The 288,358-nt window shown below is 38.5% G+C and overlaps 5 protein-coding genes across 19 annotated transcripts in view; 4 read left to right on the forward strand and 1 right to left on the reverse strand.

Annotated features, from left to right (window-relative positions):
* The first annotated feature begins 28,385 nt into the window (after nucleotides 1–28,385).
* On the forward strand, nucleotides 28,386–53,513 carry LOC112983589 (DAB adaptor protein 2). Of its 8 annotated transcripts, XM_064500629.1 has the most exons (17): nucleotides 28,386–28,865; nucleotides 35,479–35,639; nucleotides 39,243–39,353; nucleotides 40,436–40,604; nucleotides 41,758–41,897; nucleotides 42,654–42,752; nucleotides 43,061–43,192; nucleotides 45,201–45,284; nucleotides 45,538–45,561; nucleotides 45,836–45,883; nucleotides 46,053–46,115; nucleotides 47,214–47,849; nucleotides 48,740–48,893; nucleotides 49,468–49,995; nucleotides 50,491–50,582; nucleotides 51,274–51,341; nucleotides 52,004–53,513. In XM_064500629.1, exons 4-16 carry the CDS (start codon nucleotides 40,511–40,513, stop codon nucleotides 51,334–51,336), a joined length of 2,157 nt encoding a protein of 718 aa, XP_064356699.1. In that variant the 5' UTR covers nucleotides 28,386–28,865; nucleotides 35,479–35,639; nucleotides 39,243–39,353; nucleotides 40,436–40,510; the 3' UTR covers nucleotides 51,337–51,341; nucleotides 52,004–53,513. The 8 variants fall into 8 exon arrangements, with proteins under 8 accessions (XP_064356699.1, XP_025956589.2, XP_064356701.1 ...); XM_026100804.2 differs by lacking the exon at nucleotides 35,479–35,639; XM_064500631.1 differs by lacking the exon at nucleotides 35,479–35,639 and having other exon boundaries at nucleotides 40,485–40,604.
* A 1,156-nt stretch (nucleotides 53,514–54,669) lies between these two features.
* LOC112983587 (complement component C9) lies at nucleotides 54,670–77,345 on the forward strand. Its single transcript, XM_026100802.2, has 11 exons — nucleotides 54,670–55,470; nucleotides 60,470–60,587; nucleotides 61,462–61,609; nucleotides 65,379–65,526; nucleotides 67,226–67,364; nucleotides 70,231–70,449; nucleotides 72,691–72,931; nucleotides 74,263–74,391; nucleotides 75,714–75,892; nucleotides 76,109–76,337; nucleotides 77,167–77,345. The coding sequence occupies exons 1-11, from the start codon at nucleotides 55,385–55,387 to the stop codon at nucleotides 77,325–77,327; spliced, it is 1,797 nt and encodes a 598-aa protein (XP_025956587.1). The 5' UTR covers nucleotides 54,670–55,384; the 3' UTR covers nucleotides 77,328–77,345.
* A 5,854-nt stretch (nucleotides 77,346–83,199) lies between these two features.
* LOC112983602 (FYN-binding protein 1) lies at nucleotides 83,200–156,413 on the forward strand. Of its 5 annotated transcripts, none has more exons than XM_026100824.2 (19): nucleotides 83,200–83,276; nucleotides 107,435–108,578; nucleotides 129,817–129,997; nucleotides 132,012–132,070; nucleotides 132,994–133,013; nucleotides 133,780–133,826; nucleotides 135,288–135,408; nucleotides 137,009–137,165; nucleotides 139,054–139,198; nucleotides 142,070–142,098; nucleotides 143,228–143,297; nucleotides 143,844–143,984; nucleotides 144,653–144,684; nucleotides 145,761–145,830; nucleotides 147,253–147,358; nucleotides 149,288–149,450; nucleotides 153,917–153,950; nucleotides 155,116–155,147; nucleotides 155,257–156,413. In XM_026100824.2, exons 1-19 carry the CDS (start codon nucleotides 83,274–83,276, stop codon nucleotides 155,277–155,279), a joined length of 2,577 nt encoding a protein of 858 aa, XP_025956609.1. In that variant the 5' UTR covers nucleotides 83,200–83,273; the 3' UTR covers nucleotides 155,280–156,413. The 5 variants fall into 5 exon arrangements, with proteins under 5 accessions (XP_025956609.1, XP_025956613.1, XP_025956612.1 ...); XM_026100827.2 differs by lacking the exon at nucleotides 83,200–83,276 and adding an exon at nucleotides 101,421–101,603; XM_026100825.2 differs by lacking the exon at nucleotides 83,200–83,276 and adding an exon at nucleotides 101,421–101,593.
* A 10,642-nt stretch (nucleotides 156,414–167,055) lies between these two features.
* On the forward strand, nucleotides 167,056–260,598 carry LOC135323507 (rapamycin-insensitive companion of mTOR-like). 2 transcript variants are annotated; one of them, XM_064500393.1, is made up of 38 exons: nucleotides 167,056–167,163; nucleotides 167,368–167,415; nucleotides 183,810–183,907; nucleotides 197,602–197,666; nucleotides 203,295–203,426; nucleotides 204,537–204,600; nucleotides 209,080–209,206; nucleotides 210,214–210,383; nucleotides 210,631–210,698; nucleotides 212,186–212,253; nucleotides 214,670–214,752; nucleotides 216,189–216,276; nucleotides 217,286–217,376; nucleotides 217,498–217,564; nucleotides 217,671–217,751; nucleotides 219,934–220,034; nucleotides 222,588–222,750; nucleotides 223,149–223,250; nucleotides 225,772–225,818; nucleotides 228,214–228,349; nucleotides 228,926–229,125; nucleotides 230,133–230,259; nucleotides 236,372–236,536; nucleotides 237,100–237,176; nucleotides 237,292–237,370; nucleotides 238,305–238,414; nucleotides 238,533–238,620; nucleotides 239,417–239,509; nucleotides 240,304–240,410; nucleotides 240,967–241,196; nucleotides 241,926–242,955; nucleotides 246,929–247,106; nucleotides 248,326–248,410; nucleotides 249,798–250,031; nucleotides 252,853–253,005; nucleotides 253,838–253,961; nucleotides 255,041–255,179; nucleotides 255,332–260,598. In XM_064500393.1, the coding sequence occupies exons 1-38, from the start codon at nucleotides 167,115–167,117 to the stop codon at nucleotides 255,404–255,406; spliced, it is 5,142 nt and encodes a 1,713-aa protein (XP_064356463.1). In that variant the 5' UTR covers nucleotides 167,056–167,114; the 3' UTR covers nucleotides 255,407–260,598. The 2 variants fall into 2 exon arrangements, with proteins under 2 accessions (XP_064356463.1, XP_064356464.1); XM_064500394.1 differs by lacking the exons at nucleotides 167,056–167,163; nucleotides 167,368–167,415; nucleotides 183,810–183,907 and adding an exon at nucleotides 199,680–199,759.
* A 2,067-nt stretch (nucleotides 260,599–262,665) lies between these two features.
* The window catches only part of LOC112983591 (oncostatin-M-specific receptor subunit beta-like), a 34,554-nt gene continuing 8,861 nt past the window's right edge, over nucleotides 262,666–288,358 (reverse strand). For all 3 annotated transcript variants that reach the window (XM_026100814.2, XM_026100812.2, XM_026100813.2), the window contains 16 exons: nucleotides 282,166–282,329; nucleotides 279,293–279,452; nucleotides 277,362–277,643; nucleotides 276,615–276,744; nucleotides 275,178–275,335; nucleotides 273,095–273,231; nucleotides 271,651–271,810; nucleotides 271,097–271,173; nucleotides 270,461–270,677; nucleotides 269,597–269,797; nucleotides 268,311–268,412; nucleotides 267,732–267,911; nucleotides 266,226–266,390; nucleotides 264,563–264,641; nucleotides 264,202–264,274; nucleotides 262,666–263,183 (listed from right to left, as the gene is read on the reverse strand). In XM_026100814.2, coding sequence (XP_025956599.2) covers nucleotides 262,734–263,183; nucleotides 264,202–264,274; nucleotides 264,563–264,641; nucleotides 266,226–266,390; nucleotides 267,732–267,911; nucleotides 268,311–268,412; nucleotides 269,597–269,797; nucleotides 270,461–270,677; nucleotides 271,097–271,173; nucleotides 271,651–271,810; nucleotides 273,095–273,231; nucleotides 275,178–275,335; nucleotides 276,615–276,744; nucleotides 277,362–277,643; nucleotides 279,293–279,452; nucleotides 282,166–282,329 — 2,735 coding nt within the window. In that variant the 3' untranslated portion in view covers nucleotides 262,666–262,733. The remainder of the gene's footprint in view (nucleotides 263,184–264,201; nucleotides 264,275–264,562; nucleotides 264,642–266,225; nucleotides 266,391–267,731; nucleotides 267,912–268,310; nucleotides 268,413–269,596; nucleotides 269,798–270,460; nucleotides 270,678–271,096; nucleotides 271,174–271,650; nucleotides 271,811–273,094; nucleotides 273,232–275,177; nucleotides 275,336–276,614; nucleotides 276,745–277,361; nucleotides 277,644–279,292; nucleotides 279,453–282,165; nucleotides 282,330–288,358) is intronic.

Below are 288,358 nucleotides of genomic sequence, written 5' to 3' on the forward strand. Positions count from 1 at the left end.
AACATGCTCCAAAAGAGATAAAGAGCTCAAGCAGAATGGACACCCATGGCTAGTGTATGTTTCCATTTTTATGCAACTCCCTACTCAGTTTTCTTCCATATTTATGTTCCTATAAATGCCCCTTTTCCTGCTGCATTTATCTGTTACGCCCATCTAAACTGTGACTGCTTTGGGATAGAAGCTGCCTTCTTAGTTCTCTTTTAATTAATTTATCTTTTTACGTGGTACAAGGGCAACCTGGCCGACAGCTGAATACTGCTGCTTACACAAGTGATGAAAAGTCCACGCATGTTTTGCAGGCTTGGGAGCTGGTTTAGTTGGTGCTGGTACCACTGTAGGACGTCTAGCGCAGCAGGGGAAGGAGAAGTGCCAGAACTTATATCCATGGTAGAGCAGAAAAGTAAGCTGTACGGAAAAAGGGAGTGTTCACAAAGTGTGCGGATAGCCTAACACACCAGCCTACCACAGTGCCCTCCACACCAAGCCGAGGCAGCAAAGCTCCCCAGGTGGTTGAGTCTGAGTTGCTCAGTGAGGCTTCAGCTCTTCATCTTCAAAGGAGCATCTGGCCAGATGTCAGATGTTAGAGAAAGCCTATGGAGGCTTTAAGCTGGAGGCATTAGGCTGAAGTTAGCTTTTGCAAATTGCCTGAGGTGCAACCATCTGGAGCTGTCAAGGCTGGCCATGGCAAGAGTCTTCTGTATATATTTACATGTCATGTTCCAATTCTTGCAAAATAAAGCCAGCAAAATACTAATAATATTACTATGGAAGCCTATTTGTAAAGCCGTAGAGCACATTTGAAACTCTCTAAATATTTGTTAACCTCACAGAAAGACACCTCACCACAGCATTTCAATAAAAAGGAGACTTTAAATTTACTCTTGGCAGTAATGATATGTAGTATGAGATATTAAACAGATACTGACTTTAACTGGAGTGATAAAACATCAAGGTTTTTTGATTTACAAAGTAAATATTGACGTGGGATGAAGCCAAGGTTAATATTTGCCTCAAGGGACAATGAATTTTGGTGATCAACAAAACTTTAAGTTAGTCAAGGCCCTTAATGCTCTCCAGATTTGAGTGGTGTTAATCCAGAACAAGTCTACTGAAATAAATGGAATTGTAGCAGTTTGAAAATAAAAATGGGTTTAGGCTTAACATATTTTCTCTTTTTCCTCAAAGCAACAGCCAGATATCAACAGGAATGAGTTTAAGAGAAGCTTTTAAAAAACTTATCTCTCTACTAGTTACTGTTCAGCAGTAAGAGAAAATGTGGAAGTGCATCTATGAGAATGTGATGTGACCGAAGAATTAATTAAAGGAAAAATAAACATATAATTATTGTTAATTTCTGAGATGACAGCCAAAACGAAAGAAGTTAATTCCTAACATAAATGAAGTAAATGCACAAATAATTTGAATGGTCACTAATTGTGATGGTCACAGTTTTAGAAATCAAGAGCTAGCTTCTGGAGAGATTGAAAAAAGAAAACTTGCATTGAATTTTGAACCCATGAATCTGCCTGACAGCCCTCAAGTATAGGCTCACCAAAGTCATCTAAAATACTGTTCAATTCCAGTTTTAAACAGTTCCCCATATGGCCTTTCCAATCTCATCACCAGTGACATTTTTTACTTGCATGTAATATAAATCTAGATCTTTATGACTACCTGATCTGATCAGCTGTTGTGTTACTTAAATGTCAACATGGATGCTTTCAACAGAATTAAACCAGCATAACAACGAAAAAACGCAGTTGTAAATGAGGCCATCTCATCTCTTTTCTGAGCCTTCCTTTTTCTGCCAAAGATGTTCCACAGGTCATCTGATCTAAACTTTATTTTCACAAAAAAACCCCCAAACACTTCAGATGTCCTTTCAAGACTTTCGCAGAAGCAAGGATTTCCCACCATCAATAATACATCAGGTTCTTGTGCAAAGGGCAGCCACGGAGGATTCTTGCAACATCGAAAACAAATCCATCCTTGAAGGATTTTTAAAGCATATTTCAAAATATGTTCTAACCAAAACAAGCAACACACACATGGGAGAAACACTTTATTGTCACTTCCCAGCCATTAGCCACTTCTGCGAGTAAATGATTTCTAACACTCTTATTTATTCTACTACCTGAATGTTATGGTGTTCTCCCCAGTTCCTGAAAAGACAAAAAAGAGGGTTTATGATGTCCCTTTCTTTACATGTAAGACTGATAACTAGATAAAGGTTTTGCAACTGCTTTTCCAAGGACAAACAAGGAAGAAAAAACATCCAAATTCATATCACCAACGTGTATGGAGGACTTTGACACCAAGCTGGCTTGCCCGAGGTAACCTCAAAATGCACAGCGTAAGAATAAGAAAAACATAACTTTGAAAGTATATGGTGTTGGTGTTGGCAATGAGTACTGCTGAACTACAGGGAAATACAGGATGCTTCTGCTGTTTCCTTTTTGCAGAATACATTTGCTCTTGGAAGCATTCTCTTAAGGCATTTTCTGCAAGTATAAGCTATCTGATGTTAAGGGGTTGTTTTCTAGTCTGATCACTGGTTAGAAATAATTTATCTTTGCTAAATGAGGAATAAATGTCTCTGACAAGCAAACATTTAAATTTGTAAGAAATATTGAAAGAGATTGTTTTTGTAAATTGTGAAAGTTGAAGTAGTTTGTATTGTGCATAGAGATTCAGGCAGTCTGGCACATGCAACCATGTAACCTTAAATTAATGTTTATTTCTCCTAACAGACAATGGAACTGAAATATTCCAAGCTGAGTTCAAAATTTGTCCTTTTACTTTCAGGGGGAACTTGCTCAGTCCAAAACCACAGAATTGATCCCAAAGTCTTAAATTATGTTCCTCTAATGACAGTTCTAATTGGAAAGAATGAACGACATCATACTATGTTCTAATTCTTGGGTTTTTTTAGTAGTTTAAGTCTAGCAGCCAGTCCTAAAATATCTCAGTAGTATATTTCTCCAAGGAATAACTTGAATGGGAAACAGTGTGGAACTGTGCACTGGAGTGAACTCAAGCCTCACCAAAGACAAGATTCTCAGTTCATGACAGCTGCAAACATCTGAAGCTTTGTAGCACCTTTGTTCCAAAGTAAACTTCAGCTGCCTTAATTATGCCGGCACCTGGTGGACTGACCGGCAGAATTTGAGGATTATTTATATTTGCCCAGGCTGTCTGACATGTAAGAACTGGACACATGCACACAGCTCATGCAGCTCAACTGCATTACAAATGAGCAGCACATCTGACATCCAAATTGCCACTCACACACAAGCAGTTGCTCTGCACATGCTTGACAAGCCTGCCTCTTCCAGGAGGTATGAGACCTTCCATGCACGCACCAGATCACTGACATGCACCCTGTCTCCCAAGACAGTGGCAGCAATAACAGAAGCATGGCAAGGATCAGTCATACTTCCACCCTTTGGAAAACCCTAAAAAGCTTTGCTTGCCTTTTCCTTTCTGTGGCTTTGCAAACGTGTGCACAAAGCGTGAGGCTCATCGTCCATATTACACTGTGCCCATGAACATCGACCTATTTGGGAAATGGCCAAGAGAACATGGCTTCTCTATGTAAGCCTGAGGTAGCTTACTACGTGCCAGCTGTGTCTACCTGGGAAGTCAGTGTGTACTCATTAGCTAGTGTGCAAGAAATCTGCTTTGCCCTATCTTCTCTATAGAGGCAAGTCCCAGCTCCAAACTTCATTTCCTCAAACCCATGGTTGGCTACCACCAAAGAAAGAAGCAACTAAAATCTGTAATTGCTCCAGTTTTTCACACTCAGGGCAGCGATACACTCTGGGCAATTAAAGTTCTGCTCTTCAGTATGCCTAGAAATATCTATCTTGACCAGCCTGACTTGTTCAGCACTTATCTTCACTTTAAGCCTGGAAACTAGGTATTGCATGCACCTGCCCTAAACTAGGCATGCTCTGAACACAGCAGAAAATCAGAATCAGGTTCTGCATAAAATATAGCCAGAAGAGGTGGGATGGAGATCCACTTTTAGCCAAAGGCTAGTGATTAGAGCAATCAGGCAGGAATCTGGCCTCGGGTTCCTTTTCTGCATCTGGGAAATGTCAAATCCAGATTTTCCACAGCAGACAGATACCCTTTCTGCAGGCCCAGAGACTCAAGTGCCCTCGCTGCTCCCTGGAATCTTGCGTTTCCTTGTGGAAACTTGAAGAGCTTCAGTGGAAGAGATTAAACCTGATCGAGAGATCCCTATTCTCCACCAAATGGTCCCTTGTCCTGTATTCGAGACACATTCCTGCAACCAGAGAGTTATGTCCGATCCCTATCAAGCAGAGGGGCTATTACCTAGATGTTTTGCGCGTGGGTGAAAGCCTTCTTCAGTTACAGGGAAAAGGGGTGATGTTACCTCCTCTTCTGGAAGTGTTTTTAAAGAAAACAGCTGAGCCCTGTTCCTCTTCTGAAAAAAGAATTTAGGTATCTAATTTTGGGAATGGGAATCCCAAAGCAATTCCAAGTCAAGTAAGGCTCCTTGCTGTAGCCTGGCACAAGTTAACTATGCCCTGGAGAAAAATGGCATTCAGTTTGCCTAGTGGATTTTAGTCCCCATTCACTTACTTTAAAGGCACATCTACATGGTTCAACTGTGTTTGAGATACCCAAGCTATCTCCAGGGGAAGAAGTGCCTTTACAGAGATGAGTATGGAGGAGAGAAATTCATTAGGATCCCTGAAGTATTCCAGAAGCACCAAGGCTTTCAAACCAATTAGCCTTGTCTTTATGCCCCCTTGAGACAGCTGTTCTGCTCCAGCAGTTACCCTGAGGCCTCTGCAGTGCCCCATACTGGGGGTGGATGGGTCCAGTTCAGACAACAGATCTTCTGCAGAACATGGATTGCAGCCCAGAGGTTCTGGCTTTCCTGCCGGTGGAAATACTACACCCATCTCATTTGGTCTTCTACTTTCTGAGTCTGAATCATCTCTAGACTGAGGGATAGGCTCTACATACAAATACATGCAGAAATTGAATGTTTTGAACAACTTCAGTTTAGTAAAATTAGTGCTACAGGGCAAACACCTAGGAGTAAATTATTTCATACTGCTTAATTGCTCTTTACTTTAGAAGCCCAGTGTTACATCTCCACACAAAGGAACTGAAATAATGTAATAAATCGATTTAGAAACTATTGTAGTAAAGCTGGTGCAACACCTGGTTGTAGACTTAATATAAGATTTCCTTTTATCTTGAAAAGGGATCTGTAAATTGAAAATGAGCAATTACTCATTTTCATAATACAAATTTCAATGTATAAGGTGTAAATTTGCTTTGCTGTAAATAAGTCAGGCCAGAATCTATTTTCTCCTGTCTATAATCAATAAATCTGAATATATACATATTTTTTTAAATGTTCATAATTCAAAACATTTCCTGAGCTTGGCCAAAGTAAAAAAAATGTCTTTGGCTTTCCTTTGTTCTTTGTCACATAACTTGTTATAAATAATACCGACATTCTGTGCACACTATGAATGAAAATTAAGAGACAATATCCATGGGATATGCCATTATTTATTATGGGATAATAGACTCCTGCTGCTACATGAATGGGATTGGGCAAAGCTAAGGCATTTATGGAAAATATATGTCAAGGCAAAACTGACAATTTTATTTTCATAAAAGGAGATTCTTATCCTGTTATATGTTATGTTTTATGTTATAATGTACGTGTGATACAGCTTTTAATTATTTTCTCTTATCAAAGTTGGTTCTGTAGAATAAGAACTTCCTACTTACTTAAACCCCTTAATAAGTCAGTCTTGTACAAATGAGCAGTTCTATTAGAAAGAATAGAATTATTCATCCAAACACAGACTAGCCCAATGAGTAAGGGTGTAACACCAAGTTCTTGGGGGCAGATGGTGCCTTTAAGGCACAGTTTTGCATTGCTGCAGTATGGACATGCAGGATACATCCCAGAGATTTCTGAAAGTGATTGTGTATCAAAGAGACCACAAACATATCCAGACAGATAGATTTATGTCATATACTCGGTCTGAAAGGAAACTGCTGTGCTGCAGCCAATCAGCGACAATGGTGTCCATAAATAAACAATTATCCCAAGTGAGCTTTTTAGCTTTTATAATTAAGTTATATTCTCTTCTATGAGTGTTTCTTGAACTTTATTTGGAGACTGGAGCTAAAAGCAGTGGCGTGGATTTTCAGCGCAGCAGGAATCCAGGGCTATAGCTAACACTGCATATACAGTCACCACAAGCTGGCCATTTACCCACGCATACAGGCAATTAAATAATGACATGATGGTGCAAACTGCTGGAGAGGTACATCTCATTCCATGATCTTCACTAGAGAGGCGCTCCTAGGCATCTCATGCAACTCTTGTGGAGGGTTATTATTTTCTACCAGCTGCAAATGATGGGCTTGTGAGATAAGGCAGACATAGAAAGTTGTATGATGGCAAGATTTTCTATGAAAATATTCTTATATGTTATACGACCTGTTTTGCCACAAATGAGCGTGTGATATAACCTGCCTCTTATCCTCCTACCTTCTTCAGATATTTTTGTTGAGCATTAAATTAATTTTTGTTTGTAACTTTCATTTCAATACTAGGTTTCTGCTGACTTGTTTTATCTTATTTTCACCAATTTACCAAATTGGAGATGAATGCTTTTTTATTAATACTTTGATTCAGTTTTTGATTTTTCATGATTCTGTTCAAACAGCCTTTTTTCAGGGATGGCAGGAATTATTATTTGTTCTGAGGTTAAATCTGGCATTAGTTTCTCTGGGCTCTGTTACCAACGAATAAAATCACCTGATTAAATCTCTTCTTCAGTCTGGAATCTATTATTTTAAAAAGGCCTATTTGAATTACCTCTTTCTCAATCCCAAATTCTAATTCTAATTCGAAGTGCAATAGCTATGTATTAAATTTCCTCTTCTTATCCCTGTTTTTCAAACTGGTTACAATGAAATGACCAAATTGCCTTACCTTACTGGTAAAAGGATACAGAGGCTTTCATCGTAGATCACCATTTAATACTGAGCCCACATCAGCAGAAGACCAAAATTATCACTATCTGATGATTGCTTGGTGATCTACGTGATCATGTGTTTGGTGGCTCTAGTCCCATACTTCAGTATTCATGTAGTATGCTGGTCAATGGCTTTGTGTTGCAGGACTAACCAAAACACAAAGATTTATACTTCATGAAAAAGATGGGATTTTGCTATATGTTTGAAGACCTTTGTTTCTGCACTGCAATAAAGACCGTAAGTTTTGAAAAATGTCTGTAGGATATATAGGAAAGGAAAAGACTACAAGACATCTGCACCTAAAAGAAATTAGGAAATTTTCTAGTTCAGTTGTAGGAGGAGGTCTGGAAGGAGAAAGAGTAATCACTAAGGTGCTGCCTTATTTCTTCCATTTCCCATTCCTTCATTTGTCTGCATTTTGCAATCTGCTGTCCCCAGTGGTGCGGTCATTTCTGGTCTATCAGACCCTTGTGCCTAGCGTGGTTTAATCAGTAGTCTAAGTTACTCTTTTACTGTAGCAATGAAAGAAAAGCAAATAGTTAACAAGTGACTAGGAGTCTTTATAATTGCTGACCTTCAATAGTCTATATAATGTGACTTTAGGCCACTGAGTAATAAACAGACTAGTGTAATATTTACAGACATGTCTGGAATGCAGTGAGTTCCTCTCTTCTCTTTCACGAAGTCATTAATGGCTCGGTTAGGAATCAGACTACCACTGCTCGTGTTCCCCCAAAACACTTTTATCTCTTGATGGTTTATGCTGACCTTTCTATTTTGTTTCAATTTGTTGTTCCCTGATCTGTTTCCCAAATTCTGCAAACTGTTCTAAGGGGTTAAATGATTTCAGCAACCGGTTCTGTGAACTCAGTCCCAACCATGGGCTCCCCAGTCCGGTGATCAGAAGACCTCATAGAGACAGTGTTTGTCAATCAGTTCCTTTCAGGTGGAAAGGACCATGTTGTTTGTACGCACAGAAATTTTCCTACTGAAAGTACACAACTCTCCCTCTCCAGCAGCCAGTTTCCACCGCTTTGAAATGCTGAACACCGAAGCAAAAGGGGAAAAATAGGAAATGTGTTTTGGAAAGCAGAAATGAAAACATATGGGGAAACAGTTTATTTCTTTCCTTCTTTCTTTGCCTCTAAGACAAAATCTGAACGTAACACTGGCTTCTGAAAACTCCAGCCTTGCAGAAAAGAAACAGCATGAGTTTGGTCTTTGTGCTGTGTCGGGTACACAGGATTTACTTATGAGAAGAGTGAAGGGATTATTTCCTCAGAATAAAAATCAGCACTTTTGAAGAAGCAGGTCAGATTCATAATGTTGCAGAGTTCCATTAAAAAGTTTAGTAATTGTTTGCAGCTGCCCATTAAAGCTATTTCCTTTAAATCCCATGGCACTGAAGGCAGAAAGAAAGAGTCTTTATGCCAGCTTTTGTGGATCGTAGTGTTGGCTATAAACCCCTTTCCTGTGGTCCCCAAACCATTTTTAGTTTGTTTCTGTTTTATTCCAAGCACAGACAATTCAAACAGCCATTTTATGTTCCAAAACAAAAATATAACAATGAAGAACAAAAGGAATTTACAGAAAATGGATTAAAATCCTTTCAAAACAAAACAAAAGAGAAGTGCTATCAGAAGTGCTACTACTAGATGGTCCATCACATACTGAATCTGCATCTGCATCAGATTATGCCTACTTTACAGAGGAAGAAACAAGCCCGGGTAGACTCCTCCTCATGCAATATCTCTGAGTCAAATCTCCCTCTGACATTTAGTTTCCACAGAGATTTTCATACCAGTCTGTGACTTGCTTTGATTTCCGGTGTGTGGTATGTTGCCTTGTGACTCAGCAAAGTATTTGGCCCTTGGGCACACTGAAGAAATGTCGCCCGAGCTAAGCTCATTTGCTTCGTAATATTTACATCAGGGAGCTAAATTTGACTTTCAGTAGAATGCTTTTACCTTTCGCATAACTATTCCATGGCCTGGTTACCCACATGAACCTCGCTTCCCTGAAAACAACAGCATTAATTAAGTAAGAGCCTAAGGCATTTTGAGCACAGCCCAAAGATGTCAGATCCAAACAACATCTATCATCCAAGGGCTACGTGGACTGGAGAGTGAATGGAAATTTTTTTAAAGGAATTTTCTCTGTGAGGTCAGTACAAAGGAGCTATCACACTTGGCTATTTTTGCACAATAGCAAATAAGGAAATGTGAGAAATCTGTCTCATGTTATCATCTTCCTCTGATATTGGGCAAGCTATTCTTGGATGAGTTCAGCGATTTCTTCCCTTCCATTCCCGCCCCCTCCATTTCTGCACATGTGCAATAAACATCTGTGCTCGGGCAATGACACATTTCTCACTTCAGACCCATTCCTTTCCCTTTTTAGGGAGAGCTGCTCTCTAGAGGACTCCGCAAGTGGCGGCACGTTAATATTTATTTGCACTTATTATATAAAAGACAATTTTTCAGCGCTATATCACTGTTTGGATGAGAGTGTGAGATACACAGAGAACACAGACTGCAAATAAAGCTCCTTTTAATCCTGCCTAAATTCAAATCACTTTGCCAAATGTTCCTGTCTGACAGAACTGCCACAGATTATACACAACGAAGAGGAAAATAAAAAAGCAAACAGATCTATCTTAAGCAAAGACATCTTCAGCTACAGAAGAAGACAGACCTGGAGTTTTCTAAAAGCTACTGTGTAGTTCGCAGAGCCAGTCAATACACTTTGGAAAGATTTCTCTGATGCAGTGATTGGAGTGACACAAAATGTGAACATGAGGGATTCGGTTAGCACATTTTACAGGAAGAATTTACCATTATCTCCCACAGAATTTGCGCAATACATTTTGCTTAGTAACTGCTCCAGGATCGGTCATGCTCATCCAAGGAGCAGTTCTTCCATTTCAGCTTATCGTACACGGCTCTCATTTCCCTGGTACTTTTTATTACAATATTCCAACAATGAATGGAACAACGCAGACGTTTTTAAAAGAGAAACACATACATCCCAGCTTCCATCTAGGCAGGACAAAGAGATGGCTTTTACTACACAGCTTTGTGTTTCTCCATGAGCTATTTTGATTTCTTTTAATACAAATACTACTATAAAAATAGAAATTACGGTCTTTAAATATATAAGAAAGGAAATGAGTACTTCACCTAGTAAGTGCTTGAACAACCTCCAGAGACAAAGTACACAAGACAGAAAAGCTGCATAAATAAAAAGAAGAAATAGAGGAGTGAGAGATGATGGGAAACTGTAAAAAGTGGAGAAATAAAATGTAAGTCAGGGCTTATTTATTTATCCTGTATGCTGCAGAACAGGGGAGTAGATGGAAGTGGTTTTCAACAATGAAAAAGCCATTTTAAAGTACTTACAATGGTTGCCAATGTATTCCTACTTTGCAAAATAAATTTGCTTCTCCCTTTAACTTCTTCATTACTCACTAAGCTTTTTGGTTGCAAATCCCTTCCTGTTTAGCAAGAAATGCGAACAGTTCTGCTGGGGTTAGTGTCTTTTCTGTGCAGGGCATATCTACCTGTAAGATGTTCACACACTGAAAGTGAATTTTTCGTGGGCACAGATGGCCAGAGCTGCACATCTATTCCCCTGTGATGATCTGGCAACTGCTGATTTCCCCCTTGCAACCCAGAAGGATTTCTGCTGATTTGTTCTGTTTCCCATATAGGCCTTTTAGCTGGATTTCTCCATCATTTGCAGTTTGCATTTGGCAATACACTTCCTCATGGAGCTGAGTGGTTGGGATCTCATTCTGGTCACCTTAGACTCTGAGTATTGCTTTTGCATTATTAGAGTCTTGGTTTTAAAAACCTTCCTGGGTTAAGGCTTGGCTACCTTTTAGCCTTTCTCTTTGAACCTCAGCAGTTTAACACTTGATGTTTTCTAGGAAACCCACAACTGCACCTGAAATGAACAGATGAATGTCTTTAGACCAGACCTTTCATTTCCTGTCACTTCGCTTTTCAAATGACAATTTCAGATTATGTGAAGTGAATTTAAGAAGTCTGGCTGGCAGAGTTTGTGCTCTTTTACTGCGCACAATGATAGCCTAAGAATGTCTGTGTTTCTTAGGTTGTTTTACTTATTTCTTGTTTATTTTTAAAAATATTTGATATGAGAAATCTTGTCTTCAGTTGGTTCTCTAAAGTTTTGTGCCAACTCTCACTCTTTTTGGAAGGGGTTTTTGAACAGTCTGACTAGAAATCCTTCCCCTTTCACTTGTTTGACTTAGGAGACACCACAGCTTCACTAGTTCTGTACTCTTTTATCAGCCTCTTCTAGAGATACTGCTGCATTTTTCATATGGAAAATTTGTATAACTTCCAAAATGAAAACAAATACCCAAAAGTTTCAGACTACCTTCATAAATCATGCAAAATGCACTCTGTAAGACTCCCACTCTCAAAAAAATCCAACAAAAAGAACCCAGACTACCATTCTTCTTTCCTTCCAGTGGTTTCAAAAATCACAGATCTTCTCTTTTTATCTCCATTTTACAAGTAGAGGAAAAATGATGATTCAATATATAGTTATTTCTATTGTACAGTGCTCTAAATGACTTGTCAGACGTTGGTGATTTTTTTTAACCACTATATTGGACACTCCAGTATGAAAAACCACTTATTCCATCATTGCAGTTATAAGAAGAAAAATGGCAGTACAGCATCAGCCTAAAGGTCTGGTTAGCCTAGCATTTGCAACAGTAGTCATAAGTGGATGGCTGAGGAAAAGTATAAAAAAAGGCAGGCCTATAGTACTTCCCATTAAGAGTTCCTAGCTTCCCATTTTTTTCAGCTCAGGAGCTTCCTGAGCTGGATGTGGTTTCTATATATTTAGTAACTCTCACTGGATTTTTCTACCATGAACTTGTCCAGTCCTTACCTGAGCCCAGGCAAACTTTTACCATCCATACTGTCCTTTGGCAAGGAGTTCTGCCAGGTAAAGAACTGTCTTCTTTTGTTTGCCTCTGCTTCGTACCAACCCCATTCGAAATGCTCTGATTCTTTTACTGAATGAAAGAGTGATCCCTTTCCATCCTTTCCATGACTTTCATGATTTTATAGACTTCTATCTTATCCCCTCAGCCATCTCTTTTCTACATCAAAGAATGCTAGATTACTTAGACATTCCTATATTTTTATGATAATAAGATAGGCAAATTTCTAAACACTGAATAGTCCACATGTCCGGAAAGAGATTTTATCCCTAAGCCTAATGTTCCTCAGCTATCTGTGGAGGTTCATCACTTTTGCCCTCTGACTCTACAGTGTTTATATTTACTTTCCTTCACTCCACATACATATTTAGAGTTGGCCTATATGGATCTGTATCTGCTTCTAAAGCTTCACTTACTGATAAATATACTTAAAACTTTTTAATAGGCAAAGAGAAGCTCTGTTTTGTGCTTGGAGCCTGAATTAACTTAATTTACAATTAAAAGTTTAAGGATTAAAGGAAAACAAAACCACCAACAGTTTCCATGATGGGATATGGTATCTCTTGCAATCCACGTGAATTCACAGTGAGCAGTTTCTCATATGCACAGGCAGCTTCCTTTGATGTAGTATAGAAAAACAATACCCAAACAATTGCTTCATTACAGACTCATAAATAGCATAGGACTGGGGACAAAATTTATGCCCTGTACAACTGGAGAGTGTTCTTGTTGAAGTCAAGAAGAGTTACACCCAGCTATAGAAAGACTGAATTTGACTCTTTCGACCTCCAGGAAGAAAACAGGATTCCACACTACTCGTTTAGCTAAGCTTGCCAAGATCTCCCCAGGCAAAAAGCTTTTCAGCATCAGTAAGTAGAGTTGCAAAATTGGGTCATATGATATTGTCTTTTAGTAAGCTAAACAGAGTAATTGCTTATAGTAGTCTAATTCATAACCCAAATTCATAATAAGCACAGAATTATCTATTCAATTTGTACACTACACCCTGAATGACACATATTATATAGCTGTAGAGATCCATAACTGAAAGCTTTGGAATAATCTCAGATCTTATCTGATCCACCCACTTACATTCATCAGGATTTATCTCTACACTTCTCTCACAAAGATTTTCCCTTACCTACTTTTCAACACCATCCAGCTGGTGACTGGCAACACTCTGGCTGCATGGCACTTGCATAATTCTTTGATAATATTTCAGAGATGCCTACAATCAATAGAGACATTTGGAACCAGTTGCAACTGCAGGTACCCACTATGCTGTCTTTAAAAAAAGACATTTTCCTGACAATCATTGCCCACAGAGAGCTGCTGCAGGGATACTAACACTTATGAATGCAGACCGGCCACAGATTTCTCTGCCACAGTGAGATCAAGCCTAAACTCTGCAAACTAAAGTTGCCCATTAGACAGGAGTTTTCCTGCAGCTCTTCCGCCCAGGACAGAGGGCCACTGTATTGCACGACAGGACTCCCTGGGGCTCCATCTGCAAAAATGCATAGATTTGCTGCGCTGTCTAGTTTAAGCAACTGGATTTATTATCCAATACAGACAGAAAAGATGAAATCTCCAAAAGACGTCTGACTTTTGGAGAAAAACAGCAACTTGCAGCCTTTCTATCATATCACCTATTGCAAAGCTCCAGAATCTGTGAAGATTCCACCAGCTCCCACAACTCCAACATGCACACGGAGATCAGAACTAGCCATAGGTAAGCAGGTAATGCAAAAATAGTGCTTTAATATTCTCATAATGGATAAACTGTTCCACCCTTACTCTAGGGAATATTTAGCTCATTTAGGCACACCCGTTGGCTGAGTCAGAACTGCTACAGAATGCAATAGGTCCCCGTTTTATTCCCAGGTGCAGCCTGCTGATGACTTTAACCTTTCTTTTACCAATATATGTTCCAATTTTTCTTTGACCTATAATTGAAAATATTTTGTAGGAAGACAGTTAAACCAGTCCTTCGAACAACAGAAGCTGCAGATGTAGGACTCATCTGTAAACGTAACTTGTGCTTACACATCGGTCAGGGTCATCAGCATGTTGGCAAAGAGGTGGAGATTTTCTTCACCTCGACAACTGCCAGATCTATGCTGGTTAGTCACAAGCGTATAAACACATCTATTCAAACCCCATTCACTTTTACTCTGTAGATTTTTTTTCCTTAGGTACTACACTATATACTGATTCATTTTTATGAGGTCAGTTTTTGCAACTTCTGCATTGTTTTTCAATTACATCCTGCTTATAGCAAGATTTCCTTGCAGAATGCCAATTACTTCTCTGCATGTATGGCTAAACGAATGCAGATTAGATCTGCATCACCATACCAACAAAAAGATCACCCTGATCGACCATATGCAGGATGAATAACCCAGTTAATGACTTAGTATAAAATACCAAATTAAAAGTAATAAATAGAGCTACTGATGCAATTAAATAAAACATACTGATTATCATTTATCTCAGTTTATTGCAAAAAAAAAAAAGATTAATCTACCTCATCTCATTAGCTATTGAGTTTCAGTCACTAATTATGTATATTATAAGCAATGGTTTCCTATTATGTAAATGGGAAGTTTTCTTCTGAGATCACTGATCCTCATTTTAACTCTACTTGCTATCAAAACCATCTTCCTTTTATATCTATACTAATTTATTATCTGTGCAGGTACAAAACACTTCTCTACATGCACATGAACACATGTATTTTTGCACTTAATCACACCACTTCAAGTAACAGGAGTTTCCAATAATTTAGTTACATTCTCTAAGCCCTTTATCCTATCAGCACACCTTGTGCCATACAGAAAAGCAGCAGCACACAGGACTTGCAACACACTGAAAATACCCAGTTTACAATCAACTTTGTCTGAGTCAACCGTCCTGGAAAGAAAAGAGAAATATTCCCCAGCTTGACAATTCAGAAACTGGGAACACTCAGTTCCCCAATATAGCCAGATCTGTAATGCTGAATTTTTAACAAACAAATATCCCTGTGTCATAGTATCTTGCTCTGCTTTCACTTCTCCGTGAACCAACTTTAGTCTCAGTCCTAGAAACGGCGTGCAAGTCATCCCGCTGTTCTTAGGGCTATTCACATAACATTGCACGTAGAAGAGCAGGATCTCACTGGCTTGGAGCAAATTCTGAGATCTGTCCTCACTTGTGAGGACCCCAGTGGTGATATTCAAAGGGGACCATACAGGGCTGAATGTTGCTGAATAGGCACACTGGTATCTGAGCTATCTTCCTATCAAACAAGACAGCATGTGTGAACTGGCTATTCCCTACTAATGCTAGGCAAGAGTACTGTGATACTAAATGTATGATGCACCAGACAATACCATGACTGCAACTATCATCACCGCTTAAGTCTTATACCTCTCACAGCACAAACCTGCCTACTGCAGCTCTGCACAACCAAATTCTCATCTGCCCTGGCTCCTCCCCTCCCTCTTTCCCATCCTCACAACAGCACCAACCCTTCCTGGACCAGCCCCTCCACTCCAGCAATGCAGTAGGAAAGGTCTAGCAGGAGGCAATACATCTCCCTTGCCTCATCTGGCAGAGGTCCTTCAACTTCCCAGCAGAGAGAAGTGCTGTGCAGGTACCATCCATGGGCCCCAGAGGAGGGGTGGGAAAAGGAGGAGGCTGTACTGGGGTAAAAGGTCTGGATGGAAGTCCCAGAAACTAGAGCAACAGAAAGTGGAGTCCCACAGAGCAAATTCTGGTCCCACACCAAAATCAGATGAGTTGGGAACATGGAAATAATGCAGAGTAAGTGGAATAATGGAATAAAAACTCCTTGCCCCTACCCACAGCCTCCCTTCCCCCCAGTTCCAGCTATCCTTTCTTAAAAGGATTAATGGTTTCACAATACTTTGTGGTATTGCAATACTTTTTGGTGTTGGTTTTGAAAAGAATTCAAATGTATCACTCATTGCAACTGTGTACTGAGTTAGCAGAAAAACAGCATACAGAGTCTTACTTGACTTTCACTTCTCCATGCAGAGAAGCCATAGAGGGGGCAGAGGTTTTCTTATACCCTTGGCTGAATTAACTATTGGAGACTTGGACCGCAGAGAAGGAGCTAGAATGCTTCTCCCACGGCAGTAGAGTGGAAAGGAATAGGCAGGAGTAGTAACTGGAAGGACCCTTTACTCCCCATTCCTCTTTTCCCTTTATCACCAGCACGGGCTGGAGCAGCTGCGAGATCACCTGCCTCACTCAGGGAAGGACCCTGCTCTCCCACCCGGCCACCGACGCAACGGGTAACCACGGGGCGGGAAGCGGGCGGCTCCCGAGGCAGCGCTGCTGTGTAAAATCGCAGTCTGGCCCTAAGTAGGTAAATAACACATTTCCCTCTTTTACACACTGTTTATCTTTCTGGATTTTGCGCTGTATACATAAGACAGAGGAGCCCCTGTCAACTTCCGTTCCCAGCTCCCCATTTCAGTTACAAACGCCTGTTTTCAGAGGTTGGTGACTGGATTCCAAGATATTTTTACTGCACTGAGCTTGGACAGTCCTTTTGGAAAGTTGGAAGGGAACGGACTGCAGTTCTGTCACCTTATGTGAGAAGGCAACAAATAAAATGAAGTCTTCCAATACTCTTTAAAACATTTTTTTTGCTTGGACTCCATTGCTTCTGAAAGCCCCAAGATGACAGCAGCAAACATAAAAGGTGCTTTACCTCCAGAGCAGACGCATGTAGCTCTTTCAGCACACCCTGCAAGCGTACCTCACCCCTCGTCCAGCAGAACTACTCAGAAGACTGCCAACACCATGCTCATCCTGCGGTGTGTCTTCTGAAACTACAGCTCATTGGTGCTGATTTTGAGAGAAATTTTGGGGGTATGGACTAGGAATTAAACTGAGACCAGTTACTGTATTTAACATACTAACTACACAGCTGACAGGCAGCTTCCAAGAACGATCTTTCTCCAGCTCTGAAGGTTCAAGTGTTCCACTTACCCCAGCATCTTTGGCCCACCGCAAAACTCCCACATGGATAAATGAAAGCTGCAACTTTTGCTGAATTTGAAGGCCAGATGAATTCAACTGAAGGACCATTTTGAGCTCATGCAGGTATTGCATAACACGAATGCAGCTCACACCTCTCTAGTTTGCAGCGGTAAAATCAGGTTACTGTACCACTTAGAAACTGCTCTGACAACCAGTGTCCTGCCTTGTTCTGTCTCAGGACATTTCCACAGCTTTTCAAATCTCATTATAAATATGGAGGATTTTACCTTTCTCTGTGCCTCCTAATTCTTTTTCCCCTCTGCTGTTGGCCATATACTGGCTGAAAGTTTTCTTTCAAGCCTGAACAACATTCACATACCATTTTTGTTGTCCATAATTTATACTGCATATTTGATGTGGTTTGGTATTATTTAGTTTTGCATTCTGAGATGCCGGAGTCCTACTCCGAGATTCAGCCCCACTGAGCTGGACAGTTAAGGATCTGTTGTCGGGATACTGTGGTACTTTGCTGATGACAGGTGGCAACACGTTGCCAGGGAAGGCCTTTCTGAAGAGTTTTATCATACCTACAGCAAGAGGCCCCAATCTCTTCTGGACTCTCTAATCCTTACCAAAATAAAATGGTAAGTAGGTAGCTAGGGAGGAGTGATAGGAGCCATATTTTTAATTTTTTGTGAAACTAATGCCAAAAAAGATCATGATCCAAATACACAAATCCAAAAACCGTAACACTTTTAAACATCCTCATGGTTTTGTCAGGAAGAAACAAGAGTGGGGCTGTTTTGCAAGGAAAGGGGAGCTAGGAGGCAAGAGGACAGCAAGGCAGGCAGGACAGTGACTTCATGACAAGGGTCCCTTTATGTGGTCCCGTATTATTTAGTTTCAGTGCCCCTTCCCACAGTGCCCAAACAAGAAGAGCAGAGCAGGTCCAGTGGCAGCAACCAGGATCAGCCACAGCCAGTGAGCGCTGGACACTGTAGCAACGAGGCAGGTCCAAGGTTGAGCCAGGCAATCAGGCCAGCAAAGGAAGGTGAGGACCAGCAAGGCACAGGCCAGGGACAGGGTGCCTGCAGCGTCTCTCAAGCAAGGACCGAGGGTGAGAGCCTGAGTCTAAAGGCAGCCCCAAACAGGACTCCTGACAATCTAGCTATTTTCACAGCAGCCTAATCCAAGGTTACCCAGCTCTGCCATATAAGAACTGGCCTTGAACACAGCTTCCTATGATGGGAAGAAGAGTTTGCTGAGCCTGTTGGTGTACGCAGGTCCCTGGCAAGTTTCTGGAGACCATCACTAAAGGCCTTTCTCTTTTACATTGTTGGTCTCCGCACTCCACAGCTGACCTGATTGCTCTGAGCTGCGGAGCTGCCGCCGTGGCCTGGCCCAGGCAGCACTGAGGATCCCCTCCCCTAGAACCTGAGACCCTACCAGGCTGCAATCGTTCTGCATTTGTTTGATCTCACAGACTCTGGGAATTGCAATATAACCAGCATATGCCCTGTCACTAGCACACAGGAGGTAGATCTGTGGATAGGTGCACAGGGTACACCCACGCGGTTTCCTCACCGAGTTCCAAACTGTATCTCTGACCGTGCTGAAAATCTACAGAAAAATAATGCCTAAAACACCAATGCACAACTGTGCTACTGAAGCCTGCTAACTTTTTGACAGGTATCATTCAGAGAGTACTCTGTTCCTTGAGGAAGTAGATACACGCATTCCCCACAATTTATATTATTCGTTTGTTATTTTCTGGACATATTTTTGCTATGAAAGTTATATTAATATTCCAGTCAGCAACAGGAGAAGAGTTCTCAATCAAAACCAAAAATTAAATGCATAGAAACACCAAAAATTAATGCTTCACAACATCTTTTTCTACTGGTGTTTATCATTACAGATAATACACAATGGTTGTGACACTTATGGAAGGGACACATGGAAGATAAGATTTTCTGGTGTTTCCTAAGGTCAAACAGACTATGTAGTCAGTAGAGTCTCCAATGGTTTAAGTCATAACTAGCTAGATAACTTCTAAAAGGTAGTGTTTTCCTGCATACAAATCGTTTGAATGTATTACGAAGCATTTAAGGACATACTCACAGAAGGTTCAAAGGAGAAGTATAAGACACATGGGAGAGTTGATGACACAGCATTATGATATACAAGAGCTGACTGGATTGGAGCCGTACACAACAAGGTGTTTATGGGCAATCAGGGAAGATCTCCCTCCAGCGAAGGTATAGAGGTTCAAAATGGGGACTAGTAGGATCAGCTGGAGACATAGCTCGTACCTCAGTCAGGTGACAGAGCCATTCCTACTGCAACCTTTTTAACAACCATTAGGAACATTAATGTGCATCATCACTAATGTGTCACCCGCATACTTAAGCGCCCTACCTTGTAGAAGCTACATCATTACATCCCAGGTTACCTTCCTGTGGATTTCAAATATGGATTACCGGGTTATTCTAATTTATGGAGGAATTCCACCCTTGTAGAGGAGAGACATGCTTAAAAATATACAGAGAGCAGCAGCATAGGCCATCCTGTCATTAAAACAATATGAGCTCTACTTTGGACACTGCTGCAGCAGACTCATGGTGTCCTTGTTCACCTCCTGTGCTCTGGTTCACTAGTCTATTTATAGTGTGAGCTCTTCAGGGCAGGGACCAGTCTCTTACTGGGTATTTGTACATGGCTCAACACAGATGGCTTAATGGCAGATAGCACAGTATAATAAATCAGAGCTGCCAGAAATCTTTCCAGTGGAAGACAGACTTCTATTAAGTGTTTTCAAAATGTTTGCATTTCTGTACTTCTGGAATTTGAATTTCTCAATTTTACATTTTTATCTCTGAAGAGGAGTTAGAAATTTGAGGTACTTAAAATCTGAAACTGATATTTTAGCCCCCAAACTGGGCTAAGCAGTGATTCATGACCCCGTCTGTACCTTTCAGATTCGGGGATGCTGAGAGGCTGAAGGGGCCCCACCATGAGTTACAGCATTCTCAAGACACAGCTATAGATCTTCCCCAGCACAAGCCCTACTCAGAGTCCTGTTAAAAGGCAGTGTAACATCAAAGAAAATCAGAAAATTAATGGCTACTGTATTTACAGGAGTACACACATAGCAGCCTCAGCAGGGGAACACAATCCACCCCTTGAGATCAGCTCTGTTGCAAATAAAAACAAAGTTTCCAGAATTACAGTACTGCAAGGGACCATAAGTCCAGGCTCCTACAGTCACAGACAACAATGTAAAAGCCTCTTTAGTCCAGAAGGGTCCCCACAAACCACAAAATAATTCCCAACACCCTGTAACAAGCCTACGACCTGTGGTGCAAAAGAGCAAAAACCACAGAGACTCTAGTGTGCCACAGGAAGAGGACAGGAAAGATCCAGCTCACCACCAATATCTTTGGCCTCTGCAGAAGCCAGGCTCTTGGTATGCGAAAATGTAATGCCTTTTGTCTCGGGTTGCGTTTTTTCAATCTGACAACAATTGTCAGTTCAATTCATTTTGACTTGCACTAGATAGCTAAACTAAGCCCCCAAGTAAGTCCAAATATTATATTTTATTAGGAAGAGAATATTAAATAGCTATGCATCCCTAAGACCATTTTCCTTTTGTCTCAGCTTTGCTACTTACTACCCTGTTGCTCCACAAAGGAACTGTGTATATGTACGCATTAAATACTGATACAGGTATACATACTACATTAAAAGGTCCTTTCCTGTTAATAGTAGCTGAAGACAGCACTTGTCAGCCTATATTGCAAACTATGTTTGTGGAAACAAATCAGAAAATGTGTCTGAGACACAAACCTGTGATTTTCCTTTCCTATTTTAAAGTTCCCAATTTTGGAGCGAAGTTGATTTTGCCTTCTCGAAATGCCATATGAGCATCTGGTCGGCTTGGTGGTTAGTTTGTTTTTGTGCTTCCTACACGATAAATGATATCCATGGTCACATATAACCTAGCACATATTTTTATTGCATTTGCAAAAGGAAGGCAACAACAACAGCAAAAGTTTGGTTCCAGAGAGATGTAGAGCCAATTTTGACTTGGCAGGCAAATGTTGCCTTAAAAGTAGCCTGACAGACCTCCCAAAATATAAAGAATATGGCATCGGAGTATGCTGAAATGGGAATTTTGGTTTGTTGCGAAATTAGAGTATATTATTTTCCTTTCATTGCAGTTTTGCTGTCTAGTATATAGACTATTTTCTTAAAAAACTCTGAATCCTGCTGTTCTCAGTAGGAGTTGCATATTATGGCAGTGCTGTTGGAAGTCTTACTTAGAATGACTGAAATGTTTTTGCAGGGTGTCAACTTCCAAGTCATCATTAATGTTTACAGTCTCAATAGCAGCTTGCATTGCTATAGTAACCCTTAAAGGAACATTCCTCACAGAAGACTAAAATAAAAGGAAGACACATTTTTACCAAATATTCCTAACACAGGGATTGTTCTTGGGCTATTTTAGTAATTTATATTTTAAACAAAGGCTAAAGAAAAAGACGGTCTTTTATACTAGCAAATCAGTTTTATATACTGCTGCCTGATGGGATGTGACAGAACTTGGATAGATGCCCCAGGGTTAAGGAAAGTGAAGTTTCTTGCCAGCAAACTTTTTTGTGACAAATTGTATAGCTATTAATACCAAAAATAAGTCTACCATGATCTTTTTGTATTTACCTCCAGGCCAAGTTGTAGAAAAGAAAGCTATCTTCTAACTATTCAGTGCCATGCATTTGAGCGAGATCACTGATATAGCAGCCTATGCTCTACAGCCTAGCTTCCTCAGCCTGAGCTACAGTATATGTGGCAATCTTTTTCCCGAGCATAAACAAACTGTTGTAAAATTAATACATTTTTATAGTCAGATTTATATAGATGAATTTGTTCCATGCTTCTCTGATATTTTTTAGTGTTTATCAAAAATCCGGATTTATTTCAAAAAGTAGTACTCTGGCAGCTTTCCTTTACTAGGAAAATCCTGAACCCATTTTACAAACCATTTGTCTGCTAATAACAACTGCGTGTTCTTATCTCCCAGGCTGTTGGAATGTTGCAGCCAGGGAAGGTTGACCAACTCTGAGCATTTTCAGATTTATCAAATCATATGCATTTTTTCACATTGCATATGTCTTTTAACAGTATTTCACCTCAGTTATGACAAATGGAAGCAGAAAATCTAATTTGCTTTGTAAAATATCAAGCTTTTCAAAAAGCAACAAGAGGAAGCTTTTTATGAAAAAACCTCTAGCAAACAGGAAGCCTAGAGGAATGAGCACAGTCCGAGAAATAAGAGTCATATCCTGATTCTCACTGAACTTACAAGCACCCTACAAACTTTATTTAGTTTAAACTCATAAGATGGCCCTGCCCCAGCTTTCCTACCAGTATGAGTAAAGCAAAGTTAAATGACATGGTCAAAGTCACAGAGTGAGTGTCGGAAGTTCAAGAAGAACTCAGGTATCTAAGATGAAAACATCTCGAATGAAACAGGAATCATTTTAGGCTGTTAAAGCTCGGTGCCCTGAAGACACGCCAAAAAATGCCTGTTTATTTCAGACTTTCAAGTTGACTTGACTCTTCTCCCTAAATCATGTATTACTTGATTGGCATGTGAATATCCTAAAGGTAATATTAATTTGCTACTAGTTACCATCCTTGTTACCGTAAGGGTGTTAATGGGATTCTGAGTATGGAAGCATATGATTTTCCCAGGGCTCTCTTCGCAAATGAGTGAAAGTTACTGCTCAAGCAGATTAATTTCAAGGTTTGCATATGAAACCTGAGCTCTAAACCCAGTTTGGATGTGAAGTTACTTTGCAGTATAAACTACACCTCTGAACCCTAGTCTCTCTATCTGAAGTGCAGGCAATAAAAGCAATTTATGCATGAAGGACTCTGTGAATACACATACAAATTAGATGTTCTGTGTTAGGATGGAATTAAAGCTCATCACAGAAAGCAATCAGTATATACTGTACTACGTTATATTATGTGTTTTTAAGTAGGTTAGAAGTACAAGGTACACAGGATAGGAGAAAGGAGAAGATGAACCAATAAACAAAACTGTTTAAATCAAAATTCCCCACAGGACTATGTTGCATATTTTCACCCCCAATTTTTTTTTTTTTTTTTTTTTTGAAAGTATTTATGCTTCCTCATGAGTATTCTTATATAAAAATTCCAGGGCTGGCCGTTAAGAGTGAAATACTGCTCTAGGATGTAATAGGTGAACAAGGATGACTTAACCTAGGTAGGAAACACCATTGAGGAAGGCGTCTGAAAGTACATGGACACAGAAAGGCTGTAACCAAAGCAGCCTTCTTTACAGACAGTAGAAGAAATAATTGTGCATTTCTTCTCCTGGATGACTGAGCCCAAGAGTGCAGCTTCCTGGCTTTGACTGTTCCTGAGCTAAATACAAATCTGATGTAAGGGGCTCAAGCAGATGTACCTGACACCTCTTTCAGGCACTAATTTATACTTGTTCAGGCTTAAGACACACACTCAGTTATACGGCCAAATTCAGAGGTGAGGCTGAATTCTTAGTACTTGGATAAACTTAGACTATCTCAGATTTCCTCCTGCTCAATCTATTTAATAACTATAGAGCCACACTTTTGAAATGCAATATAATCCATATTAGCAAGGATGTCTACATTTGATTATGTTACATCTGTATGTTTTACTACCTTATTCTAGATTTGCTTAGATCCAAATCCTCTACAATGTGTAATTTATGCAAACTCCAATTTACATATCATGAGGGTTAAGGACAAGTTGTAAGGTTGATACTTAGATGCAGGGAATTGTAAAATGTGCCAAGGACAGGATTTAATAGACTGAAAAGCAGTTGGACCATGTTTATAAAGCTATTTAGACACCTAAAACATCAAGGTGTATCCAGCAGGATTTGCAAACAGAGCAAGCAGGTCAACTGTCAAACTCCAGCTGACAATCAGTACAAGTTAGGAATGATGGGCCAGACCCAAAAAGAGGTTCACCCATTCGGATGCTAAGCATTATGAAGTCCAGAAGTCAGGCACCAACTGTGGACTTGAAAACCTTAGCCAGAATATCTTATACACACAAACAGAGGAAGCTACAGAGAGTGAACAGGAAACACTGACAGGAGGGATGCACTTGAAATCCTCCCTCTCTTCTGCACATAGCACTTCTCCAGGGAAGAAACGCACCACCCAAAAATCCTTTCCCGTATGTAGGAATGTATGCATGTATGCGTTGTCATCCGGGCCACAGATAATGGCCACTCTTCTTTTAAGACAAAGAGAGATCACCACCCTCCTTTTACAGAGTAGCCTTGTAGTTAGAGAAGTCGGCTTGGATAGGGGCATTTCTCCATCCTGAGTGTTGTCAAACATAGTACAGGATGTATTTATTTGACAAGGATGCGGGGCATAGTGCTCTTTCAGGTGAGATGGTATTGCCTACCAGCATATTTTTCACACAATTCATGGTCATCAGTTGACCATAGCAGTGACCAAGCACTGAGTTAGAGCAATGGAAACATCACCGCTGCTTCAGCCAGAATCTGCTGGCCCCCGAGCTGAGCAAAGCACAGCAGAGTCACGCCAGGAGCAGAGGAGCCATGTAAGCTGTGCGCCTTGCCCAGGTTATGTGACGTAAGAACATGCCTACCCGCCGTGCCGGCACACATCCATAGCCAGTCCTGAGGCAAGCTAGGACTGTAGATGAGGGGAGATATGAAAAACTGATGAACAGCCCCACATCATCTCCCTTGTTTCAGAAGCCTGCACTGGGCTGATGACTATGTCAGACGGGTAGAAACTCAGGGCTGGAGAGCTGCTGCACTATGATGGCAATGCATGAGCGTCCAGTGCTAAAATTTCCCATCTCCCCCCAAATATCCCTGCCTGAAACACAACAGAAGTTAAAGTATGGGAAGTCACCGTTTCACAGCCAGATATTATCAGTCATCATTTGTGAATTTGGAGAGGTTAGCTTATATTGTCATCACATGCCACTGAAGGCAATTTAAAATAATTGGTTTTACCTTGCATTGCAACTGGTTAAGGACATACACACAGTGAACTGCTGTGCCACAGCTGAGGGGCAATAGCTCTTACCTTTCCCTTACTCAATCACTTCTAAATTGTTGAGCACATTTCCCATTTAAATCCCTGTGGCAGTCTGAGCCTGAAAGGACCAGACTAGGGCCTCAAAAACAAGCTTTGGAATAAATAATTATCCAAGTCTGTTCTTGATTCTAGGCATAACTATTTTCAAGACAGGTTTGAGGTCTGTTGATGACCCAGTGTTTGTGTACTGAGGCTGCACCTGTGGACTTCATTTCCCAGAGCTTTATGGCTAGAGATATACTAACATGAACTATAAATTTTAATTCATGATTTTAAATTAGCAAGGATGCTTATTGCTTCAGGTATTCAGTGGACTTTATCTTTAACAGAATTTATAAAAAGAAGTGGTCAGCAAGTCCCAGTCACATGAGAAACTTGGCTGAGAAGTCCAAAGGCTGAAGTACAAATTCTTCCTTCATGTTTCCTTTGACATACTTTGCCTTTTCTCAGTTGACAGCAGTGAAGCTTCACTGAAAACGTACCCTCTAGGCCAGTTTTCCATTAATTTCTATTCCCATATACTTCAAAGTGTGAATTCTCTAAGGACAACCCAAGCAACTGAATAACTATTTAGCTCTTTTCAGCCTTTTTCTACACTGAGACACAAATTTGCAAGTCCTTTAATATTCAGTCACTTATTGTGTGTCTGCAACATCTGTAACAGAGCATTGAGGCTTCCAGGAGCAGACAGTTTACCTTATGGCAAATTCCAAGGCAGTATTTAAAGTTCAAATGAAATTCCAGCATTCAAAGCGGGAGGTTTAAGGAAAAAAAGTCCCAGGTCTGTCAGTGAAAAGTTTAATTATGGACAAGATGACACACACAGCAAAGCCCACAAAGGCAGCAACACCGCTGTGGAAGCACATTCCAATAAAATCTTAAAAGATTACTTTAATAATAAACTATGCATTCTTGAGCAAGCCATCGCAGGATTAGCTACCACATTGCTTTGCTGCAAGCAGATTTTTCACAAACTGTTATTCATATTGCTTTCAGGAGACTCATGTTTCTAAAGTTAAAGTTGATGTCTTCTGAAGGTCTCTGCATTTTGGTGTTTTTATTTCATTCTCCTACCCCAGTTTCCACCCAGACTGGAATCCCAGTGATCCTAGTGACAGACTGTGGTTTCAGCAGAGTTAACATCCGGAAAAGCAATAGAAAAACTCACTGAGGTGAAGCTTTCCAGCTGCAACTGCGAGATAATTTTAGACCTGCTGAAAAATGACTTGTGCTTGTGAAGCACTGAGACTGATACTGTTCTGTACAGTAAGTGGTTAACTTTAAAAAAAAATCCTTGGGTAGGGCACTGAACCTATGCCAGCAATAGTAAGATCAGACACAACAAATCTGAGAAAAAAAATCATCATCCTGGAAAACATAGCACTCTCTCTGCTGTAATCTTTTAATAGTCAGGCTTAAAGTCATAACAGCCACTGTCAATTTGATTCTGCTTTTACTGCAGTGAAATAAAAATGCTTTTACTTTTCATAAAGCATAAAGTATGCTCTTTAATTCTTTCAGTGCAGTACAGAAAAAATAACTGAATTCCTGTGGGGCTTTCTGCCTAGATTCCTCCTACATTTAAAACCCAATCCTATTACATATGTTTAATGTAACATTTCTGCATTTTAGCATTTAGCCCAACATTGTGGGACATCAGGGGAGCTGTTTAGAGTTGAATTACAAAATAGATAGTGCAGTTCTTTAAGGCTTTTACTCTCCAAAAAAGCTGTATTTTTTTCCAGTTAGTTATTAACCATTTATCAGTAATATTTTTTTTGCGTGTAGAATATTAGTGATATCCTGAGTGCTAGTAGATAGTGAAGGGCCTCTTGGTATTTCTATACTAAATGTATTTTCATTGCATCTCCACAGAGCTGTTAAACTGTCCTCTCCTGACAACTGAAAAGCATTTTCAACTTCTTAAAATTTAACGACAAATAGTATAAATCATAGCTGTAACCGTCACCACCACCAGTCCAGGTATTTCAGTGAAAAGTGCCTAGGCTTTTTGTTAGGCTTTGTGTTAGGCAACGCACAAATACTAATCGTGCTTACGCCAGCAATGGGGTGGACTGCTTCGAAATTGCTTTGTTACTACGCCGTGTTTCGACGAGGCACAATCTCATCCTTTATTTTAGGCAGTCTGTTTAACTCACTTCCACAAAGTATGCTGAGCAAGGTATTATTCTTTAAAATACATCCTGCCCCAGAACCAAGAAGGTCCAGCCCTGCTGGTAGGACTTCAGCGCAAGCTATACAGAACAATGATGTGAAGTGCAGTGCAAGCTGTACAAAACCCAAATTGTTAATCATGAATACAACAGTGCTACAAATTATTTGGATCTAATCCTGCAAATACTGGCATGTGCTTAGCCAGCAATCTGTTAATTGCAGCAAATACCTCTATACCTATGTAGCATGTACTTCCTTCTATGTCTGCTAGGCTGGTATGTAAAAATATGTCTCTCATGAAGCCATTTTGGTTAAATTTAGCACTTCTGAAATGAAAGACTGATACAGGCAAATGACTATTAGATTTTGCAACTATCAGCTTTTAGTCACCTCATGAGCAAGGCTCCTACTGCTTCTGCTATTCCAGGCCTGAGCAGTCTGTCACAAAAAAGTGTACCACACCATGTGAAGAGAAGTATCATGTCATTTGGTAGGGTTGGATGGGAATGATCACCAAATTCTTCCATCAGTTTTGAACCCACAACTTTCTCGTAGTAAAATCATTTTGTATTAAGTATTTTCCCCTTACACAAATACTTAACTAATACATCAACTGTATTACAACTGCAGGAAAAAATGTTAGTCTTGTCTCTCTTTTTAAATTAGGTATCGCTGTAGAGAGCAATATCACAGTTTTGAACAGAAATATTTTGGACTGTTATGAGAAAATAAATGTTAGGCTAAGCTTACAGCCTTGAAAAATAAGAAGTTCTGCTACAAGGACAAAAATGTGATTTTTTTATCAGAGGCTCTTTCATACAAGTTGGAAAACAGCTGTACAGCACTGGGAAACAAAACATGATAGATGTTTGAATAAAGATGAGTGGGAAGTACAAAGGTCAGGTCTGGATGCGACCCAGAACCTGAATTGCACTGACCCAATATTTTGGTTCAGCCAGCCACAGATTTGGGGGAGAGGGGGTGGTATTTTGGTTTCGGGGTTTTTGCAAGAAGCAGCTCTGGGTCTGGGCTTGGATTTTTTAACACCCTCACCGCAGCCACGTTTATGGGAGGAGGACGCGCAGACACGCGGGGGGACCGGCGCTCCGGGCCGCGCTCTGCCGCCGCGGCGCCAGCCCCCCTGCGCCCGCCCGGCCCCGCGTTGCCCCCGCCGCCTCGCCCGGGCCCCGCGGCCCCCAGGGGCTCTCCCCCGGCCCGGCCCGGCTCGGCCCCCCTCGCCGGAGGAGCCGGAGCCGCGGCTCGGAAGGGGTTAAGGCTGTGAGCACCGACACGTTGAGGGGGAGTAGCCAAGACCAAGCAGCAAAAACATCGTAGCACATTCCTGGGTAGTCCTCAGCTGCCAGCATCTGATTAAAACCATATCTCTCGCTGTGAGTGGCTAACTAATCTGAAGGCGAGAGTACAACCGAATATTTAACCGGGCCCTCGCTCCCAGCCAGGCTACCGGCTGCAGTCGTCGGATCATGCACGCAGCGGCGCGGATCTAGCCTGTAAGTAGCTTAGCAAGCGGGGCTCGGCTCTTGCAAAGCCTCCGGGGGGCTCTGGGGCGGGCTGTCACCGGGGCAGGGGGAAGAAGGCCGGGGCGGGGAGGCGCCTTTCCCCGGGGACGTGACACTGGACGGCGGTGCGGGCTCACAGCGCCGGCGGCGCCTGCCGCGGCCGATCCGCCGCTCCGCTGCGCCCGGCACGGCCGCTGGGTCCGCCCGGGAGCCCTGCTCCTAAGGCCCTGAGAAGGCTGCGCCTCAGTCCTCCTGAGCAGTCAGATCTGCGGCGTTGGCAGTGCGGAGCTGGGGGCAGGAGGCTGGAAGCGCTGGCAGCCCGCCGGGGGCTGCCCTGGCCCCTGCGGCGTGGGCTCCGCCGCGTCCCGGCCGCGGGAGACGAGGGGGATGGAGGGAGCAGGCAGCGGTAGCGCTCTCCGTGCCGGAGCGGGCAGCGTGTCCGGGCCGCGATGGGGTGGAAGCTGCCTGCATCCTGCTCTGGTCGCTAACAGGGCTGGTTCCCTGAGGAAGCCCGGGCTCAAAGCAAAATAAACATGCATTTTCGTGTGTGTGAAGAGGAGGGGTTTAAGATGAGAAAACTATGTATATAAATGCTAAATTTTGCATAAACATTTGAGATGAAAGAATCTCTCCTCCAGGAGAAGAGGAAAGGCTTAGGATGCAGTGAGGCGTGTTTTTATTCTTGATGGAGCATCCTTGGTTAAGACACCTTTACCTGCTGGTGAATCTCAAGATAGGACTTTTGTTCATAGTAAATGGGTGTAGCTACAGAGTTCCAGGATTAATGGGAACAAGTCCTCTCTCTTGTCAGAGAAACTCTATAGCTTCTCAGCTGGTGAGATTTCAAGCCTCTAATGCTCATCATATGATGACACTTAGGCTGAGTGTTGTTCCAAGGCAGTGTCTTTCCTCTGAGCAGTAAAATGCAGGTGTTGGCAATACAGCCGGACCTCTCTAGAGCAGAGCTTCTCCAGAGGTTTGATATAGCAATTCTACCCCTCGGTGCTCAAGTCATAGCAGCATGCTTTACTAGGGAAGCATACAAGTTTGCTGGTAAGGTAGGATTAGCTTGAGTACACTTCTGGGGGGGGGGGGGGGGGGGGAGGAGGAGGAAGGGCAGGATTAGCTTGAGTACTTTTTGGAGAGGGAGAAGGGGTAGAAATCCTTTTCATCTTCTCTTGATGAAGTTAGCTTGCCTTAGAAGACTGTATTTTTAACTCAAAATTCTCCTGTAACTTCCACAAGGGAAGAAAAACAAGGCTGTCCAAAATGGATCAGATCTGAGAGCATGTAAACCTAAAGACTTGGAGACTATAGGCCAAGCAATGCGCATAGGTATGCTTAGGGATTGAAACTCCTGTGTAGATAGGCAGAACTGAGATACAGATTCAAGTGAAATAAGGTAACTATGAAGTCTTGTATTCTAGCTGGCTGTAAAGTCCTGTAATTAGTAACCTGAAAACATGCCCTGGTGTCTGATAAGTCTTCAGGTCAGCTTCTATGAGGTGATTATAGGACCTTCTCAGGAGGAAGGCAAGGCAGTAGGTGTCTGACTGGAGCGCCAAAACAAATCTCACCTAGCTGTGGAGGGAACTGTCTGGAGGAGTCCTCCCCCATGTCTATTTAAAGAATTATTGCAGTCACATTCAACTCAAATGGCTCTCGATGCATATCGGGCTTCTAAAGTTCTCAGGACATTCAGGGAACTTGGTGAAGTCTAAAGCAGTAATTTCTATTAACAGACACTCACTAGTGTTTGCATTTGGGGGTGGAGAACTAAGTGATGAGGATGTAAGTGCTAAATGAGCATCAGATGACACCTCAAAGTAGAGGCTTAACTAGCAAGCCTCATGACTTGGAGAGTAGGAAGGCTCAGGGTCAAGTGGAGACAATGACAGGTGCTCTGAGTCTTAAATAGAAGAGTTAGTTCATGATAAGGGGAATCTAACAGTGTCTTTCTGTGTAGTCTCACTCCAGATAGTAGAACTGGGAGAATGACAAGTGCTACTCTGCTAGTCTTGTGACTCATGATAATGCTTCTCATCTATTGTGCTCTTACTTCAAACGCAGCTATTGACCGAGCACCAGCAGTTGTGCACAGCACTATCAGTTGGAAGGATGGGCCAGATGCCAAAAATCTGGCATCAGTTTCCTTCTGTGAAGGTAGAGATGGTTATCTGTTGTAATATGTGCCTTCTGCTAAGTTTCTAAGTATCTCTGTACATCTGCAGCATACTTCCCACTTTCTCAGTGAGAAGAGTACTGCTTGTTAAAGTACCCGGATAACCCAATTATTGGAGGCAATGGACCAGTGGATGCTATGATTGTACTTCTTATGTAAGGCTTTTACTTCATCAGAGAGGGTAAGAAGCATTCTAAATAGAGGAATATATTAAATGCAGAGGATGGCAAAAAAGGCTTGGTCTTTGTGGAAAATTAAGTGTACTTACCCTCAGGGTGAAGGGAATCATAGGCTGGTGTCTGAGCAGAATGTTTAGAACTAAAACTGCAGCCTGAGATGTGTAGTAAATAGTGTATAATATGCCATAGTTGTTGCACACTGTTGCCAGGCCTGCAGTCTCTTTATGTGTGTGTGTGTTTTTCTTTTTTTCCTCTCCTTTCTTTTTCTTTCCTATTGATGCTGTTTTCATCTGGTGAGCTTCATACTACTGGGACAGCTGTGTGGCCTGCTAGGTTAACCCTAGTTCTTAAGAATGCCTGTGAATGGTATTCAGCATAGCTAGCAATATGTGAGCACTTCAAAAGCATAAACTTGCTTTTACAACTAAGGGATAAATTCTGCATCCAGAGAAAGCCAGCTTGTTTTGGGAACAGTACTGACAGAGCAATCCTGTTTGCTTTCTAGGTTCTGTCAAAAGAAGTAATGAGGAGATAACAGAAGGATTATTAGGAGAATTAAGACTCCCTCCCTAAAGGGAAGGAGGATGCTAAGAGGTCTGAAGCTTCTGCTCTGCGACACAACACAATCTGGCAGTAAGCTGCTAGTCTCTACCTTACAGATGATGGACTCTACAGAAATGCAACTTGAAGCTGTTAAAAGGACTGGGTAGAATATGGTGTCTGAGTACCACTAAGTGGCAAAACAAACTGACTTTAGGAAACTGGTTTTGAGGCTGTACCAGGGTTCAAGGGTCTAAGGGTTATAAAGAAGCTGGATGAAGTATAGCTTGCTAGTGGCAGACCTAGTCAATAAACAAGATGTACCAGTTTAAACTGGATTAGCTTGTTCATACAAGCTGGCCAGCTGAGTGCTGAACAAAGCATCTTCACCTGTCTAACTCCTGTCAGCCCAGGTCGATGGGGGCATAGACCATTCCAGTTTCAGCTTTACTGAAGGGATGTGCCTTGCATGTGCTATGGCATTCTTGAGGGTTAAGTTCCTCAGCTGCAATGCCCTGCAGACTTTTTTTAAGCTTCTAATAAAGCACTGTAGCTGGTGTATGTCCCCTTAAATCACAAAGCTTTCCCAACACTGTGGGGCCAGTTAAGGACAGTTTGTTGGCCTTGGAGCTGAATTTCCTGCCTCTCTGCCAGTTCATTTTGCATCCTTAAGCAATGAGATGAAAAGAAGTGAAATATTTGATGAGGATTATCTCTTGAAGAGAGCAACTAGGTCAGAGACAGGATACCAGACCTTTACCCTGGTGTTCAGGAGGCTTTGTGACAATGTCAACTGGCAGCCTGTTCCTCTAGCAGAGAATACTGAACTCTTAATGCCAATGTGTCACATGACTGCAAGTCTCCTCCTGCAAGAAGTCAGTAATACACCTGTCCTGTAGCTTAAACACAGGGCATGAGGCTTCCTCCCTGGGGAGGGACAGGATGAATAGGGAATGCTAAGGATGGAGCATTAATGTTGCAAACTGCAAATCTAGCTTGCAGGGTAACTTCTGTGATTCCACTAAACAGGGCTATTTGTACTTTAAAGGAAGGCACAAACATTGCTATATCAGTAGGAAGTAGTTTTCTAGCACTTTGAATCACAGATCTATCTGCAAACAGCTATCCTGGCCTGTGAAAAGGTGAACTCCGGAGTGGGATGGAAGGCTGACATCTGGTCTTGTCCTTGTACCCTTCTGATGGCAATCAGACCTCTTCAGATGAAGAGTTGGAAAGCTAGGGGAAGCCTTTACAGAATTACTTCAGAGTCTGGGTTTAGGAGCAATGATGTAAACTTCCTGTAATGCAAACAAGAACGGCATGTGTAAGTACAGCTACCTACAGGTATACCTACTGTGAAATAGTCATTTTGCAGTAGAGACCTGACTACCACTTCAGTAGGACAGCTACTAAACAAGCTGCTGCATAGTGTTGAAAACTGCATGTTTAGATTTCTTTTTTTACCTCTGGTGTAGGTCTTTCTGTACATCCTGCTTAGATTTGCCTCTTGTTTAGTTATCCATTGCCTGTCTTGCTGCATAAGCAAGTGAGAGCTAAGACCCTTGTAATGACTAATCTTGAAGGTGAGAGTAACCCTTGTAACAAGCAGTGTGCTTCATATTACCGCACTGAGGACTGAAAATCTGTTGTAGAACTTACCATTATAAGGTGCAAACAGACTCATCAGTCTTCCAGTAATGTACCTGGAACATAACTCAGATCTGTTGCATGAGTCAATCCTCACTCTTGTGACCAATGACTGCTACAACAGTTCACATAACCAAAGGTTAGCAGTAGCTGGAGGCTGGGTGGAGGTTTCTCAAATATCACTAAAATGAATGCTTAAGGACAGAATTCTGGCTGTTCATAGGATCATCAGGCTGGGTAAGGATTTTCTGGATAAACAGATTGCAGTAGTTGACCGTATGGTGATGACTGATCTTAAGCTGGGTGAACTGAAGAATACAAGAAAATCCTGTTTCTCATGCAGATACACTTGTGAACAGGTAGAGAGAACACTTATAATTCAGCCTAAGCTATGCAGAACATGTACAGTCTCTCCTAGCAGAGCTTGCACACACCCAAACTGCAAAGAGGGATAACTCTGCCAGCACTGGACAGTTAACGGCATGCAGCTGAAATAACCTATGATAACAGCTTCAATATGTGTCAAGTTCCTGCTCTGAAGAGGGGGTGAAAAGCACAACTATTGGCAAGAGTCCTATACTGTGCTAACTAGTAAGACGATCAGAAACAGTCCTCCTAGGCAGGAAAGTGTTAGGAGTACAGCTTGAGTGAAGTGTTTGTGCTGTATTGTGTTGTTGTGTGGGGTGGTTTTTTTGCTTTTTTTTAAAATCAGACCTTCTGCATCTAAGTAAACACTTGCTGCTCTGACCAAAAACTGCTTTGCTTCCAGGTTGCTGGGTATATCCAGTGAGTCTTGACAAACAGTATGATAAAAAACTGAGTGGCAAGCACTGCAGGCACCTTGCCTGAGATTCTCCACCCTGTGAGTAGTCAGGTGACACTTTCCTGAGCAATAGCTAGAATAGACAACTGAACCCTGGCTCAGTAGCTCTGACTTCCAGGGCTTTAGCACTGGAAACTGAAGTGAGTGGCATAAAGGAGTGCTGCTTACATCTTGAAAAGCATGCAGTTTTTCTGGAAGATTGATATGAGGAAACATTTTGTGGAAGCTTTCTTGTAAGGACTGCAGAAGTAGGCTAGTGACCTTCTATTAAGTGTATGGTGTAAGAATAAGTCAGGGTTACCAACTAAATAGATCTGTAAGGAGGAGTTCAGCCTTAATAAAGTAAAAGTCTAGTTAAGCTAATGGCATTGCTGATGTGAAGGGATTTCTTAATCTGTGAAATGAACTGATAGGTTGGGATACTAAATGCTGAGCATGGGGGCTGGAAAGAGTACAAGACTTGTTGCAAGATGCTTGCAACAATTCATCAGCTGAAATAGCTGAAGAAAAACTATTGTCTAAACTTCAGTGACCACAGGCTATCAAATGACAGTGCTAGCTCCCTTCAACTTGAGATGAAGTCTTCTGTGGGCCAGACGGCAATAACTTATGAGGAGCACCTCGCTCTTAAGAAGTGAGAAGAATACAGTGCTTGCCAAGTTATACCATAGCAAGTTGTTAACAACATGTCTCGTTAAACTGGTCATGAGTTCCACTGATGCCTCTACAGCTGTTTTAGGTATATTGGAACACTGGTCCCATAGCAATTGGAAGAGAAACCCAAAATAGAGCCCACTACTACGGTAGCTGTGTTGAGAAGTGACCAACTATCTGATCAGTAATGATGTTCTCAGACATGGTACTATGGCAAAAAGTACCAGTCTGATTGTATCACTTGAACTGAAGTGGTTGCTCAGTTCTAGCTGCTAACTTGATGTTCATTTCACTGTAACTCCAGTGATTCAAGTATGGAGAAAATGGTTTCAGGAACTTTAAACTTGAATTTTTTTTAGGTTCTTGCTTAAAACCAAACAGCACAGGAAACCAATGCACTGATATTATGAGAACAGACTGTTTTCTTCAGCTGTTGAAATAACAGTCGGCAGATAGACTGAAATGGTAAGATGTCTGGCTAGAGGTTCACAGGCAGGATCCTGCACCGACAGTGGTACATGCCAACATATGTAGCTGACATAGCTAATTAGCCTATTAAAGATCTTGTCTACCTTGCAGTAGGAGCTGGAGGGAAGGGAGCAGCGTGAGGAAGGTATTCCCTGAGATGTCCATTACCACACTTCTGTCCCACCAAGCAGATGACTATTGCTCTTCCCTGTTTCTCATTACTGATAGTTCAACAGCCTTGGTCACATACAGCATGCCCAGTTCTGCAGTGGGTAAGTACAACTACAGCTGTAGCTTATTCCAGAAGGGAACGGTTCGCAAAGGAGCCCTTGACATAGGGCTGTCTTAATACCTCTGCAAAGTATTGATCTGTTCTCCTCTAAGTGAGATGGCAGAACATTAAATAGGGCTTAAAGCAAGATGCATGAAAGAAGTAGGAAACTTAATGGATGTAGGGGGAAGGAAAAGGAATATTTGAGCAGATCCCTAAGTAAACTCCTATTAATCTAGACATACTCTAGGTTAGGCCAGACAGTTGTCCTGTTGGTGTGGGGGCCTAGCCAAGCAAATAAACTTGAGCTCTTTCTCAAAAGAAAGATTAAGTGCCTATGGTCTAAACTAGGTAGCTGAACAGGTTTTTGATTTTAGACTAAAACCACTGACCTTAGCCTCCCTCCTTTCAAAGAACTGCAGAAGAAACTGAGTGGTGGGGGACACTGCTAGTCTAGACCTTATTCTGTGAGGGGATGATTGATAGTTTCCATTGTAAGAGAGCAAAGGACACTAGCCTGGCTTGTCTGACAAGACTAACTGTAGGCACTTGAGTTAGACTTGGCAGCACAGGAGCCTATATTTTGTTAATCTTCTGGCAAGTGATGCCATTCTTGCATTCCAGACATGGCATAAACTGTAGAGGAATAGTACCCAAGCTGTCTATAAACTGTCTTCAACCACTTGTATTCAGGCAGGTACTTGTCACATGTCAATGTGAACAATGCATATTGAGTACAACCCTACCTGCAGGTTAGGCTAATATCTTTCATGTATGTTAGCTATTGGCTATGCTAGATCCTAACAGACTAATCTGGTTGTTTTTAGTAGAGGAAGCAAACTAATGGTATTGTTTGCATCAGATAGCGAATTCTAGTTACTTGCTATCTAAATCATAGTAACCTTGTGTCATGTTATGGGAGACTTATTCATGTACTCTTGTACACTGTTAGATGCTAGAGCAATGGGTGTTCTAGTAATGAAAGAAAACATTTAAAATGGTATTTTATTCAGCTTACCAGCACAGATGACCTTGTTCAAAAGGCAGATGTCTGAATAGCACATTCATATTTCTGATTCATTAATGCATGCATAGTGCTTCTCAGGGCACTACCAGCACAGCAGGAACTAAGCAGAAAATGTGATACATTCACATCTAACAAATCTCTGTGCATAGCTGTGACTTTAGGTCAGTCATAGAGAGCCTCACATGAATGTACTATTATACTTTAACAAGTAAAATCCTGCTAGACAGGATTGTCCATTATTGGTAAACATATCTGGCTTAAAGCTTCAACTCTTGCTAGGCATTTTATATATTGCTGTCAGCCTGTGTAGTCTTATCTCCTGTGTGCAAAACTGAAGTCTTAAAACATGCTCACTTGAGTGGAGAGCTTGTTTATCAACCTCCTCAAAAACAGTTCTTCTGTTGAACTTAATGGTTAGACATTTCTCAGGATGCATTCTTCAGGTCCTGATACAAGCTTCTGTTAGAAGAACATGACTAACTCTTCAAAGGAAAGGGAAAAGAAAAATGGGCTGGGGGAAGTGTGTTCAACACTTGTGCTGTTGCTGTGCTTCCGGTTACTACTTCTTCCCAACAGGATATATTGGATTTGGCAGTAAAAGCTACTCTTGTCCTCTCCTGGCCTCTCAGATTCTAATTTGAGGTTAATATTTACATGCAATAACTCTTTAAGCTGAATCATGTACTTGCAGTATCAAGGGACAAAGAAGGAGCACAGGCTGTGAAAAGGACAAAGTATTAGACTGCTGAGCAGATGTTTAGTTTATTATCTCTCTTGGCTCTGACTTCTCAGTGTTTCTTACCTTGTCACTCAAGTTTTCATCAATATTAAGGCAGTTATCTTTCTCTGCTGTGACAGATGAGGAAGAAGCCTTTCTGTTGGGAAAAGATTATTGGCCAGCTTTTAAATATCATGACAGATTACAGCGATGATGAAGAGTCTCAATCCCTTGTGCAACTACACAGAACTAAAATCTAACCATTAGGGGAGGCAGCAGACTGGTGCATTTGCCTCAAGTGAGGGAAATTAAACACTGCTCAGCTCAACTGTGTGGAATATGCTTCAGCTCTTGGTAAGGAACCAGTGTTTCAAGGATGTCTTGTCACTGGCAATAGCCTTCCTTGTAGGGAGTTACAGACTTCTTAAACATCAAAACTGGAGTCTACCCAAAGTGTTAAGACTGATTTCCTCCACCCCCTGGGTAAATGTGTGAAACTTCAATACTAATATTTGAATCAACAGTTGCCTAACTTGAAAGAATAGATAACTTCATAGTTGAAGGCCTGTATGTAGAGAGCCTGAAATAGTCACTTTCTTAAGGACTGTCCAGTGCTCAATTTTCACAAAACTATGCCTATAGGAAAGGAGGAAGATAGCCAGCAATGGCCTGTTAACAATACCTTTCTGGAGTACAATGAAATGTAAATGGGTGAGCAGAATGTGATGCATATCTACTGATACAGACTGTTCTCCCAGGATAGTAACATCAAGGGGAAACCTGCCATCTAAGACTTCAGAAATAGTACGCTTAGCCTAGCAATTAAAATAGACCATACAATTGTGGAGAGAGTAGTTAAGCTCACTCTGGTGATAACAGTGGACTTATCTACACGGAGAAGATTCAAAAGACATCGCTTAGCAGTTCACAGACATAGCTGCTGTGGGAAAGATCTTGCTCTTGGCTATGCCAGTATAACTGAAGGCAGAACTGTCTTTGAGTTAAGCACTCACATCCCTAACCCTGCCACACTGTGCTGGCTGGCTTTCTTTACAGATAAGCTCAGAATCTGGGTGTAACAGAATAGCTCTGGTCTGTTGTTACCTTATTCCTGCAGCCCAAGTAAGGAAGTGTTAAGGGATTGAGTACTGCAAAAGGAAACCTCCAAACAAGAGTGAGAACTATAAATATAAATTTGTCTCATCTTAATAAAAAGTGCTTGTGTGGTCTACATGCCGTTTATATGCATCTGTAGATATGCAAGTAACCAAAATGAAGTTAGTGTGGCAAAGACTTTATGCTCTAGCACAGCTGTAACTTAGGTCTAAAGCATAAACTCAGAGGTAGCTGTGGCTGAGGCTCCAGTAGTCCAAAGCAGACTAGATTACCGCTCATTCAAGGTGTTTTTTTTTTTTTTTTTTTTTTGTGGAGAGTTTAAAGCAAGCCTTGAGGGGATTACGTGGTAGTCTTGACCCTTTAGTTAAGATGTAAGGAGTAGTCACTTAAAATATTAACATGTATTAAGGCAACTCTCGTCTATCCCTGCATCCTTATACCTTTGGAGAAAGGGGCTTACCTGCTAGACTGATTCTTAAAGGTATTGGGGTACTGAGCCCTTCAAAGGTATGATAAATGACTGCTGTGGTCTGACAGGCCTCATCAGGTGAGATGAGCTGTGCCAGATTCAAGATAAAGGATGGGAGGGAGTTTGTTCTGTAAACAAACTGGCTGGAAAATTCTCAGGTTTTCTCAAATTAAAGTGTTAACAAGAGAATAGTTGAATCCTTGCAAATGTTCCCTGTCTTGCTGTGGAGAAGCTGAAACTCCTGTGTATCCCTTCCTGCTGTCTTCCACCTCAGGGTTTTGTACTGCGTGGCTCCAAGCAAATAAATCCACAGATTTAAGGCAGGCATGAGTGAATAGAGTTTAAAGATGGCAACCTGAAGTTCTGCCACTTTACAGTTACCAAGGTGAGGTCTTGCTTGTGCGTATTTGGCCCTTTCTAGGATATCTGTTTGTTACTGTATTTGACTCTGAGGTAAAACTAAGATGCACTTAGCTCTGTGATTGTTATATAGTCACAGTAAGTAACTCCCCCAACTACCATCATGGAAGTAGGATCACTGGCAGGCAGGGCTTAGGATGCCTTGATGTTACTGCTGCTGCTTTCTAGAATGAAGCTGGACAGAAGATCCTGGGGAGCGTTTTTGGTCTATTTGTGTCCTGTCCTTCTGCATCCATTTTTTTAAACAAGTTACCTTCCAGATGGGAGTGGGTAAACAACTACTGATTCAGCCATAATTCTGCCTTTTCTTCCTCTCTCTTCCTAACTAGATGCAATGAGGAGGAGTCATAGTAGTCCATTGTTCCTCTTAACTTTAGTGGGGAGTATATGGGGTTTTCTTTTTTTTGGGGGGGGGGGGGGGGGCGGGGAGGAGGAAAGGAGGGTTGAAAAAACTTTAAGATCATTTGGATACTGCTCAGAAAAGTTGAGGTTTTTCTTTCCTGGAACAGGAAAGGACTTTTGGTTTGCAGCCTAAGGAATCTCTTTGCTTTTACCTATTTGGTGTTATTACCTCAGACTTCCATTACTTACAGAAACATGAATAAGACTTAACGGTTTCTTTATAGTATTCTGGTATCATCTTCATGAGCATTTTAGAACGGATCCTAGCAAATGTTTCTTGCATTGTCTTCCATCCTACTGAGTCACTGCTGGCAATGCTGAAGGAGAAGACAGCAAAATACCTGAGGTGCTATAAATAGCTTTAAAGGGTTTTAAAAAAAAAAAAAAAAAAAGCTTGACAGATTTGAACACGATGCAAGTACAGCTTGTAGATGTAGATCAGTTTGATTCTACTGATTAGGTATCACTGAGTGAGGGTTCATCACCTAGCGGCCATAACTTCATGGTCTTTGTAGCATGAGAAGAACAGACATTGATTCACACTTCCTGTATGATCTACTGCTAAAATTTTCAGGCTTTAGTGGGCTTCATTATTCAGGAAAAAAAAAAAAAAAGGACTAACAGGTCTAACAACTTTTTTTTAAGGTAAAATATTATGCCTGCCTACTGATTGCTATTTGGATTTAAACCACAGCAAGCAGAGCTGACCACCATCTCACCATGTCTACTGAAGCTGAAACTACTACTATCAGCAGCCAGCCTGAGCAGCAGGCTCCACCAAAAGCACAACCTTCAAAGAAGGAGAAAAAGAAAGGTAAGGAACTTGAATACTTCTTCTAGTACAAGTCTCCTTAACTTCTTGCGCTTGCCTAAAAGTAGGATCTGTTTCATTATATAGTGAAAGTAACTGTGAGGTTTCAAGCTAACTGAAGGAATGAATAAATAAGCTAGTAAAATCTACCCAGAAGGCAGGCTTTAACCTTTGAAAACTTTTTCTAGGTTTTAGTTCTCAAGATTCTTGTCTTAGTAGTCAGGCTCAGTGAATGAGTCTTTAACAAGCCATTGAGACTCTGAGGAAATGAAAGGCTTCTGACAAGGTGACTCCTCTCCCAGGACCATCCAGGTAGCTATCAGTGTGAACCTGTGTTCAGAGACTCTTGCTCTTTCTCCCCAAGAGAGTGAGGTGTGACATGCTGCATACAAATACAGATTTATATTCAAAGAAGCTAGAGAATTCAGTTGATTGAAGATCAGATGGTAGACGTTGGATAGGATAGGTCATGTGAACCCCTCAGTACAGAAGATCTAGGAACACACTCTGAATATAGTGGGTATACAGAGAGGAAAACAAAGCAGTTCAGAAAAGTAGACGGAACAGAGGAATTGCAAATACAGTTAAAATCCTGAGTGATTATGGCAATGGAGGTGCCAGGACTTGTAGAGCTAACAATGTTGATGGAAAGTTCTAGCACAGGGATTAGCTAAACTCTTACAGGCTAAGAAGAGATGTGACCACACTAGACCAACTAGATGATCACTAGATGCAACCAACTAGAGACTGACATCTGAAAGACTTATGTAACATTCAGTGCAGGCATAAGAAGTACTATTTTTCATTAGTGGTGTTGCCTAGTGATCATACCTACTTGGCTGTTCCCTATAAATATTTGTCTTCTGTCCATCATGTGACAAATGCTTGTCCTGAAGTCCCCAAATATTAAGCACTGGGCTCCACTCTGAACAGAGGCTGAATTCTGTAAAAGCACTGTGACTTTAAAGGAGTGAAAACTTACCTTGGTGTGTATACGCTACTGGAAGATCTAAGATTAGAGAAAATTGTGGTCAAGAGACAGTCTTAAATACATACTAATAGCTGATGTTTTGGTTTTGTTTCTTTTTTTTTTAAAAAAAAAAAACAACTCTCAAATTCACAGCTTAGACTTTTTAAAACTTTTCTCTATCTCCAGGGTCAGAAAAGACAGATGAATCTCTCTTGGCTAGATTCAAAGGTGATGGTGTAAAATACAAAGCTAAACTAATTGGCATTGATGATGTCCCAGAAGCAAGAGGAGACAAAATGAGTCAGGATTCAATGATGAAGCTGAAGGTAAAGGCTTGTGTGAGGAACATGTTCTGTTCAGCCTTCAGAAAGCAGATCAAATGCTCATTTTGGCACAACTGGTGACTTAATGGTAACATCAAGAAATAACAGCACTACCCTGGATAGAAGCTGTTTCCAAATCCGTAACCCCATGCTCAGAGGACAGTGGCCTTAAATGTAGCTCACCATGCCTCTCTAATGTCTTAGAAATGCTTCAGAATGATGGATCTCTTGTTATCCTCCAGACTGGATGCCCAAGTGTGGACTTCATCACACTTGAGTTTTGGATGGGGAGTGGGAAACTGCAATTTCATATAAGAATGCAAAGCACAAGCTGATATACTATAGCAATGGTGACACTTGGAGATATAGATAAACCAAAGAATAAATGGGAAATCACAGCAACAAAGATGATTCTACTCTTGGAAAGCAGAATCCTCACATAGCTTCAACCAGGTCAGGAAGCTGTATTGACCGGGTAAGGATGCTGCTACTGCAGCAGTTCTGTGAACTAAGATACAAAGCTTCAAAGCTCTTAAACATTAACAAAGGAAAATTTAAAATCTGGTTCTGAGGTGTCACTTCTAACCTAGTCAGGCATATTGCAAGAGCAATGCTATTCTAAGAGCAGAGTTGCGCAGGGGTAACTAGAATAACACTAACACAGACACAGTATGGGCTCATGAGAAAAGCTGAGGAGGCAAGCTAAAGCACAAAATCTAACAGAACTCTCATTAATACTTCAATATTGGTTCTCTTCAGGGAATGGCAGTGGCAGCCCGTTCCCAGGGTCAGCACAAACAGAAGATCTGGGTGAACATCTCCCTCTCTGGTATCAAGATAATAGATGAGAAAACTGGGGTAAGAAATGACTCAGGTGTCTCAATATGGCTCCCAAAGTGAGAAACTTGGGAGTTAGACCAATCTGAACTAGACTGCCTAATGGCATCATGGAGGGGGGCCCTCTATAAGACTCTGCAAGTGGAATAGGTTGTAACATGGCTGTCTTTCTGGCAGGAGACCAGGTTTTGACAAACAACAATAGGATGTTGAAAATTTAGTCTTAAACTGGAGGTGTTTGACAGTCTTTCTCGTCTGGGCTATAGAGAAAGGCAGCTATAGTGTCCTCTGCAGTTCAAACAGGTGCTTAATTTTTTTCCTGATTCTAGGTCATAGAGCATGAGCATCCAGTGAACAAAATCTCCTTTATTGCTCGGGATGTAACAGACAATCGTGCCTTTGGCTATATTTGTGGAGGCGAGGGCCAGCACCAGTTCTTTGCCATAAAAACAGCACAACAGGTATGGATCCGAGGCCCTTTTTACTTGCTATAGCATGAACACTTAACATCTGATAAATATCTAGAATCTTATTGGTAGCCCTATGAGATGTAGGGGAACATCAGCACAGATAGATCAGTCCTTCCTCTAGAGAAGGACAATAGGCATTGACTGTGCAACAGTGGCTTTCATCTTGTTCACCTTCATCTTTGTAGTCAAGAATAAAAACACTTAAGTGGCCTTGCTTACTGTGACTAATCTTGCTGAACTTGTCCATCCACCATGGCAGTCACTAGTGAGATAAACTGGAACTATTGTCATGGCTTCCTGTGGCCTGATGTCAATGAGAACACTAATTCCCATGCTGAACATCCACAAGTTCGCTCAAAATTAGTAGGAGAAAGAGCTGATGTTATAACTCCACTAATCTAGGTTTCATGATGCTTTTTCTCTGGCAACACTGAAAACTAAGGCTTACTCCACTGCAATAGTGCTTTTAGGCCCTATAGATGGCATGTCTCCTCCTCCTGGAGTTATCCCTTCTGAGAGGGATACTGATCCTCTTGTGATGGGCTTCCTCAATACAGAAATTTTGTATGCAGGATTTTAAAGCTTCTTTATAAAGGAAAGCTGTACACAAGCGATATTATAAACAAGCTGAGAGTATTATTCAGCTTCCTAAATAGCCTGACCTTTAGTTAGATGTCTATTGTGTATTAGTGACTACAGACTTGAAGAGCCAAGACCCCCAAACTAGGAATTTTCTCATCCACATATCTTTGCCTGTAATCCCAGAGGATATGTTGGAAGCTTCAGACCCACTACAGGTAGCGCTGATAGTGCTCCAGCAAGGCTCCCTCTTTAGGGAGCCTTGCTTTATTATCTGATCAGTCTTGCATTGTAGTGACTTCACTGGAGTCACAACTCAAATACAAAAACCTTCTCTATGCCTTAGTTGGGAATCTGTTCCCTCTGAGCTTCTTGCCATGAGGTGCTGCTTGCCAGCCTGTAAGCTTAACCAAGCTGTAGATGGTTCTTTACTTGCTGTTTTTTAACACCTAAACTTTTCTAGCTGGGAACTGAGCAGGACTTTTGTAGCTCTAGACTGCTGCAGCTGTACTGCTTGTGGAAGTTAACTCTTGAAATCACTCTTCCTGGGATTGCAAATCTAGAATCCTTGAGTAAGAACATGATGCTCACAGGCAAACAAAGTGAGACCTGTTCAACAGATCCTTTGATAAAGTGAAAGGTCCCCCCTAGTGCCTGAACAGGACTGTCCTACTCTAGACACTGATACAGCTGCTTTATGCCTCAAGCAACACTTCCAAATCAGTTGAGTAATATGGCTTAACCTACCACCATTTCAGCAACAACACAAACCATTCTAGCCAGTTCTAACAGGTGGCTCAGAACAGGGCCTTCCTGGGCAGGGAATGCCGTTCCCTTCTTGATTACTCTGAATTTTCATTCTGATACAGATACTGTTTCAGACAGGAGTCTGCTCCATGCATTTGAGGCTGTGGCAGTCTTACCTTATGCCTGCCTCACTGACATGCCATTCAAACACTGTTTAAATGCAGGGCTAGTTATAAAAGCTTTCTCCAGACTCATTGTTAGAGTAGGGGGGATGACAAACTGGCATTTTTCTCATGAGACTCTTACAAAAGAGCTTGGATACCCTTTGCACTTTTGAGGAAACAGGATTAGGGCTTGTCAGGTGCATATGAAACCTTATGGCCCCCCCCCCCCCCCCCCCACACACACACACACAAAAGAAAGTTAGGCTTAGCAGAAAGTACAGTAACTTTTCCTGGGGAGTTGAAAACTGTTCTGGGCCTGTTGTGCCCCACTATCCCTGGACACTGCATGGTCTCTTCTATACAGACTAGATGGTCCTTTAGACTCTTGGTTTTCTTAGTATCTCTCAGCCTTACTGTTGCACCACTTAGGCAAGTTTGGCTCATTGGACTTCTATTCAAGCAAGCTGCAGAATGGTACATGGCCTAAAATCCTTTTCCCTCTACCCCAGGCTGAGCCTCTAGTTGTTGATCTTAAGGACCTGTTCCAGCTAATATATAATATGAAGAAAAAGGAGGAGGAAGACAAGAAAAAGGCAAGTAAAACAATGTAAACTAATCCAGCTTCTATAAAAGTAAAGCCTGTTGCAGCTCTGACTTGGCTTGTGGGCTCTTGTGAGACTTGACATTAAAGTCTCTATATCTAGAGCTGGGATTGTTTGAGGCCAGTGATTATTAGCTCTAATACCAGCAGTTTGAAGACCTCATGCATCTGGTAAGCTATCCAAAGCAAAGGCTCTGAATATTCTACCTGACATACAGATGCTAAAATCCTCTTTTCCTCTCCAGAGTGAAGAAGTCAATAAGACTGAGGTAAGTTGAACTTCAGCTCAGCTTCACTTGAAAAATGTCTGCTGCTGTGATACAGCTAGTTTTGACTTCTCTGTGCTGCTATCAGTATAGAAGCAACATTAGATGCCCAGTTCCAATGGAAATAGGAGTAAAAAGGATCTATAGAATTAATATTGAATAATGATCTCCTATATTTCCTTTCTATATCACTTGCTCTTCTAAGCATGAAAGTCCCTTGCTTAAGGCAAGTTTTGATATTTCTCTCATCACTGACAGTGTTGTCCATCTATTCCAGAATGGTAATGAAGCACTGCCTGCTGATCAAACTGACAAACTGAAACTGGTAGGTGAAATTGTAGAGCTTTATGTTGATACCACTAAGGAGTTCTTAGTTCAGTATCCCCACATTAGGTGGGAAACTCAGTATCTGTGTCTGCAGTAGACCTGCCTAATGCTTAATTCTTGCTCATGCAAGAGCAGATGCAAATTCTTTTAATATTTCTGGTTTCAAGGGAGTTGACCAGATGGACTTGTTTGGGGATATGTCCACGCCTCCTGATGTGAGCAGTCCCACAGTAAGTAGAGCCTAGCTTAACTGCCTTAAAGCTTTTTCAAAGCAAAAATGGTCCTAATGCTAAGATCTACTTCACTTTGCTAGTCTTGATTTCTGGTCTCACCAAGACACTTGCCTAGCGATAATCAGTGTATTACTGTCCTAGAGCTATAATAGTACCTACTTACTAACTAGAGTACATAGTATCACTCTTGACTTATCCATCAGAGTATACCTGGGACTAGTTGTCAGAGAGACAGTTCTCTATTGTTAGTCAGATGTCGTAGAAGCATGTACTAGCAGTACATGCCTTTGTGAGGCTTATTACAGAAACCTCAGCTGAAAGCCCTTAAAGCTGAAGCTGGCTTTAAAGACAAGTAAATCCTTACATAAGTCTCTCAAAGTGGACTCCTGGCAAGCCTAGATGGTGGCCCTAGGGTCAAGATGTGGCCTTATTCCACAGAAGTATGAATTTGCTTTATCACAGCTCAGTGTGACACCAAAAATCCTACTGGTTTACTCTGACACTAGAAGCTCTATCACAATCAGCAGTGATGCAATCAGCAGTGTTGAAATAGGTGTCACTCCAGCAAGTGACTCAGTCTTGGTGCCCTTCTACTGCCTGCTTAGTGGGGAGACAGGGTACTAACTTTTTCCATTTGTGAATAGCTTTCTCATCTTACTCTGAAGGCAAGACTGTGCTAACTTACAAAATCGTGTTGCCTTATTGTGACTTCAGCTTGTTAAAACAAAGGACTGGAACTCAAATAGAGTGCTTGACTCCAGCAAAAGCTTAAGTATAATTAGTGCTTAATGATTCTACAGTCTCTAGACTGTAAAACAAGCGTCTTACATAAAACTAAAGAATCTTAAAACTGGTGCTTTTAACACTGAGTTTCTGAAACTGAGTAGCCTTGATTTGATGATGGCTTGCAGTGCCTGTCTTGTATGGCTTGTAAAACTAAGCTTTAGTGTAACTTCATACTGATCCAGTATCTGTTGTCAGAGTGAAGTATTGGCTACCAGGGTCTCTCCATTTACAGCTATTTCTCTTTGAACTTCTGTACTATGAGGCAAGTCATACATAAAACTAACTTTATTTTTCTTTCTGAACAAATAGGAAACTAAAGAGATTCTGTTAGTGGATCTAAACTCTGAAATTGAGACCAAACAGACTTTTACAAAAGAGGATCTCTTCTTGAATGGCATCACAACCTCTCTTCCACAACCAAAGCCACAGCCACCTTTCTTGCCTGAGACTTCTTTTTCTGCCAATCTCAGCTTCTTTCCCACACCTAATCCAGACCCTTTCAGTGATGATCCTTTTGCACAGCCAGACCAATCTGCACAGCCTTCATTTGATTCTCTAGAATCTGCTGATCAGAAGAAGGAAGGTCTGAGCACCTTGACACCGGTGGGTAATGGTGCTTCAAATGGTGATATTGACTACTTTGGTAAACAGTTTGACCAGATTTCTAATAGAACTGGCAAACGAGAAGCACTCACAAGCCAGTGGCCATTTGAGAGTAAACCGTCTGCAGCAAGAACCCCAAATGGGGTACCAGAGAGAGAACAGAATGGCTTTCTTAAAGCCCCATCAAACCTGTTTGTGGAAGGGCCTTCCAAAGGAGTATCTCTGCAGAATGGAATAAAGCTGGATTCTGAAAGCAATATCCAGCTTATGTCACATGAGTCTATAACAATTAGCCCACCACCACAAAGTACCAAGCCAGGAAGAGGAAGGAGGTCTGTCAAGGTGAACAATGTTCAAGTAATTAATGGTGAAATGCATGCTCTTAGAGAAGCTGGGTGAAGGAAGCTCTCCTTTTTCCATACTATGTAACTAGCTAAGCAGTTTCACAATACAGCTACTTCTCTTCCACCCACCATGCTTTCTCTAACCTCTCTGCAGCCATGGTATCTTCTAACTTTCAAGAATGCTTTATAGTAGCTATGATCACTAAATTATATATACTTTTTTTTCCTTAATGCTGCCATGCTTCTGTAAAGGTCTGGTAAGTATGCTGCAATGTATATTGATACTTGATATAATGCCAGAACTTGTTACGATGGTTATGTGCCTGTCCATCCGTGGTTCCACAGCAGTGGAATACTAGTACTAGTTTACTGAAACGTATGTAGTTTGACAGCATCTGCCTCCTGAAGGCAATCTTGACTTCTCTGACTAGATGGCAGAAGTGGCTCCAGGTCAGTTGCATTTCTCCTGTACTTAAATAGTGTAAAACTTGGTTACTAGCCATGACACAACTGCCGTGTACCATATAGACTGAAGTAACTTCAAATATTACAGCTTTATCTCTGCAGGGAATATTGCAGATTGAGCAGGAGTGTTTGTATGAGAGTCATGCTTATTATGCTAGCAAGTGATTTGGTTACTTTGTCTTACTCTTTGACAGTAACTACAAGTCAATGGTAGATTATACCCACTTAATACCATGTGTATTAATATATGCCCAAACCAGATAGTGAGGTTTGAGACTTCTGAACCTGAGCCCTAACAGAATACACTGAAGCTTGTCACTCTGTGGTAGCTGCCACAAAAGCATGTGTAGCTCCAGACTAGAGTCTTGATCTTGCTAGCAAGTGCCTGGTCAAGCTTTCTCACAACAGCTTTTTTCTTTCCAGACTGCATCAAGTGACTTGTTTAGTTCAGACTTGTTTGCACCAACTACAGAGAGCCTTGGTTTGACTTCAGTGGCACAGCCAGGACCTGTGCCAACTAGCCCACTGGATCTCTTCAAAGCAAGTCCTACCACAGCACCTCCACTGGCTGGTCTAGGTTAGTTCACAAAGTGAAACTCTTGCTCCAGTCTACTACATCTGTTAAGACCAACATGCTGGTTCTAGCTCCCTTTACTTCATGTACAGTACTTAACCCATGTGGCTTTTCTGTCTACCCTGGACCCTAAATTCTCTCTCTGAGTTATCCCTAAATTCTGCTCTCCTGACTCGAACTGGGTTTTTCTGGCTTAAACTTCAAGGACAGGTTGCTGCTTCAGTTGCACAAGATTTGTGTGTGCCAGACACAACTTGTGAGGCCAGGGTAGTACTGCTACGGTCTTATAGCCTTAGTCTTAGGCTATCCTGGCAGTAATTGTACAGTAGATGGTGCTAGGACTAAATATGTTCTTATTGCTTGTCTATCAACTTCAGGTCCCCTAAGGACTGAAACAGAGCTGGGTAAAAGGTAGACTTCTCTCCTCCCCCTGCCAAATGCCTTCATTTTAAGTATAAAGCAACAGATTTTTGTGAAGAGCACATGCAAGCATCTTGCTGGTACTCATAGTGGAATCAATGCACTTCTGCTTAGAGTTCTCAGATCGCTGAGTGCTGTGTAACAATCTCCCTCCCAGGTGGCTTGCCAGTGACTACTTCACCATGGAGTGCACAGACCTCTGCCTTCACTCAGGCTGCATCAGTCTTTCCTGGATCTATGATGCCTGCTCAGCCTACAGGATTTACTCAACCACTTGCCTTTGGTACTCAAGCAGTGTCAAGCTGGAACCAGCCAGCATCTTTTGGTCCAGCACCCTCTCAGTCCCCTGGTCTGTGGGCACAGCCAGCACAAGTTCCATCTACTTCATGGGCACAGCCATCCAATGCTGTAAATCCATTCCAGAGTAGCGTATTCCCGCCTTCAACACTACCTGCTCAGACACCATCTGTACTGCCTTCCATGACAACAACTACTAGCCCACCTCAGCCACCACCTAGAACTGCACCTCAGAAGGAGCTATCCAAGAAAGAGAGTGATGCCTTTATTGCTCTGGATCCACTTGGAGATAGAGAGATGAAGGATGTCAAGGAAATGTTCAAAGACTTCCAGCTGACAAAGCCACCTGCAGTACCAGCAAGGAGAGGAGAGCAGCAAAGCCTTTCAGGTGCTTCTGGAGCTTTTAGTAGCTATTTTAGTAGTAAAGTAGGCATTACTCCAGATAGTACAGATCATGATGACTTGGAAGCTAGCAAGCTGTCTGCCAAAATGACTGGTAAAATCTCTCTTCTGCTTGTATAGCTGCTCAGGGAGTGGGATGACTGACCACTAGCCTTTATCAGATGGGACTAAAATGATTTATTGGTTACTGAAATGGTGGATTCAAGGATTGTCTCCCCTAATAATTTTTAAAAAGCCTAACCTACAGCAGTGGCCCAACACTGACACCTAGTGCCTAAACTAGTTGACTAGATCATGCAAGTAAACTATATCTGCACAGTGTTAGAAGTCCTGTCTAGCATAAATGCACTGAAGTGAAAGTAGGACATAAGATTACTGGACCACTCAAAGCAATGTTGGCTAGCTGGGGTGTTGCTATACAGAGAGCTGAGTACTTTTAGAAAAGTGTTTAGTAATGCAGAAGTATGTCTCTTCTACCTAGAACCTCCAAAGCCTGTTCCCCGACAGAGTGCTCTGCCAGCTGATGGCCTGTTTGAAAGTCAACCTAAACCAGACCTTTTCAGCACCTCTGCTGTAAGTAGTAAAAAAAGCATGTTTCCCTCATGATAGGGAAGCTTGTGTTTGAGGGCCAGTCCATTCTGCTTTTAGAGACCAGAGAACGAAACACTTTGCATACCTGAGGCTAATATATAGTCTAGCAGGACATTGCTTTGTTAGCCTTCTTGCAAGTATGAGTCCATTTGGCCTGGATTCATAGCCTTCTAGAACAGACTATAAAATAACATAACTGCAAAAAGCATACCTTGGATGTGTTTACCTCCACGGAGTAGACTGAGTGCAGACTGTAGGAGCCTCCCATTTGTTGAATGAGAGCTCTGTTTGGTATCCTCCAGGGGAGGAAGTGGCCTAACCAGTCACTGTGGGACACAGCATTTGAAGCCCTGAATGGAAACTCTGGAGCAATTCCAGAATGCTGACTTAAGATACTTTGCATTTGGCTAAAACAGATCTCATCATGACTACACTGGCTTAACTCCAGATGAGTATTCATTAAGTATGCATGGCCTTCCTAACAGATAACTGCCAGCATGGCTTTGGACTGCTTTTCTCATATCAAAGCAGTATATTTGGTGCTTACATAGCAAGTACTCTGGAGTAACATCTTTCCAGAAAGTGTTTTGAACAGGAACTAGCTGATATAACCACGTAGAGTGAACCTGGTGAAACCTGAAAATCTACTAACAGGCTATGGTCTTTCTCTTAGAAGGAATCTCAGAAATCACCTTCTGGTCCATTTGGTGATCCTTTTGGCAACCCATTTGCATAGATCAGGTAAGTCTTCCACTAATAAGACAACCTACTTTGTCCTTTGAACTTGATTCAGAAAACTTTTGCCAAGAGCTATCTAGAAAACTACACTGGCTTAACTTGAATGCCCCTTTGAAGTACTGCAAGGACTCACCCAGTCCCTAAAAGAACACTTTTCTAGAATATGTCTACTCAGACTTGTACACAGCTTCTTTCTGGATAAACCTGATCATCGTCACTTTCGTAGAAATAAGGATCTTAAGTTCTTCTGTGGACTTAGATTTCAAGGCCACAGGAGGTTTAGATTTTCTTTCACTGAGGAAAGTTAATGAATAAATGTGCTGCAAAATTCAAAGGGACTGACTAAATTCCTTCAGATATCTCTTTAAGCACAGTGTTAGCACACAGTGTACTGTGTAGCTATCTCCTAAATATTCACGGTTCATATTCAAAGTGACAGTAAAAACATAAGTGTAGTTATGAGAGCCTTTGTCATTAGGGACTAATGCAAGTCTGAAGTTTTTTTGCGGGGGGGGGCAGGGGGGTTGTGTGGGGTGTGTGTGTGTGTGTTGTTTTTTGGTTTTTGGGTTTTTTTTTTTAACCATTGACCAGAGAACATGAACTGCCAAACTAGCAATTCCGTTCCTTTCCATATTCCTAATGTTAAGTCCTTTTCATCATACTAGGCATAACCAGAAAAGGACAAATGGAATAACTGGACTTCTCAACATGACTTTTCTACTTGTTTCATTTTGCTGTCTGCCACTCTTGCTGCCGTTCCACGATGTCTGTAATCTAAAACACGTCCAGGTGGATTGAAACATGAACCCTTAAAGAACATGCTGTGAAGATGATTCAGGGCAAAGCAAGTGGGAAGTTGGACTTATGCCGGACACCCCAGTTCAAATTGGTGGATGGTAATTTTACTTTAGTCTTGGCAGTCTTCCATGGAAGAGCTTAGCAACACTAAGTCATGCTGTCTTGTAAATATGGTCACCTCAATTCCTGTTTCTGTAGCACTTACTGTCCTATAATATAGGAACTGAATGTACCTGGGGAAGAAATGCTACCTTCACACATGGGAATTGAATTAGTAGCTAAAATTCCACATCTTCAACAACTAGGTCAGTTGCATGTTATAACAACGGCAGCCAGTTGTAAAGTTAGGTGGACACTACTCACTTCTAATTGGTGACTGGACATATGACTTGGTCTCTGAGCCACAAGGAGGTAAACTGTATGGTAGGAAAAATCCAGTACTTGGCTATTCACCAAATGGTAAAACTAGCACTCTGCCTTAAGTGTGTAATAAAGTGACTAAACCATGGGGCTGTGGAACTCTGAGCAGACTTGGCCCATAACAGAACTCCTAGGGTCCCGGAGTACTGGAGGCCTAAGCTGTAGGGTCAGGTAAGCTGAAGCACATCTTGCAGAGCATCCAGGTAGTCATGGACACTAAACACTGTCTTGGTGCTAAAATGGCTTTTTTTATTTTTTTTCAGGGAGGGAAATCTACTCGGATACTTTTTTTTGTTGGTTAGTTTGCTTTTTATGAGTGTGTCTTAAGGTGGCTTGGCAGACAAATGGAACAAGCAGATAGGCTTCTTGCTTGTATTTCAGTGAATGTCCCTGATGTTGCTCAGTTTGAGTTGTTGCACAATGTAGTGTGGCATGTTTCCAGTATGTTAGAAAACAAAGACAATCATGGCTTCACTCCATGCCTAGATTCCCTGTGAATAGATAAACCACCTCTGTGCCATTAATGTGGGGTAGTCCTCCATCCCTTTGAAAGCAGTGCCTTTTCTAGCAAACCTCTTTACTAACAGACCTTTAAATCAGTTGGTTTATAACTGACTGTAACAGCTACTTTCTTGGCCAGTGGTGATGGTTGATGTGTGAGTCTTTCTGTTCATAGTAAGTATAAACTTGAAACAGTATTGTTAAATGTCTAAGCAGTTGCTGAACTGGAGAGCTATAAAAATCAACTTGAAGACAGCCTTAGTACCCAATTCAGCCAGTCATGCAATTTGTCTTGTATATAAATCTCTCTTGCACTTTCTGTGATGCAAAAAAGCTACGGATTATTTGTCCCAAACTGGAAATGCAGAAACTTTTGGATGTTACACTGTTATAAACTGTAGTATCTTGAGTGATGTTACTTAATGACATTAAAAAGAAGCAACTCTTCATAGCAAATGTAAGTGTGGCTGTTGATTCTGTCCTGCAAAATTCAGTCCTGTGGCCTAGCTGATACTAGGAGTTCAGAGCCTGTTAAGAATTGTTGTTTGTCTCGCTGTTTCTTACTATGGCTGTCTTATAGCATGGTCTTAAGTTCTGCTGTAACTCCTTGGGTCAGGCCTGTTAAGCACTTGCTGCCTCACAGTAAAATATAAAATCCCAGCTCTGAGTGGTCTCCTAGGCTGACTCACTCTACATACAGTAAGTTGTTACTAGAAGTTCATCCCATTAGCCAATGCACAGCTTGAGTTTGTCAATACCTCTGAGCCTAAAGGTGCTTTCTTATCCCATTCTGCAAGGGTGTGGAAGCTGGGCATGTGTCTTCATAAATTTCATTCCTCCCTTTCAGTGCAACTAAGTTGTTTATTCCAACTGCTTGTAAGAGGTAACTGATGCAGGGGGAACTAAATTAAAGGGGGGAAATACCTAGCTCATCCAGAACAAAATTTCTAGGGGTTGTTTTATCTCTTTTTGATGAAAATGGATTAATTCTTAGGCATTAAACTTACTGTTTTAGACTACGCTGTAGTACTGGAGACAGACTTAATTGTCAGCCTGACATGTAAGACTAGAACACAGAAGCTTTTAAGCTAAGCATCTAAATGAGTATTTGGCTAGCCAAGCTAAAATTACAGCAATACTACAACTTAGTAGTGATCATCCTGACAACCTAGCTTAAACAGCTATTCCAGAACTCTTGAGTTGGGTCAGAAGGACCTCTTAAAGGCTGGTCAAAGATGCTTGCTGGTCTGCTAGCTTTGTTTGAATGCCTGTTCACTTTGACTTTAAGTCCCTCTCTTAACTACAAACTGTGTCAATTGTACATAGCATCGCTTGAAGCAGTTATCATGAAACACTACAATATTACAAGTGTCTCTAACTGTCCCTGACCCTTATTCAACATAGGAGTGTAGTGCAACTGAATTCCTTAGATTAGCATTGAAGCTGCATCAGTTTTATGTTCCTCTAGATGAAATTATCCCAAGCTAAGGATTAGGAGAAAACACTGCCTGCCCTCTTCCATTTAAAAAGGTGAGGGTGGGGACAGAATTAAAAGTAAGTTGTTTTTTTTTTTTTTTTTTGTGTGTGGTATGTTTGTGTGTGCGTTTTGGTTTTGTTTTCTTTATGTACTCCTTGTGGAATATCCTTATGCTACATGATCGCTTTAAGCTTGAGTCTAGACACTTAAACTCTTAACTGCTAAACAGCAGGTTATGCATGAGTTACTTCTGTCTTGTGACTGTGTCCAACACATGATGCCTTAAGTCTGGATTATAGCAAACTGCTGAACAAGAATGCCTTCTAAAAAGCTGTGGTATAGATTTTAGTGACAGTGAAAGCTAGAAGAGTTTTAAGCTCCTTCAAAACAACAAACACTGTGTGCTGTTCTCCTATATTGGCCAAAAAAAAAAAAAAAAACACTTTATTTCTCCAAGGCTCCACAGGAAGATTCCAAACATCTTAGAAGCTGAATTTGTTCTTGTAAACACTTATGGACTATTTGTTCCTTAAGCAAGTTGCTGCAGTAGCTGCTTTTACTAGCCAGTTAACTGTCCTCTAATGGAATAGAAAATCTTTTTCCTTGTGTTTAAAGATACCAGTAAACAAAAACACTTGTTTTATCTTAAAACTGTTTTATGCTATTTCCCAGTCTTCACACAGGAAAAAGTGGACTTTAGAGTGCTTACCGTAAGTCAGTTCTGTCAGTAACTGGTTGGGATTTTTTTGTTTGTAAGCGCTTCTCTGTTTGTTCTCTTGGTAATAAATAACAAAAGGAACAAATAAGTTTCAAATTCAGTTATGACCATTCTTCTCTGCTCAGCTGCAAAATGAGAAGCATGCATGTTATTCTGCAGCTTATATCTGTATTATGCATTTTAGAAGTGGCTGCCTCACTTTTGGGAGAAAGCAGAAGGTAAGTGTCCTTGGTCTTTTGCAGGTCTCTAGAGTGTTCTATTTCTCCAATACAGAGCATAAATCTATAATGCAGACACTTCCACTGGTAGCTTATTTGTATATCCAACTGAAAGGGAGAAGTCTTCCTATCTTCCAAGAGGAGTCAAATGGAACTTTTCTTATTTTACATGTACAGGGCACAACAAAGGGGCTGAAAGCCATTTAAGCTATCTTCTAGCAGGAAGGTGGAACTCAAGCAACAGTTTTCTATTATATGTTTAGGGTGAAAGTATAACCTAATCTCAGTCTGCCTGATGTCTTTCTGAAAATGGTCAATTTTCTGCTGACAGTAGTTAGGCTAGGAGACTTGAAATATTAGTATATCTATCTCTGATTCTTTAGTGGGAGGAGGGAGAGGAAGTTATACTACTATAGTATCTTTAGAAGGAGAATCAAGGGCTTAGCCCATACAAAAACATCATCTGAAAACACAGAAATAGCTACACTGCCTGAAACTGGAGATCTGCCTAGTCTGTATCTCACTTAAGAGAATGGCTGGTACTAAATGCTGTAAGAATGTGCAAGAATCTCATAATAGCTATATACAGCATAAGAATAAACTTGGATCCCTCGCTTTAAGACTTAAACTGCAGTATGCATAATACTTTATGATCATGTGTGAATGTTGCCTGAACAACCAAGTGTTGCTGTCTGTCTGTCTGTCTAGGCCGAAGGGTGGCTTTTGACAGTCTGAAGTACCCAGAGTTGGTAGAAGATCTTTCAGAACTGCAATATTTAATGCTTCCCTTTCATCTTGGTGTTTTGATAATTCTTATTGCTTGAACATTTAGATCCAATTACAGCACATCTGATAAGTTCAGTTAGAAATAATCCAGCCAGAAGAGATCATTATTACAGAGCCCATAGCAGGCAAGATGGGCCAACTGCTTGGCTACATATCATACCAAAGTCTATGCTGCTGCATAATGGCACTAGCAATTACAGTTGGTATAAGTATGCCTTCACATGATGCTATCATGTCTCCAACTATAAGAGCTATGCCGTCTCTGCTGATCAGTGCTAACTGTCAAACAAAGCCTTTTTGTGTCCTCTGTTTTGTAACAGATGGACAAAATGGCTCTCTTTTGAAGTATAGATCACTAATAAGTTACTGGTTGAAGCTGGGTGGCATGAAGGTGTACAGTGTGTTGTGCAGTCCAGGACAAGGTGCAAGGAATCCTGTGCACTGATTCTGAAATGGCTTTTCCTTTCCAAAGAGCACTGTTCCCTCCCACAAAACTCCCAAGTCAGGGTTGGTAGAGAAGGTATTTTGATTTTCACATTTGTCTCTGAAGTTCTTCCTCCCAGCTACTGCCTTCAGTGACATTCTTCAGTACCTAAACTGCTTCCACCTCTTGTCCTATTTAAATTTTTAGCCTTAATACCTCCTTTTTAGTAACTTATTCTCCCTGGGTTTAATGTGGAGGTGACAAGCTTGTCAGTTTTCCCAAATCTTCCCCCCAGCCCAAAGTGACTTTGAGTAAAACACTTCCCACACCTGTTCCTTGGAATTTCTGAAAATTTGAAACCTCAAAGCTGGGTCTGCAGCAAGTCATGTGAACCTTGTGCTACAGCCTGGAGGGGGACCGAGGAGATATCTACCCCACACAAAAGGCACGTTCAAGCACAAGTTGCTCATTTGAATTTAAGTAAAAAGCTTTGCCACTTGAAAGTCAGCTCAGACAACCATCATAATCTCTGGCTTGCAGAAAGACAGTTCCTGGCAAAACCTTCATTTACACTGGAAAAAAAACAATTCAGCCTTTCCTGCCTTGTTGCAGACTCAAAATAATGGTTTATAGGAACTTTTAGGAGACTCTCTGGGAGCTGTGGATTGTGGCTGATTCCTCCTTTAGGCTCCCCTTATACACACTGCTCTTCATGTACCCTTTTTACCTTTTTGCATGAGGATTTTCATTGCATTTTTAAGGTAATAGTTTAAAGGTTCAGAAGTGCATTTCTAAGACACCTAAATCATTGATAGGAATGAGATATGAAATGCCTTTGGAAATCCTGCTAGGTGTCTAAATATATCTTTGAGGGTTCCCAGTCCTATTATGTTAAAGGACTACTGGTCCATCTTCTCCCTAAAATGCCAGAATAGATGATGTTACCCTTCAAAGTTTACAGTACTACATCAGTAAGTAGATAGAGGTCATATATGCAGTGATCTTTACAGATATAGGAAGTAATGAGTCAGTTTACATCCATTTGCAAGATTAATGGAGGGAAGAAATAAAAATCTACTGATGTTACCTTCATGCTGAGTTGCAAAAATATTTAGTGGAATATTGTACAGCAGCTTTTCAATGTACTGTCTGCCTATTATGATGCTATAGTAAATTGTAGTATTGTTAAAGTATTTGTAAGATGAACTAATTACAGGTAAAAGAATTGTATTTGAAGAGGCCAGGGAGCAGTTGGGCTACATCAAACTTCAAATATGTTATAATTTATGAAACTCTAGGAAGCTGCAAAATCATGAAAAAGTCTAGGGTGGAAGGGCCCTCTAGAGAACATCTGGTATGACCTTCTGTTGAAAGGCCTTAGATTAGGTTATCCAGAGTCCGATCAAGCTGTCTTGAATATTTCCAGTGAGGAAGATTCTACTACTTATCTGGGTAACCTGATTCAATGTTTAATTGTCCCCCATGGTGGTGATTTTTTTTATAGTCAAATGGCATATCCCCTGAATCAGCTTGTGCATATTGCCTCCATCTTCAGTGTAACTATCTTCTAGGACAAAAAGCTTCTAAGAGGTGTGGTTTCCTCTCTTCCTATCTCTTTCCCCTCCCCCCATTCTTTATTATAACATAAGGTAAGTGCAACTCCAGTGCAACTTCAGGTCAATTTATAACTTGAAAAATCTGTATCAGTTCCCTAGCTAGATCTCCTTTGTTATCCTGATGTACGTATGCTTAGTCAGTCTCTGAAATACATGCCCCTCGCAGAGCATTTGGGGATGTGTAAGCCTCAACAGCACTGGAGAAAGCAAGCTAGTCACTAAGTGTGCCTATGAAATCAGAAGAAAAGATTCAGATTAAGAGTACCCTGGTGGATTTAATAACAATCATATTTGGTCAAAGCAAAGAGCCAGCTGATCCATTAGCCTGTATCTGATAGTGACCATTAGAGGATGCTCAATGAGAAGCATAAGAACAAGGCAAGTTTTCAATGCACTACTAACAGTCAGTGAAAGGGAATTCCGGGTAAAGTGGACTTCTCTCAAGGTCAGACTTGGTCCTGGGCCAGCTACTGCAATACCTGGTGTTTTGCATACAGCAAAGCTTCACACTTCCCTACTGGCCTAGAGTTTGGAAGGTCCCTATTGTATGTAGGGATTTTTTCATTCTTTGCTTGTCTCATTGGAATCCTACATGTTGAAGGCAACATCCCTAGTCAGTCCTAGCTTAAGATCAAGAGGCTTCTAGGAAGAGAGTTGTTTAGAAGCAGCAGGCAGTGCAGCATGAGAGCATGATATGGATACTTCCAGCAGCAGCTGCTGTGCATGTTTACTGGTAGTGCGACAGCAAAACACCTGAAGCATACGAGCCAGTCAGGGTGAGCTGGGTGTATAAAGGGTTGCACGGCAAGCATGTGATCACTGAGTTGTTTCAGATTCAATGGCTGGAAAGAGACACAGGTCAACTTAGTGTCTCAATAACATCTTAATAGGTATGTAATCTTAACGTACAATAAATGGCAATGGAAGGTGGAACTGACTGGTTTATCTTCTTTATCCAAACTGCAGATTTCTCAATTTCATGGAATCAGGTTATATTTATTTGGTCACCTGGCATATTTGTACAAGGGAAGGGGGTCAAAAGGTGCAGGGCAAAACCCTGCCTGCAAAAAAAGTGCATACATCAGACTAGGGGAGCTGCAGATTTACCAACGTGCTAGGCTCAGCAGAGAAGATCTCACTGTAGAGCAGAAGCCCCAGCATTAACCTGCAGGGTGAAGAAATAATTACCATGCAGTGGATGAATATTCAGCATGGAAGACCAAAACTGAATAAATTACAGAGAGCAAACCAGGTAGGTTAGACCCTAATGCTCCCTCACTCTGCTGCTTTGCAGCATTGTTACCTGTGAAGATAAGGTCATCTGTAAAGTACTGGCCTTGCTTTTTAAAATGGACTAGTTATCCTACAGTGCTTCTGTTTTTAATGTCTAACTGCGGTACTTCCAAGAAACTGGGTTTTTATAAAATGATGCCCGTTCACTTACCGTGAAACTCTTGTCTCTCAGTATTTCAGCCTGGACAACAAAATGAGGAGTCACTCTAGAAAATCTAGGCCTTTGAAACTTAACTGGCAACTCATTCAACTCAGCAAACTGAAGAAGTAATTAATGAGCTAAACGTCTGCCTGCTTTTCCAACTATATAAGTTAGCCTATTAACAAACAGTCCTTTATCTGTGAGCCTTCTTTCAACTCAGGAAAGCACTTAAACTTCAATGGAGTTGCCCTTAAAAATAAATAAAAGTTAATAAGTTCAAAAATTAAAAAGATATATTGTAGTGCTTTGACAATTAGGGATACATTGCTAGATCAGCACCTATGTCTTTAGTTCTAAGCAGGGAGGACACAGCTGTTGTCTTACAAGGGAACTACAGGCATTCTCCATGTATTACTGTTTCATTTTACTCAATTCATGGCATAACCAGGAACTGAGTACCGTGAATTGAACCACCAGAAGAACGTGAGTATGCACAAAGATCCAAAAAAGGAAAGGACTGGCTTATTAAGTCTTTGACTCTTTTTTTTTCCTCAATAAAATTTAATTTTAAACCAGTAGGAAAGAGTTTATAAATCTAAGTACCACATATTGCTACAAAAGTGAAACCAGGAAACAGCTTGAAGATGTCCCCAAAACATTGGTCTATGGTTTAAAAACAAACTCAGGCATGATATCAGTGTGCTGCCCAGGACTGTACTGGAATGTTTTGTCTGACAGCTCTTCAGAGAAAGCTTTCCACAGGGAGACAAGAGAACTGAATGCTCCGTCTCCGATAGATTGTAAGCTGAGCAGCTGGAGCAAATGGGGGCCCTGTGACCCATGCACACATCAAAGGGTAAGCTATAGCTGTAAGTCTTTGTTTCAAAGTGACAATCACAGGGACTTCATCTCCCTGCCTTTTGGATTTGGGAAAATATCAGATTGCAACCCTTAATACATGCCGAATGTACATTCATGATTTGATGAAATGCATAATCATTTGAGACCTGAAGCAGTAGTAACAAGGAAAGGCTGCATCCGGTGTACAAAACTGGTCAAAGGTTCTCATTCAAAATGTTTTGTTGATGGAAATAATCTTTTCTCAGCCATGGGGATGGTTCTAGTAAGAACCTTACATTTTAATACATTTTTCCTTTTTAATTAAAAGTGATATTTTTGTCAAAATCAAATTTTTGCTTTCTCAGGGGAGTTCTTCCTATGAAAGTTCAAAAATACAAAAGACAGTTGTTTGTTGATTATATCATCATTTTGCCTCATGAAGTTACAAGAATTCCAAGTCCCAAAAAACTCTGCTAATTACTGGTGCCCCAAAAGTAGCTAATGCCTACTGGTAACAGATAAAAATGCAATGCCTTCTGGAGGCAGACTTACAGATGATCTATATTCATCTAAATCTGTGAAATCCATGTGAAATTAATGGACTAGAATTACCTTCTTCTAAGCACAGACTTAAAAGCATATAAAATATGATGCAATTTCTTCCTTGGATTTCTTGTAAACAAAATAGTGAAAGGTAAGCATCTCTATACGCTTGCTAAAATTTTGTTACTAATTTAAATGTTGTTGTACAAGTACTTACTTCTCAACCAAAAATCTCACCAAAGATCCTTTGTTCTGGAAAGTTCAAAGTTCAGCTGGAAATCCCTCAGTTCTGGCATTTCTTCTCTCTTCTCTCCAAGAAATGTTAATACTGTTACTTATCTTCCAAGTTTCGGTCTAGAAATATTGAAAAATTTGGACAGTTTGATGGAAAATCATGCCTGGAGACTCTGAGAGATGCACAGAGCTGTAAAACCAGCGAAGTCTGTCCTGAAGAACCAGAACCACACTGTGGTACTGACTTTCAATGCAGTTCTGGTAGGTTTTGTTTTCATACCATGAGTTATGCAATAACTTGGCAAAACACTTTTTACTTAGTTCTGTGAAGAAGCTCATTCAATATCCGTTGAAGTCAATAAGCATAAACAGACAGAGGGATACACACTTCAGTGCTTTGCTTGTTGGCGATAATTTCCTGAAGCTGTGCCTTAGCACTAAGGTTTAAACAGAGTCCCTAATGTGTACGGAGGTGGGTTGCAAAGCCAGGAGGCCAAAACCAGAGCATGAACAATGCTTGAGAAGGAGTGCATTCCCCTCATCTCTCATAATAATCTGTATCTGTGTTTAAATTCCTTTCCTGTTTTTTCTGCTCCATGGTTGAAAGCTGACTTACTATGAGTTTCCCTCCTTCCAGCATATCCATTCCACCTGGAACAGAACCCTTATATTTTATGAAAAATCACTGGGAAAAACTAGAACTGAAAGAATTTTGACAAAATGGTTAGGGAGGTTTAAGTGATCACAATAGTACAGTACATGTCTGCTGGAGATCAGAATGCCTCTGGATCCCAAATAAAGTATAAATTTGTAGAACCATACATGCATATGAATTAATGTAATCTCCAAGACTCATCACAAATCAAAATGAAACAGGAAATGTTAATGGTAATAAAATAATACAGAAAAGGAAAGATGCTAAGTGGATTTTGAGTCCCAAGCCATTGTCAATATTGTCTGTACACGCATACCTCGGAGATATTGCAGGTTCAGTTCCAGACCACTGCAATAAAGTGAATATTGCAATAAAGCAAGTCACACAACTTTCATATGCGTTGGGAAACCAAAAAATGTATGTTTACACTACACTGTAGTCTATTAAGTGTGCAATAGCATTATATCTAAAAAAACAATGTACATACTTTAATTAAAAATACTTTATTGCTAAAAAATGCTAACCATCATCTGAGCCTTCAGTGAGTCGTAATCTTTTTGTTGATGGAGGGTCTTGCCTTGATGTTGATGGCTACTGGCTGATCAGGATGGTGGTTGCTGAAGGCTGGGATAGCTGTGGCGATTTCTTTAAATAAGACAGCAATGAAGTTTTCCACATCAATCCTTTCATAAAGGATTTCTCTGTAGCATGAGATGCTCTTTGATAGCATTTTACCCACAATAGAACTTCTTTCAAAATTGGAGTCAATCCTCTCAAACCCTGCTGCTGCTTTATCAACTAAGTTTCTGTAATATTCTAAATCCTTTGTTGTCATTTCAACAATGTCCACAAAATCTTCACCAGGAGTAGATTCCATCTCAAGAAACCACTTTCTTTGCTCATCCATAAGAAGCAATTCCTCATCCATTAAAGTTTTATCATGAGATTGCAGCAATTCAGTCACATCTTCAGGCTCCACTTCTAATTCTAGTTCTCTTGCTATTTCCACCACATCTGCAGTTATTTCTTCCAATGAAGTCTCGAACCCCTCACAGTCATCCATGAGGGTTGGAATCAACTTCTTCCAAACTCCTGATAATGTTGATATTTTGACCTCCTTCCATGAATCACAAATATTCTTAATGGCATCTAGAATGGTGAATCCTTTCCAGAAGGTTTTCAATTTACTTTGCCCAGATCCATCAGAGGAATCACAATCTATGGCAGCTATAGCCTTATGAAGTGTATTTCTTAAATAATAAGATTTGAAAGTCGAAATTACTCCTTGATCCATGGGCTGCAGAATGGATGTTGTGTTAGCAAGCATGAAAACAACATTAATCCCCTTGTACATCTCCATCAGAGCTCTTGGGTGACCAGGCGCATTGTCAATGAGCAGTAACATTTTGAAAGGAATCTTTTTTTCTAAGCAGTAGCTCTCAACAGTGGGCTTAAAATATTCAGTTAAACCAAGTTGTAAACAGATGTGCTGTCATCCAGGCTTTGTTGTTCCATTTATAGAGCACAGGCAGAGTAGATTTAGCAGCATTCTTAAGGGCCCTAGGATTTTCAGAATGGCAAATGAGCACTGGCTTCAACTTAGAGTCCCCAGCTGCATTAGCCCCTAACAAGAGAGTCAGCCTGTCCTTTGAAGCTTTGAAGCCAGGCATTGACTTCTCCTCTAGCTATGAAAGTCCTGGATGGCATCTTCTTCCAATATAAGGCTGTTTTGTCTACACTGAAAATCTGTTCTTTAGTGTAGCCACCTTCATCAATTATCTTAGCTAGATCTTCTGGATAACTTGCTGCAGCCTCTACATCAGCACTTGCTGCTTCACCTTGCGCTTTTATGTTATGGAGACGGCTTCTTTCCTTAAACCTCATGAACCGACCTCTACTAGCTTCAAACTTTTCTTCTGCAGCTTCCTCACCTCTCTCAGCCTTCACAGAATTGAAGAGAGTTAGGGCCTCGCTCTGGATCAGGCTTTGGCTTAAGGAAATGTTGTAGCTTGATCTTCTGTCCAGACCATGAAAACTTTCTCCATATCAGCAATAATGCTGTTTCGCTTTCTTATCATTCATGTGTTCACTGGAGTAACACTTTTAATTTCCTCCAAGAACTTTTCCTTTGCATTCACAACTTGGCTAACAACTGTTTGGCGCAAGAGGCCTAGCTTTCAGCCTATCTCGGCTTTCGACATGCCCTCCTCACTAAGCTTAATCATTTCTAGCTTTTGATTTAAAGTGAGAGACGTGTGACTCTTTCTTTCACTTGAACATTTAGAGGCCATTGTAGGGTTATTAATTGGCCTAATTTCAATACTGTTGTGTCTCAGGGAATAGGGAGGCCCGAGGAGAGGGAGAAAGATGGGGGAACGGCCAGTTGGTGGAGCAGTCAGAACACACACATTTATAAATTTAAGCTCGCCATCTTATAGGGGCATGGTTCGTGGCGCCCCAAAACAATCACAATAGCAACATCAAAGATCACTGATCACAAATCACCATAACAGATATAATACTAATGAAAAAGTTTGAAATATTGTGAGAATTACCAATAGCGACCCGGAGACACGAAGTGAGCACATGCTGTTGGACAAATGGCGCCAACAGACTTGCTCGATGCAGGGTTGCCACAAACCTTCAATTTGTAAAGACTGCACTATCTGTGAAGCGCAGTAAAATGAAGCGCAATAAAACAGGGTGTGCCTGTATTTCAAATACCATGAAGTCTAAGTAGACAAAGAAAAATTACAAAGTATATGTTTAAATAGTAGTTCAGAGCCATTCTGTGGCACTCTACAGGCAAGGCAGCTTATAGGATCAAGTGTCTTTTTGTCATGCTAGGGCTAAATTTACCCCAAATCTTTAAATCATGTAGAAAGAAATCAGTCTTTTAAAAACCTATAGTGAAACCCTACCTGACTTCAATGGAATTAATATTTCACTGCTGCTTTAGAACACAACTCACTACAGTTCATGTCCTCCCCATACCAACAGTTTAAACAACTCAGAAATAATTCCTTGTTGATACTGACTTAATATTTTCCCATATTCTCATAATACAACTTTAAAAATCTAATAATCAAAGATGAATACAGAAACAGTCAAAGGAAATAATAACTTCCTGCAAATGACAGCAGTTCTCCTGTCACTTAGTTTTCTTAGCTATCCGAGTAAGCTAATAAGCCAATTTCATAGTATGGTTTTTTTCATCTGAAGGATGCTGGGAGAAGGATTCTAATTCCTTGTAACAGTCATGAAAATATATGTCTAAGAGGCAGATCTTCATAAAGAATAGCTGCAGGGGGGACAGTGTTTAAAGTCCATCTTAGAAAAAAAATTAATTCATTCAATGTTTTATTCTTTGCTTAGGTCGATGTATAAAGCAACGCCTTGTGTGTAATGTAGATAATGACTGTGGAGACTTTTCTGATGAAGATAACTGTGAATCAGACTTACGATCGCCATGCCGTAATCATGATATTGATGTGTCAGAAATTGGCAGGACTGCAGGGCAAGGGTACGTAATGAAGAAACATAATGTTAGTACTGGGCCTTGTGAGGAGTTTAGGACCGTCTCCAAAGCCAACTGAAAACACTAGGCTAGACTGCCATTCTTAAAAGTGGAATCTGAATGATGTTCTCATTTGTATTCAGAAACACTATGTGACTTTGGAAGAACACCTAAGTATGGTTTTCTTTTATACACATCGAGATGATAAAATACTTATCCAGACTATGGATACTAAATAAATCATTAATCATTATGTTAATAACATATATAGAGAAATTATATGTATATGTATATGCATACAATGCTTATATATAAATATAATCTTTATATTTAAATCATCTTTTCAAGTGATCTTTCATAAAGAATGTCATTCCCAATTATTTCACTAACATGCATATCTAAGAGGGAGAAAATGTATCTTGATTATTTTACACAACAGACTGCATTACTGCAACAGCACCCTGCCTGCAACTTTTTTCAGTACTAAATTCTTCTCTTCCCCAGACCTTTGTTGTTTACAGGAGTTTCCTCATTAATCTAAATCGAAAATTCACTTTTCTGTTCTCAGACTCTGATGGATCTCTTTTACTTTAAATAAAACAAAAGTAGGACACACAGTATATCTACAAATTGAGTAATAAGGCACTATCCAAACTGGAACAGACCAAAATATAAGTATACCACAGCACCACCTTGTGACTAAATGAGAAGGATACATCCTCCATTTCATTTTGATACTATTCCACAAGAGCTAAATGCTGCCTTTGTAGAATAAGGAAGTGAGCCAGGTACTTAGGCATTTTTAGAAGTAGCTACTTTATTAGTTCTATTATAATCTATTACTTCAGTCTCTCATGAGAAAACGTTGTATAGATGTGCAGTTGTGATGCTGACATCTTTGGTGGATTGATTGATAACCATTTTCTCTACCCAGTTAGGTATATGAACATGTATCAGACAAATACTATGGCCCCTGGAAAGCTCTCCATGTATGAAACAGACATGAATAGGCAAAAAACAATATGGAATCCCACAAGGAGAAGTTGTTTTGGAAGTATCTCTTGTACATGGGTACATAGGCATATAGAGCTATAAAAACAACGTGCCCTCTTTTCTGGATTTATTATGATCCAAATTTCCTCTCATCTGCCCCAGAAGATTCTATTACTCCACCAGGTCACTCCCTGGGAGAAGAGACCAAAGCTAGGAGTGGCTGTATATTACTTCTACAGGTTTGATGGGTCTAGTGTACGTTTGCTATTACAGTTCCTATCAGCAAACAAACTAATATGAGTTACAAAAAAACAAGATAAAAGTAGCTGTTGAAATGTCCATTTTAAACCCATAAGAATGACTCCCAACAAATATATTGTTTAAAAAGAAATGGTTTCCACCTCCTTTCAGTTCCAAAGGTTATATTTAATATCTATCTTATTTGTTTATTTTTCATTCATGGCCCTATAAGTGCTTTACAAAAGATGTATCATTATCTCCATTAAATGGATGAGAAGACAAGAGCACAAGAGGTGAAGCAACCTGTTGTGATGGAACATGTTTCTCTTGATCACCAGAGATTCAGTTCCCCAGCTATATTCTCTGTCTCTTGCAGAATATGATTTTTCTGGTCATAATACTATTGTCAAGAGGCTGTGGGTGCTGACACCTCCTTTTCTGAAGTGCAACCTCTCTTGTGTTTCTGTTGTAGAATCAATGTTTTAGGAATGCAGCCAATGGCCACTCCGTTTGACAACGACTTTTTCAACGGCCTTTGTGAAAGAGTGCGTGACGGGAACACGCGGACCTACTACCGCAAGCCATGGAACGTTGGTGTTCTCATTTACGATGTAAGTCCCTCTGGGCAAGCTAGGATGTGTTTAAGTGAAGCTGAATCCTGACATCCTCTTGGAAGACTCCACATATCTCTTGAGTCAGATGGTAAAAGCTCTTCAGCATTAGGCTTTTGATAAACTCCAGAGGGCAACATGTCGTGTTATCATTTGCATTAGCAATTAAGCTCAGTTGCTCCATATAAATTTCCATTGCATTTGATGCTGTACTTGCACATAGTAAACAAAAGTGGCTTTCTAGAATGTTTATAGTATGAATGGAAGAGAAAAACAGCAAATGTAAAGAAATGAATATGATACCTAGCTTTTACCAGGTACCTTGAAATTTTACCGCATTTTCAAGGACATACAAAAGACTGATAAAAGTGCAGGAATAACATCCTGATACCCTGGTCCTGCTTGGGTTTCTTAATCTGTGCTGACTTTCTCTGTCCTACTGAGAAAAACTAACAGACCCTTAGAGATGAGGTTTGAACACCCAAATGCTGATGATCTTAGAAATCTCAATTTCAGCTGTGTTTGAGAAAGCAAAGTATTATATTTACCAAATGTATTGCCTATCACTATAAGCAGGAGCTTCATAGAACAATAACAATTTAAACAAGACCCTCCCTAAAATGAGCAAATCTGACCCAGAGATCATTGCTTGTATTTGATTTTGACACAGAATCTTTTTCAGTTATTGTTCTGCTAAAATATGCAAAAGAAAACAACATTGAAATAGGCATTACGAGTTAGCCATTGTCTGCTATAAGTAGGCTAAATCAGAATTCTAAATCATTTCAGAGGTTGAGACCTAATAATAAATCTTGTTTGCATTCTAGGAATGAGCTGGAGACTATTATTCCTTAAATGTAAGGGAACTGTTGACACATATAAATTACGCTGACAGTGTTACATGCTGAGACTTAACATTCACTGAAACATTGTCACCACAGTTTTCTGTTTACTTTTGAACTACTGAGCTGATCCAGATGAGGTGTTTTGGGTAGAGCTGGGAATTTGTTTTCATTTGTTAGAGCTCTAAGAAAAGACTCATGCCAAAGCCCAAAACTGAATATTTCTGGCTTTTCCTCATAGCTTGCAATAGTAGAAATCAATTGGGGAGTGAGGGGAGGGAGTGACAGGCTTTATCTTAGTTATATCTGATGAATATGCCAAGTTGGGCTATGGTTTTTGGTTCAACCTTTTAAAAGGTGCTTCTAGGGAAAAGAATAGATATTAAAACAAAAAAATGAACACAACAACCACATTTCTGTCATAAAGGCAGTTTCTGATGCATTTACATGCAAGTTGGTATGATATTTTTCTGAAATGTCATGAATTATTTTAGCTTTATAAATTTTTGGGAGATTCTTTACTACTTTTGTCAAACTAAATTCAAGTGCTTCCACAGAGTCCAGCTTTTTGGCTAGTTTTTTCCACTGAGTTGTGGTTTTGGATATTCAACAAGAGATGCGGTGAACAAATCCAATTTTCATAGCCTGGCTGCTCAGGTGTTTTGGAAAACAAAACAGAATTTTTATGTTTGACTACCCAAATAATGTAGAAACTCAAACCACTGGTGATGATACTTTTGAAATCGCAGTCCCTTACACAGACCATGCAGCTTCCTGCTGTCCCCCACTGTAAGACTGGGCATACCAAGCCACACTGCAAGCAACAGGGCACAGTCTACAAGTGACCTGGGAATCCTCATGCTGGGACACACAATATAGTGTGTCCACACAGGAGATACACAAATCATCTAAGGAAAGGCCAGAAAGACAAGGTTTTCAGTAGGGAAGTTACCTTCTCCCTGTATGGGGACACCTCTGCGTGGCACTTCTACTGGCTCTCAGTGGCTCTCTCACATCTTGATATCATGCTGCATGTGATGCCTGGCCACAGAGTAGGGCAGAGGCCCTGCAGATGCCTCAGTGCAAGCCCTGTGGAACAGGGGCAAGGAATGTAAGAGAGTCGTAAGGCATATGTGCCTCCATGCTCTGTGCCCAGCATTTGGCAGATCCAATTACATGTCCAGCTTATGAATTCTGAGGTGTTTTTTTCTTGATCTGTGGAGAAATCAAAACTAAAGACCAAGAGAAGATGCTTTTCTTCCATCCAGGAAAAAAAAAATCATGTAATTTCTTTCATCTGTGAAGGTCCTAACATTTTTAAATATAGACATGCTGCTATGAAGGCATTGTGCTCCTGTTTTCTTCTGAAGATGAGACTTCCTGCTTGGATTACATCTCCTTTTGGACAGCATCACCTGTCCACATAGTGAGGGATTTTTTCCATAACAGTTTCTGGCCACAAGGTAGCTTAACAGATGCAGGCAGCCTTGGGAGCCTGGATCTCAGGAGAGGCTGAATACACAAGGAAACCACATAAAACCCCCATGAGGTTCTGGGAGAACCAAGACAAATCAAATTATTGATTTAGCTGAATCACATTCTCTAGATGAGTCAAATTATTTTGAGTTTCAAGCATTTGCTTTTTCAATGAAAACTGAACATTTCCAAGGAGACAAACCAACTGTTTACTAAAGACTGGGATTTTTTTGTGTGAAAAAATAGTTTTCTAGTTCAAAATGCCATATAGCCTTATTAATATGTTCTGTGGAATGTGGCTATTCAGAAAAAAGCTCAGCTCTTGTCTTGTTGTTTGTTCAAAGACAGTCCAACTAGCATACAAAGTGACTCTGATTTCCACCCTTTATGCTCATCTGCTGTATTCATACTGCCTTATATTCAACCTGTTTTACATATATTTTTGTACTGATAACATAGATAAAACATACAACTTTAAAGTGCTACATAGATTTTCTGTTACTACCTTTTTTAACTACTCATGCAATCTTTTCATCATCTTTTCCAAGACAAAAGCAGACAAAAGCTTTGCAGCTGAGTACTATCATGATCGTGCAGAAATGATCCGAGAGGTTTACATAGAAAAACAAAGAAAATTTTCAGTTGATCTGTCTCTGAAATACACACCTACTGAGGCAAGCGACAAAGAAATTGCAAAAGGAAACTTCAGGTTTTACTATAGCAAGAATTCAAGTTTAAGTTCTGTCCTGCAACGCATCACAGAAAGGGTAAGTTTAATCATGCTAACATGTTTAATGCAGTGATTTTACAAACACTAAAATTTACATGATGTCAGAAAAAAGCAATATTAATATTTCTAAATATTCTAGTTGCCTACTACTTTTCTGGCATTTATTCACAAAAATGAAATACTGGCAATACTAGGGCTAAGATTTCAGAGGCGGCTAAAAGTGTAATCAAATCTAGCTTATTGTTCTTACAGTTTTTGTCAACTAGCAACCACCCTCATCTTCAATGAGGCCTTGACATTAGGAAGGGCCAGAGATCTCCAATCTCATCTTGATTACAGAGCAGCTCTGATCTAGCGCAGTGTGGACAAATTAGATCAAGTCCTGGGATAAAAAATTGCCAATGAGTAGGCCTAAAGATAGGTAAGCTTGGACAAGCAAAATAGATATAATAATAACCCAAAGGTCAGACCTCGGCCAGTTAGGTATGACTGTACTAATAAATTAGCCGGATCTAAGAGGCATGGGTGTTAACACCGGCATTTGATTATCTGTCTTGTTCCATTAGCACACTGCCTGCCATGACTCGGTCTGTGCCAGCTCTAGTGCTCTCAAACAATGCCAGGCAGGATGCAGGGGACCACAGAACCAAGGGAATGTTCCCAGGAGGCAGTCTGGACAAAGCAAGCAGATTTTGGGGGTACACACAAGCCATGCCTCTCCACTTGCCTTTGAAATAGAGAAAAGGCCCTAACCCATTTTATGTACCAGTACAGAAGTAGCCTTAGCAGAATATATCTGCCTCAAGTAATTCAATCTTTCCAGTTTCTTGTCAGCCTTTTTTTTCAGGACACCTTCAGAGACCAGGAGATCACATGGATTTAATGGAAAACTAAGATAAATTTTATAACTGGTTAGCTAAAATAATGCTGAATACATACATACTGAATAAAATAATGTAATGCACTGGCAATGTATTGATATGGGTTGTTTCTTGAGGTGGAAGCCAAGATGTAAAAGCATTCATCTCTACAGACTCAAAAGATTTGGTCCTGTATCTCAGGAGGTAGTCAGGCCACTTATAGTCTAGTGATCTCCAATGCGAGTTTTGGCTTCAAATCCTTGCTCTGAGATCAGTTCAGAAAATGAGTAAGAATCGCTCACCAACAGAGGTCTATCACCATAAACTCACATTGCTGCAGATTAGTGTAATAGGAATCTCTGGCCTGAGAATGCCACCAGGGCTTAGGTGTGAGTTAGAGCCTGGAGCAGCCTGGGAACATTAGTAGAGTAAGAGATTTTGTATAGGCTGGTGGCAGAAATATTTGCACCCACAAAAATTTCCTCACTGAAATTTAGCTGCCCAAAGATTTCTGCCATTCCTAGGCAACATTTGAGTGGGGGATTTAAGATCTCTTAAGTGGCACCACCTGATGTGATGGTCAGTTGCTAAATCCCTCTTATTTACTTCCTATTAGGCACTACTGTGAAGGGATCCACATAAGCACTGCAAGATGAAAAAGGAGTTTGGAAGGCTTGTGTTCGCTTACAGCCTTAAGTGTTACTATTTCACAAGATATCCTGTATTATATGCAGCAGACAGGTCTTAGTTGAGACTATGATATAAAATCATCAGCAGTGTAATTTATGACTATACAGATTATGAAACCTCAAGTTAGAATATATGTATGGGTCATACGCCCCGAAGTGTTCTTTTCCTGACTAATTTTCATTTTATGATGCTGTTTCATCTTTGTTTTTTAACTGGAGCAGTGCCCTTCATTCAGGCAGACTGAGAACAACAGGGAAGTGATTCCAAAAAGAGAGAACTTAGTTCTGTTCTAATTAACTCCAGCTGACTTCAGTGTGCAGGCCGGAACAGCTTCTATTATCTGGCAAGCCATATAGAATTATTTTCCTATGTTCTAAAATTAAGTCAGGAAGGCACTTTCTATAGATAGTGTACTTAGAGAGAAGACCCTGTCATCAAATAGATCGCAAAGGGTTTACTGAAATTAGCAAATGGAGAGCTTTGCAAAATTGGAAAAACAGAAATTAGCTAAACTTCTTGCTACTTCCTCAGTTAAAATACTAGATGACATTTTAGAGAACTTACTATTTCATTTAAACAAGTTTGTCCCTGTTCCAAAATGCTAGACTGAATACAATGTTTAAAAGTGCTACAGTTTCTTTAAAAGTAAAATAGAACAGACTTTCCTGCTGTACTGCATACCAGAATGGCACTCTCATCTCTTGCTTTCTTCTCACTGGTGTATTCAGAAACAAACCTTTCTGCACGTAAAAGGAAACATTCAGCTTGGAAGATTCCAAATGCGAAGTCGTGATGTTCGTCTCACAGATAGTTTCCTTGATGATCTAAACTTTCTGCCTGCTGAATATGATAAGGGGGAATATTTCAAATTCCTAGAAGATTATGGAACTCACTATGCGGTCTCTGGAGCTGTGGGAGGAAAATATGAACTTGTGTATGTGCTGGATGATTATGCTATGTCTCAATCAGGTATGCATTCTGCTGGCCTAGCTCTGGTAGGCAGATTATCACTGTCACACAGAGAAATGGATGAGGACAGACTCATGTATCTATGGAGCTTTACTGAGGACAGCACGGTTCAGTATGTGCCATCAATGGCATCAGTACAGAATTACACCAGTTCAAGAGATGATAGTCTGTCTTTGTAACTTCCAGCATTTTTATTGGAAGTCTGTATTTTAAGCATGTCACTTAAAAAAAAGAAAAGAAAAGAAAAATCATCTTAAATAAAACTATTCAAAATATTCACAATAATTACTGGTGGGATCTGATTCGCAAGAGGTCTGCAATGCCTAGGAAATCTGACAAAACCTTAAATTCATTTTGCCAGTCGGTATCTGCTTATGCTGCAATCACTCTGAGTATGGCAGTGGCACAAAATAATGGATAAATTGAAGAACTTCCCAGAAATCACATGATATAGCTGACTGTGTTGAAACTGTTTTTATAGACCTTAACATTCACACTGGAATTTTCCTTACCATGGTTAAGATAGGAAAGCAGTAACTTAATCCTCCCTCGTGAAGTTCAGGTACATGTGGTTTTGTGATGGGTTTAAGTGATCATTCTGAAGCTGATTTTGGAGGTCAGAAAATAAATACCTGCTGCATGAAGCATTAAGAATAATATTGGCACACAATGTTCAAAATATTCCAAGGGACATGGGGCAAAGATGTCACTTATGGATCGTAGTATTATTCTTTTCAACACCTGGAGGTTTTGCTGCTCTTTTCTTAACATCCAAACTTAAGCAAAATCTCTCTGAACAAAGGGTAAAGTTTCAGATCAAATGCTTGAGTTCAATAGATAGAAAAGATGTGCTGGAGATAGTAGAGGATAGAGAAGGATTGCAATTTAAGGGGAAAGAGTGCACATGGGAGATTAGTGGTGTCAATTAAGTGTATGAGTAAAAGGAGTGAGAAAACAACTTGTTTGAGGTGGGGAGACAGAAGCTGAGAGAACTCAATAATTTAGCACATAAAAAGAGGAAATGATAAGCAGAAAAGAAAGACAAAATATCTACTTTCAAGTAAAGAAAGGAAAACAAATGAGTTTTTGGAGGGTTCTTAGCATTTTCCTAATCACTGCAGATCTCACTTGCCTCAGTGTAGCCACTTCAAATGCAATCAATCACCCTCAACTTCATTACATGGAAGAGGAGAAAACAAAAGAGAAATGGGAGGAAGAAAGCCATAAAACATTTCCAATAGCCTTGAAATTTATCCTAGAAGAATAATATAATTACATTCTTTATGGTCATTCTGTCCCTGTAGTAATCACCTAATTTTTTCCACTCCCAGGTATCACCGTAGAAGACGTAAAAAAATGTCTTGGCTATCATTTAGATGCCAGCATAGTATATAAAGGAGTGAATGCCAATCTTGATATTAATGATGATAGATGTAAAAAGATTACGGTGAAGGACAAATGTAAGTATATCCTTACATTTTGCTTAAGAAAAGATGATACCATTTTATTCTCTGTTTATAATTGATATGGTGATTGCACAAGGACAAATCCAGTGGAGGTGAAGCTACTGTAACTCCATGCCCCCTGGTCCAACCAGTAGCAAGGCTGAACTTGTATTCCTCTTAGGCTCACATACAAACACACATGTACAACACATACACACAAACATATACTCACAGCCAGCCACATATATCAACATAGACAGAAACACAGCACTTATGGAAACACAAATAGCACCTATGGCCTCATCTTGTTCCCCTCTCTGGCTGATCAGGGTGAAGGACCATTAATGAGAAATATTTAAATATACACAATATGAATTCCTCCAGCAGCTGGCCTTAGACATTCAATCTCTCTAGTAACTGGCCCTTGGATCCTCTTGTCTCCAATTGCCTCACACACAGACACACATGCAAACAGGTTTCAGCTGACTCCCACACACCTTAGGGTCTCCAGTGGTTGGTCTGGACCCCCAGTAGCCTTAGTAGCCAACTCCTCGAGTTGTCTCACTTATAGAGAAACACATGTATCCCACCCAGATTTATGGCCACTTTGATACTTGGCTCCCAAGCCATTTATCTTTAATCCTAATTAGTCCCATACCCCCTAGACAGTAACCTCCCTCAGTCTGTAAGGCAATCCAGAGAGCCCCTCCTGTTGTCAGCCTGTGGAGCTGATGGCTCACCCAGAAGGTGCACCTGGGTGGGGCAGGGGCCCCATTCCTCTGATCAGATTACTCAGGTTCCACTGCTTGTCATTATTCCTATGTGCTCCTTTGTGTGCCTGGAGATGAGCCTTTTATCACACAACAACTGCAAGAGGAAAGGAGTGAAGTGTTTGCTGTTGAGCACGGGAGAGGCAGTTATTTCAAGCTTGTCTAGTGCTGCTCTATTCTTACATTTTAATTATTAAGTGCAAGCTCCTCCTATTCTAATTCCTGCCCTTTTCCGGTCCAGCTCAGGTAATACAGTAGTATTACTCATATTTTCTTTGGCTTGTTATCAAATGGCTAAGATGTCTATAACCTATCTCATTCTGACCTACCCATTTCTTTTACCTTCAGGTATAGGGTTGTCTGATTTAATTGCAAAATAGAAGATTTCTTCCCACATACTAACTGCAAGCAAAGACAGATGGAATTGCACCATGACCATTAAGTGAAAGGTTCTTCTATCTCCTGTCATTTTAAAGAACTGGACTAGTTGTGCTAAAAGGACAACTATTCTTCAAGTTGTATGGATGTTAAACTTTCCTTCTTTTCCTCTCTGTTTTCTTTCTACAGTACAACATAAAGATGATGCAGTCATTGATGATGTCATTTCCTTAGTTGATGGAGGGAAGATTGATTTTTCAGTTAAAATAAAAGAAATGTTACTGCGAGGATTAAAAGCAGTTAATGTAGAGGATTACATAGAGTGGGCTAAGTCATTGGTTGATGCTCCAGTAGTGATTCAGCAACGAGTAAGTACAGGCTCTTCTAAGTTGGGTCTCTTGCAGTTGTAAAGCTTTTGTTATGAGACAGAGGTGAGGCCCCAAGTTTGTCATTAACTTTAAGGTATTTTCTTCATCTTGACAGATTTAGCCTTTTTCTTCAGATGCTTACTTTAGTGATGTTTATATCAAAAGGATTCAGAACTATCAAAAAGTCCGTTATACACAGCCTGTTTTCTTCTACAGCCTTCTCCAATACATACGCTTGTTCCAGTTACGATAAGAGATGCATATTTAAAGAAACAAAATTTGGAAAGAGCAATTGAGGACTACATTACTGAATACAGTGTGTGCAAATGTGAACCTTGCAAAAATGGAGGCACCGTTGTGCTGGTAGATGGAGCCTGTACGTGCATGTGCTCTAGCTACTTTAAGGGAATTGCTTGTCAGATTCCCAAATCTACACTAATTAAAGGTTAGTAAATACTTCAGACAGATTAAAATGAGCATGTTTATTAATATGTACAATATCCTGACAAAATGAGCCATCACAAGACATAAGGGTGTCATAGTACCCCCTTATACCTACTGCTGTCAAATCCCATGGGTAGATAGTGTGGCAGTTAGTGTAAGTTACTAGGATCTTTCCATGAAGAGGGCACTCATTAGAGTTCTTTGTCCCACATACGTTGCTGTGTCTTAGAATGACACCCCAAATTAATTTAAGTAAATAGGAGCATTACTGAAGCACGGTGGAGTAATGGTACAGAATCAGGGCTGTAAATGGAGTTCAAGAAAAAACACTCCAACAATGTCATAAACTGGTTTGTCTTCAGTTTCCTACAAAGCATCGTGCTTGCTAACACATGATCACGTTTCTTACCTACTCTGCTAGCTTAATGTTAGATTGATCCACAAAAGGGAAGAGGGAGATAAATGCAGTTCCACAGTTGACTGTGTAAAAAAATTTACTGTGCAGTAAATTCATTCCCAGTGGCCAAGTTTTGAGGTGCAGGTAGCAAAAATATTTGATACTCCAGCAGCTTCCTAGGGTGACAAAATTTTGAAACCTTTGAAACTTAAGAAATGCTGCTGACATGGAGTTTTGAAAAGTCAAGACTGTGCAGATGGGATGTAAGCTAGAATATGCAATGATCTGTAGAGTCACCGTAGCTGAGAAAGCAAGAACTGAATGGTGGTCCACCTTGTCCACCCTCAAAAAACCTCCAGTTAATGATATCTCTGTCACTGCACAGAAGCCAGAGAGATGCTGTACTAATCTTAGTATGGTGCCTTCTTATCAGTTGTCACTGATGGCGGCTGGAGCTGTTGGAGTGCCTGGTCCGCCTGCGTGAATGGAGAAAGCACTCGAACTCGTGAGTGTAATAACCCTGCACCAGAAGCTGGTGGCAGACCATGCCAAGGAGAAAACATTGAAAAACGGCCCTGTGGTGAAGCAAAATAGTTATGCAGCTCAGAACAGGTAAGCAGCCCCATTTAGGTACTAATGTATTATTGCTGTTTAGAATAAATGGTCAGCCAACATTTGGGGCATTCCAGTGACAATATTGAAGATGTGACATGGATAAGCCTGATTACATGTTTCATTTAAATCTGTGACTTGAGATAGTTTTTAAAAACAGACACCTTGTTGCTCCAATTTGTGAATGACTATATCTGTATTTGAATGTCTTGATGAGTAACATTATACACAGAACTCTGGGAGTAAAATGAAGTTCTGGATAAGAACAGACTAAAAACCTGACCCTTGAAATCCAGATAACACCTCCAGTCAGACTCTCCATCAGAACATTTATGTCTTAGGGAAAGGGAAGAGACACATTTGCCACTCATGATATAAACGACAGTTTGGGAATTTGAACTTTCATATTTGGTAAGTACATTTAGATCCACCAGAGCTACTGTTACAGCCATTTTGAACCTTTTATGTTGGAAGAAAACTGGGGTTTTAGAAAATGTTTAGCAACAAGGTTTTGACAATTTTTATTTTTAAAATAACACTCCAAAGCAAAGCAAAAAACAAGAAGTATTCTGAGGACTGATGCTCTAGTCTGTAACATGACAAAGTGGTCTCAATTTTCTTCACCTGCTGAGCACAAGAAGCTTGTGTGCCCCATGGATGTGAGAGTAAAAGCTTTCAGGCCCAGGAGGAAGTGTTCGGGTTTTAGGCTTGATGGGTTACCATAACTTCCTTTTCCCCTGCAAGGCCACAACAGGAAAAGAGGTGGCAAGATAGGGAAAGGATCTTGTGCATGTCATCATTGAAACATCCTGATGGTAAGCTATGCAAAATGACCTCCACCTGGGCCAAAGATATTTATCAGAAGATTTCTTCTGTGCCAGCTCATCTTCAGTAGAGTTCAACTATGTCCAATCCTCTACTTGTGAAGCATTCTGAAGAAAGCTTGGCCAGTAGCACATGCTAGCATTCAGGGAACCAACTAGCCCTACATCAGAGAATTACACACTGCTTTCAACAGCACCTCCTCTCTAGGCTGTCAAAGCTACTCTTTCCATAATTTATTTCAGGAGTTGGAAGAAAGGAAACTGAGGAAATAATATGATACAGAGCTGTAAAATCATGAGTGGCATGAGGAAGACAAATATAAGAACTGGGGACATTAAATAAAACTAGCAGTGGCATATGCAAAACAAACTGAAGAATGGTCCTTCACACAGTGCACATAACAAAAGTAAATATGCATTTTAAAAAACTCAGGACAAATTAATGCAAGGCTCTCAAACATGCAGATAATGAGCTAGCTCAGGAAGACTCTAAACTGTCAATTTTGGGGGTATAGGGGAGTAGTCTGGGAAAGTATTTCTGTCTGTTTCCCTGTTCCTGTACATCCTTCCCCAGGCCTCTGCCTCCTATTAGAAACGTGATATCAAATTAGCCTTTGACTGATGCAGTGCCTGTGTGGCATAGTAAAAGCTCTTTTTTAAAAAAAAAAAAAAAAGAAAAAAAAACAACTAACTTTGGCTCCTGAAATATCAGACATGTTGAGCACTCTTTCTTCCAACTGAAGCCAGTGGAAATCTTACATACTCAAGGCTTCTGAAAGTCACATGTGTTTTAATTAATTCTTCATAAGAGTCAGTTTATGTTACAACCATACTTAAGAGACAGTGGAATCATGTACCTGGCAAGCCACAAGAGTACTAATTCACTTAAAATGTTGAGTAACATATGCAAATATCTGATTATGTTGCAGTAACTATATGCTATCACTTCTTCACTATTCTTTCTTCTTTTTTAGAAAACAATAATGAATTCCAAGCCAATTTTACAAATCAAAGTTCCTGCTGGCCAGCTAGCTATCCAAAAGCAATGGAACACCATGATTTACAAGCATCCGCAGCTTAAATCATCACTAATCAAAACAGAGTAATGTATCAATAAACATTTTAATGGAGGCGAACTGTTGCAGTGGGTGTGTTCCTTCTTTTATTTGCCTGCTGCTGTCATTAGAACATAAATTATCAGCACTAGCATAATGGAGCTCCCTTGTCAAAGATTTTCTCATAGTTCTTTGTGGTAGGTGTTTTCAAACCCATTTACAAGAAATCCAGTGTAAATATCAGAAAAATATACAGTAACTTCAGCTGACTGATGATATATGATTAGTAAAAAATCTGGGAGAGTCACTGCTCTTCATAAATGGCCCTTGTGGATTTATTTCCACCCCCACATGTCTTTTGCCTAATTCAGACCCCAAATCACTGATATTTTTAAAGACATTCAGCCTTACTAGAGTTGTTACTCCTTCTCCTCCTCCGCCTTAGAAGGTTTGCTGAAAAGTTTGATATTGTATCTTGTATAAGTCAATGTATTAGAGATTTTTATTTGAAATCAGAGGTATATCACAAAGGGATACAGGAGTTCTATTACTATATTTTTAGCAAAACTTCCAAAGAAAACAAGGCTGAGGTGATTGTACTGTCATTCCACCTGTTTGTCAGTCTGCCTCAATAACTTTTTAACTTGATGGTCAATTGCAAGAAAATTTGGTTGTGGGTAGGGAGGAAGCATAGCTCTCAAAGATACAAAGTTCCTAGAAGTCTCATGAAAAAAGGCAGCTAGGTTAACTAGACAGAAGGAAATCAATGTCCCTATTTAAGAAAAGGCAATACTGTGAACTAAGCTATTCTACTAGACACCAGAAGATCCACATGGAAGCAAGACACAAGAAAACATTTATTTTTAAAAGTTAGGAACTAACATATATAGGGCTGAGGAATGTGGAAAAACAGGAAAGGTAGAAGCCACCAGATCAATGAGATCAGTCCCTTGCATACATGTAGTCCGTGTCTGGAAGAGTCTCCTGGAACGTTCATTCCCTGCCTCCTGCCCACCACAAGTGAGTCTGAAAACTCTTACCAAAACATCAAATGCCACAAAAGAAAGCAGGAGAGCAGAAGTTCCCAAGGCCCCTATGGTAAGAGACCATTTGAAAAGTGAAATAGTACTGATGACTGAAGAAAGTGAATCATACCCTGTGCTACAGAGGCAGACTGAAAAAGGTCTGGTTCCTGCCACCATGAACAGTTGCCTTCCAACCACAGAAAGGGAAAAACGCTTATTTAGTGTTCCCAAGTGTAAAGATGGGATTTCCTAGATGAACAGAGCACTTGCGTGCGTGACACCTGCAGTCATCCTGGGGCATTTCAGAAAGCACCAGACCTAATGCACATATGCTTTAACTGCACTGTGCACCTGGAATAAAGCTGTTCTTGGTGGAAGATCTGATGCTACTACAGTGTGGGAGCAGCAGCAGCCTTCATCAAGAGCAGAGCTACCAGATATCAGGAAATGCCTAACAGACAGAGCAAATCCACAATAGCTGCACATGCATATTTCTGGGGGGGGGGGGGGGGAAAAAAAAAAAAAAAAAAAAGTGGTGTGGGGGGAATAGCCCAGGGAAACCTACCATAGCACTAGATATAACCCTCAGTGTGACTAAGGCATGCTGACCAAGTACCCAGGTGGCTTTCCAATACAGTTAGTATCCCACATCTGACAGATTTTGTTCCTAATCTTTCATATCTCTTTCATAATCTCTTTCATAAATTGTTCATATAGTATCCTCCAACCTTATTGGTCTCTTGCCTCTTCTATGCTCTTTGGAAGGTCATTTTTGAACTTCACTCCCCTAAGTAAGCTAAATTTTTTTCTAATGCCCACTTTAAATATCCTCTCAACCTATTTACACCCATTTGATTTCAATCCTTTAATTTTTAGTATAAATAATCATTATTCCTTGATACTTAGAGTCCTCATCATATCTCTTTTCATCTGCACTTTCTCAAGCTAGATAAATCAAGTTCTTTCAGTGTCCTTTAAGAAGCCAGCAAGTCCTTTCCCTGCCTGTCCTAGGAGATTTCACCTCCAGCAGTTCAGTTTAATTTCATGCTCACTCAACATAATTGACTAGAACTATGCACAATAGTCTAAATGAGCTCTCTTCAGTGCTCTGTACAAATGCTTTCCCTGTACCTCTTGAAAATCGTTTGTCTACTGGGCCCTAGAATCACATCAGCTTTTTACTTGTCCATATCATGTCAGTGACTCACATTCATTTTCAGTCAAGGAATCCATTCAGATAACATTCCTCTTTCATTGCCTCTCCGGCTCAGAGCAAAAATTCTTGTTCTTAGCCTTAAGTTATGGCTTTATTATTAAAGTTCGACTTGCTTCCTACACCCTAATACACAAAGTCTTCTCCTCCTTTCTGTGTGATGACCTGATTCTCCCCAGTATTAGCAGTACCATTCAGTTTCGCCACACTAGTACAAGTCCAGCTCTTGGACCAAGATTCCTGACACAAGTAACAAACAGGACCAATCCCAAGACCTGTGCCTGCAGAACACTGCTAGTAATCCCAGTTAAACTCAAGAATTCCTCTTCTGCTTTTAAACTAATACTACTTTAGCTGCACCTTATCTACCTTGAAATTATTCTGACAGCCTTTGTCCTCTCCCTAGTCCCACCATTTAAAATTAATAAAAGGGCATTATATAAAATACTCTGCTTAAATCTAGATAGATTAATTTCATTACCTTTGCCTAAAATGCCAGTTAAAATATTTGTAAAGGATATTAAGTTATTCAGACATAATTCATCATTAACGAAACCTACTGTTAACGTAGCTACATATACCTGATATTCTCACTTTCAAATTGTTCTTTCAAATCTATTCTAAAAGTTGCATAATATTGTTCTTAAGCAAATAAGCCTGTAGCTGCCCCAGCAATTTTCTGCTTTTTAGAAAATAGGCAATATGTTTTCCATTTACCACTACAGGTATTTGTAGTGGTTTTTGCTGTTATTACTATTTTGATATATAGTTTATTTGAATAGTCAAAGTTTAACTGAAAACCAATGGTTTGGGGCTTGCAGTGTCCTGCAGCAATCCTTCCAGTGCTTTAGTACTGAGATTATGAGGAAATCCTGATTTCATCACAGAACGTAGTTTATGTCTTGCTTGTGCCACAGATGCGGTATTTTCCATTACTTTACAATCATGTGCATTTGTTCCCCACTACTTCGTATCGACAAGCTTGCTCAATGAAAATTCAAGCGAGTTTTTATTTAGTAGATGGACAACACCCAAAATTCATCAGTGTTCCCCCTCCCCCTGCATGCAACTCCTCTCTTTCCTTCCTCTATCTCTTCTCATTCAGCTGGCTGAAGAATCTCTGTTTTAGCTCTCTTCGTTAGACCCAGCTCAGTGAGATTTATGGCCATTCACTTTTTGTGCATAGAAAGTCGATGGCAGTGTACGACTTGAATTTAATAACCTACTTGACCAGGACAACTCTACCTTTCTGGTCATGCTGAATATAAAGGGCTGAACAGTCAAGGGTTAACGAACAGAAATACAGTTCAGCTTATGAGATGCAGAAAATGGCTTCAGATTTTAAACATCCACGAAAATCTGAGCAAGAAGGAGAGGTACATGTAATTGGTAGTGAAGCCTGAATACAAGAATGCTCAGGAACTGTGAGTATGAAAGACAAGAACAAAATACATTTGCTTTTTTAATTCAGGCAAAGATTAGTGAAAATGTAACTATATGATTTTCTCATCAGCATAGACCTATTTTTCATTATCATCTTAGAGGTCATAAAATGAACAAATGCTCATTCACTGTCATTTGTCCTTCACAGTACAGCAGCGTATCCCAAACAAATGCTGTTAAAAATTCTGTTAGGCCTCTGATAATACGCAAAACAAGGATTTTGCTGATATCTTTTCCTGTGAAGGCTGGATAGACCACATACACTTTCAAAAAAGGAAGTGCACAGTGAAGGACAAAGAACATTTTTGACTCTCCCTAGTACAGTACATACTCTTTAGCAGACTTGTAGAGACAGAGAGGCCAAAACTATGGTAAGTACAGAGCTCTATTCATTTACTTTTTATTATGTGGCTGCGTAAGATTTAGCACTAAAACTGCAGTGGATGTGACCGTGAAACTTTAAACGTATCTCTAATAATATGCAACTTAGCTTCTTGCAACTGACTTCCTGCTTTTGAGGGTATGAAGAAACTTTTCAGTTTGTTCATCATGTCAGCCCAACTGGTTTGTATGTGCCTTACTGATTCTACCATTCAAAATTAAGGAAGACACAGTGGCTTCTTTCAAGGCTAGGCAGAAAAATTTGCTTGTGTATCTTCAGGAATTCTGTAGTCATGTGTCAGTGTGAACCAAAGTGAGAAATGGGAATGAGACAAGACCTTTAATTAGATTTCCAGGAAGTTGCACTATCCTATTTTGATATAGAAACACTTTGTAACTAAAAAGAAACAACCAAAATTTATGCTTTTAATGTGCAAATTTTCTGTTTAAATGTATTTTTTACTAATCTTTAGAATTTCTTTCCTTAAAGAGACAGTTCTTTAAAATTCCAAACTTTATATATGCAGGTGTTTTTACAAGCATTTTACTAATACTGAATCAATAATTTCAATGCAAGTGATTTTACAGGTGAAAAGTGTGAAATCTGAATAGCCTTCTAGGCAATCTTTGTCCTGGAAAATATTTTAGAACTCCTGGAACAGCTTGTGTACTTTTATCATGGTACATATTCCCAAATGAAGCAATCTTTCTCTGTAGGTAATATTGCAAAAGATGTATTCTTTATTTGAACCTGACAGTTTTGCTTCAACAAAAGAAAGATATTTCATGAAACTTAGAGAGGAACCCAAGCTATAGAATCCACAGTTCTCATGAGGAGAGATGTTTAACTTTGTCCATCATAAACAGCACATGAAAAATGACAACGTGAAAATGGACTGAATGCAGAATACAGTTTACATTTAACAGTACATCGCAAAGTTTGGAGGGTTTTGGCTAAATTCGTCTCTGCTTTACACAATGATTAAATTCTTCCTGAATCTGAAAAATGGCATCACCAAAATGTTTAAATAAATAACACTTGGTGTATTTAAAATATAAACCAAATATTTCTTGTTCAACTTCTATTTACATCTATTGTAATGAAGAACACTCCCACTGTGCAGTATCAAGTACTCAAAAGCAAATTAGTACACTTGCTTACACCAATAATTCAGTTCAAGTTACTTAAGTTATACATGCATAACTGAGACCTGAATATGGCACAATGTCTCTGCCAAATTAGCATCTCATTGTGCTGTTGCCTGCTGATTTCCTGTTGTTGCAGAAATTCCTGATTTTAACTAGAGTTAGTCATTCAGGAGCCTAAATATATAGAGAGCTTTTGTATTTGCAAAACCCTCCTTTAAAATTAGCAAGGCAAACACACAGTTACTCTGCTGGCGCGATTCAAATGTCTAGCTGCTTTCACAAAAGAGTTTGTTTGGAAAAAGTATGTAAATATGCAAATAGGTGGAACACAGTATCTGTGCTGTTGCCAAATGCAGTTTGAAAGTAAGCAACAACTAACAGTGCCACTTTTTTCATCAAATCTTTTTAAAGCTCCAGGTTTTCTCTGAATCCAAATATGATCGACAATTCAAAGTAATGCAAACTATGAATTCATACTCATATTATATTTTCCTGACAATGTTATAGCACTGTGTGGAAAGGAGTGCTTTCATCTCTGCATCACAAGCAACCCAGAAGCCTCACAAAGAAGCAAATCATATTCTTTCTTGCTGCAGGTGTGGTAATTAATATTATAGCAGTATAAGAAGTCAGGGAAAAAATACAAAAGCAAAACAAAAGAAGCAACTGAAGAGGGTGGTGAGGAGTAACATAGGAAAGCGTGTTTTCTGGCAGTTTTACAGAAGGTAAAGGTCAGAGTGGTCGGGAAGACACTTTTACTCCTTCAGAAAGGCCAGTGGACATTTTGAGCATAAGACTGGGCATAATCTAGCTGAAGATGACTCTGCTTTTACTGAGTACAGGAAGAGATGGAAGGAGCAGAGCTAGGTCTTGCAGAATCCCCAGATCCAAAGGAGTACCAAAAGAGAGCGCTCAGTACTTCATTTCCAACAATCATAAAGTAGCCAAGTTTAAACCAAAAACATTAGAGATAACACTAGACAAAAAAATACTAGAACTACACTAATAGCTGGTGGTAGATGCAGCTGTGAGATTGAAGTTGATGAATGCAGAAGAAAAGGGCTGCACTTTCTTTTGACTTCAAGCCAAGACAAGCTGTGTTGATTTCTGATCTAGAGAGAGAGCATTTTATATGCCTGCCTTCTTGCAGTGAAACTGGTAATTCTTAGATTTACTGTAAGAAGCAAAAGAACTCCTGAGACATGAGAATCCAGATAAATCTTCTGATGCAGATCTGGCCAGCTGAAGAAGCTATTTGATTTATTTGGATCTACTATTTCCCCCCAAAAAATTCTTGTTAAAGATAATCCAGAAAAGCAGAGAAGATTGCTGAGACCCATCTATTCATAACATTTAGAGGGAGCTACAACAGCAGGTAAAAAATGAGATGTGGAGCAGCAGGGAAGGTCATTTTAAAAGTTCATTCTAGTTCACTCACTTATTTCCAGGACAGGAATGCCTGATTCCTTTCAGTATCTCAGAACAAGATCCAAAGTACAAATATAACCTTAAATCCATATTTTCCATGTACCTCAATTTGGAATATATTCACACTGCCTCATTAATACTTTTAATTTAGCATTTAAATTGTGTTAAACACTGTCAGTCACCTTACATGACCATAGACAAAAAGTCCCCTCACAGGCAATTCTGGAAGAACACCTATTGTAGCGTAACTTGGTACTCTGAAGTAACTCATTCATGGGTCAGTGTGGTAGTTCTATATTCATCTTGGGAAAGCTTTTGTCTGCTCCCAGGATGGTCAAAATATATTACCCCTTTGGGGCTGAGTATCTGTCGCACAAAATATACAGCCATTTAGAGAAGTGGTCTGTTTTAATGGATGGCCTATTCATGAAAAGTGGTTGCACTGTACATAGTACAGCAATTCTAGGAGTTGGGACTGAAACACGACACTTCCAAGTATGCATTCCAAACCACTAGGAAGGGAGTCATGTCCCGCTCCATCTGTTCTTTAATGAAGAAAATGCCCCTTTTGCTTATTTTTCAAAAGACAGCCTAAAGTACATACAGTCAAAAGTGGAATGAGGCTCAATTTTCGATAGGATCCAGACATGTAAGATGACATAGATGAGGAAGAAATACATTAGGGCAGAGACAAGGATATTTGTTTCTTGAGATGCTTATTAAGATTGTGTATTGTGATATTTTTGTGTACTATTTAACTGTGGGCATTTTGAATGTTTCCTTTGTCAACCAAGACTTAATCAGAACCTGAAAGGTGCCTCTTGCAGCATCTATCTCCATCACTGGGGTAGAGTTTTCAAAGCTGTTATTCAGCTGCTGCCTAACCCTTTGTGCCTTAAGGGAATGCCCACACGGCACAATGCAATGCTATTCAGAAGCCTCCGATGAGTTATATCGGACCAGTATCTCCATAAACCAGAAATATAAGCTTGACAAGGACCTGGGCCAACATCTCCATGAACCATGAGGAATGGAGAAATTCCACTCCAGGGGGAGAAGTTTCTACATCCAGCCCAGTGTAAAAGAGCACTACATCAGCATTCAGCTAATTGAGCCTCCCCGTTCTTATAATCTTTCTCAGTGGTGGGGAGAAGGGTAGCAGGTAACCCAGCTTCTAATATGTTGCCTGGCTTCTAAGATTTCCTCTCTATCTTCCCCTCTGTATTGCAGGGAAGGCTGGCACTGAAAAAATCCCATTACATGGAAACTCCTCCATGAGGAGCAGTATAAAGCTTCTGAGTTTAAGGAGACAGTGTCTAGTGCAGCCTATGCTCTGGAATGATCTTAATTAGATTTTAAAATTGTAGCAATCCATTCATTATGGACTGGATTGGATTCATTATGGATTATGGATCATTATTATCCAATTCCATTCATTATGCCATTCGTTAGTACAGTTATTTGGAGAAAAAAAATGCTCTGAAAAAGGAATCATACCCCCCAAGACACATACAGAGTAAGACAGAACTCGGCAATACGTCATATACTGAAAAAGCACAGTTCTGTGAGTGTTGATTATTGTTATGCATATAACTACTAAGAGGCAAAACTGAATGAATTATACAGGCCAGCTATCCAGTCAGGAATCGACAACATGCAATATCCTGACTTGTTTTAAACATAATTGTCCCACAAAAAATACTCTTTATTCATTGCCGCATTGATACACAAGATAAAAAATGCTCTTTTTTAGAGGTTTTGAACAGGAGTTTGATATAATCATGATTTTTTCTTTTCCTGACCATCATGCTGCTTAAAGGGAAAACACTAAAGGATTTTCATGCAGTTCTATATCAACAGTTCCTCTTTAACTGCACCTTCAGATAAAAGGAGGGTACTGCTCCATGATTTGACTTTATTTCTTGGTATTCTTTTGAATTTAATGTTTAAAGATCCTAAAGAGTTGAGACCCCTTAGCTTAACTGTGAAAAGAGTACAAGTACACAGTGCTTTCAGTGAAGAGTGTATCACTGAGAGGTTCGCTTTGGTCATTGTTTCAGCAAAGCCTGAGTTTGCTCATATTCAGGAATATTCAATATTCCCGCCATTTCCCCATGCTCCTCTTTGAAAGCAGACGGAGGAAGAAGGGGTGATGGGAAAGCTTCAGTGCTAAGGAAATCTCTTAGATTGTCATGCTAATTGCACAGCTTAAATATTAGAAAAAAATCTAAAGTTTAAGGATAGTGAAGAATGAGAACAGATTGCTTGGTCAGATTGTAATATCTTTGTCATTGGAAACTTTTAAGAAAAGGTTAGGCAGACCTAACCTTTTGGTTAACCATTTTGGGAATGAGGCAGAGGCTGTGAACATCTTGATTTTCATTCCTTCATTGAGGAGGTGTTTATAGTTCTGTGATGGGTGTAAACCTCTCACAAGCATTGTCTAGGCTCTCAAGAAAAGAAATAAAGGCAAGGGGAGGGAGAAGCACATCAAAGATACATCATGTGAAAAATCATGGTCTCAGATTTTGTGTGCTGGTTTAGAAAGGCTAAGAAAGACTGAAGTTAGAGACACATAAGGAGTTGGATGCCTACATCCACACATGAGATGTGGATGTAGGTACCCAACACACACCTGTCTAACTTTGAACATACTTCCAGTTTTGCCATGATAGTTCTTGTCATGCAGACTCATTTGTTTAAGGGGGCTTGTGCCTCATTTCTGCCTAATCCTCATTAGGTTCAAAACATACACACATTTCTCTATCTCATCAGATTTAGCAGGCCCATTTGGAAAGGACTGCTGCATTGCCTTTTTACAGAAGTTCAATGACTAAAGCAGATGTGAGAAACAGGTACCTCTGGTCATGCCATAAAACATCTAAGCAGCTTTTGGAGCAGTGTATGGAAATTAGATCTCCCTACTTCTAAGTGAGTGTCCTAATCGCTAGACTACAGAGACATTTTCCCCTTCTCTGAAATGAAGAATCCTGACTTCTTTCATGCAAAGTGAATCCCTGTCAACAAAAGAGGTGGAAAGTTCCACTACCAACCATTATTCACCTTTTGCCTGGTGGTTAGGGCACTCTCAGGGTAGCTGTGGTTTTCCTGCAGTTTGGAGTGTGTATTCTGATGACTATCTACAGCTAAATGGAAGAAAAGAGTTGTCTTGTCTTTGAAGAGAAATACTCTGTTTTTCAAAGTGCAGGAATGCCTCTAATTCATCACTGGCATCGGAAAAAACAGCTGGTGTATGTGAGAGATATAAGGCCATTCCAGAACATTTTAACATCATTGGTTTCACCAGAAATAAAAAACACAAAGTCCCCTTATGTCTTTCAGTGCAATATGTTAAAGCCAACTTTTGTGTCTCAGGAGAGTCCTACTGATTCTGCACAAGAACACAAGTCCATGACAGTTGATTATATGAAAGGCTGAAGGTCTAACCACACTTAAAAGGACCAATCTTGCAAGGTACCCTGTGTGAAGTCACTTCTACCTTTCTGCAGAGACCCCTGAGCTTACTGGACTTCAGATAGCCACAGAAGTCAAACAGGTCCAGGTGTCTTGCAAAACAGAACACAGCAGATTTTGAAATTGATTTATGCAAAACACAACTTGCAATAACAAAATGTTCAGGTTGCTGCTGGTCTTTGTGAGCCAAGATCAATTTTCTGTGTGTCAAGCCAAAGCAAAGCATAAGAAGAAGAACACAGAGAGAGAGAAAACATTTTTCCCTAATCTTTAGGCTACTTTCAAAAATACTGTAAATATAAATGCATTTTTGGATTTCTTTGAGACAGATGTTCTTTTCTGCTCACTGTATACACATCAGGGAAAACATTCTAATGGTAAAGCTTGTCCAACACTGGAATAGCAGTGGATTGTCCAGAGTACATTCCATGACCTACTTTGTGTGCATACATAATGGCCAGGGATGCCTCTGACTTGGCAAAGTGGCCTCACACTATGCTCAAAACATCCCAAGCTATGGCATCACAGGCATCCTACAATGCCTTGTTGCACTCACTGGCTCCCACTGCCAACTTGAGAGCCCCATGACATTATTACAGGAAACTACTGACAAGCCAGAACTAGGTACATGCAGCCATGCCTGAGCTCAGCCCATCCACACTGAAAACAGGCAACAGTTTGGCCTGTTTAAGAGAGGTGGAATGGACTCTGACCTTCTTCACCACTGCACTCTGCAACTCAGACAAAACACAGACTTGACACAGGTTCAGGCTCTTAACATTCAGCACAATACCTTTGCTGAACTAGGACCTTCATTCTTTACGGGTTTTCCTCTTCCTGAAAAGAAAAAAGAAAACAATAAAATATTCAGAAGGACTGTAACAGGACAAATCTGAAATGAACAAAAATAGCAGCTGCCTCTAGCAGAATCCCTCAAAGCAAAAGTTGGAGTACATAAAAAATTAAGAGTAGAAAAATTACACAGAAGTGTACAAAATAAAACCTCATCATGTTCTTGTACTTAAGTTGTGAACAATGGCTCCTAACTTGCAAAATCTTCACTGAAAGGTGTGAAAAATTCTTGAGAACAATTGATTGCATGTGCTTAAAAATGGAACTAAGACATCTGCCAAATTCAATCTAAAATTTGGCAAAACATGTTTTTAACAATTATTTACTGAACCCCTGGATCTTTCTTTTGGGCATATATTTTCACAGAATGAAATGAGGATCAAAGCATCTTGTGCAACTCAGATTTGTAGCTATGGCTGGATATCCCTTTCATTTCTGCTGACACACCTCAAACAGCTCTTCTTCTCAATAGACACTTCACATCTCCTGGCTCTCATGTACCTGTCCTGTACAAAGCCTCTCAAATAATAATTTAGCCACAACCTGTTCCATCTTTTAGTAATTTTTTCAGCTATTTTCCAAATCCTTTTGACACTCTTTATCATCTCTTTGGAGTCTACAGGCCCAGCAGTCTATCCCCCAATGCTCCTGTCTCTACAACTTGCCCCACCCTATCCCTTTTCTGACCTCAGTCTCCAACTCATTTGTTACTCTGCCACTAGGCTTCCATTGATCTGAATATTTTCCTTACATAAGGTATGTTTTCAATGAAATCTCTTTTCCTCAGCCTCCATGAGCAGCTGCCAAGGGCTAAAATGTATTTGCCCTCAAGAATGAACAGTCAACATATGGACCTACCTTAGCCTACCACTGGTGCTTTTCTCCTTCCTGCTACTCTTCTCCCCACGACTGTCAGCTGCTGCCCTATCCTCCACACTAAATGTATCCTCTGCAACTGATGATATACACAACACACTACACTGCACAACAGTTCATCCTTTAATGGATGCCAGACTGACTGATCATCCCTTTCAATTCAGCCACTGCTCTATGACAAACCTTGCATATGAGATCCTCCACCAACAGCAATACAGAAAATATGATTTTCCTCATACACTTTAGCTTTTGGATCAGAAAGGCTAATATGTAGAGGCTTCTTATCTGTCATGGCCTGTTGCCACTGTGAGGAGACAGTAAAATGAGAAGGGACCCTGCTGAATTAGGTTACACCTTCTCACTCCCATGCTTCCTGTTAACCTGCAGATTCAAGTGCCTGCAAACAGAAGACTTGGAAAGCTACTGAATTTGCATGATCAAATTTAAGAAAGCAGCCATAACTTCTCTGTCTCTGAGGCAAGGCAGCAGCCAGGTAGTGAGCAGACAAAAGAGCAATAACAGAGCATTGTGCTGAGTGGTGAGGAGCTAGGGCATGACATATGAGGAGAGACAGAGAACTGGGCATGTTCAGCCTGGAAAAGAGAAGGCAAAGGACATTATTGGTCTCTTCAAACATCTAGTGGGAGGGTATAGAGCAGATGGAGCCAGACTCTTCTCAAGAGAAGCACATGGACAGGATGACAGGCAATGGAAACAAGTTGCAAAAAGTGAAATTCCAGTTAAATATATATATATAAAAAAATACAGTGAATTGACTCAAATACTGGGACAGATCGCCTGGAGATGCTGCAGCATCTCCATCCTTGCACATAGTCAAAACCCAACTGGAGAAGACCCTGAGCAACCTGATGGAAATTAGCCCTGCTCTGAGCAGAGAGTTGGACAAGATTACTTCCAGAGGTCCCTTCCCACCTAAATTATTTTGTGAGACTGTATGTAAAATGAGTGGTTTGCCCATTAGAGGTCACTACTGTGCAAGCACCCAGGAATAACTGCAAAGAAAAAACATGCACACAATCATACAGAGTTGTGTGAATTAGTGTTCCCTGTTGTCTGACAGCTGAAAGTTGAGAACCATCCTTCTGCAGAGCAGGTTCACAATGGGTGAGCGGACACATAGCCACTCATCGCTCAAGTTTCCTAGGTAGCAGGTGCTGAGCATGGGATAAAAAAGGACAGACTGAGGACAGCAGAGTGGGAAATCTTGGAAAAAGACAGAATGCAACTGCTTCTGGGAGCAAGGAAGAAGTATTCTTTTGCAAGGAATTGTGGGTGTAGCACTTGGCTTCAGAATATGGAGTTTACGTGCACTCTCTAAATAAACTGATTAAGCCAAATGGACTTTTTCAGCAGACTGAGAACTGACCCACCAGAGCCTGGTTTTCTGCTGTGTTTGGCAGAGACATAGATGAACAGGTTCTTATTTAACTTAACTATCAATTTCTTTTGTTTTGTGGGTTTATATCACAGGTTGACCAGTCACTTTAAAGCCAGCAGGCTTTGTGACCAATTTGCTATCAAGCACCTAAAGTCCAGGAGTCATAATTCATGGGTAGTCAAAATAAACTTTTTTAAAGGCCTAAGGGATTGGATCATAGAAAGGAGGTAAAGTATTAAGTAAATCCTATGCAGAAGTCCTTAAGAAAATTTTCAATGAAACATTCTTTTTAAAGCCATTTGGATTAAATTGGATTTTCATTTTTAAGCCTTATTGTCTTTGATTAGAACTCCATGAGGATATTCCTGAAGTTATTTTGTGTTTTGAACTGTAGGTGCATGCTTTTTTTGTTGTTGTTTAGGTCACATCATTATCACTGTTATTTATATCAGGAATTTTACTAAACTAAGAAATCATATGAATTTTTTAACTAAACTTTAGCATTCCAGATTAAATATTCTTCCAGATGACTGATTTAATGTCTGACAATGCTCAAAAACATGTCAGTCACACTAGAAATTTCAATAAATGTGAGATTATTACATGGAAGCAATCCTGAGGTTTGACCTGTGCCTGGGCAGATAGTCCAGGAAGAGAAGTAACAGAAAGTACAAAAGGATCATATGGGAGACCTTGAGTCAGGGTACTGGCTGGGAGGTGAGAAGGGAATAAGAAAGTTCTGTACATGTGTGGCACAGAAATTACTCTCTTTTTTTTTTTGCTGGTTCTTTTTTTAACCAATCAGGCTAACCAATCTGAGGCTATATTCAGTGGGTGTGTTCCTACCTTCCATCTCCTCTGCTGCAACACTGGTCGAAGGACTATACACGCAACCATTCCTCTCATTAAGTTACTCTCACCCAGTGTCTTTCTGTATTTTTGACAATTGCTCCATCCTGTAACTTCAACCATTAAAGTGATCTAGATTGAAAAGTACCCTTCCTCCAGTGCCACAGTCCTTTTTTTTTCCCCCCCTCTTCCCTTTTCTCTCCTTCTCCTCTCTAGAATATTTTTAATCTGTATCTTTTCAGTGACATGATTTATAGAATAGTCTTCAACTTTGATAGCAGCAGAACTGGGTGAGGAAAGGAACTTCTTACTCCATCTTTGCTATGAAAACCAGGCTCTGAAAATGCACCCTTTCAAACTACAGTGAAAAATAGCAGAGGCCATTAAACACAATTCTAGCCTTTTGGGGAAACAGTTTAAAAGCGTAATTGTATGGTACCCTATGCACCACATCAACACTGTGAAAGTGTTACTTTCTCAGAAACTACAACTACTCAAAGTGACTGAATACTGTAGACAGCATAGGCTCATTTTTTCTATTGTGAATTTTCCACTAGTTAAACTAGTGGTTAAACTGTTGACTTATTCTAGGAGTTGCAGAACCTGTGCATAGGATGAGTAGCAAACGGATGAATGATGATTTATAAGTAGGTAGGAAGGGTCTGTAGCAGGAAAGAAAATACGCAAAGCCTACGTGGGGGATTCCTAAACTCCATTTACACAGCGGCAGGGCATGAAGTGCTGTGAAGTGTTTCACTCTCCTGTCACACACCTTCCCTTCCACAACCCAGACCCCGATCCCATGTCCACATCCTCCTACTGCAAACCCTGTATTACACACCAGCTAGGATACCAGTCTGCTCCCTACCTCCTTACAACACACCTTTAGCCCTACAAGCAAGAATCCTAACTGCATCCTGTCACAGCATCCCATTTCACTCTGCTTTGGCCTTGATCCTGCTCTTTCAGCCAGCACTCAGGGTCTATGCAGTGACTGAACTCACGGAGCAGGCTAGGAAACAGGGAACTGGTAGTCTAGCTGCACAGTCTAGCAAATTATAGCTGATCAGCTGATTGGTGGTAACTGCCTGCATGAAGGCTCTCTTCACCCATTTGCTAAGCACACTAGTTACCTGTGGGGAGGCACTTTATCCTGCAGTTTAAATGGGGAGGAGATAGAGTTCAAGCAGAACCAACTGCAAGCAAAGCTGAGAGTCACTGCTATGTCCCATTTTGAAGTAGTTCCCATAGTGCCAATAGTACACATTACTTTTCAGAAACTGCTCCACATGGATTTATACCACTTATGAACTTCAAGAGCAGAAAAACCTGAAGGACAAAAATCTGTGAAAGGGCTCAGCACCCTTCCATCTCTGGCCTTCACAAATTAGCTGCAGGTATTAGCATCAGCAATATTTTTCAAGAAGCTTCTCAATCCAAAGAACAACAAACTGGAAAAGCTTGAAGAGAGCTAGACAAAAATATCTAATGCTGTATTTACTGTAACTGAAGTTGTAAAACTGCTAAGATTAGTTCCTGCTGTGCACAGTTCTCATATGTTAACAAGTTTGCCATTAAATGATTAAGAATATAATAGAAACCTTTGTATATACTCCCCACAGGAAAGTACCACATTAGTACCAAAAAAGAGACATTACAGAATGATATCAGAGATTTGTGTCTCACCCAGGTGAACACGGTGTTTGGTGAACTCTACATTGCAGCCCCTTGCTGGACCCTTCTTGCATTATTCCTAGCACAGGAGCAGAGGAAAAGGAGCTCCCAGAGAGGATCCTGTCCTGGAGAGGATAGAGTTTTCCTTCTTATCCAGCTCTTCAGTGAGTCACAGGACTTGGATGAGAAAGGAACCATATTTTCTGAAATCTGTTAATGGTACACAGATATAAACATACACGCTTTAGCTGTGTGGTGGGAAAACCAACTTGGCAAAATACACTGAGAAGGTATCATTACAACACACAAAAGTTTCTATCACATGATCTTACATTACATTTCTCTTACATGATCTTAAACTGCATTGAGCTTTTTAACCTGGCTTTTCCTCTTCATGTCTTAGTACATAAAAATACATGTAATACAGCATATATGGAAATTGAAGTGTTAAAATCTGAGACCATGAGAAGAAACTCTAAAATCATTAATAGTTACAGCTATATTAAATAATATTAACTATCACAGAAGCACCACAAAAGGGTGCAGAGACAGAATGGGGAAAGATTATTAGTAACTCAGAATTTAACCAGAGCTTCCCTTTTCCCTGTTCCAGATGTCAATTTTTCAGCTTTTTTTAAAGGAAGTTTTTGTTACAAGTACTTCCTTGAGAGCACCTGAAGTGCAGAATGATGTCAGCTGCATTTCATTAAAACACATTTTAGTCTTAACTTTGTCTGAGATTGCTTGATTTATCAATCAATCTACTATGAAAATCTGATTTTTTGATTTTTTTTAAACAAACAAGTTTTTAAAGAAAAATCAACCTGCCCACTTCTGATATGACTTGGGCATTAAGCTACACATGTAGGTTTTTCACTTTTTTCCACTTTCAACATTTCACTTTTTAACTCAATGCTAAGGAAAAAACAGACAGCTCTTGGTAAGAAATCACCAGATGACATTAACAAAGCCTACATTGTTCAGACCTGGAATCTTTTCTTCAGAGGTTTAGGGAGAAGATTTCCAAGGGCAGAGGCCCTTTGCTACCCAGACCCCACAGACACACAAACACCAGCTGTAAGTACTATGCACCCAGCTGAGCTGGTGCAGAGGGGCAAAGAGTGAGAGCAGGATCTTGCCTGGAGCTGGGATGCTTTTTAGGAAATAAGGGGTTCTGTTTTGCTTTTCAACACCAAAAGCAGCTGAGACTTGAAGAGCTGGCAGGGGTTTAACGTGCAACAAGGTGGGAAAGGAGGGTGTGAAGTCTGGGTGTGAAAGCATGGGGAGCCCAGGGACCCCCCCATCCCTCCCACAGAGTTTGTGCAACTGCTGGTGAGGGATTTGCATGTTCTTGCACATTTGCTTTTTTCCCAGATGGTGGGGGAAGGACATGTTGAGGAGAAAGGGAAGTCAGGGTTTTTTTTTTTTTGCAAAAGCTGTCTGTTCCTCTTGCCTTTCCACTTCTTCCTCCTCCTGGTATCAGCTGCTGGGGGGATGCTGAGGGGGAAGCCAGGCCAGTGAATAACCCCCTGCCTGATCATTTTCACAAGGGTGCATGGGGGAGGAAACTGAAACTCTCCTTGAGAAAGCTGATTCCTCTCTTGCCATCTCCCCTTCCACCCAGATCAAGCTTCCTCTCTTCTCCTCTCCTCAGACATGATGCCATTGCTGACACAGCAGCTGCTAAAATGGCCACCCCACACTGCCAGGCACACAGGCTCCAGGCAGTCCTGCCCCACTACGTCTCAGGGCCCTCCTGCCACGCTAAGCCCCACGCTCCCTAAGGGCAGGCCCCAGCTGCTAGAGCTCATCTTCCCCCACAAACTGCCACTGCCCAGCTCCCTCAGCCCTGCAACGCTCCTCCTTGCTCCAACTCGCCCCAGTCTCCGCCATCTTGTCCCCCACCCAGCTTCCAGCACCTGCCTGACTGGAGTCCCTCACCAAGATGGCTGCCAGGACTGCAGCAGAGCCCTCTTCACATCCTGGTCTCTCAGGTTGGGAGTTGCCAGCAGTAAATTCAGCCATCACTGTTACATGCACATCACCTGCAGTTTATCTCATTAGATTGTCTAATTAAGCTGCCACTGGTGGCTGGCAGCAGCCCTTGGCAAGGCACAAGTGGTGGGGGTTTTCAGCCCACAGTACCTGCTGGTGCTGACGAAGGCGGCACTGAAGGAAAGGGGTGACGCTGCTATGGGATGAGCCCTGCAAGTCCATCAAGGCCAGGCACTGGGCCTGCGCTTTTGGGAACTGTGTCTGTCAAGGCTGCTGACCACCATGGTGAACCCTGCACTTTGCAGAGGATTTTCTGGTGTCTATGGGCAATCTAGTAAAGGCCCAATTTTCCCACTTTGTCTGCCTCAAGCTTTTTCTGCTGCCTCACCACTTTCAATTCCACCTGTACTTATGCTGCTAAACCCACACTTGCCAAGCACAGGAGCACCAGCATCAGCAAAAACTTTGAAGGTTTCAGTACAAGAAAGGCCTAATTCAAAAGCTGCTTCGTCTGAGTCCACTGCGTAAGTGAGCTTTGCAGGCGAAGGGGTGAGGAAGAGGCCGAGGGGCAGCCCCAGGGGTCTGGCAGTAAGGAACACTGTGACGGTACCAAGTATATAGGGAAGGTTACGGGGTACTCGAGATGAGCTGGAGAGTGGAATATGAGGGTTAATATCTGAATATAAGTTTTGCATTCAGAGAAGAATTGCCTAAGATTCGGGACAACAGTTTACTACTGTGGTCAAGTCACAAAAAGCAAACTTCTGGGTTTTTTGTGTGTAAGACTGTTTTGTACTGTAGGTGCCTTTCATCAGCTTTAGATGTTTGCTGTGTGGACTATGCTTTCTCAGGAGTGATCTAATACACTTCATACATCCACGTAGAAAACCAGGAGCTTAATATTTATACATGTGGTATGCACAATGACTGTGACACTCTGGAGTGCGCTGGGTTTTCCTTAGTGACAGAAATGTGTCCTTTACCAAGCGTAGTTGGGGTCAGGAGATTCTCATCATTTTTTGCCTTTCTTGAATTTGCAAATTCTACCTTCCTCTAGTATAAAGAAATCTAAATAGTGAAAATATTTCTGTACCCTATATTCAGAAAAAAAGCATAACCGTTGAATATTATTACTATATTTATAAGATTTTAAAGGTTGAATTATGACAATTTAAAAGAGAAACAGCATTGAATTGAGGAGCTTTCAGAGGACCTGTCCAGAAATAATAACTACAAAGCATTTCAGAAAAAGAATATCATGCGCATAGCCCAATTGTAGCTATGTATGTGAGAGTGCATATAGACATGAGAGAATTCTGTTAATTCCCTCATGACTGCATCAAACTTTCAGAAATACTAAAAACACTTTGAAATGGTAGCCTAATGGAAATGCAACAGCACATTTTTCAGGAAATCTATCCCTGTCTGCAGGCACAAAGATAACATAGCCTATCCCTACAGGAAATGTTAGTTTTCATAGTGGACTGTAGTAATCGCAGGCAGAAGCTCATGCCAATGTTCAGCAATATCAAGTTTCTACTTAAAATCAGGTATTTTCCAAAATGATTCTGTAACAAGATAACTATTGCGGCTACCTGTCATAGAAGTTAGGTAGATGGCACCTTTTCCCTGAATTGCTGTCTTCAAGGAGTGGCAAAGCAACTCTAAGCAGGTAAATTAACTCTTTCTCTTTGTCCTGTCCTTTGAAGAGGTGGGAATACTTGAAATGCTATACCCCTGAGTGGAATGAAACCAGAGAGACTATAGCTCGCTGAGTGCAAATACATATAAATAGATTATCAATTGAAAAATACATCATTTCTGCTTCTGCTCCTACTCTACCACTAGGAGGCAAAAGTACTATGGCAGTGAGAAGAGGAAGAGACAGGAAGAGAAGCTTAAGAGAAAAACTGTGCTAAAATGGATTTTCTCTTGCTTGAGGACTCCATATGTTTGCATGTATTGTATATTACACACAGCAACACTCTTCTGGTATAGAAAGGGGACTGTCAAACTTGCTTTAATGCACCTGTCCAATGGTGCTTTCCCATGTACTTTTTTTTTTATATATGCTTTAGGTATTACCTGCCCCATCCAATCATTTCTGTATTTTTCTTCCCCCACCCTTATTCACCACTAATTCTTTTATGCTGTCTTGCCTGTTTTGGGATCATTCAGTAGATCGGGGTCAGTGAAATGAATCAGATTTAATATAACATGGAAAGAAAAAGTTTTCTGTTTTTTTCTTTCTTTTTTATCTGCATCATTTCAGTCCTCCAGTTTATGCCACCTCACTGCGCAATACCAGTATGGCTGTGGAGGAAACAAGAGCCTAACTATATTCTTCAGTTAGGATTGAATTTCAAAGCCAAAGGTGTTCTACCTGGCATCTCAGACTGTTTCAGATCACAGGACAGTATCAGTCCATGCAAGATCCCTTAAAAAGATGGACTAGCACTTATTGCAGTGTAAGTCAGTGAGGCCATTTTCCCCCTTTTTTCTTTCCTCTATTTTTGACAGATTTAATCCTGAAGCAGTTACTTTTCCCCAAGGTATGTGGAAATAGAATGCTGAATAAATGGCCTGATACAAAAAGAACCCAAAACCTAAGGCTGCAGTGATAAATGTTGCACGTGGGAATACTAGCAAACCATTGTTATGCTGGGATTTAGATGCCTTTTTTGATCTATGCAGAGTCTGGAATGGCATCATTACACACAAGAAGGCATTATCATTGTTGATATGTTGTGCTGGAATATATAATCTTGTGTTTTTTGTTTTTCTGTGAAGAATGCCAAAAAGAAAAATAGCTAGAGGCTGTTTCCATGCTTGCAGGTCTTGGCTTTACAGTATTAATTCCTTCAGATTCTTTATTCTTCTAAAAATAGCTAATTCTCCAAATTACTCACTAACATCCTCCACAGAACTAAGTGGAAAAAACAGAGCATCTGGGAAGTTGTACCTGCAAGCGTAAAATGGAGCATATGGTAGACATTACAAATGGGCAACTTTCAGAACAGTTTCACAGTATAAACTGTTATTTCCATTGTGTTTGCTGAGATTTATATTCTCAGCAGCATTCTCCCAATTAGGGATATATTTATTTCTGTGCACTGGATGAAAGAGAAGACAAGAACTGTCTAGCATTCAGAGTTGCAAAAAGCAGTTCTTTCTTTGATCCTTGCATGATTTGCCTAGTGCTGATACTGTGTGCAAACTCTTGCAGCAGTGTTTTACCAGTGCAAAATGATTATAGTTTTAGCTAGCACTGTAAAACAGTGGCCGACACTGCCAACTAAAACAGCAATAGTCACAAAGTCTAATTTCTCCTTAAGATTAATGATAAATACTTCATTCTTAGTGTTGTTTATTTCCACAGAAAATATTATTTTAAAAATGAAATATGGTGTATTGCAGAATAAATAGCATAAAGAATTCTAATCAGAACTGAATTTGTCCCACTGAGAGAAAAATGGCCCTGTATAACAAAACAAATAATTATCATTGGCAAGAGGAAAATATAAAGCATGTGGAAGTGTTTTTTAACTAAAATAAGCTTCACCCAACACTCTAATAAGCTTCTGAACTAAGGCAGAAGCTTTGGAAAAGTAATTTGGAAGTATCGAGCATTTTCAATGCTTTATTTTGACATCTAAAAACCTTCAAATAAAAGCTAAGCAAGTTATGTAAAAGGAGAGAAAGTGATAAACAATGAGAAAGGGTCAAAAAACCTTGATGAAGCTCAAGGATGCAAAACTCTTCTTCTGCAACATCATCCCCATGCAGAGCTCCAGCAACTTAAATGAGCTGTATTTAGTAGAGGGTTCCGCCTTTGTGGTTTGGATTTATGTGCAGCTCAGTTGCAGGTTTAAAGCTCCTTGTGAAACTTATTTTCGCAATGTTGATTTTTTCCTATTCTGTATCATCCTTACAGTCTTTGATTTGCATAATGTACTCAGAGGCAAAAAGGTATAAGAAACGTACAATCATTGTTTCAAAAAAAAAAAAAAAAAACCTCCATAAAGCAAAAACTTTTAAAAATTGGCCAGCAGAATGTCTTGTGATCCTAATAGCAATTGCATGAGCAAACAAACACGTTAGATGATCCCTTTAGCTGATAAATGGGTATGCATGTTGTGATTCTTGGCAGTAGCAGGGAACTAGACTTGATGACCCAAGAGTTCAGCTCCTGTCTTTATGCTTGGAATAACCACCAGCATTTCACTAGCCCTTATTCTGCAAAGATGCAAGCTTGTATGCACCACTGTATCTTCACAAGACTCTACGATACAGGGCAAATGTGAAGCTGGAGCTCACTTTGCTTTTAGATATGACATGGTGAATATTGCTGATGGCAGCAGCCAAGCAGCCTGAACACATTTTAGTTCCCTTTTCTCCCACCACTTCTTGCCTAATATCCTGAGAACAGTTTTCTTTACTGATCATGGTAATGAAACCCACAAGCGGCATTCTGATGCAAACCCTTGCTGGGAAATGGAGCTCTTAGCAAACAGATCAGGCTGTTAAGGTGATAAACTACTGGATGTCTCATTGAGAGAGTCTGTTTTTTTCCACCTTTATCGAAATATTGGAGAGCTTTGAGGAATCCAGGTAAACTTTTGTACGTATTTGTCTTAGAAATAAAATACAAAATTCCAGGAGAAGCTAATAGTCAGTCTAAGGTATTACATATAACCTCATATATGTGGAAATTTTAATTGTAGATTTTACTTGCAATTAGTTGTAGAGCTCAAAAGATGATAACATATGGCAATGCAAAGTTGACAAAATGACAAAATTCTCTCTCAGAATAGTATGTTCGATTCCCTGAAATTTTACTAAGAGCAGTCCTAATTTAAGCAATCCTTGGATTTCAAAGAATAACAGAAATAGTGTCACCAGAGGGAACTTCTAGTGTTTCCTTTTGTATTATTTGTGGCTGGTTCATTGGTGGGTGGGGTATTTTTTAATTTACTCTGGATTGAGAGATGAACTTAAGTATGTATTCTGTTTGTAAAGGGTCATGGGAGTTATTTTTCTTTCCAGCCAATACTCAGAATGGTACTCAATGGCTAAAAACCGCACAAAATTTCCTTTAAAATCATGTAGGATGTTGAATTTCTAGAAATAACGGTAGGAACTTTTGAGTAGCAGAAACTCAAGCTTTTCTTGCTTCAGAACTCAGATGTTACATTATCTTTAGCAGAATAACTAGAGTAAAATGAAAGATGTTCTTAGGGCAGTCACTGTACATGCTGTGCATGTGAGTAGGGTTCTGAGTGAAGAGGCATCTGTCTGCCTTATTCCTTGGCAGACTTGCTAGGAAATTTACAGTAGTCTGAAATCTGTTGATTAGTGTATGAAAAAAAAAAAGACCAAACATTAAATATTGTGAAACTGTGCTTCTGCTAAGCCAAGTTAATATAAAATTATCAAAATCCTTTTTCAGAAGGGATATTAGTTAACCTGTTTCTACTGGGCAGAAGGTCTCGGTGGAAAACAGAAGCTCCCAGGCTTCAGTTGCTGAAGGATGTGTTGCCGATAGTAGGTAGTTTTTCTGGTTTTGACATAGGCAAGTACTAGAAACAAGGAGGGAAAGGAAAGTAAGAATTTGTGCTGAAGTTATCAGGACGTAAGATGGAGAGATGATCATGCGTGGATAGATGCTTTGGCCTGGTACATTGGCTGTGACAAAAATAGTTTGGGATCAGGCTGGGATGTCATCTGACTGTCCTCAGCCTGACCTGGAGAGGATGAACTATATTGTCCTGTCATGTTGCTGCAATATGATGTAGTTGATCTTACGGTAAAAGATGCAAAAAAAAAAAAGCAGTGACAGGAGAGGCAAAACAGAGGTGTAAAGGACTATACAAAGGAAAAGATAAAGCCTGAAGAGTGATCAGACTGGAGTACCAAGCACTACCTTGTCTAATTTTGACAATCGCATATCCTCACAAATACGCTTCTTTCATCTTACTGGTATTGGAGATATGTTTGCAAAGACATTCTCAGGACAAAATAGAACCTGTTCGTCTTTCTTCAGGGAATCCTTTAGAGTTCTGCCCATCTTCTCCATCCCTGAAGTCTGCCTTTTAAAAGATCCCAGAGTGCAGAGGGTGGAATAGCCTGTTTCTTCATTATTTAGTATTTGATGAGGGCTCATTTCTCTTGTGTATCAACCATTGTATCAGCAAGTCTTTTTCTTTGGGCAGATGCTGTCTTTCTGTCTTCTTTTCATACTTCTACCTACGTTCATAGGTAGAGTATTGCAACATCTGAGCTCCACTTTCCAAAAGCTGAAAGCACACTCAGAGGGAGTCTTCTTTAACGAGTGATTATAACTAGACTAAAGGAGAAGAAAAGCAACTTGGAAATTATTTATCTCTTCTGGAAACAGAAAAGTGTTGCATAATAATAATTCTGAAGTCTCTCTGTCTGGAAAAGGAAACAGTCAAGCAATAATTTGTCATGAATTCAAAAAGGTACTAGTATCTTCTGCAAGCAGCTGAACTCCCTCAAATCCATTAATGTCAACAGAAGCTAAATAAGGCTTCTATGTTGCAAAATAATTTTCAGATCTGTTTTTTTCTAACTTTCAATTGTAGTTTTCCTTGACTTTTCTTTACAGTTCCTTATTTGTCTTGTCCTTGGCTTAGAGCACAGTTCCTTCAGTGATTACCAGCTGCTGTGGAGCTTTTGCTGTCATAGAATTCATGAGCGTACACACTTTTCTCCTGAAAATTTTAGCTTTTTAATCTTTCTTTCAGTAGTTTCCAGCAAGCTCATCAAGATCTGTTTTCTTAACAAGATTCTGAGTTTTTAAAAGGACTGTATAGACTCTATCATGTGAGAATAGAAAGGAAAAAGTTTACAGGTGAGAAGCAAAAAGATTTTTTTTCCTTTATAAATCAGGTCTGCATGTATTATTACAATTGTACATTTCTTGTACAGTCAACAGTTACATGTCTTTCACTTGCTTAAACTTTTGCTTAACATTTGCTTAAACATTTGCTTAAAGGAGTGCATGCATACATGTCTGCTGTTCCTTTGATTGATCTAGTGTTGCTATTTGTTTGAAGGGGATGCAAAATGTGTGTGAAGTTGATGTGAAATGATCTTTTCACTATACTGAGACTGGAAAGTAAATAATGAGAGTATATTTATGGCTTTTTTTTTTTTTTTTCCTAATCGGGCTGCTAGTAGGGACTGAAATATTCACAGTAAATTCAGGAAAAATAGAGTTGGTACCCTTATTTCTTGTGTTCTCTTTATACTGTGCTTCTATGCAAAAATGTGCACCTATACTGAAAATAAAGGAGAACTGCAATTGTTTACACTGAAGTTTTAATTAAGATCTAGTCCTGGAAGAATTATGTACAACTGTATCCTGGTATCTGTGTGGGGCCTTGTTAAAGGCAATGAGTGGCTGAGAAAAGGGCTGTGTAGAAAAATCTCCCAGCTGAATTTATGGCTTGAGAATGAAAAACTGGGTATTGTTCTAGATTCGAGCAAACACATTCAAATAATGCAACCATCTCCTCTCAAAAGAAATATTTTGCACTTTGTGTGCTGCTTCCAGTTCAGAACAGGAGCTGAAAGGCCAAAATATTTTGCTTTGAGTTTCCCAATAGACTGCAAACAGGAAGTTCAGAAAATAACCCAACCGGTTATTGCATGAGACGCTTCGGTCCAACAGGCACTTCACCTTTAGGTGGGAAGGGTAGGGGTTAACTTAATCTAACTTCATAATCTTTTCAAGTTCCCATTTCATGAACTACAACCTCTTATATGTGCTAATAGAATAGGTAACTGCCATCCCTCCTGGGAAAGGAAACAAAGTGTGGGGATTATTCTGTGAGCAGAGCCGTGAATACAAGATCCTCTTTTTCCCAGTTCCCCATCTGTCTACCCGGCCAGTCAGGTAGGGCATTGGAATCCACCCTATGGTTCCTAATATAAAGCAAGCCTATTAAAAGAGGAAGTGATGACATACATCAAAGGGAAACAGAAAGATTTCACAGATTTTCCTGCTCTCTTCTTAGATTGTTATCCGTACTACTTACTACTCACTGTAAGTAAATGAGAGAGGATACGTTGTTGATTGTAAGCCTTGCACATCCCCACTAGTTACGCTCTTTACTCTTGAAAGAACTTGTACCTTTGTATGGCTTGGGAAAGGTTTGGGGTCTGTTCACAGTACTGGGAAAAAGATTCCTTAAAAGAATACACTGACTTCAGTAGGCCTTAGAGAAAGTAAACTGTCTTGATATGGCAAAAGTGAATTGTTTAATGCGTTTGAAAGCATGTATTGATGTAATTGGTGTTGCTGTTACAAAAATATAGAAGACTGCTCAGAAACCACAGGTCATAACAAGAAAAGTTTTCTTCAAAGCCATATTTCCAGCTTCCACTAGGACTATTTGGTGAATGTCTCTTGTCCAGAAGGTTCACATTACTGTAGTTTAACAGAGTAAATTTTCTTAAATTTCAGCAACAGAGCAACAAAACAAGCAACAAAAAAATCCATTTATTCCTACAGCTTATGAAATGAATGTGTCCAAGCAGCTGATCAGATTGTCACTTACAAGTCCTGAAGACTTTAAGCACTAAGGGAAAGTTTTAATATCTCTGATGGTTTAGATTTTGTTACAGAAGTTATTTAAAAAAAAAAAAAAAGTGCATTAGCATGAGTCAAGCGAGATCAGAGCCAGAAAGCTTTGTTTTTCTTTCTGGCACTGCTTAACTCTCTGCTCAGGTGGGTAAAAGCAGTGCTTTTTGAAGTGTTATGCAGGAAATCTTGAATGATTGATGATACATATATGTATGTCTGCAGTATACGTGTGTGTGTGCACCAACCAGCAGTAGATAGCTTAACCCTGATAATCTCTATAGTAAATGTGAACTTCCTCCCTTCCCTACATGAGCAAAAAAGATAACAATTTGGTGCTCCAGGGAGAGGTTTCATGTATATCAATCTAGCACTTGTTTTGGCTGCCTTTATTACAAGTAACTTTGTAGTACAATACAGAGTTTGAAATGACTGAATTTGCTGGTGGTACTGAAAGAATAGCAAATTAAAAAAAAAAAAAGACAACATAAAAGTCAGAGGTAAAACTATTCTTACATGACAGACTGTACCACATTACATGAACTATCAAACAAAAGGCAAAAGAGCTGACAGCTCCAATTCAGAGGCTCATGTGAATGAAGTTAAAATTGGTATATGACTGAACGCGCAGCGTCGCTGACCTTGTGCCCTGCACTACCAAATGAAGACACAGTTCCTCCTTCTGTTTCCTAAAATTTTTGTTCAGCCCATTACTTATGTAGTGAAAGTCCTTTGCTTTTAAACAAATGATTCAACGCTCTTACTAGTTAAATCATCCCTGCTTTATACCACCAAACTTAAACTTAACCCCCAGACCCAGCAGAGATCCTACTTAACCCGAGTTGTGAACCCTGTATGTCAGCATACTTGCTGATAGCCTGGCTGCGGCTAGCTGCTGGGAAAGCAGTCCTGCTGCTGAGGGACCTCAGAACCCACAGGTGGCCCCGGCCCGGCCCAGTGCAGCCTGTTCCCTTCTCTTGGCCCTGATCCTTCATTGCACTTTGAAGTAATTGCACCAAACGTTAACTATATTGAGCATTTGCTCTCTGTTTATATTAAAGACTGATCTTGAAAGGTATTGAATAGAGCTGACCAAATAAAAAATTTTAAAATGAAGCTTTTACCCCCTTAGAATTTTTCATCTTTTTTCTCTTTTTACCCAAGTTTTTTTGACAGTATCTGGGTTTATTGATTGTCTTTTCTTCCTGCTTTACACCATGTATTTTCATTTTCTGTCTATCCATACACTGCTTTCAGATTCAAAATGGAGAAGAGAAACAAGGACAAAAGAGGGGGAGGTGGGGAAGAGGAGGGAAGAAAACTGCTGAGAAGGGAAGGGAAAACTGAGCCCCCTCCCAAACCAGAAGACTTTCTGCTTTCACAAAGGAACTTTCAGTTCTCCAGAGAGCTGGCAGAAATAACAGTAGTCTGGTACATAATCCAGTTTTCAGCCCACTCTATGCTTCTCAACTCAGAAGTCTCATATATTTTTAAGGATACCTTATTTTTAAAGTAGTAGCTATTTTTAATATATTTGACAGGTGTCAGTTCCCAATTCCACAAATAAACAGATAGTATACACAAAAGGAGCTGAATGACCACCCTCTAAAAGCAGTACCTGCACTGAGAAATTTAAAAGATTGTATAACCACAGCAAGGATATAACAAAAATACTCTTTTAGCTTCTTCAGCCCTACAGGAAGATGTGCTACAATATCTCTGCAGCCAATCAGTAGTACTGTGAGCCTCAGACCAGGAAACCCTTTAAAGTACAGTATGTGTGAACACTGCAACTGAGACTTTCTCATTGCTGCTGTTTCTTTTTTTCTTCTCTATGATCATAGGATGGCAAGGCAGATGTGAAGGCACTCATGGCGAAATTTAACGCAGGTAACAGCCCCACAGAGGATGTTTCTGGAAACAGCCGACCCTTCAAAGTCCCAGGACAACCCATCCATTCAGGATTACAGGCAAGGAAAGCGGCACTTGAGAAATTTGCAAGTCAAGGAAATGCAGCTTCTCCTTCAGGACCCAGTACCTTTCACAAGCCTGTTCATTCTAAGCCTCCTCTGGGGGTCAAGCCTGTAGTTGATGATAAAACAGAAAAGGATCCTAAGCCCCCATATTTGAAACCAGTGGCTCAAAGGTTTGGGGTTCAGCTTCAGGCAACTAACAGAGAAAATGATGCAAAAGCTGGATGTCCTAAGACCCCCAGCAAATCCAGTGACTTGGCAAAAGAAGAGCCAAGGCCTCTGTATCCAAAACCTCCAGGGAAGTTCCTTAATTCTGTTCCTCAAGAGAAAGAAAAAAAGCCTTTGGGACCCAAACCAAATTTGAATTCTGCATCACAAGAGAGTGAGCCAACAGTATTTTCAAAAGTAGCTGGAGTTAAGGAAAAGTTCACTGCTGCAACACAAGAAAATGAGCCCAAAACTCCTTTCTCTAAACCACCTCTGGCACAGAAACCTTCTGTAAACCATGAAGTCTCCCATAATGAAGACACTTTTAACAGAAATGCTTTTCTGCACAAAGGACTGTCAGGCCCAAGACCAAAAATAAACTCACTTATAGCAGCAAAGGAAACAGATGAAGATAGTAACAACGCTGCAGAAGCTGCAGGCAGTCATTTTTCAAATATGGCTCTGAAACCTACTGGCAATTGGTCCGGCTCATCTCAAGTCATCCCCAAAAATGTGGAGGAAAAGCCTGAAGAAAAGGGAGTGGGTGCAGCCAAGAATATCTTTCTCAACAGGATCAGTCAGGAACAATCTGGTTCATCTCCCTCCAAGTTCCTTAAGACAAACACTGCGTTTGCTGCAGGAAGGTTATCGGGTGGGTCACAAGAAAAAGAGGATGGAGACAAGAACTTGGCAACCCCTAAGCGGAAGGCTTTGCCGCCGTTGTTCACACTGGGCCAGCCCCCACAGAAGCCCAGCAGACCCCCAAATGTGGACCTGGAAAGGTTCAGGAAGAACAGCACAAGAGACAGTAAGTCTTCTCTGTTGTTTTCTTGGGAATTTGGTTTTTTTACCCATTTAGTACTGTATTCATTTAAGGTGAAATCCTCTCTTCTATCCAGAAATAACACATGATCTGTAGGTCAGACAAATCCCCTTTAAAGCTGTAACCTATGCTTGTGTCTCTTCTGCACTGGAAAGAAATTAAAATCATATTCTCCCTCCCACAACAATATAGAGTGTAGGAGGAATGGTTTCTTTATTTTGTTTGTTTTTTATTGAAAAGTAATTAAATGTGGCTCTATCAAGCAGTTTAAGTATTTCTCAGACATTTAAGTTCTGACTTCCTATAAATGAGGTGTTGATATACTGAGTCCTGTTCTCAAAAGTAACTTCCTGGGCACAGCTTGATGGCTATCTAAATGATATACTACAACCTGCAGCAACCACACCTTTTTTTTTTTTTTTTTTTTTTTTTTTTTTTTTTTGCTTTTGACAATGATTAACCACGATGTGAGCCTATAAAATGCTACATTTTAAAATATGTCTAGAAAGTTGAACGCTACACAAAGCTACAGAATCAAATGTTCCACATGCTCCACATGGAGTTGCTTGGATTTTAAAATCAGAGCTCAATCCAGATTCTATAAACAGCTTGTGCACTTAGTGTTTCTGTGAGATTTGCATGGTTTCAGCAGTTTGTACCAGCTGAGGCTCTGCCTCACTCTTTTTATGAAGAAGCAAGCCTCTGAACTTTCTGATGGTTGTAATCCAGGCATGAATGTTAAGGCTTGTGACTAGGTTTATATAAAAATTGAGATTTTGTGTGTGAGAGAGATGAGAGATTCTTTATAACATTTGAAATATTTGGGAGTATTTACTTCCTTGTACAAAATCTCCTTACAGTAACACATATTTCTGTGAACAAAAGAACTTGCTGTGGCTGCACTCCTTCAAAGAGTTCTGCTTCAAAACATGCCTTTCACCACATAAGATCAGTTGCAACAACTATATAAATTGTTTCTGGGGTACTCAAAAAGATGTCACTGAAAATCTGAGGCCATAATTTAAGAATGTAATTTCCTGCAGTTATAACCAGAAATTTGGTGTCACCTCCTAAAAGAAGAGATGAGTTTTTCAAAGGTTCTCAACGTCCTTAATTTTCCTATAAACCACATGCGTTTAAAACTTTTGGGTTAAGGTTCCCCCCTCCTCCACAAAGTATTTTAAGCATTCTTTGGCAATTTTAAAATCAGCTACCCTTATCTCTAACTGGAATGGGTGCTTCCAGTAGCCACACTTCTATTACAGGCTTTATAGTAGTTGAAAGAAGCTTTCTCTCTTTTCTTACAGTGTCAGGCCCTGGGAACAATGATTACATGAGAAACTTAGTCACATTTTTAGATCAAAGTTCTAAGTTATATAGGTCTAGAGGAAAGCTGTTCTTGATCTGAGTGCATCTTAGAGAAACAAGGACCAAAAAAAATTATTATTGTGTTAAATTCTTTTTTTTTGTAATGCATTGAGCTGAGGAGCTATTTCATCTAAAGCAGAAAATATATTCAGTCCTCACTTCTTTTTGTAGCTCAAGTCATTTTAACCATCCTTAAGTCCTGCAACAAATTGTGCCAGATGATACATAGAGGTAAATAATTTCTGACAATGAAGGATGTTTCACACTCCCTTCCATGGTCTACTTTAAGAATCTCTCTTAAATGTAATTAAACAGATCAGACTCAGACTCTTAAATTTTCAATATAGTCAATGGATGAGGGAGATGCCCCGTGATGTGATTCAGAGTGTATAAGTTAGATGGAGTTGACAACAGATGCTCTGAATAACCCCAACCTATTCATACGCAATAAATACTTCAGGTACATTAATGTAGTTTAATTTATATGAAATTTGTCCCTGTGCTTTGCTTATTTAGAATATAACATTGCATGGGTTTCTATACTTTATAGTGCACCAACGAATGGCCTTCTGGAGAAAGAAGACATTAAAAGGGATTATGACCAGATAAAAAGGCTCGGAGCTGAGTCTCTCTAAAGACAAAATGCCACACTAAAAACTCAGAGTATGTGTGCAGCTTTATATTCTGTTACCTGCTACTTAAAAATTAACAGCATATCACTAACTTAACGTGTACTTTCCTGTCAGCTGGCACATTCTTGTTTTCCTGAGTCATGCTACATTTATGGAAATGTTCTCACAAATTCATGACCAGGGCCAAATCCTCAAATGTTGTAAATCTGTGCATCTCTTTAAAAGAGCTGTGTTGATTTACAGCAGTTTGAGAGCTCTCCCTTCTCCAGAGAGCACTGTTCAGCATGACTAGCATTACTCCAGTGCCCAGGACAATCTTAAAATGGACAGAAAGCATTTTCAGCAAATGATATCAGAGACTGTGAAAAATAGTCCCAGAGATTAAACAAAAACAATAAGAACTTTGCTAACTAGAACTCTGAGAAGCCCTGATCAAGGCTGAAAAACACCCCTAACTGTAACTAATTACAAAATGATGGTGCTTGGATTATTTTTTAAATGAGAGAGATGAGTTTATTTTTTCTGGTTCTGATGCGGTTACTGTCACAATGCTTATTTTCATCCTGTTTTCTTTAAAATTGAAGGTTAGAAATATATATCCTAGACATTTAAAATGAAGACTGAGGTTGTCATGTGAATAGGGCTGTAAGAATAATACCAGAACTATTGCCAGAAGGAGACTCTCAAGTGGTCACTAACCAGCGCAAGTGCAGCTACAGCCTGGATGAGTCACTCTGCAAACAGGGCCCTAAGGACGGAGCTGCCCCGTGCAGCAGCACGAGCTGTCCTCGGCACGTGTTGCAGACTGCAGGCCTGACTGAGTAGAACGGATAGGGCAGCCATGGTCTTCTCTGCCTCACTCTCTTCTGGTCAGGGCAAGACTGAAAGATTTAGAAACCACATCAATATGAAGCTGTTTGTATTGGCCCTGAACTTTTAGCCTTCCCCTGTAAAGTCTGCATGGAGGCCTTGATGTTGTGTTTGGCTTCAATTAATGCAGATCATTTCTGTGGCCAGAATTTTTTGTATAACATTTTTGGTGGAGAAACCAGGTTTTCTAAAACAAACCCTGAAGAAACTAGTTTTCAAGTTGACAAAGTCTTATTCATTGCTGTTGGATTTCGTGGAACGTTAGACCTGAATGACAAAACCTACCTGCTCTCGACAGAACAGACAGTTAAACTGAATTGCTTTCTTTTCTTTTTTTTTCTTTTTTTTTTTTTTAAACTGTCATTTCAAGAATCAAAGTCATGTCAGGAAGATGCCACCCCCACAGCACAAGATCTTTCTGCTCATTACTTTGTCCTCATAAACAGCAGCTTGTCAGAGTTGCTTTATTTTCTGCTGTGATTCAGGTGCCACGTAACAAGAAGAACAAGCAATGGAAATGGCTTTCTCATTCAGCAAGGCTTTTTGAGATTTGAACATTTTTTTGCTGATCTCTGCTAGGACAAAAGTTAGGCTTTGTGGTGTCCCTTGTGAAGAGAAAAGCTCTACACAAGGCAATTCTTATACTTGTGTTAGGGGCACATGCCTGGGATACAGAAAACCTTGTACTGCCTAATTTGAATCAGGAGTTTAAACTTGGCTTTCTCAGAAGTACCAGTTCAGTCCTTTTTTGTTTGTTATCCTTTCCCATTGAAGCTGCTTTACTGTGATTTCATAACCAAGTATTCACTAAGCATGAAATAACTTTGTACCATGGAGGATGAAGTACTCACCTCAGATGCAGCAATCTTATCCATGTGTGGGAGAAGGACTTAGACTGTCCACCACTCTTGCAGGAATGCTAAGAGTTGCTGTTTTGGTGCTGGTCTTGCTTTTGACAAGAAATTTTCATCTGGTCCTGAAAAACTTTTCTGGATAAAACTTTTGTAGATACAAGTACATTGCTGAGAAAAGTTTTTGATTCATCTTCTGATGAATTAGTATTTTCCAGTGAAGATAAGTTTTAAAAAATTCCTGTCTGGTTCAGTGAATACATGGGACCCTGGATGGGTAAATTCCTGTGTTACATCACACTAAAGCCATTTTCCCTGAGAGCAGAACATATTTACATCAGCTCAGAATTAATGGAATACATATATCTTCTAGATTCAGAAAATAATAAAATGACAATTAAAACAAACACCCAGAAGTACAAGCAGGGCTTTGTAGAAACAAGGAGAGAAGCAAAGTCATTTTGTTGACAGCTTTCCAAGTGAGGCCATGCTCTTGCTTTCAGAAGAGAACTGCACCTGGGCTGACTTCAGTGGGATTGTGTGTGTGCAGATGGCCAGCCACACACAGTCGGTTGGAGGTTCAGAGTCCCCAGCGTTCTACCTACCTCGATCTACCTCATGGATGATCAACACTGGGGCTTCTGCTAAGAGGAGGATTTAAAACTGTGTTTGGAGAAATGGCAGGCAACTGTACTGAATCAGTGAGAAAAGAATACCTATAAAAGAAATCTTCCAGTTTATAATTTGGGTAATAGTAGGGTGTGCAGTCACTGCTGGAGGTCTGTTGTGCTATATATTGTGTATGCACACAGTGATACACTTCTCTGAGCTGTGTAAATAGATAAGACAGAGAAAAAGAAGCAAGGAAAATGCGGAGCATGAATTGCATTGTCAAAGGTATCACAATACTCCATTGGCAAGGTAATTAACAATCAATACCACTCCTGAGGATGGTGAATGTCTTAACTGTCTGTGCAAAGCCCATTAGAACCAGCCAATTACTGCTCTTACTTGTGGCAAGATGAAATTACAGCCTCCAAATTTATAAAGAATAGGGTATTTTTTTAATCACAGGATGTCACTGCTGTTTATGCAGCATGGTTTCAAACAAAAGAAATACTGTGTTGTCAAATACCTTAAAACTTGATTCATGAATATTTTCATCCATAGAAGTACCAATTTACAGGCTCTATTATCCTTAGAATGATGCATTATTTGTGAGAACTCAGGTAATGGTCAGGTTTTTTATTAAAATGTTTGACTCCTTTCCAGTGTTCTGTATTGGAATATACTTACTCTTGTGTGTATATGATTGCAGAAGCAGGATTGAAAAGGTCACTGTAGGTTTTCTTTTTTTACTTCACTGCTACATTGGCTAAAGTTACACAGCAGCTCAGTACTAAGGTGTAAGTCCATAAAAAGAATTGCAACTTAAGCCAAATCATCTGTTTGTAAGACATGAAACTAAAACTAGTTGATGATATCAAACAATACAGTTCAGGGTGGGGGAGTGGTAGCAGTGTGTAATGTATGTGATGGCTGTTTGTGTGTGTGAACTATAGCATGCCGTAAAAACTTGTACAGCTTAAGGAAGTGTTAAAGTGATTTTTTTTTTTTTTAAGAATAGCATGACAATTGTGTGCAACATAATGCTTCTATTTTGACTGTTACATAGCTAAAATGTTAAGCTTTGACTTCTAAGCTATACTAAAAATACACTTAAGTGAGACTGTGGAAATTTGAAGTATAAGATGTTCAAGTCTTTTTGCCTAATCTTTTATTAGATTTCATGATGTTGATGTCTATTACTATCGTTCCACCATTAATCTATCTGAAAACTACGGATGTGAAGTTGAATTTATTACAATATAGGTCTGTCAAGAACTTAACTGGATCTGCTGACAGCAACTAAAACTTTGGAGTAGTAGTTGTGCGTAACTTTTAGTGGAAACTAAAGTAGAAGCTCTTCAGCTTTCTTCTAGGGATCTTCCTCTCCTCTGAATGTGAGAGATCCCCAAGCATTCTTTTTCAGAAGCTCTGCACTGAAATAGTTTACATCTCTGAAAACCCGGATAATCAAATTTTGAAGTTCCCAGAACTGAAGAAAGATCCTCAGCTCAGCTCAAGTACAGTCAGGGTTGTTCATTTATCATGAAAATCAGACCACAGAGTATGAAATCCTGTACAGCATACATATTAGGTAGAAGTTTAATGACATCATGTGTGGATGTGGCCCCAAGTAAGTTGTCTGACTCATGGGATTGCTATATGAGTTTCAAAAAAGAGGTTTGAATTCCTTTATAATTTTAATATTATTTCTTTGGCCATCTTTCATTAATAAATCTGTCAGTTCAACAGACCAGTTGAATTAATTTTCCGTCAATGTTTGCTTTATGCTCACATCTTCATTCCCAGACTATAAATAAATGCCATAATTATAGAATATGCATTTAAGATTTTTTTTCCAATAAACAGTGACTGGATACATGCCTTCAGTCTGCTTCAATGAGAGAAAATTTTGTTTAATTTTTTTAAGAGCCTTGCAGCAAAGATGACTATTAATGGTATAGATGATATCCTGCCCCACTGAAAACTTTTAGAAGTTTTGGCTTTAAGAGATCACAGATTTCTCCTACGCTTCTGCTAAAATATGAGGAGAGACTACAAATTAAGCTGATAGTATGGCTTGCAGCGTTGAAAAAGTGAAATCATTGCAATTTAAAAATTAATATAACCATCCAGAAAAAATACTAAGACGACAAGTTATTATTCTGCCTAAGGAAATGGATAAATCTAATCCAAAATATAGATAAAATAAATCTTGATTGAAAGCAATCTTTAGTATTTCCCTGGAGAAGATTGTTCTGGGTACAACTTGCTGTGCTAGTGTACTAGGAAGCAAAAGTACACAAAAATTACTACATCTTAAAAATATTTCAAATCTGTATTTAAACTCATTGCTCTTGATTATTTCCTTAGCTACAATGGTTTGCAGTATCTTTAAAACAATGTAATATACGTTTTCACAGTTAAAAAGGAAAGAAATGTATCTGTTAAAAAGCCAAAGGACAAAGGACAGTTCATTCATAGATCCTAAATACCTCCATTTTTGTTTGCTAGGCCTTATATGGCTCACTTGTTGCCTTCCAGAAGATCTGGTTGTAATAAAATTAACAGTGAGATATGGACTGATTATTTCATAGTATTAATGATAGGCACAGAAATATATTTTTCTCATGTATACAGCTGTAGTCTGTATGGATTCTGGGGTCCCTCCTGCAGTTCACTGTGCTAAGTCACATGGAGTCAACTAGAACTTCAGAATCTAACATTTTGAAGATAAACAATGCAAATGTACCTATTAATTCTGTTGAATAAGCCTAAAATTCAAATTGGTTTGGGCCCCTTTTGGTTTGAATCAAAGTATTTACGTAATGACTGCTGAATACGTGTGGACTTCTGCAGAGGACTGGCTGAAACACTTGACACAGTACACTGCACTAGAATCCAGGGTCCGGCCTCAAGGGGGGGTCAGTGCTGGATGTTGGGAGATCAGCCCAGTTTGTTAGGGATTATTCCACATACAAAAGGACTCTTTGTGGACAAGTACTGAGACCGCTACTTATAAGGAAAATTTTAAAGGAGAGAAGAAAGAAAGACAGCTATTACTTTCTCATGGAAGGTGACAGAAAGGAAATTATTCTGGAGAAGAAACAGTAAAACTTGTGGAACTGAGTAATTGCCCTCTCCTTGAGTTATGATTTCTTGTTTCAGTTTTTGAAATCTTGTTATTTTCTAGCCCTATTTTGGTTCATATGAAGAAACACTTCTTAGGATTCTTTATCATCCGGTTGCATTACTTGGGTCATAGCACGAGTAGTTCTGCTGTAACACTGCCACAAGTATTCTGAAGTCTGCCCCATCTCAGAATATAATGTGAATACAAATGCTATTAAAAATTTAAAGTTAGAATTTGAAAAGAATGATATGAGCTGTCTAAAATTTTCCCATTTTTTTAAGTTGCCACATATTTTGCTGAAAATCTGCTTTGCAACTGATTGTAGCAATGCAGTGAATCCAGAACATCACACTACTTTGTAGGCACTTTGTGCCTGTATAGTAATGTATGGTACAGCTGGAAAAAATATTTTTCCACAGATACATAAAGATATTGTGATTATGAAGTTCTGGACACATTGCTGGTACAATTTTTGGAGAGTGTATCTTGAACCCTAAAGTTCTTAAGTTTAGCTAGCTTCAAATAAATGTCTTATATTCTGCTTACATGAATGTTTGGCATATAGCTAAATATTTAAGTCTGATATGTGATTAAGTTTCTCTTCCAGCTTAGAAATCTTAATTTCTATTGTCTAAATAGTATTTCCTTACTGATTCGCAGATGTAAAACTTATTCAGCATGCATAATTTTTTAATTTGAGATAGCTATACAAAACTGGACCAAGTGTTTTCATATTTAAGTGTCCAAGCTAAATCCCTTTTTTTAAAAAATCAGTTGATTTTCTGGATGGCTGAGCACTCCTGCGCTTTGAATTTTTCCATAACAACTTTTCCGAAAGAGTAAAATGTGTTTTCTGCTTCTATTGCAGAGAAATATCTATTCTCCTGTAGTTTGCATGTGCCTGATTATTATTATTTCTCTATTTTTTTCAACTCAAATTGTACCATTTAGAGGGAAAGTAGGGTTATTTTTGCCTTTCCATGACCATGTCACTTGAAGGACTGGAAGTCAGCTGAGAAAACAAAAGGGAACAAACAAGATGAGTGGGTCAGAGTTGTTGCAGCAAGATTTGCAATGCTCTGAAAAAACTTAGCAGCAGTTGATATAAATTTTATTAAAACTCTGGTTTTAAAACTGCTTTGAATTGTCTCAGTATCCCACTAGGTATCAAAAAAAAAATTATAGTACATCACTGTCTTGTTTTCCCCTGTAGAGGAAATAGTTTAACTAAGAAATGTTATTTAACTTTGGTTGATTTGGTCTGTGTAGGGGACGCGAATTTGAGTAGCTTTTTGTGCGTGCAAATAAAAAAAAACTGTTGATAATGTCCACAGTCATTCTTCTGAACAATAATTTGTTCCATCTTGTCTATCTCCCACACTCCTGAAGTTCCCCACTGATGAAGTTACTAATAACATAATCTGAAGAAATAAGCCTTAGTCCAAACATGATGCGCGGCCATATAGACAAGAAAAATCTGTTCTTTCAAGCAGCTGCAGCCAATTCTGCAAATATCAGGAAAGGATCTTAGAGTGGACTCATTCACTGGGAAAGAGGGCATTCATTATGAATGATGTTGCTAGAGGAGACTGGATGCAGCATTATGTAAAGAGAATGCAGCATGTTGGTTTTTTTAAGGATGTTTAGCCTTATTTGTAGATATGAATAGCAGTGACTAAGATTGGACAAAGTCCATGATAACCATGCTTGGTTGCAAGTTTTAAGTTGCAGGTGTATACGAAAGTGTTCTGCTGTTGCAGTAAATTAGGCACCCAGTAATCATGGGGACAGAGAAGGAAGAAAGATGAGCAAAGAAGCTTCCCTGCTTCAGTGGCAGATGTTTAGTTCATAAATATATTAAGAAGGATGGGAGGCAGTTTCCCTATTTTTTATAATATCATTTCAGTATTTTGCCTAGCTTTGCATTTAGCCAGTTTTTTTCACTGAGATCTGAATTCAGCTAACTGAAGCTAGACAGTCTGTGGGAGAGAGGAACTGTTTTCTTCCCTGAAGCATATGTGGGACGTATTTTTGTCTGACTACTTCCAGATCTTCAGCTGATGTTTCTAAGCATCTTTCACAGTGGTTTCAGCAAAAACCGAATAATGTCAAGGAGAAAATTCAGCATGTGGAACTTGACTGTTAACGGTTCTGTAGACTGGATCGACTCTGAAAGGAAATACATGAGCAACTTCAAGGCATATCTGTTCATCTGGGCAGCAAGAATCTCTGCTTGTCAGGGGAATCAAAAATAAATAGGTCCAACAGGAGAGCTATAGACATATCCCTAGTCTGTAGCCTGATGATGCATCTCTCTAATCCGAAGAGGTTCTCAAGCAGAGCAATCCATACTGTCTGCAGCTGGTATTCTGTCCTGAAGCGAATCTAAGAATCACATGGAGCGTTGGGTGCTGATGCTAGAAGCTGGCATTTTTGCCACAGGAAAGGATTGTTAGATTCAAGTAGTAGTTTAGGCACATTTGCTTTCGTATTGGTCACTCTGTGTTTTAGGTGAGTAAGACTCCTTTGGTCAAGTTCTGCCAAATGATATCCTCCAGGATATCAATGTGTGCTCTTTGTGTCTGTTCCCCTTTACATCTTCGCTGACACCTTAGCTTAGTGTCAAGAAAAGGCACATATAATCCCCACTTTCGCTTAAGTAACCTCAGATATCATCTAGAAACAGCCACAGCCTCTGGCTGGAGGTTTCACACATGTCTGAGATAAGGGACAGTATCTGATTATCACTGATTCCAGAATTTCTTCTAAAAATTTCCTACAATTTATATGAAGTTTTACTCTTATTATTTTGTATTCATCCTTCCAAAGGTGCACGCAGAACTTTTTAAGCAAGAATGTTATTATTAGCAAGCAATGTTAATAATTTTATTAAACATCCTCTCAAGGTCACAAGAAAGAGAGAACATTAAAAATGACCATAGTAAAAACAATTCAAAACCAGAACTCAGATTTTACCTTTTTATGGAATACTTTGGGGAATCTACTTTAACGTGAAATACCAACGTGAACTTTTTTTTAATTTCTTTTTCTCGGATTTTTAGAAAAAAGTTTGTGTAGGATTTAGTCAGATATGTTATCAGAGAAGACAGCTATCTGCATTGAACATAATTATACATAGCCTTCCACTGAAATTGATATGAGAACCTTTTTTTCAAGTGATGCAGGCTTATATAACAGATTTCTATAACTCCTATTTTCAAAGACAATAACCTCTCATGCTTAAATCTTTTATGTCCAGTCAAGACATTTTTCAAAAACATGATTTTCATCAAGTTCTTTTTATTTGGATTCTGAAAATCATATTCCTTTAAGGTTTATTGAGTTAGGCGTCCAGATAGTTCATTATATAAAACTACTAGTCATTCTTGAAAGCTTTGATCTTAATTATTAAATCCTAAAGTAAATATTCAGCACTGGTAAAGACAAACAAAAGTATTAAACGTTTCATAGTAAAGCTATTAGGAAGCTTCTCAAATGGTGTTCTAAAATTAACTTTATCCTAAAAGATTCATTTTGTTAATGAACATTTCTGATGTCGCTAGTTACCACCCAAAACCGAACCATCCTAAATTGTATGCTTTTGGAACAATGATGTTCCTTGTTTGCAGATCTTCAAGAGAAAGTGTGCAAAAACCCAAGATTTCAATGCAGAGCTTTGTTGTGTGAGATTTTTTATGCAACTGAAGTTTCATATAGAGTATCAGAGTTTATATTCATATGAGTAATTTTTAACTAGAACTGCATACTAATGATGTAAATATTTTTCAAATTGAACAATAGGTTAATGAAATTATCAACCTCTCCATCAATTTGTTGCTTTGGGAAATATATGGGCACATTTTAAGTAAGTTTGTTCCAGTACATTTTCTTTTCCTTGCCTTTGCCTCCACATACACATTCTCTTTTGCCTTCTCTGTCAAATATACTGATTTATTTTAAGCTTTTGCTATCTTACTTGTCCTCCATTTCTGAATACTTCCTTTTTTTTCTTTTGCATATGAAGTGATAACTGTACAATATAAAGTTAACTGGCTCATGTTTATAAATATTTCTCATTAAAAAAAGAATTGTTACAATTACGCATCAGACAATGAAAAGTTTTATCTGTCGGTTCAAAGGGGAGTTAATTCTGTGCTCTCCCTTAGTACTGTTCCTCAAGGACAAGTTTCTGCATATGCTTACACATCCGTAGTTTGCAATCGCTTCCCTCCTGCCAGTCAGCACTGAACAGACTAAGTGTTCTGAATACAGTATCTAGCCACATCTGTAGTCACCAGAAGGCTCAGTCCTGCAAGCTTTTATGTACCATAGTACTTCTTGTGGGTTTTCTTTTGGGAGCAGGATTACATAAGTGCTTAGTATTTTTCTGATCGTCAGCCTTAAATCTAGATTTAGACGCTCACTTTCTGATGTTGTTTATCCTTCATCTGTATGTCTCTACATTCTCACATAAAATGGGAAAAACCCTCTGGTCAGTATGTGGTCTGGAAGTGTCCCTAAGTCATTTTGAGAATACAAGGCATCAAATAGGTGCCAGATATTTAATAACCTTGAGGTAGTCTGTGCAATTGCTCTGGAAACAAGATTTCCCAACTGAGAACAATGACAAGTTCTGCATAAAAAAGAGGGACAAACAAATTCTCCATCTGCTCTGATCATGTTTTTCATGATGTATGAGCAAATATCAGCAAAGTGATCGTAAAATGGATGGAGACCTGTGCTGAAGAATTCCCCTTTTGTGGGAGGTGATTTCCTTTGTATAGAGCTGAAAAACGCAGCTCTATGGTCTAATAGGGCTAAGCAGAGGCAGAAGAGCTGAGCAGAATAAAAGAAAAAAAATGGATAAAAGGTTTCATCCAGGCATTCCTTAAAGTAGCACCTGGACTCAAGGACAATAATCAAAATATTTTGCAATTTCTGTTTTCATGGCATGAGCAGTGTCTCCAATACTTTGCGTCTCTCCTGTTACAGGATGTCTGACAATAGCATAATCAAAAGGACTGAGCTTCAGTAATTTTGCAGGTATAGCTGCTTGCTTTTAGCAGCTCCAAAGCAGCATAATTGTGAAACCTAGAATAATGGCTTATATTTAAATGAACATGCAGGTTAGGGAAGCAGAGCACAGAACAGCTCTCTGCAAATTATGAATAAAGTAGGAAGTGGGTGATCAGCTGCTACAAACCTTGCTGCAGTTTCTTAGCAAACTCACTGTAAAACCCAGAAAACTTCCCAGATCGTGCACGTAGAAATGGTGAAGTGTTTTGCAGTAAAACTGAAACATCATATTGCATTTGCAAAATATTGCAGTAAAATATTATAAAAATCCATTAAATGTTTACAGTTTTGTGGATGTTTGCAGCCAATAAGTAATTTAAATCAGTGAAATTAAAATCAAGTCTCCTTCTTCCAAAAATGACTAAAATATTTGTCTTTTCTTAGAAAGGAGAATGCCTGAATAGTCCAGTAACTACTATCCATTTTCCTTTGCCTCTGATTCTTCAAGAAGCTGACACCCTCCTCTGCCAGCCTTTGTATAGCCTCTTTGTGATCTGCTTTATTTCTTCCAGATGCTCCTTGATTTTACACAAATTGCACGTACACTGGAGGAAAGGCAGGTGATTCACACGTGTAATGTTACAAAACTGAGTTCCACAGAAGGACCAATAGATGTGTAAAGGATTGAGGACCCACCTTGACATAGCAACACTCACACCTGTGGAAAAGAGTAGCTCAAAAACATTTTGTTTTAAAGAATGTTTCTTTCAAAATGTAAAACTTCTGACCAACAGTGTAACTGCTTGAAAAATCCTCAAAAGTCATTTTTTATAAAAGCTAATGACATACATTGAGAAATGTAAAATTCCAAACACTTTTTCCTGAAGAATATTTGGAGTCTCCTTGGAGTAGCTGATCATTGTTAGTTTTTCTTTACATTAATAAAAGCAGAAGGGGTTGACATCTGACCGTTAGCTCACTGGATCAGTGATCAAAGGGAAAAAGGTCTTGTCAAATGTCATATTCTAGACTAAAGAAAGAGGGAGGTGGTCTACTCTTTAGATACAAATTGAAGAAACAGTTCTTTCCCATGAAATGTGCAAGGCACTGTCGTGTTCTGAAAAACAGTTTCTTAAATATGTATATTGCTATGTAGTCATGACAAAGTAGGTGCAATCAGAGTGAATTTGAAATGGAAGGTGGTGTGGTATGTGTTGCTATTCAGCTCCAGTTTCATTTAGCATGCAATCTTGGACCAGAAATTTCTGGGATGAAGCAATGGATGGCCTAGATGCTAGAGCCTGATACATGAACTATAACTCAAAGTTAAGTCTCTGTAGCTAAGTCTCTGCTGTGTAGAGAATGGAAGTTAATGCATTTGCAAGAGACTGTTGCTGAGGAGATACGCTACAGTTGTTCTGAACAAGCTGGAATTTCTTAAGCATTAATGAGTTTGAGAGCAGGTATGCATTATTGCTGCAGTCAACCCAAGATGTGACAGAAGTATGAGTAACTGAAGCCAGGTCATCATTTGCCAGGATAGGATAGTTTCCTACTTAATGGGAGATAATGGAAATTATATTTGTGGTTGTTGCCATGTAAAAGCTTAGTGCCAAGGAATCACATACTCTTGAAATATAGGTTGAATTGATCAGCAGGGTTGGCATCTTCAACCAAAGGACATTGAACTGTAGGTATAAGCGCTTAAAAATATGTTTTTTCTGACCACTGTGTTCTACAGATGTTCACAGTGAGATAGTGTTCTCCATCTATGAGTCAATTTCTCATCTAAGCAGTGAGACAGCCTTGTATTTAGGGAGGGAATAAATAGAGCTGTATCATTTCAGGTTTGTCAGACTTGAGCTCATATCACCCTTGCACGAGTCCAGTTTATCTTATGGTTTTGAAAAGGACCAGGGAGAACGACTCCTGGCCAAAGTACAGTTTCCCACCAGATTCCTACCACCCCCTCAGTGCTGCTTGTTGCATGTGTTCCTCCAGAAAGTACTCCAAGCACTGTTGGGATTTCCCTTCAGACCTTGCCACACATTTCAGGCATGAGCATCTCCAGACTGCATAGTACAGCACCTCATGACAGCCACCAAACGTGGTGAGAGTGGATGTTTTTCACATCCTGCCCTGAAACTTGTTGCCACACTCTTGTGACCACATAGAGTACACGAGTTCCAAATAGCTAAGATGGTTTTGGGCTTTTTACTTGTTTATCTTTGAGTTCACATAGGAGACGTGTGGAAATTATTGAGAACTGTTATATTCAGGTTGATTTCTCCAGAGGCTGCTGAACATAGAATATCTGGACAAAAAAGGGAAGATGGGTTCTTTCTCTAGATGTTGTGTTAGCTACTGTGGAGGCATTGGTACTTCTCTTTCACAAGCCAGGAATGGCAAGGGTCAAAGTCACAAGTTATACATCAAGACAATTTCAATGTCCTGAACTTCCTGCAGAATGATTGTTCTGCAAGAATGCAGGTGACCTTTTCGTTGTTGCATGTGTAGAAGTTGTCTGAGAAGGCTCCCCAAGCCTTCTTTGCAGTATTTTGTGCTCAGCTCTAATGCAAGTACTCGAGTTCTGAGGATCATTAAAGAAGTTACCCCAAGTAGCTGTGTATTGTGGTATTTGATACTTTACAGGGATAGTTTCTACAACATGTTTCTCTCAGCTCCTGTACAGCTGCACAGTTTGGAGGAACTCATTCCCTTTCACTCATTATTTTTTTTCTGTGCTAACAGCCTCAGTTTCTGCATCTGTTTATTCAGTGCAGCACAGAATCTGAAAAAGCTGGGTGTCGCAAGAAGGGAGAAGAGGCCATTTGGAAACCAGGGGGTTAGTGGTCAAGGCTAGTGCGCAGTCATGGTCCTTAACACTGTTTCCTGTGGCGAGCGTGCTTTGGGTTCACATGAAGCCGGGACGTAGTTTCAGTATGACTTCTCATTATCAGTGTCCTGAACTGACTTCAGTTCCAGTACCAGCACAGAACCTTTCTATGCTCTCACTGTAAGTACTAAGTGTCTCATAGACAGAAAAAGATGGAATGGGGGTCAAAATGAAATGCTCCAGTAAAACAGGAAACAAAAAGTATGGAAATATTGTGATAGCTTTGTCTCTATACGCCTGATTTTAACAGCTTTTTCATACTGAGTGTTGCCTTCTTATCTAACTCATCCCATTATTTTCAGTATTAGAATTAATGTGTTTTACACCTACAGCAGGCTCAGTTAGTGTAAGTGCAGACAATTACACCTCTAAAGGCAGGGAATAGACAGTTCTATAGTTAGAAAATAAAAAACAAACAAACAATGTTTCCATTATGATGATCCCTTAGTAATTGACAGATTCCAGCAATGTATGCAGATTAAAAGGGACAGGCTTTTCAGCCCTTTAAAAATAAGCACTTAATCTAAAATGCATCTGGCGTCCTTTCCTGGCTTAGTTTCCTATTGTCTAGCTCTGGCTCTCAAAAGAGATCAGATGAAAGAAATACAAAGCAGAATTTTTCCTCAGTCCCACAGACTCATCACAATGAAGTAATAATGTATGGTGGCATAATATATGTATGTAATTATTCATGAAATTTTTTTGCATATACACAACGATGTGTATGGACTATATAAATGCACAATGGAAAACTGACATAGGATTCACTATTGAAACACAGAAAAAGAGTATAAATAATACCAATTAACATTGCTTTTATGAAAATTGAGTCTTTCTGGCTTCATTCTTTGTTCAGAATATGTTGGTTGAAAGAATTCAAGAATTTAACTACGCATAGATGCTTAGTTCTTTAGTGCAATCCATCATTGTTATCAGTGACCTTGGAACAATAGGAATTTACCGCTGAAAAAGTCTGCGGATGAAATAAAGACTGTGAAGAGTTAAATGAGGACAGGCAGTCATACAGAGAGAGCACAATCATTTGTAATCTTGGCTTATTCAAACAAAGCGTGTCTTCACTCAAATGCAAATGTTCATACGAATCAAGAAATGTAAGACATACCCGCAAAATGAGATAGTATAATGGCTCTGGAAAAAATCCAGGCATCAGTTAAACAACTCTACAGTTGAGTCAGGGCAATGATGTGAGAGAAGAGTCTAATCCATGACAGTTTTCAGCCTGTAACCCTACGTTCTTGGAGCTTTATCCTTAAGGAATCTTATGGAAACAGTTAAAAAGTTTTTTAAAAAGCCTTTTGCTAATGGCTTGATAGGGCTTGATATCAAACTTAGGCTTATCTGCACTTCCAAAACAGGAGGAAGGATGGCAGCTGGAGAAAATACTGAAACCCCCGGATGCAATCAGAGAAGTGAGACTAGGTGAAGAATGACTTGTAATTTTCATCACTGCATGTGGCAAACCAGTACAGGCAGGGTTGGAAAGGCTGAAGAGAGCACAGAAATAGCTACAGATTAGTTGAGAGATGAAAGAAATGCCTTGAAATGAGACTAAAAAGGTTTAGCGTTTTAAAGTTATCAAAAAGAAATTCAAGATATCAGTTAAGTTCAGTGGTATCAATAGCTCATGGGCAGAAAACAGTGGATATAGAAAAGCTTTTCTAGTAAGCAAAGTTAGAAATAAAAATAACAGAAGCTGAACCCTTAGAAAGGGCTAAGAAAAAAAATAAGATGCAGATTTTAACAGTGAGGGAACTTAGTAAAACAAACTCCGTAGTGATAGATTCTCTTCTTTTCCTCAAAAAGTAGGATATCTTTCTGGAAGACAAGTTTTAGTCAAAATTATGCATTAGTTGATCTTTAGCTATTGGGCTCAACATGTGCATTAAATGTGATGTCTTGTAAAATACAGGACATTGGAAGACATGTAAAAAAGTCATCTAGTCCATCCCTATGCCCAGGGCAAGAACAACTATACTAGTGCTTATTTCTGCCACAAGTTTACACAGCTTGTTCAAAATGGATCTCAGGTGTTGGAAATGCTGCTCTCACAATTAGAAAATGCTTCCTTACACATCTCGCTTCCCTTTAAGCACATTACTTTTTCCTTTCTCTACCATTGACGTGAAAAAAATATATATCCCCTTCTTCATTGCCAGAAACTTTGAAGTGTTAATTTTGTTCTACCTCAGTTTTATCTTCTTTGCCTAAACAACCACAATTTATTCAATATCTCTAGTATATCAAACAAGGTTTTCTAGACCTCTGATCATTCTCACTGTTCTTCTTTGGGCTCTCTCCAGCTGGCACACGTTATCCCTGCTGTGGATGTCTCAGTACTAAGTGAAAGTATTATTTCACATGACTTTTGGGTTATGCTTTTGAGTATAATTATAACTTTGGCTTTAAAATCTGTGACAACACACAAATTTAATCTTGGCATGTCTTAAATTTTAAGGGTCTGATTTTGGAAAATGAACATTCCTTAACAAAAAAACTTATGAATTCACCTGTGTATTCTGCAGGGCTGGGATTCCAGTAATATGTTGTTTGAGTAATGAAGTAAATTACCAGGGTTAAAATTATCTGCTGTTGACATGTATGTTGACAGGTTGCTCCAGGGAGCCATGAAATCCAATTTATCCACAGACTTCAGAGCTCTTTGTTAGTAAGCAGAAGAATGTCAAGACTTGGGAATTTTGGTTTGATTTCTGTGTGACAGGTGGAAATGCATTCCAATAGTTACTAATTCCCCTTTCCTGTCTACCCCAAAAAACACTTCTCCTTTAGCTTCTTCATGCTCAGGTTGACCCCCTCCCGGTGTCTGTTAAATTTTTCTTTTCCTTTATTTTTCTGCACATCAGACAGACTGCTCCCCTCTTCTCTTTTATGCTGCCTCGATACTGGCCTAAGGAGCACAGAAAGCACGTGAAAGATAGATGTTGGGAACTTTCAGTAACTGGATGGCAGTAGAGAGCTGCTTTTATTTTAGGCCTTGCAGGTCTGAGATGTTGTATGAGTATGTTGTGTAACACTCCTGTTCTTAGAGATAAGGAAAAAATAAGTGCCATGAGGGTGTTCAAACACTGGGACAGGTTGCCCAGAGATGCTGTGGTACCTCCATCACTGGAACTAGACTGGACATGGCCCTGAGAAACTTAAGCTCACGGTGCCGCTTGGAGCAGGAGGCTGGACTAGCAGACCCTTCCAACCTATGTTATTCTATGATTCTGTGACTCTTGCCAGCATATTCTGATTAAAACATACTTACATGGGGACAAGGAGAGACTGCACAACTTCATGGAAGAGAAATTCTTTGAGAATTGCTAATACATAGAAACCACATCTAGCTTAGGAGGTTCCTGAACTCACAGTAGTTAGAGACAGGGAACATATCAGGAGAAAGTACCATTCATGTGTGTCTGTCCATTTCCAGGCCACTCTTGGAGACAGGCAGGGTATACAACCAATTCAGTCATTCTTATGTTCTTAGGTTTGTTCTGGTATTCTTTACATAAAAACAGATTAAACTGACCCAGCATAGCAGCTTCGCTGCCACATCCAGGTCCATTACTTAGTATAAGAGCATAAGAATAATGGTTCTGGCCCTGTACCCTGCCTCCAACAGCAGTCTGAGGTAGATGCCTAGAGAAAGTTGTAAGAAGAGTGCAAGCAGGTAGTGATACTTCCTCGGTATCTTCTCCCAGGCTCCAAGTTGCACCTGGGGGACTGCTTGAGCCAAAGGGGTCATATTTAATAGCCATATTTTTCTACTGTTTCTACTGCAAATTTTTCTAGTCACTCTTTAAACCTGGCATTCAAAACATGCTGCTGCAGGCAGTTCCATAGATTGCTTACAGATTCTGTGAAGAGTCACCACCTTCTTCTCTCAGATCTACCTACTTATTTGATTCACCCCAAACCTAGTAGCGAAAAAGACAGTGAATAATAATTTCTCTTCATTTTCAGAATTTTATATATTTTTACAGTGTCTCTCCCCTGTGATCTCTTTTCAAGTTATACAGTCCAAATCACTTCGATTTCTTTTACAGAAGACATTCTGTATTTTTGAGCATCCTTGTAGCTGTCTTCTGTTTTTCTAGCATTTCAATTTTTTTGGAGATGGAATGACCAGAATTCGATACTTGACAGTATTCAAGACAGTGGTATGCCCTGTGTTTGTAGAGTGACATAATCATGTTCCCTGCTTTGTCATCTTTTTCTTTCCTATCAGGCCACCCTGCTAGCACAGATAAAGCTTCTCAGAAAGAATTTGCCAACATTGCCTACAAAAAATACCACTGAAAGTTTTGTTGCTATTGACTGTTATATTAAACAATATTGACTCATCATTTCTTTGTATTTCCACATCTCTAGCCATAATTGATCTCTTGACCTATTCTTAGAGAGTCATCATTTCATGGAGAAATGGGGCAAAGACTATTTTGTTTGTCCTGTGTTGTTCAGTGTCTAGCAGATTGGGCTTCTGGCACCTCATTGTGTTTCTTGCTTATTAGACATTAAAATAAAAACAATGTCATTATCCCAAAAGGGACAGGTGCTAAGACTCCTAATATTTTTGTACATGCATCATGGACAAATTAAAGTTTCTTCATTGCTTTGAAAAGTTTTGAAAATACAAGCTATAACAGAATTCGTTCCATGGAATTTCAGACTCCCAAATAGCTAAAGAAAGCTCTTGCAGTAGTTTTACTAACTTTGTCTGAATATCAAGCATTACTAATATTTTTCTGTTCTTCTGTGTTTAAATCACTTTTTCTAATGTGTGATGTTTAATTTTTCTTGACAAGATTGTAATCTTCATTATACAGGTGTGAACTTAAAGAAAATCTACAGAAGACAACAACGTTCTTTCAGATTGCTATTGGATTAACTGAACTGCGAATTTGCTCGTCTCCTTTCCTCTCTACTCTGTTCCTTTCCCTCCTCTCCCTTTGATTTTTGTTGAAAGTCCCTTAGACTTTCTGCCAAACAGCTAGGACTGTTCTTTCTAGATAGCTTTAAATCCACTAGTGGTACTTAAAACAGAATTCTAGGTTTAACATCCATGCATTCAAGCACTGATTTCACTTGGTTGTATGTGAGTAACTTCTCTGAATGCAAACTCCCAGAGAAACAGAATGTGAGCGTTGCCATGGTTTTCACTGGGGCTTGTACGCTGAGCACGAATTCAGTGAAGTACACGTGCACACCAGCCCTCACATGTAATTACGGCTTCTGTGTGTCTGGTGCACTGCTTCATCTGGTTTTTAAGACTGCACCTGTTTGTTGAGGACATAGCTTCTCAGACAGCCACTTCTCTAGTATAGGCTTGCTGGTGTAGAAAATTGAGTCCAGTCTTTCACAACTCACATGACAAAAATATCTGATGATACACAGAGACCTGTGCAGCTCTTAATCAATGCCAAATATCCTTTCCTGTCCTATCCCTTCCTTTTAAACTCTGTCTCTGACCAAGAAAAACTCCAGCAAGACTGCATCAGTGCTCATGTGACGCTTTGCAGCTGGTCTTTGCAAACATTTGCAGAATTAAATGGAAATTTAGTTTTAAACCACAAGAGCTTATACACTGGTCAAATTGATGTTTTTGTGTCTTTTTCATGTATTGGCAAGACAATTTCAAGGCCTGCTATAAGTTGTAATTTCTTCTAGGCAGAGGCTCTTGAAATTGCTAAGTTAAGGCACCAAATATATCTAAGCAGTAGATTCAACAATATATATTTGCTCTGGAGAGTATTCATGTGAACAGGGAATTTTTATCTTTGGCCTTGAGCTGCTTACTTGATAAATTAATCTGTTTTGTTATTTTCAGGCCCAAGAAAAGAAGGTTTCAAACAGCTAGTGCCTTCCTCAGCAGCACTCTCCTCACCTGTACCTCCACCACACTCTGCCACACAATTACCACCTCTTCCACCAGCCTCTCACCCATCACTGCAGGCCCCAGCGGCCCCCAGCCTGCCTCCCAGAAACAGCAAGCTCAGCTCTGAAACAACGTAAGTGAGCATAAAAATCTACCAGTCTATGTTTTCTCACCTTTTTCTGCCTATTGCTTTGCTCATGCAGTAGCAGGTAAAGACTGTCTCCCAGGTTTCTGCAGGAATAAGCTCAGAATCACAGTATCACAGAATCGTTTGCGTTGGCAGGGACCTCTGGAGATGATCTGGTCCAACACCCTGCTCAGCCTGGGTCAGCTAGAGCATGTCCAGTCAGCTTTTGAATATCTCCAAGGACAGAGACTTCACAGCCTCTCTGAACAACTTGTCCAATGTTCAGTCACCCTCATAGTAAAGAAGTATTTTCTTATGTTCAGCTCTGACACCACCTTGCTTGCCCTACACCAGCTCTAGCCTATTTGGAATTAGTTTTTAATAGACTGGCCCCTCCATCTATTTAATTGTCCTAAATCTTCTTACCTGTAATATGGGAGCGAACACTTCTTCCTGCTCTGCAGGTAATCAGGTAATGCAGGGGGGTGGAGGGGGAGAAGGACAGGAGAGGGAGATTCTGCTGGGTTTTGTACTCCAGATGGGTACAAAGATTTCCTATCCTTGTTGAAAATCAGTTGTGGCAACAACTGGACCTTTCCCCAGCACTCTTCTGGGAGGAGAAGGCAGGGGAGGCAAGTCTGTCAGCAGACACCCCGCTATGCAGGAAGTAGTTTTGCAAACCTGAGGAACAAACGCATTGGTTGTGAAACCACCACCAGATGAACCGGGGCTTGTTACCATAACGTTTGCAGCCCCTGTGACACGTTGTTCTCCTTTCTTTATCCTTCTTCAGAAAGCAGTGCACGAAAGGCGAACCCTCCAGCAACAAAGCATGGGGGACTAGTGTGAAAAGTGACCGGCAACAAGTTGGACATTAATAGTGGGTAGCTTTGTGGCCAGCAGCTTACTGCAAATAGACAGAGAGACTGTATAAGACATCAGAGAGTTTCGTGTGGCCACACATACTATATTTTGGTGCTGATGATGTGACAACATCAATCTAAATATGCTGCTGTGCTCCCAGCTCTGGGAAACGGCCCCCTTAAAAGCACCTTAGGTGCCCCAGCACGGGCGGGGAGCGGGGGGCGGCTCCTGGGAAACTGCAGTTCCTGCCCCATCTAGTGGCCAGAGCGCAGGTAACTTAAAGCAGCTCCCACGGTCCCTGGAGAAACGCTCCTGGGAATGCTCTTTGCCAAATGCTTAAGACCCAGGCTTTCCCTCTTTGCCTTCAAGAATATGCAAAACTTAACTCTAGCTTGCCGTTTTGCTTCTCTGGTCCTTCACGCCCTCTGGGCATCTTCCTCTGCTGAAAATGCGTGCCTTGATGCTGATGCCTTTTCTTTCCTCCTTTCTATTTCAGAGCTTTCTCCATTAGGTTAATTTTTTTCTTTTTAGACAGATCGCTTTCCACTTTAAAGTCCTTTCTTAGTCCTTTCCTTGGTAGTGCCTGTCAGCCATAATCCATAACTTTATTATTAGTTAAATTTTCGATTTCTTACTCCTCCCAGTTCAACAGAAGTTTTAAATCTAACATCAGAGCCCTTCTACCAACCTAACCTTCTCCCATTGTTTACATTTTACTCTGTGTAAGTCAAGGAGCAAGTCTTACAGTTATATATAACGTCATGCAAAAGTCTGGTGTTCTGCTTATGCATTGTGTAAGAAGCCTGCACCTGCAAAGATGGTTAAAAAGCCCAGCAGATTCTTTCCATTCAGTCAGCCCATCTGTCTGTTATATTTGTCATACCACACTCATCTCCATGGTATCTGAGCACCTTTTGCTCATTTGTTTTCTTCTTTTATACTTCGGATCAAGGCTTCCCTGTGTAGAAAATCAAGTCACTGTCAGGAAGAACAATTTAGAGAATCTCATGGGTACTGAAGTAGCATATAGGACTCAACAGACTGCCCAGCCATTGTCTAAAATAACTGAAAAAAGCAGCAAAACAGTGGTAAATGAAAATGCAGTCACAGAAACCATCTTCATAGGTTTCACATGTTGCCTTTTTCATGTTTACAGAAGTCCAGACAATGAAGAAAATTATGATGATGTTGAATTTGATTCACAGAGTAAGACAGGTATGTTTTAATTAGCAGCAGACACACAAAGCTGCAAGCATACGGTATTTATAAGATAAGCAAAAGCATACTGTATTCATAAGTGACTTGTGTAACTAATTATGCTGGTACTGCAGTCTAATGGGTGAAGAAGGTTGTCTCATAACACTAACTGTTCTATAATTAATATGACAGACTCTCAGGAAGTGCTTTAAATATCTTCTGTACCCCCCCCCTTCTCTTGGTTGGAGATATACCAGGATGTGTTAAGTTACCAGATTTTCAAATATAATCCAAAATGAACGCTGCCCTTTCTGAGTTAAAGTTGTGTGCTCTGGTGGAACAGGCATTGTTTCGTACTCGATAAATAATTTGTTGATTGTGCTTTTAACATCGCTTTGTGATCTGCCTTGAATAAGAGGCAGTGGGTAGCAGTGTTGTGCCAGGAGCAGCCAGAGAAAGCAGATTGTGACACAAAGAATTTCAGTCTGCTTTCTGATCTCTCCTAGGGAGGATCAGTCTGTGCCAGGCACAGTATGCATCATTTAGTGTGCTGGCCATCCTCGCTGTACAGCAGTGTGGGCTGTGGAGCTGAAACCAAGCCCAAGCTCTTTTCCTACACAACTACCTGCAGAGCAAGGAGGAAGCAGCAGCTTCACAGAGTCTCTTCTGCAATCTGGGGTAGAGCCTGGCTTGCTAGACGCACCCTTGGCCTCCTTATTAAACTGTGGGGCTGGTGCCTAACAGATTTTGTGGTCTGTTATGATTTATTAGGTTTTTAACAATTATTTTCTTGTATAAATGGACATGTTAAGACAGGAGTCTGCATATATTTCTACTTAATATCACCTGTGTTATTAGCAATTTGTAAATAGTTAGCACTAGAATGAATTATTTTCTCTATAGCAAAAATTAATACCCTATTTTTACTTTTGGTCATATAGGTCATGGAAATATAGAAGAGGTAAGTGTTATCATCCATAATAAACTGAAGAACTCATCATTTTTAGTACAAACTTACAAATTTAGTAAAAACATTTCAATAGTTTAGAATATTTGTTGCAGAATTAATCCAGTATATTGCCAGTAAATTGCAGAAGCACTTATTGTGAAGGACAGAAATAAAACTGGGTACGCAGAGCAAACTGGAACTAATTATTAAAGCTGGCTAGACACCAAAAAGTGATTTAAAAAACCTTCTATTTCCACTGACATTTTATTTCGCCAAAATTTTCCAGAAACAAGGGCCCTATTTTATTCCAGTGATAAATCACTGGTTTCAAGTAAGCATAGGTTTGTGTTGGTGTCTTTAGGTACCTGCCTATATTAGGGCTAAGACATTCTTTGGGACCCTAATATGAGTTTCATTTAGATCCCTAGCATTCCATTTTACCTACTGCTAACTCTGTCACCACTTCATGGCAGTGCAGATACAGTCTTTTCAGAACTAACACTGCAGCTAAAACATCCACTTGGATTAAACAATATGCTAGTGTGATGGTAACAATCTGGAAATTTATAGTTGTGGTATGGTAAAAACAAAGTCAGAACTTACATATAGTGGGTTTAAATAATGCAGTAACCTGGGTTTGGAAAGATTAAATGAATTCGTATTTACATTTTGCTGTAAATGTTTTTATGTCGTTTGTATGAAGTTTACACAGCAGGTCCATTTTCTTCACGTCATTCCAAATGTATTTAGGCCATTGAAAACTGCATTTTTCTTGTAGGGCCAAGAAAGTGCTGAAGAGATGTATGAAGACATAAATAATGTCAGGTAGTAATTTTAAACTGTATAGCCTATTGTATCTTTATTACCAAAGGCTTGCTAACGAGGCACTTCATTTGGCACAGAAGTGTGACTGAAGTCCCTGCCAGGCATTAACTTGTTCATCCATTTTACTTAGAGAAAGTTAGGTTGTTCACAGGTTATTTCCCACTGAGATGTGATATGTCCTGAGGTGAAAAAACTATTGTGATAAAATCATGTAATTGCTGTGATCTAGGTAACAGAAGTGTCTGACTTCTGATCCTAGGAACATGTCTGAATCACTATTTGGAATTACAGCCTGTGAGGAAAAATAAGTTCAGCCCCTAGATACTGTGGCCCCAGACAGATCATTTAGCTGTGGTTGTTTTTCTTGTTTTCTAGATAAATGTACTTAGAACTCCTAAAAGCTGCCAGATTTACAGTTCTCCTGGTCTGAGTCCCCTGGCATATCTAAATGTGAGCCCTGCTCACAGTCTTTTGCCTCTAGCCTCTCACTTTGAGTCTCTCAACCTGCTGAAGTCTAAATGTATGGGATTCCATGTATGACAAGACACAAAGGAAAACACTCATTCCTTTGGCACAAATAACAATCTAAAATTCCTACACTATGATACCTTGTTTCTGATGTAAAATGACTTTTCAACAATAATTTATTGTTGAATTGCTTATAAACATGTATAATATAGGAGGTAAACAACTGAAACAAGCAAACCTCATTCACTATATTTTTTGAACTTGAGCATATCAGTTTAGCAGAAGGACAGAAAAAAAAAGAGGAGGGAGCCTTACTCAGATCGGTTCCATAGAGATTGTAGAGCGTAGTTCTTCCAGAGAAGCTGCTGGCAGCAACCTGCAAAGCTTAGCTATAGTCCTAATTACATCCCAGGGCCCACATCTCAGTACCATCCAGTATCTAAGGCACACCAGGCAATGTCCTCTGGCATGTTAGGCACATTAATGATGCAGTACAGAAGAGTGACTGCCGCTTGTACAAACATAGCTGGAATTGCTTTCAGTTAGGTTTAAAACAGCAGTGCAGTCGTGGCTGCTCAGGCTTCAGTCCAGGCTGCATCAGTCACCATTGATGGCCCCAGTAAATATTTAGCAGCTGCAGTCAGTGCCACAACACCTAGACTGCTATCAGTTTCGAAGGTTGCTTGCTAAAATTAGCTCAGAGATGTTTGGACATGTACTTGCAGAGCCAGTCTGTTACCTTCAGAGAACCCTCTGGCATACTGTCATCTTGAGGACAGCCAGTTTAAATTATGTATGTAGCATAAGAGAAGGGGCTCTTTCCTCTGTTGCACACCAGCCACATTGGGGTATAGCATATGTGTCTTTGATATCACTGGGAGAAATCTTTTCCCATTACATATAGTTCTTTGTTGACCTTGGATAAGTAAGCTCTAGTGAGATGTGTTTCACTGCTACTGACCCCTACATTCAGTCCTGGCAATGCATTTTTAGATCAACATCAGCGGAAAAAGAGAAGAAGCGGGACAAGGAAGAAAAGAAAAGAATGGAGCAAGAGAAGAAAGAACAAAAGGAAAAAGAAAAGAAAGAACAGGAAATCAGGAAGAAGTTCAAAGTAAGCTTTGTTTTGTAATCCAGGCAAGGATATGTGGAAGCATTTGGAATACAGTCTTCAGCTTTAGGTAGTTCAGGAGCCTGGATAAATTCTCAGTAAAGGTTTAATTTAACCCTTTTTATGTTTGGCATATGCTTGATTTCAGACTCTGTATTGATCACAAAGATTTCAGTGCTCATAAATTACATTTTCTGTTAAATGCCCTTCTGTTCTTTCTGTGTAAAAAAGCTCTAAGAAGTGTCCCTTTTCTATTTAAACCCTTTTACATCACTAGAATAGCATCAAAAGTGGTAATTGGAATCCATATACTTAGTGTTTTTTGCTTAACTAGAGCCAGATACAGTAGGATCCAGCCCTCAAGAAAACTCAGCATTAAAGAGCAGTACATTGCTTGATTGCCTAGGTCTCCAGCCTAAAGGGACTAAAGGGGAAGGAAAAGAATAGCGCACATGTGTCAGGGAGTCAAAGTCACTGTCAAAGCCTAGAGGCTAAATAACAAGCCAGTTCTTTCTGTTTTATATCATTTTTTTATGTAGTTGATGGTCAGCATGCTCCCACAGTTTGCAAATCTGCCAGTCATTTTCTGTTAGCCAATGCCTATTCATAATCCTCTGCTATGCTCCTATCAGTTTCATCGTGCGTAGCGGGTGGCTTTGTTTCTCCCCCTGTCTATAATGCTCTGTACACAGTAAAGCCACAGCATTTTTCCTACTTCATAGCCTTGGTCTGCTGTGGAGAGACTGACATGAGTTAAGGGGCAAATAATAAAAAAAATACTAATAGTAAATAACAGTGGTGTGGCCTAGCTGGTGTTTTTCAGGGTGTTGGCCCCACGTCTCCTTGATAGAGACTTCTCCCAAGTCTGAAAAGACCAATTCTGTGAAGTGTAGGCATTAGCACATTGAAAGATTTCAAACTGCAGACTGCTCTCTTGTGGACATTAAAATATGATATTATTCTTAAATGCATGCAAATGTATTTAAGTGCACGTTTTCTTTTCCATTGCCACCTACACAGGGATAGATCCACAGTCACATCTACAAGGCCACATGTATCTTAAAGCCACAGGCATTAAAGTCAAAAGGGGTTTCTCCATAACATATACTACAGATTTCACAGAGATTCCTGAATTCTAGTAAATAGTGTGATCATCTTTTGTGGGTACTTGTGGGATCATTTATAGAGCAGAGCTGTAAACACAGAACATTATGTGGTAGACTTATTTATGTTTATGAATATTTATTCATATGAATAGCCCTGCTGAAACTACATGGAGCTGCCCACTGGAATAAATACATGTCTGTTTTGTGAGGAAAGGTTTCACAGGTTAACCTGTTGGTTTTAGTGTTAATATTTCTGTGATTTTGCCCATCACTCCTTTAGCTGCTTTATTGCTATGTGATAGCCCTCTCTTTTCATCCTTGCTTATTAGTTTAAATTGTGTAGTTGGGGATAGGGATGATGCCCGTTTATTTGCCTAGAGTGTTTTAAATGTCAGTGAAATAAATAATCATCATTGCAGTTCTTTTATCTTTTGCCTGAATGTTTGAGAAAGAATTCCTTTTTTCCACATCTGTGATTTGTTACTCCTTCTGTGCAGTTAATGGGACCCATTCAAGTCCTTCATCAGGCACGAGCTTGTACTGACTACAAGGGAGGAAAGAATGAGCTGACTGTCAAACAGGGGGATCAGATTGAAATCATTCGCCTCACAGACAATCCAGAAGGAAAGTGGCTGGGCAGGATAAAAGGATCTTGTAAGTTCTGCTTCTTCACTGTGCTCCTGAATGTTTTCACTGTGTGACAGCAAACGTGTAAGCATATGCAGTGTTATACCAAGGAGGAGCATTAACAAGGCTGAGTCACTGGCCACCAAAGCAAATAATTACCACAACTGACCCCGCTGTGCTTACCTGGCATGTGGGGCTCAGTTCATTGTAGGAAGTTATTGTTCAACATAATGTGACATCTAGAAGCACTAGAATAAGTTAGGAACAATATGTTGGGATCTTCATGGACCTACTGGGGGGTAATTCAGTGTCCTTCAGACTTCAAATTGGCATTAGAATTTGGCTCTGTGGAGGTAATGGCGTTGGCTTTTTTCATATCTTTGTTTTAAAAATAAAATAAAATGGGTGTACCTAATGTGGAACCAGAGAATATAAGATCTTGTTTTAAGAGTATATCTTGTTCCTAGTCTTATGGAAAGATTCTAACTCTCAACTGAGGTTTTTCTCACTGATTTCTAGCTTTTTTCAATCTTGAAAACCAGGATGTTTCCCTACTTGTACAAACTACATCAGTGGATATTATGAGTATGATGGGGTCTTGATGATCTGGCTGCTGAGTTACAGCAAAGACTGATCAAAAAATCAATCAAAATCATTAAAATCACCAAAAAGCATTAAAAGCACTTGCTTGATTTTTAAGGACACTAGAATGACAATTAAGTTCAGTAAGACAGTTCACATGTATAGAATCAGACAATACCACCTGAGCACTTTGTAGTACTGGCTGTAAAAAGACATGCTTTGGGGTTTTGTAAATAAGTCTTTTGCTTGGATCGTTTTGTAAGTGGAAAACAAATCTCAGTGAAGGCTGGGGGAAGGGTATTTTCTTGAGCATATGCAGTTAATTAATTAATTTACACTGGCTTTTCGTAAACTGATGTCCGCTACAGCAAAATCATGAGCTGTACCAGACTTCTCAGACGTAAGGGTTAAAGGTACAGCCCATGGTGTTTCTTCAGTGCTTCAGCCGTAAGTGTTCACAGGCCCGTAATGGAAAGGCTGAAAAGGAGATCAAGCAATAGAGGAAAAGCAGTTATGATAATTCAAATAAAGTGAGAAAAAAGGGTGTTTATGATTTTCACTCAAGTGTCTATCAGTAATTAAATCTAGTTAATTATTTTTCACATGAAGCTCAGGTAAAGATTTGAGGGAAAGCACACCAGGGCGTGTTCAGAAGTAGCAGAGTGGGGAATTTTCCATTCTCAAGAACCATGTGAGCCTTTTTCCCTTGGGGAAAATATATTCATGCCCCATTTTCATGCAGGCAGCATGTCTGCTGCAGAGAAAGAGTTCCCAGTTTCAGGCCAACTGCTGTGCTTCAAGTTTCTCCCAAGCCCGTGCGCTCAAGATGGTAACCAGATCCCCTTAGTGAAGCTGCAAGGGGGCAGCAAGGTAGCTCCACAGTGTCTACCAGCCCAAAGCACAATCCATGCAAACAAAGTATTCCTTCCTCCTAGTGACCTGTCAAGACCTTTATGTCAGAGACCATCCTAAATTATGCCACCAGACTGCAGTGGTCCCAAGATTAGCTGACAAAAGGGAGCTTGCGCCACCTTGCTCCCTGGAGTCTGCACGGTAAACTCTTCTACTGCAGCTGGGAAGCAAATATAGGTGCTGTTAACTTGATACCAGCTGAGGAGTGTTTGAGGGTATATCTGAGACAGATCTGGAATTTGTATGTGTGTAGATGATTGAAGGCTCCAGGTCAGGCTGTTTGGAATAAAATATTTATATTAAAGTTTTCAGAGATACAAAACAATTCAATCATACTGATTCTGAACCTTCTGTTACACTCATCAGTTCACAATGAGCTTTAAAACTGCCTCTGCTTAATTACATGGTTTCATTCATTTAGATGGATACGTTAAAACAACTGTGGTGGAGATTGACTATGATTCTTTGAAAAGAAAACAACAACCAGCCATCAGAGCTGCTGTGAAACATGCAGACAGCGACCAAGAAGTGTATGATGATGTTGGAGAGCAGGACAGCATTAGCAGGTATGTATAGAGAACACATTCAGGGGAACTAATGATTTTCCCCAGTCAGCCTAGACAGGGGAAGTTTTACAGCTACCAACCAGACTCTTGTCACAAAAGAAAAGCAGTCATTTATATAAGAAGCACGTAACTGATCTATTAAAGCTGAAGTAGTCAGAGGAACAAGAATGGACTCTGGAATCCAGCAGCTATAAACATTCATATGTAGGAGGAATTGGTGGTATTGAAAGCGGAGCTGTAGTATTGCAACGCAAAAGAAAATTAAAAGCAAAACATGCAAGATTTTCAGCTCACCCACAGGAAGTGCAGTTCTCTGCCCTCCATCTGTTTTCTTGTTCTCTGTCTCTTGAAGCCACATGCTGTCTTTTCTAACGTGCAAGAATAAAAGACTGTAAAAGCAAAAGAAATCCTCATTGCACAGTGGAACTCCTTATCACCCTCACTGCTCTGGAACTGAGTCTTGCTATCTCTTCCCTTTGAAGAGAAGGAAATTCTGGAGGCATGATTAGAGTGGCCCTCAGGGAGAGACCATGGCTAATGTAGTTAGTTCTAACAAAAGGCCAACCAAATCCCATGAGATGGGTATAAGCTATACTTTGACTGTATCAGAAGCTTCTCTTCTGTGGCACAGTCTCCCGTGCATTTACAATGTAGTGCCATGTTACAGCCTCTCTACTTCAATGTGCCATATTTTTCAGGTCAAACTGATCTGCAGCTGGGGAAATGCCATCTCCAGCAGGGTGCCAAGCTTGCTTGCAGCTAAATATCCTAGTAGTCTTGCGACAAGAGGCTATTCTATCACATGACCCAACATGACAGTGGTATCTTTGTTACTTGACCTCACATAAAAGTCTGCTTCTGTCACCTGATTCAACAAACCGGTGTTCATTCTCCATCACGTGTCCTGATGTACTGACTCACATGCACTGGGATTCAAAAAAGACACCTGCGTGTGGGTGTGGAAGATTTCAATGTGTAGGACAGCCCTCTTGCAGCACTCATCCATTGCACCAATGTTTAGAATATTTCCCATTGCCTTTGCTTAGAGATCTGGCTGGAATAAAGGGATCACACCTGGCTGACTGCTGGGTGCAGCTGGTCCTCAGCTGCTAGAACATCCCCATGAGTGCCAGGAACAGCACTTGGAAAGATTTGCCTTCAGGCTGGCATTCTTTAAGCAACCAATATAGTTTCAGCATGTGATATTCTTGCCGGTTGCACAAAATCTATTTCCCTAACTGCCTGTTGATCTCATATCATCATAACTTAGCCAGAGGCTTGAACAAAGTTACATTAGTTGTTCCAGGCTGTAGGTAATCTGAGCATCAGGTACTACATTGCAAAAGTATCTTGGGCCAATCTTTTTCACTGTGGCAGGCATTACAATCAACCACCTCAATGCAAAGAATGTAGAAAATTCTTTAAATTCAAGCAAACAAGAATACTTACACTGTTGCATATTGAAGTAACAGTATAAGTATGGATGAATGAATGGATCAGATCCATTAAATCCTTTAAGTTGTATTTTGACATTTGTATCTTCTCTAGTGATTAATAGCATTCTGTTCAGTTCATGAGAGTGAATTGTTGGAAGGTCTGACACATATATCAGCATGTTTTGAAACCAATGCGAGAATGACATACTAAAAAAACCTATTGACCAGGTAGTATTATCTGACTATCAGTAGCATTTGCAATATTCCAAAATTAAGACTAGAGCTGCTGTATTTCAGGATTTGTTGGCACAAAAGTTTAACAAGGATCTTGATTTAATAAGTTTAAGATCTGAAAATAATTGCAGTTACTATGAACCTATCAGTTTCTTTAATTACCATTAGAACATTGGGCTACTAGGAAACCCATGAAATGTGAGAAACATGCAGTTAGAAGTTTAAAGCATCATCCAGTAAAAGCTAGTTGAGCATTAAGTTCATTTGTTTACCCTTTTGTCTCATTAAAATTCCCTCCTGAAGGATGAATCTAAAGGAGATAGATGCACTGGAGAAGTTTTCAGTCAGTATTCAGTATGATATGTTTATTCCCAACAAGTTGGACTACGACCTCCTGAGATCCCTTCCAATCTGAATTATCCTATGATCCTAAGATGTATTTTGTACTTTAGCCCAAAGATATCATGTACAATGTAAAAGATGTTGTAAATATAGTGAATTGTTATAGCTGTAAGTAGACATCGATTTGCTTCTCCTTGAAATCAAATAAAAATGGCTCTTTATTGGAAATTGTAACATTTTAAAGATTTAGGAGTAAATATTCTGTTCTTATGAAAGTGTGCAGCTCTGTTACCTTCAATGTATCTGCATTAATTTATGCAAATAGAGAATTTGCATCAGAGCTTTACTTACAAAATACTGTGTCCCTTTCCTTTTTGCATTAACTAAAGAGGTCTTTGAATTATTGTGGATGATACTTCATAATAATCCTTTTCTTCTATTTTGTAATGAATTACTTCCATGAAAAAAATCAGAATATTTTTTCCTGCTTTACCTGAATCTATTAAAAATAAATACCTTCTCATCTGAGAGCTAATTCACTCGTGAATTGGAAGACATGTTTTCTTTAGCATTACTGAGAATGCAACTACTGTTTGAGTGTAAGAAACTAGTGGGAGTGTGGTGAAGACAGAGAGAAGAAAAGAAATGGTGCATCTAGTTATTGCCCTTTTAGAACATGCAAGCACATGCCTGAGCTTTCAGTGCAGAATTTGCAGTGCTCAGCTGGCAATGTAGACAATGAGTGCCGAAGCAAAAGGGTTTAAAGCTAATAACCACAAAAGTGATGGGTGTTCGTGATGTTTTCTTTTTCCAAATAATGACTGTTTTTCCCTAAAAGCTCTCTCATTTTGCTTTTCAGTCAGAGTGGTGGTCAAACTGGAACTGAAAGTAAGTTCTGCATATACTTCTGGGGGGGAGTTGTTTCTGCATATTGCTTGCCTGCAAATCCAGACCTCTGTAGCATCCAAATAATGAAGTAATTACCCATAAGCATGCTAAGTGTTAGCTAACAGGTAAGAAACAAGGAAGTGTAACAGCCAGATGCACTTTCTTTCCACCTACCGAAACTTGAGTGAAAAAGAAGTTTCATCTTGAGATACAGTGAATCAGAAGCATGCCAGCAGACTACAGACTGCAAAACAGCACAGATATAACTGGAAAAATATTTACATGACCAAGAGTTTCTGTGCAAGAGAAAGTCAGTTCTGAAATAGCCAGCAATATTGTCAATTATACTCCAGTTCCAGTGATACTTTGGTGTCCTAATCAGTATGACTCCAGCAGTTCCACACTGTCGAAAACACATTCAAAACAAGTTTCCTCTTTGGTAGTATTTATTTTTATGTAGCATTCTCTGCTGATCATGAGAGCACAGCTCATCTTATTAGCTTAGAGTTTAGATACTAGTCATGGGAGAAGCATCCCCTGGCAGTGCAGAAGGAAGCTGCTGCCAGCTAAGTACAGATTTCAGTGAGCATTCTGACCAGTGGCTAGAATTGGACATGGAAAGTGAGCTAACCCTGCACTGAAAGAGGTGGTGCCCACAGGTCAAAACTGAGACCAAAATGGGGAGCTTACATTGCTGTTGCTTCTCTGGATGAACACAAGCTGTCATTTGCTGAGAATGTTGGTCTGGCATCTTCTGTCATCACTAGAGTAACACAAAAGTTAAAAAGTCTCCAGTCATCTCAGTAATTGGGCCAAAAAACTGTATCTATCATTTCAAATACATGGTAAATGGTCTTTTTTTTTTTCATTATTCGTGTTCTCATTTTGGCACTGTCACATATAAATGCTGTGGACAAGGTGCCCAACTGGTAAGCATAAATGGCTCTTTTAATAAATAGGCTGTGCTGGTTTACAGAAAGACTCCATTTGCAAGGGTATTGCAGAAACATTGCAAACATATCTTATAAGGCCAGTAATTATAAGGACATACTTATAAGGCCAGTAATTAATGCTCTATTCTAATAGCATTAAATTTAAATGCATTAATTCATTGTTTGATCTGTTGAAGTGATGTTCCTGCCTCCTCCTTCTGATCAAGAAATTTATGATGGGATTGATGATGAAGATGTTAGCATTTGGTAAGGTTTTATATCATTTAGATCATTTGCTTCTCTACCAGAATGTTATCATTTTGGCTTTTAGTATCTTAAAAGTTGGGATAATAATAGCAAGTATTGGGATGATCAGCAAATGGGTATATGTCAGGATGGATCCATGAAGCTAAGAAAGAAAAAAGTTCCTTGGTCTTTCTGGAGAAATTTTGTTTTGTAATTAATTTTGGTATGTCCACAAAAGTAGCTGCAATCATGAAAATCCCCAAATCCCCAACTGCATGGATCAGTACTGACATGAAAATAACAAAATAAAATGCTAGCTTGATTAGTAAAAACAGGAAAGAGGCAAATTGGTAGATGAATATCTATACCTGTAAATATATCTCGATATCTATAAATGACCTAAAATACATATTTCTAGCTTAGTGTTTTAAACAGTAAATGTGCTCACCTTGTGATATACTTTGTTGTCATTAATAAGAATTATGTACATCGATGGAGAATTGAAACTGGACCTTCTAAAAAGAATGTTACATTTTACATTGTGATAATTGCGTGCATACTCCAAAGGTCTGTATCACAGGATGAAGATAAGAATGATATCTGGTCCTGGGGAATTTTGAAGAGGCTAAAGGTCAAAGATGACAAAAAGAAAAGTGTACGAGAAAAAAGAACCAAAGTCAATGGGGAAGAAGATAAAGGAGACTGGTTGTAAGAGTCTTCCAGGAAATCACAGTGCACTATAACTAATTCTAATAAAGCATTGATCACATGCTACTAACATGTTCTCACAGGAGCCTAATAAATCATGCATCAAATTGCATCTTAGGGTGATACTTTTCTGCAAAAATACTGATCTCCTTTCTTTTAATCTTCATACTATAATGACACTGTTTTTTGTCTCATGAACCCAGTAACTAAAATATAACAAATTTTTGTGTGTGTGAAAAGCACTGAAATAATCCATCATCTTTGTGCCAGCCTGGTGATGTAAGTTTGCTATATCCTCAGTTAAAATGTGTTTTGCTCACCAGTACAATGTAGCTGAGATAAAGTGGTAAATCTAGTCCCATTAATCCAAATTGTAGGAATAATGTGCCAAAGAGAAAAATGCAAAGATTGTCCTCTCCCCATCTTGCCTAAATGTTAGAACAGCAACTGGTGTTCTTACCACCATCTTTTCTCATTCAGTTCTGAACTACTTTACTCTGATTGAGTGGTAAAAGTGTGTTTTTTCCATGAGTATTTTTAATGTCAGCAGAGCTTCGCAATGTCTAGAGATTACTTGGCCATTGTGTTGTGAGTTTTTTAAATGATTTAGATCATGTGAAAGCCTATTAATGTAATATAAATACTTAATGAGCATCTTTTCTTTTCAGTGTGACTTCTCCAACAAAGCAGTTTGGAAAAGGTAATAAATAGTCCATTGTTTTGTCTCCGTATTGATTCCTGATTCTTTTTTCTGTATGTATTACTCTGTATCATGCTTATCACAAAAACACTGCATCCAAGGAAGGAAACGTGATTTCTCTTTGCTTATCCAGTTCTAGTGAACAGATTTCCAGTATTGTGGCTGATTTGGTTACAGACAGGGACATACAAATACAGTGCAAGCTCTCTAGAAGGCAGTTTAAAGTATTTTTTAAGAAGTCATGATTTTTCTGTGTGAGAGACTTCCACATGTTCATTTTATTGGACATTAATTATGAACAGATACACTTGGAAAGAAACACTTAATGCAAGACTTTAAAAATAAACAGAGATGCTCGTTGTTATTTTTAACACTTGCGGTGTCTTCATAAGATAACAAATACCTATGAATATCAACCCAGCCATGGAATAAAAAGCAAGTTCTTGCAATTCTTGAGGCCATTGCCTGAACTGAGTTCTGAATATTTTATCTCCTACTGTGAGCTTTTTAGCCATGGATTTGATGAGTTCAGCAACTGCTTCCTTTCTACAAACATGCTGGATGTGATTCAAAGTATATTCTTGGGGTAAGAATACTTTTCACTGCTTTGGCATTCCAATATGGCCTAAAAGCCAACACACATAAGATTCGTATTCACTTCTAGGCACCTTTACATTGACAAGAGTGCTGTACAAGTGCCTGAATGTACATTAAAGTCAAACCCTGAAAATATACTTTGATACAACACAGTGGGAACTAGTCTAATTAAAATAAAGATTAAAGGCTATTGCATTAGCCAACATGCGCTAAAACTTGCTTCAGTTTAAGAAGATTAAAATATCAGTGAATACCTGTTATTATTAATAGAGTCTTATTCTGAAAAGGGCAACTGGTGTATGTTTTGCACAGTGGATTGCACAGAAGGGAAAGCTGAGTTACTGTTGGTGATAAATGGCTACAGTAATTGCTGCAATTTCTTGTTAACTTGGCTATACTATGGTAGATCGTAACACAATGTATTCACTACTCAAGGATAACATAATATTTTTCCATTCTTTTGAACACTGTTTTTTCAGATTGTGGAGACAGTGATGTTTATGATGACGTAGATGCCTCAGACTTCCCTCCTCCATCAGCTGGACTCAAGCAAGTGAACATGGGAATTACTCCTCTGATTAGAAATCTTTAATATACTGTGACATGTTTTCAAAGTATTTACTAGAGGCAGATTGCTACTAATGTATGCTTTGTTTGATGTTGTCAAGTTTTGTAGTTCTCATAACCCTGCTTTTGATAATTACAGATGAACATTCAGTGCTTCCTTTTCAAATTGAAACAATAATGATATTAGACAGCAGAATTAATAGGCATGCTTTGAATTTCAACAAATTCAACCCCTGATGGATAAGAGGTGCAAATGAATGCATGAGTTAAAGATCCTTCATTGGAGATGCTCTGCATGCAGTCCTCTTCTATAAAAATTTGAGGACTGCTAGGATAAGTGCTGTATTTGATCTCAGTTGCTCCAGTATCTTGTGAGAAAAGGCGATATTACCGTATGTTATCAGTATGGAACACATCTGGAAATGTAAAGTTAAACTTCAAAAACTTTTATCCCTGGACGGGGAAGTTAGAGCCATCTTGGCAGCACAGATGTGTTATGAGCACAGATGAGTATCTGATTGCAGAAATGACTGCAATTTTTCACATTCTGCCATTGCTGACTTCACTTAGGTGGAGCTGCAAAGAGTGCACTACAATAACCTAGTCTGGAGGCATCAAAACAGAGAGAGCTTTTTAAGTGTATATATCCAATGGAAAGGATATGGCCCGCCTTAATCTGGGTTACTTCAAGCATACTCATACATTTTTCATCAGTGAAGCTGTCATCTGCAACTCCTAGACAAATCAGGAAACCAGAGAGTCAGACCTTAAATTCCCTGGTACAGAATGAGGAAAGGCAGTTAAGGAATTGAAACCCTGCCATGCCCAATGGCGCAAATCAGCATGGATGTGGAAAAAACAGTAGCACTCAAAATGGATCCTTAGTTTTGTGCATGCAGTGCAGATTCCCTGGAGTAGGAAGGTGTTATATACGCACATAGGAATTAAAGCAGCTGTTATACAAAAGGCTAAGACAATCCAGCTGCCTCCACAGTGGGACATGTTATGTTCAGCCTATTGCCCAAAGATATGTAGACTTCAGAAAAATTGTCCCTTGCCTAGAGATTCCAAAATGATGTGTGTTGTTTATAAAATCTATTTTTGGTAGTTATAAGGTTCTCATTGCTGTAGTAGCTAGATGCTTTGAAAAATTTTATATATTCACTTATTTAGTAGATATATTCATTTCAGAACTCATGAAAAGAGAAAAGTATGAAAAAAATCCCAACTGTTTATGCCTTCTGAAATCAAGTCTCTATTGTATTATAATTATCTATATTAGTTTCGCAGGGAGGAAAGAAGATATGTATGAAAGTAAATGCAGGTTCACCGAAATTATCAGAGGGTTTGTCAATACCTCATATATGTTGCTCATTTGGTTTTATCTGTAACCTTGTGTTTTAGTTCATCAAAACCAGTGAGCCTTGGAAAAGGTAAACCAGATGAAAAAGATGCACGGAAGTTGAAAAAGATGGAAAGAGAAGAAAAAGAGTTCAGAAAAAAGTTCAAAGTAAGTTTTATTCACACACAATATAAAGACCAATATGTATTTATAGTATTCTCTAATTTGTTTCCTTTAATTTGTGAATAATCCATTATTTAACCTGTGAAAGGTGATTAGTATTTATGGTTTGAATGTTCAGATTTAATGGTAGGATATATATTGAACTCAGTATTCTAAACACAGATTTTAAATTCCCATTCTTATTTTTTCCATTAAATGCAGATCTTGCAACACTTTCAAAAGAGCATCATTGATTTCACTGCCATTACGATAGTAACAAAAAAAAATTCTCAGCTTGTAGTATACAAAAATACTTTATTTAAATTGACCAATTTGATTGAAAATTAAATAGAATGTCACCAAAAAAGCAGTTTCAAGTTGTGTAGAGGAACTAACTCAGCAAACATCTATAATAATTCTGGGCATTTATGGATTTAAAAAGATAGAAAAACACAATAATTATGTGGTTTTCAAAACACTCCCCATTTCCACTATAGTAGAAAAATATTCTTACCCTGTTTTGGTTGATTCTAGGTGCTGAGCTGTTCCTGAGATTACATATGCTCAGCACGCAAAAAATTATGACTTGTTCAAGCTCACATCATACATAAAATGTCAATGCTTGGACTTAAGACTTAGCAGGATCTATAAACTGTGGTCAGATAAGAAACTGGCTTCATCTAGAATTTAGTTTTCATCCATCTGCCACTTTTTTTTTTTGCTAATGTTATAAGTCATTAATGCAAAATCCTTTGTATTTTTTAAATTGTTTGCTCGTGTGACTGTACCAGCTCTTTCAGTTTAATGCTTTATAAAAATACTAGCACAGAAACAGAGATGTAGTTCTACATGGGGCAAACAAGTAAGGCATTCATCACTGATCTAACTTACTTCTGAGGAAAGTTACTGTCAAAATTCAACTAACGCCTAGAGCTTTTGAAAATCCTACCTTTGAAAACTACAAGTTTTCACCAGCAGAATTTGGAACATGACAATTTCTGCCTCAAGCTTGACACCAGCAAACTTTCATGGCCAAACAATGGCTAGGATTTAATATTAACAGTGCAATTCACAATGAATTATAACTTATAACATTGTCATTTGTGATGTACAAACCTTTAAAGAGGTCATACATCTGAGTAATTGCCGAAACAGGTTTCATGCATTTTGTCCTTGCCAAAACTATATGATGCAGGAATAGAAAAGATGGCTTGTTGTTCACAACAAATAATATTTATCTCCTTTGTGAGAATTTGGAAGCATAAAACTTTTGCATTCTCGAGTGTTCCAGTTGTGGAATTTGGCTAAAAATTGAATAAATTTCCCATCTTGCAGATGCTTTCAGAGTAGAGGCCAAAACTGAATGAATAGGGACAAAGAGTGAAAATCTAATTTTAGATCCTGGATCCAGATTGGAGCTACCATGCTTTGAGAATAGTATGGGATAGTTTACATTTGATGGAAAGAGAATTTTGCTCTTGAAAGATGCCAGTCTGATGCTTTCTGAAGCAGCGGTGAATGCAAGTATTACCATGCAGTTGTATATTTGTATGAGAGATATTCACACTTCGTATCAAAAAAGATTTCCAACATATGACTTTTTTGACTGTGTGCCACTTTTTCACTTGTAATTCTGTCAACTATCTGATAAATATCCTGGAAGTTTCTTAGTTGAATAAAACTTACAATTTATACCCTTGCAAGGGGTTTAGATCTTCAAATCTCTGGCAGCCACCATAACCAACAAGCCTGCAAAAATGAGCATTTCTAAGTGCTAATAACAAGAATGGGCACAAACACTAGATAGCATAAACAATTATTTACCTAACTTTCAGAAAGTTAGCAATAAATGGGAATATATTATTATAAAACATGCACGATCATAGCTTTTGCATTAATATTTTTATCCAGCATCTCTTTATTTTATTTTTACAGTTTGAAGGTGAAATTAGAGTTCTTTACTCTAGTACCACAATCCAGGATTTACCCCAGAGAAGATGGGGATCTAAAGACTTACAGGTTAAACCAGGGGAGCCTCTTGAAATTATAGAAAATACAGATGATACCAAGGTCCTGTGCAGGAATGAAGAAGGAAAATGTAAGTTTTATTAAAAAACTGTAGTACAGAATGCATGTGCTATAAATTAGGCTGTCAAAGATGATTGTTCAGCACAACTTGAGTCAGAAGAAAGCCTTCTTTGTCATGCTCAGACAGAGACTAATACATGTATTTTTCCTTGCCTGATGGTTGACAATAGGTAGATTGCTGTTATTTTATTATTATTATTACTTACAGTAGCTCCTAGAGTGTGTTAGAGTTCCTTAAAAGTTTACAACTCAGATAGGCAAGGCAGACCAAATGTGAGAGGAAGGACAAATTATTTATGTAAATCTTGCTTTGCATCAACTAAGATTAGCAGATGTCTTTCGGTGCTTTTGTGTCTCATCACTTGACATGCAAAATATAGCTGTGATACCACACAATCTAGGAAAGCAGTAGAATCCTTGCCGCACCTCTTAGAAGCACTTGCCCATTAATTTCAGCCAAGGGAAAATCAACGGCAGTATTCTTATTAGCTCTTACTTTGGATTGCCAGAGCTGGAGTTTAATCTTTTCAACAGGCTAGGGAGGAAAAGGAGTCTTCCCCCAGCAGCTCCAAGGCGCATATCCTCATTGGCGTGCCTGCCTGTTTTGGGAGCTGTCAAGGCAGCAGCTGCAGCTACACGTCCTTCCAGTGTTCCTTTGGAAGCCTTGGCCAGGGTGTGCATTGGCAGGAGTTGCTGCATTCTTTGGAGAAGTCTGGACCATCTACTGTTGGTTTTGCTTTCTTACTATGTTTCTGCTACAGTACTTTTCAAATCTCCCGAAAAGAATTCGTTGTGTGTAGGAATAGAGTATGTTCGAAGTAACAGCTTTCTAAATAAACAACTCACCTTCGCTGTTTACCGCTGCCCTAACTAGAAGGCAGTCCGATGCCATATACCTCTGAAGTGAATTTGGTAACTTGTTATTGTTTTCCCCTGTGTACTCATCTGTTGTAACTGAAGTATAGCCCTCTTCCTGGCAGGCCATCAGGATGCAGATTTTCTTGCATAACCACACATAGGTTTTTCAAAATATGGATTGACCTAGTGTAGCCTCTTCCCCAAGAGCAGCTTTGAATGCCACACTTTTTGAATTAAGCTACTAACAACAAAGTAGAAAGTAGTTCATGTTGTTTGTTTTCCTCACAGTAGTCTTCAAAGCCTTTCAAATAGTGACAGAACCTACTGCTTTGCTATGCATAAAAGAGCAAAACAAATAAAAATACCCACCCTGAAAAACTTTGAATAGATCTCTGTCAAGTTTCACACTAATTAGTAAGGCTCAAATCCTACTGCATGTAAGTACCTGACAGTTTTGGTTATTTGCTGTAGCTGGAGTAGACTTATATCTTAAAAGTATAATTTAACTTTTGAAGGCCAGATAGACTGAAAATCAACAATTAAAAATATTCTTGTTACTTTCTTGCATATGAATTCTTCCATTCATCCTTCAACTTACGATGTACTTCCCTAGCTTCTATGCCTCTACTGGCAGTTAAAATTAGGAATTACGTTATAGTATCCTCCCACCTTGTTGAGCAAGGACTGATGAGCTTAGGAACATACTCTGCTATGAGTTATTTTTATAGCTACCAAATGATTTGAAATTACTAAAATGACACAAGGAACTGATTCTCATTTACTCTCAAATCCCTTGTTACTTCTGCCTTGGTCAGATCCATGTATCTTCTGAGATACAGAAGATCTTTCAATTCACTTTCATGGACTTTTCTTAAACATTAGGATGTGGATGAATGTCAGTGCTTGAAAATGTAAGCTGTGTCCTCTCCAAGCCTCCTTTACACTACCAGAAAGCTGTTGGCATGATGCATCATAGCTTTCAGTTATGCTAAGTAACCAAGACTGAGTTTGCTGACTTGCTCCCCTATTCCCCTATTATGGAAGCCACACAAATATGAATGAACTAGATAAAACTTTGGACATGTAATCTTGGAGCCTTGTTCCTGATTAGGAAAGAGTCTGAAAGAGTGCAGAGTAGGCAGAGGCTGTCTGCAACATTTCCAGGGGCTAGGGACCCATAGGAAAATGTAGCCTTGAGGCTCCTGCCTCAAGGTTAATCTTTGCAGTATTAGAAGGACTGTCATTTACTGTGTATGTTTGGTTTGCAAGCATGTTATGTTTGTATACCATGACTGCAACTGAAGAAACTTGGCTTTCATGTAGATTTGCATGAAAAAATGAAAATTAAAAACAGAGAAGATGAGATTGGCTGAGTGATTTTGAATGACTCCCAGGGAGACTTTAGGAGTCCTGTAAATAATTGGACTCTGCTTAAAGAGAATTTTAAAAAGATGATGTCTTTAAAGAACATTCCATTTCCATGCTTTTATCCCAGATAAAGTCTGAGGAAAGAGAACCAGGAAAAGAATATGTTGAATAAACAACAGCCTAAGTGTAGTGGCTTGCATTTAGCCTGAGAAACTACATAGATGACTGAAAATCTGCAGCTTTAAGTTCTTTGGACTGTTCAAGATTACTTGCAGTTTAACAATCTTGATAGGCAAAATCTGTAATAGAATTTTTGTAAGTATCAAATCCTCATGAATACAGGCAAATTAAGCACCTATTTTATCTAATACAGATGCAATCAAATATTAAATGCATAGAAATATTTTTCCATTTTCTTAGCAACACAATTTTGTATCATTTTTTTCAAAGGATGCCTGCAATAATTTTAAGTTTTGGATACTGTTCTAAATAAGAAAACAGGTAATTTATTCTTTAGCTTTCTTACAAAGAGGTTATTATGGTTTTATGACTGATTGAAAACAGTATTATTGAGCTTACAGAGACTTTACCTAACACACGTTGGTTTATATAGAGGGTTAAGTAGGTTATTTTTCATTCTGATTGCATTCATTTAACTGTTAAGTCATAAACTGAAGTAAAGCAGATTAGTGTCAAATAAAATATTATTACATGAAATTAATGCCTTTCAGGCAACATTCAGCTGTAACACAAGAGAGAAATTTCTTTTAAAAATGCATTGATTTTAATGTATTATGGCCTTCACAGAGCAAATCACTAATTTGTTCTGTTATATGAGATGGGCAATCAGTATAGCACATTCTAGAGAAAACTATTTATATTTGAGATTTATAGCAATATGTGATATCTGCCTATATTTTAAGATGGAAATACACCAACTTAAAATGAATTATACAAATGTTTCTTTACAGAGAAAAATTCTATATAAGAAATAGTTACATATTACCATTTGCAGAATTATTCAGGATATTATTCTTGTCAGATAACTCTTCCAATATTCCATATAGAAATCCTGGGGTGTTTTTACACATCAAAACATCTGCCAGTTGAAGACTGTGATAATTCAGCAGCTTTTCGGCATAGTATGAAGTCATTGTGTTTGATACTAATTTGCAAGGAAAAGTAGTAAAGTTACACATCTTATAAAGGGCAGTTTCAGTTAGAATAAAATTAGCAATGGGTTGTAAAAAATGCTTGAAAAAATGTCATATGAAATATGAGATTCCTTAGGTAGACATTACTGTGTTTTTTTTTTTTTTTAAGGATACTTTCATGTCTTGTGTGTCAGAAAAGTTCAAACAAATAAGTAAAGAATTCCTTTAGGTTAAATAGTAAGATCTGGAGGTTGATGTAAATGGACCTGAAATATCATCACCAGAAATACTAGCAGAAAAGTGGTGTTTTCTGTACTATATGAAGGTTCCTCTAAATAAACATGAAGCAATAGCAGCTCCATGCAAAGAATGCAAAAGAATTTTACAAGTAAAACTAATTAAGTCATTTTAAAACCTGTGAGTATGGTAGAGTACATGAATCATTGAAAAAGCAGCATTTTAGCGTGACTATTTAAGTCTCCAACTCAATAAAAGAAGGAAAATTATATCGTAATTTCAAGTCTAGTGTAAGATGATGTGTCCTCTTTAAAACTGTATTATTTTGTCTGTACATACTAATGTTTACCTACAGATCTGTAATTATTGTTACGGGTTTTGCTTTGGTCATGTATGTTATGCCAATTGACAAGTAAGTGTATCAGTAGAGGTCTTTTACCAAAAAAAGCAAGTAACTTTTTCAAGTGATTAAAGGTATCTGACTCTATCAGTAATGCAACAGAATGATAGATTAATTCACTGGTGAGCGGCTATTCTAATATTTTTCCATATTCTTATATAAAAACTTTTTATCATTTGATACAATTAAAAAATTTTAAACAATTATGGTTAATGGTAATTAACTGGTGTATACATCTTGAAATACATTTTTGTTCCATTAGGAAACTACACATATTTCTTCAAAATCTGTATGATAGCAAAATTTTCCATTTACATTATTATCGATCTATATATTTTCCTATCTGAAATGTGTATTTCACTACACCAAGAAAACCTGTATTTCACTAGCTCCAGCAACAGTATAAATATCATGAATATTTAAATTTAACTTAAATACATATATATTTCAATTTTACAGATGGCTACGTTCTGAGAAGCAATTTAGTTGAGAAGTAAGTACCAAATGATCATTTTGAACAATTTGCTTTAATACTCAGTTTTATTCTAAACTGTTTGTTAAGTAAAAGTGAAATTTAATTGTTTTCGTATGTGGTACTAGTCCTGTAAATATGAATTTTTTTTAGAGTTTAGCTTTTTCAAGAATTTCTCACATACCCGTATGCTGGAAATAATCCAGGGCTCCATTCCTCATTGCTTACCCATAAACTCTGGTTTAAGCCATGAAAAATGACATAAATTGAGTATTATTGGGACTGCAATCTATTAGCAAACTGCACATTAATGTGGCTAAGTGCACTGAGGCCAATTTCAAATGTTTAACTAAAATGGACCAATTTTTCCTTAGGTTTATTTTTATTTCGGTCTTATTGGGATTGAGAAGGTTTGGTGTTGCTCAGAATAATCATGTGGGGTTCAGCATTTAGGATCTAATCCAAAACCCTTGTCAGACAAAGCCTTTCCATTTCCTTCAATGGGCTTTATGTCAGGCTTTTAAATATTAAATCAGATGTCTGTTTTAGAATTCAGGCCGGCAAGCATTTATATAAGTGCTTAACATACATAAATAGCCTTATTGGCTTCCATGGGACTATTCATGTATCTAAGTGACACATTTTGAAAATTCCTACAACTCATGATGCCTATATCATTTATAGACATTACCTGAATTCATTATCTACAAAGCTGTTCTTCCAAAACCATTGTCACATTGACAAATACAAGAACAAATAAGCGTTGCAAGGACATACTGATTTTCTTCACTCATCTTTTCTGGTTTTGATTTAAAAATTCAGTAAGAATTTCATTTTTAAAGGAAATGTATCTATGAGTTTGTTAAAACAGCCACTGAAAAAAATGTATTTTTAAATTCTTTTAACAAAGGAAACCTATCAGTTTAGAAAGAAATGTATCCAGCTTTACCCTTCACTGAAAATTCTTTGACCTGGCCATCTTGCTGAGTCCTCTGAATTAAAATATAGCTAAAGTATAGGTAAAACCTGTGGATGAAGCTGGCATTTTCCTAACTAGCAAATGAATTATTTGCTACATATCTAAACCATGCTACTCGTTTTATGTCTACATGCAAATAGAAATATTAATTTATTAAATTTAAATTAATTTTTAAATACATTATTTTCCCCTTTTTCTGTTTTACAGTGATGGAGAGATTTATGATGATATTGGTGATGGTATGTTAGACATTTCAAACAATACTAAATTCAGTTACAACAAATAACTTCATCCTTGAATCAAAGTACTGTAGAATACTAATATATTTGCATTTCATTTCTATTTCAGGTTGCATCTATGATAATGACTAATGCTGAATTCTATGAGTTTAAGAGTTTCATTGAGGATCAAAGTTTATTTTGAACTGCCTTGTTGTCAAAGAAAAGGAAATGACCAAAGTTGACTGGTTACAGGTTAATTGATTACACCCCTGTCTACATGAACAAAGTTTGGTTAGCATTTTTTTAATAACTTCAGGGTCTTGTCATCAGTTGCTTTGTATGACATTTTTCTTGCTATTTATCAGAGCAATTAAAATCCAGGGAATATGAACTGAAGTTAAAGTTACCATCTTCTGCTTCCTTTCTATATTTGTCACAGTCCATGTAAAAACAGTCCCTCAATTAGCAATACCCAAAGAGGCCAGTTCAGTTCTGTGAAGGATGCAGAGGACAATAAGCCTCGGTAACAGGTTTTTCTCCAACTCTTCTGTTAAGCACCAGAGACTGTCACTCTGGGGAGGATGGTATCCTGAAAAGAAACGCCTGTCTTTGGTGATAGCATCCTGTTGTGAAAACAGGAAATAAAAAGTGGGTATCAGAGAAGACAATGTATTGCTGACCTGCCATTCCAGTTGTAATAGTGTTAGCTACACTGACATGTACAGCCATGTACCTTTATTGCCAGGTTTATGTTGCACTAGTAATAGAATATAGTTTTCTAAAAATTACTTAATTATTTTGTAAGTACTTTTTGACTAATATTAATAGTACAACAGTAAGCATAAGTTATATGTGTTACATACAGCACTCTGAGATACCATGGAAGATTCTATTTTATAGCTTACTGTTGGTCAGAATATATTCAGAATGTTTAGGCTAAGATTCAATTTTTGTTTAGTTTGAAGATATATTGTCACTATAGTTATTTGGGCATTAAAATGGACCAAAAAGTTATGATAAACTGGTGGGAAATAACTTCAAGAATAATAAAAAAAAAGTGTATATATATATATATGTGTGTATTTATCACACCATTTTGACGCTATGTTTTTCTTTTAAGTATTACTATTTTACACTGGTCTTAGCTAAATGAGAGTATATAAATTAAACATTTCCATGCTTATACATTGTAGAAACAACATTTATTCCTAACACACCCAAAATCATTAGCAATGCTGTTATTTGAAAGAGCAATAGCAAAATAAAATAAAACGAACCAATGAACCGTGATAATAAATATCACTTTGCACTTACTCATATATCAGAATCCACTGGAAATCAAAGGAAATTTACAGTGAACTCCCAATAAACAGGGAGATGATGTACAGAAAATGGAACATTTATTTGTAGTCTGTGATGCTTAGACTATAGTGCTAGCTACCAATAGCCTATCATAGCCTGTGTGGCTGGATCAGTGCAGATAACCCTTCTTGATAATCAAGTCTCCTATAATCCTCAAGAGAAGTGAGATGCGCTATGCAAACCAGTGCAATGTAGCAAGCTAGCAAGTTTAGATTAAAAACATAATGTCAGAAATTTTGCCTCTGATGAAGTCAGTGGGAGTTTTGCTATTACTTTCAGAAAGCTGAGATTTCATCTTACGCGAGTGTTTTTTTATTGGTGGTTCCAAATACAGTAAATCTCCAGGGAAGTATAATGCTACAAGGATATCAAACATAAAATTAATTGTAGAGATAACAGCTGGTAAGCTATTCTATACTATATTTAAAGTCACTGATACTGTGCTCTAAAGCTAGTGTTGAAATTGTAGGTGAACTTGAGTTTCCAGTTCTATATTTGTTATTCAAACCAGCATCCAAACATAAAAATAGCAATTTTATATGTGTAAATATCAGCACCAGCACCCAAATTTAAAACATGACCTTATGCATTAAGTACAATGAATGTGGCTGACTGTTCAGCTGCTGCTGTTTTGTTTATTTTTCGGGGCATCCAAGAGGCTATATGCATAAAATTAGTGATATGCCGAAGAACTGAGGGGTAACTCAGACATTTAGAAATATAAGACCATTTGTCAGTTAATAATAGGATAAATACTTAAGATAAATTCTTAGTTTTCCCAGTTAAATATTTTAAAAAGAGCTTATCTTAAATTCCAAAATACATGCCCAATCTTGTTTCAGTTTTAACTGATAATAGAACTTTGCATGTTGTAGTAGGACCAACATAGGAACTTTCCTGTTGTGTAAACTTTATCTTGTACTAAAGGACTTGAGCGGAACACAACCCTTTTTTGTCCCCCTGCACAGATGTGAGTTTTACTCTGTGGGATTTTTTGGTTATATGTTTTGAATACCCTTTCCATTTTCTTAACCTTGATGTGACAGATGTAGATACTGTGCTTCCTTATTGATTATACTGACTCTGAATTAGCCTCGTGATACACTAAATGGTCATAAGAAACCATCATAAGACTCTTCAAGCTAAAAATCTGTGCATTCTGAAAAATACAGTGTGATTGGAATAGGGTGTTGAAATGTATTATAAGGTATTATACATTGAAAATTACTGGTATCATATATTTTTCTTTTGATTATTTTACCAATGCCATTACTGGATATAAGTTTTTTCTTTCTTCTGAATATAAGTTTGCTTTCTCACAAGAAATATGGATAGACCACCTTCTGCCAAAGTAGAACAGCAGTATCTGACAAATAACTTCTGAATATTATCACTGGGCAGCAGACAGAGTGAAAATTGATTTTATTACTGCTATGATGGTAGTACAGCTACAGTGTGGCATTTATTTATCAGTAATTACTTTATAGAATGTGAAGTGTAAGCAGAAAAACTTCCAAACACAAAATCTAAACTTAAACATTTTAATGAAGATTACATTTTAGGCGTTTCTCACATGTAATTTGTTCTATTATCTTTAAAAAATCATAAAGAAAGAAATGGAAAGCTGTTCTTTCTCTTCCGTCCCCCCCCCCCCCCCCCTTTCCAAACTCAGTCTACAATCCTGGAGTACTTGGCTGTGTCTGCTAAAACATTCAGCTGTGAAAGCATTAAGGTATTGACATAAAAATTAGACTTCAGTGTGAACAGAGGTGTTTTGCATCTGTGTCCTGCCTCTCCAGTGTCCCAGTAAACAAGCTAAGCAAAAGAAAAACTGGGAGGGTGAAAAAACTCTTTTTTCGAGTTTAGTAGCTTTAGAGCTTTTTCTGTGCTTTTACCACAGGCTCTGGACTGTAGGAATGCAGCTGATCTCCTGTGCATTCCTGCGTAAGAGGTTTATAGTTTGGATCCACATAATTGCAGATCCCTTGGCTACTTCTCCCACAGTGTTAACAAAACCCTCCTGTGTGTGTGATCTAGTTGCATAACCCACCTCAACGTGGAAGATCAGCACTTTAGTAAAGGGAAGGAAATTTAGTGTGGGAGCCTAGATTCACTCTCTTAAGGATTAGCCCTTAGCACTACATTAGTTCCTGACAGAAAAATGGGTGTGCATGCACGTGCGTGTGTGCGTGTGTTAAGTCAAATAAGACAACTCCTGAGAAAACTGATGGGACCATAAAAGAGAACCCTTATGACCTTATGTACCAGCTCCAGACCAACCTACAAGGAAAGGGTCTTCAGTGAAGCTTCGCTACAAGTACTCGAATGTTATAAAATGCAAGAAATGAGTTTGTATTTGCATAGCCTCAATTCCGCCTGCTTGTGTGGATGTGTCTTTAAATGTGCGTGTAGTCTATAATTACATGACAGCTCACTACTTTTTTCCGCAGGATCCCTGCCTCATTTAGTGCATGGGCTGGATGAGAGTGAACAGGAAAGGCAGTTGTTCAGCCCTGTTCATTCAGTTTCTGGCTACTCCTTTGTTTAGTGCAAATCTTCCTAAGCCTATGCTGCACCCAGAACTATTAGTTTCTTGTGTGGTTTTTCCTACAGCATTTGTCACATTAGTATCTCAGATCCCTACAAATAGTAATGAGTTTCTCTTGTGAGACAGGAAAATATTCTATCTGCATTTTTACTACATGAACGGAAGACACAAACAGAGGACAATTTATGAAACATATCGTTTAATTCTGGGTATAACAACCAAATTGCTACAGCCAAACTAATGATATTTTTAGTGTTTCCCTAAATTAGAACTGTCGCTATTTTCTCTTTCTCTTCTTTGCCTCTTCTTGTGGTTATACATAAAGAGGAGAGAGAGAGCAAACAACTTGTGTTTAAAAAGCATTAGCAAGTGAAATGCATGCTTTAAGTACACTATGCTTACAGCAACAAAAAGGGGGCTGATGGAGATACTGATGAAAATTTAGTTTTAATAATAGTTTAGATGATATTCTGAAATTAATAAAAATTCTAGAATTGCATGGTCTACTTTATTCCCTCCATTTATATCCTTTGCTTTCTCCAGAGTCCTGTGTTGACAACGAATTTGTTCACATGGTTTTGAGTCAGGTTTATGACTTCAGCCAAAATCAAATGTGGTCTGGAAACATGCCAGGCTCAGTCACCCAAGCTAATTCTGAAAAAAAATTAACTTATTTATCAGAAGCCATTCATCTAGAATAGTAATGTAGCCCTCCACCTCAGCTACTTAGCTTTCCTAAGAAGCAAGGTATCAGTCCAGCTGAAGGGTCATCCTAAGTGGTTTCCAGCATCTAAGCTAGGTAGATAGTTTCATGCCATTCAGATTAGCCACAGTGCTGCAGACTGCCATCTAAACATATCCTAGGCCTGTGCAAAGCAGCAGCTTAATAGCCCCGGGTCCCCTTCTTTAGCTGGGTGGAGCAAAACTATAAGGATCTCACAGAGCCTTTATTCCCTTTGTTTAAATCCAGCTAGCTGTCTGCTGAACATACATAGAATTTTTTTAAACTATCTCTATTTGTCTCCCTCTAAAGAACTTTGACAGGGAGGGTTAAACTTTTATTAAATGTGTAGAGTTTTAGGCTCAAGGCTTTTTATGTTGTGGGCCTTGTTGAAAAGAATATGGGAAACTGTTTTCTTTCTTAACTCACAGCATGTAGAAATATTGCTTAAACTTAATATGATCACTGTTAGGCAGAAATGAAGTATGCAAAATGTCAACACATATGTGAATGAAATGTGAATTATATGGATACCAAGGGGTTTTAAGAAATGCTGTACTGTTTGGGTTACTTCAGTGCTATTGCCAAATCCTACAGCTCAAGCATCATAAGACAGACAAAGGAAAGAAAATCAACACTGGCTTTTTTCCTGCCTTTTAATTCTTGTTTTTGGCCTGATTCCTGATTTTCAAAATCCTAGCAGGAAAAGCTGCCTGCTTCTTCATTCGTGCATGTATGCATTTCAAGTAGAAAATGTACACAAAACACAGGCACAGAAACCAGGAGCCCTGTCCCCTATTCTTGCGGACAGCAGGGACACTCTGTCAGGCTCTCTTCTCTTCTCCCTCATCTCAGCTTCTTTCATGTTCTCCTGTCCTGGACAATGCTGTCAAATACTTTCCAGCTCCTACAGGTAAGCACAGTTTTTTATTTCTATATTGATTCAAAGAGGTAGTGTTTTTCATTGTCATTGCCTTCTTTCACTGCCTGGGACATTATCTTGCACTCTGCTACTCACTCTCTCTATTACTTCCTGTTCTGTACGATTATTCCTCTTTTCCCTGACTCTTTGACCATGGCATTCTGTTCTGTGCTTTTCTGCTTCCTTGTTCCTTTCTCTTTTCATCTTTTTATACCGTTCCCCTACTTCTGCATTCCTGCCCCGGTACTTTCATTTTTATCTCATTTTTAAAGGCTGTTCTGCCTGAATGCCCATTTTTGTGGAAGATTCCCAACTCTGTAGGTGACACCAACAGAGATTTTATGACTCAACAACCACTAAGACTTACAGTTCTTGTATTTTGAGTTCTATGGCATTTATCCCATAGTATTTAAAATTAGGCCAAACATACCTTCCTTCTGCCATCAGTATTTTGTGGACATTTTTTCAGTGATTAAGCTGAGGTATTATATGGAAGTAAATCTCATTATCACCAGCTTAAATAAAAAATAGCTATCTTTTCTATCCTGTCCCTTTTTTCTGCTCCTTTCAGTTCTGATAGGAATGTTCATAGCAAGGTACCTCCTACCAACCGAGTAGGAGAATGTAGCCTGTTCTAATGATATCCACTGCCTGCCGAGCATCTCAGAAATTCAAATATTCTATGATGTACAATAATATTTCTATTAAAATGTTAGCAATTCTTTGTCAGCCAGTGCTCAAAGGAAATGTTAATGGGCTTCTTCAATTTCAAAGAAGATTTAAATCTACAAAGACTTTAAAAAAAAGTTTCTGCTGCCATGATGATCTTGAATCAAGTTCTTTACCAGTTTGGAATGATGATAAATTATGCTCACATATAGCTTCAACCCTATAGCTAGAGTTTCTCTGGGCTGAAACACTTAACAGCTGTGGTCTTTTTTAAGTTTTTTTTTCCTCAGGTCTAATTAATATGCCAACCATACATAGACTCAACACCTGTTGCTTTTCACAGCTTCAATAGGATTATGCAGTGCAGAATGCTGTGAAAAATTTTACATGAATTCCTGCCTAAATGTGAGGTTGCACTAATTAACAATCCAGTTAGCAACCTGCCCAGTTAATCAGGAAGACTTGTTGCATCACTTGACATTCTATTATTTTTCAGTTTGTTTTCAGTTTGTTATTGTTGTTTTAATATGCTACTTATTGCTACTCTTGCATAATTTTCTGCTATACACTGTAGGCTCATTTTTTTAAATTATTTCTTCCATTATTGTATACTTAAGAAATACATATATTTTACCCAGTTGCAATCAACTTAGATTATTAATCCCTTTTATTCCTAGCTGAATTTAAGGATACTATATTCTCAAAATAACTTAGATTGTGCTCTTTTCCAAAATCATTGGCTTTCTAGAAAAAAAAGCTTACCAATTTAAAAAGTTGTTAGGAATTGTTTTTTCCTTAGACAACTTATTTTGCTTTTGCAAACTGTATTACTCATATTTAAAATATTGCATATAGAATCCTTTTTTTCCATACAATACATGTAGAAAGACACCTATTGGATTGCATCTGAAAAGGCTAACATAGGAATGTATTAAGAATATACCACATTAACCAAGAGAACAATCATATTTCTGAAAGGAAATCCAATAGAAACAGCCTCCCTGGGGAGCAAACTGCAAATTGCTCGTTCTTTTTCTCCAAGCCACTCGGTGAACACAAGACCAAAAGGGACAGATCCGGTTAAAGAACTAACATGTTGTGGAGCTTCATGCACATGACTTAAAATTTGAACTTAAAAAAAGTCAGCATCCACATAAGCTTAGTCATGCCTTTACGCCCTACACTCCTCTTTGCTTGGCTTGCTCATTCTTTAAGTCCTGAACAGTTCCAGGCTGAGCAGTATTGCCACTCACCTCTCACCTGCAACCAAGTGGGGTCTAGACACTACAGCTACATCCATACTGAAAAATTTAAACAGTGCCAGGGAACATTCCTGGGCACAGGACCTCGATGCTCTCTGTGCAGAGGTGTGTGGCCACCCATGGGCTGCACGTTGTGTAGATCTGCTCTAAACCCCTGTGTTACGTCAGAGTGGCCATTGGCAGTACATAAAAGCCAATAACTTGGTTTGTTATTATGGATTTGTCCAGCCATTAAAAAAAGTGTTGATGAGTAGGATTGGGTTGTCTTAAACTGCACAACTTCTAAATCAAAGGCCTTTCATCATCACCTGGTCCTAACCTAAGGAATTTTTACACATACCGAATTTTGTAATTCTGAGATGCTGATGAGCCATACATTTTTACATTATGAGAATTTTTTACATAAGGAAAATAGGGTCATTTGAAATATCAAATGGACAAATCAATGTCTATTTATCTTTGGTCTATCGTATTTGGCCACATATTTGACCAGCTTTCAAGATACTTCCTTCAGTCAATGGTAGTTTCTTCATACTTTCCTTATTAATATTTCTTAACAGCTGAAAGTAGAGTAATGTCTTATCCCTTCCTAGGCAGTTTGATGGTAGTCTTGTGAAGAAAAAAAATAAATCAAATAGAATGATTACAGTATTCTTGCTAACAATAAAGCAATAGCAAAAGAAGAATTGATTTCTTGTTCTTTTTAAACCTTATGATCTAATTCACTAGAGTCTCTCTTCTTCCTGTTTGTCCCACTGTCATTCAAGATTTAATGTCTATTTAAAGCCAATTTTATCATATTGCAAATTAAGGAAGATTGTTATAAATACACTTGCGTAAGATAAAACGCTAAGCAAGTACAAATCACTGAAGCTCAGCTGAATTCAATAGATTAACTTCTTATCTGCAAAGCCTGATTCAAATTTATGTTTTTTCTCCTTCTGTATGGACATAAAATGGCAAGCTTCGGTTGGTGTAGATTTCACATCTATATTAATTCTCATGGAGCTTTAACAATTTAAGCCAGCTAAGGCTCTGCCCCCTAGCTTGTCCCTCGCACCCATATTTTTTTCATTGAACACAAACCTAGTGGAAAGCTCTTCCGTTTGATTTTCACGCTACATTTTAAATCTTGAAGATTTATAATTCACAGTGTATTATCAAAGTGTAGTATCTTGTACAGCATGTTGCAAAAGCCCAGTCTAAGGATAAAAAGGCTTTCTACCACGAGCAAAATCTCAAGGAGGTGGGGGGATAGCAATCTTCTGAATAGAGAAAGCTGGAATAAAACAGCTGGTTCATGAGTCCTTTGCATGTACAGGCCAGGCAAAAATGTAGCTTAGCTTGTTAGAAGTCCCTGTCCACCATTGAAAGTGTTGAAACATTTTAACACACTTTCAAGATGAGCCTGTCTGTGTAAACCTCCAGATGACAATATTGTTACGTTCTTATAGTATTGTGCTTCAGCTGTGAAAGCAAGTAAGCAAGAATTTTACAGGAAACTGTTTTAGTATTGGGTCCCTGGCTTTATGAGACTTACCTATATAGAACAGTTATATTCATATGAAATTATAAACTAAGATGTAAAATTGAACCAATCTGATTTCCCATGTGGGCATCTTTTCTTCAATTAATTTGCAGCAATCTAGAAACCAAAAGATAAAAACAATAAGCCAAAAAGGCTGCCTCGTGCTGGATTAACTGTGTCCTGCAGTGTTATATCAATACAACTTTACCAATATATCTCTAAAATTGTGTAATTTCTGACTCAGACAGGCTACTGAAGAAGTCCATTTTCTCTCTGGCAGTAATTTCCTCCTTCAAATGGACAAACTAGCTTCTCTTTTCACATTTCTTCCCTTTTGTGTACTTAGGAGCAATAGAAGCCTGATCAGCAAGTTGCTGATGAAAATATGTAGGAAATTTGATAGCTAAGGAACCTTTATCTTCTTTTAATTAAATTTCTGCGATCCTTCCCCCACATTCAGCAATAGAACAGAGGAGGAGAAAACCTCTCAAAACAGATCCTGAATTGTCCTCTGCTGTTCCTCACCTGGGGAGAGGAGAGCTCCTCGCACCAGCCCTGGCCACGGTGTTCTAAGGGCCAGACCCATTTAGTAGCATGTATTTTTATGTGGGGAGCTGCAACATATCTATGTGGCAGTTAAAGCTGATGCATTCTTGCTATTTTCGGTCACCATCACCAAGAGAAGCTTAAAAATATGTTTTTTTTTTAATTGTGGCAAATATTAGTCATACCCCAATCTATCTTCAATGCAGCCTTGTGGGCTTGTGTAGGCAATTTGCAGCTGACAGTAGGACACTATTTTGTGTGACGTTATCATACATGACTTCAATTTTGTCTGCATAATTCAAACGTAACTCTGAAGAAAGAGAAAACTGAAGCCCAGAGAATTAAGTGAAAGATTTTGGTGACTGAATGCTGTCTTCTGTCTGCAAGAACAAAGTGAGAAAAAAGTACCCTAGAGCTTACACATTACTCTTTTCTTACTATCCACTGGAAAGATGTTCTGGTTCTTTTGAAATACATTGTTTCTGGTTGGCTTTGCATCTATATAGGAAGAAATATTGTATGTACTGTATGGCACTAGCACTTAGCATGAGGGTCCAAAACATTTTATATGTGGGTTACAGGTTCAAATCCAATCCAGAAGCTTAATAAAGGGCCAATGCTTAGTGCTCCTTCAATGCTTATGTGAAATTAATTACTAGGTAGCATTTCTAGTAAACAGGATACAATATTACTAACATAAGTAGCAGTTATTTAGCATTTTCACAAAGTCAGGGTTCCCTGAACATGAAATTTTAAAGGGCAAACCTGAGGCATATTGATGAAGCAATTTAAGAAAGTTCGATATAATTTGGTTCTGTTTTACGGACAGATGAGATTTCATTATCTAGACCTTTTAATTTTGAAAACCTGGGGTTCTTCAAGAACATTAGCTTCTTATTTAATAAGTAAAAGTTAAAATAGGAAAGCTGCTAAAAATTGTATTTTTAACTAAATAGACTTGACATAACCAACAAGACCAGACAAGACTATTACAACAAGATTCTTACATGTATCATAAGCTGATATGTTAAAAGTGATACTGCCACTATTTTTCCACTCTGGCTTTACAGATAATTATTTTTATCTCCTAACTTAATTTTAAGGTTTTAGAAGTGTAACCAATGTAAAAATCACTTTATAATTTTTCAGATGAAACAATGCAAAGGAATACTTAATAAAATCAGATTTTTATGAGTAATGCAGGATCTGAATTGAAAGACTTCCCTTAGAAAGGAGGGAAAACAAAGAGCAGAAGATGACTGTGTACAGAGCAGCAAAACAATTATCCCTGCTAGTGAAGCTATTTTTATAGCTGGCTGTAGTTGAGTTTGACTATTACTTGCTATTTTTGTTTCTGAGAATTTGGGAAGTCTAGGTGACAGAACTTGTCTTGTCAGTGGCTGTCCTGAGCTTCAAGGCGGGCTACAAGGTATACCTGCTTACTTAAACTTTTGCCTAAATAGGGCAAGAACAAGGATATGCAAATAGACTGTTTTTTTATAATGGGACTTCTTTTCCTTCATGAGTTAATGCTAATTTTTATACACACACTGATTTTATTAAATAGGTTTAAAAAACACGAAGGTAAGGAATAGATCAACGCATGAGATTGCAGACAAACTCATTGAGACCAAAGGAAGAAAAAGCACTGAAAATACACTTATCCTTTTTCTGTTTTTAATTACTTCACATTAAAAAGCAGAGCGCTGGACACATCCTGTGTATCATGCCAGCGGCCATGCTGTATCCACTTGAATTACCATCTCATCACAGGGCAAGTGCAGTTTGAAAAAGTAAGCAGGAAAGCCTCATAAAAACAAAACCAAAAAAAAAGAGAGTAATTTCACTTGTCAGACCAAAATCGTTAGATGTGGTGACCGAGCAGCTCCGCGGGAAGGCAGCTCCGGCGGGGCGAGCTCTTCGGGGAAGGGCGGCATTTCGCCCCACTTTCTGGCGGAGCGCGCGGTCCAGACCGAAGCCGGCACGACGGCGCGAGGCCGGGGGGAAACGAGGCACCGGAGGCAGCCTGCAGCCCTTCTCGGGCGCTGCAGCTGCCATTTTGCACCTTTCCCCCCGGCTTCTTCCCCTTCGGGCCGAGGCGCGGGAACCGCGGCGCCGCTGAGAGCCGCAGCCGCAGCCGCGGCCGGGGCCGGGGCCGGGGCCCGGGCCGCTCCGGCGCCCGGCCACGCGCGGGCGGGGCAGGGGGGCGCTGAGAAGCCTCCCGGGGGGCGGCTGAGGCGTCGCCGCCGCGGCAGGCAACGGCCGCCCCCGCCCCCGCGCCGCGCTCCGCCCGCTGGCTGCGCCTCCCCGCCCCAGGCCGGGCGGCGGGAGGGGCGCGGGGGGGGGGGGGGTGCCGGCCGCGGCTCCACGGCTTCTCCTCGCGAGAGCGGGCGAGGTTTCCGGTGTTGTGACTGCGGGGCCGTAAACATGGCGGTGAGTCTCCGCGCCCGCTCGCTGAGGCACCTCCGCATCCGAGGTAAGGGCCCGGCCCGACCCGGCCGCCGCGCCGCGCCGCGCCGCCGCCGCCCCCCGGCCCTCCCGCGGCGGCTCGCGCCCCTCGGCGGAGTCCGGCTGCCCCCCGCTCCCCGCCGCCGCCTCCCCGCTCCCTCCCTCCCCTCCTCCCCCGGCTCCTTCCTCCCCGCAGCCTAACGCGCTCTCCGCTTCTCTCCCCGTCCCGCAGGCCGGAACGACAGCGGCGAGGAGAACGTGCCCCTCGATCTCAGCCGAGGTACCGCGCCGCGCGCGCCGGGCCGGGCCGGGGCGGGCGGGGGTCGCGGTGCCCCCTCGCTGCGCGCCCGCCCGGGGGCCGCGGGGCCCCGCCGGGAGGCCTCGCGCTGCGCTGCCCGGCCGGGGCGCGGCGGGGGCCGAGCCGGGGCAGCCGGTGGCGGCGGCGGGGGGCTGCGCCGGGCGGGCCGCCGGGCACCCTGCGGCGAGCCGGGAGCCCCCTGCCAGCCCCGCCGGCGGCAGCGGCCGTGGGGCAGCGCAGGCTTCCCTGGGGGGCTGGGGCCGGCGCTGCCCCTCTGCGGGCCGCGGGGAGCGTCCCGGCGGCGGCGGCCCCGGGGCTGTTTTTGGGAGCCCCCCCGCGGGGCCGTCGGTCGCCGGCGGCCGGGCTGCAGACGGGGCTGCTGTGGGGGCCGGGCGGCGCCGCGCGTTTCTCCGCGGTTGCGGGTTGAGCCGCTCGAGTTTGCAGCGCCCTGCTCGCAGGGGTAGTCGGGGGGCAGCGAGAAGGGAACAACGCTTGCTGCTGGTTAACTAGCCCCCTCTTAGACAAGTAGGAACTCATTCCCTGTCCAAATACATCGTTAATCTTGTCTCGCTGAGGGCTAAGGTGAGGGTTAGACTCTTCTGAAGAGCCAAATAAAATGCAGAAAACAAACTGGCCCACTAGCAGCAGCGATCTTCCCTGAGGCGGAAGATCTTGATCTGGGGGAGGGAATAAAGTTAGTGCTTGTGGCATAACTGTTCTGCTCCAGGAGACCCGGGGCCGCTGCTGTGCTGAATAGATCCATTTTATGAGGGAGTAAGCAAGGAAGTTACAGAAGTAATGAAATAACAGTAGACTCTGAGATGTAATGGAAGTACCAATATTAGCAGCATCAGTAAACTTTTTAGTTTAGTGTAGGGCTATATCAACAATTCCACCTCTTTTTTTTTTTTCTGTTATGATCTGTTTCGAGATTTTTATTCTTAACCAGCTTTACCTTGGGCTGAAAGTTATTTCTGCATATACATATCTTACTTACAAATTAATTTTTGTTTTTGTCAAAATGTCTGAGGTTTTTTTGGATGAACCAATGGAATCTCATTTCCCTCCCCTCCATCTCCAAATGTGTGTGTTTTAGTGAGATAGCCTCCTTAAAGTTAAAAGAGGTGAAACTTTTTATCAAAAAAATGCAGGACAAAAGCCTTAGCAGTTCAAACACATGACAGTTACTAAGGTATGTAGTGTTATCCATTTATGAAACTTACAGGATCAGGATTTTTATGAGCGTGTCTAGTAACTCTTTGTGTAGTATATGGAATTGTTTTGATTTCAAAGAACTATACACAAGATTTAAATGCTGGAATGATAATTTTTGTATATGGTCTGTTTGATGCTTTTTATTCAGAATTCAGAAGGAGACTTTCATTGTGATATTAATTTTTGCCATGAGGTGTCTTAACCCACCTACTGATCCCATGAGACCTGTGGTAGTAGCAGTAAAACTGCTTCTTTTGTATTACATTGTAAAAGAGACTCTCAGATAAGATGCAAAGTAAATTCATGATCATATTTGACCTGAAATAGCTATTTGAATTGCTGGGCTGTTAGGACAGTAATGTTGTTGAGAATGTGTGAGAATTAAATACAATTTTTTATATAGTGGGAGGGGGAGATATTTTGCACTATGACCATTTTTACCACCTGTAAAAATAAGTCATTGTCATGTGATTGCAGCTGAAAAGCTCTAAACTTTATTGTGCATTCCTTCTCAAAGATATGTTACTGTTGTGTTTTTGCAGAGAAACGACAGCTGACTGATCAGTAATCATATAGCTATCCATAGTAGCCATTAACTTCATTTTAGAGAGAATGAAACTAAAAAACTGAAAAAGTCTCAGCAAGACATGAACTAAGCTGTATAATAACTTGATATGCACACTAAACACACAGTGAATGCTTACTTTTCCAGATGTTACAGTAGTTATGTATGCAGTTTATATTAAATATTTAAAATAGTTACCCTAATTCTGTACTCATAGTGTACTGTTTTGATTCACTGTGTTGGATCAGTTGCGTAGTTTTCCACCAGACTCACATTTTCAGTACCTTAAAAGAAGATTCTAATGCTTTTTGCTTCCCCAGACAGCTGAACTGTGTGTTGATTAATCTGAAATACCTGACTGGGAGAAGTAAAGAATCATCCTAAACAATGCCTCAGCCATATGCAAAGTTACAGTGTTCTTCTCATTACAAATATGTGAAACTTTACTGGTGTTGCCTTGTTCTAAACAGGTTCTCATTTGGTGTTAGCTTGGCCAAAATGACTTGAACATACAATTCAGGGCTTGGATAGTCCATAGCCAAGAGTCCAATGCTGGTTTTAAGTATTTCAGAACTACTAATAGATACAGGGAGGATCCTAGCCTTGTTTGTACTGCTTTGGGTCCTACTTCTTCCTGGCCTTTTGTGCAATAAGACTCTCAGCATTTTGGTGCATGTAAAGCTAATCTACCTTTCTTTGTGTGCTTTTTGCTCGTTTTCTCTGCTACAGTAGTTTGATGGTTGCCCAGATTTCCCAGAATGCACCATGTTGTTCTTTTGTTATGTATTTTTACCATGCCTAGTATGGTAGGGTTTCACTCTCTGGAGCTTTTTAGTGCTCTGGAGCTTCAAAGAATGATATAATAATGTACACAAAAGGTATTTTATAATATGTCATATTGTGTGTGTGTGTGAACTCCCTATAGTTAAAAAAATATATAGTATGGTTAAAAAAAAGGGGGGGATAAAAAAGAAAAGTTGTGCAGGTACATGTTAGACTTGTTGCTTGCGGCTATTTAAGGTCTTATATCATGTCTTCTGTTATCCGCAAAATTACGATTAATAGTTGGAATTCAGAGTAGTGAGATTTTGACCTTGTGTTATATTACCTGCTCAGAATAGAACAGAAAAGGAAAAGGAGGACAGATTCATCATCAATGCAACTCCCATTGCAGTCATCTGGAAGGAATTAGCAATGGGATGAGGCAGACTGGTTTAATTAGACTACTGAAATCAACCTCCTAACTTCTTAAGGCCAGAAAGGACAATTGGAATTATCGACCAAATTACCACATTCAGTAGGAACCTCATGTATTAATTCTTGCTTCAAGTCCATTTGTAGTTGTGTATACAGCCATGCTATAAGTATTAAATTTTTTGACATAACTCATTTTAGCTTTTGAGTATTTTACGGGGGTTAGAAACTGAGTTACAGAACTTTGTATACCTCCCAAAGGTCTAGGCACTATTAAAGGCTTGTGCAATCCAAAGTTAGTTTACTGCTAAGTTATTTGCTCATTTCTGTAACTAAATCTACTTACAAACTAAATCTGAAAAATTTGTTACTGTTTCAGTATTGCCTTATCCTGTTGGATGACAAATGCTCCTTACTTTGTTGGAGTTTCAGCTGTTCGCTTTAAGCTGTGAAGGCCTAAATAGCTTGGAACTTGCCAATTTGAGAACTGTCTGTTACGTTGCCTTGTCTGTAGTCAAGTTTCTTTAAAGGCCCTTTCTTCAAGAGATCCCTATATTTTTGGATTCTTATTCTCTAGTTCTGAGTCTGACGTGGTTTGAATATACTGCACATTTGGCACATTTCAGAGTTTGCCTCTTTACTGAAGTTTTTGTGAGACAGTCATGCAAAAAAGACTGCTAATGCTGGATGAAGCAGAGTGATGTTCATGTCTGTCTTAATTGTTTGCTCTCTGAGGGTAACAGTCTTTGCTTTTTGATGGGTATTTTTCAGATAGTTAAAAAGCACAGTATCTCTAGAATTGATGCTTTCTTTAATAAGTTCATTACACAATACTTTAATTTATCAGGTGCTCTTGTATAGCCAGTTTTCTCTGTTCCATAAATGTTGAGTCTTCTGACTACAGTACGAGACAAATATGAATAAAGTAACTGAGACAACTGGCCTTTTATTTTTTTCTACCCAAGAGTGATTTTCATAGGATTTGGCTCAGTGTTAGCTGAAAAAATACCTTTTTCTTTCTACCTTCACAATCACGTCCTTCTATCACGTAGGTAAAAAAAGATACAAAAATTCTGTTTGACTTCACCTAAATCTGTACTGTATTGCTTTTGTTACTACGCTCACATAATTTTAAACCATATTGCATTTAATTCCATGTGCCCACATGGCAATCATAATGCGTTGCATGCAGGGCAAATGTCTCAGGATGCTATTCGCAGTTTATAGCCCCAAAAAATGTCAGGCATTTCTAGGGGTTGTTTGAGGGATATTCAAAGGAGGATGGATGAATTTTGTTTCCAAATTCAGCTTGTGATTTGGTGAGCACACCATTTCCAACTTCCTTCATCAGTATGGAAGCAGCAGAGACGAATGCTGTGCACCTGTCTAGTCCTCATTGCTCAAGTAGTGGCAAAAAAAAAAAAAAAAAAAAATCTCTTGGAGTGCTTGCAACAAACCCATGGGGAACCAATGCAGAGACACGAGGTGGCGTATACTTTCTTGCTGGCTCAAAGGCAAGCTTGCACACTAATGGCAAAGCTGTTATGGGATGTCTTTTTCTTCATTGTGTGTTTTTGCATTATATGATTAGTCTTGAAAAATGCAGAGGAGACAGAGCAATAATTATTTTTTGTTTTCTTGTTTGTGAATCTGTAAGAGAAGTTTTGCTAGGAGCAAGAAGTTATCTAACAGTTTTTTCAGTTGTTACAGGATATGGACAGGCAAATTGAAAAAATAATTGGAGAGAGATCTTACTTGCCTTAGTGTTTGAGAAATACTCTAATGTATTGTCCTTGAATATTGCTTTTTATATAATTGGAAACTAAAGGGCAAGGGATTGCTGATAGTGATCTGCCAACTTTGAGCAACATGTGTCCTTTTGGTAGGTTTTAACAGCGACTGAGTTAAGAGATGCCCAGTATGTGGACTTCCAAAATTAAGGCATACAGTTAGCTTTCCTAGCTGCAACTTACTCTTGCATTGTGTACTGATTTGGAATTGTATAGCATACCAGTCTGGTTAGACTAGTAACGCTTACGTACCTTTGGCTATGCTTGCTAAGGTGTTACTGCTTTTACAACTTAAAGACTTCAGTACTACTAAAATGGTGCGTGCTTACAATATTTTCACTTTCATTTCTTGAAAACAGGAACAATATCTTTTATGAGGGGAAAAATCTTAACCATAGACAACTTTAAGACCTAGTCACTTGCCTATCTAGCATTAGTAAGGGAGGCAGAGGTTTAAAGTTTCTGTAAGATTTGGACCCTACAATGTCTTTCAAGATGTGTGCACACGTCTCTGTTTTAAAGTTTTGTGTACAGCATCTCTAAATTTGTTCTAGTGGGTGGGTATTTTTTTGTTTTTTCCTGCTGTGGTTCAGATAAGTTAAAAAATGTCAGTGCTCTCCTGAAGGACAGAGAATAAAATGACTATTCTAATATCTTGTGGTTTCTATTTATATTTGTCAGAAGGGATTGTTCTGGGATTTGAATCAGTATAAATAAGTACTGAAGTGTTCAAGCAACACTGTATTTCCACAACAGGATAGTTTTCTGCCCTCTTTGTGCCCCCCCCCCCCCCCCCAGGTCATTTGGGTCTTACAAACTGTTGAAATCCTGAAATTTCCAATTTCTGTCTTTTTCTTGACATGACATTTTTATTCATTGACATATATACTCTTGAAGTTTCATCTCCTCTCTTCACCACTACCACCACCACCGCATTCCCCAGATTAACGCAGTGCTTAGTTTTGGGGAATTTTTTGTCAGAGCCTATCCAGGGTAGATGCTATGTAAAGAAACACACCCGTGATCGTAATTACAGTAAATACAGTGGCTATGTCAGCGATGGCCTTCCCAGAAAGAAATGCATCAGATTTTTGCCCCATCTCATAATCTTCATGCATACTTTACCAATTGTCTAGCAAACTTGCAGTCTTTGTCCTAACAGCCTAGAAGAGATGCTCAGCATCAGACAGAATTTTTTTTCTTAAAAGTGAGGAAAAAGTGAAATCATCAATTAAATTGAAAAAGGGCTATTTACAAACTGGTTATATCCATGCAAATCCAAACTTTGCAATGGAGGATGGTGTTCAAGAAGGCTACAAGAAAACCTGCTTGTATGATGGCTTGAGAACTGATGCCGAAATTAGGTGTCTAGTTTGGGGGAACGTGCTGCAAAATCAGATACGCTTTTTATCTTTCATACTAAATAAGACTCCTGCCTGTGTGGTTTTTTTTCTTAATAAGTGAATGACATGAGGCACCCACCTTAAAACTAAAAAAGTTTTTGCAACCAAGACGTAAGCTTGTGACTTGAGGCTTTGATAACTCTACAATTGATTGTGTGAAATGAGAGGTTTACTTTTCATTAGAAGTGTTTTGTACTGCATGCAGTTCAGGCAGATGTTTATTCCATACTGCAGATGACTTTACGTGCAGAGTAACACCAGCATGATGAGCCCTAATACAGAAGGGAAACTGTTGTAATGCTGCTACACAAGTGACAGCAAATATTTGATGAAATTGCTTTAACTGGAGAGCTTGTAATTTGCAATCTCATAATAAAATGTATTTTGCTTTATGCTAGTTTAAAAATCGTTAGTATATTCAAGGATACCACAGAAGCAATTTTTTTTCATTTGTCAACCATCTGTTGTGGCGATGGAAAATTTGGGTGAAATGGTCAGAAGAAAAGCAGGAGTTAGCACAATTTCAGGAGTATGACTAGCGAAGAGGATACTCGCCAGATCCGTGGAGCTGGTGAAGAGGAAGAATGCTGGTGAAGATGCATGGGGGAGAATATAGAAAAAATTACTTACAATTGTGTTACATACAGTCTTAGTTGTATACCTGAATTTTACTGTTAGTACTTACCTAAGAGCTCTGTGGAGCTCTTGTTTTTGTGCTTCCTTTATACTCATTGCAGTCTCTGTAGCAAGCTGCATCTCAGTAGTGGCTTGAATAGATTTGGGTAATTCAGTATTACAAGGAAGTCTCCTCATGCACGTTCTTGCTGAACAGCAATATCCTTGGAATCAGCATTGTTCGTTAATACATTAGACTGAGTGATGGAGCCTTTGTGAAAGTTTTTTTAAAAGGCAAGATTTCATGTTCTTAGATCTACTGTTTAAGTTCTTGACTATGTGAATTTCTCTAAGCCTCTCACTTTTCTTCTAGTGTTACTTTTTGTTACTGTTTTGGCCACATCTGGCCAAAGGTGTCTGCTTCTGGAACATTTCAGCAAGAGTACTATGCAGCTGCAGCTACTTTTTTATTATTATTCATTAGATATTAAAGACAGTTGTGCAAAGTGCAAAATGAAAAGTGTAAAGACTTTGAATTGTCTTTCATTTGGAGAAATGGATCGATAACATAGAATTTCATGGTGCTTCTCAGTCACATTTTGAGTAATCTTGTCGGCCTATGGCCAAAAGGATGGCAAAAAGTTGAAGATTAGGTGGGACAGTTATCTACCCATATCTGCAATAGCTAATGTTAGTCAGCACTTGTTCAGTTAAAACAAAAGAGATGCATCTCTATACCTTTCAAATTTATGTAGAATTTATTGGCTGCGAAATGAACTACTGCTATTGATTAAAGATTACAGAAAGATTAGTAGGAAATATTTGTGCTTAGATTTAAGGTATTTAAAACACCACAATAAGGCCTTAATTTATGAAAAAATGTATCATTACTGTGAAAGAGTAAAAAAAGAATTTCATTGATCTCTTCATATAAATATGTGTTATGATCAGTTCAGGGGTTTTGTTCGTGGGTTTTTTTTTTCAGCTCTGTAAGAGATTGGTTTCCTTGCTTGAAGTGTACACAGACTATGAATAAAAATATTTTTAAAAGAAAGTTTGATAATTACTTCATAAAAATTGTGAGGAGTATCAGGAGCAGCTGTTGCCTGATAATTACTGCTTTAAAAAAAAACTGAGTAAACCTAAGTCTTGTCTTTTTGTTTCATTACCTCTTAAGCACCGGTGATGTCAGCATTTACTATTAGTAACCTCCCATCTAGAGAATTTAAAATGCGTTCATCTCCTTTTATGCAAACCTTATGTGAGTCTCATAGGTAAACCTACTGGAATCTTTTTTTCATGAAATTAAAGAAAACAGCAACATTTTTTCCAGTTTTTCTTTTTCCATTAATGTTTCCAATGCCATTTATTAGGTTAGTCTGTTAACTTACTTCAGTATGGTAGATTTTTCTATGTTGAAATTTACCTATGAATTAGGTGTCTTTTGTGTTTAAAAATTGTATTTAGGTTCTGTTGTGAAACTTATAGATACAAATTTCTCTCTCCTATGGTGATGTGGTAATGATAGAAATTTTATTGGGAGGTTATAGTCTCAGCTTGGTTTTAGTCATCAGTGTGCAGTAGTTACACATGTGCATCTAACATTGTAGAAAGATGGAGTTATATATGGTTCATGGGGAAAATAAGTAATGAAATATAAAGAGGCTGTATATACTAACAATGATTGCTAACATTCTTGGCATTAACCATCATCGTTTCCTGATAGTTGAGGACCTAATTTAAGTTTATTCTAAACTTAAATTTTCATTTTTATTAAGTATATGCATCTGTTCCAGAGACCAAACTAAGGAATGACGCAAACACTCTTTTTCTGTGAACAGCCAAGTTGAAGCAGTAGTTTTTGAAACCTGTCTTAGTACCATGTTTAATCCTACCATTAAAATGTATTTTCATAGTATGTATTTGAGGAAACTTATTGGAGGACAGTAGTTTGTATACTACTATAAAGCAGTATTTAAGTGTTAGAGTTACTTATTTACCAAAAAACTATCGGTGATTAATTTTAATCATCGTTGTGGTAGGGGTATCCTTTGGAATGGTCCTTCTTCGGTTTCTTTCTTGCTATTTTCAAAGTTTAAAGGTTTTTTAAGCTTGTCTCTAGTAATCCAAAATTATGTGGCCAATCTTCAGCTTTGTTATGTGCTTCTGGTTTAGTAGTAATACTGTAGCATTTCTACTATAAAACCTGTTTTTCAGGAGTTTTAACTGTTGGTTGTCTACAAATTTGTCACACAAGATCACACACTGGAAATAATTAACGTAATTCTAAGGAGAAGAGTGTAAGCCTAGGGTGGCTTCTCTACACATACAACTTCAGTGTCTTGGTTAGAAATAATATTATAAGAAAGGAATTTGGAAAGTGGTCTGTTTCTGACCACTTCATGGTGTCTGCAATATCAGAATGTGTTTTTCATGTGACCTTTATCTACACCTAGGGATCTTAAAAAAAAAAAAAAAAAAAAAAAAAAAAAATTGTCATTTAATTTACAATCTTAAGCACATTTGCAAAAGACAAATCTGTACTGCTACAATGGGCTTTAAAACCTTACTTTAATGGTTTCTTACAGAAGGATGAATATGTAAGTCTACATGTACAGAATTAACTATGAAGGATCAGATGTATAAATGTAATCTGGTTACAAGACTTTTTCTTTCGCTCCAAGGTTTCTAGTGTTTCCTGGATCCTGCTTTGGATGTGCTGTCTCTTGTACTGCTTTCGAGTTAGTAGACATTGTTATAAATATGAAGGTTAATTTCTACTTGCCTGATGTAGAAAGAAGAGTTCTTTTACTTTTTGCTGACTGCCCTGAAAGGGAGGAGGCATACTTTTTCCATATTACTGAGCTGCTTTCATTTATCATAGCTTTCTTAAGCAGCAAGAGTGAAAATAACCTCAGCTCTTTATTTTTGTTTTCTTCTTTTTTTGTGAACTTGGGTTACTGGAATTTCTCTATTGTGTTCAGGGTACAGTGCTTTATGTATGGTTTACCTTTGAAAGATATAGAAATCGACCTAAATAAATCTTTGCTTACATTCTGCAGAAATCACTGGTTTTTGTCACCTGTGCTCTTTAATGGGATGTTCTCAATTGTAAAGCTTAAGATTTGTAGTACATTGTGTATTTTTTTTATCTGAAATTTGTAAGGATTATTTTATTTGGTAAATCTTATGCCTCAGGCTATACCAGCTCAAAGGACATTACTGATTCAACTGTGTAGTAACAGTTTTCACACTGATAGAGGATGTCTATTTAGTATTCTATACATTTTGCAGCATACTAGTAGCTATGTGAATTTGTTTGATACAGAGATAATTGTTTCTCTGTAGTGTTTTTACCTATAAATTGAGACAGACCTTCAATCTAAATGTGTATTACTGTGTTTTTGGAGATCATAGGCTGCATGTAAACTGTTCCTGCACTGATTTTTTTTCTTTGAATCTCTGGCAAAGTGGAGTTTGGTCCTTGGTGTCAACATTAATAAATAATTCATGAGTGATTTCTGTGTCATGCAGTTTTCTTTTTTTATGTCGTTTTCTTGTGTTGTTCTCAGAACATAGTTGGTTTTCTTCTTCTGTGCAGTTTCTGAATTTTCAGTTAGATGTAAATTCAGAGTACTTTATGTTTCTAGAGAGATTAGATCCTTCAGTTTTTTTTCCTTCCAACAAGTTGATGATGGAAAGATATGCCTTTTCATCAGTGTTTCGTTTCATTGTTTGAGGTTCTGATAAAAAAGTGTTTTAACAGACTGATTACCTGTCATCTAGGCTTACATAGACACCTTTAAGTAACTGACTTCTAATGCTTCATTGCTTTTAAAAGCTGATAACTCATGACTGTTTCAGTGGAAATGGAGAACACTACATTAATGTTCCTGGTTGATACTGGTTTCACTAGACTCTCTTCCTTTTGATAGCATGTAGTTTAACAAGCCAATAAAAGTAGCCTTGCAATGCACAATTGCAACAGCACTTAGACTTCAAAAATCTCTGTTAAATGTAAATGTATGTAGTAAGCTAACTAGGACCATCCATTTATGTTGTGATTTTTTTCCTTCGTTAAGAGGAAGATGTCTCTTGTGACATTGTTCTTAGTCCATTATTAAATGCTTAACTGTAATGAAGTAAGAGTTGCTTCTTTAAGAGAAATCTTTAGGCAAATTCAAAATTTTTTTATCTCACTTTTTGGCATTATGATTCTAGCAGGTGTGACAGCAGCTGCAAGTGCCCTCTCACGTACTGAATGTATATTGGTTCCTGTATTCCGCTACTGTCCTAGCATCTAGGAAGTGATGTTTGTAAAACTATATGCTGCTCAGTTTGACTCATTATGCCTGACTTCGGAGCTACTGAATTATTTGTGTGCTAAAGCCTACTGTTCTTCCTGTTTGCTTTTTATTAACATGTGCGTAACAGGATAGTGAATTGGCATGCTGCTGTCCTACTGAGTGCGGCCAAACAATGGTGCTAAATCTGTCGGGAAAGGAGGAGTCAGTCACGCTAATGTGGTGATTGCTGGTCGTGGTTCATCCCTGCGTTAAATGGAGCGCTAGCTGTTTTGTGTAGCTGGAGCTCTGTGGTGATATTTCTGCCTCTCTGGAGAATGGGATCTGTCAGAACAGATCACCGTTCTCACTGGGGAAAAACAATATCACAGTCCTGAAGGGGTGGAAAAATGAGTCAGGCCCGACAGGTCATGCAAGTGTTTGTAGGTTTTTTTTTTTTTTTTTTTTTTAAGACAACAAAAACAAAACAACTTCGAAGATTTTTAATATGCGTCCATCTGTGAATTACTTCAAGGCTAAGAGAATCACTGAATTCTTGAGACTAGGGCTTTAAGCCAACTTTAACCCATTCCACTGAGAAAAATAAAAAAAGAAATGCTTTGGCAGTGCTAAAGATTATCATTAGACATGCAGGGCATTACTCAGTGCATGCAAACAGTTGTAGACCAAGGACTCTGCATCTGGTGTAATATGAATGCACAGACCAAAGATAAGTGCTACTTCAAGGTGTTTGCTGTCCGTGAAGAAAGGCAGATGTGTAGAAAGTGAGACGGTGATGATCAGCAAGTTTAGGTTGTTGTTGCAGAACCTGAGTGGGCCAGCTTGAAATTTTTGTATACCTCAGTAAAAAATCATTAGATGACATTTGAGTCAATGTAGCCATGTAAATATTAATAAGGACATCTTGCCAAATGTAAAAGTGGAGGTACATAAGACAGTCTGACTTTTATTTAATGTTTCTGTTCTGGTGAAAAGGGCACGTCCTGCTTCCACTGCTCTACCTGTGAGCTTCTTGCTGGCAGAGACACGTGTGTGCTGATTCTTGTATGACTCTGTAGTAATCCAGTTTGACTCACTAATCCAGCAGAAGACCAACACAGCCAGAACGATTAAAAAGCTATCTACTGAGTTAGCAAGCAGCACCATTTTAATGTGAAGCTGATAGGTGCCAGAGTAATGTAAAGGAAGGGGTATCTCAAATAGTGGGATAGAGCAGAAGGAAGGAAAGTAAGGGAAGGAGTTGTGCCCTTTCATGGGAAGAAAGCTGTAAGGTCAGCTCAGTCATTTTGCACAACTGCACCCTCAGAAGCACCGTGGGAAAAATGTGAAGATACTCAGTTGTCATTATGGGCTGATTCGAGGCGAGTCAGCATCTCAGTAATAAATGAGGTAAGTCAGGAAAGAATAAGCTCTTAAGGGGTCTTAAGTTTATGATGAAGAGCTTCTCTTTATTTATTTTTTTTATTTTGTATTTTTTTCCCAGATAGAAAAGCAAGAACTACTGAAGGGGTGCAGAATAAGAGCTAGTATAATCAGAGAGCTAAGAAATCTCTGCAGCAGTAGTCTGAACTGAGGTCATCCAAAAAAAAATTGTGCTTGTCAACACCAGGATGAGATGTTTAGCTTGACAATGAAAAGTTAAGACCACTTATACTACTACTTTTTGGCGACTGAATCTCAGATTATGCAGCATGTATATTTCCTTTCTGGGTTAACCCTTGTCCTTCAATGCTATTATGTAAGATTTTGGGACAGGAAGATGTGCAGTACCGGATGTGATTTTTGATTAAGGGGAAGCCATGTTAGTTGGTAGAATCCGTAATGTATTTAGTCTGTTTACAAGCCCATTTTAATTTAAGGGACAAAATTCCGGAGAATATATCTCCATTTGTGAAGTCAGATTATTTTAAGTTCTTTTACATCTGCATCTCATAAAATTGTTGGGCCTGCCTCCCTTCCCTGTTGGCTTTATTTTTAATAAAAATGAGTCATGATAGAGTAATTGAGTAAATTTTCTACTTTTGTAATATATGGTGCATCTCCAGAAGAGGAAAATAAGGATAGTCTTTTGTTGAACTTAATATGTCACAATTCTTTTGTTAATTTTTTGCAAGAGATTTGAAGATTCTTTTCAAGTATGAAATAAGACTTGAACCGACAAAGATAAAAGCCTTCCATAAGTTTAGTTCTTTCTGAACTAGTGTGCTATTAGAGAGTAGTTATTTCTTTACTGTCTTGTTTTTTTCTGCAGTACTAGTGCTGTTGATATGATCAAATTTGTGAGCCAGGTAACTTGTTTTGTTCATATTATCAATTTGACAGTGGAAAGGACTGCCTTGTTCTCAGTTTTCCCATTGCATCTTATACTGGAATCTCCATTGTGGTTCAAAATACTTTTCTGGTAGCGAAGCTTTTGGGAAACACTTTGCTGCTGTGCTAGACGCAACAAAGACTTTTTTCCTCAAACTTTTCTGTCTCCCTACAAATGACAGCTTTTTTTCTGCAGAAAGAGGCCAATGTTGCTGTAAGTGCGGTTTTTGATACACTTTTGGAATAAAATGGTTCTAGTGCACATCTTAATTAGACAGCTTTGTTAAAAAGATACACTATTGCAACCGAATCTTCAAATCCCGGTTTCTTCAAATCCAGGTTGGTTGCCTCTTTGCAGAGTGTGCTTCAGTCAGTTCCAAGTTGCTGCCTGTGATATCATTGCATAGAAATATCGGTTGCCTATGATGCACGAGAGATTGTCTAGGTAGTCTCATGGTCTTTCCTGTCTAATACTGAGTTTCATTTCAGTAGAGATTTATCCTGGGTGTGTAACCATCTGCACTTTCAAAATTAAAACTGTATAAACCTGTGTCTTGTCATTTTGGAAAATTATTTTTGCTGCTAATTCTTCAGAGAATTGAAGGAGAACATTCTAGAGGGTTAGAGACTACTCATGTCCGATCTTTCTTGTGGCATAAATGTGGATATGTTACAAGTCCAAAAGTTCTGTGAGCCAGGAAAATTCCCACCCATACCACACGACAAGCTCAAGAGTAGAAATCTGCCAAACTGTATTTTCAGAGAAACCAAATTATCAGGAAGTTATTTTCCTCTTTTATTATGTTCCCTTGAAATTAGAGGTTATGGTATAAACCGTTTGTAGTGCTATAACTGCCCCAACGTACTTGTCTTCAGTGTTTCTCTGTATGGCCTGTGCTACTGGAAACCTCTAAAACCAAGTTAACCCCTGGAAAATAAACTATGCAAAGGAATCCCAAACATGGGATAGATCTGGTAGTAAAATCTTCATTGTTTCTAATTTCTGTGATCCTATGAAAGATCATTTTTTGTTGCAGGGTCCAAGCACATGCATATAAATGTTCCAATTTAAATACGAAGCTTATTGGATATTTGTTTTAACTGTGCATAGTGTTCTAAAATGCAAGATAGCTCTGTCAATAGTCGTGGTTGTACCTAACAGTCGACTATGCTTATTGCTGGGACTAAGATTCGTGAGGGAGGATATTTTATATCAAGCCAGTTATGACTGAGATTGCCCATATTTAGGAGCCTACATTGTAAATGTCTGCATGTATGCTATAAGCAGTGTAATCAATACAATTAATTCAGCTAACCCTTGTGTAGACACCTTATAGCTACTCAGGGTCATCTCTGTAGGCTTCATTGGCTGATAGGCAAGATCTCAATTGACTACAGCAGGACCTGAGACATCTGGGACTGATTTACACACCTTGATTCAGGTACCTACATGTAGGTGTCTTAATCTCTAAATAAATACTGCCTCGTGTGCCTGATGATAGAGTAAGCATGGGCTCTTGTCTTTCCAAATAGATTCTGGATATCTCCTCATAAGATTGCTAGTTATGTCTGATTTTCCAAATTTTTGCTCTTTAAGTTTTTAAACTACAAAAGTTGATTACAAACTCAGGTTGGTTTGTAGAGAGATGGCAAGAAGGTGCTTCCTTAACATTCCTGCAAATTCTGGTTTCCTTCTGGTACTCTTTCAGGATGAGCAGGGAAGTAAAAGGCCTCCACATTTTCAGCTGTAGCTCTCCATACTACAGTAGGAAACAAGAATCTTTTACTGTAAATTAATATGGGGCACCACACACAAAACCTGCCTTTTTGCCACTTTCCAGATGTCTAGTGATATGGACTCCTGTCTTTTTCTGAAGACTTTGTTTTATGTAATGCAGTTTTTTATTTTTTGGATAATGTAATACTTTTCAACAGTTCATGTCTCCAGCATGGTCTTGGTATTTTGTACATTTAAAACTGTAGTACTGTTGGTAGTGTTGGTGAACTGCTTGTCACAGAATGAAGTGTCTAATCCGAGATTGCACAAGAATCCTGCCGTCAAGCAGCTTGCTTTGAAGGCCACTCTACCACAATAGGATCGTGCACAGAAATTATTGCAGTTTCTGTTACAGTAGTTGTGTGTGCATCTCTGTGTGCCAAGTCCTGCCCTGAACTGCCCAGTCCCACTTTGCCTGAACTTCCAGCCTCATTCCCAGAGGCAGGACAATGCTGTCTCTTTTCCCTGTGTTTGGCAGTCCTCTTGCATTTCCCAGCAAAGTGTCAGGTCATTAACGGGAATCCGAATCTTGTTTTTTGTTAGGATTGTGGACCCTGAGGAAGAAAGTGGGGAGAGGGGGAAGTAGTTCCCAGTTCTCCTGGTCACCTTGTAGTTTGCTTCCCATGTTGCTGGCAAGTCCCAGTGCTCCAGTTAAGTTTAGGGTGACTGTGGACACAGGTTAATATGGAGAGCAGAAGAGTCTTGTCTTCCCAAAATCCCATTGACCCTTTATCTGAAAAAGAATCATAATTATGTAGTGTGGTAGTAGCCTGTAACATGTTTTTACTTTACTCTTTACTTCTGAGGAAGGAATATTTTGCCTTTAAGTTACAGGGGGATTGCAGATAAAGTTGTTTAGATATGAGATACTAAGATTGGGGTTTCAATCACTAAATAGGTATCTTTGTAAACTGTAAATCTAAGATATGGATTAAAAACTGTTTTACAAATAGGAGTCTCTCCCCTCCATGAGCTTTAGCATTTATTCTAGAGGTATACTTGGTTTTGATTTTGGACATAAATCAAATTGATACTCCTTGAAGGAAAGTGGTCTGCATCCTTAATTAAAAATTGCTGGTTTTAATTTTAAAAATCTCTACCAGGAAAATATCAATTATGTTTAGGAAACATGGATGCTGAATACATGTTTTTGGGTTTTTGTTTTTTAATCGTATCTGCTAATAACCTGTTTTTCTTTTGCAGAGCCCTGTGATAACATGAGGGAGATTCTCCAAAATGTGGCCAAATTACAAGGTGTTTCAAATATGAGAAAACTAGGTCACTTGAATAATTTTACTAAGGTAAGAACTCAAATAGTGTCATCGGACTTGCGATCATATGGGCCAAATATTTTATTTGTACTCTGTCAGGTGTTGGCCAGAAGCTTCATGAAATAGTTTAGTAGCATGAAGCAGTGTAAGGAATCTAGATGCAGTAAGAGAGGAAAGGAGCAAAGAAGTATGAGCAAATGTGAATGCAGGGTTATGCTGAAATTTGTCTTTTTCTCTCCCTCCCTTACTGGCTGATCTTTTGTCATCCTGTAGTACTTAGAAGTCTGAATCAAATTGCAGTTCGTGGGTCAGGTTGCATAAATAGAGCTAAGGGATTGGTTCTTTCTCCACAGAATTGAATTTGAAATGCCAGGCTGTCTGGATGTAAACTGATGAAGTGCAGTGAAGGGACTGTACTGATGAGCATGACATGCAGTGATTTGGGCGTTTCCATTGCCCAAGTCAACTTTCACTGTCGATTTCCTAGTGAAAAAGACTTAAAGGGAAGATTTCTGAAAATGGGCTGTGTTGCAAGTTTTTTGAGGTGCTTTTCCCAGGTTTAAGCTTCCAAAGTCATGAGGGCGTGAAGGGTATTTGCCTAAAAGTATGACAGATGTGTTGGAGGCTGACATTGTGAATTGATAAGAGTCAAGAATTAATAACTTAATACAGAATGAGAGATGATAGGTTATAGAAGGAAACCATGAAAGGCCTTCAGAGTGAGAGCAGCTACCATTTTTTGGTAGATGAGGAACTGATGGAGATCAAAGAGAGGGCTGGTGGCACGTGAACAGTGAGTTAGGAAAAGGGTATGTACTTGAAGCACTCTGTGGCTGGACCAGCGTCCCATCTGTCAAGGCAAGGGAAATATGTGTTGTTGTAAGTGAGCTAGGAGAAAATGGAGCTTCAGTGATGGATAGACTGAAAAGACTATCTCCAAATGACAGCACGAAAGGAGCTAGTTAGTTGTACACATTTCTGCTGGAGAGCCACAGGTAGTGGTCTGTGTCTGAAGATAAAACCCAAGTTTCAGTGACAAACAGGATGTATCCTGTAATCAGCAGTAGTCAAGAAGGTAATGGTGGAGAACTTGGGGAAAACAGGGTTTATATTATTGTTGTAGATGAGCTGATAACAAGACATTGAGTAAAGTAACCAGGTGGTTGCTTGACAGCTTTTTAGAGAATCTCAAGTGAAAGAGAATGAATGCTCAAGGACAGGTTTGGGGATCTAGTTGATATGAGAAGGACAAATGTGTCATAATCTTTGGAGTTGGCATGCTCCTTGGCTGTTTAAGGCACCCCTTGCAAGACTCAGCAACACTTCATCAGTTGTGTATGAGATTCATCTGGTAGGAGGTGAGGAGGAGGGTGAATACTGAGAACAAAATTACTAGAAGATAAGTTTACTTGCCATCTTCAGTGCATTAGTAACCAACTTGTAAATGCTCTGTTTTGTGGGCTGGTTCAGAGCACGTGTAGGTGTATAGACTCTCTGAGGAACTGAACACGTTGAAATCTTTTCTTTGGGTCATTGCGTTATTGCAGCTGCTGGTCTGCTTATGTCAGAATGAACCACTGTCCGACAAAATGCTGCTGCAGCTACTGAGATTCCAGATTTTATGTCAAGGAAGCCTTTTATTCTACTAGAGAAGGCTGTTGTAGCTGTATTTCCTCTTTGTGCTGATCTGGAAATTTATGAATGTAGATGTCTCCAGATTGTCCTGTTGATTTAAAATCAAAGAGCTGAATTAGGTTTGCAGATATGCGATTCCCGGTGAAGAGCCGATATTTGAAACTATGAATCTTAGAACAGTGTTGATTTTCTTATTAAAAATTGTCAGATGTTAAGCAGCTATAAATTGGATAAATTAGTAAATATACATAATGTAATTAAAAGGACCTTTGGTTCATCCTTTAAAAAGTTGATTTTGAAAAATTAAGTAATTTCATAATTAAATATTTGAAGAATTTGCCATCTTTCTTTATCATAGTGTTAAAATGGGAGAATATATACAAAAACACTAAGAAGATTTTTATAAATTTAACTTAAGTCTGGCAGGAAATGACATGTTTGTGAAAAGGAAAATTTGTAAAATTAAATGTAACTTTAGAAGACAGAGACTCTAGTTTGTAACCTGATTTTTATCCTGAATCAAAACCCTGTATAATTGAATCATCTTATTCTATTTGATGTTTAGCACTTGTTCTTATATTGGTCTCCCTGGAATACAGTCTTAGAAATGTAAGCTTGTACATTTGATTGTGAAAATGGTTTCTATTTTTGTTTGAATTTTAAATGCAGTTACGAAAATAGAATAAGGATTGCAAAATGTATTGCCTTGTTGCCTTTGTGGTTGGAACAGTTCTGTGTTTTTAATTCCAGTGGTTAAGAGTGAAAGCCTGGAGCTTGGGGGAGATGGTTTTATTTCCTTTTTGCACTCCAGTCCTCTACCATGTATTGACATAATCTTAGTTCCTTCTTAGTGAAATAAGAGTGTGGGAAAACAGTGGAGTTTTGTGACATTAGCTATGCTAAAAGCTGAGGATATTTGTATCCTTCCTTGGAATCACAGTGGTGGTGACAAACTCGATTTGTCTGCATGTTTTTTGCGTTTGTGATCTGTGTGAAAGGCTACTGATTATCTAGGGTATTTATCCCAAGGGTGGGGAAAGTACCTTTGAAATTTATTTGTAGCATTATTTGTGATAAAATAATACAGAAAACCTATAAAACCAGCTTTCCTGATAGGAATGTTGTTATGCTAAAAAAGGATACGATAAGTCAGTACCAGTATGAGCAGCTGCTTCCTACCTCAAAAATTTTCTCTCTAAAGAGTAGGCAGCTCATACATTTGAATCACAGAACAGTTGAAGTTGGAAGGGCCTTTAGAGATCGTCTAGTCCAACTCTCATGCTCAAGCAGGGTCACCTAAAACACTTTGCCCAGGACCCTGCCCATACAGCTTTTGAATAACTCCAAGGACAGAGACTCGTCAGCCTCTCTGGGCAAACCTGTTCAGTGCTCAGTCACCCTCACAGTCAAGAACTTTTTTCCTTGGATTCAGATGGAACTCCCTGTGTTTCAGTTTGTGCCCGTTGCCTCTCGTCCTATCTGGGCACCACTGAAAAGAGTCTGACTTGTCCTCTCTATACCCTCCCTTCAGTTATCTATATACGTTGATAAGATCCCCCCTCAGTCTTCTCTTCTCCACGCTAAAGAGTGCCAGCTCTCTCTGCCCTTCCTCATATGAGAGATGCTCTAGTCCCTTAATCGTCTTCATGAGCCTTTGTTGGACTTGCTCTAGGAGCTCTATCTCTCTTTTACTGGGGAGCCCAAAACTGGATGCACTCCTCCAGGTGTGGCCTCACAAGGGCTGAGTAGGGGGGAAGAATCACCTCCCTTGATGTGCTGGTAATGCTCTTCCTAATGCAGCCTGAGATACCATTGGGCTTCTTTGTCACAAGGCCACACTGTTGGCTCATGGTCAACTTGTTGTCCACCAGGAGCTCCCAGGTCCTTCTCTGCAGAGCTGTTCTCTACCTGGTCAGCCCCCAGCCTGTACCGGTGCATGGGGTTATTCCTCCCCAGGTGCAGGGCTTTACATTTCCCTTTGTTGAACTTCATGAGGTTCCTCTCTGCCCATTTCTCCAGCCTGCTGAGGTCTCTCTGAATAGCAGCACAGCCCTCTGGTGTATCAGCCACTCCTCCCCGTTCTGTATTATCAGCAACTTGCTGAGGGTGTATATTGTCCCAGCATCCAGGTCATTCATGAAGGTTTTAAACAGGATCGGACCCAGTATTGACCCCTGGGGGACACCACTAGTTTCTGGCCTCTAGCTAGACTTTGTGTCACTGAACACAACCCTCTGAGCTTGGCCATTCAGCCAGTTTTCAGTCCACCTCACTGTCTGCTCATCTAGCCCATATTTCATCAGCTTGCCTCTGAGGATGTTTTGGGAGACAGTATTGAAAGCCTTGCTGAAGTCAAGGTAGACAACATCCACTGCTCTCCCCTCATCTACCCAGCCAGTCATCCTCTCGTGGAAGGCTATCAGGTTGATTAGGATGATCTCCTCTTTGTGAATCCATGCTGACTCCTCCTGATCACCTTCTTGTCCTTCATGTGCTTGGAAATGGCATCCAGGATGAGCTGCTTCATCTCCTTTCCAGGGATTGAGGCTGACCATCCTGTAGTTCCCTGGATCCTTCTTGTGAAGACTGGAGTGACGTTTGCTTTCTTAGGAAATGGATGAACACTTCAATGAAACAGTGTTTGTTTTTTTTGGTCAGAGTTAACAAAATGTTTGTATTTATGTGAAAACAAGTTAGATATATTATTTTTGTGAGTTCTTGACAGAAGAAGTTTCTTATTAATTCCAGTATATCTGAGGTATGTTAGGTTCAGGCTTTTTCTTTGAAAGAAGACTAGATTTTTAAGGTTTAGGGTTTTTTTTCTCCTTTATGTAGGAGAAGGGAAGCAAGCATCCTTTTAAAAAAATTACTGAACTGCACTCCAGGGATTTTATACAGAAGTTAAATGATTTTATATAAAATTGTTTAGGATAATAGTGGTCATCAGTCAACAGGATTTCTTACTTTATCTACAAGAATAATACTCTGAGGTAGACAGTCTGTGTGATATTCCTGTGCTGAAGAATTGGAAATCCTTTTTTCTTTTGTCCTTCCTGTCATTAAGTCAACCATAACTAGTGGCATTTGAGTCACTACAGCACCCATAATTATGCTACATGCAGGATATTTTATTCAAACCTACATTTCATTCATCAAATTTTAGCTATTACTTCTTATTAGTAGTAACATTAATGTTCATATTCTTGGCTCTTTGACTGTCGAACATAGGTTATTCTTGCCTAACAGGTGCTGAAACATGTAAGTTCAGCTCTAAGAAACTAGCATTCACAGTTCTGGTGATATTTAGGCTAGGAAGAGGTACTTCCCCCCCCCCCCCCCAAAAAAAAATTGCAGCTTTGGCAGATTTCGGTATCCTTCTCCCTATCCACTTCTCATCACCTGATACCCGAAGCCACAGTTCTACAGGCAGAAGGGCTTATGAAGTACTCTCTAATCTATATTGGACAAAAATAATCATGTGCCTTCAAATCACCTGTATCACTATTTAATCAAACCTGAATTTTGACGTGTAAACGGTTTGAGGAGTTGACCTCTAGTAAATGGTCAGTGACACCTTCAGTCAGCACTGCAGTTCATAAACTACAGTCAAGTGTCTGTAGCTTCAGTAAGCTGACTAGGCTTAGCCCTCTTTCCTTTGTATGGCCAGCTAGATAGGCACCTTGAAGTTTCCCAACTTCTGCTGATTAATACCAAAACCTCTTGGTTATTTCTTTGGGGTTTTCCCCACCCCCAAGAGAGTTAGGAAGTGATACATTACTGAAAACCAGAAGGAGCTCTACAATTGTAGTTACCTAGTGGAAATATACTGAAAGCCAGAAGGACTCTACAATTGTAGATACCTAGTGGAAAATAAGGTTTGGATTTGAAATAATCATTTAGATGGCTTTATTATAGATGGCTTATTCTACTATTAGTTTGAGAGATCCTTTATACCTTTTTAAACTTAAAAGCATATTTAAATAATGCAGTGCAAAAAAATTCACAGACGTTATTATAAGGTTTTTTCATTTTAATTCAAAGAGAAAGTTGTTTCTTTAAGGACGAAATGAAACTTGATTAATCATTTTAGCTTAACCCTAACAATGTAATAGCATCAATAATACAAAAAAATGCTGCTTTTCAATTTGGTAGGAACTAATTTCCTCATTATTTAATGAGCTCTTGCTACTCTGGTTTATATATCTGTTAACTTTTGACTATGCTGCTTAATTTAACTGGGCTATGGATAGCATGTGGTGCTACAGAGGTTTTCACCGAGTGCATCTGTCTTATTCGTATGTGCTTGCATTGTTTCTTGTTCTGCTTCTGTTGTTGTTTCAGAGTCTTGGCTGTCATTTGCAAAGCCCAACTATCTTTGAATCTGAATGCAATATTGACTGACCATAAGGTTCATCCAAAAAACTATACCACTGTGGCCAAAACCTGATACCCCATGATGAAATACATAGCAGATAAGAATAAAACATCCCCTTAGGAACACTCAGCTGTGGAACAAATTTGAAGAGTAAATGGATGCAAATCCAGAGTCTATAGTTTCAGTAAGGACTCCTCTGATGCAAGAGTGATGCCAAAGATTTTAGAAACAATTATTTTAAATCAAGCAAAAACTCTTTAGCTTCTGTGTAGTTTCCTATGGGAAAAAGGAGAGACTAAAACCTGCTAAGCAGTCTCTCACTGCCTATGGTGGTTCAAACTGTATTTCCAAAATTACAGTACAGTAACTGCAATGGGACAACAATTGGATCCATAGAATAATATCATATTTTTACCTATTAATTACTGTGAATATTGTTATATATAAATTTGAATGATTTGAATATACACCCAAATTGTATATGCTGTTGACCTCCTGTGGTTTTGTTGTTTGGAGCTACTGTTTCCAAGACTTGTTGATGTGTTACTCATATTGCTATGACTCATCCAAGTAGCATGAAAAACTCATAGCTGACAGTAAACACGAAAAAAAAACTTCACTGCAAGTTACTCATTGTCTGGCCTAGAGTAAATATAATTTTGTGCTAATATTAAATCATTCACTCAAGGAATCTGTACTATTCCCATTCACTTACCATTATATCAAAAAATGTGAATTTTAGAGTTGATCGATAGGTAGTTTTAACAAAAAATGCAAAACAAAAATACACTTGAAATTAAGCAAAAATGTTTTTTTAATATTAAAGAATTCAAATAATATGTAGTGAAATGCTAACATACAAAGCAGACTTTAGTGTTCTTGTTCTGCTGGCGCCTACAGACTTAAGTTACAATGACATTGCATATTAATTGTTAAAGACAAAAACATGCTGGTTATACCTGGCTTTGTCAGGAATTCAGCTGTCTACAAAAATCACTGCGTTTGGTCTAGAATGATTAACCTGCTTAATGTTGTTTAAAGGTGAAATGGGCAGAAAGTGCCTAAGTTAAGACTGAATTTGCCTTAAGCGTGTTTAAGACCAAGCATTTATGACTAAGCAAATACACAAAGCATTAGGACCAGCTGAACAGTATCTTCTTTATAACAGCCTTCTATGACTTTTTTTTCCCCCTCTTTTAAACATGCATCAATCCAACCTTACTTTTGCCAGCTTTTTTCCTAGACTAAATAAACCCAATTGCTTAGCCTTCATGGATGTATTTTCTGATCATCTTATATATTTTTCTGCTACACTTTTTCCAGTTTTTCCGGTCTTAAAATCTGGTGCCCAGAATTGTTCCTCACCCAGTTTTGTGAGCAGCCCATAAAGTGAAAGAAGTATTTCTTATCTGGAACATAATGGAATCCTGTTAATATTTCTGAGGGTAAAATTTGCCTTTTTGGAAACTGCATGACATTAACTCATTTGGTTTATAGTTTGCTCACAGATCTTGTTTTGCTTTCTTCTGCAGTATGGGGGATGGGTGGGAAGGGCTGTTGCATACATCCTTGTACTTTCTACAGATGTGGTTCCACTCACCCCACCATGACCACCACTTTTTTAAAGTAGCATTTTATGCTCGTTTCTTTTGAAATTTGTTATTGTATTTGACATTCTGGATGTTTTCTGGGTATCTTGTATTTCTCTTCTGGACTCCTTTCAGCTTTTCCGTATCTTTCTTACCGTGTGGTACACTGAGTGATACGATACAGTGTTCCCTTCATCTCGTTATTTTTCCTATCCAGTTTGGACATTCTTGTCAAATCACTGAAACATTTTGAATTCTGATCTTGCAGAACTTCTAAATTCTTTTATAGCTATAAATCCTCTTTACATTGTGTAAACTCATTACATTGTGTAAACTGTTAAGAAAGCCAATACATAAGTAAAGGGGGCGTTGGAACACAAGGAAACCGCTAATAACTAATACTGCATATACTTTTTTCAGTCAGTTTTATCTATTCTTTCTCTCTTGTGTAAATACGCTCACACACACACTTTAATAATTATCATCAGATTCAGAATCTTGTATCCATGCAGTCTGTTAGTTGCGCTTAAAGTCATAACTGTGATCAAGTTTCATGACTCTGTTCGAGTTTCAAGGTAAGATCAAGTTTCTTTCTACATTAGCAAGTGGGTGCGTGGTGGGAGCACATGTACAGAGGAAAACAGTTGGTATTGAGGAGTTAATATCCACACTAAATGCATTTGGTGAGGAGTGCTTACTCTGGACTAACTCTAATCTAGTCCTGTGAACTGAATGCCCTTTAACAGTTGAAGCATGTTAGGTGAGTTCCTGGAACACATCTTCTGCTTTAATTTCCTCTCAAGACCACTCAGGATACGAGCCAAAGTACAGTAAGTGGAATGACAGGAGGCTCACTTCAGAAGCGCACTCATGATCCAAACAAAAATGATAATGTAGTTGCATTTCAAGAGCACTTGCTGGATCTGACCAGTGTCCACAGACTGCTGTTGTGGGCACAGCAGCTTCAAGAGCTCTACTAATTTATGGGTCCGTCAGAAGAAATCTAGTCCCTTGAAAAGTTTGCAAATACTTGAAATTAGTCATCTGTCAGGACCAACAGTTTGGCATCTATTTCATCTTGCAGCCTGCTTTCTGAGAAAAATTCCTGCTTTTCTTGTTATAGTTCCCTTTGCATAGATTGACATTAAACAATGCACCTATAGAGATAAATGTGAAACCGTGGTCCAGGCAACCACTAAAATAAGCCATAGTCTTAGTGGAACACAATCATTAGTAGATACAAGAAGGGAGATAACTTACTCACTGCACCTAACTGTTTATGTTTTTTCCAGTTTTTCATGTGCCAGAGTTATGTGCAGTTTTTATCTATTCGTGAATGCTGTTAGAATTTAGCTAGAAAAGGTGGTGAGGAATTAATGATGGGAAAATGTCTCAATGGGGGGGGGTGTTGATGTTGTTGGGAAAAATAAACTAAAATGTTTGTTTTCAAGGATTTTGCATGATGTAGTGTTTAAATGATTGCAACTTTGAATGTCATTGAAGGAAGGATGGGAGAAAGGTAACTGTAAAGCACTTCTCTACTGATGTAGATTTTATAGCTGTAAAACAGAATTTTTCTTCTCATTACTTCTGTTTATACTCTAAGTTATTTTCTAAAGAACTAAGCAAGGCTTTTATTTTGCTCAATTTTGAGCAACGATGATAAGCAATGCTAAGAATTCTTCCGTATGTGAAGTGTAGTGATGACAGCGTGTGTAAGAGTAAGTGCCTTCTAATTTTTTTAGTTTGTTTTGGTGGTAGTCTGCCACCAGTAAACATACATACATATGTACGTACCTATACATATATATATATATACACAAGTGTGTGCGTACATATGCGTATATACAGCTTATTTCCTTTTCTAGGTGTTGTCTCGTACAACTTTGATGAAAGTTGGCTGTTTGGTAGATTTGTTTTGCCTCTACTAGTCCTCATAATGAGAAAGGTTGAGGGAGTATTTGGGTGAAGTTTTAAATGTGCTTAATCTGTTATTTCCTCAGCATCCACTTCCTGCTGCTGTGCCTGTTGGTTTCCCCATTAGGGAAGAGTTGTAACAAAACTAAACGAGCTTTACTCCTCAACCCTCAGTATCTTAGTGGCTGGGGAGGGCTTGGTTGCTCTGGAGAGCTTCATAGTCCTGAAGAGGTTCTGGTGAAAGGCACAGGCAGGGACATCTCAATTCTGTTGTGCCTGATTCATCAGGAAACTGAGACATGGCATTTGTTGGCCTGCTAGCGTGTGTCTATCTCAGAATCAGCTCTACTCATAAGGCAAGAGGCAATAGGCAAGGACTGAGTGGGAATGGTAAGATACTTTTGCTTTAGGGCGAGGGAGAGGATTAAAGAGGGGATGGGGCCGTAGGCTGGAGCTTTAAGTGTTGTGTGGAGGATAGAGGTAGTGGGGAGTGTTGACAGCAGGCAAGAGAGGTGAAAGAAAGGTATTGTAGGAGGTGGGGTTTAGTAGATGCAGAGAAGAAATCATTTAATTGTGATTTCTGTTATTCATTAAATAACTAGTTTTTAATGTTGCATTTTGTCACAAGTTGTTACCGACTTCGTTTCAGTTACAACACAGTTGCAGGGGTAGATTGAGGGAAAGGGGAATGTGGTGATAGTCATAGTCAGCTGCATAATATCTTAAAAGTTCTGAAGCATTTTTTTTAAACTTTCATTTTCAGAGCTGATGTAAGATGGAAAAAATGCTTGTATGTTAAAGATATGATTCTTAGCATTTCTGGATGTAAGAAACTCTTGCCTTTCAGTTCCATTTTTTTTATCTTGCATGATCACAATCTTTACCTTCTTATGAACAGCTTTCACTGTATTTCCAAAAATATCTTCAAAATCAATTTTGGCATAGCAGATCTTTTATTCAAAAAGTAACCGATTAATACAGGATATTTTTATGTACATCTTGTATGTGCATGTTTTCTAGTAATTTTGCTTAATGCTTGCCACTGTATATTTATTTCTCTTTCTTATAACCTCCCCATTCCCTTCTGCTACACATTTGGTGATATGTTGTAAAAGTTATAAAAATAGAGTAAATATGAGAAAGTAGGAGGAAGTGGAGAAGGAAGTTGTGATAAAATTAATAAAAGTAAAGTAGTGAGCCATGAAGGAAAATGGTAGTGGTATGATTAAATTGACCTGATTGTAGAAAGACATTGATTGAACCTATTGGCATTAAAAATAGATGCACTGATGGCAAAGGTTTGCATGTAAAGCAATCTCTCAGATAAAATGACATTAATGTCCTGAAGTAATTTTGTTTCTTCCAGAACAAATGAAAAGATATGATTTTAAGAGACTGTGATAGTGTAATATTGTAGCCAAAAATGCAGCAGAAACCTTTTCAAACCCTTATAACTGCTTACACTGTGATACATAGTGAGGGTAAAAGAATTCATGGGGGCTGCTGAGATTTGGGAGACGTGTTCTTTGGCTCGTGGAAAATGAAACCTCCATCTCCTAGTCTTAACTGTTTGAGAAGGTAACATATTTTCTACTGCTGGTTAGTACTGTATTACATGACATAGCCACTGCCACTGGTTATAGTTCCTGTTGAACTCTTATATTAGTGTGAATTCTGTGCATAGACTATTGTGCTCCCTGGGTAAAATACCATATTGAAAACAGAATTGTGAAACCCTGTTTGAATTAGGCTAATGTGATTCCTCTTTGCTGTGTAAACAGAACTACATTAACCTTCATTCTGTTCTGAATCAAGACTTAAACTGGACTTAAAATCTCTATCAAAGAAATGTTATTGTATGATCAATGGACTGGATAACAAACTAAGAATAGAGGAGAATTTTGCATGTACTTAATGTAGCTTAAATTATTTTATTTTGTGATTTTTTTTTTTCCAATTTGCCCTGGTAAATAGTCTTTTAACTTCTTTTAATTAGAAGATACTTTTCTGTATCTAATCTGTAACTAATCTATTTATTTTTAAATAATGTGGAATTTTTCAGCAGTGGTATAATTTTTATTTGAAGTATAATATTGGAAAGACTCAGGTTTCTCTTCTGCATTGAGTTTGGAAGGATTGCACTTATTTTCAACTGTTGCTGAAATGCATCTACTTTGTAAATTGTTGTATTACTTATCTTTTGCTTTCCCAGAGATGTTTTTTTTTTCCTACCTCAGAAATATTATTCAGTCCTTTTAAGCAGAAAAAAAGGCTGTTAAGGGTGATCTGGTAAGTCAAAGTAGGATTTCTCATTCGTGTGGGGGGTGGAATGATGAGGAAAGTTTAGATTTGTAAATGATAAGCCTAAACAACTATTGATGCAGTTTGCTGAAACTGAGCAATGAAGTATTTTTACTCACTATCTTCTCACACTGTTTTGCTTACACTCTGCCAGCCAATTTTTACAGTTCATAAAATGTCAATAGAAATGCTAAAGCAGCAGTGGTGGCCTTAGGCAGTCCAACAACACAGCATAAAAATAGATTGATAGTGGGATGTGACATACTGTCATAAGCAGTTAATGCATGCAATTGCCTAGTTTTATTATCACGTAAATTTGAAAGGTGGGGAAAAATAGGTTGTATAGTAACTTTTCTTACATTTTATAATCACCTTTGAGTATAGCCATTGTTATAAAAAAAATGGAAAATCCAAAATATTTCAAATAGCTAAGATGATTTGAGCCAAAATATGGAGTGGATCCAGGCCAATTTATTAATGTATCTTCTTATTTTAACATTGGGTTTCAGTGTTACCACTATGTGCTTTTCTCGCAAGATGAAAAATAATTTCTTAAAATGCAACGTGGTCCTTGAAAGAGTTTGCAGTTGTTGAGCATAAACCCAAATATTGTTTGAATTTAAACCATCATGCTAATGAAATCAGTTTGCACTGAAATTCCGTTTTTAAGTAATATGCTGATTTTTAGGTGGAAGTGAACAACGTAATGGAAGCACGGGACATGTTAAATATTTCAACTTATAACAACTTCAAGTTAACTTTTTTTGTAATAAGTTTCTTATGCTTAGTACTAAATACATAAAATGAATATGGCACAGAATTGTTTTTATAATTTCAGAAGAGTGGTGTTCGTTAGCATAAACACTTGCTGAATTTCTCACTGAGGAAATGCTGTTAATACTGCACTGGTTTAAAACTGAATGCATACTTTTTTGAAAAGAGAGGGCAAAGTGCACATCTACTGCAGCCATTATTAGTCACTGGAGTTTTTGAAAGTGCTTGGAAAAGTACTTTGGGATTTGGGCCTAGTATTAAAGTATTTTATAATTTTAGCATAGTAAATGAGATTATTAGGAATTTTACTGCCACTATTCCAAAGGAGAACAGCAGCAGCTTTTCTTAGAGACTGTTTTTCTTTTCTCAAGAGGCTAAAATGTTAGCATACTCTAGTTTTCTCCTTTGAGATTGGTTTTGAACACAAATACTGCACTTGTAAATCTTCAGTCTTGTGCTCAGAACTGACAGATATGGTTGAATTGTTCAGAAGTTGCTACAGGTTATGGGTGTCTCCTGCGTGTGTGTGAATTCAACTTTTGACACCGTGAGCCTGGCCTGTCATTGATTTCGCAGAATTTGTGATGTTTTGTACCACTGAAAATCAAGGTCAGTTATGGGACACTTGTCATTGGTGGCTCCTTCTGAATTTTTTCATGTGCCTTTGCTCTTGCAAAACACGAGCATGGTTCATCGGTTTCTTTCTCTGCTTCAAGACTCTCCCTGCAGCCCTACCTCTTTTTGAATGCAAATGTCGTGTGCGCTTTGACTTCAGTCTTTCATCTGTGTTCAGGCTGTTTACCAATTTCCCAACTACTCACTCTTCTGAGCAGAGCTGAAAGGCAGCAAGGCGAGCAACCTGAAGTAGGTGGAGATTAAAAATGTACCAACAGGCAGCTCACACAATTGTACAAGCTTTTATCTAGTAAGAGGCCAAAGGACTGTGTGTGGCTGGCGTATATATGAATGGAATACCAGCAGCAGAGGCTTTCAAGGCAGTGTGAAGCTGGCACCCTTTCCATTGCAGTGAATGAAAGATGAATTTAATTCCTCAGGTTTCTTTGAAAGCATTACCAGACATTTTTCAGGTTTTTAGAGAGTTATAAATAACGGATGATTTCTTTTATTTTCAGCTTCTTTGTAATACTGGCCATGCTGAAGAAAAACTAGGTTTTACTTATGACAGCATCATAATATGGTAAGTAGTAAGGAATACTAGATTAATAGTAGGGTACTTGTTCTAGGTCGAATAAAACCAATTTTACTTTTAAGCTACTATTTTGTAGTTCTAATGTGTTTGAAAATTCCATTATTAAATATATACATTACAAATATTTTAACAGGTAAAATCAGAAATACATGCTACACTGTTGGGCAGAGGGAAAAAAACCTCAAGTTAAAGTGTGGATTTCTTTATTTTATTCCTCATAAATGTAGAAATACTCCTAAATATCTCACTAGTTGCAGAAGACACTTTTCCTAAAAATGCAATCTCATAGAACGTGGAGCAAACTCTTTAAGGAGAACCAGGATTTGAAGCTAAATTTTTCATGTTAATTTGATTGATACAATTGGCTTTGTAGCATCACTTTCCTTGCAAGTAAAACATCCTGTGTATGTACTGTCAAGTGGAATTTTCCTCTATTTTGTCACCATTTCTGAAAATCAAAAGTAACTACGTGCTCATTTCCAGAACTTCTATGTTTTTGCACAGACATTGGTAAATTTGTCCTGAAGCTCAGCATTGGTGGCAGAAACAACAGAGAACTAATATTTAACATGATTTGGGGTTTTCTCCATTTAGTCATCTGATTTAAGAAAGCAAGCTTAGTGAAGCGTGTCACTCTTTAGGCAAAATTTTGGGGAAACTTGTATCGCTTCTTGCAGAAATGTTGTAAATTGTTTTGTTTTCTCAAATACTACTTACTTCCCCTTAGAGAAGTAAAATTTAAAAAATGCTAATAAGTATATTTTTGTGAATGCATGTTTTGCTCTGAGCTTTAATGGTTTATTTTCTCCTGATATCAATCTTTATGTAATCTATTGTAATGTTTTATGATGGGACTAAACATCACTTAAGAGTATAAGTTAAAAATTACTTGCCAGGTAGTTCTTTAATACAAGTCTTACAAGTTTGCATACAGAGAGATATCTATCAATCTATATTAAAAAAAAAGGGGGGGGGTTGCTTTCATAGGACTGTTTACAGAAAGAGCTGCTAATGCAAATACAGTTAAGGATATGGATAAGCAACAGATTAAAAAAATATTGTTCTAAACAGACACAGGAAGAAAATTTGTCCCCTACTAAGAAGAATGCCAAAAATGGCTTTTTCAAAAAAATAAAAAGACATTGCACAGGAATATGATCTTGGTTAGTGATGTTACTCTGGTCAGTCCAGTGCTTCCCCTGCGTATGTAAATGAGAAGCAAGTTTTATATGCATGTATGTAGATTATTCTGCAATAGTGATCATTTTCAAGCTCAGAGGTACAGCCCAAATACTGAGATATTAACAACCTTATTGTGCTGATTGTTGGTTGCTTGGAAATATTTATAGGATAGACTGTTTTTATGAAATACGCACTTCTCAAGCAAGGTTTTAAATTTTGCTCTACAGGATTATAGACATTCTGCAGTAGTATTTTGTTTGCAGGTTGTTTTGATATACAGTGTATACCCATTCTGAGTAATTTGCAAGTACCAGACTTCTGATTCAATTAATTTAGGAAATGACTTTGAGAGTTAGACCACTAAGTACATATAGTGCTTTGGAAATAGCATGTAAATTTGTCATTTGTGCTGATGATGTTCTCAGCAGTATCTTATGTTTCCATAGGAAACCTGTTTATGCTACAGAACAAACTTCTTTCTCTTTGAAAAAGAGAAAGTAAATTTGGATACAAGAAATGCTTTGTGAGCTTTGTGAATTTGTGAAGTATGCATTGCTAATTTTAAAGCACTAAACTAAAAGGGATTAATGATCTCAAGAAAAATTACAGATTTCCTGTGAAGTTCTTGGTTTGAGGGTCAATAGCCTTGAGGGAATATTTAAGCAAACTCAAGACTGCAATTATTCTTGAATTAAGGATCTGGTTTTTAGAACTCATTCCCTTTTTAATATTTTTGTTAGTCCAGGTGCCTGATTATAGTTTCTTCCTGCCAGCAGATGGAGATAATAGTGACACATTTTGTTGTCATTCCCAGTGTAGATGGGTCTTGCCGGTTCCCAGAGCATCATACCATTGACAGCTGAGAGGAAGCCTTGAGCCATGAAGAAAATGGAGTGTTGGTAGGCCTCAGAAACTTTTGAGGTCTTTTAGTAATGTGCCAAGAGGCTTTGGCCATAAAAGCAAAGTTCAGAATATTCTTAACTACCTGACTGAAGCGAAGAAAGGTCTGTCGTAACCATTGTTATTGTTCTGTAGTGAGTGGAGAAGATGCTTCAGGAAAAAGGTGCAAGAATGAGCTTACAATAGGTAGTTAATATTCTTATTCCATCCCTTGTTAGTTCTTCCAGACTTTTTATCAGTCTTAATGCTGTCTTATGAAATGCCTTTTATTTCTGCAGCAACACTTAGAATACTGGGGCAAGTGGTATTGTACTTAGTTTTCCAGTTAAGAGTATACTATGCATTTATGTGTAAAATATTTCATGTTCTTGGTAAAGCTCACTTTCTCTTACACAATCATAATGTCTTTTTGGCTCTTTCAGCCACGGATGCACAATGAGTGATCTACAGTTGATATCAAAATCATTTTCTTGATTGGATGGCTATTTTAGAATCCTGTATGGGTAAATAAAACAGTTTTTGTCTTGTGTGCATTAAGTCACATTTAACAATCCTGCATTTTCTTTACCATCTTGTTAACTATTCATACAGATTATTTTTAAGTTCCCTTGAAGTTTCTCAAAATCCCATCCTACTCTAATTAACATAAATAACATCATCCTCTGTATTTTTTCCCTCCCTATTCCTTTTTCCAAATTATGAATCATATATTAACTGCTGTCTACCAAAGGAGATTGTGAATCTAGTAGTTAACTGCTGTCTAGATAAAAATCTCCCATTCATTTCTGTTCTTTGCTATTCATCTTTTCAGTTTTTGATTTGTGAAGCTACTTTTCATTGCTCTATAACATATTTGTCCCTTAATACAATCTTAAGCAACACCTTGCTTTAAAGTTTTGGTTGCCAAGTTAGGAAAGTGATTCCTCTGTATAGTAACTCCTTTGAAGTCTTTCAAAAGACCAGTGGAATACAGTTTGCATAAACTATTCTGGTTGCTTCACATGGTCCACTAGATATATTTTAAGGATTTCTGATAAGCAGTCACCTGGATGAGCTTTGGAATGCTTTTTGTATAGACCTTTTATCACCTTTTTCCCCTCTTGGCCATGGCTATTTATAATGAGGTGCTATACACAGATAGTTCATGCTTGTGTTCTTTCCAGACACCTTGATGTGAAGCTTGGTGGGTTACTGATAATACTTGCTGATGAGTTTCCTCTAGATCTTCCATCACTTCCTCTTCTGCAACTACTCCATCTTTAATACCATAAAGAAGGGGTTTAGGACAGGAATCTTCAAGTAGATCTCCAAAGCAAAGGCTTAGTACAAAGGGCATCTACTTCATCTTTCAAGTTTCCTGCCTGTGATATACTTGAAAAAAATGGGAACATATACATCTGATCCCCCTCATATTTTTCTAATTGTTTTTTTTTCTTTTTGCCTGCAGTAGCATATATTAATTGAATTTTCTTGAGGTCAGATTTCACTTTTTGCTTAGCCTACATTCTCTCAGGTTTTGAAGTTCAGTGTTTTGTTTTAATGGAAAAGTTTTGTACATTTCTATATGGCATTACTTCCACTATGCCTTTATGGATTTTATCGTCTTTGTTTTAGAGCTAGGTCTTTCTGGCTAACCATATATTTTCATTGTATCATCACTATTTAAAGCTGGTGACATGTCCCTTTTTGGTACTGTCTCTTTTGGATATTGGACCTCATGATAGTGTTGTCGTTTGTAGTGGTTTCAGTATTGTCAATTCTTTAATTCCTATCCTCAATTTAAGAATATCCTTCTGTTGTGTTGTAGAGCAAGCTTTCAAAGCACTAATTAGTTTTGAGAAACTGTATGTCTAAATATCACTTTGTGATGCCATTCAAGAAAAGTTTTTGTCTCCAGTGTAAAAATAAATAGTGGTTTACTTGATGAGGAAAAAAAAAAAATCCAGATTGAGAATTTGGTTGTTCTAACAGGAAATATCGTGGATAGTAATGGCACTAATTCACTGAGGAGAAGTGAGTAACTTCTATCTTAAAAAGAGAAACAATTTTGATGAGGTTTCTTAAACTGGCATATCTAAACAAATCACAAATTCGAAGGCAGTCCAAATAGGAAGAGTGTCATTGAGAAGAACCAATTCTTGTGTGCTCATCCCTCAGGCTTCTAGTTATGTAAATCTGCATCACAAGAAAAAGTATGATTCATGATCTAAAGCATACCTATTATCTACTTAACACACTTGAAGAGTTACTTGTCTGTCCTTGTCTTTGCTTTTCTTGAATGATTTGGAAACAAATCCATCCTCCAGTTCATCTTTTTTTAGAGGAAGAATTTTTCTTAACCTCACAATAATAAGAATCAGTTTCTTATTTGCTACTGGCTCAACTTGAAGTAAATAAAGACAATTAGTGGCACTCTTCTCATACGAAGGATCGTATTTGATTTTACAGCAATGATGGTCTTCCTAAGGTAATTCCCTACTTGGTGCTGAAGGTAATAATTAGTTCATCTTTATTTGCATATAATATTGTAGCCTTTCTGCGTCTGGACATCACCTAGGAGTAGAGACTTTTATATGGACTGATTAATCTCCAGAAAGATTCAGAAGATTTGGGCCTTGGAAAAATTGATTACCCTGCAACCATGGTAACTGATTACCGTGAGCAACCCAGAATAGTAAAAGAAACGGAACAATTCTACTAAAATATGTGGCTAAGTGGTTTTTTTGTTGTTGGTTTTTTTTTTCCTGCTTATCAAGGAAGAGGGGCAGAAGCTTATGAGGGCCTGCAGAAGGGTGATTTGTCCATTTATACTTTCGAATTCCATCTCTGGAGATCTTCAAATGCTCCTGCCTTTCTTTTTGCCTAGATAGTGAATTTAGGCAATTGCATTATGATGAGTGTTTTGTTTAGGAAAGGTTACCATGATGCAAGCAAAATGCTCTCAAAATTTGTATACAGAGAAATACATTTCAATTAAATGTTGAAATGAAATCTGTAGCAGTTTATTTTGTGTGGGGTTGCCTAAATTACGTATTTTTCTTTGACTCTTCTGTAACATTTCATGTAAGCATTGAAATACTGGTGCCATAGCATCTTTAATGAGTGGATTAGGATTTATGCTTATGGGGTGACAGTCCAGCGGAGGGGGAAATATTCTCCACCTGTTAATTTTCTTGAAAATTGTAACTAATCTGGAATACCTTTTGGGGACTAATACTGTGCTCATCTGTTTTGTCAAGTAGCAAGTCAGGTACAGGTCTTGGTAATATATAATTTCAGGGATGTAGGAATTGTTCTTAAGTTTGGTTTTTGGCTTTCTTCAGACTAATATATTGTCTACATCTGCTGGCAAGGTGAAGGTTTGCCCTCTAGGCTGTACAGGTATATATGGCAAAGACACAAAATTAATGCAGAATACTTCTCTTTAAACGTTAGATTTTTTATTTTAAATTAGTAGGTACTAGCTGCCTGTCAGATGGTGAAGTCTACCTGCTGCTATAGAATTGTTTTCCTGCTTTGTTTTCTTCATTGTAGTCTGCGGTTAGCTTTACTGAATGAAGCAAAAGAGGTGCGAGCAGCAGGATTGCGAGCCCTCCGGTATCTCATTCGAGACTCGGGTATTCTCCAGAAGGTGCTAAAGTTGAAAGTGGATTACTTGATAGCCAGGTAATTTTTCTTTCATTACAATCCTTGTAATCTCTTGTTTTACCATGGTTGAGAAAGGTGAGGAAAGATATTTTCATGTCTGTTTACATTCTTGATATGTAGCTTTATAAAAGACTGTTTTCTTCAATACTGAATATTTTCTTCAACTTCTTTCTTGAAAAATGGAGGGATAATACATCACACCAGCTAATCCAAATCAAATGCTACTGAATATATGATATACTATGAGGAAACTAAAAAAAAAATTAGATGTGCTTAAATTTAAGCTAATTTTGAACTGTATATGGTATTAATCTTTAATTAATTTGTGGTGTTATTAGGAGATTGAAGCCTTTAAAATTTTTACGTCCTAACTTGTTTTATGGCGTTCGTTCTGATTCTTTGTATTAGCAGTGCTTAGGAGCCTGTTGTACAAAGACAAGAGAAAAAAAATAGTTCATGCCCAAGAATTTATAATCTAACTATAACCTATGACACAACAGAAAAATACCAGAGGGCAAACTAACAATGAGATAATAAGATCAGCATGATGAGTACATCTAACTATTATCATCTCTAGTGCTTGTTTCGTTAAAATCTTGTCAAATTTAATGTATTGAGGTGTATGTGTGTGTATCTATCTGTCTCTCTATATAAATATATATATCTGAGAGGTTCTCTTCTCTGCGGTCATATTAAACAGCTTTATTCAAATAATGTATTTCTATAGAGAGATAGATACGCACATGCATATATAGACACAATTTTAGTGTGCACTTCTAATTTTGTTGGGGTAAGGGGGATTTTCTGATATGAGGAGACAGAACAAATGTTGATGTGAAATATAAATATTTTGTTGAGTCTCACTTGAAGCGGCAAATGCAGCTAGCTCAGATTTGCTGTTGAAGCCTTTCTGTCTCATTACTGTATATTTGAGAATGTTCTAATGGTTTACTTATAATGAGGATAACTGAAATAATAAGTATGCTTGCTAAGGGACAGAATTCTTAAACAATTGGTCATAGTTTTTTAATGTTTATTCAGTTGCATGAATATTAACAATGAGATGTTAACAGTTATGGTGAAAGTTAGTGTTGTTATAAACAAAATATATTTTTTAACTTATTTCAGGTGCATTGACATACAGCAGAGTAATGAAGTAGAAAGAACACAAGCACTTCGATTAGTCAGAAAGGTGAGCTCTAACAGTATATGGTCTTATATGCCAGTCAGCTGTGCTGACTCCAGGATTTCTCTATCAGCAGTTCTTTTTCTCACAGTCGCTAATTCCTTACCTTAATTATCATATGAGAAGCAATTATAGCTGATAATTCAAAAAGGAGAAGGAAGGGCACTGCTGAGACTTGTGGTTTTAATCTCTTAGCACTGACAATCTTGAGTGGGCTAGAAGAATTGTGCTTACCTTTCTTTGGCGAAGATGAAACTGAACAATATTTGTGAAGAAACTATCAAACAATGAGTGCAAGGATAGAAGAACCACACTGTTAAGTTTATCTAATAACTTAACTTTATTATATAGTGTGTTTAAATGTACATGAGTTAAGGATGGAAGCTTTTCTGTCGTCTGAGAAATGAGGCAAATTGTCGTTGCCGGAATAGTCAGTTTAAGGAATGCTTCCAGCCTTATTGCTTTATCTGTAAGTGTTCGTGCTATCCATAGTTCTTTTCTCAGATACACGGTAAGACCTAGCTACTCTTTACTTGTTGCTGTGTTCCCATGGGCATGAGATGTTTGAAGCTGTTGTAGTTGCGTCTTCAAGCTCATCTTAGAAGACTTGGCATACGTAGCTACCGAACCTACTTGCTCAGGCAATATGCTTTTTACTCTGCCTTTGTACTGGACTTTGCTATTCTTTATCTTCCTTATACTGTTCTGCTGAGCATCTTAGAAAAATTACCCAAGACCCACGTGAAATTTGAAGTGAATGAAAGAATTGTTCCCCAGGAGCAGTGCTTCATCTCAGTGATGCGCACGTATATATGTCCGTGTGTGTGTGTGTAGGCTTAAAATATGGAATTTTGTGCAATGTCTTTTCTTAAAATAGGCTTACTTGGTTTCTCTCTTACAGAAGAGACAGTATTCTTCATTGACAACTGTTAAACAGAGTTTTTTTATCTTGAGGAAGAAGAAGGAGAAATCACCCATATCAGCATCACAGGTCCTTGAAGAAGTTGCAGTTTAAAAGTATTCTTGGCTCTAGTTTCTAAGAGCTTCAGTGTAGGGCTAGGATAACTTTAATAAGAAACACATTTATAATGAATTGGTTTTACTGGGGCCAGACATTTGTCCTTGTATTTCTGGTTTTTCTTGAGCATTTTCATCTTGAGCAAAGACTTCTGCTGGCTTGCTTGAAACAAGAAGCAAGAGAAATAAATCCAATTGTTTGACCTGAAAAAATGATCCTGAAAGATCCACTAGTACTTTTTTTTTTTTCCATTGTTGTGCAAGGATTCTCATTCTAATTCTGTTCGTTGTGTACCCAAAGAACCATGAACTTGCATGACTTGCAAGAATGCCTCAGAAAAGCTGCATTTCTACATTCTTTCAAATCATATATTGAAACTGATTGAGTGCTTATCCAGGATTAACCAATACATGGAGAACCTGAACGTGAGTGTTATGCTGGTAAAGAAGGAACACTTTGAGGGAATTGTATGTGCATCTGATGTCTCCTTTGATTGAAGATGCACAGCTCCTGTTGAAGACTATTCCCTGGTTCACTAGCTGTACTTTGACTCTGAGAATTACATGGATGAATGATGTTTCTCAACATCTTTTGCTGCCTAGGACACCCTTGTTTCTTAAAAACAAAAGCCACAAGCAAAAAAGCTCCCACCCAACCTGGCCATCAGTAAAGTTAACACCTTTTTTGCACCCTCCCTGGACTTCATCAGTTAAATACACATTGGCACAGAGCAACCAATCATTAAGTCATCTCACAAAGAATACTGTGGCACAACTCCCAGCTGGCACATTCTGTATTCTCACACTGTCTTTTTGTAACCCTTCTCTTGCCCTTCTCCCATCTCCCCTCATCTCCTTCAAGATCACAGACTCAGTGGTTTATGACTAGGATTCCTAAAAGATTATTTTAAGGTCTAGGAGAGGAGAAAGAATAGCAAATACAATGATCAGACACGGCTAATTTACTTATGCAGGATATACTGTTTACTAATGAGCCATTGAAGAGCTGAACTGGGTTTCATCTGCATCTCAGAACTATTACTGTTTTCTGTTCCAGAGTCTGGATGTGGTTCTTTAACCTTTGTCTTTGATAGGAAAAATGCATATATAAGAATAGCATAGATACAAAACTTTAAAACATTCCGTCAGTTTCTTCTCTTCCTTTCCATAGAGTAGAACAAAATGTAGTATGTTGATCGTGTTTTATGAATTTATAAAAGACATTTAATGATAAACTCATTTAAAAAAAATGCAGGTAGTACAGAAATTAAAAAGAAAAACAGCTTTAAACTTTTATAATTAGGCTTTTGATTTTTTTTTGAAAGCTTTGTATGTTCATATTTTCCTTTGACTGTATACTCTGTGAGGCAATATCTATAATATCACCTTTACATTTCCTAGTGAAAGCTTTGTAATACAGCCTTGAAAAGTCTAAATTCAGAAAGCATTTCTTCATCTAATAAAACTCATTCTGTTTATTTTGATAATTTAAGATGCAGAATGTTTTATTTCCAAAGCAGAAGTCAAAATGAGGTATAGTATGAACCACCTTCTTTCTTCCTCTTTTTTAAACGAATCTTTAAAGACTGATGGTCTGTTACTTTTTTCATCATAACTGCTTGTTAGCAGCCTTGCCTTGCCTATCCTTGGTCTTTAGAACTGTATTTACATATGTAGAAAAGAAGGAAAGGAAATGCAAAACTGATATTTATTCTACTGAAACACTTGGAATTTAACATTAAAAGAAAAAATCCTTTTCTTTTCAAAACCAAAGAAAGGAAAGAAGCAAAACAAACTTAAGAGGCTGCATGTGTTCTCGGGCTTTGGCAAGTACATGTGAATCTTCATTTTGAGTAGAAGACAAAGTTACAATTTGTAGAACAGTCTAGTACACCCATTCTCTTGCTAATTCTTGTTATTCTTTGCTATAATAAAAATGAAAGACTGTGTAGGTGGGGAAGAGTTTGGGTTTGCTGCAGAGTTTGCTTCAAGCTTCCTGTTTTGTGGGTGACAACATTATATATGACAAGTTTCTCAAAAACATGTCACAAAAATAAACTTGTTAAAACGTTCAAATGTATTTATGTAGCAATGGCTGATTTCTTCTCATTTTAACATTATCTGAAAAGAAAGAAAAAAGATTAGCCTTTTTTAGCTGAGCCAATATCTATAAGACATCTAAGGCAAGCCTAAAATGAATGCAGAATAAAATAATTTTGGAAAAATAATGGAGAGAAGCCTGCTGGTGTTAGCAATGAAAGGGATATTAAGGCTGCTGACCAAGGTTTTGTTTAAAAAGTTGTTTTAGGTATTGGATGGCTATCAAGCACTTTTCCCACACCTTAATTTGATTCATTAGTAGAAAAAAGAGCGACATGGTTGAGTGGGCTTTAACAAATTATGTTGTTCCCTTTTTAAGCAGTCAGACTACAAGTCTGTTTCCCCTTACTAATTTCATCTGTTCATATTTGGTGGTGTCCCTGTTATATAGGAGACAGGATAAAAGTATTTAATTTAAGCAAACTATTAAAAAATGTGAATAGGCAGCTACTTGGCCTTTGTGGTCAGAGCCTCTTCCCATTTAATATGCACACAGAGTCTTGCTCCTTAATCTAAATTGTCTTTGTTTTAAACCAGTGGCTGAGGATTTCCATTGCACAGGGGAACTTCACTACTGTGAAGCAACATTGGCTGTTAATATCTGTTCTTGTATTCTGTCTCAAATTTACTGCAAGCTATTTTTATTTTTTATTCGAAGAGTGACTGTTGATGTATTAATGGAAGCAAGTCTTGTTTCATCTTTGCTTTTCATCTGATCTGTGCAAGACCTGTGGTTTCTGTGACATACCTTTAAAACCTATCATGAAGTTGAATTATGCTGCAGTTCTAGGAAGATCAGGTACTCTGCAACCGGATTTAGGTGTATTACTGACATCTTCCAAATACTGTAGCAGCTTCTTCTGTTGACTGTCCTTGTATCTGTAGCCTGCAGCACAGTCTCCCCTCTTGTTTGCCTAAGGAACTGTATACCAAACAGTTTTTTCAACTGTTCGCTATCTAAGAATAGGTATTGAAGAATCAGTGGTGCAGTGTGAGTGAACCTTCTACAAGAGTTTGTAATGTACTGTGTGTCGTTGGATAGTGTTGTCTGCTAATAAAGAAATTCTTGGAAAAGATCTGAAAAAGGTAGCAATAGTTCTCTCTGGAATATGTATCCTTTTTATTCTTTCTCATTGTGGTAAAATAATACAAAAATAAACTAAACCAGGAGGAGAATGGTCAATTAAATTCATAAACTAAGAATTTCAAGAATAGAGGAATATTTTTGGGGATTTGTGTGATATGACAAGATAGACTGTTCCATGTATTAACTGGTTGTATCTAGAAAACAATGTCAGTGAATCAGTGAAAATATGTAGAGAAATATTACGAAGAAAACGGAGGTTTTGTTGTTTTCATTTTTGGCAGATGATCACTGTGAATGCTTCATTGTTCCCCAGTTCTATAACCAATTCTTTGATAGCAGTTGGAAATGATGGTCTTCAAGAAAGAGATAGAATGGTGCGAGCCTGTATAGCCATTATCTGTGAACTAGGTAAGATGCCTGGAAGCTAATTAAGAAAAATTCTGTCATGATTGTTGTCAGTTTTCTAAGAGGTTCTCTTCTGTGTATTAAACAGCTTTATTCAAATAATAAAGGGCATGTGATCAATAACTAACGAGGTAGTTGTTTAATGTTTTTAATTGTACATTTCCTAAATTTAGCCATTAATTTGATAATAAAGCAGAATCACTTGAAACAACTTTTGCATATTGGATTTTGGGATATTGTACTTTCCTCTAAGCTTTGGTAGCTTTTGTATTTAGGTATTAACATTTTGCTGTCCTAAAAATGTTTCCCCACTACGGTTGATGTTTCCAGTTTGTGAAAACAGTTTGTAAAAACTAATGGATTGGGAATAGTGAGAATACCATACATGAAGTGCTGTTAAATGTACAGAGAACTACTAAACACTTTCATTTAAAATTTTAAAAATGGGTACTGTGGTTAGCTGGCTTCTAGAAGTCAGTATCTGCATCTGTGTAAAGATATGGACAGTGTTTTATACTAAATCCATATACTTCTGTATGGTTACAGATTTTTAAGGTTCTTTCGTTTTTGTATTAGTGAGAAATAACTAGCAAAGGTTCCAAGATAAAAACTGTTTTAAAGAAATATACTTTTTTTTTTTTTAACTTTTTTACATTCTATTATAAATATTTTGTCCATGTCAGTCCAATGAAGCACAAAACCTTTTTGTGGTGAAATTCAGACTACTGTATGGACACTTGGTCAGAAATAAGCTAAGAAATTGTTGTACCATGGTGACTGACTGACAGTATTTTTGTTGATGATAAATGTAATCCAAAATCTTGATTTATCATTTATGTCAGCCAGTGCCATTAAAAGCTTTATATGCATCTCAGCAGTGTTCAGGAAGAACAAGATATCTGTACTGCAAAGACCATGAGTTTTACTCATTTTGTGTTTGTCATATTGGACATCTTGAAATGTTTTCTTTCCTATCATTCAGTGAAGTGATGTGTTTTTTCTTTCTTTAGCACTTCAGAATCCCGAGGTGGTAGCTCTTCGAGGTGGTTTAAGCACCATCTTGAAAAATGTGATTGATTGTCAGCTAAGTCGAATAAACGAGGCTCTGATAACTACAGTTTTGCACCTCATTAATCATCCAAAGACCCGACAGTATGTGCGAGCAGATGTAGAGTTAGAGGTGGGTTCAGTTTACTTGTTTAGTGACAGAAGTTAGAAAGATATGTTACTAATTAAAATGTTTAATTTTCACTTTAAATATCACCCTCTTTGTTACTACAAAATGTTTAAAATGTAAGAGTTTAGGCTAAGAGCATAATTATTTATAAAGCAGAAATAAATGACAGATTGGAGTGGGACTGAGGAAAGGGCAAGACTCATTAACTGTATTCTCATGTGAAAGTAATGCATGTCTTTCTTTTGTTTAGCGAATTTTAGCTCCTTACACAGATTTTCACTACAGGCATAATCCAGACACAGCAGAAGGACAACTCAAGTAAGTGTTAATGCTGCTACTTGTGCTATCACTTATGTTTGTGTTTAATTATCGTAATTAAACTTTTTTTCTTTCCAAAGTGACAAAGTATAAAGCAATGAACTAGTACTAAACTACTTGAAATTGAATACAATAGCAGGTTAGGATGCAACTTCCCAATATATTAAACTTTTAAGATTTAAAAGAAAAAACATTTAGTTTTACCCTTCCTCTCCCCCCATTATATTTTTTATTTAAAAAATTATCAAATCATTATTGTCACTTCAGACAGGGGTTTCTTTTTATCTAACTTTAGGCATCTACAGTGCGGAGTTTGCATTAGGGCTGGTTCTGTGTTCAGGGGTTGGGTGGTCAGGCTCAGAGGGTAGTGGTTAATGGGTCATACTGTGCCTGGAGGCACGTAACAAACAGACTTGGGGGTCTGACTGGTTGGGGAGCAGTTCTCATAAACAGTATACCTTTAGCAGCAAAAAAGTTTAACAGTATCCTAGGCTGTACTTCTAAAAAGATAGCTAGCAGACTGAGCAATTATTTCCCTCCTCTTTGCACTTGCTAGACTTCATCTAGACCACTGTGTCTGGTTTTGGGCCCCCTAACTCAAGAAAGACATTTCGAGACCGGAACAAGTTCAGCAAAGGGCCAACAAGGTGATCAGGGAGCTGGGGCACTTGCCTGGTGAGAAGACACTGAGTGGACTAGGCTTTGTTCAGCCTGGAGAAGAGAAGGTCTAGGAGGGGAATAGACAGCAGCCTTTTCAGTACCTATGAAAAGGTTTTCAAGAAGATGGAGCCAGGCTTTTCACAGTGGTACATGGTGGGAGGACAAGAAGCAGCAAAGATAAATTGAAAAAAAGAGAGGTTTCAACTGGATTTAAGAAAAAAATTTATTCTCTCGAGGACAGTCAAGCATTGGAACAGATTGCCCAGAGAAGTTGTGCAGCCTTTATCCTTGGACGTTTCAAAGACCCAACTGGATAAAACCCTGAGTAACCTTGTCTGGTGTCATAGCAGACAACTGCATTGTGCAGGAATTTGGGCTAAGAGACCTTCTGAGGTCCCTTCTGACATGAATTCTATGATTCTATGTTATCAAATGGCAGTTGGTGCTTAGGTCTAGGTAACTGAACCAAGGTCCAAATCTTTTGGCCCCCGCTCTAGTCACACTGTCCATGGAAGCTTGAGTGACTCATCTGATAATTGCAGGTGTTTGCTTTGATGGGATCCTCCCACCATAGAAACTCTGCTGAAAAAGAAAAAGTAACAGTACTTAAAATTGTAATCTTTGGGTGTGTGCATGCATACCATATATATGTATGTATGTATATGTGCTTCAGCAGTGTTATATGCAATGTAGGCATATTAAAAATTTTTCTTGCTTTGAATTTCATTCCTCATCCAAAATCTCAGTGAACTACTGCTGTGTTAGTAACACTGTTTGTCTTATGGTAATGTAACTATGTATTGTGACATTTGTTGTTTTAATAACAGAGAGGACAGAGAAGCACGGTTCCTAGCTAGTAAAATGGGAATAGTGGCAGCATTTCGATCATGGGCAGGTGAGATTTTTTTTTTTTTTGTTCGTTTGTTTTAAGTTGAGCGATTGGAAGGCACTTTCTCCTTTCAGAGTAAAAGAATGGTTTAAGCACAGAATCTGTCTCAATCTGTCTTCTCTCAGTACATTCCTACAATTGGGACTAAGGTGTATTTTGATCGGAGGGTTCAAAAATAGTTTGCTTTAACTAACTCTACTGACAAGATGCAGCTTTCTTTGTCAGTATAGAATACTATATCACTTGTTCCGTGATGGTATTTCTTGACATTTAGTGAGTGAGAGAATGTGGACAATACCATGGTATTGTAAGTATTTACCTTAGAGATTATTTTTGCTGGTGTAAATAACAAATCTACTTCTCTACACAAAGACATGTCGGCAAAGCACTTTCATTAGCACCTGGTTTTACCAAGTGCTGAAATTGAAGATAAATCCCAATATGGACATAGTTTGGGGTTTTCTTAATTGAAAAATGTGGTTTTTTGCATTTTTCTAAATCCTTTCTTTGCAACAGTGCAATATCTGACATGGAGCTGTTACCTCAGGGACTGCTCATTCTTTCACAGTAAAGGCAGTGTCTTTAAAATAAACTAAATCAGTTGATATAACCATTTCCTTAGGAAAGATGCAGACTGTATAGGAAGCCTTTTTGATTTGTAAGACTATTGGCTTTATCTTTTCATGTTCTGAAAATGATCAGTAAGCTTAATTTAGGATTCACACACCCTTCAAAAATATCCTCACGTGCATTCCCACTTCACTGGGATGGAAACTTGGAAGGTGTGTTACAATTTTGAAACTTCTAAGAAGCAGTTTCCATTAGGACTGTTGCTGCATCTTCCCTAATTCAGGCGTTTGGAACTGATAGCATAAGCCTAAAAAGTTTAAGTGACTCAGGAAACCATGGTCTTGGAATATGCTACTTATCTTGGTACTTTCAGTGTTATGCTTTCTTCCTTTTTGTTTTTTTTTTTTATATTACTTGTTACATTAGAGATTAGTATTTTAAAAATATTTTTGGTACAAAAACGTTCTTACAGTGTTGGTCTTCCCGAAAGACACATAGGATAACCAGGGTTGAGGGGTTTGTTTTTTGCCTGTCTACACTGTATGCTGCTTATTCTCCAGGCTTGGTTATTCGTTAGAGCCGATTCTTCTGTTCCTTAGTCTCATGTTCCGTTGTATCCTTACAGATGAAATTGGGCCACGTAGCAATGATTGCATGTACCCAGATCTGTTCCTCAGTTGCAATTGGGATGTGACCATTATATGCTTTTGGAAACAAGGCCTGTGAGGTGCACTGTGGAACATACTTGGAGCATACACACTTCATGTGTATGCAGCCACATGTGCTTATAAGTTTTTGTGACATGGTAGTTTTGAACTTGAGGACTTTTCTATATAAAGCATATGTTAGTTAAAATAGTATTAATGAAAATAAATGGATAAGTAGTCAATAATTTCCATCTTTTAGTGCTTTATTAATGAATGGAGATTTGGGCTTTTTTAAAATATGTAAGACAAAGATGTGTGCAAGCCTGACACCTTTTTGTTCATGTAAGGTTGCATTTTTGATTAACATGCTATCCAGAAAACAAATAAATTACTGTAAGTTTTAACTTCTGTGACATGTGAAAGGAAATGGCCAAGGAAATAGAGCTAGGATACTGTCTTTGCAGCCATACTTTGACTGGAGAGATTCCATACAAATTGAAACTGAAAATCAGTGTAATCATTAGCTTTGGCATCGTTAGCAGAATTCTGCATCATTTAAGAAAAATTGAGGGTTTGTCCTTTTAATATAGAAATATTTAATTGAGTAGAATTTAGTGTGAAAGGACCAAATTTATAAGAGAGTCCCTGAAACTTTATGCAAAGTAGAATCAACTGTGTTGATTATTCTGGAGATGAGCACTGTTCATCTGGGAAAATATGACAAAAATGAACACAAGAATGTTATTCCAAGGCATATTCAAACTCACTGTTTAGAATTCTTCTAGATTAAATAGAACTAAATAGTTTTTTAGGTTAAGATACAGCTTTTGATGCAGAAGCTGCTCACAATTCTGTCAAGGTTATGCGGATCTTTCAGGTTTAAGCTTTTTTTTTTCTTTTTTTACCAGCCATTTCTTCCATGTAAATTTTGTTTTTGCAGATAACTTGCAAATACTGTTTACAGTAGAAAGGGTAAAAGTAGCTATAAGTGGTAGCAAAGGAACGGAGTTTTACAATTAAGAAGTTTTATGTTAAACACACTACTGATTAGAAAGGAGATGACATTAGAAAGGTGAAAAATATTTATGATTAAGTCACTTTTGTCATCTGTGCTTGCACTCATTCTGTGAAAATCAAATTTAACAATGTATCTCAAGCTTTCTTGTGTGATGAGGAAATATTATTATCTATTTAATATTTTCTAGGTATTATCAGCTTGTGCAAGCCTGGGAATTCTGGGATTCAGTCTCTGATTGGGGTACTTTGTATACCAAATATGGAAATACGGGTAGGTGGTAAATATTTAGTACTGAAATATGAATAATATTGGATGTTTTAATTACACATTCTTAAAATTTTAACAATCTAGTGCTTTAAATACAGATTCCAGTTATGAGGCCACTAGCTTGAAGTTTACTTTACCCTCAAGTTCAAGCCTATAATACCACTGTAAAATTCCTGTGTGAGCTTAAGCAAGTTGCTTGCTTTTTCTATTTCTAGCTCCTTATCTGTAAAATGAGACTAAAGGCACACCCTGTATGTCTGACGGGAGGGGGAGGAGAAGGGGAGAAAAAATGGCTATATATGGGGAAGAAATATATATTAAAAAATTGACATATGCTCAAATGTTATGGCAGTGAAATAGCTTATAAGTCAACTATGAGAATTAAGTTTTTGTTTTGTTTATTTTTAGTCTGTTGCTTTTTATTATTTTATGTAGATCTTGAACTCATTCTGTAGAATTCCACTGTGACTTAAAAGGAATTAAAAAAAAATTAAGGCTCCATGAAATTGATACTGCCAGGAAAAAAGTTTAATAGCTTCCAGCAGTTGTTCTTGGTTTTAAGTTTAGTTTCTCATTCATACTTTGTATGGTGGAAGTCTACCGATCTGCTGGTATTTAATGACTAAACACAGAGCAGGCATTAGGAGAAGTCCACATGGAGACAGACTAGATCAATAGTACATAAATGAATTTTTGTTATGGCCACAAGTCAAAGCAAATACAAAGTAGCTGCAGTTACGATGAGTTCAAATCTTCAATTAACAAAAAAGTTTCTTCCAAATAACTGGCTAAACTAAAAGGTTGTTGGTGGCAGCAGTAACTTGTGTAACTGTTCTAAAAAACCTGCTCAGTCAGGAGATCTGCAAATATCTTGTTTCATAACCTTTGTTAGACAAGGTAATGAAACTATTTGTATTTCTAGTACACAACCGTGCATTAATTTGATTTTTATTTGTATATTGGATAATGCTGTAATTGTCAACATCTCTCAGGGGTTCCTAATTAAGTATAGAAGAGCAATCTGCACTTTCACTCTCATTGATGGTAGAAATTATGCAGTCACTGTTAGTGTACTGTTTGGTGGTGGTAATGTATATGATAATAACATCCAAGATGCTGTTTTTTGATTTTCTTCTGTAGTATTTTAAGTAGAAAAGTTACAGAAAACATGTGGCTAGAGAAGATTCTGCTAAATGTAGTAAGAATGGAGAGTTCTTACTTGAAGCAAGCCCCTTACCTTCTCCATCTCTTCTCCAGATTGCTTCAGATTATGAAAATAAGCATGTTTCCACCACCCCCTAAAAAACCCAAAACAAAGACACTGATCTTAACAGTTTGTAGAAATCTGAACTTCAGTATTCAAATTTTTAATAGTTTAATGGAAAAAGACCATTTTTATAAATCTATAAAATTACTGCTACTTTATTTTTATTTCCTAGCGAGGTCTGCTTGAGGTTCTTTATGATATATTTCGCCTTCCTCTCCCTGTTGTTGCTGAAGAATTTATTGAGGCCCTTCTCAGTGTAGGTAAGTATTTAGAACCAGTTCACAAAAGCTTTTCTGTCTATTAATTTACTCTGCAAATTTGAACCCTTGACCGTTTCCTCCATACTGTAGATAATGTCAATATTAACTGTTTTATCACTGAATTCTTTGGGTGTTCTCAGGTCCTATTTAAAGTTCTTTGTCAGCCACTGGGCATTGAAGATGAAACTACTAGAAGTCTAACTTTCCTCTGACATCCTTACTACATCAATTTTAAGTTTGATACAAGAGCTGTAATGGAGCATAATTATTACAGAAGACTGTAATTACATTACAGCAAATTTGCCTGCTTTGGTCATGAAGTGTTAGAGCTGTGTCACAGAAAAATTACTAGAAAGTGTCTGTTTCTATATACCGTGTATGTACTAGCTATCTCCACTGTACTTCAGCAGACTTTTAGTTTTCCTAAGGCAAGCTCATATGAGTTCATGTCTTCATATTTAGCAAAGTCAGTCTTTTATTTTTAGAATTACTCCTTTGCAATCCAAAAAGTATCCTCTCCTTTGCCTCATGGTACAAAAATATGAGCTGGAGAGGAGCAAGTGTTAGCCTTAAATGTTCCAGCAATTCTCTTCTCCAAAGTCTGGTTTTAAATATCTATGTCATGAGGTCGATTTATAAAAAAGCTTAATCATCATTCAGCAGTTGTAATAAATAAAGCATTCTTTGTTGTAAACTCGCTACGTTGCTACATATGGATATACATGTTTTCTGTTTCTAAAATATTTTCTGTCAAACAAGTTTAATATGTTTATGAATTTGGAAATTTTGTTATTTTGGCTATCCTAGCTTCAAAGTTAGCCATGCTTTGCACAGGAGTGTGGATTAGATAACTTGTAGAGGTGCCTTCTGATGTAAATTCTTCTGCGATTTGAAATCTGAAATGACAGTTATTGTTGATATAAGGGCTATTTATCTAATGGTGACTGCTAAAATAGCACTGTGAAATACAGTGTGATAATTACCATTGTCCATATTTTTCTTAATATAGATCCAAGCAGGTTTCAGGACTGTTGGAGACTTTCTGATGGCTTTGTAGCTGCTGAAGCTAAAACTATATTACCCCATCGAGCCAGGTCAAGGTGGGCATTTCACGAACAGAATCTAAACTGTTTTTTGTGTTGATAAAGTAATTGTTGTTCTCTTGCAGAAACAATAAAAACAATGTACTTTCTAAACTGTTTCCGTACTTCTTCTCCTTAGGCCTGACCTCATGGATAATTATTTGGCTTTAGTGCTTTCAGCTTTTATTACCAATGGACTTCTAGAGGTAATTGATGACCTTAAGTATGAATAGGTGCTTGCTGTTTTTTCCGGTAAGAATTAAAATAAGAGGATGTACATTAAATATTGTAATTTTTTTAACTTTTTTGAAGGGTCTGGTTGAAGTGATTACAAGTAGTGATGACCATGTATCTGTTAGAGCAACTATCCTTTTAGGAGAACTTTTGCATATGGTGAGTAGAGGCTTTCTGCTTAGAACATTTACTATTAGTAGCTCATTGTAAATTAGTATTTCCTGTTATAGCCTTGAATTTATCTGTTGCGAACTGGGGGCATCCCCTTTTCGTAAGAATAATATGTTATCTTGTACATCATATGGCACTACATATTTTAAAAGTAGCATGACTCAGCTAGGAAAGCAGTACTGAAAGAAGGGGCTTCTGCTGCCCCAAAGGTAATCGCCAGCTCTCAAACTCTCACCAGCACTCTTCCGTGCATCAGAAGCTAGTTGTAGTTATAAGCTAGGATCGTGCAAACTCGCTTATCAGCTACTGTGTTTGGAAAAAGAAGGACTATTGTTGCTTTTTGCTTTTCTTTCAGTGTTAGCAGCCTTGTGGCAGTGCATTAAGGCTTCTGCTTAGCAGGCTAGAAGATAAAAAATTTTTTTGCTGGGGCACTTCATATTATTCATTCAGGCAACTCTAACTTGGTGGAACAGTTTTTCAGTAGTGCCATTGGCAGCTCCTACATAGCACAAAGAAGCTGGAGATACCTCACTTCCTGTCTCTTCTCTCTCCTTAACTTATCTTTTACAGTAGCTTTTCTTCTTCCTTTATGCAGCATCCCAACAAGGTTAAAGTCTTTACCATTCCATCCTGACAGGGTTTATTCTCATTTCAATGGCTGAAGATGAGAGCAAATTGTAAATTCATTCCACTGTATTTGTCTTTCTTGGGTTGCTGTAGCCTGCTCAAGACAAAAAAAGAAATGGAAACAACCTGCTCGAAGAGCAGAACTTCTGAGAATAACCTAAATTATTATGGTATAGAGGGGATTGTATTGTTTTCATATATACACACCCCAGTGCTACCCTCAGCCTGCTGAGGAGCTGCTAGTGATATGTGAAGTGGTATGACTTACCTTTCTTATGAATAGTTCTGTTTTTCACATCCTTTACTGAGGGTAAGAATAGTGTGTACAGAAGAGCACTTTGATTAGTGTTTTTTTGTTTGTTTTTTGTTTTTCTTTAATAAACATGCTGTTTTCTAAGAGAAGGCAAGATCATGAAATACAGCTTTGTCTTAATTTGCTTAAAATGCTCAATTTGCATGAGCAGAGTTTTCAGACAGTGTGTGTCTTCAAACTTTAGACACATTTCAGATCTGTTCTTCGTACTACAAAAAACTTGTCCGCGATCTTTGAATAGGATTTTTTTTTACTACAGTGATTTATAACGTCTCACCTCTGCAACATGGGTTGAAACAAACACAAGCAATCTATTCTTTAATCTCCGTGATTACTTGCAATTATTTTAATCTCTTCAGTGATTTTTTCTGTAAATAATTGGCATAATTTCTTGAGTATTCAGTCAGCTGTGTAGTTTAAAAATGGGGTCTGCATTAAGATACGTTGTCTTTGGGTTCTGGGATACGTTTGTATGAGAGTGACTAGATGCACTGACTGCTGAGTATGCTGCAAGCATAGTACATTTTCAGTTTTGTGAAGAGGTAATTCCCTAGTCTGAGATCAGACTGTTTTTCAAGATATTGAACAAATATTTATGCTTTGCTTTAGTTTTAACAAAGGTGAAGAAAAAGTTATTTCAATCTCTTTATTCTTTATAGTGTTCAAATATATTTGCACAATTACCTGTTTTCCAAAATAAAAACAATTAAACGTCTATTCACTTATGAAGTTATGTGAATGAGTTCATCAGATATTCACAAGAATATTGTTTTTCTGTGCAGAATCATTGTGGTTGAATGAACATCTTTAAATTTTTTTATCTTTATTATTCTTTTTAGTACTTCTATACACATAAGGACTGCAACTGAATAAAATAAAAGTTATTTTTGCTACTTTTGTATTTGTTTAATAATGCTTTGCATGTTATTGCATGCTGTCACTTTAACTAAAGCATGCTATCACTTTAAAAGCAGACAATGCAAAAATTAGAAGGTGCTCGTACCAAGTCTGAGTCCTAAAATTCTTAAATTACTTTTTCAATTGTATTTCAGACCGATTAATATGAGCAGGTATTGGAAATCTTGTGTGATTACTGCTCTCATGTTTTACAAAAAGTGGTTTTGTTGTTGTGCATTTGTGAAAGTTTTGTGAGAAGCGTAGACTCTTCAAATGCTGGTTCTTAGAGATGGCTGAAAATGTTGTAATAAGTTATTGTTTTTTCTTTTTCAGGCAAACACAATACTTCCTCATTCTCATAGCCATCACCTGCACTGCTTACCAACGCTAATGAATATGGCAGCATCTTTTGACATCGTGAAAGAGAAAAGACTGTAAGAATGCTAAATTATACTTGGAAGTTAAAATATGTACACTGCCTTCCCCCTGCCCCAAGAGGTGTATGTACTGCAATTGAGTGAAAACCTACATTACCTGTTTCTTGGTGGATGAAACCACTTTTGTCTTTATTGCAGGGGAAGTGCATGTGGAAATGCTCTTTTATGTTTATTAAAGAAATGCTATTTCCAGTGCATGATTCCAAAAGTGTACTATATTTGCAGTAATGATTCTGAAATTCAGAAATCCAGAAAGGAAGCTTTGGTGGTAGGTTTCAGAACATGTTTTGCGTACATTGCAAATTTTTTTTTTTAAACAGAATTTTTCCATAAGCAACTTTTTGATCAAGCAACATCTGAGATGTGTTCTGTGTTGTACCTCTCTATTATTTCAGGTGGCTTATTTGGTGTTTTGATACAACTAAGCTTGTAAGCTAAGAATGCCTGTGCCAAAACCTTTCTTCAGCTGTTGTTTATCTGTAGCTAATTAAATAGTAATTGGCCAAACTAGGGAATTATTATTAGTGTAAACAAGAACAAAAATTTAATGTTGGCATGGGGCTCTTAAACACTTTTTTTCCTCTGTAGAAAATGGTTACTGTAATAATAATTATATTAAAACTTCTGTATGCTTTTGTTTGAAGCTTTCACTGAAAAATTTTTCAGTATGTTACTTTCAGTTCCATTTAAACACAAAAATGTACGAACAGAAATTTTAAATAATTGTTCAGTGCATACTGCATACTGCAGCGGCATGTTGTTTAGCATCATTAAGAACAACTGTTTGGCACTCTTAGGGTAATCAAATGAACATCCGACTTGAAACAAATGATTAAATGATTAGCTTTTTATTCCCTCCTGAACTAGAAAAAAAAAGAATCTTGAAACTTAAAATTATTTTTTCTAATAGTAAATTATACAAAATGTTTTGATAGATCAGATCATTATTCTTGCTGTTCCTGATCTGGCTTGTCAAATCAGTATTTTGATAAAGTATCATAACTTCATATTTTGTCTTTTGTTACGTTGTCAGTGATAAATTACAGAATTCTTTTCAAACTGCTACTGTAAGATCATAAATGCTGCTTGTAGAGTGCTTCCCAGAAAGTTTCTGGTCTTCTTCCTTTTACGTTTATTTTTTGTTTTTTTTGGGGGGGGGGATTGTTTTGAAGAAGTCACATGCGTAACTATAAGACTTTGCGATATGTGAAAACACAGTTATCTTTCAAAAAAGCCTTATTACTTTGTAGACAAATATCTCAATTTATTGGGCCTAAGCCACAGCACAAGCCTCTCTCTGCTGCAAAAGATCATGTCGGTGATGTCAAAAAAAGTCTTCTGCTAGTGAATATTAATATAAAAATATGCTGAATAATGAAAAGAAATTTATAATGAAAAGAAATTTCATATAAACTTTGGTCAAACCCATTTTTTCTTTCTCAGTGTGTACAGACATAAATGATTAGAGGAACAAAGGTGGTTTTCTATCTATATCTGGTAACTTCCTTCACATGCTGTTACGCTTGGTCAAAGCTGTGGAAGGAGAGGAAGGCTGAAGAGCAGCAGAAGGGATACATTTGTGGATTCCTTGCAATTATTTTTTTTTCTTTGCTTTTTGGCATTTGTGGACATACCTCGTAGACTAATAGGAAGTCCTGTTTTTGTTGGAAGAAAGATTTTGTAGATGTATCTGTTGGATTTAGGAATCTTGGATTTGGTCAGTGCTCTGCATTGTCTCATACTCTGAAAAACTGTTACAGATTAAACTTGTAGTTTAGATGAGTGACCGAATTCACAGATTTTTTTTGAGGATATGTAAAGTAAGAAAAAGCACTCCCCTACTCTATGTGAACTCTTGTTTTGAAGCATTTTTAAAATATCTTGCATTTATGGGAAATAAAGGTAGACTTAGCTCTTCACTTTCAGACTTTCTTATTTTATTTGATCAGCTATTTTTTCTGCTAGCACTGTTTTGTGAGTAACTGATTCTGTTTTTGTCCAGTGTCTTTTCTACCACTTCCTATCTATTCCTGGAAAATTTTGTGTGTGCTGTCACTCAGCTGTTTGGCTATAAACAGCAGAAAATATAATATTGATATCCCCACTAACTTCTAGAAAAAGGAGAACTTACTTACCAGAAGTACTCTGTTAGTCGAAGCTGAAGCTAGCCCCCTGAGCTTTACAGCAGAACATTAATCTACTGTGACATCTTACAAATACTTCTTCAGCTTAAATTTTGCAATACCTTCACCTGTGAAGTCTGAAAGATACCACTAATTGTAGAGTAGAAGCAAAGGCATCAATGATACTTATTCTTCAGCGCTGGAAATTCTGAAAGAGAATTTTCTATATGATTTCTATATGAGACTGAGGGGTATAAGTGCATCAAAACGTATATCAAAAAAAATGTTTCTCTTTTTTTGGCTTTGAAATTGCTTCTTGTTGGTGAATTCTTACTTGAGCTATGCCTGTTTAACTCAAGATTTAGCAATGGTGTTCTCTATTTGGGTAACAGTTTGTCCAATACTGATCATAGTATTTTTCTATTAGACGAGCAAGTGCTGCACTCAACTGCTTAAAACGCTTTCATGAGATGAAGAAAAGAGGACCTAAACCTTACAGCCTCCATTTAGACCATATTATTCAGAAAGCAATCTCAACCCACCAAAAAAGGGATCAATACCGTGTGCAGAAAGACATCTTTATTTTAAAGGTATTACCTTTACTGATTTTCAGAACTTTACTTTGACTTTGTATTTGTGGTTTTTTTCTTCCTTCTCAACTTTGCTGTCTTTAATTCACAGCCATTTGTGATTTCTTCGTAAATTTTTTTCATTTAATTTGCCTTCTAGCTACATGTGGATACACATGTGGATACATTTGGATTGCACTTTCTAGGACTTGAAGAATGAAATTATAATGGTTTTTAGTGCTTTCTGGGCCCAATAGTGATCTCTTACTGTTAGATTCTGATTGCAGTACCATGATCACACAATTTACTCTCAAATACAGAAGGCCCTTCAGTGATCATTACATGAACGGTATATCCAGTAACAAGACTGAAAAATGATGCAAGGAAACTTACTATAGTTCTTCATGTCTGTATTTCAGGATACAGAAGAAGCCCTTGTCATGAATCTTCGAGACAGCCAGGTTCTTAATCATAAAGAGAATCTTGAGTGGAATTGGAATCTGATAGGGACCATATTGAAGGTGAGCAAAGGAAGTGCATGATTCTAGTTTTATGAAATTGTTTGAAAAAACAACTGTGTCCATTTTACATGTGAGCTTTGACTTTCTAATACTAGCACAGTATTATACCCCATAATCTGCTTTATTTCAGAAAATTAGGATGTCATGGGTTTAATCAGTGCTGATATATGCTCTTTTCATGTGCAACCCCTAAACTGCACACACAAATACACTACAGTTAAACTGACAGATTTCTTATACAACTTAATATAAGCTTATTATAACATTTTGCACACACACACACACACACACGCACGCACGCACTCACTCTTTATAAAGTGAAATACAATGATTTTAACGTTACCTAATGTGTTAGACTTTGGTCCAAATTAGATAGGAATACTGCCTCGTTCATTTTCATAGCAGATTCGATCTTTTTTTTTTCTTTTATGTAATGCGAACTGAAGGGTAAGGTTGGAAGTGGGTTATAGATCAGACTTTGGATGCTTAGACAGAGCCTTGTGTGAAAACTTTAACAGTATGCAATCTCACTGTGTATGTGTTGAACTAATATGAGTAGTCCATTATATCAAGTTCATTACAAAATTAGATTTGTCTTCATAAAATACTTAACAACAGGAAATATCTCCAAAAGGGAAGGCATCAACCTATTTATATGCATTGCATCACTTTTAGAGGACTGTGTCTTTTTTGAGCAGCAGACTTTCTTACCAGTTAGTAATAAGAATAATCTTAGAGATCATCTGAGCTCCTATTATTCTGTGCATCAAAGCCATCCTCCTATTGTTGCCCGCAAACAACTTTTCTGTACTATATTCTTTATTATTATAAAGATGATGGAGTACAGAAGGGATTAATGGTGACAGACATAATCAATATAATATAAAAAAAAATTACATGAAAAGAAATATATTTCTGTATATGTTTTCTCAAGGACTGAAAAACTTGGGAAAACATGAATTTGTCTAGTATAAAGGACTAAACAGGTCTATGACAGTAACTTCTTGCTCCGCCGAATTTCACTTGTTTATAGAGTTTTTGCAGTATTATTACTAGATTTACATTAATCATAGATATTTCTACTTTTGATTCCTCATTAAATACATTATCAAGAAACTACTCTTCAGAATCTCACAGCTAATCTGCGTAGTACGTTGATAATGGATATTTTACATAGTTGACCATTAAGGGATTTTTTTTTTCCTCCCTTCATGAAACTTAGAAACAGAAAAGCCTCCAGGTCAAGCTGTCAGTTTCCCTGGTATCTCAGACATTCCTGCAGTACGTTTTCTAGAGACCTGTCGAACAGTTTTAAATGTCTCAGAATGAGAGACTTCTGTCTTTCAGAATGAGAAGTTATTGTGCTTTCCGGTTAAAGCCTAACCACTTCCGTTCCTGTTAACATTATCTCAGTGCGTGTTGGTGTTGTGCAGTTTATCAGACTGGTCCATCTTTAGCCCCAGAATGAGCAGGATCCGGATTCTGATGTTTGGGCTTTGTTATCTCATGTGGCAATATATCTTTTCCTGTCTCTCAGTCACAACCTTATGGCCATGGAACACCAGCTTTCCCACTGCCTCACTACTTTATGTCTCGTTTGGTCCCTTACAGCCTTTTTTTTTTTTTTTTTTACTTGCTCAGCTTGCTGTCTAAGCTGCTAGAAAAGCAGCAAAAGTGGCAGTGGTCAGGAAGCAGGGCTTCACTTTCTGTCTGTTGACAGTAGAGCTTCATACTTATTCTGACACACGTGGATTCAATGTTACCAGTCTGGGCAGATTTACTATTCATTAGCTATTGCACTACCCGTCTTAGAATGCTTGTATGCCAGTTTGCAATGTAGAACTTTATTGCTTAGGTAGGAGAGAGCAATGTGTTGTTTGCACTCTTTTCCACTCCTGCAAAGAAGGTATTTACTAGTAGCAAGAGAAATAAATCTGAAATCATAGAGATAATGGGTGTAAAAACAGAGAAAAACTCAGCACAGAGAAAGGATAGGTCCAGAAACATCTGGCATAGCTTTATTTGATCTTATTTGAAACATCTTTCAAAGTGTCAACAGAAGAGTTTAAATACCATTTTAATAAGCAATATTTAAGTGAACTGTAACAGATAACGACTATTTCAAAACTAATCTGATTAATAATGAAAACAAACAACAATTTCCCTTTTACATGAGTATTAAAATTTGCTTTGTATTTGCAGAGGAGAAATTGAGCAAAATTGTTTATTTTTCATTAGCATGTCATACTTTGCTATTTTCATTAGAATTGTGGTCGTGTACACATAGCATCCACCCAGCACTCCCTGTCCTTCTCTAGAAAAAATAAAACAGTTCTTGGAGCAAGAAGTGTGTGGGCTTTTCAATAAAATAAGGTTTTTTTTATAGGTAATATTAAAGCAAGAAAACTTATACTTCTAATTATTAGGTGAATTTAACTATAATAGAAATGAGTACATTTTAGTGACTAATCAAGGACTGATGTACAAGTTTCATATAATGCTATATTTGCTGTTTTTCTAGTGGCCAAATGTAAATCTAAGGAACTATAAAGATGAACAATTGCACAGGTATGTAAAATTACATAGACATGCTTTGAAGAAAGAAATTTGGAACAACTGGTTTTTAATATTGCAATAAACTATTCCTTGGATATGTCACGTTTCTAAAACTTAATATATAGATAAGCAACAAAAATGAAATTTTAGATAATTAGGTTGCAATATTTGCTTTAAATAAGCAGGTCTTTAAGGTTTAGTGTTTTTTTTCTATGCACAGATACCTAATATATTTGTTCCCTAAACAAGAATCATATCAGCTTTGCAAACACCCTATTTCATTTTAAACCCTTTAAAGTATTATGTCTTCAGTATTTCATATATTAGTGTTTGATGCCAGCACTTGGCAAATGTTGGCAGAACAGGTTTATAGTTGTAAAGTTATACAGTTACAGCTTGTATTAAAAAATATATATATATTTCTAGTTGCTGTTAATGGTGAGGGAAGCACGTGTGATTTGGAAAACAAAAAACAACTTTGGTTCCTTTCATGTCTCTTAGTATTACTGCATTTTTTATCATTTTTGTGCATACGTGATAATTAGTTCTTGGATGTGACTTTTAACATGCATTTCAGAAACCAATTTGGTTAAATTGTTTTGAAGAGTAGTTCTTTATTTGTAGGCATGGAAAGCTATTTCTCTGTGAATTTGTGAGAAAAACCTAAAGCTAAAATATATCCTGAAAGGCTCCACGCTGCTCCATCTTAAATTTTTACTAAAAAGTAATCAGGCTACTTTTATACAGTGTTCCCAGCGTAAGTGGTAGTCCCATTGTAATCATAGTCATAATTTAATTTTGCATTTTTATTCCTGTTTTTTTTCCTTATCTAATCAATAACTGCTAATCTGTACTATGCGGTAAAGGATTATTTTCCAAATCCTGTATTTAATAACATTGCTTCTCTAAAGGAATGCCTGAAAATGTGGCTGTGATGTGTGCACACACACCTACATGCACACGCGCTGTTTCCTGGTTTTGTACACAAGCATTGTTCAGCGGCTAAATAATTTAATGCCAAATAAACTTGGAAAGCCTAGGATTCAGTCAGTAGACAACTTACGCAGTTAATTGATCCTTTCTGCAGATTGCAGGTTACATGCTTTAATGGCTGTGAAATGCTGCTGCTTTTGTTTAATTATGACAAATGAAACCCCAATTATCTCTGACCACAAAATGTTTTTTCAGCCTTTTTGTATTTTTTTGAAATGCAAAGTATATATCTTATTTTGTGCTTCCATAAATTATTTTTACTGTTAGTGTTTTTGTTTATGATCTTATGGTTGTAGAAGTCAAATTCCAGATATTTTTGGTATAGGTCTTAATACTGATTAACTCAAAGGACAACTGTAGTTATTTCTACCCTTCCTTATTTTTTAAGAGATGCAGTTATGGGGGTGTATGCATGAACATGGGTGTGTATATGCATCACTATATATACACACATATGCATATGTATGTACACACAAATATAAATATGCTAAAATATATAATGCATATATGTACGAATAAGTCGGAATCAAAATATTTTTCATTGGACAAAATCTAAACTAGCCTTCAGAGATTTCCTTTATAATTGGTCCTGTGATTGGGCTTGGATGGTGGCCTACTCTTATCACTTTTTCTAGCTAAAGCAGTGCTTTAGTTAAGCTTTCTTATTACTTTAACCTTCAGATCGATTTTGTGTTTTTTAAAGCAAGTGTGTGTTTGGGTTTTTTTGGCTAAGAATTGGGGTAGAGGGAGAAGCCCTTTCCTGAAGATTTATTTCTGCACTATAAAATTCAAGCCATATTGCTCAGTGTGGTATCAAAAAGTGTGAGTGAGAGTTTGCATTTGCAATCACCTTGTTGTTGAACTGCTTAGGTCAGGTGAACAAAAATGCTGTTGCTAAATAAAACATAGCCTTTTCCTGGTAGAACATAAAAATGCATTCCCCACAATAACATTTCAACTGTGATAGCCAAGGAAAAGTCATGTCACATAAACATGTAGACCAACTTTTTTTTTTTTTTTTTTTTTTTTAAGCCTAGACAGTATAGTCTTTGAAACTCATCACAGGATGAATTATAACAGAATGAATTATAAGCTTAAGAATGAGAAGGAAGGGATGGCTTCTACGAGCATAGAGATTTTGAGTTCCTTTGCTTGTTTCAAATCGTGGCATAGTAAAGCCTTTATAACACACAGTACAGCTGCATCTCTGAAATAGTCTGTGGATAAACTTATTACTGATACCTCCTACTCTCTTTTAATAACTTTGAAAATTATTTACAGTGACCTAATTTACTGATAAAACATCTTTTATACCAGCATCGTTTTAAAACATCTTTTATACCAGCATCGTTTTGTACCATTAGAGATTCCTTGTCTTAGTGAGAAATAACAACTTCTCTTTTACTTTTCATAGGTTTGTAAGGAGACTGCTATATTTTTACAAGCCTAGCAGTAAACTGTATGCCAACCTAGATCTGGACTATGCCAAGGCTAAGCAGCTCACTGTGGTGGGTTGTCAGTTTGCTGAATTTCTTCTTGAATCGGAAGAGGTGAGAAATTTTCAGCTGCAAGACTGGAGATAGAATTAGTAATGCTGCTGCATGTCACTTAGAGAAAAATCTTAATTTTAATAAACACTTCTCTAGTAAAACTTCAGGTGTTAAACCTCAAATGATCAGCATAATTAAGAAGTATAATTGAAAATCCTGAAGTATCCAGGTGAGAGACTGGGGAGCCTACCTTGTTAAGTAGGGGTTTTATATTAAGTACAGTTTTATTAAATGTAACTAACTTATTTTTGCTGTGTATATCCTTCCTTCCTCTAATTCCTTTCCTCTTGTGTAATAAAGATTTTTATGCCTCCGGCATGAAGACCAAAGAAAAATGTCATTAAATGATCCTTTCCTTGGAAAGAATAGAATGGATCCTAAGATGTCTGCAAGCTAAACTCATTTTATTTGCCTTGAGCCTTTTTCATTATTTTGAATAGTGTGTGTCAGCCAGCACTTCAATTTGGTATCTTTATTCTATTTGTACATTTAAAAACATTTACAAGACTGCATTTCAATAAAGAAAAGGGAGCCAATTCTGCTGCTAGTAAATGATATTACTCTTTGTTTTGTTAGGATGGACAAAGTTACCTGGAGGAATTGGTTAAAGATATTGTACACTGGCTCAATTCGTCATCAGGAATGAAACCTGAACGTAGTCTTCAGAATAATGGATTACTAAACACCCTTAGTCAGCACTACTTTTTGTTTTTTGGTACTCTCTCTTGTCACCCTCATGGAGTGAAAATGCTTGAAAAATGTAATGTGTTTCAGTGGTGAGTGTTTTTCTTCAGTTCGAATTGTGTTTACAGGTATTAATCCTTATAAAACTTGTAAACTATGCAAAAGGACCACTCTCTATAAAGCTGAAAAATTTTAATTCTGTTTGTTTACTTTGAACTAGAGGGTTTTTTTGTTTTGTTTTTGTTTTTTTTTAGAAGAGCTTTTTTAGCCTTTTGTGATGAAATCACCCATATCTTTTCTGTAACTACATTATTTTTTCCTGTCCCCGCCTAACTGACAGAAATCAGTATCAGGGAGGATGATACTGTACTGAAATACAAGAAACTGGCAGGTTTGTGTGTGACAGTGTGTGTTGTACCTAAACTTCAGTCCAGTATACTTGAGTGAAGCTCTAGAGTTCAAAATTTTGTTCTAGTCCAAATAAACTTACTATGCTTTAAGAGTAAAATGGCTGAAAATTTGAGTACCCATTTCTAATGCCCGTTTATTTTAAATATAGTAAGTCTTAAGAAAAAGATTATGGTTTACTGAAGTACTTCAGCTTTTTTAATTGCCATTTGCATTGCTTCTCAGAATGCAGATTTTTTTTTTTCTTTTTTACTGGCTACAGAAAGCTTCATTTTTCAGTTAAATCTAGACTGCTAAATCTGGACTGTTAATAGGGCTAACCTATGTCAAGCTCCATACACAGAATGCTTTACAATGAAGAAATGTTTACAAAGCTTCGTAAACACTAATTCATTCTTCTCATCAAAATTCTTACAAAACAGTTGAAAGAAATGTTAGCTTGGGTGTCCCATTCCCCACCTCCCCTTACTGTTCAGGGTATTATTCTGCTCCCTGTTTAACTCTGTGAACATCTGCAGCAGTTTAAAGTCACTCCATTTTGTATGAGAATTTATTTTGTGTTCCTCTGTATTTATAAAAAAAAAAAAAATACAAGGCTAATTCAGAGTACTTCTCTTAAGTTTAAATTGTTGATTGAATAAATAAGAGTGGGTTCAAATACTAATATTTTCTTTTTCTCTCCCGCATGTAGTCTTCTTAATCTTTGTTCTTTGAAGAACCAGGATCACTTATTAAAACTGACTGTTTCTAGTTTGGATTACAGCAGAGATGGATTAGCAAGAGTCATCCTTTCTAAAATTCTAACAGCAGCTACTGATGTAAGTTCAAATCAATTTACATTCCATGGTTATTTGCAATTAGACATGCATTTTGTTCAAGATGTGTGATTTTATTTTGAAAATGGTATATATTCCGAAAGGCTTTTATTTTTGTATTTAGAGAAATGAAACTCCTACTCGTGCAACTTTAGGACTTGCTATGGACTTCACACCTTGTGTTGTATTTGTGCTCAAGACGTTAAGTCATTCATACAGTTTTCTGTCATGTATAAGAGGGGTTAAAGTCTTTAAATACGTGCACAAAATGTAAATGCATACACCAAATGTAAACCAAGTATAATGTTATTGTCTAGATCAGTGGACATGCTAAATCAGTAGTGAGAGCATTGTTTTCACAACAAGAAATATGTGTTTCTAACATTAATACACCTTGTAGTGATAGGTACTGCTCTGATGATTGAGATGACTCTGCAGGACTTGGGAGAAGCTATAGTTCCTAGAATGAAGACTCAGAAATAGGCATTGGGATTGGTACTTCCGAGTCAAAGGTGGTGGGTGCAAATAATACACTAAATCTATGTAGCCACGGGAAGGGAAGCTACTGAACCTTTAAGAAAAGAGAAATCATTCAGGTGTTATGTAGTAGACAAGCAAGTGTTGATGTCAGATAAATGAGAATTAAATAAGTTGCAGTCTAACTAGGAAAAGGACTTTCAGTACTATGAGGCAAGCTGTTCTGTCAACTGGACAAGGAAGAATATATACTAAAATGAATGCAGGAGGGCGTAAAGTAGACACTAGCTTTAAATATCTCTCTGTATTTAGGAAGAGGAGAGGGGAAAGAAAAGTCAAGCATATTTCTCTGAGGCTACTAAAGATGTGATGATTGTTGCAGGTAGAGTCTGAAAGTAATGGATATAGTTGGTTTTGAAAGAATGACTCATTGAAAGAAGAGGGTGAAATTCTCTACTGACTAAATTATTAAGTAATTTTTTGATAAAATGATGGCTTTAGCATTCTTTCTCTATATATGTGTTGTGCCTAGTCTGAGCAGGCAAATAGAAAATAACATGTGAGGACACATGTCTGCATCGTTATTAGACTTCTAAGCTCCTTTTACATGATGGCCAATTAAGAGCAGTTTAGACAGTGGAACTTCATTTAGCTGTTTCCATTGAGACTTTGTGTCAATAGATACCACCCCCCACACGCACCCACCAGCAATTTTTCCTCTCATAAAAGGAGGCTACGCAAGAGGGAACAGCACACCAGCATTTCAGTTGCTTCCAAATGCAACCAGTGAACAATTAGAAATAACTCTAGGCATGTTGTAATAATTTCTTCAGAACCTACAGTACAACTATGTGCAGTTCAGCTCTATGAGTAATGAGTAGCAAGCATTCCTTGTCTTCTAGATACAGATGGGATAGACTTAACTCTCCAGCGCCTTGTAGAGCCCCCAGGTTTGCTCACTTCAGTTCCAGCCAGTTTGGGATTCTGAAAAGGATCATAGATCGCGATCTAATGTTTAATAGATCTCAGTGGTATTACTTCCAGTATTTAATGCCAGACCTTAACAGATGAACTCCATGGAAAAAGCTAAGAGACATTCTACAGGTTCAGGAATTTAAGAATGCAAATTTTGCAGCTTAAACCTAAATAATTATCTTTAAAGGTGGAGATGTTTTTTGCCAGACACACTGATACCTTGTCATGCCTGTGATGTTTTAAGGTCTTAGTCTGTTATGGCTTCTGAGTTCTAATGTTTCAGTTTCTCAGTCTCACATTGATATGTGGATCTAGCAATGGTGGTGAGGGAAGCATCAGAGATTATGTAGGTGGTTAGTTTTGGCAATATTTTGCAATACAAAAGGATAGAAATAATTAGGATATATCTTCTCAAGCACCTAACACTGGCTGATTCTCTAAGTGAAAGTGTAACCTGTCTTTTACATGCACTGGTTTTGGTCAACAGTACTTAGTGTCAGCACTGGTTGCGAAGTCAACTGTAGTCGGTCTCTTAACAGTAGGGATCTCTAGGCAAATTTGTGGCTGAGATCTGTTGTGACTCAAATTCTACTAGCTAGACTTCAATATGGCATCCAGTTGCAGTGGATGAGATTGTACCCTGATTCTGTACCCTGCAGTACCATGAGAATCCCATCAATATTAACAAAGAGATTTACAATAACAAATTTAAGAAATATCAAAAACTTAAAGCTTCTTTGTTTATCAGAAATGTACATGAATCTTTTACTATCAAGGTAATAGAAAAGAAGGAAGAGACACTGCTTGAACCTCTTAAAAAAAATAGAGCTGAACCTCTTAAAAAAAAAAAAAAAAGAAAGAAAGAAAAGAAAAGAAAAAAAATAGGGCTTGACTTCCTATGTGGTATCTCTTGAGAATGTCGTGGGGTGGATAAAACTGTTTCAGGGCATTTTGTTTCCTGAACTAGTTAACCTGCTTGGGATTCTTAGAATTCATAAGGAAATATTTTGTGTTTTTGATCTAAAAGAGATCACACAAGCAGAATGGATTATCTCAGCAGCAGGAGCACATCTACATTTGCATCAACCACAGATGATTTTGTCCCTTCATAAAACTTATTTACTTCCTTTTAGAAGTTCTTTTCCTGTCTTGCATGTGCTCACTCCAAAATATTTTTGTCGTGGAAGATGACCTGTGGATATTCTAAGGAGAAAATTGAATACTAGTTGAAAAAAAGGCAAAATACCGACCTGTTGAGAATACCCCTTTGGCAATGCTCAGTGTACAGAATATTGCCAGTACCGCCTCTTGGAGAAAATGCCCTTGTTTAGTGCTTCTATCAGGTACTGATATATGTGCCCCGATAGAAGATCGAAGTGTTAAAAAACACAATCCAAGCAATAAACCTTTTTTATTAATCTGGTATTAACTGTATTTTAATGGTATTTTTGAGCTTTTGTAATTGGCAAAAGTACAGGTCTCTTCCAGAAGTTAAAATGGTCATGTGAAGTGACAGGAGTAGTCAATTCCAAGTTGAATGAGGTACCAGAAAGAGTATTGAAGTATTGATCTGACAGGTATTTGCATGGGCTATTTCACTGACTGACGAGTAATTTGGAAGTACATTTGTTTAGATGTTAGTGTCTGCTATTTCCTCGATTTTACGGTATGAAGTTCTTAAACGTTGTTGCCACCAGCAAACTAAAATTTATTCCTTTGTTATTTGGCAAGCATGATTGGGGCGGGAAGCTTATCGCAGTTTATACCACTCATTGGTCTGTCCCGTAAGGAGAACATATTTTAAAGTATTAATACAGCTGGTGTTCTGTCACCTTGGAGAAGTGAATTATAAAGATTTAACAATGAACATGCAATTCAGTTCAAGTAAGGTATTCACAAGTCCTCCCACCTTCCCTTTTCAACAGTTTCTGATGAGAACCTGATGAGGTAAGTGGAGCCTGTATAGGAAATGGCAAGAAAATCCTTATGGAAGGAGTTTTACCCATCTATAATACAGAAGACAGATTGTGATATTAATTCTGTATATTGTATCTGGCTTATAAATTCTACTTAAAAACAAAAAAAAATGAATGGAACTGGACGTAACTTCTAAAAAGCTGTGTTTGCAGGGGAAAAAAGATAACTTCCAGTAAGGGTTCTTCCCTTCAAAAATTCTAATTCCCTGAGATTTTTTTCAATGAAACATCTTATTACTAGTTTGTGTTCATTTGAAGAGCTGAAGTTGCTCTTTTTTGGGTGTTAACTGTGGTTATAGCCTCAAACACCTTTTACAGCTACTCAGAGCTGTAATGTGGGTTTGTTCTCCATTTGTTAATGAGTGTCTCCGTATGAATGAGAAAAATTCGTTTCTACAGTCACTTTAGCATTAGGAGAGTGTGGCATTTTTGGGTGACTGTGTGCAACAAAAACACGGAGCAACATCCTTGATCAGTGAAGCAGAAGCACATGCTAACATGCCTTCATATGTGCTCTGGTGACTCATGCTGAAGCAAGTTAGTACTGCCTCAGCTGCCTTTCTACCAGTTCATGATAGAAATGGCAGAATAGGCGGTGTGTCATCTTCTCAACTGTTATAGTTCATAGCTGAACATTTTACCTTTAACCCTCACGGGTGGCTAAGGGGGTAGGCCCATCCTACATCTTCTGGCACCTGTGCTGAGCTGTATCTAATCAGCTGAACATACTTGCTTTGTCACACATTGGGTCCTTTAGCAGTAAACATAAGGCACTCCTCCTGGCAGTTTGGTACAGGATATCATCTGCATCTTGTATGTAGTTTGCCCTTGGAGGGCCGGGGTGTCTGTTTCCTCAGATAGCCTCTGCACTGGTTTTCCTTTCAGTTCTTGTCAAAAATAAAAACATTTCAGAGGGTCATTTCGGCTGGGGATGCAATGCTGGATTTTACCCCTCTGGTTTGGGAAATGCATTCAGGTGATCTTACTGCATGGAGGCAGTGGCCTTGTTTGAAGACTTCGGGTTGGTTGAAATGAAAGCAATGTTTTTGCAGCCCCACGTCAGAGGTTCCACAGAACTAGCTAATATTAACTATAAGACCTTGTCCTTGGGTGGAGAGAACTGGTTCCGCGCCTATTGTGTATGTAAGGTTGGGATTCTCCCCCCCTCCCCTCCCCCAGTTCATCATTTCATACTTACCTGCAGTGAATTTTGTTTGTCATTTTATCATCCCATCAGAGTCATGAGGTCCATCTCATGTTTTCCTTCTCCAAATAGAAGATAAAAGTTGTGCTTTTTCTACAAAAGCTATCTGGATGAATTAATTCCTTTTCAGGAAGTATTTCAGGAAGTGAAAATTTAAGTTTTGTTCTCAGTATAGTTATAGCGTTAGCTGTGATTCTTTATATACTTTATACACTTTAACTCTTGAACTACATGACACTGAATTCTGGATTCATATTATTGTGTTATTCTGTGGGCTTAGCATCGAAATAAAATGATCATTTTAGCATAATTGTTCTTGTTCTAATCTTCCTTAAATGTATTACTAGTCATCTATTCCACGTACAAAGAATACCACTTGACATGTATGCAGGCCATTTCGAAATGATATGCAGCCTAGCTCAGTTGGGAATCACTGTTGCCACAATCGTTCCTGAAACTTACGTTGTGTCCTTCCTGCCTTCCCTCCAAAAAAAAAAAAAACCCAACAACAACAACAAAAAAAGTCTCTGTATATTCAAAAATTAGAAAAAGTAGAAACGTGCAGGTGATATGTGAAGGTCAAATAATGAAACAAGGTTTTTGAGATTAACTGTGCACATTCACATTTTCTACTCCCATTTTCTTAGAAGCCCTACATACCAGGTATTTCTGGAGAAAAATCTGAGACAACTCCAGGAACTATTGTTAACCTAGGTAGTGCTGCCCAAGCTGCACCAATTCTCCTGTCTCTTATAGTGCACATTTGCAAGTCCATCCCAGCACAGATCACTTTACGGTTTAACATATAGAAAAGTTACTTGGTTGTAGCTATCACAGTTGTAAAGGTAAAAGGACTGAAGACCTGTAATTTCTGTGGTAAAAAGTTGATGTTAATTAGTTTATGCTGTTCTTCAGCAAGTTTTGAAGAGCAATATGGGAACTGACAAAATACTTACTCCATTCTGCCATCACTTAGAAAACCACAAAGTAGAAAACTAAATGTTGGGAAGCTATCTTATTACAGAAAATAATATTTTTATATTTAGAAGGTTTTCTGAGCAGCTGTGAAGATTAGATACTTTCAGAAGACCAGTTAAAAGTTATTAAAATAAATTCCCCAGAGGTTCTGAGGTTCTAAGGTTTGCTTGTTAATCAAAGTGTTTTTCAAGTCATTACATACATGGAAGTATGAAACCGTACTGGCTGTTTTACTCCTTCATATGCTGCTGACTTTCAGTATGGTGCCTATGGCTTTCCAATGAGACTTGCAATGACCAGATTACTCATGATTTCAGACTTAAATTCACCATTTGGTAAGAGAAATGGCTCTCTAGTAGACTGTAGTTCTAATGCCTGAAGTGGGTATCATAGTTATATGCTATAAAATGCTGCAATTGAAAATTTATTTTTAAAAGTGAAGAATCATTAACAGCATTAGCTATTTTTCTTCCATTCAAACAAGCGTTTCTGTTGATTTTTGCAGAGCTGCAGGTTGTATGCAACAAAACACTTACGAGTATTACTGAGAGCAAATGTAGAGTTCTTCAGCAACTGGGGTATTGAGTTACTGGTGACCCAGTTACATGATAAAAATAAAACTATTTCTTCAGAAGCACTTGATATTCTAGATGAGGCATGTGAAGACAAGGTGAGCATCATTTACCTTTTCGACATCTTTTTGGTATGCAACTCCATAAGCTTTTTTTTCTTTCTTTCTTTTTTTTTCTTAGTGGAGATACGGACATTTATATATCTAAGTAAAGGCATACAGCAAGCTACTGACAGATTGCTTTCTTGGTCTCCTGGGCAGCCTGCTCTAGGTGACCGTGCTTGAGCAGGAGGGTTGGACTACATGATCTCCAGAGATCCCTTTCAACCTCAACTATTTTGTGATTCTGTTATCATTGATGAACTCCACAATAGTATACAGGCCCCTTGTTAAAAAGACTGCAGTATTAATGACAAGAATGAGTAGACTTGTAGATGATGGTTACTTATAAATACTAATTCAGGTATTTTGATACTATACGTTTTGTAAAGTAATACAAATTTAATGACAGAAAGTACCTAAAGTGACTAATGTTAGGATAAGCTTAGTACTGTTTGATACTTCCTTTCATGAAATACTTGTTTCCTCACTGCTGACAGTCTGTTGTTGTAATTTTCAGAATTATATAGTGCTCAGATGTCCCATATGCATTTTCATTTTAGGCCAATCTTCATGCCCTTATCCAAATGAAACCTGCCCTTTCTCATCTTGGAGACAAGGGTTTACTTCTGCTTCTAAGGTAAATGTTGAGTATACTGTTTCACTTTACACTGGGAAAAGTAAGCACATATTTATATTCAAATTACATGATTTATTTTTCAGTGGAGTACTGACTGTCTAATGTTACTTTTCAGATTTCTGTCCATTCCAAAGGGGTTTTCCTATCTAAATGAAAGAGGCTATGTAACAAAACAAATGGAGAAGTGGCAAAAGGTAATATTAAGAATATAAAGTGTGCATTCACTTGAAACTTAAAAGTAGGAAGGGTGTGAATACAAAGGTTTAGGAGGTCAAAGGCTGTGAAAAATATTGTACGTTCACACGTGTGTTGCTAATGCTAGTACACTTACTGCTTCAGTGATTTATGATTTTGTTGCAAAAGATCAACAAGAACTTAGTTTCATAGCTCCTCTGTAGATGCATGCTTTTGATTTAGCCAGGCCGTCTGTTGAATTTTGATACTCTAGCAAGAATTTAAGGACTGCAGTGGCTTACTGAATTTCCCAGTTAGTTGTATAAAATTGTGTCTAGAGAACTGCAGAAAGAGTTACTGCTTTTCAAGACACTTGTCACCGCTGTTTTTTCCTAATGAAAGTTAGGTCTAGATATTGTGAAAATTCAATTAGCCTATGCTGTTAGAAAGTAAATAGGAACACAAGTCTCACTAAGAAAAGTGTATCTAAATAAAATAAAACTAAAATAAAACCATTCATGTATTACTTTATAATTGATTGTGTGTGTTTGTCTTCCTGTGGCAGATGTACCATTATAATGGTATATTCCTGCTGGCCATTAGGCAACTCTGTGAATAACTTATGTGTAAGTTATCACTTGTTTAGGAATACTGAAATGCATGGTGTTCTGTTGGGATTGTTCAAGTTAGAAAAAGAAGTGAGATGTTTCCCTCTTCTCTTCCCTCCCTCTTTAACAAATTTCCTGAACTAATTATGGAATCAGTTGTAGATTCTGTGAAAAATCATTGTGTATGTGAAGTGCAGTAATTATGGTGAGTCTGACTTCAGAGTATAAAAAAATTGAGCCTTCATTAAGGGGCCCTTTGGTTGTTCCTTCCTTGTAAAGAAAGTACCGTATTATAAAACCATGAACCACTTAACTGTGTTGTATCAATCTGTCTGTCATCTTTTAGGAATATAATTTAAAGTATGTTGAGCTGATTGAAGAACAACTTAATGAGGCACTTACCACATATCGCAAACCTGTTGATGGTGATAACTACGTTCGTCGGAGCAACCAAAGGTAAACACTCTCCAAAAGATTTTTCTTTCTCTTAAAACTTGTAGTAAATACACTGTAATGTATTTTAAAAGAAAATTTCATAACTGCTATGAAATCATAGAACTTCTCTTTCTACCAGATTACAGCGACCACATGTCTACCTGCCCATTCACCTTTATGGCCAACTGGTGCACCATAAAACAGGCTGCCATTTATTGGAATCTCAGGTCAGAATATTAACTTTTAATAACTTTTATGGTTAGAGAGTACTGTAATCCTTTTTAAATAAATTTGTTTTAAAAGGTATCATCACTTAAACAGTCACTGCAAAACAGATAGATTATAAAAGTCTCAAATTATATGGAGACAAAAATTTGTGAAGACGGTCTTTGCCATCTAGTTTCATGTAAGATTCTTTCCTGAAACCAAAATATTAGAGAAATACTTTGCAATATTTTTCTTAAAATGGGTGGCAAAAAATTAGACTCACAGGCAACTCAACAGTAGAAATGATTTTTCATTCTGTGTACAAATGTGTGAATTCTGTAATGACTCATGTCAAACCGTGCCTGTCCTTTTATAAATGTAAAAATGTAAGTAGAGGTGAGACAAAATTCTTTCTATTTACTATAAAAACTAAGAAAACAAACCCTAAAACAGTTCTTTGTTTAAATAAATGACTTTTGACTTTTAAACTAGGTTTACAAAATGATATATTGAATTGTATATAATAACTGAAAATTTCAAGAGAGCACTTACATATTGCAGTGGGTTAATCTGATGAATCTGTCGTTTTTTTAAAAATTGTGAATTAAACCTGGTGCATTCAGTGGTTAAGTTAATTTTTTTTACCTTCATTACTGATAATTTATCCTCATTATGTCAGAACTATCACTGTTTATTTTAGGGTGCATACTTTAAATTAGTGCTTTACACTTAGTAAAAATGCAAGAGAATATGTTTCACTGAAGTCCGCTTTTCATTGTGAACTAAGTGCTTTTTTCGTTTGTTTTTCTCCTTCAGAGTATTGTTCCAGATCTAAGTTACACTGTTCGTTCCCCAATGCTGGATAAGTGGGAAGGAATTAAGCAGCTGAAAGCAGCTCTTTGGGCCTTGGTTAGTAATAGTCAGATTTACAAACTTCTGCAGCACTTTCAGTTCTGTTTTGACTTTTTGATACTGAAATAACTAAGCAAATCTCCTAAAACAGTTATTTAGGTATTTTGTCATAAAAGGGGTATTTTTCCAAGTGGACTCTCTGTATCCTAACTGGGCTTTCAGATAAAAATTCTATTTGTACCAATTTTGTTCTGTTTTTTAATTGTTGCTGTGGTTTTTGTTACAAAGAAAAAGAACAAATTGCTACAAGTAACAACAATATTAATATGGAACCAGGGGTTACAACTCGCTGTGGTGTATTTTTAATATAGTCACTGTGGTACTTCTAAACTCAGTGTTTCTGGAAGAAAGTTGGCTGCCCCTGTTGATGCATGTGAATATATGTCATGACACCTGTGGTAGCTGTCTAACAGGGAAAACCTAGTGTCTGTACCTGTCAAAGCTACACTTGTAAAGTTGTTTTGTTACCTGAAGTGTTTGACTATCCTCTTTCCTGTCTTCCCCAAAATGTATTTGGAAACATCTGTCCAAGCTGACTATTAGTGGAAGACATTGTAAGTATGTAATGAAGTGCTTTTGCGAGAGGGATGTAAAATAAGTAAACTTCAGATCTTACTGCAGTCTGCAGTATGACTGATAAGCTGAGAGCTACTGGCTGTGACCAATTCTAGGTATTATACATAGTGTATACAATGTGTAGCACCTCAACTAACAAGTGAAAGGCTTTTTGTTCAACAACACTGCAGGTCACATCAAAATTTAAACATGTTTGACAAACTGTCTTGTTCCAGGGCAACATTGGATCATCAAATTGGGGTCTTAACTTGCTTCAAGAGGAGAATGTAATCCCTGATATAATGGCGCTTGCCCAGCATTGTGAGGTTCTCTCCGTTAGAGGGTATGTGTATTTGATTTTAAACATAAAATTTACAAGATGGTATTCCAGTATGTTTTCAAGTAGACTTTCTTCAGGACACATGAATATAATGTTGCCACTTATTTTGAAGTCAGTTATTAAAGATCATCAATGACAAAGTTTGAGGGGAATCTCAGAATTGTATAAGGTTAGAAGTACATGCAGTAAGCCAATGAAAAATTATTTTTCATTATTTTCAAATCTTTAGAAAAAAGCATAAATAGATAATCTTTTTTGCCTAATACTGATCCTACTTTTATGTTTGTCCTTTAAAAAAAATACACTTCTGTATTATATGTATCTGGGGTTTTGTAGTAATTAGGGTTTATTTTTGAACAGTAGGTTTGCAGATATTTGAGTGTATTATTTAAGCTTCCATCGATTTACAAAAAAAAAAAAAAATCAGGAACAAAAAGCAGCTTAGGAACTTTGTGAAGTTTCTGCTGAATTGTTTTGAGACTGTTTCCTTTAAAAACAAATTTTAGTTAAACTGGATGCTATATTGCTGCTCTTTTTTCTGTATGCATATCGAATACAGAACCTGTGTCTACGTGCTTGGTCTAATAGCCAAAACTAAACAAGGATGTGACATTCTGAAACATCACAACTGGGATGCAGTGAGACACAGTCGTAGACAGCCTTGGCCAGTGGTCCCTGATGACATGGAGCAGCTCTGCAATGAACTTTCTTCTATACCTAGCACCCTTAGCTTGAACTCTGAGTCCACCAGTTCTAGGCATAATAGTGAAAGTGAATCTGCACCTTCAAGTAAGTAAAGAATTGTGTTTTAGTGTTCTTACCAACCTTTTGGCAGGGTGAGGTTAAAGCAGATGGCTTAAAGGTGCTAATGCAGGAAAGAAGGGTACACGCAAGAGGATAGGGCTATTTACACTCAGAGAGAAAATGTGGACAAATGAGAGGGAAGAAAGCAAAGCAATGTCTCAGATTTGCATTTGGCTTAGAGGGTAAGAACTTTTAAAATTAGGGTAAATTGCTAGTTCTGAAGTCAACGCATGACAGCTTGCTGTAATACCCCACAGAAAACTCCATACCTAGGTATAAAGACGTATTTACTTTTATGTCCTCAAAGGAATATCTGGAAAACATTATATGCATACAGTATTACTATGTTTATATTCTTAATATGTTTTGTGTATATAATACATTTTAATTTTGCAAATGATATTTGGAGTTTAAATCCAGAAGTATACTGTATTTAGGTATCATTAAAGGAGTGCTTCATCAGTTTTAATCCTAACCGCTGGAGATCTGCACTGAAATAAGCCAGTGTGGCATTGCTTTTGAAGCAATGAAGTCTTCAGCTCAAGTATTCCTGAAGATGTTTAATTTACTGTACAAGGTCCTAAAGGAAAAATGTTGACTTGAAAGTTGCAACAGACCTCATAATCTGTAACTTTGGCTTTTTAGAATAGCTTACTTTTTTGCAACTTTGAAAAAAAGTTTGATTTCAGTGACAAGAGTTTCATATAATTTCAGGTATGTTTATCACGGAGGATGACCGTTTTGGCAGTACTTCCACCAGTACGTTCTTCCTAGATATTACTGAAGATGCGGAACAAATATTTTATGACAGACCTGGACCTTCAAAGGACAAAGACCGTAGTCCCTTTCCCTTTTTTTCTTCTAGCAGACTTGTGAAAAATCGCTTTTTAAACTCGCTTACTCTACCTAATAAAAAGCACAGGAGTAGCAGTGATCCAAAAGGAGGAAAACTGGCATCATCTGACAGTAAATCAGGCCTGAGGCGAAATCGTACTGTAACAGAACCATCCAGTAGCATAGACTTGACTCCTGGGGATGAATTGAACCCTGTTTTCAGAGTTCCTAAGATCCAGACTTTACGATTAGAAACTTCTTTTGTTGGAAGTAAGCACACAGAAGATACTGATAGTACCCCAAGTATTGGTGAAAATGATTTGAAGCTGCCAAAAGGTCTTGGAAATGAAAATCACCGGGAAAACACAAGCAGAGAAAGGCTAATAGGAGATGGTTCTACACAAACACATTTCAAAAGTCGTAGCTTAAGTTTTAATACAGATACCACAACAAGTGGCATAAGCTCAATGAGCTCTAGCCCTTCAAGGGAGACTGTAGGTGTGGACACTACAAATGTAGACACTGACTGTGGGAGTTTGAGTACTGTGGTAAGCACAAAAACAGTTAAACCAAGTCACTGTTCGACACCACAATCTAATCACCTGCCTCTCTCAAAATCAAATTCTGTATCCCTGGTACCACCAGGGTCTTCTCATACACTTCCTCGAAGAGCCCAGTCTCTTAAAGCTCCTTCTCTTGCTACAATAAAAAGTCTTGCTGACTATAACTTTAGCTATACAAGTTCTCGAGATGCCTTTGGCTATGCTACACTAAAACGCTTACAACAGCAGAGGATGCATCCCTCACTGTCTCACTCGGAAGCTCTAGCATCTCCAGCGAAGGATGTGCTGTTTACTGACACTATTACCATGAAGTCTGGCAGCCTGGATTCTCGGCTAACGCCAAGCCGGTAAGAGATTATGTTCTCATCTGTTCTCATTTTTCTAATAATTTTTTCCAGTTTCAGCTAAAAGTGACAGTCACTAGGCAGTGACTGATAATGTCACTAAAGATAGTACAGATGTTAGGAGAATAATAGGCTAATGAGAAGACTGAACTTCCAAAGTGCTGTAAGAGACGCTCAGTATTCATAGCTGTCCTCACTCCCATTCATGCCATTAAAGTGTTAAAGGGCTGTTTTCTTCCATCACGTTTTCTTCCTGTTTAACTCTTTGATCATTAAAAGAAAATTACACTGACAACATTACTAAAACTGAAATGACACCAAACTGCGCATGGTTTGGATATCTTTTTCAGAAAATAATTTTTTCTGCCTCACTTGGTGAGACTTTAGGATGTGGAGTGCTGCCTATATGCTATTCTTGTGTTCCCTATGGCTTTGAGGTGAGATATAGGTCCCAGTGATGTGAATGTGAGTTTGGCTTCTAGCTTCAACAGAGCGAAGATTTTGCTCATAGGGTTTATTTTTAGATTGTAGTGCCACCTTTTTCTTATTGAGTAACATCAGATAGTCTTAGAACTAATTGGATAGTTATATAAGATACCTAGCTCATGACATCGACGTTCTTCCCAGCATAGCTACAGTCGGTGCTTAACAACTTTCTCTTAGGATGCTTTCGCACTTTCCAAACTTTTCCTTTCAAATAAACTTTTAGCGAGTGGATTTTCAGATTGCTCCTGAAAAGGAAAAGACACTTTCTACCTCTGTTTTTACCTAAACATCCTCTCTCACATGAGAGAAAGGGGAGAAGTTACCAGTACATTACTCACCTCCTTACTGTACAAACAGCAAATGCCTGGGCCCCAAACTACACGCCAGATACCAAGCTGAGTATATACTGCCTGTTCCTTTAGTACTGATTTCCTTTCCTTTCATCACGAAATTGTTGATATTTTCACACAATTCTGAATAGATGTTACGAAAGATAGGTTTTGTACCTTTCATTTTGTTTAGCTAAGTTAGACTGCGTGTACTGATTAAATTAAGGACAATTCCGTAGGTAAGCTGCACTAGCCTGGTTGATGGAAATGGAAGTCATGTTCCTTGCTCTGTCACAGGCTTCCTGTGTAACCTTGAGCAAATCAGTTTGATTTAAATGGCTACACAGACGATGTTGCGTCTGTAGTTGTGTGGTACCATTCTTCGTGATCATGTTCTTGATACACAAAAGAGCCTGGATGCAATGGACTTTCATCCTGAGACTGAGCATGCAACATAATGCTAATGGTGTTCGCAGTGCTTAGCTGTTCACGATCTCTCGTATCAGTGGTTTGATGCAAGGATTTGAGCTGACCTGTTTAGCATTGTACTGAAATGATTGGAGTGCTTATAGCTCTGATGGTGATGGCTTTGGTTTGAGAAGGTTAAAACAGCTTAGATGCTTCTGAGATCTGGTTTCTGACTGTGTTAGTGCTTCTAGTCCATTTCAGTTGGAGGCTGTTGAAAGCAGTAAAAGCAATTAGAGGCACTTGTAGACAAATACTACACCTTCACAGAGGACATTAAGGGAATAAGATGCCAATGAGGTGCTGGCTTCCTGCTTTGGATAGAACAGTTGAGAGCTTCTGCTAGGCAGCACCATCAGTATGTGCCCAATGCCAAAACACTCGGAGTGGGAGATGGAGCGTGGGTAATTTTCTCCTGCATTCAGGAGAAAGACCGAGTAGTGTGGGCAAAGCAGCCTTGGGGAGAGGCGCTGCTGCTAGGAATGCAGTCACAGCAATGCTAGGTGCTGCGCTATTTCTGAGCTGAAGATCTGAAGCATAACTGCTCATGTGGAATATTTCTCTGTGTCCCAGTTTTCAAAGTCTCAAAGTGTAAAACAGAAATCATACCATTTCTCTATCTCAAGGGATAATGTGAAGATAGAAAGTTATTTTAGAAAGAGAAAACTTTGAGTTGCCCGATTGTATAAAACTCCATGTTCCTGTTCGTTTGTTTTGTTTTGTGTAAGGTGTTGAACCAGCATCTCATCAGTAGAAAATACAATAACGCAGAACAGTGCACAGCCAGTTAAACAGTGTAATCTGAGATAATTATATAGCAGATCTATTTTTATGTATTTATTTATTTTTAGAGAAAAGGTTTTGGTTTGGAGATCCTTAAAGTCTACTACTAATATTTCAAATTTTGCAGAACTACCAATGTGAAGTGGAGATGCCGGCAAGCAAAGTGGAGACTAAATACAATTCATCTAACGAATGTCTCTCCTTATAAACACTACAATCAGTACTAGTGTGTTTACACAGAATAAGCTTTATTTTAATTCTACAGTATTTTATAAGCGATGGATAGGTATAGTTCATTTCTATATGGAAAGATCAATTTCATTTTTACATACAAAGTATGTAATAACAGAGAATGAGGGATATGCGTCATGTATACTGTAGGATGTGAAAAATTAGGATCATTCAGCCGGTTTACAAATCAAGCCAAAAATTGGGACCCCTGGGAAAAACACTTTTCATAAATTAATCTTTTTATTAAAAACCAGTATGTTTGTCAATAATATATTGAATTTGTGGCTGAGTGGGGGATAAAATCAACTTCTGCAAAATTAATTTTCCTTAACCATTATTTTCTTCCTGTAATTATGTTCATGCCTCATTTCACTACGTGCTTTCCACTTCCACTGTGAGCAAAGCAATGTTCCTGTGGACAATTGCTTGGCCACTACGTACAGTCTCTTTCGATGCAGTGCAGTCCTGTACTATGCGTGAACTGAGGTAGTAATCCAGGTGAAAAAATAATGTATGATTTTGTAATTAAAGACTTAGTAGCATAATAATTTGCGTGCACTGTGCTAAGGATGTATAGTTAGTATTTTAGCACTTCCTAACCTTTTTGTTTTACCTTTTCAATGTTGATGTTCTTTTAACACAACCCATAGTGTGGTTTTCTATATGTATGGGGTTTTTTTCATTTTTAAACAAATTTGAGGAAGAATGGTGATGAAAGGGATGGAGAAGTCTGTCCTGTGTTATATTGACACTTATATGGTCATCTCCGAATACAAAGCTTTAATCTACCATGCAGATCATCTATTTATGCTGGCTAACAGAAAGCATTCACAGGTTCCCATATTTAATGAGAGTGAAAATGAGAGGTGGCCAAGAAAATTTCCCATTTCCCTGAAACTTGGCTTCAATTTTAATTCATTAACTTTCAGCTTACCTGGATTTTATCCTCCCCCTCCCCTGCCATTGGTCCCATTTCCATCACTAGGACTGTGGTCAGCACTGAGGACTTGTTCTCCAAATTCCTCTCTCGTGTCTTTCTCTCCAGTCTCATTTTCCCAATCATTTTCTTTCTTGTTCTTCAGGCTGCTTGTCACAGTCAACTCTGCTTGCTGTGCAGGTTCAAGTTCGTAGATGACTTCTTTAGCGTATAGGATAAAAAGCTCCTTGTTCTCATCTCTGATACTTAGCAGACCCAAACTTTGCAGTTGCAGGGATGTGCCTGCATAGTTCTGAGTCTGTGAATATCCAAAAAAGGTACATTTCAAAATAAGGCAGTTGCAGCAGTTTAAAAGTCTAAATATTTACTGACTGTGTGTAGGTGTGTGGGCTGTAAATTTTCAAAGACTAGCAAGTTGGTGGAAAATTGTTCTTTTTTTACAGAGTTGGCTACCCCTTAAGCAAAAGTTCCATCCTGCTATTCCTCAAGCCCCTGTCCCAGGACTTTCAAAGAAAAGATCACAAGAAATTTTTAACTGAGGAACTGCCAAACCATGCAATACAGCATGAGGCAGTACAATGCACAGAATGAAAGAAATGAGCCTAAATAGTTATAATTTGACACAGTGACAAGCTCTGGGTTTTACAATGGGAAGATGAGGATAGTCTTTGTCAGCAGACCTTATTTGTAATGTGCCAGAATGAATAATTTACCAAGATCGTGATTTGCTCTTTTAATGTTACAGGTTCATGAAAGCTTTAAGTTATGCTTCATTAGATAAAGAAGACTTATTAAGTCCTATTAACCAAAACACACTTCAGCGTTCCTCCTCTGTTCGCTCCATGGTTTCTAACGCTACATATGGTAGCTCTGATGATTACATTGGCCTTGCTCTCCCAGTGGATATCAATGAAATATTTCAGGTATTTATATGATAATTTAATGGGTTCATTTGTGTTTTCATACTAAATAGTGGCCAGCTGTGGCATTTTCATCAAAATAGGTAAGATTGCAAAAATAAGGAAAACATGATGTGGTACTTTAAAGGAATGCATTTGGGAGAACAGGAGTTGCTTTTCTACCCCTGTTTACAGAAAAGCTCCAGACTGTTTTGTGCTAGCATCTGTGTATGTGTTATTAGGCAAATGATGACACAGAATCAGTTACAGGAGTGTTAAATGATGGTAACATAAATATGCTGTCATAGGACTTTTAGTTTACAGACAGTTCTTATACTAAAATTGGCATAGTTTATAGACACTTCTTATTATCTGTTTAGCCAGCTAGTTTGTATATTCATTAGTCAACCATATAATACATATAATCCTACAGTATAGTCTTCCTGCTACCATGTTCTGCCATGTAAGTAGTTAATACTACTTTATTCACACTTATATCACCATACCATTGCATTACTATTATTTAACCTTAGAGGTTCATACAAGTTAAAGCAGATTATCTCAGTGTTTTTTCCATTCTCTTCCTACTTAGTTAAGTAGACACTGACACATCACAAGGTTTAATGTTCTATTACTTGATTATCACAGACAGGACATTGTCTATATCAAAAGTAAATCAGTGTCTTCACTGTCTTTAGTTTTACTTAGTCTTTGCTTTTCAAACCTAAATTCCTTTCTTACTAATCTCAAAAATTACTAAAACTAGAGCAAAGGCTAAATCTTCTGTTATTCTTGCTTCTGTTCCTCCTTTATAAAATTACTACTCTATTTCTCTTTTACTACTGTTCCACAGTCTTCATGGCCTATTTTTGTTGCCTCAGTTTTCTCTCTCAGCTCTTTTTCTGGAACGGCTCTTTGTTTTTGCTGTGCTCTCCTGAGACATCTCCAGTGTTCTGGAGTGATCAGGGACAGATCATGAATAGCCATTTCTGGGTCACAAATTTCCTTACAGCCTGTAACACTGTGTTTTACTGTTTACTGACTTACTGATAAGACGTGCTTCGCAAATGCTTGTTCACATATGTACTTTTTTCTCATTGGCTTTTTTTAGCATTCAGGAATCCATCCATGACTTCTACTTCTAATTACATCTTTTTCCTGCAGTTGTCCTGATTAAAATATGTTTTTCCTTTGTATGTGATTATCATCTATGCTTATTTTAATTTTCACTTGAATATTCCAGGTAAAGGAAACTCCATATTTCCAGAAAAAAACCACACCTCCATTTGATGATCGTGGAGCTAGGGTCTTTGCACCTGATGCAGGAGGTATTTTTTTTCTCTTCTGTACCTTTCCATTGTTTACTTGTATGTTTGTTGTTTAGGGGGGCCGGGGAGGTATTTTTATTTACAAAAGAAGGTTATTTTTTGCTGTTTAGTTTTGAGGGCAGTGTTCTGGCTTTCAGGATAACAGACCATTAGCTCCTCTTTTAACGTAGTTCAAGATAACGCAATGTTGCTTAAAAGCAACGTAAACATGATCCACCTCTAATAAACTAAGGAAGAAAGTCTACATATCTTTTATTATAGTATAAGCTATTGCTAAGCAAAGACTGGTAGTGACAGTGGATTAAAGTAACATTTTAAACTAAGGTAAAAAATATAATGCTGCATACGTATTCAGCCATTACATTTTGACTCCTCTTTGATTACGTGTGGATTTAGAGGTACCGATAAAGGTGTTAGGTGTGTATTTCAGAAAGTAAATTTTGTCTTTCTGTGATGTTTCTGTGACAGTTGAGATCAGCGGAAGTGATGGAACGTGGTACAAGAGAATTGCAAGTGTTCTGTAATGCCTGGCTTGTTCTGGAATGCGCTTCCTTTTTACTCCAGAGTAGTCAGAAACGTGTAGGGCATCAATATGTATCTTTTTAGTAGGACAGCTTTAAAAAAAAAAAAACAAAAAACAAAAAAAAAACCATTGATGATACTGATTCTAGAGCCGTTTAGGATAGCTGTTGTTTTGCTTCTCAGTTATCTGGAACTTTTATCACAAGCACATTGAACATCCAAATAGATGCATCTTAATGATTTTTTTTTTAAATTTTGTTGTGTTAATGTAATATGTAAAGCTGATTTTCCTGAAAGTGTGTTTCTGTAGTTTGTAAGTTTTGGTGTAAAGCAACTCTTGTTCAGAATTGCATTTGTTGGTATTTTCCACTCAGGGAAGAGCATGTCACTGAAGTGCCTTAGCCTTGCTTCTGCATTGTTGAGTCTAGTTTCTTGCTGTTACAGGCACTAAGTCATTGTTTTAAATTGTGTTTTTGTTTTCATTTGTGCATATATCATTTATATACATCTTGTGTATTGTTTTACTAATCTCGTTTGATACTGTGGAAATTCATAACATAATAGTATTACATGAGTATTGCTAATGTTGAAATAACGTCAGGCTTTAACACATATCTTCTTACAGTATGTGTGTTTGTAGGTTTAATTGTATCCTTTGCAGTAGTTTGTCATTTATGATAAGCTAGGACTAAAATGCTATGTTTACTACTGTAACACTAGCAAATCTTGGAGCTTAACCATTCCAAAAATTATCTAGATTTTTTTTGGTTCGGCCTTTAAAGGAGGAATTTAATTCAAATAATGTTATAGTAATTGTTGGTTGTGTGGTTTTGTTTTTTTCTGATGTTTAATTGCTTATCTGCAGGTCTTCCATCAGGTACAAGTGATGTTGTCAAAAGTCCTTTTCAGATGCTTCGACAGCAGATCAGTCTCACAGAAATAATGAATACTAGCCGTTCAGATGCCTCTCAATTTTTAGAAAATACAGAGGATACTGGATTACAGGAGCACACAGATGAGAACTGCCTTTATTGTGTCTGCATTCAAGTATTGGGTTATCAGCCTAACAACAAAGTGAACTCTTCATATAGTCGTGCAGGTTAGTGTTCTCTTGTGAGGAAGTGTGATAAAAGTGAAGAAAAATTTTGAATTATGTTCATCTTTAAAAATGATGAATCTATAATTTCCTCTTATTGACTATACTGCCTTGAAATTAGTTTTCATTAATAAGCTCATTAATATTAGCTTTCCTTATGCAACCAGTGGTATTTCTGTAGTAGTTTTCATCTGTTCTGTTTCCAGTAGTGTTAGTTGTGTTTGTATTTTTTAATATTTCTAAAAGCATGTCAAAATATAAAATATGAAATTTTAAACCGTAGTCAGTCCTTACAAATTGATTTCCTAAAAACTGAGGCTTGCTTTCAAACTGGTGAAAAGTCTGACTTCAAGTACGTATACCATAAAACAAGAAGGAAAAAAAAGCTCATTGAGAAGTAATTTCTGGAATACAGTCTTCTTTCTTCAGATTTTGAGATTCGAATAGAATGATTCAAAGGTAGTTTGGTCACTTTCCTCCTAACGTGCTCTGCAGAGCTTGCAGTTACATGCCTTTTTACAATGTCTGTAATAAAAAGGTAATCTGGTAATGGAAATTCCAATTTCTACCTAGTAGGAATCCTCACTATTTTTCTACAGTGGTATGCATTCAGTTAGTAACACGCTGTCAGTCTCACATCTATTAAATGGGGGCAGTGCTTGGTTTTCTGGCAGCCTGATATCTGTCATAATTCTTATGCATTTAGGCTCTTCCTCTATGTTCTGCAGTTTTCTGAAGCGGCTCATGATCCAAACTGATTGCATCTACTTCTCTCTGGGAAGGGGAATTTACTTTGTACTTGAACTTGTTTTACATTCTAATAGGAAATGCGGGACTTCATTCTCATCTTTTTCCTTCTGGATCACATAAAAAATAGTGTATCTAGACCTGAAATATCAGATCAAAAGACAAATTTCTAATGGATGTACTAAGAAAAGAGATTGGGATTGGGATGAGAGAAGACTGATTTGGAGAGACCTCTTTTAGAAGAGGGAAGTTTGAGAGGAAAAACATAAAATCAGATTTTTGAAAACATGAAAAAAAAATCTTGAGAGGGTATGGAAATTGAAACAAGGAGTTGTATGCAAGTTTCTTGTTTTATGAATTTGTAGATCTCCTGTGTTGTTTAAAAGTAAAACGATAGGTTTAAAATTCAGGATGTGAAGTCTGGCTTGTCTCAGTTATTGTAAATCTGAGTGATTAATTACAAGTGAAGACATCTCCAAGAAATCTCCATCTCTTAGGAAGCATGCAGTTAATAGGAACTTTTTAGTGACTATCACACTTTTCAGGAGAATAGAGGCACTGTACTCCCTCTGTCAACAAGACAGAGGTACTGTCTTCATTAGCAGGTAATACAGTACAGTAAGAGCAGACCTGTGAGGCAAAATGATTGGTGCTGAGGAGCTGATGACACCATATACATCTCGGGAGGATTTATTTCAGTCCAGCTGTGATCTGCATTCAGGGACTAAATATCTGTTAACAGTTGGAGTGTGCTTTTACATTTAGTTTCATCCAAAAGGGAATGCAGTCTGCATGCTCTGAAACGGCTCTGTAGGGTGAACCAAACCAAAGTAGGTGGGGATGTTGAGAAGATCTGACCCAAAATGTGCTCCTTATCAGAACTAAAATGATAAGATAGGTACACCCATAGTCAGTGCTTCAGGGACGAAGCAGAGATGCAAAGTATTAGGAACTTTTCTGGACCCAAGAGATCTTAGTGCAGTTCATTCTTGGCACAGAAGCCTAGTGAGTGTTGAAGAAGGGAAGTAGGTGCTCCTCTGTGATACTGTCCTTCACAGGAAATCAGTCAAAAGCATGATAGCTTGCTGAGAGACTGGGGGATCTAAAGAGGACTGATGGGCATGGAGATGATGCACAAAACGTGAGGAATGGCCGAGGGAGCTGAGTTTGAGCTTGAATTCAGCCTCGAGAGGGGAAGGATAATTAGGCCCTAACTGCAGTCTTCAAAAACCATGAGGAGGATTACAGAAGAGAGACAGATGCTTCTTAGAGGCACACAGCAAAAGGACAAGAGACAGTTGTCACGTGCTGTAGCAGTGGAAATCCCAGTTGAACATACAGAGAGTAATTTCACAGTGAGGGTGGTTAAGCACTGAACAAATGCCCAGAAATATTTTGAAGTCTTTATCCTTGGATAGATCAGGTGCAATCTGATCTAATTTTGAAATGAGCCCTTCTTTGGGCAGGTGATTGGACTAGGTGATCTCCAGAGTTCCCTTCAAGCCTGTGTTTTTCTGTGGTTCTTTTAACTGCACGATAATTTTAACTTGGATTTTATATTCACCTCCTTTCATCTGAAGTACTAAAGGCTGTGAATAGTGAAACCATCCTAGAAGAATCTTATTTTTTGTCCCATCGTTCTTCTGATGGAATTGGAACACTTTCTGCAAGACCTGTGGTAATTATATGAGCAAAAAAATTGAGTGTATGCAAGACAGCAACACAGTCATCTTTGAACATCCTTTTTAAGTGGTATAAAATAGAGCATGGAAATATCAGTACAACCTCTACATGTGGTTATAGTTTTTCAGGCTTCTATCAGTGCTTAAGAGTTGATTACTTTCCCTTGTGTATTTTGAGATTTTTTTTTGTAAAAATATGATATTTTTAAAAAATTGAGTGTGATTTGTCCGAAACCCAGCATTCAGTATCCCAGCTGAATGTTGCTTTGTATGCCAGCAGTTACCATACTTAGTGTATCAGTGTCTTGCACACTTAAATTTGTTAAGAAATAAGATAGGCATTTGAAGTGAGGAAAAGTGTGAATAACAAAGATACAACATTTTGTTTCTGTCAGATTTTTCAGACATTCCATATACTGACTGGTGTGGGCAGTCCATACACAATCACTTAGATGTGCATTCCTCTAAATTTTCTGGAATTTCAGGCTGTAGCGACGCAGTATCCCATGGTTCAGCTAGTAGCACCAAGAGTACAGAGCTTGTACTAGGTAAGTTTGCCTTGTGAATATTAAAGACAAAACTCTTAAACTATTTTCTAAGGTATTGTGGAAAAATAGTATTTTATTTATACTTAGTGCAACAACCTAATGTGCGTTACTTCCAAACATGGGTGCCCTAATCATTACCAGTGAAGGTAGCAGCATTGTCTATGTTTAAGGGCAGATGGGAGAATACACTTTAAAACTCTTCTGCCTAGTCTGTATGGCATTTTTGCAGGTAACCTAAACAGCTTTGTATCATACATTACAATCAAATTGATTGTCTTTTTTTCCTAGTATTGGTAGGCAAAAAAATTTCTATGAATAAATAAATTACTGAATTTGGCTTTTATGAAAGACCTTTGAAGTATAAATGGAAATTAAACGTTATCGTTTGCATTTCTGTAAAGAGAAAGCAATTTCTTTTTTTGAACTTGTGTTTTATATTTTGCATTAGCATAATTTCTTGTGAAGTAGCTTGTTGCTGATTTAACCAGCATTTATACAAACAGAACAGCTAATTTATCATCCAATTTGCAACATCATTTGGTGACAGAGACAGCACTGTTGTTGAATCTTACAGTGACTTCAGTTTTTCCAACTACCACTAATTTACTTTTCTTAAACACTGCCATGTTAAAATTAATGAAAATATTTTTTAAGTTTAGATGGGAATATTTGCTGGTGGTTTAGAAAAGAATATATGCACACACATGTATATGCACACGCACACATGTGTATATATGTGTTTATATAAAATCCTGGAACTCATTCATCTGACATAAATTTAACACACAGGCTATTCTGCTTAAATCTCATGCTGTTGAATTTATTTTTCAAGGAGTAAAATCAATCCCAGATGATACACCAGTGTGTAGGATATTGCTGCGGAAAGAAGTCTTACGTTTAGTAATCAATTTGAGTAGTTCAGTAGGAACTAAGGGCCATGAAACTGGACTCCTGACGTAAGTTAAATATTTTTTAAATTACAGTTTTAGCACCGTTCAGTTGTATGTGTTCTCTAAGGTCTTATAGGGGTTTGCATTATTTTTGACTCCTCAAAAAATTGTCAAGCAGGTTTTACAGTGTGTTACTGGAGTAATTGAACATGATGTAAACGTTAAGTTTTAACTCTAGAAGTGCAGCACTAAGCTTTGCAGCAGATATAAGTGTACTAATACACTTAGGGGCACCTGTTCCATATTTGCATTAACAAGTGGGAACAGTTTGTCGTCATTCTTTTAAGAATTTTCCTTTTAATATTTCTGCTTTGTCTTATTCTTTATCTTTCTTTTTCAAACAGTAATTTAACTGTACTGATGTTTCATTACCTATCTCAGTGTATATAGTTTTGCATGTATGCTAGAGAGTTCTAAGTGATATGGGTATGTGATGCATCTTCAAAAAAGAAGCAATAATTAACTAGTTCTTTTTTTGTTTGTGCCAAATAAGGTATATCAGATAACCCAAATAATCTGAAAGTAACTTCTTAAGAAACACCAATCTGCTTTAAGCAGGAGTACAGCTACTGGAATTAATTTACAGACAAACTTATGTTACAAGTAAAGAAATATAAATCCAGGGATTAAACAGGATAATAAAAGCTGTAGGCTTCTGGACTAGTCATGTTGAAAACTGACATATGACTGTTAAAAGAAAATGTAGAAATATTCGGTTTAAAAAATGCTTACAGGCATAAAGTTATCCATAGTTACTTATATATTGATGCTGCATTTGGATGCCACTTCTTTGATATGCTGTTTGCTTCCTACACCTATTATTTTAAGAGCAGGTGTTCTCAGATATTGTATGCAACTTTCAAATTAGGTAGTCTTTTTCCATCTTGTTAACATAGATTTCCTCCAATTTAGTACAAAATAATGCTGTCTCTTCTGATCGTCTTGCTTCATCAGATCTGGAATTTATAATGCCTGTTACTGAAGAGTTTTAGTTTGCTAATGATGACAAAAATTAATTGAACATTTTTAAAAAATATGTTGGAAGTCTGTGCAGGACTTTAAAACTTTTTTTTCCTGTTGATCAGAATTAAGGAGAAGTATCCCCAAGCATTTGATGACATATGCCTTTACTCTGAGGTGTCCTACTTGTTAGCACATTGTACATTTCGACTCCCATCTCGAAGGTTCATTCAGGAGCTATTTCAAGATGTACAGTTTTTACAAGTAAGTTGATTGCACTAAAGTGTGCCAGCCGGGTACAGGTTTCACGTTCTAAATAAGATGCTTTCAGGCATGACTTACAGGAAGCCTTTTTATGTCTTTCTAGTAAAATAGCTAAAGAAGGCACTAACACTACATCCATCTTTTTCTTTTAGATGCACGAAGAAGCAGAGGCTGTTCTAGCAACACCAACAAAACAACCAGTAATTGATACATCAGCTGAATCCTGACCTCTGTGCCAGGCAGTGTATTAACATATGGACTTACTGAAATCCTCAGACAACCTCCAATTGACTGGATGATAAAGTTTGGAGCATCATCTTCTAGACTGTTCCAGAAGCTACTGGTACCTGAAGAGTGAACTGAAAACCATTTTTTTCCTCAACCAATTACTGCCCCAGTCTTTTGAGCCCTTTGGGGAGTTATTAAACATTACCATAGTTTTAATAATAGCAATTACCAGTATATGCAAGAGCCGAGCACTGAACACCTCCACAAATTTTCATTTCATTTTTTAACATAAATAAAAAATAGGACAACGTGCAGAGACATCTTTTATGACTGACTTTTGAATCTGTTCCAGAGAAGCAGAATGATGCCTTGCTTTTTAACCCCTGGATACCAGGAATCAGAGTATCTGAGGGTGCATTTCATTGGCAGCAATGGGGAGCTGTGCTGTAATCGTGGACACCAGGGGTTTAATGTTAGCCCTTCTCTGTTAGTTTTCTTACTGTTTGTAACACTACTTGGGGGATTTATAACTTCAGACAGCAAGAAAAGCCTCTGTGAATCTGAGGCATTCTTTAAGTTATTTTAATATTACTATAGTTGTAAGTCATTTTATTAGCAGTCTCTCCAGTTTCATTGCATTTACATATATGTATCTTATCTGAACCAGTTAAGGATTTTCACTACAGTTTGATTCAAAAACAAAAAATCATTTAAACTTAAGATCTGAAATCAGATTGTTTTCCCTGAATGATATGCATGTGTTTGAAGTTCCTAGACTCATGCTCATATGGTGTGAATGTTGGTCATATTCTTAACTGAAAACCTGTAACAAGCATGATTTTTATCAGATAAATGAATATTGTATCAACTAAACTTGAAAACATTTAATCATTGCTGCTTTGTGAGAAGACATAGTAAATGAGCAATTTCCATGCTCCATGGAAACAACTTTTTATAAAAACAAAGGTTTGCTTGAATTTCAATGTATGAGTGACCAAGCATCAGATAGTACTAAAAATTGTAGTGAAAAGCCTTAAGAACCAAATTTTGAAGCAGCAGTACTTACAAATTTATATTGGTATTGAGACCTGTTGCACAAGTCGCATGATACAGTGACTGTTAGGGGAAGACAGTTGTCTTTATCATGTCACTAGCGAGGTTGTTAAATTAAAAAGTGCAAGCTTAAAAAAAAAAAAAAAAAAAAAAGTAAGTATCCCCACCACTTCTGTCATGCATCTGAAGATTCAGAAGCCTTTATAAAAAGGTAATATAAATATATGCAAATATATATATATAAAGTAGCATGGCCACCTTTGTTAGAATGCCTGTAATAGAAAGGGTTACCCTTTGATTTTGATATAGGTGAATAATTCAGCTGGACTGTACTAGGTAGAATATATTTTTATCCATTCACTCTTACCATTTTTTTTATAATTGTCAGATTAATACTTAGATGAAGATAAGTGAAATTTCTCCTAATACTTCCTAATACTCATAACCCTGATCTTACTGGCTATGCTACTGGAGACTTCAATAAGTAGGCCTGTGAACCAGTAACAGCGTAACATGATTTGTACTGAAATGTAGAATTTATTTGCTTTTAGTGGAAATTTCATCTTGCCACATAAGCACTGCTTTGCAGAGATCACTTCACTGAGTTCTTATGTGCACTGCATACCATCAGGTTCTGGTAAAGCAGATCTGTAAGTTGCTGCTCATAGTCAAATTTAGTTTCCTAGATTATCTTTTCATGAGTTCCCACTGAAGGAAAGAGCAAAAAGAAACCAATTCAACTCTTTTATGGTCAGTGACACAAATAATACATTTATTTGTTGGAACGTGTTTGGAATGCTTTGAAAACATACCCACCAGTAACTATTGGACTTCTCTGGTCATAAGAAATAAATGCTTCTGTAAAACCAAAATGTCAATCACAGTAGACCAAATAGTGGTGTAAACTCCAAAGGAAATAATGTAGTGTTCCCAAGAATGGGACTAGCATATCTTATACAGTAGTTTCAAACACTACCTCAGTTAGGCTAGAGTATAAGAGATTTGTTTTAATGACTAGATGGGGTTATGTCAAACAAATCCATGTTATTTTTCTGCAGTTAAAGCATAATAAACAAGTATTATCACCTGTATTAAAAAAAAAAAAACCACCCTTATTCATTTGTTACCAGTTTAATCCATAGCACTTAATGTAGAAAAGGCAATAGGAGGGCCTTTGATTATTAAAAAGGTAAGCAAAAGAGATGTCAGTATACTTTAAAAGGATTCTCCATCCTGAAATGCGTATACCTTCTGAAATACTCAGTTGTGTGGGGATCCAAGACAACAAAACTTGACAAACGAATTATTGCTGCAAATTCAGTTATAAAGCATGATTTTCTTTCTAAAAGTGTATGAGTGTCAGTAGATTTCAAATCAATATGCATAATGGATGTAAAGTCCATGCTGTACATAACATACAACATTTCTAGAATTAATTTACATTAAGCTCATTAATGTTTCTCTTTAATTGACAAATGAAGGGATATTGTAATTGAAGGAATTTGATATTGGTCTAGTTATAAACTGTGAATTTCTAATTTTATCAATTTCTTTTTTAAAATATCCCTTTCAAAGTTCTTATTTGAGGGTTTTATTTTGCTTCATGATAAAACTTCAGAAGAAAACAGTTATAAATAAAAAGTCTGCATATATTAAACTTAATAGAAAATTCTCCCACTTTTCCTGGAAAGGGTAGCAAGCTTATAAACCATCCATTTTCTGTTTTTCCAGTCCTAACAATTTTTGATGCTATTGAGTAAATGGTAAAGCATATGGTACTCAGTTATACCATATGCAAGTATAGTTTGTTTGCTGTGGCAAAGGAAACTCCTGAATGATTAAACATGCTAGCACAGAAAATATTCAGACAGGTCTGAGGTTAAACCCTTTGTGGGAAAAGAAATGCTGGATATGAAACCAATTGAATATAGTCTACTAAATTAGCCGGCTAATTTCCTTGGTCTCCTTTTTTATAGTCAGTGGAAAGGGATAGTTCCTCTGCCAAAGGGCAGTTCAGGGCAGAAATCTGATCTAAGGACTCTGGATTATTTCCTGGAGAGCCTGTTTCTCTCCACCGAGTGTAGAAGGGGACAAAGCTGGATGGTGTGAATATCCTTTTTGAGAGAGGCATCAGAAATTCAGGGATGTTGGATGCATCTAACTCTGACTGACATCACTTGGGGTTGTAGATACGTATTGAGGTGCCTAACTGTGAGTATGTGCGTACTTGGCAGGTTATATGTGAAATACAGAGACACTTTTCCTATCCAACTTATTTGTTCTTATTTGACTGGAAATATGTACCTACAGATGTCATCACTGATTCTTTTTTTTCCCCTGAGACACAATAGTAAAATACTCAGTAGTTTATTGTGCAGTGGCTTGGCACACTGAGGTAAGCTGCCTTTTACAAGCATTTTGAAATACTACGTACATCAATGACAATATTCATTCATCTTTTGAATTCATTCTACTTTGAAGCATAGGTAGCGGTCCTGAATGAGAGAATTGTAACATGCAGTGAGAAGCTTCAGAAAACTCTAGCACCTTTAATAAGTGCATAAAGGAGAGCGAGCTAGTCTAGAAATACTTCAAGAGGTAGGTAATGATTAAAGCCTGGTGAGAGATGAAACAGCTGGTGCTTCATCTTAGTCTGTTTTGATCTTGGTATTTGGCCTTTGAACTTCAGGAAGCTTGTGTTACTTTGTAAAATGAGTGTAAGCTCAAGATGAGGAATCTTAAAGGAAGAATTTTTGCCAGGTTTTGGAGCCTCTCGGAGGTTTCTGCTCATCTGGCAGGCCTGCACAGGAAGTCCTGTTAAAGGGTGCTTTGCTGTGGAGGCAGTTGAAAACAGGTCCCCTATTATTATCTTTTTGGTTAACCTTTACTACCATATACTTATTAAAGGTATACTAGGTGAGAGTAAAATCTGAAGACTGTAAAAGACCTTTGGGAACATGCTAGAAACCGTGTTTATATCTTGCTAGACACCCTTAGCTCTTTGGGTATTTTTGTTTTGTTTGTTTAACTCCTAATTCTGGTTCCCTGGATATTTTTGTTTGCAACAGACTTGTATGTTCAGTAAAGAATGTGGATTTTCTTTGGACTATTTTTGTAAAATAGATAGCAATGCCACAGCATGCAGAAATTGCACATTTTGCTTGAATTGCTTTGTAAAATACACTATTTAATTTGAGAAATGTAATTTATGCCAAAAAGTGTAACATGCCATTTTGCCACTGAATAGGTTGTTTTAGCACAAGATGCAATGTCTTAGGGGGGAAAGGCAGACATTTTGTAGATTTAACTGAAAAATTGTTCCAATATTGGCTGTCAGAATCCCTAACACTGCATTACAAGAGATGATGTAAATTAATCATTCTGAGGAGGGAAGGGATCGAGGAAAATCAAGACTTATTCTCCCTGTCCCACGTGGTCTTTTTTTATTTAGTAATACGCTGCTACATATTTGGAGGTTCTAGTGTTTGTAGGTCACTGAACAGACATTGAAATCTGATTTATATTGTATACCTGTAACATAGAAAGAAAAAGTATTTATATATTTTCCGTAAGAATATTGCATTGAGCTGTGTATAATTTAAACAGAGGCTTGTCCCAAAATGGTATTGCCCACCTTGATTTTTTTTTTTGTATAGTGTGTACAGTTAATGTCCATGGGCATTAAAAGCCTCCTGAAGCGTAATCTTATCAAAGGGATGCATTGTTAATAAAATGTAATTAAACTTCTTATAGTTGTTCTGGTCTCATATGTACCTCTCAGCACTAGAAATGGGTTGGAATTTTATTTATATTTGTAAGTTACTAATTAACTAGAATGACCTTAAGCTTTCCAAATAAACATTTTTTTTGTCAAAAATATATTTTACTTTAATACTTTATAAGATGTCTTGTAAAAATAGAAGGGGAATCTAATATTTTGTGCACCATTTTTATTTAAAGAATTTAGTGTACTGATACTGACAATTAATCACTTTCCATTATGTGACGTTTACACATGTTTAGTATTGGCATTTCAAAAGTAGATGTGAAAGTTGAATTATAAACAGAAATGACAAACAGAAAAATTCCATTTTGAAAACCAAATAAAGATTTGAGTTTTGAACTCATTCAACCATAATTAATGCAAGACGTGTGTTTTTTGTTTTTTTTTTTTTTTAAAGAAAAGTTATGCATGGCAACACACCTCCACCTCTGCCAAAAATACTTTCCTAATCTTCATCTCTAGTTATAAGGCCCTGACTGTACCCTTTGACTTATATGAAGGCATTATTTTCCTGAGAATTACCTGCTTGTCTGTGTGTTTTTAAGCACAGGTAGTTTGAGGAAACAACAACATCAACAAGCAGAAAGGTTTACTGATGAAGAGGAGCTAACTTGTCTTCCTGCTGCCAAGCAGGCTCCGTGTTTTGTCTGGATGTGACGGTACCTGCTAAAATGTTCCCTGGCTTTCCGATGGTGAGGTTCTCCACGTGCCCAGGAGGAGACGAAGGAGCCGAGCTGAGGCCTCGCGGCAGGGTCTGGTGACTCACTGAACCTCAAGAAGGCACCACCAGGTACGTGGCCCTCCCCATCACACCTTGGGCTAAGGTATGGCAGCCAAGCCCCAGCAGCTGTAGCTTAGAAGTAGGAAATCACACTTTGTTGCAGCCATCCACTCTGGCACTGAGAACTGGATAGTGTTGAAATTTAAAATGTGTTTTGTGGGGTAGGCTGGCTTTTTTGGCTGAGTTCTGTATCAGAATTCCTTATGCCTATAACTCTTGATTTTAGGATACCTTTCAAACCTTTTTAAATGAACAGGCCTTTTTAAAATGAACAATTAGGAAGTTTTATTTCAGTAATGGCAGAACAGCCCAGTTTAAAAGGCTTACTGCTGGAGAAAATGCTCGTAATAGTATATCCACTCCAATGAAATGCTTTGGAGAAGTTACTTTCTAAGTTGTAAGGATACTGTGATGTTCAGCAATCAAAAATAAAACTTTCAAATTCACTAACTTGAAGGAAATTAACATTAAGGGAGGAATAAAAGTTTCTCTGGGATATTGCCATCAAGTAAATACTTTGCTGTTTTCTCTCACAATGTCACCAGATGTTCCTTTACTCCACTGTTTTCTCTCACAATGTCACCAGATGTTCCTTTACTCCACTGTCTAAAGGCTGAGAGTATCAGACTTTGTTTTCTCTACATCTCAAATAAACTCCTGTGAGCAACCTAGGCTTTGACACAGTGTTCTTTAACCAGACAACACTAAACACAAATCCAACAATGTGTGTTTTGTTTGCTTCACCTTTGTATGCCTGAACACTTCTCTCTCTACTTCAAGTCAGTGCTTTTATTATTCAAAGTCTATATAGATTCTCGTGGGTTTTTCTGTGGCAGCACAGCTTGTATACATTATGACAATACTGATAAGCAACAGTACAACAATGAACAATGTAGCTGAGGTTCAGTATAACAACTCATTTTTATCTGCAGCTGCTTAGTTTTTAAGTAGAGACTGTGATAAGCTAAAAAAGTTAAGTACAGGTTACACAAGAGGAGGTCAAAAGTCAGTGTCGTTAATATACAAGTGATGAGAAAGTAGGGAGGCCCTAGGATGTTGGTGCGCAGGGTAGAAAGAGCAGGAGTGCTGTCTCTACAGGGTAGTGTATTTAGAGAAGGCAAAGTCACTTCTAATCCTGAAGTAATGCATCATATTCAGTGTCGGTGACCCTTCCAAGCTGATTCTTTGGGGGGAAGCACAGCACCCCCATCTGACATTACCCTTCTGATAAACACCCCAAGGCATGTGCTCATGCCAGGCGATATATCCTGGTTAGGGGTGTCCAGAGCAGCAGTAAGTTCATACAGAGGAGTATTATAAGTGAAATTATACTCCTTGCATCTGACAAACTGTTAAACTTGCCTGTCTGCTTCCTAAATGAGTTTTTAATCTCTACAAAGCAGAGTAGTTCTTTGTGTCAGGCTATGAAGAACTGCTATGATCTAATCCTCTACATAATATATGCCACAAAATACTGGCCTGGAAATCTTACCTCATGCCCATAACTTGTGATCAAACTATAGCATACATCATTCCAGTGCAAAAGTCAGTATTTTTAAATTACTCCTGAAGCAACAGCTTTGCAGAGTTAACAAAAGTAGGACTTAAATGAAAGTCATCATCAAGAAAAGAAATGATCGTGGATTCAGAAACTCTTATTTGTATTTTGTAACCCAAACACTACATGGACTCAGTGGTACAGAGTACATCAAAGCCTCCTCCATGAACAGTGCACATCTGTTTGTGAAACATATCTCAGACTGGTCTTTCTGCCAGCTGTTTCTCTGGGTGATGAGCCAGTACCTTCATTCAAAATATCAAAGTAATACTGTGGCTGGTACAATGCTGCTGACAGCTGTGGCTTGCTGGTTTCCAGCATCTCTGGGTTTTGATAGGGGTCAGTTTCAACTGCAATGTGAGATGAATATGCAAAGTTTTCAAACCAAGTATGAGTCATAGGTTTTGGTGTGGATGTAAAGTCTCGTTCTTCATTTTGATTAGGGTAAGTCCAGGAAGAATTGTGAACATCAATCTTTTCTTCTGTTGGAGTAGAAGACATTTGTCTCCACAGATGTAATTTCTGGGCTTCAGGCTTATTATCCACTGCTAGAGCATCAGGCATGCAGTCATTTATTTTCAATACTTTCTCAGAACCAATCTACAGGGGAATCATTAAAAAAAAAAATCACTCAATGAAAGAAGCTCAGGGTAAAGGGAGTAATTACTTCAAACACTTCTAAAATTGCATTGTAAATATTGTGAGTGGGGTGTTTCCATACAAAAGAACTGAATTTGAAGGAAGAAACATACAGGATGTTTGATGGAAGCTGGATTTTTATGTGGAATTTATCAACTAGTATTTAGAGATTTTTTTTTAAGTTAAGAAGTTCAATATGATTAAATGTAATGAAGTAAGAAAAGATGTCCCTTTATTTTACAGACTTGGCCAGGGTTTTATCATCTGTGCAGTTTTCAGTGTGAAACAATAGCAAATGTAGGGCAGCAGAAGTTTGTGGGCTGTAAGTTTTAGAGATGACTCCTTCAGTGAATACTAGCAGCAAAACTGGCAATGCTTCCACATGTGCCAGGATGATAGAGACGTGCTCCTAGTTTTGGGACCCCTTGTGCGCTGTATAAAGGCAGTGGTTCACGGTTTGAAGGGCCTATCGGGGAAGCTGAGAGCACTCTCTCCACCCCTTCATCCCAGCCAGACCTGTCAGTGCCTGGCAGAGCCCCCTGCAAGGGCCATCGGGGGTGGGGGGGGGTTTGCTCTCCTGTGCTTTACAATGATTGACAGTGTGACGGACAAGTGAGGCGGGGGGGACAGCTCAAAAACCATAGCAAAGTGCACAATTCTAAGGTACGGTCTGTTGTGCTCAAGGTTTTAAACAGTAATAGTGGAAGGACTAGCTGTCAACATCATTATCTGATTACGCTTTCATGCTTTCTTTGCAGTAACAGACATCAGAATACAAAGTGATCACTGCAGAAGCACATGCAAGGAGAGTTTTTCCACAAAATGACGTCAAACCATGATGTGAGATTATGTTTATTTCTGTATAATGAGTGTCGCTCATTTTTAAAAGCAGCCAGGACAGGAAAATGATTTTTTGGTGAAATTTTTCTAATCTAAGATTGGAAAAATTAAAAATATTAGATTTGTTCAGTGATCTTACCGTAAGATCTTTAAATGAAAGCACTTTGCTCCTGTTAGGACTAGGTATTACAGGACAGCAGCACTCCTTCACCCTGGAAACAAGACAGCAAAACAAATGAGGTTTTTTTGTTCTCTCACCAAAGCATATTCTACCAGCAGAAGCAACTCTTAGATGTGTACAGAAACAGCAGGAGATGATGAGTGTCTCGGAAATGCTGCAAGCCAAATACTTACAACATCCACACAGTTGGACATTCAAAGGAAAAAAATGAATGAGACCTTATAACAGGCTGGAAAAGACAAGCTGCAGCTGTGGTTTGTGAATTACACTAGTTACATTCTCTCTCTACAGGAGAAAAAAAAAATGTATTATAACTTACCACTTCATCTTCCATTGGCATAGAGCTGCTACTACCAAAGGAACTATCACAAGCAGGACTAGAAGGTACAGCATGTTTGCTGTGAAAGGAAAAATACTTTAAAAAATTGTTTTCAATTTCTCCCTTGTTAAAAGTCAATACATCCTGAGTTTCTGGGACAAATTACATCCTAAGGTCCATGAGGGATACTAGCCACTAAGTCAGCAGTGAAGTTGTGTGGTCTGTGGTTTGTAAGTGGTTGCAGGATACTTTGGCTGTAAATTCTGAGATACAGTTATATGTGTTTGGATATTGATTTCTCTTACAAAATTGAAATATCACCAGATTGCTTTTAACTTGCCCTCTGCTCACATTGGCTTCTTACCTAAAAGAAATTATCAAGAGTTAAGGCAGTGGGAATCTCACTTAACACTTGGTTTTAGGTTTTCTCTCAGATACCAAAAAAAATAAGCTAAGATTGTTACCATGAGCCAAAACTGAAGTAAACTCTACCTCCAGTGTGTCTATCAAGATAGACGCTAGCAGTGTTTTTCCTCTCCTAGGATTTTATGCTGCCACAAGAATCTCAATGTTTCCTTTCGGCTGGAAGACACAGCCTTGGGCTATGTTTGCACAACCTGCTTGGGCTGTTGCGAACTGGTCCTGACCGAAAGAGCTGGTGCTTTCCCTGTTCCCTGGCAGACTGCTCTAGCCGCTGCCCTCCGGGTTTGTATGTCCCTTCCACGAACCACAGCAGGGCAGGGGCGCGGGTGACGTTCTCCTTTATTCTTCGCTGGTAAGTTTAGAAATGGGTCAGCCCTGCATTCATTCCCTGTGTGGCTGTACAAACGGCTGCTCCTGTGCCGGGGAAGCCTGGAGTGGGAGCAGGATCCCTGGCGTGAGAGGGAGAGGAGAGGCAGAGCTGCCTCTGCCCATGAGGGTTTAGACACAGCCCTGGTAGGTAGCGTAAAGCATGAAGTTTCCTTGCGCAAGCCAATACCAAAGGGTGAACCCTTTCCTCCCTCTTGCCCTTTACCCCCACCTCAGACAAATGTTTCAAAACTAGGTATCTCCAACTTGGAGCACAAGTCTCAAAAGACGTGAGCCTGCTGAGTGGTATTTTCAAGGGAACAGAATTACGGGCATGCAATTTCCTGTTCTGCTTTGAAAAGTGGCTCTGCCCAGACTGCTCAAGCCAACAGTCTTCTCGTATTGACTTGTGAAGGAATTGACTCATTAATGGATTTTAAAAGTGATCTGAATAAATATCAAAATCAGAAATTCAAGGCTCCTGATAGAAATCATCTATTTGCGCATAAGTCTGTAATTTTTCCATAGATCAGAAAACTAGTTAAATACAAATAAAATTCTTTAATGCAGTCCAGCAGACAGGACTTGCTGGCCAAGCAGATATGCATGTATGAAGCTACTTCCACGAAGGTTATGAAGGTTATGAAATTTAAATAAGGTTGTAAAATTCTTTTCATTTCTAAAATACAAAGACATAGCTACTTAAAAGCACCAAAATGTTGTGTTGGTGCATGCATTTTTCTTTCCAGTTGGATCCTTTCTCAAGGGCATGCTACCTATAATTAAATGTTTTCCTTTGAGAAAGGAAGATTACTTTAATCTAGCATCCTCCCATCCTTCTGCCAGAAGACAAATTATCATTGTCAATACTCACAATTAAATGGCGTTTCTATGTAAATAAAGTTGACAATAGGAGTCTCTCCTCCACCTGTATATGCTTTAACCACTAGTTTGTATTTTGTATTTGGCATTAGGTGTTTCACAGTGTACCTCTTCTCTTCTGGGTTTTCAATTGTGTATTTACATAGCACTGAACCATCTAAAATGAAACCAGATGTTACAAATAAGCATAATTGAGACCACTAAACCACTGAAATAACAGAGCATTTACAAGTCACCTTCTCTGTAATACGTGTACTTTCTTCTGTGAAAGATGATGCATCCTGACTCATTGCCACTGGGCTACACTCGCATCCCCTCTAACTGGAAGGTCCACGGCCCAGCCCGTCCTGTGGCAGACCACCTAACAACTTCCTGGCAAACTATTCCTGCAACTATTTATTTTCATTTTCTTTTACTCTAGCTTTCTAAACAGAATTGATTAGATCTTCCCATTTTCTTTTTCTCCAAAATCCTATAAATCCTCAAAGATTAAGAAATTGCTGCCTGAAAAAAAAAAAATATCCCTGCCTCTCTGTTTAGGCAACTCCAGACCCCAGGGAGAGAAGGGCTGGCTTCTTCCTCCTGTTCCCAGTCACACCCCTTATCTGCCAGCTCAGGCAAACTGGGAAAGAGCCAATCTTTGATTTAAACATTTCAAGCCTTTCCTAACTGGGACTACTTGCAAAATTATGGTACTACTATGGTAGTTTAGCTTTGAGAGGAACTACCACATAAGCCTCCTTCAGTTCAAACTAAACTTTTCAGCCTGGTACTAGTCTAATCCGCAGAGAGGATCTGAAACAGGACATGACCAACCTGTGAGAAAAGGGAAGGAAAGGGAAAAGAAGAAAGAAAGAAAGAAAAAAACCCTACACTCTTGAATACATTGGAAACACCTGGAAATTTTAATGCAGTAAAGTCATCTGGAGCAGTTTTGGGTGTGGAGCAGGAAAATCAGAAACAAAAGATTAAATGTGGCTTTGTGCCACATCCCAGCTTAGCTCTGCTGCACAAGAAACTCCAGTGTAGAACACAGCCATAGATATTTTCACTGTAAAGGAATTTAAATGGGGAATTTCCACAGTGTTCCAACTCTGAGGCAAATAAAAGGCATCCCATCTGTTTCTAAAATACCCTAAATCCTAGTAAAACTGACAGGCTTCCTATGAGTCTCATCCAAGTAGACCACAAACAGATGTTTCAGAGATTCATCCAGAAGTCAGCCTGCAAGAGGCAGAAACCTGACTCCTCCTACAGCACTACAGGAATCCATCCTGAAGTTAAAGGCAGTTACAAATCTGTGATGCCAGGACTGCTTCTGCCCATCAGCACCTCAAGCATTAGGGAGGAAGCAAAAGCAGCCGGTGCTGAAATCTGTATCTTGCCTAATGTGCCAGTCTGCCTGGCTAACGTGAACTTTCCAAGAGATTGCAGTATCAGCTACACCCCCATGCAGCCTTTTACCTGTACCAATGACAGACCTCCCTACGTCAGTTACCTGGAAGAACATGCTTTTTGGATTCCTTCAAATTGCAGTCCTCTTGCACAGGAGACACATAGACATGGTAACCTCCTACAAAGCTAGGCTGTGATGCATTTGTGTGATAAGAATCCCAAGACAGTGTTACTGCATGGAAAGTCAGATGAACTATTTCCACAGACGGGTCAAATGGAAGGGCTGGAAGAAAGGAAACTGATGTTAAACGTGCCATTTTTCTTCGAGAATGTTTACCTTCTTACTGAAACAATTTTAAATTTCCAAGTGGTGTTTCCATTTAAATCCGACTTGTATTTAAAAGCTTTGCACAGCCAAAACACTCCCAAAACCTGTGAGCTTCACAAAGCATTCACGTAGTCCACGTTATACACAAAGCAGCGACTGCTAATCACAGGTCTCGTTTAGCTCCCCTGACTGATGTGGACTCTACCTGGTCACTGCACTAGTTAAACATCATCTATTTAAGCCATTTGCATCGTTTTACGACTTGTACATGCTCCACCAATGATACAGAAACAACACAGCAAATGCATCTTCAGCTAGTTATAGGAAAAAGCCTGTAAGATGTTGCCAACTTACGGAGTTCCTTGAGATAACCAGTCTTCTTCTCCAATAAGAAGACTGTATTAGCAACAGATCCATAGATGTGGAAGTTGTATCTCACCCCCGGCACAAACGAAGCTACAAAATAGTTGAACTGATTACAAAAATGGTCATGGCTTGGTTATGGGGTTCTGCTTTTACTTTACTGCTTGAAACAGAGATCTATAATCCACTAGAAATCCTCTTTGGATGCTATTGTGCTATTAAGTCAACTGAAGAAAACCCCGGGTAAGCCAATTCTTAGTGTACCTAATGTGAATTAAATGTATTTATTCCAGCCGAACCAGAGAACTGAGATTTCTTAAAATATTTTTATTGCCCTAGAGTATTCCAGATGAGTGCACATTAGACTCTGAAAGCATCAAAGAGCAAGATAATTTCATTTCTGTTTCTGACACAAGCGAAGGTCATCCTTTGGACTGTTTAATGTAGACATGCACCCGTACATCAGAATTCCACGTTATCCTCACAGACATCCACTCCCAACCGCATTACCCAAGTGCAGCCCACTGAGGAACCGGACAACATTTTCTCTATGAAGACTCTCACTATGCTCTCTTTCAGTGAGGGGGCAGGCTCCCATAAAAAACACCCCTTGTGCATGTATGACTTGAAGTGCAGTTTGTTTAATGCATATTGAAATGTGTTCAGTCAAATTTTGATCAAACATGTTTTATTCCAAAGTGAACTCAGCTGGCAGAGACTCGAGGAAGGCTACAATCCTGCAGTTGCAGAAGTATATCAGAACGACTTTCACGCAGCCAGAAAGAATTCAGGTCTAATGGCCACCACCAGGACAGGAACACACAACTGATGCTAAGCAAGGACTGGTGCTGAGACATGTTCTCTGGGCACACTAAGAGCATTAAACCTCTCACTAAGCAGTGGGTATCATATTGCCCGAGTCTAAAATTCTGACCTGTGTTACAGATAAGGCAGAGCTCTATTCTGCTTCTCTCTTGCTGAAAACAGATTTTGAACTTCTTCATTAACTTCACTACCTTCCTTCAAGATTTTACTACAGGCTACTCAGAAGAGGTTTTGCCAAAATATTATGCTGATTTCCAAGAAATAGGCTCTGTGGTGCTGATACATGTGTGGTGTCTAATCCAGCTACTAGGCAAAACATGATGCTACCTGCTTCCAAAGAATTACACCTGCACTGCACAGACTTCAGTATTCCACAGGATTTGTATCCTAAATTTAATTAAGGCCCAGAGCATAAGAACAGGCATCAGAAAGAAAAATTTTTCTGCTTTCACCTGAGCTGATCAGTGCACTGGAAGTGTGGGGCCCAAATCTCTTCCACTGAAGATCACAGGGCTGCAACTCTGGAAAGTTACACCAATCGATAATGTAACTGTCATACGTATTTCTGGGTTCCCAGGAAATAAAAATGCCATCATCTGTACCATTAACCTGGTCTTCTTTAAGATTTGAAACGCCGAGTTCTTTTTCAGTGCCTAATAGTAAACAAAACAGAGTTTATATTTTCCAGTTATATTTATATTTTCCAGTATTAGACCACTGATGCATAAATGAGGGTTGATACAGTTTCTATGCTGAGCTGTGGTAAACACTAATAAATCAGTTGTGTTTCTTAACACTAATAAATCAGTTGTGTTTCTTCATTATCAGACATATGGCTCTTTCATACACTGAAAGCTGATCTCTATTAAAAACCTGATTGCTCAAAACCACCCAGTAGTTATATTACTATGTATTTGTACAAAGAACTGAACTGCAGAAAAACGGAGCTGTAAATAGTAAGCCACAAGAGGCTAATCATGTACAGATTCACACGAGTCACTGGCTGCATCTATGGCACCTGCTGCAGGACTGAGGCCTAGCTTAAGGCTAAATATGTTTTAATCTGTGCAGATTCCCTGTGGAACATCGACTTTCTGCTGTGAGGGATGGATCAAGGTACCTCAGCTTAACTGACATACAGCTACCACCTTAGAGGCCAAAATACAATAATAATTTCTAAATAGCAACAATTTTATTTACAAGGCCAGGTTAATTTATTCCCCCAAGACGATAAATTATCACTTCACATAAAATAGGTGGAAACAAAACTCCCGTAATGGAAATCTAAATTTAGCTGAAAATACTGCTACCATTACCTGTAGCTCCAGGGATGATCATTACTGAAGGAAGTGAATAATTAACATTGTTCTTTGCCACAACACTGATTTTGTAAGGATGATTATCAATGGAAATCCTTGTGCTATTATAGACTGATGAAATGGAGATGCGTTCAGGCTTAGACTCTTCTTCTACTGTTTCCCAGGTTATTTCATATGAAATACTTCTTCCATTTGCTCGAAAACTTGGTGGTAGCTGGGGGAAAAGTTGTGTGTGTAGTAGAAAATTTTAACACCAATTACTTAGTAAATTTTGCTGTAATAAAACAGTTTACTTCTGTAATGACACAAGCACTTGCTTGCATATATGCATACAAACATTGGTTGAAATGAAAACGTACGAATCTCAGTAATGGAATCTGTCTTGTTACAATGCTTGGAAAATCATACATATACATGTCTGAAATGCCAGGAAAGCACACCATCATACAGCTACATATGTTCTGAAATACATTACATATAATACTTGTGTTAGATTCTTAAAAGACATTTTCATATTGAATTGCTATTAATTACCTTTTGGGACTTACACAGACAGACTTGTCAGAATTTTGGGGAGAAGTTTCCAACTCCTTTATGTAGAGTTTCATTATTGTTTCTGTACCCATGTCTCACCTTCCAGAATAAGGTCACATTCCGCCCACCCAAAACTGGTGTAATTTCTCTCCAGATGTCCAGTTTCCCTGACGGAGCTACAATAAACACAGCAAAACAAGATGTTCTAGGTGCAGAAAGGATAAACAGATTATTTCCTCCTCTTTGAAGAGATTCAACCCCCCAAATCTCTCTTTCTGCATGACCCCCAGGTCTTGCCAAAACTTCATTCTTTAATTTCTTGCTGTCTTCATTCTTCTTCTGAATGACTGTCTGGCTCATTTCCCTAGAAAACCTTTCTTTGCTTGTAGGTCCCAGGTCCTTGTTCCCACTTCTGCGCAATTTCTCCAGCCTGCATCTCCCACTGCCTCCACTGGATGAAATGCCAGAGACTTGCATGTAGGAGAACTATTTAAGAAGCCTCCTTCCTAAAGCTTGCTTAGGGTGCTTCTACTTTTATGCGTGCAACAGGCCTCTGTTTTAGCTACACAGCAAGTGAGGATCTGTAAATAGCGAATAGAGATGGCAGTCAGAGAACAGCCTTCAAGCTCCCCTTTTCAACAGACCAGACGTACTTGCTTCCTCTGTTCTGATGGTTCGGGCTTCGCTCCATTCGCTCCACCTCCAGAAGTGCTTAGCTGCCCCACAGCGTACTCTAACTGTATATTCGGTGTATGGCTGCAGTCCACCCAGGGCGATGCTGGAATATTGGAGTTCTGTGCCTGAACTATTGTGCTGCAGAACAGAACAACAGAGCAGAGTCAGAGCTCAGATCTGCTTCATGAGAAAGACGCTTTTGTCCGAGGAAGTAGTTTTGCCTCCAGATCCTACGAAGAGCAGGTTAAGCTTGACAAGGAAAACATAATTATGGAACAGTGGTCAAGAAAAAAAGATATGGCAAAAGATCCAAAGACTGGGACACTCAAAAAGAGGTGTGTAAGCCTCCTCTGTATAATGGTCTGAGTAGAAGTCCTTCGCAATAGCCTGTAAAATGACCACTCTTTACATCAAGGCAGAGGTAATTCATTGACACCTTATCCTCACCCTACCTGGGTCTGTTACTCAGTTCGCATAAGCAAGAAGCTGTTCTAGACATATGCACGCTATCTACTGCTGCCTTTTCTTTCCATTTTTTTTCCCCGGTCTTCCCGCCCCTTCCTCCTAAGAGTCAGGGTGAGTTCTGGTAAGAGTCAAAAAGTGAGCATGCTTTTCAACTCTCTTCTGTCTGTTTCCTGCAATGGTCGTCTGCAGCGGCCATTTGATCTAACAGCTCTTGGGCAATAATGCAGACAGAATACAGGCTGCTCCTGAGCTTTATAATGTCTTTTAATATGGCTAGCTAATAGGCTAGAGCCAAGCTACCTTTGTAAGAAAAAGGCTGAAGGGAAATCACAATACCTATATGAACAGCTGATCGACCTCACTGTTTGTGAAAGAGGTGGAACAAGATAAGGACTCTACTGAAACACGCTTCTTCAAGAAGTGCAAAAGGATGTAAAGAAAAACTAAATTGGGGTCTATTACTAGGAACCAGACAGGCCACTGTCATGTCAACATCAATGGCTCCCCGAAAGCTCCTGGATTAGTAGCAGAAAAGCCTGCTCCTTCAACACACCTCTCTACTACTTGTTTATAAGTTGGTACAAATTATAAAAACACGAGCAATTGAAACTAGCAATAGCCATAACAGCAGCAATTATAAGGCCCATTTGTATTTTCTTCTACTTCAACAAACCTTGGTCTGTTCAGCAAAGGACATAACTACACATGCAAAGCAGTCAGGGTAATACCTCAGCCGGCAGTGTAGGAAGCGCTAACACTAATTCATACTCCGAACAAATGCTGCCCATGTGGATGATATGACTGGTGCAGGCAGAGCTTGGGAGCTCTTAACCGGAAAAGAGAGGCCTCTGCACACTCCCAATATGTAGTGTATTCAAATTGCTGAGGAAATATTTTTTAATTCTAAGTCAGAAAGATATTAAATATGCTTTTGTGTATGAAATCCAGGTTTCATACCAGTTCTGCTTTCCCATCAGGGTGGAGCACCTCTGTCTGACAAAAGAGTTCAATTCCTTTGTTTCGATGTTTCCAATACAATGCGATTTCTGTATCCGTACATTCTTCCCACAGCTGGAAAGGCGCAAAGGGATAAACTGCCAATGGAAAATACAGGTCTGTTCTTGTAAAACACATAATAATGAAATATTTTGAAGTATTTTAGTTGAGGAGTAAAAGCAAGTAAGAAATACAGCCTAAGAGTCTTCTGCCTGTCTACGAGAGGTAGATATAAATTAGTAAAAACTCATTTCAGAATGTAAACATATCTTTGTAAGTAAATATTACACAAGTTTTCAAAAAAAACAACTTGCGTTGACTTGGGGATATTCTGGAACATCACAAGCAAAAGACACAGGCAGAGACTTTTACTGCAAATCCAACAGAATTCTCCTTCCAGGGTGTGGGCGAGGGCTCAGACACAGCATAGCGAGTAACATTTGACTTCACTGCTATGTAAGCGGTACTAAGTGAGAGCAGCAGTTCTCAAACCTTCCCAGACCATCAGCTCAATCACAAGAAATAAGACACGGCAATGAGAGTGCATACGATGTTTATAGCTGTGGGCCACTATGCTAGAACTTCATGGAGCATGAATTACAATTTGAGGAATTCCAGAATCAAAGGAGTTCATGTTTGACACAGAAAACCCCTGCTGCCATATGCAGAATTGGAAATGCTGTACTTCATTTTCCTTTATTTGCTGACATCTTTTAAATAGGCAAAATTCTATGGTAAATATTTACAGAATCAGAGAAAACATAAAGGACTTTACTGCAATCACTACTTAAAAGGTTAATTCATCATAAATACCATACATCATTTCTGTAACTTGCAACAATGATCAGAACTGGAAAAAAAATTGTAGTAGGACTTTAATGTTCTTAACCATACACTAAGTGTAGTCTATTTTCGCTTGATTCCCCATGAAAATTAAATTTATAGTATTGTGTTGTCTCACTACAACCTGACAGTTTACTCTTCTGCTTTCTTCCTGCTCCATTTCTTCCTCGCCCAAAGAATCAAACTATCAACTGTTAGAACTCATAGGCCACTTTGAGCCAAACTGAATAACAGCACCTAGCAAAACTCTGATGCAGGAAGTGCTGCCAGAACCCGAGCGTTACACACAGACCATCAGCTCGTCAGCTTCACAACCAAAGCCATGAACATGCTGCCTCTGACTTCCTCAAACACGTAAGGGTGGAGAACGCCTTGGAAACACTGTGAGGTGGATGTGGTGGGGCCAGAGGACACACGGAGAGCTGAAAATACCGCTGGAGACACAGGAAAGACCCATGTGTTTTCAGGTGGAGGAAGATCATGGGTAACTTGTGGAACCTGGGGCCTCTGTGTTGGGGCACACCACGATAAAGGACACAAACAGGAAAAAAGGAACTACAAGCATTAGTTACTGCTTACAGAGTAACTTGTTTTATTTCACTGATGCTTGAATACTCTTCTTCCCTTACACTAGCAGAACAGATGTTACTGTCCCACATTAGTTATGCAGCAAGACAGGTTAGCACCTTCCCCCCCTCTCCTGACAATAAATAGCTGCTTATCTGAATCACATCTCATTTGTAGAGGTATTATTCATTTTATTTACCTACTTTTCAAAGCAAGCATCTCCATTTTATTTTGGAAAGACAGTAACATCAGTAATAGGTAGTAATAATATTCTGGAGAAAGGAATGAATTCCCAAGTTTCCTGCACAGATTTTTTCTTGAATAAAAATTTTGTATCTTTGTATTGTTGCTTCCCACACTGTGAACCATCTTCAGCAAAGTGATGGATTTTGAAGCCAGAAGGAGCCATTTCAATAACTAAATTTGATCTTTGGAATGAAGCTGTTTTCTGCCATTAATAGAACTTTGCAAAGCTGAAACTGAAGGGGCAGCAGATAACTATGGCACAGGGAAAGATAGCTAATAGAAACTGAGAAGGCAAAACAATCAAGGACTTCTATACTTAAATCCGCAACCAAGTATTAAGATAAGCAAGAGGACAGGGTCTTCAACAAAGAAACAGAAAAGGCCTTACTTCTGTGAGTTGCATCAAAAACATCTGTGGCAGTTTTCTTTCCCAGGGGGTTTTCAGCAGTCAGTGTGATATTATAGACCCTCTGTTGGTTTATATCCCAAGAACAAGAGCACTGCTCAGAACAACTTACTGTGCACGGAACCAAGCTTTGGGAAAACCTATCAAAGAAGAGGGGGGAAAAAAATGAAAGACATTTTTCCATAATGTAGAATCAAGACAGATGTGGAAATTGCTGATGCGCAACTAGAATATAGCATCATGGAAAATAAAGCTGAAGGGGACTGTGAGAGGCCACCCAGTTCTTTCCCCTAGCCCAGAGTAGGATGAATGTAGGCATTCTTACAATTAGAAAAAAGTCTTTCTTCTTACTTCTTATCCTTTTGGGATACAGCTAAACGTATCAAGGATTTCATCACAGGTTTACAGCTTCCTAAATTAGGGACTTAATATGCCAAGAATTAAACCATTCACATGGCTGCAGTTAAGCTTTTAAATAAAACAGTAATTTCAGTGCAGCTTTTTTTTTTTCATTGCCATCATAATATTTTAATGGAAGTGAATGATGCAGAGACCATGAAGGTACTATGCAATGATGACCTATCTTCTGCTGAGATCTTCTAACAAAAGTTTGTTATGATAACATGAGGCTTCTGGTCTGTTTTGTGAGTTCCCCTTTAACACCCTTTCTCTGCAGTCCCTGATGCAAGGTCCCACTTCTCTCCTAGGGGTTTAGCTGCCTATGTGGCAAGGAGTCAAGACTCAGCTCCGATATGCCACAGCTGCATAACCTTGACCCAGACTGCTGAGGAAGAGCTGTGAGAAAGTCTGTAGAGAGATAAGAAAAGGTAAAATCACAGACAGAAGTAGGATTGTTGAGATGGGATTGTCAGTAGCTCAAGGATTCAAGAAGATAAATACCAGCATGGAAAGTTATAAAATCCTAAAGCGTAAGAACCAGGGAAGTTAGTCAAGCTAATTGGGGCTAGTTGGGAATCACCAGTTTGAGTCAACAGTGCCATCATCAGTGTTAAGGGGTGTGAACATACTAATACTTAGCCTAAGAGCTTATTAAATCCTAGTTATCTTTCATGTTATAGTTACTTTATACTTTTAAGTTGTGTATATCCTGCTTGCACAGTGTCTTCATGCCTAGCTAAAGATACCCAAACAAACTGACCAAAAAGAAGTGTTATAACACCCTCTATCAAGCAGAAGCTGGTCTGACAGACCAGCAATTTATTATAGCTAGTCTATCTCAGAGCAGTTCTGCACTGCTCAACCTTTGTTAAAAAAGCTGATCAATGAGCTGGAAAGAGGCAGGCAGCTAACTGCAACATGGATAAAGAAATATTTCCACAGATTTTAAGGAACAGAAAGAACTTGACTGCTGTTCTGTACAGCACAGGCCAGAGTTAATATAATTATGAGGAGACTTACTCTTCAAACAAAGTGTATTTTGTTGAATGACGTCCATAGAGATAGGTGTCTCCTCCTCGGCTCCAAGTACATATTATCGTTTTCATGTCTTGAGTTTGGCAGGAAAAATCGTTAGGTATATCAGGTGGTTCTTGTCAGGGGGAAAAACAAAAAGCCAACAGCATGGCAATTAAGGCAAAAGTCATCAACACTCTCACTGTATTAACAAACTACAAATAATCAATGTGTACAAAGCCTGCTTTACTACAGATGTTATTATTTCAATTGTACTTATTCAATGACCACTCCATAGAGGAAATCAGAACTACACCTTAAGTTAATTGCATTCCAAACACTTCCGTAGAGAAGAACTTTTTGTTAAAATAATAGATTAATTAATTTGTATGGTTTTCTACACATAAAGCTTACTTCCATGCTTGGAAGGGTGGGCTATGTTGAGTTTTACTACATGCACACAGACAGTTAAGCTGGATTCCTAAACAAATATATTTATTAAATCATTCACTTGTCATGGGATCAAGTCACCAAATTAATTTGAACATGCTTAAAAAGACAAGTTCTATTCTGTAATGTTTTCTACATGCAAGTGAGTTTAGAGCTAAAGTCAGACATTCAGCAGAGATCAGCTAGACATAACAGGACAATGCCAACTTACAGCAAGTTTTTTGTTTCCCCTCCTCCTCTCTCCAAGTCATTCTTGACTGAATAGCAACAAGAAAAGAGAACTGAACTAAAGCATTCACTTACTACCCACAAAGAAAACTGCACGACTGTAGCATTCGTCTTCTTTGCAAGACTCTCGACAGTACACTGTGATGTGATGCCCTTCTTGATGTGCCACATTTTTCACAGTGAGCAGTCCTATTTGAGTGTCTGTGCGATTGAAATTATGAACAGCTGGCAATGAAAAGAATTCCTTAATGATTTGACCTTTCCTTCCAATGCAGCAAAGAGTGATGTCAAAGCCTTCCTCTACAACTTTTTCATCTGGAAAGATTTGTGGTCCACTGTTATTTGAAGTGTCCAAACCTGCAAATTAACACACAATAAAGCATTTCAAAATGTGCTCAAGGTGGGGTTTCAATCTGAATACATAACTGAGCATTTATACAAGCATCTGCTCATGTTATATTATCCATTCATGTACTTTCATACAGTGTTCTTCTTCATGTAGAGATCAATTAGATATGTAACCATACCTAAGTTTCTGTTAAATCCATTCATGTACAATATAGTTCAACAAACTATCTGAAGGAAGCCTAAATCCAGCTTACTGCCTTTTGCTTAGAGGAAACAAAAAGTTTGTGTTCAAGAACTGCCCTTACAGATGAATACTGCCTCCTGCACCTGTGAACAGCCTGATGCTTACAGCCAAAATGCCTGCTCTTGCAGATTTTGAGCAGGGGACTGGAAACATGCCATGTTCTGAAGGCACACAGAGCCCAGCTAAGAGGAGTCAACATTGCATGAATCAGGAAACTCAGATCGGAATGAGACTTCTATGGCTTTCAGTGTTGGACTCCCTCTTGGATGTAAAAATTAGTGGGACTTAAGAGACTCATGGGCTTTTGGACAGGTTAGAGATAAAATATGGTCTGAAGGATTTGATGAAGTCTGGATTCATTACCTTTCAAAGAGCTCTGAATCAGGTCTTAAATACTATTTCCTTCTCACAAACTAATCCCACATTTTGATCCCTATCCAATTTCAATTAAAAAATAAAATGTCCAGGACTAAGGTTAGTGAGACTGAAAGGGGAGTCTTGCATCCCATCTCCCATTATATAAGCCGAGGGAGAAGGGCAATTTGTGTGCCACAATCCAAGTAAACAGACCTGCGCTGCTTTTATGACCTCAAACTGTTGGTGATCCAAAGAAGAATAGTATTCCTTTACAAAATCATTGTAATCATTCTTTGCTGAAGCAGAGTTATGTATTTGTTTAAATGACTTAAATTCCCTGGAAACCAAGTTGTTCCAGTAAGTCATGTTGTAATCTGAAAAAAACCTGTTTCTTGCTGTATCATTTGATTACATTTTTAGTCCACCCCCTGTATGCTCTCATATAACTCACAGAAATTCATTCCAAGTGACATAAGAAGCTGACTTGCTCCTCCCTCTCTGCTTCTTTAATACTAAGCAGAGCTATAATCCCAAGACAAAAGAGATATTCAAGCATCAGATGATGCAGCCGCAGCTGTGCACTTCCTCTCCTCTCCCCCAGTCTGACCCAGTGATAACCTAAGCTACAGCCAAGGCTCCTGCCTTGGGCAAAAGCTGAAGTCAAGTGAGCAGGCCAAATCAGCCTTCACACTTCCACCTTTCACTGGGGGATAAAAAGAGACTCCATAGAGCACCAAAAAAAATCTACTCAAATCCAAGTTTGCATACCACTCAGTGTACAGCATTGTTTTAATGTGTGAGCAAGAAAAGCTCTAAAACTTTTCACCTATTATGTAAGGACAATGGTCTGCAAATCAAGACAATAGTTGAAGTATTACTATTATTGCCAGCAGAAAGGAGTTGGTTAGTGCTTAGAGATGAAATGGTCCAAAACAAATTATTGATTTGGTGTTCTCTCTCTTGAATTGGTCACTATCATTAAAATCATCAGCAAATTAAGATCTAGCATTGTACTGGAAAAAATAAAACCAATATTGCAAAATCTTATTTTGCTTACCCAGGACGGTCTCCCATAGACTCCACTGACTCCAGATTTTTGATGCTTCTGCTTTACTCCTGATCCTCACCGAGTGTGACATACACTCCAAAGGTAAGTCTGAATCCCACTTCCAATGAAGAGGCTTTCTTGATTTGTCAAGTGTGACGTTATGAAACTCCTATAAACAAAGGCCAGTCAGGCAGAGTATTAAAATCACAGCAATGCATAGATATTTACTTTGGAATTACAATCAAACACAGAGAGAGAAAGCAGGCTCAAAGGAGGAAAACGCTTTTGAAAACATCAGTCATTGAAATCCACGCTGCCACATGTGATCTCATATTCTCAGAGGTCTAAGTAACTGCTTACAAATCTGCACTAGCCGTGCTGTAGTGACAGAGATGTTGGCAAGACTACTTGATGATAACAACATAACTGTGAGTCAGGCCCTGCTTCTCAAGAACTGGACTTGCTTTCAGAGACTTTCAGCAGCTTACTTGTGCCTGCTGTTACAGCAGTCTGCATATACATGCTGCTGTCTGGAGATGCACCTTCTCTAAAGCTCTGGTTTACATATCTCTGGTTCTGGATTACAGCATGCATTTGCACTGACCAAGGAACTACACAGATATTATCTCATTGTAGTTCACAGAGGCTGCAGACAGCACTGCCACCAGCAACAAGCAGAGGAGGAAAGTACCTGCCAGTTTCCCCAAAATGCTTCACTGCTGTAATATGCACATGCGAGAAACATGAAAAAAAAAATATTCAGGAGCGTTAGAGATCCAGAAAGCTAACAGAAAAAGGATGGCCCAAAGTATAAAATGGAATTGAAAAGTCATGAGTGCAATATGCTCCATAATTTGGGAAACAATTTTATATTGATATATAAACGCAGACAAACAGCAAAAAAATTGAATGTTCTGCTTCTCCCATACAGAAAATACCTTGCAAATTCCTCTCAGCAGGTACCTGCTAAGGCTTACCTGGTCCTTCAATGGGCTGTACTAATATTTAGCCCTGCAACTCAGACTAACAAGGGCACCAAGCAGTCACACAAACAGATATGGATGAAAAGGTACCCCGAGTATGAATCTTCCCTGGCATGAGAGCCCATAAAAAGCAGGAAGGAAGGGCTGAAAACATTTCTATTAATGGCCTGCAGTTAAAAATACATTTCAGAACAGAGCAAATATTCAGTATTTCTAAAAGCAACCGTGCCAGTTTCTCAGCATAGAGATCAGTGATGCTCCAATGAGCTGTATCAGAGCTCTAGCTCACACTGACAACTATAGTACTGCTTTCCATCACTGCTTTCCATCAGCAACACCTGCACTTTTGTAATAGCATGACTCTGACAGACACTCTGCAATCATTTTACAATTTAACTTGTGAATTATAGCACTGAGGAACGTAGCTGCTGCTTTTAAAGTTATATAGACTGTACATGCTTTGGTGTGAGCAGATTCAGAGTTTTGTTATTGTTACACACTCTTCAGAATAACACAGAAGCAAATGCATTCCTGTGTGGCAGTGACATCCAAAATACCTTATTTATTTTCCATGCCATATTTATTATGAGTACCAGTACAGACTATGTCCTCGGATTTGCATAGCTCTTTCTTTCTTCCTGCAAGTTAACAGGTTTTGTTGGAAGATTACTCTGAACAACCATTTGATTGCTTGGAGCTACATGACCCCTTTTTGCAATTTCAGGGTTAGATCTATTCATGAGGTGCTAAAAATCCTACCCCCTGTATCAAGGTGGCCAAAATCTTCTGAACTACATACAGCTCTTCTGCAGTGAAGTTGTGGTTCTTCAAACTCAGAGAGACAAAATACTACTAACTGGCTGATCAGCAATAAGTTATGACTCTTTTATGACTCTTTTAACAGTGTTCATCTTATTTTCTTGACTCTTAGTTTCAGGGGAAAAAAGCCCTTCTCTGCTTTATATCCCTCCTAACAAACAGCAGCTTTAAATGAGTTAGAAGAGTTTCCCAGTTTTACTGGGTTTTAGCATATGTATTTAATATTCTTCCAGTTAGATCAGCAGATGACTCATAAAAAGCTGTAATATCCCCAAAACCTGCATTTAATTACCAAACGATTTTGTAAGATCCAAAGGAGAGAAAAAATTTCTTGTGATACAGCAGTTCTCACAGTGAAGTCACAAACTGGTAAAAAAATTAGGAGCAGGCTTAAGCCATAATGATTTGGGTGATCATATCTGCACCTCCTGAGAAAATCTGGCTAGTTCAGGTGATAAGACAGGCTAGGACTTGCCAGAAGAGACATCACTACCTTCTTCCCTAACTGTAAGCACTGGGTATAAGGTGACTGCTAGCAGGGCCAAGCACAGGCCTCATACAACCTGGCTCACATGGAGACTATTTGGTTCCTAAGATGAGAAGTGTTGCAGCAACACATGACTTACGCTCAATTAGTCACTAATGAAGGGCAGTAATCATGCTACAAAAAGATAACTAGTTGCCTGCATTAGGAGCAAAAAAGGAATTTTTCTGGAAGGCTCCTCAGGGAACCTACACCTTTGAAGGGGAATGGAGGCCTTTAAAATCAGATCTCCGAAGTCTGCCCACCACAGTACCTGAATAAGGATAAGCAAGGTGTATCTACACTGCACAGGCAAGAATGACTTCCTCATCTGAGCCAATGTTTTGTTTTCACAAAAACTGGACATAAGATTAGGCCAAGTGTGGCACCTAGTGAAATAGGGAGGTATTTCTAGCACAACTCAGGAAATACTGTGTTATAAATGGTAAACCTAAACAATAAAGCAAGCTGCATATGCATCTGAACATTTGATTTTCCTTCAGGTTCATCCATATTGTAGACATCTAAAATACCCTTTTTTGTTTAAATACACTTACTGTCCACACAATAGTATTTTCTTCTGTTCGACTGACTTGTATTTCAAAAGACATTGACAGCTCAGCATCATGCGCTGACTTGCCAACATCCCATTCCACCAGCAGACGCTGAAGAGGCAAATCTTTGGAAACGTTAAGGTACATTACTGGAAACAGAAGGGATTCTAGAAGCAGAAAAAAGACACAAAAATATTAATGGCTTTGTATGCTTCAGTCCTTCAAATGTGTTTAAGCTACAAAAGACCAAAATTTCCATGCCAGTTTTCTCATGGGAGTCATTAGTCAAAGCAGTGGAGCAAGCAGTATGACATACTAGACCCTGCTCCCATGTCTGACACTGACTTCCTCACAGTCCAATAGAGAAGGTAGCAAAGGAGAGTTCTGAAAAAAAACCCAGACCCTAAAGGAAAAACTCTCTAATCCCATTATCATAAGCAAAATTTAATTAAGCCATTGCTAAGCACCTTCCCAAAGCCCACTTAGATTGTGCACCTTTCCAAGCTTATGCAGGGTGCAGATGCTTTTGAGTATATCCATTATGTTTATCACATTGAAAAGGCAGATCTGAAAAAACAGAGCTTAGAAATAAGATTGTAAGCCAGTTCAGAAGGAAAAAAAAATAGAGAAGTGATCCAGAGGCCCACACAGTTTATATCAAAAGCAAAGATAATCTTTTATCTTCAGGCATGAGAAAGCTAGAATGGAGTTCCTGATTATACTCCGTACCCCACCCCCCAGGTCTTAGGTATGCTATTTAATTTCATTATGTCCTCAAATTACTAGCTATTTTATCAGACTATCAATCATTCCTTTTTTAGTCTTAAAAAGAGGAACACCACAATATTAATAGGGGCTCAATTTCAGGAAACCTCTGCCTCCAGCAAGCTCTCTAATCATTAGGACAGAAAATTCAGGCTCATTTTTGCTCTCTGGCCTAATGAAGATTAATTTAGTTAATGCAAGTCAGGTATTTGAAAAGGAAAGATTAAGAGTTTCCCTTCACTAGCTAGCTCAGACCGCAGTCTAGCTTTAGGCACATTCCTGGTTGCTCTACACAGAGCTTAGGTCTTTAATTCAGGGCCATGGATTCTTCTGCGAGAATTAGACAGCTAGTTATAATGGCACCTCCATCCCTTTGTGAGCTCAGGTTTAATCCATCACTCAGACTAAACTCCCATTTGGTGTTAGGAAAGGAAAGGTTTCATGAGCTGACAAGCCCACTGAAAAGTAGAGATCACCTTACGAGTGGTCCCCCTTTTGGGGCGTGGGAGGGGAACTGCTTTGTCCCCCTCCCCAAAAGACAACTTTTAGCAGAGATGAAATAGGGCACTCACTGACTTATATCTTCTCCTCCCTCTGAAAAAAGAAAAAAAGAAAAAAAGAAAAAAAAAAGATCTGGTTGTTAACAAAGCCAAGGAACTGAAACATCCAAGTCACTGGGTTTTTTCTTTTACCACAGTTGCTTTCTAAGGTGTTTCTGCTTGCTATAAACGAAGGGGTCACAACATTGATACCGACCAGGACGCAGAAAGAAATCACAGAAGCAGCTGCATGTTTTAATAACAGGACTCACTCTGGACTTTCCCACCCCCTGCAGTCACAGCCCTCACCTAGCCTGGTCTGAGACACCTTAGCCAGCTCCTTCACATAAAACTTCCACCTCCGGTCATTTCCCACACATGCGCTTCACCACTGGCCTAACGATTATCCAAGACACTCGGAGAATGTTACTGGCAGCAACACAAGCGTTCAGGAAATTTAGTCATTGTCAGGTTCGGGCATGTTCTGAGAACCTGTAAGTCGATAGCAGCTGCCCATGGTAGCAACCGGACACCTGAACCCTCGTGTAATTCATGCTGCAGTGCCCGCTTTGCACTAGCGCCTGCGCAGCAGTTTCCCTGTGTGTGAAGCTTTGCATTAGCCGTGGGAAATGAAAGGCTCAAGGGAAGCACAACCTCTGACCAGTCAGGGGAAGGAATGAATACTTTGTAAGTTTAATAATTATGAGAATACAGACACTGAAACCACTGAGTTGTTCATACAAGTCCAGACTATAATTAAAGAATAAATGGAAGAAAACATCTATTGTACCACAGCTAACAACTTAGAAATAATCCTTTCTTCCAGCAAATTTTTATCTTTCAGCAAATCATCTACGAACTGTATTTTTTAAAATCTATTCTATTTTGAAAGGTACTGAAAGACAAAGCAAAATGAAAACCACGTTTTCAATCTAGAGGAAACTATTGCCATCCTACAAAAGGCTTTTTCAGATGTGCTTGGAGGAGGGAATCAAGGTTTCGTTCTTCAGGCACTGGCTCTCAGAAACTGTTGTTTGTATCCTAGAAAGTCTTAGAGGAAGAAGTATACACACACACACACACACACACACACATCTTCCTCTATCAGTTCTATCAATGTCAGCCTTAAAACTTAATTATTGGAGAAAAGATAAACATTTGTGAATATATGATAGCAGGAGCTGAGAGAATTAGTGTCTCCTGTAAGGGAAATTCGAAGATGTTTCATATGCAGAAGTAAAATTTCCTGTTCGGCCCTGTTTACAACATGGTCCTTAAAAACAGATCTGCTGCTTAACAGTTGCTTTGGAACAGCAAAGATTGAAAAATACTGACCATTGGTTTTATGTTACCTTGGGGAAATCCAGCACTTATGGCAACTAGTTCATGTCTAGTATTGTATAAATAAAGTAAAAGGCCTGGGAATGAACTTGTGATGAAAGAGCAGCAATTTTTGGTCTTACTGGAAAACAGAATTATTGTTAGCTCTACTGCCAAGGACTGACTAGGCAGGGAGCCAGAACAACCCAAGAAACGATGTGAGCCATAAAATCAACTGCGGAAGGAAAGGATCTTATATTTTGGGAACATACTACAAGACACACTTCATCTCCCATATTCCACAGATTTTCACCATCAAAACAAGATAACCAGGTTTTAGTGCTTGAGATATCTCACTGCTGTGAAAGGATTTATCAGTACCAGTCTGCCAGTGACAGTCTTGCTGATACATGTAAAGATGGTGTTTGACTGTTAAAATCCCGTGTATGGTAAGGAATCAACTGTAAAGCCGTTCTTCTTCAGCACGTAATCTTAGCTGCTCGTTTTTTGGTCAGCTTTATCTGTACCTTCATCACCCTGTTATCTGAAGCACTATGCAACCAAGCCTATGAGGGGATCTCATTTTGTGTATAAAAATGTGGCTGCTCTCAGCCTCTGGGACCTTATTGTGTTTTCCTTCTGCAATGCTGAACCAACTGGGGGAAAACAGATGAGCCCAGCACAAAGAAACAAACCTAAAGGAAGGGACCTGGCAAGTCTTTCTATGAACATCAGAGGCACAAAGTAACTCTCAGGGAAACATAACACATACACCTGGAAAGAAAAGCCAGCTAGTTTGCAAAAACCTTTACTAGGGCCAGGGAAGACAGGCTGCCAGTGAGCAAATGTTCTGCAAGTGACTCTCCTTTTCTTTACCACTCCCTGTGGCCTTTCATATACTCCCCTTAAGGAAACTGGTTTAGTTCCCCTCACAGAATGAACCCAAACCTCACAGATAGATCTAGCATCCTCTATACAGAAAATGATGCCCTCCTGGATCCTTGTTATCCATCAGCAGTGAGAACAGAGAGAGTAAGAAAAGGACACATTTTAGATATTCTTGGAAGCCAACAAGTTGCAAAATTATGTTAAATCTCTCATCTGCTTTGTGAGATTCACCAGAGGCAAGTCAGAAACTGCTGTTTAGTTGTACAGATAGGACAGGCAGCAAAACAGAAACTGAAGAGCACCCCAAGAAAATGCCCAACAGGGCTCCACACCTAGGTACATGGTAAGGGAGAAACTGTCTACAACATCTGTTTATCATTAATCCAGACCACGATACGAGATGACAATATGCTGCATGACTTGATGTTATTCCCATTGAACATGTCTTTAGCATATTAATACAAACAAACAAGTCTTCCAAAATGAAATACAGAGGATTTGGTTGACTAGTATAGTACTGGTATAGTACCTGCCTGTCATATTTTACATTTTGTGGTTTTTTGCTTCCCAATTTTTAAATACAGATTTTTTTTTTTTTTTAATTCTGAGCTTGCAGGGCTTCCAGCTATCCAGAAATACATTCCACAGCCTCAGCAATTGAACTTACAAGCTAAACTTGGGAGGCTAAAGCTGGGCACCTACTTGTAGCTAGGTTCATGTATGGAAGCCAGATTTTTCAAAGCTCCTTTATAGCACTCCAAAGCCAGAACTCTCAGATGCCCAGTAGCTCCGAAAAGCTGGCAATGGGCATGCCTACATACATGAGAAAGTGGTTTGGACAACAGTTTCAATAAGACCTATGTAATTTTCCAGACTTAACCTTAATTCAAGTATGCTACTGATAAAACAGCCTTGTCAAAGAGAAAAAATTGATATCTTATAGCTGTTCTCTAATAAGGTTTGTAAATCCAAGATTTGACAAAATTGTTATGGTTCCTTCATACAGAACTAAATCATGGCTCTTTTATGACAGTTTTAAAAATTTTTCTGCCAGAGAACTCAAATTGGTGTGTGTGCTGTGATGAGGTGGGCAGGCTGTGCAACTGAAACCTAACAGACTTGCGTTATCTGGTCACATAAATGAGCTAAACTTGCAACATGCAACCCTCTTCTCCCCACAAACAGACACAAATTGCTCTTCAGGCATAACTGACTCCTTGTACTCAGAGAGATCCTCCTTCCCACACCAAGTCCAAATCCTCACACCAGGCAGCCATAATACCTCTTAAAATAATTCCCCCTGCTTGCACCACAGTTCCTTCATGACAAATCTCCCGAGCCGGAGACAGAAGGAGACTGTCTTTCCTCACTGCAGGGAGAAACCCAAGCCTCTGTCTTGCCACAGCGAAGTGGCTCAGCACTTCCTTCTAGTAGATACACTCTGAGCACGATTACAGCTGAGAGCAGCAAATTGCACAACACAGATGGCAAGTCTGCTTGCATGGAGAAACACAGCCGGAGGAAGGCTGAATAAGAGCTCCTGTCCATTGTACGGTGCCACTATGAAAATATATTAAAGAATGTAAGGCTCCATAAAAACGAGCAGAAAAATAATACTGTATGCTAGAACAACTATGAGCTAATGAAACTACGGGTTGGTTGTAAAAGATTCTGAAAGTACTAAATATTGCGGTTCCCTTACAACTCCACTGGCGTCTTCAGGGTGCATCATTAAAAGAAATCTTTGCTTATCTTCCAAATTTTCCTGATCACCTTCTCTTCTCCTTCTCTGGGCAATTCTATCTGCAAGTGTCACTACCGTGTCTCTTGCAATGATGAGGAGCTTGCCTCTCTTCTTCGAGTTCTTTTCTCAACTTTATGTTCTGCAGAGCCTGGTATAACAGAGTCCAGATCACTGGTCAGGGCTTATAGACATTACCATGGTACCAAAAAATAGAAGAAACAATATAACTAAGGATTCTTTTAGAGGCCAAGACCCTGAAAACCACTGAGTTACAAATTGGGAATTAAAAACTTTTGTCGTATAATTTGCACATGTAGAAATGTTTGCAGCATTCATGGTTATAACTTCAGCTCCTAGGAAAGTTAAATAATCAAGGAATCTTAAGACTTGTTTTAACTTGAAAGTTAATTCAAACTAAAATAGCTTTATGATTAACAACAGGGAGTAATTTTATCCCTGAAAAACTGCGTGTGAAAACAAGTGACTAAGTTACTGTAATGCTGTAACTGTTTGGACTTGCCTGCATTACAAAGTTTTGCCACTGTAGGGATACTCGTAAATAGAGTCTCAAAACTGAGGAACAGGCACCTTGAGTGAATGGAGAGCAAACACATGAATTTCAAGGATGAAGAGAGGAGAGAAACAAAAAAGTCTTAAATACATATATCACCCCTTCTGTATGATACCAAGTACATTCAAACAAACAAACAAAATCCCTCCCCCTCCTTCACCTTCTTAATTAAGGCAGTACAATTTCTATAGCGCAGACTATACCTTTGTAAATTCTGCCTTCTTAAAGGTGGTCACGTAAAATCCAATTAAAAACACTCCTTTTCTTTTTTCTTTTTTTTCTTTTTTTTTTTTTTTAACATTTTAGAGCCATGCCCGATCTATTACCAGCAGCAAGTGTGCAAACAGCCTTCTGGAATGTTACCCTTAA

This window comes from Dromaius novaehollandiae, chromosome W (assembly GCF_036370855.1).
Source record: "Dromaius novaehollandiae isolate bDroNov1 chromosome W, bDroNov1.hap1, whole genome shotgun sequence".
In the NCBI taxonomy this organism is placed as follows: Eukaryota; Metazoa; Chordata; class Aves; order Casuariiformes; family Dromaiidae; genus Dromaius; species Dromaius novaehollandiae.

Excerpts from the sequence above, each read along its gene's own strand:
- LOC112983602 (XM_026100824.2), top strand. Across the intron at positions 132,071-132,993 it reads TGATTCACAGAGTAAGACAG|GTCATGGAAATATAGAAGAG; the intron begins GTATGTTTTAAT and ends TTGGTCATATAG. Across the intron at positions 144,685-145,760 it reads AACAAAGCAGTTTGGAAAAG|ATTGTGGAGACAGTGATGTT; the intron begins GTAATAAATAGT and ends CTGTTTTTTCAG.
- LOC112983587 (XM_026100802.2), top strand. The coding sequence starts at position 55,385 with ATGAGAAGCATGCATGTTATTCTGCAGCTTATATCTGTATTATGCATT. Across the intron at positions 55,471-60,469 it reads CTTTTGGGAGAAAGCAGAAG|CTCTTCAGAGAAAGCTTTCC; the intron begins GTAAGTGTCCTT and ends TTTGTCTGACAG. Across the intron at positions 61,610-65,378 it reads TGACTTTCAATGCAGTTCTG|GTCGATGTATAAAGCAACGC; the intron begins GTAGGTTTTGTT and ends TTCTTTGCTTAG.
- LOC112983589 (XM_064500629.1), top strand. The coding sequence starts at position 40,511 with ATGTCTACTGAAGCTGAAACTACTACTATCAGCAGCCAGCCTGAGCAG. Across the intron at positions 45,562-45,835 it reads AAGAAGTCAATAAGACTGAG|AATGGTAATGAAGCACTGCC; the intron begins GTAAGTTGAACT and ends CATCTATTCCAG. Across the intron at positions 50,583-51,273 it reads ACCTTTTCAGCACCTCTGCT|AAGGAATCTCAGAAATCACC; the intron begins GTAAGTAGTAAA and ends TCTTTCTCTTAG.
- LOC135323507 (XM_064500393.1), top strand. The coding sequence starts at position 167,115 with ATGGCGGTGAGTCTCCGCGCCCGCTCGCTGAGGCACCTCCGCATCCGA. Across the intron at positions 204,601-209,079 it reads CACTTCGATTAGTCAGAAAG|ATGATCACTGTGAATGCTTC; the intron begins GTGAGCTCTAAC and ends CATTTTTGGCAG. Across the intron at positions 220,035-222,587 it reads ATCGTGAAAGAGAAAAGACT|ACGAGCAAGTGCTGCACTCA; the intron begins GTAAGAATGCTA and ends TTTTTCTATTAG.